The following is a 273076-nucleotide window of genomic DNA, read 5'->3' as shown; positions in this document are numbered from 1 at the left end:
AATTTAGAAGTAGGAAATTACTTATTACTTATATCTAATTTTTTATATCAGCTATGCATTCTGTTAATTTAGTGAATTGGTAAGTTTCGTTAGGTTTCGAAGAAATATAGAGCTGAGTATCGTCGGCATAACAGTGAAAGCTAATTCCATGTTTCCTAATGATATCTCCTAATGGTAGCATGTACAGAGTGAACAGCAGCGGTCCTAGTACTGAGCCTTGTGGTACGCCATACTGAACTTGTGATCGATAAGACATCTCTTCATTTACTGCTACAAACTGATAACGGTCAGATAAGTATGATTTAAACCATGCTAGTGCAATTCCACTAATGCCAACATAGTTTTCTAGTCTATTTAAAAGAATGTTGTGGTCAATGGTGTCAAATGCAGCACTAAGATCGAGTAACACTAATAGAGAGATACAACCACGATCGGATAAGAGCAAATCATTTGTGACTCTAACGAGAGCAGTCTCAGTACTATGGTATGGTCTAAATCTGGACTGGAAATCCTCGCAGATATCATTTCTTTCAAGAAAGGAACACAGTTGTGAAGATACTGCCTTTTCTAGTATCTTTGACAGAAAAGGTAGATTCGAGATCGGCCTATAATTGACTAATTCTGTAGGATCAAGTTGCGTTTTTTTAATAACAAGCAGTTTAATCATAGCCAGCTTAAAGGTTTTTGGTACGTATCCTAGAGACAAAGACGAATTAATGATATTAAGAAGAGGATCTATGACCTCTGGAAGCATCTCTTTCAGTAGCTTAGTCGGTATAGGGTCTAACATACATGTTGTAGATTTAGATGATTTAACGAGTGTAATGAATTCTTCCTCTCCTATAGCAACGAATGAATCTAATTTTTCCTCAGGGAGACTACAATGCACTGCCTGATGCGATACTGTAGTAGACGGTTGCATAGTTATAATTTTGTCCCTGATATTATCAATCTTATTAGTGAAGAAGTTCATAAAGTCATTACTGCTGTGCTGCTTGGAAACTTCTGGGCTTGAAGCTTTATTTTTCGTTAGTTTAGCCACTGTTTCAAATAAATACCTAGGGTTATTATGTTTATTTTCTTCTAATAGGGTTGAAAAATAAGCAGATCTAGCAGCTTTTAAAGCCTCTCTGTACAAAATCGAGCTCTCCTTCCATGAAATGCGAAATACCTCTGGTTTTGTTTTCTTCCAGTTGCGCTCCATTTTTCTGGTTGCTCTCTTAAGTGCATGAGTGTGCTCGTTGTACCACGGCGTTGGATTATTTTCTTTAATCTTCTTTAAGCGCAAAGGAGCAACTGTGTCTAAAGTGCTGGAAAAGAAAGAGTTAAAAGTTTCTGTTGCGATATCAAGTTCCTCTACGCTATCCGGGATGCTGAGATGATGAAACTGATCAGGAAGTAGGCCTAATAGGCCTAACAAAAAACAAACAGAAAAAAAAAAACAACATGGGATTTCTGCCTCTAATGTTTTTTGATCCAATGGAAATGAGGATTCAGTCTGTTTGTGATGATGAACATGTTCCTGACTGTTTTTCTCTCCTTTAACAGGAAGTCTCATCTCTGAAGAACTGCATTGAAAATGAAATGAAAATTCTTATATCAATAAAAAAAAAAAAAAATATATATATATATAGGTATTACAGTTTTTCTGAATTGCTAAAACACTAAACCCCATTCTCTGAACCATATTCTCAATAGTTTAAACCAATTTGTCGAATAAATCACTTTCTCTAAAACATTAAACAAGTTCAGGTAGTTAAAACAGTTTGCAAATCTCATGCACTCTTTTTCAAAACTCTAAACACATTCTCACTCACTAAAACACATTTTGCACTGTGATGCACTTACGATTCAAAATGCTAAACACAGGTAGGCGAAAGTTAAACACAAATGCAACACAGTTGTCATCATTTACACACAACGACTCAAAATTGTTCACACTTATTTCTAATGATGTGACCAAACCAACTGTACATAATACAAGTCAGTTCAGAGTCCCAAAATTTACTCAAAATGTTGCACTGAATGTTGATACCAACAATGGATGGAAACAATATAAGAGGGAGAGAAGGATGAGGACGAGGAGGTGAACAAGCAGGATGAGGATGAGGAAGAGCAAGGTGTGGAGAATGTTGTCAAGGCTGGATCTGCTTTAGGGTTTTTCCCTTTTCCTGCAGAGATGACATTGTCTGAGATGTGGAGAAACTCCTCCGGCCGGACCAACATGAAGACATGATGCTGAAGCAGAATAAAATCTCTCTCACTGACCTTGATTCTGCAGTTGCACAACTCTTCTGAGTGCACTTTACTGTAACATGCTTTTCATTTAGAGTTTCTTACTGTAACCTTTTTGGCTTTTGCAGTTGGGTCACTGTATTTTCACAGTATGCAAGTGGTGAATATACAGTCATTCGATAGGCCTACAGTAAGGCATCCAAGTTGTTATTACTATACTTTTTTTAGATAATTGCAAAATGTATTTACTTTGTTACAATATACTTTTTTTCTGTAACTGCATGCTTTGGATTCTGTGTTCTTCATTTTTTTATGTAGTGTCTAATGAATGAACTGTAGTGTTTATAATTTTGACTCGCTGTGTGTGTGATCTGAGAGCATTGTTTGATTTTGAGAACAGATAAAATGGTTTTGAGGCAAGTGTTTGATTTTGCCAGAATAGTCAGAGGTTCTGTGAATGTGGTTTGAAAATTTGGTTTTGTGTTTAAGGTTTTGAGAAAGTGAGTGATGGTTTCAAGAAATGTGTTTTAGCAATTCTGAAAAACTGTAAAAAATAAATAAATAAAAATGCTTATTACTGCCATCATGTGGATGAATTATGCAATACAGCAACTTAATGGTTCTGTCAAAATCTAAATAAACAATTTATCTAAATAAAGTATTTAAGTTTTCATTGTTTATTTTAAATCCATTGGAGTTTAAAGTTTCAAGCATCATTACATTTATCCTGACCACTCCTATAGGGATCTCCCAGTCACGTGATCCCTAGCCGCGTGTCAGCCATTTTGACGGAAAACTATTGCACAAGCTATTCGTAATTCTATAGACCTTATGCACCAGAGAAACAAGGGCGCCGCCATCTTTGGAAAATTGTCTTTTAACTTCCGTTTTGCGGTCGCTCTGTATATTTATATGGCATTTCTGTCCAGGAGTAATTAGCTTTTTAAGTGGATTTACTTAATGTAAAGTTAACGAAAGTTATCATGAGGACTGTAATGTTTAAAGCAGATGACTTAACAAATGTAAATCGACCGGGAAGATTTTAAAACGAGCCGTTCATTAATAAACACGCAAAACGCTGTGAAAATACAGACCGGAAGTCAAAAGACAATGAGCGCAGCGCTGAAAAGGGGCGGAGCTACATAAGGTCTATAAAATCACATTTCGGTTTGAGCGTTCAGCGCACCTACATAGCCTACATGAGAATGCGGACTATCACATGTTTTATGGCTGCGAATTGATTAAAATAATGAATAATGGTCACTGTATTAATTATCTTGAGCCTGCTGAATGTTCCTATAAATATATTTTCTTTCTAACTGTGCAATCTGAATAATAAGGCTAAATATATTTACTTTAATACTGTTTCTAGCTAATGTTGGTAGTTTTTTTTCTTCACTTTATGCTTACGTTAGGTTGAATGCTTGGTAGTGCACACAAACATTTGCGGATTTCTATGGCAACAGTGAATTTATAACATTGGATCCCGAACTCAGAGAAATCATTTATTAGCCTTCGAGGGGACAACTTGATCCAAAATGAAGACTGCAAGCCGCGTGTGTCGAGTTGAAAGCCAATCGGCGTTTTGCTGATACCTTGCGTGGTTATTGGAAGATGAACAATACAGTACTCTGTTAAAAGATGAAATATTTAATGATCAGATCAAGGGATTAGTTAAACAAATATTCTCAAAAAATTAGCTTGAGTCATATATGCTAATTGGGATTTTTTTTTTAATTTAAAGCTCGATCAGCTATTAATAGAGCTAAGGCCCTTAAAGTGGTTAATGCTGATAGAGAAGCTAACTTGTTAAGCAACATTAATAACTTAATCAAAAAAGAGAATCTCTCTGTTACAGAAATTAGTCAGTTAAAAACCTTGCAATTAGAGTTAGACCAGCTATATTAAAATAGTTAAAGGTGCCTTCATTAGGTCCAGGGTGAGATGGATTGAGGAGGGAGAGAAAAATACTAGTTTTTTTTTTCACTTGAGAAAAGGAATTTTAAAAGGAAAATCATTTCTGCTTTGCAAATTAACAATTCTGTTTCAAAACACCCTGAAGAAATAGAAAATTTTGTCACAAATTTTTATAGAAAATTATATTCTGATTTTCAGGCAAACCAAAGTGATTCATACCTACATCAAATTAAGAACTATATACCGCAAATTAGTGATGAATTTAAGTTATTATGTGAGGCTCCTGTTTCATTAATTGAAATTAGGGATGCAATAAAATCGATGAAAAAAGGGAAGTCGCCTGGATGCGATGGCCTCACTTTAGAATTCTTTATACACTTCTGGGAAATTTTAGAGCAACCCTTTCTATTAATGCTTCAAGAGTGTGAAACTGGAATGATGATTCCCACTATGAAACAAGTGATATCTCTTATTCCCAAACCAGACAATGTAACTTTAATTGATAATTGGCACCCTATCACACTTTTTCACACAATTTTGATTATAAATTATTTGCTTCTATATTTGCCAAGAGATTAAAACAACATTTACATCATATCATTAATGAAACACAGACATAGCTGTCATATTAGTAATACTCGTCTTGTTCTGGATGTTTTTGATTATAAAGAAGAAATTGAGTCTGATGCTATCATCTTATTCCTTGATTTTTACAAGGCCTTCGACACTGTAGAGCATCAGTTCCTTATAAACTCTTTAAGGGCTTTTGGATTCCCATCCAGTTTCATTAATGTTGTACAAAGATATTGATAGCTGTATAATTTTAAATTCACTAACATCACCAAGGTTTCCTATTCTTCGAGGAATAAGACAGGGTTGCCCTTTAAGCCCATTGTTATTTTTAGAGGTTGTAGAAATATTATCCATTGATATATTGCGTAATGATAACTTTGTTGGTCTTAGTGTCTTTAACAGAGAGATTCGTATCTCACAATTAGCAGATGATACCACTTTATTCTTAAAAGATAAAGAGCAGGTTTCTCCAGTCTTAACTACAATTAATGCCTTCTCTAATGATTTTAGATCTATCTATCTCTGATGAATCTCTAATGCTCTGGCTTTCCTGTAGCTGAAACAGTAGAGTGTTGGCACTAGCAATGCCAAGGTCATGGGTTTGATTCCCAGGGTAAGCAAGTACTGACAATTGACAAAATGTAAAAAAATTTAAATGTGTTCCTTGAATGCAATGTAAGTTGCTTTGGATAAAAGCGTCTGCCAAATGCATAAATGTAAATGTGAAACTCAATTTATCCAAGTGTGAAATGATTTGCTTATTTGACAATGTAGAATCTGAAATTGAAAATATACCAGTTAAAAATGAAGTGAAATATTTGGGGATTCATATAACGACAAATTTAATTAGTAGACAGTTTCTGAATTTTTCTTCACGTCTATCCAAAACTAAATTTATTTTTAATAATTGGCTGCAAAGAGATCTGTCAATTTTAGTCTTCTTATCCAAAGCAGAGGGATTATCCAGATTTGTGTACCCTTCCCTGTCTTTAGCTGTAGAAAATCACACCTCCAAAAATATTGATAAGATTTTTCTTATAAAAATTTATAAAATCTCATAAATTGAAGAAATATATTTTAGCAAACAAAAGAAGTGTTGATGATACCAACAACACATTCAAAATTAATTGGTTGAAGAGATGCTTGCTTGGATCAGACACTATGTAGTATTTTATCCCAAATAACATATTTAAAAGGGTAGGTGGCCTTTCTTTTTTGATGAAATGTAATTACTCCTCTGGTAAATTATCCATTAAATTGGCTAGTTTTCATCAACAAGCTCTGTTAGTCTGGAAATTGGTTATTTCTCCAGCCCCCCCCCCCCCTCCCTCATAAAACCATCTTATGGAATAACTTGGATATTAAAATTAGAAACAAATCATTCTTTCTTGAGAAATGGTTTAATAAAAACATAATTTTTATTGCAGATCTATTCAACTCTAATGGTGATTTGTTGTCCTATGAGAGTTTTATGAATATATACACTGTAAAAAATTATCGTAATTTTAACGGTAAAAGACTGTAAAAATGCTACAGTGAAAAACTGTTAATTGGTTAACAGAAAGTTTCCGTACTATATACGGTAAATAACTGTGATAGATCTAACGGTATACAGTTTTTGAAAGTGAAAAAACAACTCATTGTATAATTTACAGTGAAGTAAATTGACATTCCCACAATTCCCTGTGACACTTCCCATTTGATGTATTTTTGTTGAAATAACTACTTCTTCATAGTTTTCTTCGTTTTTTCTAATCAGTTATGTATAGGGGTTTATGTTACATTTAATGTTGTTAAATAAATGTTTATTGCATTTTTAAAATTTCATGTGTTACCATGATGGTGTTTAATGTTTGTGTGAATGACACTGTGCAGCTTATATATTAGTATTAACTTTCTTGTGGAAGAACTGCTTGTGTTGAGCTTTGATTGATCATGTGACTCTCATCACTGCTGTGATTGGTGGTTATCAGTGTACAAAACAGATATTAATACTTCAATAGAACGGTAAATTAACATTTTATCATATTACTGAAATCCAATCTTAAATATACAGTTTTTTTCCGTTTTTTTTTTAGTGTACCAATATCCTGTTCCGTTTAAAGAATTTAACTCTGTTATAAAGGCTATTCCAAGTGGTTTAAAATGTCTGATGAAAGCTTCCCTTACCCATGAGGTATGTTCTAAACAATTATCTTTGTTATGTTTGGATGGTGTTTCGCTTTTAAGTAAAGATTGTAATAATAAATTTATTCGTCAACTCTCTCAATCTAGAAATCTATGTACTCCAAAAGGAAAATTCTTTTGGAATTCTATAATAGATCAAATTCAGTGGAAGAAAACATGGTTACTACCATTTAAATATTGTATACCCAATAAAATGAGAGAAGTGCATTTTAAAATTGTGCATAATATATACCCTTGTAAAGCATTTTTGTCCAAATACTGTGATTTAGATGAGGTATGCACCTTAATGAAGTTGAAGACATCTGCATTTGTAATGTTTCTTCAATTTTCTGGAATGATTTAATCTCTTATTGTTTTTCTAAAGTTAATATGATCAGTAATTTATGCATAAAGGATGTAATTTGTCTTTTCGAAAACCCAAACAAATCTTTAGAATCTATACTGTTAACTTCCTTATCCTTGTGGCAAAATTTTACTTTCACAAGCAAAGGTTTCTTAAGAAAATTCCTACTTTTAATGATTTCCTTTGTGAAGTAAAATATTTAATCAAATCACTAAGAACAATTGATAATAGAAAATGTACGTCTTTTCTGAAAAAATATGATGCGATCTTTCATAGGCCTACCATGATTTATGTCTCTGCGGTTTTGTTATATTATTTTTTTTATGTCCTATGATTGTACAAAATTGACTTCATTTGTTTAACCCTCTGGGGACTAAGCCCTTTTTGGTACGTTTTCTCTATTTTTACATTTGGGCTTATAATATACCATATGTAATGGAGATGGAACACCATGTGTTTGGTATCTATAGATTCAGAAGACCCTAAGCTAACATAAGAATGCATGTAATGTGTTTGTAAAGGAAGTATGAGTAAAAAAATGTACAGTAAACTAGAGAATTTCAAAAACGAAAATTTTATTTTAGTCATTTATTACTGAAAATCACACCTCACACAACAATAGTGAACAGTTCTCTTACGAGAGTCCTCTCGTACTGCGTTTTATCAAAACGCTACGGGAAAAGTCTCTTTTCACGAAACACTGAAGCAAAAAATTATCCTTTAATTTTCATATATGTAAAACGCGTTGCGGCAGCAGCAGACAGCTATGGCGAGACGGCTTGCTCGCTCATTGGCTGCTCTGCGGCAACTGCTTAAGCCTATCGAGCGAGGCCTGAGATGACATCAGGCCAATGAGGGCGCTTCGCGCCCTCCTCGCCACTTCCCGCCGAAACGGGCGTGGCTTACCTCTATAAAAGGAGCTCGAGAAGGCTGACTCACTTGATAGTTTTCAATAGGATTTAATTGATAATTAAAGTTTTATATATTTTTTTTTTTTTTTTTTTTTGTGTTTATATGAGGGGAATGAGTGGTATGTAAGTGTAGGAAAGAGATTGGGCAAAGCTGTATTAAAAATCTATTATCTGATCCATATTCCGGAGCAGAGGGGGGCGGTAATGCACCATAAAGCTGGATGCCAACCGCCGTAAAACTGGAAAGAAGAAGAAGAAGAAGACTCACTTGATTTTAATCTCTTCAGCGAAGCGCACGCATCGCTGGATCACGGAAGCAAGCGTCGTTCGAAGCAAGCACTTCAGCGGGACGAGCCCTCGAAGCCGCTGGCCAACGCCGCCTTCTACAGCCGTACCTGCTGCGCTTTCCGACGCCTATATCCTTTATTGCTATATTGCTCTGTTTTCTGTGTGTGTGTGTGTGTGTGTGTGTGTGTGTTCGCTGCAACACTCACCCCTAAAAGAGCTGCGTCTTTTTCAAGATGCCTTCTCATGCAGCGCTCGCGCTCGCTGACGGCGAAATGCCCTTACTCCGAGCCAATTGCCTACGGTGACTCTGAGGACTCGCCAGGCATCCTTCCGAGGCTGCCCTTCCTGGAAGCGGACGGCGGGATTAGTTTTTCTTTACGTTACAAGAAAAGCTACCCTGCCTCCGCGCGCGTCATTCACCGGCGAAGGAGAAAAGAGTGTTCTCAGTCCCACCATTGGTCGGTCTCACCTCTTTTCTCTCATATTTCTCAGTTCCCTGTTCGGCGACTGGAAATATTATTGCAGCAAGTGAGTCTGTTATAGCACGCTTGCCTGCCAGCAAACGCCGAAGAATACATGTTGACGCCGCCTTTGCCGCCAATGCTTCACTCTGTCAGTCCCCTGAAGGCGACTGCAGAGATGCATTTTGCAGCCAGCGAGCGCGTAGTACCTGCTTGCCTGCAACCGAACACCGTTTCTACGGTTCCCGTGCGTCACTGGCGAAAGGAGAATGGAGTGTTTTCAGCCCCGCTGAAACTGGGCGATATCCACTCTTCTCACATTCAAAGCCTACATCCCCCTGTGGCTCAGTGGCGGAGTTATAGGTTTTCCGCATGGGAGACCGGAGTTCTAATCCCGGTCTAGCGGCATATATTTTTATGCCGCCAATGCTTCGCTCTGTCAGTCCCCTGAAGGCGACTTCGGAGATGCATTTTGCAGCCAGCGAGCGCGTAGTACCCGCTTGCCTGCAACCGAACGCCGTTTCTACGGTTCCCGTGCGTCACTGGCGAGAGGGGAATGGAGTGTTTTCAGCCCCGCTGAAACCGGGCGATATCCACTCTTCTCACATTCTGGCATATTTCAGGCGTCTGAAAATGTTAGTATTGCATGTCGTGCTTACTCGCATGCCTGCAAGCAAACGCCAGTGTGGATAATACTCGCGCTGACTTTGTCTATGTATCTTCACTGTGGTCCAGTGGTAGATTATTAGACTCTCGCGCGGGGGATCCGAGTTCGAATCCCGGGTCTGCCGGCAGAAAATATTTTGCCGCCGAATGCAAATCACTCTGTTTGTTCCCCGAGAGGCAACTGCAGAAGTGTTTGTTTTGCAGCCCACGAGCGAAGTCCCGGCCACGGCCGATGATGCTATATGTGTACAGAAGATGCCCACTGCTTGTGCCCATCCCTACACATTAGCACAGCCCTTCACACAGGGCCCGCGCTCATATATTCGACTCGGGTCGATCACGCACACAACATAGTGAACGTGCCCACTGCCTAGTGCCCACAAATACTATGTTCTGCATGCCTTGTGGTTTCTGTAAAGATTCATTATATGTTATATATGTCCTACGGGACTCGCCCAGCCCTCCCTTGCTCGGTTAAACACCGCAGCGGGGTCGAGCGCAGGCATTCTGCCCGGCCACGGCCGATGGTGCTATAAATGTAGTCTCGATGCCCACTCCTCAGTGCCCATCACTACACATAAGCACAGCCCTACACTTAGGGCTCGCGCACATAAAATCGACTCAGGTCGATTGTGCTTCCAACATAGTGAGAGTGCCCGCTTCCCAGTGCCCACGAACACTATGTCTAACAGATCACAGGCTCTCTGTAAAAACGAGACCTGTGAGCGCGCGCTCTGCTCAGGCAGACACCGCGCCCAAAGCAGTAAATGTGCCCGCTCCCAGCCCACATCTACTCGCTCACATGAGTCCTATGAGACTTTCTCAGTCCTCCCTCACTCAGCTAAGCACTGTAGTAAGGTCGAGGACGAGCGTTCCGCCCGCTGTATTAAGCGCGCGCCCCGCCTCAAATGCCACAGGCATAACGCCTATGTTTTTATCCCCCGAAGCGCCTCTGTCGCACGGCGAACAGAGCGCGCTCCGTATCCAGCCCCTAGCCAGCCATGCAGAAGCATGGGCAGCGCTTCCAGGGGTTTCGGACTGGGTGCTAGGCATTATAAAGAGAGGCTTCTCGCTACAGTTTTGTCGACGCCCTCCCCGCTTCACAGCGCGCGTCGGAACTACGGTTTTGTTGGAAGTAGCTCACCTACTTCGAGCCGAAATATCAAAACTGATAAGCAAAGGGGCGATAGAGCGCGTTCCCCCAGCTCTAAGCGAAGGGGGACTATACAGCAGATACTTTCTAGTCCCCAAAAAGGACGGCGGTATCAGACCCATACTGGATCTAAGAGTATTATTGAAACGCAGTTTTCAAAATGCTCACAACCAGCAAAATTCTCGCGCATGTTCGCCGGGAAGACTGGTTCATGTCGATAGATCTGAAGGACGCGTATTTTCAAATACAGATAGCGTCACACCACAGGCGATACTTGAGATTCGCCTTCGGGGGTCAGACATACCAGTATACAGTCCTGCCATTCGGCTTGTCCCTAGCACCTCGTACATTTACGAAATGCAGGGACGCAGCGCTCGCTCCTCTCAGACTCAGAGGCATGCGAGTGCTGAACTATTTGGACGACTGGTTGATCCTAGCTCAATCACGATCACAGCTCGTGGAGCACAGAACCATTTTACTCGATCACCTCGAGAATCTTGGTATCACAGTCAACTGGACAAAGAGTTCATTGAACCCCAGTCAAACGATTTTGTTTCTGGGCGTCGTTCTGGACTCACAGTCTATGACAGCGCGGCTGTCACCACAGCGCGTGTTGATCATTCAGCGCGCGGCGAGGTCTTTCCGCCGCGGCGCTGTCACCCCGCTCAGGAAGTTTCAAAAGATGCTGGGTCTCATGGCTTCAGCATCGTCAGTTCTCCGGCTGGGCCTGCTCCGCATGCGCCCGCTGCAGTTCTGGTTGAAAACGCGGGTACCGCGCAGAGCGTGGGCGACCGGTCGATTACGCCTCAAGGTCGATCAGAGCTGTGTTTCAGCCCTGGCGCCTTGGACGGCGGACGACTGGTACCAATCAGGTGTAAGCCTGGGGACTTCCTCGAGAGTGAGGATGGTGTCGACAGACGCATCCACCTCGGGATGGGGAGCTCTGCTCGAGGGCAGACCGTTCTTCGGCCTGTGGTCGGAACGAGAAAAGCTCCAACACATAAACTGCCTAGAAATGCTGGCAGTGCACAACGCGATGACGCGTTTTTGTCCCCACATCAAGGACGAACACGTCATAGTCCGTTCGGACAACATGGCTGTGGTGTCCTACATAAATCGCCAGGGCGGTCTGAAGTCCATATCCCTGTACAGGCTGGCGAAACGCCTCCTATTATGGGCTCAGCACAACTTACGCTCGCTGAGAGCAGTGCATGTACCTGGGCTTCAGAATGTGGGCCCAGACAGACTGTCCAGGAACAATGTTCCCCCGGGCGAATGGTCTCTACACCCACAAACAGTCCGGCTGTTGTGGGAGAGACTAGGCAGAGCGGAGGTGGACCTTTTCGCGTCCCGCGAAAACGCGCACTGCCCCGCGTTCTTTTCAAAGACCGACAGCGCGCTGTCCCGAAGGTGGCCGCGCTGCCCGTTATATGTTTTTCCCCCCGTCTCCCTCCTGCCACAGGTGCTGGAACGGGTCAGGGAAACGAAATGCCCAGTCCTGCTTGTAGCTCCGTTCTGGGAGAACCAGATATGGTTCCCAGTTCTGATGCAGTTGACAGATATCGATCCATGGCCACTGCCGTTGAGGAGAGATCTCCTCTCGCAGGCCGGGGGCTCGATTTGGCACCCACACCCGGAACTGTGGTCCCTTCATGTGTGGGTGCTCAACGGATACCCGTTGGTCTCACAGAGGGAGTCGTGAATACCATCACTCAGGCTAGAGCGCCGTCGACACGGCGGCTTTATGCTTCGAAGTGGTCGGTTTTCTCCGGCTGGTGTACAGCTCGGAGCATTTCACCCCTCGAATGTGAGGTAACGGAGGTTTTCTCCTTCCTACAAGAGCTGTTGGATAAGGGCAGATCCCCTTCCACGCTCAAAGTGTATGTGGCGGCTATTTCAGCGTTCTTTGGTTCAACGCTGGGTCAGTCGCTGGGAAGGAATGATTTAGTCATCCGCTTCCTCAGGGGAGCTAGGAGACTGAATCCGCCCAGACCTCCTTCAGTTCCTTTGTGGGACCTTTCTACGGTCCTGGCGGCCATGAAAGGTGCCCCTTTCGAGCCTATCCAGTCTATTAGCCTCAAACACTTGTCTTTCAAAACAGTGTTTTTGATGGCTCTCGCTTCAGTGAAGCGCATAGGCGACCTGCACGCACTCTCTGTGAGCCCGGCGTGCTTGGAGTTTGGTCCTAATGACTCTAAAGTCATACTCAAACCTAAGCACGGCTATGTGCCGAAATCCCTCAACACGCCTTTTCGGGCTCAGGTCATTTCCCTGGCTGCCCTGCCGGCATCGAGTGAGGAAGGGGACTCGAGTTTTCTTTGCCCTGTTAGGGCTTTAAGAGCTTATATGTCCCGCTCTGCTGTCTTCAGACAGACAGAGCAGCTCTTTGTCTCGTTCAGTGGACGTTCCAAAGGAATGGCTGTTTCGAAACAAAGTCTATCCAGATGGATAGTTGACGCCATAGCGCTGGCGTATACTGCCAAGGGCATTCCATGCCCGTTGGGAGTCAGAGCGCACTCTACGAGAAGCGTTGCTTCTTCGTGGGCTTGGTCCAGCGGGATTTCCCTACAGGATATATGTACGGCGGCAGGCTGGGCCTCGCCGTCTACATTTATCAGGTTTTATAACCTAGAGGTTCCCGCCTTGCAGGCTAAGCTTTTGTCAGTGTAATCCGTTCAGCCGTCTAGTCAGACCGCTGAAACTCATGCGCTATGCGCTACCGACTATCTTGGGCAGAACTGTGTAAGACCCACATTTTCCGCATTAGTTCAGGTTCCCTACCCTGTCTATGTGATGTTATACTTGCGTCTGTGGACATGTCTATTCTACGACGCTACAGTTTAGGGAATTAAGGCTCCCACCCTTATTCCCTGACTCTGTGTGAGTCAATCTGGTGATTATGCACTGTATGCCTGAAATAGCTTCCGGTGATCAGTGTTTTTTATCCCAGCACGCACGGCGTTTTGCAAGGGGTTCCCGTAGCGTTTTGATAAAACGCAGTACGAGAGGACTCTCGTAAGAGAACGTACTCGGTTACTAACGTAACCTCGGTTCTCTCTAGAAGAGGGAACGAGTACTGCGTTCTCTGCCGTGCGTACGGTTCACTCTGGTTCGCTTCGGCGATCAAAATCAAGTGAGTCAGCCCTCTCGAGCTCCTTTTATAGAGGTAAGCCACGCCCGTTTCGGCGGGAAGTGGCGAGGAGGGCGCGAAGCGCCCTCATTGGCCTGATGTCATCTCAGGCCTCGCTCGATAGGCTTAAGCAGTTGCCGCAGAGCAGCCAATGAGCGAGCAAGCCGTCTCGCCATAGCTGTCTGCTGCTGCCGCAACGCGTTTTACATATATGAAAATTAAAGGATCATTTTTTGCTTCAGTGTTTCGTGACTTTTCCCGTAGCGTTTTGATAAAACGCAGTACTCGTTCCCTCTTCTAGAGAGAACCGAGGTTACGTTAGTAACCGAGTCTGTCAAGCAAAGGGTATTTTTCAAACCCTTTGCTTGACAGACATTTGTAATTGTTCAATCAAAAGTGTAAAGAACAATGAAATAATGAACTTTATATACAAACAGTCCCAGGCGTTTTAAAATATTTCGTCATCTGTCAAAAAGCTGTCAGCTTCCGATTTCACCTCATCACTTTCCAGTAAGTTAATTGTTCCAGAGCTTGTTCTGAGGTAAATCTTTTACTGCTTGCCATCATAAAAGTGCTAAAACAATAATGCTATAATTGCTAATATGCTATATATAAATATTATAATCGTTCTGTCTCTCTCACATATAAATCTCTATGGGTGCTTTCACACCTGCCTCATTTAGTTCGGTTGAATCGCACTAGAGTTCATTTTCCCCATTGGTGCGGTTCGTTTGGGCAGGTGTGAATGCGGCAATCGCACTCGGGTGCGCACCAAAAGCGGACCAAACAAGCGTACCGAGACCTGCTCGAAAAGAGGTGGTCTCGGTACGCTTTGAAATGAACTCTGGAGCGGTTCGTTTGTGGTGAGAATGCGATCCGACCTCGAACAGAACCAACTGCCAAAGAAATGCGCATTTTTGGACTAAACCAGTTGCCGTAGTCAACTGCGCTGTATGAGGAGAATTGTTGACAGTTTGCACTCGCGGACAAACTTGGAGTTGTGAGGAGGTGCGGAGCCTGATAGAAATTATTAACAGCCGCATCCTCACTTCATTCTCAAATATTATTGTTTGTCTAAAGTGGTGTAGACTATAATAACATATGACCAAGGATACAATCAGCCCACGCAGTCGTCTCTCCATAGTAAACAGTGGCGTGTTATGCACGCGTCGCCTCCTCCTGAAGTGACTCGCCGCGTGCATTGAATAAAACATATTTTTAAGCTGCATCCTCGCTTTGGACAAACTATATAATAAACTATGACTAGGGATACAATCAGCCCACGCAGTCGTCTCTCCATAGTAAAAAGTGGCGTGTTGTCATTTTAGTGGCGATAGCCTACTAAAAGAAGCCCGACTGGTGAAACCAATCATGTAACTTATGCGGGAAAAGAGCTGCGGTTTTTTGTGGATTATAGCAAACATACGGTAGGAGGAAGGCTTTCGGCGACACACGCAACAGGTTGACAAAAGAGGGAATCGATAACTTTCTACTTCATTTAGCAACTCTCAAGGTAACCATTCGAAAAGAAGTCATGCTGTTCAGATATTTAGATCATGAGGCAGAAACATATGCGAACAGCCTCAATCTGGACCGCTTATTGGACTCGGATGATGGGGCAGTTGGGTTAGAGACGATCAGTTCCCTGCCTCAGGACAGCAGTGAATCTGCCAAGTAGGCCAATCCCTTTTCCTTTTTCTCCTTTGTTTTATTAATATTATTTTGGACTAGATAATAAATGATGTTCCAAATGAAGTAATCCGTAGGTTAGGCTACAAACAGAGATGGGAAATATAGGAACTATTGTTTTGAAAGTTAGCAAAGTTAAGTGGGTTAATTACTATTTTTAGATTGATGTGGACATGTATGATCTTAATGTATGAACAGCCTAATTTCTTTCATTAATTTAACATAATTGTTGATGTTATTCCTTTTTATTTTATATATATATATATATATATATATATATATATATATATATATATATATATATATATATATATATATATATATATATATATATATAGAAGTCTCTTATGCTCATCAAGCCTTCAGTAAAAAAACAACAACAACAAAAAAAAACAGTAATATTATGAAATATTATTACAATTTAAAATAATGGTTCTCTTTTTTAATATACTTTAAAATGTAATTTATTTTTGTGATGCAAAGCTGAATTTTCATCAGCAAGTACTCCAGTCTTTGGTGTCTTATGATCCTTCAGAAATCATTCTAATATGCTGATTTATGATCAATGTTGGAAACAGTTGTGCTGCTTAATATTTTTTTTATAACCTGAGATACTTTTTTCAGGATTATTTGATGAATAAAAAGTTAAAAAGAACTATATTTATTTAGAATAGAAATCAACAATAACAGTAACAATATACACTACCATTCAAAAGTTTGGGAACAATAACTATTTTTTTTTAAAGAAATTAGTACTTTAATTCAACAAGGATGCGTTAAATTGATAAAAGGTTATGGTAACGATTTATATTGTTAGAAATGTTTTTATTTTGAATAAATGCTGTTTTTATGAATAAATGCTGTTAATGTTTTACTCATCAATGAATCCTGAAAACAGTATTCCAAAAAAATATATTAAACAGCACAACTGTTTCCATCATTGATAATAACTGAGTATCAAATCATCATATTAGAATGATTTCTGAAGGATCATAAGACACCAAAGACTGGAGTACTTGCTGATGAAAATTCAGCTTTGCATCACAAAAATAAATTACATTTTAAAATATATTAAAAAAGAGAACCATTATTTTAAAATTGTAATAATATTTCATATTACTGTTTTTTTTTTTTTTTAACTGCTTGATGAGCATAAGAGACTTCTTTCAAAAACATTTAAAATAGTAGTGTTTCCAAACTTTTGACTGGTACTGTAGGCTATATATATATGTGTGTGTGAAATAGGAAATAGGTGCTCACAGGAGCACAGCTCTGCATCCACTAATCATGTAAGATAATAGAGGGATTGGGAGGGGATTGAGTGATCCACTGGGAAGTTGGCCTGGCAAGTACGTAGTACATATGAAAGCGCTATATAAATGCCTCATTCATTCATTCATTCAAGTATATTGATATTTTACACAGCATTTGCGCACAAATAAAGCGGTGGTCTTTGATTACAGTCAAATGTTTTACATTTCCTTTTGACACTAATGACTAATCTTTCTGTAATATCATGGAATGGGTTTGAATAGGATGACTAAGAGAACTGCCTGTCTGGAGTAGCAAACATATTGATATAGCACTGATTCAGGAATCACATCTTACAAAGTTGATCAATCTTCAGCAGATGATAAAACAAAAGGTGTGCTAGTTGTAATCAGACACTCATTAAATATTGATATGGGCAATGATATGGAACTGAAGTAGGATTGCTTATATTAAAGCAGATATTTCTAATTTGAAAGTTGTTTTTGTCAGTGCCTATGCTCCAGCTAATTATGATAAAACATTCTTCTCAATATTAACAAATATTATGATGAATTTGTTATGATGATCAAATCCCTCAGCAAGCAGTTACCAGTTATCCTGTTCCAAGGCTTTGCAACAGTGCATGTTGGATCTTAATTTGTCAGATTTATGGAGATTCCATAATCCAGTGGCCAAAGAGTATAGGCCTATACTTTTTTACTTTAAAAATTGTTGAGTTGGAGAAACAGTTGGCATCCATGGAAAGAGCACAACAGAACTCCTTTGCTTCTTTACGAACAGGTCAGCTTATCTGGTGAAAAGTGAGCTTAATTCATTATTTAGAGCAAAAGCAGAGTTTCTAATTCAAAAATCCAGAGAACATCATTACTTTAATGGTAGCAGGCCCTCACATCAGCTAGCCCTTCGGCTTCGCTCTAACGAACGGCAGGCTTGCATTTCACTTAAGATTTGTATATAGAACTTATTTAACGCCCAGAATTAGACATTTGATTAAGTTAGAGTCATCTCCGCTCTGTCAACTGTGTTCACAGGGCAGTATAGGTACTTTTCTTCACATGGGGAATGCTCTGAAGTACAGTCCTTTTGGTTGCAAGTTACTAAATCTTTATATGAAATTCTCAGTAAAGAGATTTTGTTGTCCCGTATTACTCTCAGATTCCGATGTCTGTGCATGAAAAAAGAATTTGGCTTTCTGGCCTAACTGCTGCAAAGAAAATCCTGGTTATACGGTGGAAACCACCACATACTCTGTCACTACATCATTGGTGGAATTTGCTGTTAGATATTCTTACTTTGAAGCTCTCTGTGGCACGGTCTCATGGTGCTAAGGAAAAGACCATGAGATCTTGGTCAGAAGCTCTTCAAGTTACTAAATCTCTTGCCGGGAGGGGGAGGGAAACATGGTAGATCACTCAGGGAGGGTAGGGGGGGATTTGATAAATGTAGAATTGTGTTAGTTCTGTTTGTATTGTTTGTTTGTTTGTTTATGTACAGTATGTGTGTGGGCGGGTGTGTGTGTGTAGTTTTTTGGGCTGAGCGAGTGAGGGAATGAGGGGGTGTATAATGTATTTTTTGTACATGTGTATGCCCTGCTTATTCTATTTTTTGTTTGTTAGTATCAAATACAAAAAATAAAAAATTGTTCACAAAAAAAAAAAAAAAATCTAAAATTCTGGTTGATATGATCTCCTCTTTGGGAATATATAAATGTCCTCCCTCAACATGCATATCAGACCGCTTTTAATCTCTGCTAATTTCCTTTGATTTCCTATTTAAAGGATGCTCTAAATTAATGACATTGTTTATCTGTGGATGTTGTTGTTTTATTATTATTATTTTTTAGGTTTTGTACACCCTGTAACATGAAGAGAACTTTGTTATTTACTGGTAATATTAGTTTTCAACTGTGGGCAAACAATAAAAATATCAGAGTCAAAATTATTTATGAGATCAATGAATAATTCTAGACACTTTATTATCAGAGTTGTTTAGATTTTGAGAATGCACATTAGCTTTTTTCAATGAATGATTAAATTTACAACTGCGAAATAAAAATGTGATCTGAGTTTCACAAACAAAAAACGCAGACAGACCAGGCACGTGCAGAGGGGGGGGGGCGTTGGGTGCTTGAGCACCTGCCCCTTTGCCCCTTGGTGCCCAAAGTGCCCTTTTGTCAAGGCAAAATTTCCTCTACTTTTTTGTAATTAAAGGCCCTTTTGTGGATGCCTGCCCAATCTAACTATTAGTAAAATTAATTAATAATAATTTAGCCGTAAATAAAATGACCCACATGATGATCTTTCACCTGACTAACTCATTCCTCACGCTGCACGCACATTTTTTTTTTTTTTCGCGTGGCTATGCGCACTACCAGAGGATATCATCAAATCTGCGGCTGCTGGTAAGTGGCGTTTCATTCTCAGCGAAGTGATTTTGATGTTACTTATTATAATTATTTTACTAGGACGACGTGAAGAGAGCATGCAGAGATGTTGTTTAAATTGCTGTGTGGAACGTTAGGCTATAGAAGTAGCCTAACTGTTTTCCTGAATGTCATCAAGATTGAAACCGAGACTGATTTCATAGCAGGTCAATAAACAAATAGTTAAAATTAAGTCACTTACATTTTAGACGCAATGACTATTTTTGTTCTGTTTCAGCAACGAAAATAGTTCCAAACAAAGATCACAGCAACACTTGTTGCATTACTGTATGATTCAGCATTTTGAACGAATCGGTTGAGTCAAAGATTCAATTACCCATTCATAAACTGCCTCATTCTGAATAAATCAGCCGTTTGAATGGCGGTTTAGTTTCATAAAGTATCATTATTTTCAACATTCCTTATTTGTATATTCAAAAATATTTAAAATAATCTAATTTAATACAGTTATACTTTTTCAATGTTAATTATTTAATTTGATTGGTAACAGCCTAGTGTCTTATTATTTTAATACAATATATTGATCAAATTTGAGAATTTGAAATGAAAGATGGAGCATACATTTAATAAAATTAGGGAAAAATGCCCTTTATAAAAGGTACAAAAAATTAGTGTTAATTCAAACAGTGATGTAATGAAACATTGACAATTTAAGCTTGAAGGGAGTAAAGCCTCTGTTTAGGCTATTAAGGAAATGTAATTTTACCAAAAGAAGAACTTTTATTTTAAATAAATGTTCATTTTAAATCAGCCTACTTCAGTGTGATGTTACCATATTATCATGCTTAACACTAAGAATTTGAATAATTGTAATGTGCTGATCAGATGCAGATATTTAAATCAAAGAATATGGGTGGTTTTGTGGATGGATTTTTTTTTTTTTAACAGTGGATTCGGGTGACTCAAAGTGCACCAGATTAATGAATTTATCTTTAAAATGTACAAAATTTTCTTACGGGGGGGCATGCCCCCGGACCCCCCTAGAGATACCAAACTCCACCCACATAAATAATGTGGGAAACACATTAGGCTATATGATGATCTACAAAAAAAATACTAATTTAATTATCTTATTATTAAAATACATCCGCCTCATTTTGAGGCTGGAAAAACCCTGTTACTGTATTTTGATCACAGCCCTATTTAAAGCCTTGTTCCATGTGCCCCCTTTTATACTTTGAGCACCTGCCCCTCCAGAGGTCTCTGCACGGCCCTGAGACAGACTGAATGAAAATGTAAATCCACTCTCTGTCAGAAGGTGCTGCTTATGGAACAGAAATGTAATATTGGTTTTCCCGGTATAAGCAGAGCTGAGCTTATCAACAATACGCGTAACATGGAGGGAAAATGGCCTTTTCTCGAGGCAGTCAGTTTCCTTCAGAGATACATTCATAGAATTCATTCATAGAATTTCCCTCAGCACTCGGTTGTAAATTGTAAAATTTCTCACTTCATTCTGCAATTTTTTTTTTTTAAACAAAACGAAACCTATACGCTACTGTGTCTGTGAGACTGTTGCTTAATACTGGACAGTATTTAATGTGAGTTTTTCAAATCCTGGCAATAAAACACAGTTTTAATGATGATTACAATATTAAAATGTAATTAACAATTACCATGAAAAAACACATCTTGTCGACCCCTTGTAAACCTTTAAACCTGTATGTGTGTCGATCATTGTTTAGATAAAAATGAAAGGCTAAATTAAATCTGTTCATCATATAAAGCAATCCTATATCTCTTTAAAAGACTTTCTCAAATCATATGGATTAATTTTATGATTCCTTCTTAACCTTTTTGGATCTTTTAAAATTTTGCTGACTTGGACTTTCAATAGAGGGACAAAAACATTGCAAAGATAATTTCACTAAAAATATCTTAATTTGTGTTTCAAAGATGAAATGTCTATAGAACGACAACGACCTGAGGGTTAGTTATGATGACAGAATTTTCTGTGAAATTCTTTAGGTCTTTTGTTGTGAATGTTGTCCTGAAGCTGGTCAGTGATGTTGCTGTGTGTGATTATGATCATGTTCCTCTCAGACTTGATACATTTTGTCTGTTTTGTGAACATGTTTCTGGTTCTGCCGTCCCTCCACAACAGGAAATGTCCTTTCTGAAGGACTGCATTCTGGGTATGAAGATGCTGATACGTTTGTCAGGTTAGAGGACTGAAATATAATGTATGTATCTGCATTTAATTTTTGGATACATGATGTTGCATATATTATTTATTAATTTACTTATCAGAATCTGCGGTAGGAATCACGCCTGATTATTATAATGGCGCAAAGCCCAACACATCGTGCTATAGTTTTATTTCTATAATTATTAATATTAATTGAAAATGCATGTGTATTTTTATGTGATTTCATTAAATATGTTTAATTTTCAAAATCCAACATTTACATACATGGATGCATTTTATTTCGTAATATTTTGTTGCAGATGACATATCAGAAACCTATGATGATGCCGTCATCATACACTGTAAAAAAAAACTGTAAATTTACAGGAAACGGTCTGTATTTTTTAACAGAATTTTGTCGTTTTGTCATTATACAGTGAATACCTGTTATTTTACAGATATTTGTTGTAATTTAAAGGTCCACTATTAAATTTACAGGTAATTGCTTTTATTTTGGTTTTACATTAATTTTACGTTTTTAAAAGGAAATTCTCTGTAATTTTATAGGGTTATGTGTAATTTTACATAAAAAATTAAGTAATATTTTACAGATTATTTCTGTGGAATTAGAAAACAAAGAAAATAAGGTATAACTGCAGAAATCAGCAGTCACTAAACATGTTTTCCTTAAAGATTATTAAGCATGTGGGGGTTAAAGTGAGTTTTAAGATTTGTACACACATTAGGCAAGCCTATTTAATTATTTATAGTCTTTTAATTTTGTCTTGCAAATAGATGTTCATTTTGATCATCATTTGTAGGCTATTTGCCCGAAAATTTCATTTAGGCCTATATTTTATGTCTTTTATGAATCGTTTTTCCAAATCTGCGTGGCTTTGTGTGCGTTTGTATGTATGTGTGTGTGTGTGTGTGTGTGTGCCCGCGCGCGCGCGCAGATTCAAATTATCCGCCATTACGTTTCGTTGCTGCTAGTCCCGCCCACAACAGTTAGCTACAGATCTGTCTCTGTCGTCGATCTGTGTCAAGGGCAAGCGGGAGATTTGAAGTTTCAGTCTACGCTCGTGAAGTAGTCGTGGATTGTGATCACAGTGGTTCAAAGCTATAATCGTATTCGACAGAAGCAGCCAGCCGTGAGCAGGAGCGCTGAACACATATTAGTTGTTTGTAGTCTGTCAGTCAGTCCAGAAATAACGCGCCCTTTTTCAGTGAGCCTGGTTCGTCGTCACAGCGGACCTCATCCCGACCGATCAACGGCTGAGGTAAGAGTCTCATACTACATGTGTGTACGATATTTTATATTACATTTGTGTTAAGTGGTTAGACAGTTTCCATGCTAACGTTAGCATTCTTAAATGATGTTCAGTTATAACTGGGTCAGGGCAAAACACTGAAAATGCAGCATGCGTTTTTAATTATCGATCTGTGTTAAGAAAGATTAGTTGAACCCAACCCACATCTCTACTTATTAACTTAAAGACCTAAAACAATCTTTAGTAGACTTGTTATTCATATTAAAGTCCATAATTGTGTATAAAATCTTCGTTATGATAGTCAGTAACATTAAATCAATAAATGGCGGGATATTTTGAAACACTGTCTGGAAGCTGAAAACTTTTCTCTTAAAAAAATACTTTATTTTATTATAATAAAATTGTAGTAAACACGTTTTTAGCTGATTTTTTACCATTGTAATAGCCACAGTTTTACTAAAAATAGGCCTACCGTGTTTCTTTTGTTTATTTCGTAATAGTTAACATGACTAACTTTATTAAGACCGTTAAGAAATCAAAATACTGTAACTTAAGGTACTTGTTGATGATACAGGAAAGCCTAGAACAGGAATACTAGAATATGAATACAACATGATGAACCCCTAGGACCTAGGTGTGCAGCTAGGTCACAGTAAATCATATTCATTTAACTTTACTTTCTATAAATGTAACTTAGCTAAAATCACATGGCAGCTCAAAATATTACTGTTAGCCTTTCCAGCTCAGCTTCAAGATCATAGTCATTTGAGTTTTTGCATTGTCCCAATGGAACATATTCTGACATGTGTAAATCTAATACTGAGTTTTAAAATAACTTGTGTGTGTGTGTGTGTGTGTGTGTGTGTGTGTGATTTCAGGTCACGCGGAAAGCAGATGATCATGGCAAACAAGGTATGGGAAGAATTCATTAAAACATAAAAATCATAACGGTTCTGATTCCATATGTTCATAACAGTCTTCTGATTCCATATGATTGCACTAAAAGTATGCACAAGGTTTGGATTTGCTACAGCAAGATTACGATTGTGTTAGATTCCACCCATCTTTCTTTATTTTTTTATTTTTTTTTTAACTACCCACTAAGCAAAATTATGTCCGAAAGACTTCTTTTCAATGTCTTTGTTACAAAAATCAGACGTTGAAATGCCGTCCACTGAGGAGCCAGAATGAAAGTTATGACGTCTTTTTTTGACGTGTTCTGCACGTCCGATATAGACGTTCATCGAACCTTCGTACAAGGTTAAAACTAGTTCAGATGTGGCCATTGTGGACATATTTCAACATCATTTATGGTCTCATTTAGACATAATTACTTTGACTATTGCTGTCAGATGATCTTAGTGAGAATTAACAGAGGTTTAGATGTTGATATTAGTTTAATTTGAAGTGTCACCATTGTGGCGATCCGTGTTTGCTTTAGTTGGGCTCTTGGTCCCCGTTCCTTTTATTTGAGCTTTTCTTTGGCTGCTGTAACAGTGTGTTTGTGTAACACAATTGTTGTGGCAGGGAAAGCCTAGAAAAAGTATGAGGTGTTATCAGTTCAATGTTGATGATGACATAATTATCACAAAATGGGCCTTTAATATTGTGTTTAAAGTTTTGTGTTTATATTTGCCGTTAATAACCACCAACCTTTTGGAACTGCATTATTGGTGAAGGTGTATTTATTTGAAGGTGTGTAAAAAGCATGTGCACATTATGTTTTGAGCAAGAGTATCATACAGTCACACACAGACATCAAGATTTTGGATATGAATCACAACAACGGTGACAACCAAAAAAAGCTTGGGAATTAAGGATGAGTTTTGTACTATGAAAGCTACCCATCATGCATTGCAGCATGAAGCTTTTTTTTTAATTGTCACCATTGTTGGAAATCATATGCACAATCTTGATGTCTGTGTGTGACTGTATGATACTCTTGCTCAAAACATCATGTGCACATGCTTTTTACACACCTTCAAATAAATACACCTTCACCAATAATGCAGTTCCACAAGGTTGTTGGTTATTAATGGCAAATATAAACACAAAACTTTAAACACAATATTAAAGGCCCATTTTTGTGATAATTATGTCATCATCAACATTGAACTGATAACACCTCAAACTTTTTCTAGGCTTTCTCTGCCACAACAATTGTGTTACACAAACACACTGTTACAGCAGCCAAAGAAAAGTTAAAGTAAAAGGAACGGGGACCAAGAGCCCAACTAAAGCAAACACGGATCGCCACAATGGTGACACTTCAAATTAAACGAATATCAACATCTAAACCTCTGTTAATTCTCACTAAGATCATCTGACAGCAATAGTCAAAGTAATTATGTCTAAATGAGACCATAAATGATGTTGAAATATGTCCACAATGGCCACATTTTAACTAGTTTTAACCTTGTACGAAGGTTCGATGAACGTCTATATCGGACGTGCAGAACACGTCAAAAAAAGACTTCATAACTTTCATTCTGGCTCCTCAGTGGACGGCATTTCAACCTTTGATTTTTGTAACAAAGACATTGAAAAGACGTCTTTCGGACATCATTTTGCTTAGTGGGGCTCTGTCATTTAGAAACATGACTTTTCCTATCACTACTATCTTAATGACACATATCTTTTAATCCAGCTAGATGATCTGACGGTTGCTGCTCGCATCTCAGCCTACCTGATGGAAAATTCTTGCTGGATGAATGACCTTCACCTTTAAATCAGCCTTGCCAAGACAGAACTGCTTATGGTTCAGCTTTCAGCCAAAACATACTTGCTGTGATCCTGCTGATTTGCCTTATCATTAGGAGGATCAGGCCCTTCCTATCGGAGCTACACAACTCTCTTGTTCTATCCAGACTGGGCTATTGTAATGCCCTCCTGGCAGCTCTTCCAGTGTCAGTCAAACCTCTGCAACTGATCCAGATGCTGCAGCAAGAGTTGTCTTTAAAGGTAGCCCTATGCCTAAACTCACTACTTCAGATCTGTGTGTCTCCAGAAGCATGTGCTCTGCAAGTGAACGGCGCCTTGTGGTGCCATCATCCCAAAGAGACACAAAACCACTTTCACTGACATTTACCTGGACTGTTTCCTGGTGGTGGAATGACCGGCGCAACGCAACACATTTTCAAGAAACTGCTAAAGATCCATCTTTTTCATAAACACTTCACCCAATAATACTTAATCTTTGTTACAAAAAAAAAAAAAAAAACACCTTTCTATGTGTACTGTACTAGACTAACTGGGACTTGTCACTGCACTTGTTGCTTTTTATTATCTTTAATTATTATCTTAATTGGTTAGTCACTTTGGATAAAATGTAATTGTAAATGTTAAAATAAGTTATACTGTAAAGGTATACGGTAATTGCTTTTTATTGTGGATATTTTTACATGTTCTAAATTATATACTAAGCTTCTATTTCCTATCAATCACTTATCTTGATGTTTAGTGTTTGTTCAATTACTAATACTTTAAATATGCAGGTAATTTGTACTCATACATTTAGTTAATTTAAAAGAAATTGACTGTACATTTGCTATTATTAAGAACGTAATTAGAGATGTTGTGAAATTGGATCTGTACAAATAAAAAATAAAACTGTAAATTTACAAACATTTGTATTTGAATTTATGTACTTGTGTGCATTTTTTATACATAATTTCATTGTTATTTTACACATAAAAACTATATTAAAAGAAAATTACTGTAGATAGACAGCATTATTATATAAAATAATTTTATAAAACCTTAAATTTACAGTATTTAATTGTTTTAAAGGTGTATATGACTTTTTAAAACATTAAAAATCCCAGTAATTACATAAGATTTAATGTAATATTAAAGATATAATCTGTTATTTAATTATGGAAAATTACTGTATTTTAACGTGATTGTTTTTTGCCGTTATTTTACGGTAATTTTCTGGCGCCCCAGCTGCCGGAATAATACCGTTTTTTTACAGGTTTTTTTTTTACAGTGTACGACAGTTCTCCAATAATAAAGCAGGTGAGCGTTTAAAATAAAAATGTTTTGAATGTAGCCTGATAAAGTATTTTTCTTTTCAAATTAGTGTTATATAAAATAACTTTAGCAATTAATCATTATTACATTATAATTTATATATATAATAGTGTACTTTGCAGTGTGAGTTTTGTTTATGAAAATAATGATTGACACATTTGTATCAGAGGGAGTAATAATGTGAGGAATGTGAGTGAAGATGTGACAGACCTGTTTGGTAAGTTATTGTGTCTTATCTCTCACTGAATAGGTCCTGTTTAATCTTCATAACTAAATATTCTAATGTATTTAAAACATTAAAGAGCTCAATGTGTTACTTAATAAACATAAATTGATTAATACATTAATATTTATTGTTTTTAACAGCGGACTGTGATTATTTGGGGAGTTTAACTGCTGCATAGTTATTATTAAGTTTTAGTTGCAATCCATCAATATTTTATGTTACACTTAGTTTTGAAATGTACCAGATCAATTACATTTAGCTGATTTTCTACATTTAAACTGAAAGAGAATATGCTTTGCTTTCATGTTGTTGCTTATTAACTTCATCTGTGTGCTTTTTCTCTACATTTGCTAAATTCTTTGTAATTCATTTAGCTATATTATTTGTAATTCAAAGTGATATTATTGGACAATGTTTCAGAGGCTTGTGAGAAATGATGTACTTTGCTCATTTACAAAAAAATAATGATGCAACAGGACTGTGACTGAACCTCTTACCAGTTCAGAACATCACTATTAAACAGAACAACCCAGTATTTAACAGTTCACTGCAGCTTCAACTTATTAAGATCATGTATAGATGAACATGTGGAAAATGGATTATAATGCAGGCATGTGATCAGCTCCCATTTTCTCACTCATTCAATATAACTGCAATAACAACTACAATAATGATTATTTTTCATAATTTATTTTATTATTGTTTGAACTATAAATTCAACAAATAAATATATTACTATTGCAATAATACTTCTCTAAAGTAACATAAAAACAAGCATTTAATAATAATAATAATTCATTTTAATAATATCAATATAAACTAAATTTTAATTAATAATAAAATGTTAATTATGTTTTAAGTCATCCTGCAGACCCCTATGGAAGTTTGCTGAGGACCCCTATAGTGGGCCCTGACCCCCTGGTGAAGAACCACTGATCTGTGGGAAGGTAAAACACTTCAAAACAAAGTCAATAAGGTTATATATATATAAAAACCTTTGTTTTTAAGTGTTATAAATAAACATGCACGCACACACACACACACACACACACATATATGTGTGTGTTTATTTGATAAGAAAATACAAATACTACTAAAATGAATGTGCAGTAAGATATGCTTTACGTAAAAAAAAAAAAAAAAATTAAAAAAGATTTGTACAGTAGCTGTAAAAAAGAAAAAGAGAAATGGTCAATTTCTGTCCAAATGTCTGTCGATTTGTCCACAAGGTCAAGACTCCTGTCTGCTCCTCTTCACAATAACAAGTTCTGTGTCTCCATCTGGAGGATGAATCAAGCATTACAGTATTAACCATACATTACAGCTACAAATGCTTGATATGATGCCAAATTAATAACTTTGGAGCAGAAACTAGTGTTTATTTACAAATATTATCTGAATATATCTTGGTTGTTGTACACAACCCAGTCCAGTTAATTTTATATATTATTAATTTACTGTTTATTGTTCTCTGGTTAGTACATGATACCAGTGTAGTAAATTCCCCTAAATATTATGCACATTTCCCCCAAAACAATTATAACTTCTATATTTATAGCAAAACTATTTTTGTGTGTGAAAAAAAAGTAAGTAAGCGATCAGTCAGTCATCAGTCAGTCTTGTATGTTGTGTGTGCAGATACAGGCTTTGATGCTGAATATAACCTGCAGTGTTTCTCTATCAATCTCCTGTAAGTTTAGTGTGACTTTCTCTCCACGCTGACATATGACTGACACGAGTCTGTCCTCAGTGAAGTGTCTCTTCACACTGGAGGAGGAGTCCCGCTCATCAGCGCTCACACTTTATTGATATATATGGAGAAAATAAAAATGCTGCTGTGTGATTTGTCAGTGATTGTGTTTGATGATTTCCTCTGTTGTGTCTAATAAGGGAACAGTGAGTGTCATTGGCAGCTGTGAGAGTCTCTCTCTCTTTAGGGGACTGACAGGAGCCAGTTTCTTCAGTGTGTGTGAGGGAGCAGAGGAGAAACAGAGTCAAACAAACAGTGTGACGAGCAGAAGAAGATGGAGGGATTTCTGACACTCGTTTTAGTCTCCTCTATAGTCACTATAACCGCATCTGGTAAGTGCAAAATACACTGTTTTTTAGGCAACCAATTTGTTATACACTCATGCCCAGCTTTAGTTGTCCAGTTAAAAATATTTATATATATATTTATATTTGTCAACTTGTTACATCTTATGTTTCTTGACTTTGCATTATTCGATCCCTTTCTCTCTTTCATGTACAGATTTTGAGACTGTGAGGATAGTTGGTAGTAACAGTCCCTGTGCTGGTAGAGTGGAGGTTCATCATGGAGGTCAGTGGGGAACAGTGTGTGAATACAGATGGGATTTGGCTGATGCTGCAGTGGTTTGTAGAGAGATGGGATGTGGAGAGGCTCTAGAGGCTGTGCGTGATACTCGCTTTGGACAAGGATCAGGACCAATCTGGATGTATGCTGTGGCCTGTAGTGGATCAGAGTCAACACTGAAGAACTGTACATCAGAAGGATGGGGTGTTCATAACTGCCGTCATCAACATGATGCTGGAGTCAGATGCTCAGGTGAGCGGCTCCATACATCACTCTGTTAATGCATATTCACTATTCAGACTTCAATATACTGTACATCATACATGCAATTTAAATAATTTAGTGTAAGTTATTTTCAGAGCACTTCATAAACAATTCATTGATGATTAGCAAATTTTATGGTCTAAACTACTTAATTTTATCCATTAAAAATCCGTTATTAATTAAAGAACTTACTGTTGTTTTATGTCCATATCATAATCATAGTAAGATGATCTTCTCTGTTGTGTAAATATATTCAGAAACCATAAACTACGGAAGGTCAAGACTTGTGGACGGGTCTCACCTGTGTTCTGGGAGAGTGGAGATGCTTCTTGTAGGCGGCTGGGGTTCAGTGTGTGACGCTGCCTTTGACCAGCAGGATGCAGAGGTTGTGTGTAGAGAGCTGGACTGTGGGGCTCCTGTACAGGTGCTGGGAGAAGATGCTTTTGGAAAAGGAAAGGGTCAGATTGGATCAAAAGAGATTCAGTGCAGAGGAAATGAAACACACATTCGACACTGTCCATCATCAACCTCACAGAATATAAACTGCACCCATCACAACGACGTAGGACTGATATGTTCTGGTAAAATGTCAATGTTCAGCCTTTCAATAGAGAAATCAAATTGTTAACTAAAATGTAATTATTTGATTGGTTTCTTCTTTGTTTGATCAATTTCAGTAAACTCTGTGTTCTTTGTCCAGGTTACACTGATCTCAGACTGGTCAACGGTTCTGACGTCTGTTCTGGTCGAGTTGAGCGTCAGTACTTCAGTAAATGGGGCACAGTGTGTGATGCATCCTGGGATATGAGAGCTGCCAGTGTCCTCTGTAGACAGCTGAATTGTGGGATTGCTGTGTCTGTTGTGGGATCAGACTGGTTTGGAGAGGGAAGTGGTGAAATCTGGGCTGATGTGTTTGATTGTGACGGGAATGAAACAAAACTCTCAGAATGTTCCGTCTCTTCATGGAGTCGAGCTGAATGTTCTCATAGACGAGATGTTGGAGTCGTCTGCTCTAGTGAGTCCAAATTACTGGAGGATTCACTGATATTGCTGCTGAAAGATTAAAAAAAGAATAAATATAGTTTTTCATATTTCATATTACCATACATGTGTAATTTCAATAAAAATTTTAATACTTGTTTTTTATTTTTTATTTTTTTTATATATATGTATTATTGATGTAAAGTATATTCACAAACTTGCAATATTTTAGTAAAACATAAGACCTTCTTTCCAGATTCCTCTCTGGCTGTTCATGACGGTCTGGTGCGGTTGTCTGGAGAGAGACAGTGTGAGGGAGAGCTGGAAGTTTCCATCCATCAGGTCTGGAGGAGAGTTCTGCTGGACTCCTGGAGTCTCACTGAATCCTCTGTGGTCTGCAGACAGCTGGGCTGTGGCTCTGTGCTGAACTTCTCCGGCTCCTCTTCATCCAGTCCTGAACACAGTCATGAGTGTGTGACGGGCTTCCAGTGCTCTGGGAGTGAAGCTCATCTGGGGAACTGCAGCTCTCCACAAACTCTCAACTGCAGCTCCACACAACAGCTGTCAATCACCTGCCTTGGTGAGAACAACAACATCTGGGCAGATTCTTCAGTTGTTAGTGATCAATAATGTGTTTTTCTCTCTCTGAATATCAGGTCGCGGGTCCATCAGGCTGGTGGGTTCTGGGGGAGACTGTGCAGGGAGGCTGGAGGTTTTTCACAGCGGCTCATGGGGGACAGTGTGTGATGACTCCTGGGATATTAAAGATGCCCATGTGGTGTGCAGACAGCTGCAGTGTGGAGTGGCCCTCAGTAACCAGCAGGTACCAGCCTGGTTTGGTCCTGGTTCTGGACCCATATGGCTGGATGAGGTGGAGTGTGAGGGGAATGAGACGTCCCTGTGGAACTGCTCTTCTCCAGGCTGGGGGAAACATGACTGTCAACACAATGAGGATGTAGGAGTCGTGTGCTCAGGTAATCAGTAAAGAATAAGTTAAATAATAACATTTCAATAACCTATCAATGTGACCGATAATATCCAGTATACTTGCATAATGCACATCAACAACAGTGTTGGGAACTGAGAATATGTTCTTATTCTGAAAATATATATAAAATATTAGAACCAATAACTGTTCTTTCACATGCACTTTTCTATGTGCTCTGACAGAGTTTTCTGAAGTACTATAGTTATCGTTACCACAACACAACATTACTTCATGAAATGCATAGCGCAACTAATGTAGTCCGAATGAATGACTTTAATGAGTCGGTTCTCAGCACACAGCATAACTAGTGTAGTGATTCCTGAACAAATGGGTTAATTTTGTTCAGTGAATCAAAAACATACAGTTTAGAGCAAACTGGGACTGAAATACAGTTACTGACTGGATGCTTATACAACAAAATGCAGCTAAATATACATAGTGTGCATTTGGTCAGTAGCATTTTTTCACATTTTTGTTTATTTAAAATGGTTGAGTATTACATTATATCAGCCCCCCCCCACCCCCACCCCCCAAAAAGACTGAAAAGTTACTAAAAAGTCTGTGTTTGGATTAATTGTTTTAAATGTTTGAAATATTTATTATTTAAATTATCGCAAACGGGGCTAGCGGAGGAGGCAGAGAAGACCGGCCTGAAAATCAACACCAAGAAAACAGTGGTGATGCGGATGAACAACCGACTACATCAGCCACTGCAGCTACAAGGAGAAAACCTGGTGGAGACCGACCGCTTTGTGTACCTAGGAAGCGTGGTCAACATTGATGGCGGCGTAGACGATGACGTTAAGAGCCGGATCAGCAAAGCAAGGGTAGCGTTCAACACTCTGCGTCCCATCTGGAACTCCAAGGCTTTATCCCAGCACAGCAAAGTCTGCATCTTTAACACCAACGTGAAAGCAGTCCTCCTCTATGGGTCTGAAACATGGCGGGTTACCAACACCATTACCAACAAGATACAGACATTTGTCAATAAGTGCTTACGCCACATCCTCAACATCAGGTGGCCTGAGAAGATTTCCAACACAGACCTATGGAGCAGAACCAACCAGAACCCAGTCGGAAAGGACATCAAGAAAAGAAAATGGGGGTGGATAGGTCACACACTTCGCAAACCAGTCGACAACATCACAAGGCAAGCACTAGACTGGAACCCACAAGGAAAAAGGAAAGTGACGGCCCAAACAGTTGTGGAGAAGGTCAGTCGAGAGCGAAGTGAAGGACGCCGGAGTGACATGGACTCAGCTGAAGAGAACAGCCCGGAACAGAGTGCATTGGCGTGGTGTTGTTGCAGCCCTTATGCTCCAACAGGAGTCTACAGGATTAAAGAAAAGAAAAGAAATTATCGCATCCTTTGGAAATAGATTTGCATTTTGTTTTTCCAAATATTTATACCTTAAAAGCACTAAAAGAACCGTCAATTGATTTATTCGTCAAATTCTTTTATGGTTTCCATCCCAAATAAATAGACTCACATGAAAGTTGACATTGATTCTCTTCCTTGTCTTTCTAGAGTTTAAAGAGATCAGGTTAACTGAGGGCTGTGAAGGGAATGTGGAGGTTTTCTACAATGGATCCTGGGGTAATATGTGCTGGAACCAGATAAACACAGACACAGTGAGTCTGATCTGTCAAGAGCTGAACTGTGGAAGATCTGGCAGTGAACCCGATTATTCAGAGGGACTGAAGTCTCACAATTGGCTTGATTATTTTAAATGTCGACGTCATGATTCCACTCTATGGCAGTGTCCATCTTCACCCTGGGGACAGAATGACTGTGATAATGAAGTGGCCAAGATCACCTGCTCTGGTAAGATGATATTTAACACAATTAAATCAAGATTTAATATAGTTTGACATCATCATGTTTGGTTAAATATTATTTATAATGTCTAATATTCTGTTCAGTGATGTTTTGAAACTTTAATATTTTAGAGAAGGAAAATCCTGAGTCTCCTCAGAGTCGTCTGACATGTTCAAACTCTCCTTCTCCTCACCAGAGACAGTGTTCATGCAAGTTTATCATAACCTTATATTTCCTTTTTTTTCTGATACTAATTCTTATTTGTGCACTGAATTATTTTTTATTCTACATTCATAATTAATGAAGCTTCACTTCAGTTTCAGTGTGTTTTGTTGTGAATGGTGTCCTGAAGCTGGTCAGTGATGGTTTCTGCGTGTGATTTAGATCATGTTCCTCTCAGACTGAGGGGAGGTTTGGGCCGGTGCTCTGGGAGGCTGGAGGTGTATCATAACGCTGTGTGGGGTTCAGTCTGTGCTGATCTGTGGGACATCAGCGATGCTCAGGTGGTCTGCAGGCAGCTGGGTTGTGGAGCAGCACTGAGGGCTGATGGGAATTCAGTCTTTGGTGCTGGTGAAGGTGTTGTGTGGCTGAACAGAGTCGAGTGCAGAGGGAATGAGATTCACCTGTGGGACTGTCCTCTCTCCCTGAAGAACCACACTGACTGCTCCCACATAGAGCACGCTCGACTCACCTGTGCAGGTCACAGCAAAACACTGAGCAATATTAATCATTTTCACATCTATTTAGTGCTAATAATCTTTGTGTATTTGCATGATTTTTAGTCTGTCTGTTTTGATAGATTTGCCAGATTTGTCAGTGTCCACTACTCCTGCCACAACAACATCAGCTTCTCCTCCAGTTTCTCAGACAGTGCGCTCAACATCAGTCACTCAGACAGTGCGCTCAACATCAGTCACTCCTCCACAAACTCCTCCAGTGTCTCTCTCTGTGCTTGTGGTTGTACTGGGAGTTTTGCTCTTACTGCTCTTAGTGCCACTGCTTATACTGATTCAGCAGAACAGAGTGATGAGGAGAGGTAGGAGAGATCCAGAGACTGTCATATTGTGTGTTATTCAGTGTGTGATCAGTCATGTGTTGTGAACTGACAGCAGGTTTGTCTGTCTACACTCACAGCTCTCTCTAAGAGGAGACACAGGACGACGACTGAGGCTGTTTATGAGGAGTTTCATCAAAGACACAATCACTTCACTCAGAGAGGTGAGACATGAGCCGTGAATCTTATTTAATATGATTAATAAGAGAGTCTGTCAGACACTTGATGTTCATCTATTATTAGTCCTGTTAAACCTCCGGCTTTAAAACAGAGAATTCCTCACAGAAAACCACAGAGCTGCAGGTGCATGTTTAAGTGTGTATGTCAGTTAGCGTCTCTTCCTGTGTGTATTTTGAGGGTAATAAGGAGGGGTTCATATGTTTGTAAGTCAAGGTGCAGGTGTGTGTGTGAGTGTATATTTGTGTGTGTTTGTCTCTTCCTGTGTGTATTTCTGGAAGGCAGTGAGGAATGGGTCCATGCCTCTATTGCTTTTAAAATGTATGTTATTAATATTTGTGTTGTAAGTAACACAATGCTTCATGATCCAGAGGAGTCAATCTGTTTGTAATTATGAACATGTTTCTGACTGTTCTGCTGTCCTTTAACAGGAAGTCTCATCTCTGAAGAACTGCATTCTGGGTATGAAGATGCTGATGAGTTTCTCTCAGGTTAGTATGGAAGCTTTTTTCTATGGAAGCTTGTTTCCGCCACAGAAAAAAAAAAATAATAATAATAATTGCAACTTTTTATCTCACAATTCTGACTTTTTTCTCACAATTGCGAGATATGAAGTCCGAATTGTGAGAAAAAAAAGTCAGAATTGCAAGATATAAAGTCAGAACTCTGAGGAAAAAAGTCACATTTGCGTGTTATAAAGTAAGAATTGCGAGATATAAAGTCAGAATTGCGTGAAATAAAGTCGTAATTGCGTCTTATAAAGTTAGAATTCTGACTTTTTTTCTCGCAATTGTGACTTCATATCACACAATTCTGACTTTATAATACGCAATTGGGAGATATAAAGTCAGAATTGCATGATATAAAGTCAGAATTGCGAGATACAAAATCGCAATTGTGAGAAAAAAGTCAGAATTCTGACTTTATAAGACGCAATTGCGACTTTATTTCACGCAATTGCGACTTTATTTCACGCAATTCTGACTTTATATCTCGCAATTCTGAGATAAAAACTCGCAATTATATTTTAAAATGACCCTGCTGTGTCCCAATTCAGAGGCTGTGTCCTCCGGAGGTCGCATCTGAAGACTGCATACGTCATTGAGGCGGTCTCATTTAAGAAAAATACCTGTTAGATTGCAAAGTTAGAGAGAAATTTCTGTATTTTACACCTCATGAGGAATAACAGTCAATTTTATTACGGTTACTTCTCTTAAAGCTGCCGTCGGCAACATTTTTTTGATCAAATTCAGTTAAATTGACACTATAATCCGACAGAACAACATAAATAAGGTGGTTTTAGAAAAAAACCCGAGCTTCTAACTCCACCTGGAGCGTGTTATTTGTTTTGCAAAAATCCACCGCTCCCGTCTCATCGGGTCCAATCAGCGCAGGGGGGTGTGAGATCTGACTGTCAATCACAGTTCGTGCACACGCCACAGATCCCCCCTCCCTCGCGCAGACGCGCACATTACAATATCACATGCACACGACATGCCTGAAGTTCGCCTGAAGATTGTACGAAGCGTGATGGCGGAGAGAAAATCTACTAACAAGCTTCCAATTCCTCGGTTATTGCTATCTATGGATAGATTAGCCAGGCCAGCCTACCTCCGAGTCCATTGATTGATGCTGAAGAGACGGACGCGTTCACAGAAAATCAGGTACACACGCACTGACGATGGGCGGGTGCTCGCTAGTGGGGGAGGGGCATGAGAGTTGTAAACATTCAAAATTTTGGCTAAGTCCACTCAATCTGCCTGACTTGCCGACTGCAGCTTTAAATAAGACATCCTTGATGAGGTATACAGCCTTCAAATGCGACGACCGGAGGACACAGCCTCTGAATTGGGACACAGCTAACATTCATTACCCAAAACCTGCAACAGTATATTTTACATTTATTTTGTTTCCCAAAATATAAAAAAATGCCCAAATTATACATGTTTTGATGCAGAAGAGATGATGAAGGAAATCACACCGGGATATTATGATGATGCCATCACTGACGGACTGAAAACAGATCGTGAGACAGGTGTCGTTCGGTTATTCTATAATAAAGAGAGAAATATTTAAAATATATTCAAATCTGTATATATAGAAATATATATACATAATATATTGTCTCATGTTAAATTTACAGAATACACTCCTGAGAGCTATGATGATGTAATGACAAGTGGACAGAACTCTATCAAAAATGGTGTTTACTTTTTATTGTTATTGGTGTATTTTCCATAATCCTTTTATAGTGATTTATGATATTATGGTTAATCCCATTACATTGTAAGATATAATGCAATGTTTGTTCTGTCTATATGTTCATGTGTAGTGGACACACCAGAGCATTATGAAGTCCTCATCATTAATGAACAGATCTTTCGAGAAGTAAGGGGTGAGTCACACAGAACTGCATTTCATGATCACCTTCACCCACTAATATTGAACATTTCTACCATTAATGAATTATCACGACTTTATCAGGAGTAAATCTAATAATCTCAGACAGTCATGAGGTGAAAGAGATCAATGACATCATTAATGACACAAGCTGATTTACAAACTACAATGTGAGGTTTTTATTTCACATGTGAATCAGAGGGAGATCAGGAGGAGTATGATGATGTGAAGAACAGCAGTGAAGATGAGAGGAACCTGTTGGGTAGGTCATTGTAACATTTCTATAGCATATTTAATTTATATTTATGTTTTTTTATTTAATCTACATCTTGATGTAAAAATTACAATGAAAATGATCAGTTTGCTTTTGTTTTTAAAAACAGACTATGATGATGTGGAAGAGGAGTCAAATAAAGGAGGAGGAGCCATATGACTCACTGACCACACCCACTGCCTCTTCATCCAATCATATTACAGTTCCTGGAGATATGGGGGTTTCTTAAACTACTGTTAAAGATTCATGTTTTTGTTATCTGAAATATTTTTGTATAACAGGTTACTACATGCATTGCAACAAATTTTGTAGTATTTGTATTTTAATGTTTGGCCTATTATTTTTCTTTTATATCAATATTTTTCACCTAATAAACAAAAGATACCATTTATTCATTACATTTGTCACAATATATTTTAAAAAGCAGTTAGAGGAAATGAGAAAATTATGCAAAACACTATAAACATTTAAAGTTGTTGAAAAAACGGTTAAGCAGTTCAGCGGCTGACAGCATTATCTACCTAAATATAATGAGAAAATGGATTTACCACTCAATAAATTATTATTAGGAATCACATTTTTCCATACATTTATTGCCATAGTATTTATCAATAGTTTTTATTGTGTGCTGTCAGCTTGAATTAACTTGTAACCTTTTATTTAAAAAAAAAGGAGATAAACTGTAAAGACAGTTATACACATTATGTAAAAAAAAAAAACAAGACCATTAGCATCCCTCAAAAAAAAAATTACCAAAGAGTTTCGATATTTTTCATATTTTAAACTTGACTCTTCTGTAGTTACATCGTGTACTAAGACCAACAGAAAATGTAAAGTTGCGATTTTTTTTTTTTGAGAGAGATGCTAATGGTCTTGTCCAATTCAATGATTTATGCTAAGCGATCAGCTGAATGGATTCGAAAACGGTAAAACTCAACTGTTTAACTCTGGGGGAGTTGTAAAATGAGCCTATTTCCAAAAAAAAGTGGAGTATCCCTATAAAGGCTTATTAGTTGTTAAAAAGTCAAAAATGTCATCAATTACTCACCCTCATGTCGTTCCAAACCTGTAAGACTTTCGTTTATCTTCAAAATACAAATGAAGATATTTTAAAATAAATCTGTGAAATTCTTGTCCTTCCATTGACAGTCCACGCAACTACCAAGAGACACGGTCATTTTATATGATGAACACGTTGAATTTAGGCTTTTATTCACATGTGACTCTGGATCACAAAACCAGTCACAAGTAGCACAGGTATATTTGTGGCAAAAGCCAACAATACATTGTCGGTCAAAATTATTAAGTTAGTTAAATAATGAGTGATAATAATAATGAGTTAAATTACAGAATTTTCATTATTGGGTGAACTATCCCTTTAATGACATCACATAGGAGATCCATTAGGAAATGGAAAACTGTAAAACAATTCCATCATCCTGATTAAAAGGACTGCATTTGTAGACTCTAGCACTGAGTATACGTTTGTTAGATATAATCATTTTATACTGGCCAGTTTCTATTGCCTCACCTCTCTTTTTCGTGCACGTTCCTCCTTCACACCAGACTGTGCTGGTTTATTAGATGAATCAGGATCAGGGACGGTAGTTTGGTCAGTCGTTGTGTTTAAGACGTGTTTCTCAGGAGAATCTAAAGAATCCTTTTTTTATAGATATCTATCTAACTGTAACATTCTTTTTTTCGTTGTTTCAAGTTTCAGTTTGTTTTAAATAACAAACCTGTTCACCGAAGAAAAACTTGAAGTGCTATTATAAGACATCCTGTCATAGCTTTTTGGTACATAACGGCTACCGTATGCAACGCGCATTTGAAAAAGTGAGGCGCTGGAGAGCATTATTCGTTTGAATCAGGTTTGAATGCAAAATACAATTTCACCACTAGATGGGAGAAATTCCTACACAGTCCCTTTAAGTATTTACGTTACGTCGATGGATTTAAAGTCTACTCACCCTCTTTTAAACATTTTCCTCCCATAGAAAACCATTATAAGAACGCTTAATGTGGCTTAATGGATTAGAATGTCCCCTTATGTCGAAATAACGAGATATTATGTTGAAATAACGATTTAATATCTCGAAATAAAAAAGATAAAATTCTTCACCATGCGGTTCAGGGCTTCCATAGCACAGCCTGAATATAATTGCTTCCAGAAATTATTTTTGGGGGTGCTATCGGGCTGCTTTGGTCTTTACTGCGGGTGCTGATTGCTGAAGCACCTCTTAGCCCCTCCCTAGCGCTGCATGTTCCTAACTAAATATATAAATAGGCTAATTAAATGTGCGATGAGTTAAATAATTAAATAAAATGAATAAAACGAATTTTTGGGGAAACAAAATATGTTAAAGTAAATGCTATACTGAAAGTTGACCTCATAATGTAATTATGCAAAGGAGTTCTGGAAAGAAGTAGCTTCTTTGTAGCTTGGCTTTTTTTTTTCTCTGCTTACAACAAACTTTTTATTTTTGAAATAAAGAATGTACTGTTTTTGATTTGGGTCAAAAGAGAAGGACGACAGATTAAAACTTCTAATATGTGGCCAGTTTCATCTCCATAAATGTAAAGTCACTGATTCTAAGCCCAATTTTAGGCTTTTCTGTGTTGATTTAAAGTTATTCTAAGACTCTCTTTGTTAATCAGCTAACAAGAGAGCCACTAAAACTGCTGTTGTTAAAAAAGATTATAGTTTCATTATAAGTTAGTTTACCTCCTGATTTCCTGAAAATGACAAAAAAATTTTTTCGTTGTTTCATGTTATTTATTTCTATTTATTTTTAAACATGTATTGTATGTTGAATTTCTATTGCTTTAAATGTTTTAAGAACTACTTTATTGCCTTGCTCTACCTCGAGTTCCTTATCCTACTTTTTATTTTATTTTTTTATTTTATTGTGATACATGTATGTTAACCCCTGTGATCTTTTTTCAATTTAATAATAATAATAATAATAAATTAATTGGCAGACGCAGACGTCACGTTTTGCAGACGCAGACGTCACGTTCATTGAGACGAGTGCATGTTGCAAAGCCATATTAAAGAACCGATCGGCACGCCATAATTAAAGAACCAATCAGAACGCCATATTCTGTCACGTAAAAGTACACGACTGTCGACTTCGGTAAGTTATCCGTGGCACTATCCACTCGTCATAGTTTGGTGGGTGTGTCAGAACTGCAGTCCAATCAGCAGCAACATGTATATAAAGCATGCGGTATTAAAGTGAACTCGCACAATGGGTTCAAGGAAAGTAATTTACAAATCATGCAGCTCGGTATACGCAACAACTAAGGATATTAAGACATGTTTGTCATAAGTTTTATTGTAAAAATATAGGATATCAACATAATGATGTAGTTGTTTATATTTTTAGCTTCATTGCAAGTGTATGACATTTGGTACAGAAATAAACAATGGTAATTAAGTGCTTTTCCTAAAAATGAGAAAGAAAATACAGGGTATTAAAACAGTATGAACTACAAATAAAGTCAGTATGTGAGGCTAAATAGATGTGGTTTAGTCTGAATTAGGTAAGATGTGTGCTTCCATTTCAGTTTCAGCAATCCCTTCACTCGATTGGGATGTTCTCTTTTGTTCTGGGCGGCAAGTGCAGTAACTGTAACATCGGGCATATTTTGTAGTATTAAACACATATTTATACCGACTTCATCAGGCTCCGAAAATTCTTCACAAAGAACACAAAGAATGGCCTTCTCAGCTGCATAGTTGCAACTCTTGTGTCATCAGAACAGTGTGTTCAACGCATCACCGTTTCTGTTTAAAAAACGTTGTGCAACGTTTTGTCGAGCTGAACCAGAGTAGACGGGCTCTGGCTGAACTATATTGCCTGGACCATAAAATGTTTAATATTTTTATATTATATTTAAAATGAAGAGAGGCAGGTTTGTGTTTTATATTTTGTTTTTTCATAAATAGGCAAACGTTATGTGCAGTTGAATTTAATCAATATGCGCTGCCTGAACCACATTTGTGTGGCTATAATGTTTAAGATTTCTTTAAATGAAAACGAAAAGAGTTAGTATGGTGTTTTATAACATATTTCGTTGCCTAAAATATACACAGAGATAACCGGAGTAGCAGAGCGAGCTGAATGACGCGCACTGCGTCAGAAGGTGGGCGGGGTTAGGATTTCCCAAGAATTTCCAAGATGGCGCCGCCCATACCCCCCATAAACGCCTTCAAAACCGTTCTTCAGAAAGTCTATGTGTGAGGGCAATATGTTCTATTCGCTAATAGAACAAAATGCTGACTAGTACACCCAACATGGCCGCACATTTGGTCGGTCAGGAATCATGTCTTAATAATGTCTTAAATACAGAAAATGCGTCAACAGCTGCAGCTTTCATGAAATTCTCACTGTTCTTGGTCCGTGAATAATGGCATTTAATGACCTGGGCTGCGTTCTCCGAAACTACCTTAACGCTACGTCGTTCAAGTTCAAGTTGTACCTGAAGAAGTACCTTATCGTTAATACGTGGTTTCCGAAACCTTCTTAGTTAAGTATACCTTCTGTAAGTCATACGTTCGTAAGGTTGGTCTGGAGCGCTCTTAGCTATACCTTATCGCTGCTGACGGTTCATACCGCTAGTGGCCACCACTACGCAAACAGCTTTTTTACATCGCAGTTTAATTACACATAGAAAATTTTATATGAACATTTAATATTATAAAATCTGATTTAGTATTAAAATTACATTTTTACTTTACTTTAAAATTTTACACATATAAATACTTAAAGGGGGGGTGAAATGCTATTTCATGCATACTGAGTTTTTTACACTGTTAAAGAGTTGGATTCCCATGCTAAACATGGACAAAGTTTCAAAAATGAAATTGTACGTTTGAAGGAGTATTTCTGTGCCAAAAATTGTCCTTCCGGTTTGTCACAAGTTTCGGAAAGTTTTTTTCGAGTATGGGCATGTGTGACGTCAGATGGGGCGGAATTTCCTTATACGGGTCCTACGGGCACTTCTCCGGTAAGATCGCGGGCGCGCGCGCACTCGTAGACCAGAGCAAGAGAGCGAAAGCAGTACTGCCGTGCAAAGGCAAAAGACCGTAACTTCGTTTTTGGTCGAAAATGAGTTATTTATATTTTGGCACATTCAAGACCTTCTTTATCATGTGGATAAGTATCTTGAATCAATTCCGTTTATTTTTCGAGAAAATAATGATTTGTCTTAACAGTAACTTCCAAAAGCCCATGAGAAACCAAGGCAGAACACCGTAACATCAGTTACCGCTCTTTGGCTTTGTTTTGGAACGCTCAAATTACGAGTTACGGTGCTCTGCCTTTGTTTAGCCGCGCGTCAATATGAAGTTACGGTGCCGGTTTTCAATCAAATAATGCTACCTACCAGATTGTAAGGTTATCTGCCTTTGTTTTAATGTCCATTAAAATTACGGTGTATCCTGTCACTGTGTACTTTGTACAGCTGCCATCAGTCGCTCTAACTTCTGATGTCCTCAGAGCGGTCAGAACATTTAGTATGGTCTGCTCCATCGACAAACGTGCGATTACGATCGCGAAGGATTATGCAGAGTTGACAGAAAAACGTTACACATTGCCGTATCAGATGAATACATCCATGAATTAAAGCTCGCAAACTAGCTGGCAGAGTGCCAAAACTTCGCCTTCAGCCCCGCCCTAAACGCGGTCGAGTCAACGCTGGACTAATAGGAGGTATTTTGTCATGTCAAATGTATTAATAATGCCATCAGAATGCAACCAAAGCACAGGATAGCAATAAGTAGATGGCTATAAATAATTGTAAATCATACAAAATAAATGCCATGATCACTAGATTTTATACAGGTGTGTACTATAATGATTTTGTTAATGGTGATCAGCAACTAAATATTGATAATGTGGAAGTTACTGCCTTTTGCCTTGGTATGACCTCTCACTTTTTGCTGACAATACAAAGGCAGAGTACAGTAACTTTAAAATAGTGGTCAAAAGTCAAGTTTGAGCTCAAGATTTTTTTATGTATATAATTTCCATTACTAAAACATCTATTTGCCAAATTTCCAGTGTCCTACCCAGTGCTCGAATTGAGGGGGGGCTGGGGGGATCCGGGACCCCCCATAAGGTATTAGGGACCCCCCATAAGAAGTAGAAAATAGAATTAGGGGGGTCCCTCGGAAATTTTTATTTTAGTAAAAATAATAATGACAAATCAAAATAAATGCATGCAAAGGATACGGTAAATATCGTGATTCGTGAACTGATTATTTACAATAATTTATTTTAAGTGAGTTTATAGCATAGACTGTAAAAAAATATTTATAGGCTAGTTGTAGTGTCTCTTTAAAATGTAAACGCCCCGCCTAAAGAGCGCTGTGCGCGCGCATGACATCGTCGACTGACAGGACTGTTTGTTTGGCGCCGCTCCGGTGAAGGAAGCTAATTTTAGATTTTATAATATGGAGAAAAATAAACCTCCACTCGCAGTCGGGAAGAGAAAGCTTCTTACTGACTTTTTTGAGGGGTAATTGTCTCTCGCTATATATCTTTCTACTTTATATCTATCCACTCCATGTCGGGGCTTTTATATAGCATAAATTGGAAACATTTAGGCTCAAGTTACTATTTTTTTCATAATTAATAGTTCTGGTTCTATAGGAGTGCTAGAGATCTCGATGAAGATAACAGCTTTTTAGTAATTATAAAGGGAGCGCTCGTTGTGCGCTTTTTATGCTTTCTAATATCCATTCTTTGTATTTATTTGTAACTGTTAGCGCTATATGACTTGTTTTTCATGCTGCTAGGACCAAAGGCTGTATAAACACGGCAAAATTTTGGGAATTACATACGCATTTATGCGGGATTCACTCTTGAAATAGCAATGATTTATTTTGATTGCAATAGTATTGTTTGTTTATGAATAAAGCAGCCTTTTTCACTGAAATGGTTGAATAGTCTGCTGACTCACTCACTCATGACAGTGCTTTGCCGCCACCCCAACTAGCCTAGCTGCTAACGTTACTGGACGTAACTATTTAAAAATCATATGTGCTGAAATAGTTGAAAAATCCCAACCAACACACAGGCTGACAGCCTGTTTTGTCACAATTTATAATAAACAAGTTTCATGCATTTAATCAAGTCTTTTGGAACAAACATTATCACAGTGTCACATCAATCATCCAGTTGTTTTTAGGGTAAATACTACATTGGTAAATAAAGCTAGAATCATTCTGTTGGATGTACAAAATTCAAAAGTCTCTTCTGTTCACCAAGCCTGCATTGATTTGATCCAAAATACAGTAAAAACTAATATATTGAAATATTATTACAATGTAAAATTATAATACAATAAAATATAATTTATTTCTGTGATCAAAGCTGAATTTTCACCATCGTTACTCCAGTGTTCATCACATGATCCTTCAGAAATCCTTCTAATATGATGACTTGATGCTCAACAAACATTTATGATTAATATCAATGTTGAAAACAGTTATTTACAGTATTTTTTTTATTTATTTATTAGTTTGATGAATAGAAAGTTTATCTGAAATATAAACTTTTGTAACATTTTACACACTACCATTCAAAAGCTTGCGGTTATAATTTATAAAAAAATGTTGGGAAAGAAATTAATACTTTTATTCAGTACGGTTGCATTAAATTGATCAAAAGTGACAGTAAAGACTGAAGATTATGTTTCAAATAAATGCTGTTCTTTTGAACTTTCTATTCATCAAAAAATCCTGAAAAATAAAATGTATGATGGTTTCCACACAAATATGAACTGTTTTCAACATTAATAATCATAACTGTTCATCAAACTATCATATTAGAGTGATTTCTGAAGGATCATGTGACACTGAAGACTGGAGTAATGATGCTGAAAATTCAGCTTTGATCACAAGATATAAATTACACTTTTCTATATAAGTAATTTAAAAGAATATATATATATATATACAGTATATATATGAATTCAAGCGTTTTTAATACATAGTATATATTTATGCATATTAAAATATATTGTATATTTTGTATAAAGTGTATATTGCGAGACTAACCAACCCCCCGCCCAAAAAAACTTGGGGACCCCCCATAAGACTTGACTCAATTCGAGCACTGGTCCTACCTATAATTAATTAAGCGGGACAACTAAAAATATTTAAAGTCATTTTTTTCAGTTCCACACTCTAGCGACTTAAGGTCTTTTGCCTTTGTAGGGCAGAGTACCTCATCTAAGCGCACTGCTCGGCTTTAGGGAAGTCAGTGTCAAGTGGGTTTTTGGTTGCCAGGGCAAGACAAACCTGCACAGATTCCCAAAGAACCCAGTGTTAAGGGAAGTGGATGCAGTTTGTTTTTCCGGGGCAAAAACGAGTTGAGCAAGACTGTTTCCCTGCATTTCAAGATGATTGTTTTATAAACAAAGCCCAGATCGACGGATCGTCTAATGCTTAAGGATCGAGCAGTCACAATGATAAAAGTCCGCAGTCGTGCGTTGGAACCGCAGGCGGTGAGTAAAACTGTTGAACAAATGTCTCTGTGTTGTTAACGTTACTAGCTTGGCGTAGCACAGCTTTAGCACATCGCCCACACCGCCGCCTTCAGCCGCTCGTTTTTTTCCTGAAAGACTCGGTACAGCCTATCTTTCTTTTATAAATATAATAAAACGAAAGGCTTTTTGGAGATATGAAGGATGCAATACTACTCTATAGGTACTCAAGATTAACAGGAGATTGAGTGAAAATGAGCATTTCACCCCCCCCTTTAAGTTGTTCACCCAGTGTATGGAAGTGTTTTCATTAATAAAGTTTCCATACACTAATGGTTGTTAGCTTTTTTAATTACTATCCTAAGGCACATCAGCTGGCGAACCATATTTGACAGAAAAGGCTTAGGAGTCTATATAAAGAAAGATGAGTTTACACAAACTTTATAGCTATGGCAGCGAGACAGCGAGTACTTGTTTTAAATCAAAGACGGCGCCGTCCGCGGAGCCAGTTAGTGTATGTCAACTACATGGCTGGTGGATAATCAGCATACGTTGTGGAGAACATTAACACACTTATGGCCGTGAGGGTTTGGGATTGCACACTTGCTAAATTATAAACACATACTCATATTTATTTCTGCGTACATATTTCAATGAGCCCCGATAAATGCAGTTTGTACTATTTCTAAAACGCTTCTTTATAAAGAACATTGTTTTCTCAATACTTTACCGCTGTGAAGGAAAGAGCGCACAATCGATCATCGAGGCATCGATATCAACCTATTCAGCGCCTCCACCATGGACAGCACCTGCTCAATTTAAGGTCGAACTTAAGAAGGTTTACCTTAAGCAACATCCTAAGGTATAGTTGGGAGAACACACGTAGGAAAGGTATACCTGTAGTTAAGGTGTATCCTTTTGAGTCTTCGTATAGCGCGCTAAGAGACAACGTTATCGTAGAACTTTAAAAAGGAAAATAGATGAAGTAAAGTTCCACTGATGACCGCACGGGGGCGGTAGAAGGTAAAATGGACTCAATCTGGAAAAAGGAAAATCGTTTTATTGTTATGCAAAACATATATATATATATATATATATATATATATATATATATATATATATATATATATATATATATATATATATATATATATATTTATAATGCAATCATTTTTCAAAGTAAAAAGAAGTGTGGTTTAATTATGACACTACGCAACATAATAAACTGCTCAGAATTATAATGACTAATATGAGTTTTAATATAATTTTCTTTAACATTTAATCAGAACATATACATTATTTTGTGGAGTAAAATGACAAAATGGTCTGCGGCAGCATCATTAATTTTTTATCAATATTTAAAATTATTAATTTGATATAGCCTACCAATAGTATTTGTATGATACAATATATATTTTATATGTATTGAACTAAAGTGCATTGGACTCTACTCTATTTAATCAGCTGTATTTCATAGTAATAGTGTTTTTGCTTTTAGAAAAGGAAAACACCACCTTTGGTTTCTGTAATGCCTCAAAGAAGCTGGTGGACATATCAGCCCTGCTGAGGGCAGCGAAAGCCCACAGTTTCCCGGGTCTGGGGCTCTGTATGCAGCTGGAAGAGCTGATGGAGAATCTGACACTGATATATGGAGACACTATAGCGGGTAACTGCAGTCAGACCAGAAGCTCTGAAAAGCACATTTAAATTCCACTCTGGATCTTTATTGTGATTATTATGCACGTCACATTCAGGTTATTACAAGGTTATATCTCATGCATTGTCTGTAATTTCCATAGGAGAGTCATCAGGCAAAGTTCCTGTTCCAGATGAGTTTATGAACTGTAAGAAAGCCCATGAGGTGCAGGCAATGTCTGAGGTTGTGGCTAGTTTGGCTGAATGCTGCCGGGTCAAACAGGTAAGAACATTTCAAATGTAGTTTAGTTAAATTTGTTGTTCTGAATTGCATCTTTTTCATCATCAGTTTCTTCATCTCAGGTGATAGACGTGGGTTCTGGGAAAGGCTACCTGTGCTCCTATCTATCCATGCGGTTTAATCTACAAGTTTTCGGTATCGACTCTTCCAGCACCAACACACATGGAGCTCAGGAGAGGAACAGGAAACTGAAGAAGTTCTCCAAAGCCTATCAGAAACAGAACAGAGCCACTGGGAATCAAGCTTTGGAGAGTGAGGATAGGAGTAAACAACACAGCAGAAACTGTGAGAACAGTGATGGCAACACAAACTTTATTACAGAGGAAAAAGGAAGGTTTGTGGCTCAAGAGGAAACCAGTGATTTATCAAAACAAGTCTCCAGTGATTTATCCGCTTCAGATAATGCCACATTAGAGCCCAGTGACTGGGATGCAGGAAGCAGCTTCCTCAGCACGCTGTCTCTAGACGTCATAGAGGACGCTTCTCCTCGTGTCCACCCCAGCCAGCTGAGCCTGGAGGAACGAGAGAGGAGGAAGAGGGACAATCTGGAGAGGAAAGCTCGAGAAGGGAGGAGGAACGACAGCGACAGCAGCCTGTTTTCCCCTCTGACCTCATACGTCACTGCAGAAACTGAACTCAAGACGCTGATCACAGAGCTGGAGGTGAGTGGATGTCAGAACACACACGGTTTCAATGAACCAGGGGAGAAAACTAGTGTAATAATCATTTATAATTCACTGTAAAACAATTAATTATACATTTTAGAATTATTAAGGGTTATTAGGTTAATTATTAGGTTTCCACCAAGGGAGAAAAATACTGTACTAATAATAATTAATAATTCACTATACTATAATACTACTAATAATAATAATAATAATAGATTTTAGAATTAATTAAGGGGTTTCAACCAAGGGAGAATTAAAAAAAATATATATAATAAAATAACAACATCAACAACAATAATAATGATAATAATGTATTATTCATTTAAAAATAAAACAAAATGTATAATAATAATAATAATAATAATAAAATTAAACCATTATTACATTTATTAAGTCTATTGGCTTTTTACATTTATTAAATCTATAGTTTTACCAATTTTTTTATTCAATCAATTGTTTATTTAATTCATTATTTAATAATAATAGTTATTATTATTATTATATATGAATTGTATTATTTTATAATAAATTATAAATTATTGTTCATTTATTAAATTAATTATTTCCTTCATTATTTAATACATTTTGTTATTATTATTAATGATAATAATAAATAATGAGTTAAGTAAATGTATTATTTTATAATAAATGATAAATTATTTTTGTTCATTTGTTAAATGAATTATTTATTTAATTGAATTATATGAATTATTTTTTGTTATTATTATTAATAATAAATAATGAGTAAATAATGAGTAAATACTTGTAAAAGTAAATAATTGATTTAGTAGATTTGTCAATTTAAATAAAATGTAACTATATTATCATTGTAATTATTACTACTGCAACTACAACTACTTATGAACAAATAAACTTAATAACCTTTTAATAACCTAAAAAACTAGCTGAAACTTTTTTTCATACTTTTTGAAGCATTTGGATCATGATAAAACTTTTTTTTTTTCATTGCAAATGTGTTGTGAATTCATTTCATATGATATTCTCTAAGGATCAAATAATGTATGTGTACTAAACTCATATAATAGCACAAGAGACACGCTATGCTGCAATAGTTGTCCAGCTGTGGGCTTTGATTATAGAGCAGAAGTTGTATCATTGCTATTACAGCTCAGCGAGACGCCTGCGATTATCCTAATCATGTTAATTAGGTGAAATTGAGCTCAAGAATGGAGAGGGACTTGGATGTGTCCATAGCAAATTATTTATGATCAATGAGAGATGGCAAACGGTCTGTGTTGATTTCACCAAATTACCCTTCTCTCTCTCTCTTTTTCTCTCTCTCTCTCCCTCTTTCTCTGGCCGGTACCCAGGATGCAGTTCTGGTTGGCCTGCATACGTGTGGAGATTTGGCTCCCAGCACTCTGCGGATGTTCGGGGCCAAACAGGAGCTGCGGGCCGTTTGCAGTGTGGGCTGCTGCTACCACCTGCTTTCTGAAGAGTTTGATGAGGACAGACAGGGTAAGAACACTTCCTGTCCCACACACACGTGAACAGATCAATCTCTGTCAAACTGGGTGCCCAAAATCTTCAAACAAGATGAGATGTGTGTAATTTTAGTTCTTTGCATAATGTTCTTTCCAGCAATGGGCAGCCCTGTGCCAATCCTGGGTCAAAAAATGTAAAACAATAATAATACAAATAATAAATGCTACTAATAATTTGTTATTATTGTTATTATTATAACATGTATAAATTTACTTGTACTTGTAACATTCTAATAATTATATATATACAATAATAATATATACAATAATAAAATAATGCTCTGCAATTATATACCATCCTTATAATAATAATTAATAATAATTAATTAAATAAAGAATTTGACATTCTTTTGCAGCCCTGGGCCATTCCTGAGCTAAATAATAAATTGTTGTTTTTGTTTATTTATTAAGTAAATTCAATATGTAATGAATAAGTTAATTAATTTCATTGTTTATTTGATTAATTATGTAATAATAATATTTGTTAGTATTATTAATATATATTTTTCTTTTTAATTATAAATATACTTATGATGTAATTTAAAAATATGAATACTTAATAATAATAATAATAATAATAATTATTATTATTATTATTTGACATTCTTTTGCAGCCCTAGGTTAATTCTGGGTCAAATAATGTAAAACAACAACAATGTATTATTAACATTTATAACAAAATAATAATAATAATAATAATAATAATAATAATTATTATTTTCATTATTATTCATAAAATGTTTTATTTTTCATTGTTGTATACAATTCATTGTTGTTGTTTATTTATTAAATAAATGCAATTTTTCATTAATAATTTTATTATTTAATAATAATGCTTGTTATTATTATTGATATAATGGTGACTTTTGTTGTATGGACAAAAAACACTGATTTCAAAATATCTTCTTTTGTGTTCTGCAAATGAAATTAAGAATTGCCATTTTTAGGTGAACTATCCCTTTAAGAAATGGTGCTAGTCCCAAGAGACCATGTGGTTTCTGTCAGTTGCTCTCTGTCTTTCCCCTTCTTCTTCTTAGTCAATAATGATTGAGTGCCTGCAAAATATGATATTTTGATCACATAATTACTGTCGATTGAGTCCGTGTCCAATGCTATGAAGCACAGCAGGACTACAATAATGTCTCATTGTCTTTTAAAGCCTGGTGATCACATCACAGACTCTCGATTGCTACAGGGACAGAGCTAAAACACATGAAGTGTGTTCAGATGTTGGACTGACATCACAAACACTCTCCCTCTCCACACACAATCTGTTTGATCTCACTAAATCAAGAAGAGTCCGTACAACATGTGGCGTTTTCAGCATGATGATGTCAGAGTTTTCAGGGCTTCAGCGGCTCGCTTTACAAGCGCGTTTGTTCTGAAGAAGAAACAGTACGGAGTGAAACAAATGCAGTTCCAATGGAAATACACAATGTGCCTTTCAGTCTAAAGTACCTGGCATGATTACAGCATCATGCTGTGCGTTTAAAGGCGAAGTGTGTAATTGTTGTGCCACTAGCGGCACCCCACAGAGTTACAAACATTTTGCACTGAGTTTTGCTTGCCTGATCACAATTAACAGCCTAATACTTTTTCTATGGCATCTCTGCAAAGGCCCTGCATTTGCTTACTCAATTCAAAAGAGCCCATGCAATGTCTCCTACCGAAACAGGAAACAGGAAGTCCCGTCCACAAACGTCATTAGTTAAGCAGTCAACCTGTGAATGGCTTACTTACAGTTGTATCTGCGCCTAAAATTGGTATTTTCATCCAAAAAAATCAGCTTTAAACCCTGTTTTATTGGGGAACCCACAAACTCAAACTGAAGATCCTTAAGTTTAAAGCCTCACAGTGATTGGTCGAATTAAGACTTTAAGTGTAGTGAAGTAAAGTTATGAAATCACTAATGTCAGTGTTGCACATGGTCCTTCTCTCTGTCCATTTTTTTTATACACAGCTCATTCTGTTTCACTCACACACACGTTTGTTTCACTATATTAGTGAGGACATTGCATAGACTTCCATTGATTTTATTTCCGGTTAATGGTATTTATATGTTTTGGCTGATTTGTATGCCTAGTAACTAGTAACTTTAACTAGTAAGGACCAGTAAAATATCCTCACTAGTCTGTTGTCTTAATATTTCAGGACATTTGGCCCTCAAGTATAGCCAAACCTGTACACACACACAGACACACACACACACACACATATTTCAGGCCTGTGCTGGACTCTGGATCCTGTTCAGTTTGGCATGGTTTAGATTAGCATGATATCTGGAATAAACAGTGTTTATCTGCACCACGAATAGGCCTCGTACCACAGTATGGGTCTCGTTTGAATGGCATGTGCTCAACAGGTTCTTATCCACAAAATGTTCAGTCAGTGTTTAGAAATCTGCTTTAGTTTTGACATAAAAACCCTAAAAAGTTTGGGGTTGGTACGATTTTTTTATGTTTTTAAAAGAAGTCTCTTATAAATTGTTTATATTTGATTATAAAATACCGTAAAATCAGCAATATTTTTAAAATATTATTACAATTTAAAATATATTTTCAAAGGTAATTTATTCCTATGATCAAAGCTGAATTTTCAGCATCATTACTCCTGTCTTCAGTGTCACATGATCCTTCAGAAATCATTCTAATGCTGTGTATTAGTGGGAAAAAATGTTTTCCAGGATTCTTTGATAAAAAAGAAAGTTCAATAGAACAGCATTTATTTGAAATGCACATCTTTTTTTGATCAATTTTAATGTATCCTTGTTGAATAAAAGGCTAATTAAAATCTTACAGACCCCAAACTTTTGAACAGTAGTTAATGTAAAAAAGATGTTTGATTCTTCATCTCTGTTTTTTTTTTTTTTTTGGTGTGGGTGGTTTGTCAGTGGTGTGTGTGGTTTCCCCATGAGTCAGTATCTGAAGGATCAGGCCTGTTTCTGTGGTCGAAATGCCAGGATGTCAGCATGTCTCGTAAGTCTGCCTCACACGTCACGAAAACATCTCACGTTGCCCACGCATCATAAACCACATCCTTTGCTTATTAGATAAACGTTATACAAATGCTATTTATGATAATCAGGTGATTTTTCTTGTAAGATGAACACATGCTATTAAAACTAAAAGCGACTATCAAATCATGTCACAATGTGTTTAGTTATCACATCCAAGCTTGTTTCCAGCAGGCTTGACTAATATTGAGCTCTTCACAAACTAATTTTTCCCCTCTCAGGCTCTGGAGAGGGTGTCTGACTGCCGGAGGAGGGGTGAGTACTTGATTGTGTCATATCATATTAATATTAATATTTCAATTAAAATCCCAATTCCCCTGTAAGATTTGCATATTAGGAGGACAGTCTCTTGCAAACAGAGCTGTTTGCACAGCTGATCATAATGTGTTGGTCAGGGTTGAATGCCAGAACGTACAGCATATGCGGCTTTGCATATTTATGTGATTTAATTAGACGCACTGTGTATTTTAATTAGATTTTTTTCTCGATTAAAAATGAATGAAAGTTCAGAGGTGAAGCGGCCAGAACGTACGATCTCTTTGTGCTGTCTTCCGCACGGCTGATTGTTTGTATGACATAATTGTAATGGAAAATATGACACAATCTGTTTTTAAAGTTGCCAAAAATGGGACAAACATTTCAAGTGATGTGATTAAAAACACAAATAAGTAAGCAAACATAAGTATGCATTGCATAAATAAGTAAAAACAGGCTAAATCAGTTTTGTTTGGACTGATGTTAACAGGGTTTCTTGACTGTTACAGCTGCCTATGGAGTCGCTTTTTTATCGGGCGGTTCTCCATGTTATTTTACAGGATCACTACGATTGCTTTAAAAGGTATCCATCATATGTACCACCACTGATTTTATGTCATATTTATAGCATACTTGATTTGTTTTGTTACTGTGGTATGCATGATATTAATAATAATAGCTCTGTTTGTTTGAAGGCTTTTAGATGCATGTAAACATCTGGAAAAACCAACTGTTAACTTGCCACAGTAAATTTTCATGATTTAAAGTGCCCCTCTTATGCTTTTTCAGATAGTATCGTTCATGTAGTGTTATATACAGTAGCTGTTTGTGAATGTAAAAAGTCTGCATATTTTTTTAAAAATGAAAGTGCAGGCCTGAAATGAGTCTACAAAGGTTTGTAACACATTTGCACAATGCCAGCCTATGATCTTCATTGGCTGCCGGCGAACAACGTCTACTTCGACCCGCCCTCAAACACTGTAGTTGAAGATGATGACTGGAAGAGTTGAGTGCACTTCCAATTTCGGTTTCCAATAGACCAATCACAACAGACTAGGCCGTCTGACCAATCAGAGCAGAGTAGGTTCTCGAAAAAGGAGGGTTGAGAGAGACTGAATCTTTTATCAAACGTTTCAGACACAGTGAGAAAAGAGGTGATGCTTCAATGTATATTATGAGAAAGTTAAAGTGTTTTTTTGCCCTTGGATGCATGTAAACGCACTGTAGGACACCTCCAAAACTGAAATAGCATAACAGGGGCACTTCAACCAAATATTAGAGGTTTGGCGGTTAATTATAGTACGATGCCGAACCCTAAAAATTAGTTTGCTGTCCTAGATTTGAAAACACTCCATAAAAACAAAACACACCCCCCGGACCCCCTGATGAGCCACTCTCAGTGTGAAACGCACACGATGACAAATATTAAGCTCCCTCACTGACGCTGTTCCCCTCACAAACACCAGGATCAGATATCTCATCGACAGCACTCTCACCACATCATCTGCTCATTAGACAGAAAACAACCGCCTGTCTTTGTTTAAGTCGCCGGAGAGCTTTAGTAAACTGGAGGAGAGAATAAAGAGGCTCCAGATTCCCTCCGGTCCTTCCTTCCTTTTGCGGAGGCTGATATATGTTTATCGAGATATTTGATCATGACTGTACTGAGCAGATCTGATTCAGTGGTGAATGATGCTCATGAGTCAAACCCTAAAGCCCTGTTTTCAATTTTTTATTAAACTCCTGTGAGTCAAAGCCAAACCATCAGGTTACGGTAATGTGCAAGTCAACAAGGAGTGCAAAGTTCACCCTCTGCATGTGACTTACTGTATGTACGTTAATATCAGTCTCTAAACTACTTTAGAAATCAATTCAACTTTATGTTAGTTTATTTTTGATATGATGCAGTGTTTTATTTCCTATTGGCAGTGAGAAACGTGTTGGGAACGTGTACTCCAAAGCCTCTTCGTTTGTGGACTATGTCAGGCGGGCACTTAGGAAGCTGGATCTGGATGAGACTAAAGTAATAACCGATTGTTCTCATATTACGTTTAATGTTTTGTCAGTCTTCCCACATGCATCTGAATTACACCACAATGAAACTAATGAGATAAACAGACTAAAGTATGTTTGACAAGTAGGGAAATATGGGTACAGAGACCAAGACACTATTAAAAAGGCATTAGCAGGCCCAGACGATATCAGTTTAACCTGATTTTGGGGAGATATATATATATATATATATTTAAAGTTATGTGTATATGTATGTAGAATTTATTTAAATACATTAAATATAATATATTTATGTATGTTTTTATATAAATGAAATATTACATATGTTTTTAAATTTGTTAAAAAAAATATTTTATTTAAATTATTAAATTTTTGCTTATTGTAATATTTTAATTATATATATATATATATATATATATATATATATATATATATATATATATATATATATATATACATATATATATACATACATACATACATACATATATATATATATATATATATATATATATATATATATACACATACATACATACATATATATATATATATATAAACTTTTATTAGTCTATAGTTTATATGAATACATTAAATATAATATATTGGATATTTGTATATAAATTAAATATAACATGTATTTAAAATAGAAAATTGTTTATATTTTATTTGACAAAACTATGTCTATATTTGAACTATATTTGTAATATTTAAAATTGTATTTTTATAATTTTATATTTATAAATTAATCTTTTCAAATTTTAATTCATGTATATTTTATTTTATATTAACAAAATAGTACATATATATTTAAAATAGAAAATTGTTTTAATTACATTTAATTTGACAAAATTGTGTGTATATATAGTTAAAAAAACTTTTATTGTGTGTATATATGTGCTTACTACAGCAAAGATTATATAAATATTTTTATATAAATATTATACTGTACATGTATTTATATATTTATATATTTTTTTTATTTAAATTAAAAATATACATTTAATGTTTATTTCATATTATTTAATTATTGTTTATTTTGTAATATTTTCAACATTTTTAGGTCCTGGTTGGTGAGTAGGACATGATCTCGTTCCTTTATTGATATAAAACCATTAAATCCATATCTCTTGTTCTCTTCAGTTATCTGATGGCGATATTCAGAGCTATCATGATCGCTACACACCCAGGATGAATGAGATGATTGCTTTTAACATGGTGAGCATCATAGAAAGTAGTATGTCTATTATTTTTTCATTGCTAACCCTATATCAGTGTGTCTCATGCTGTTTTCATCTTCCTCAGTTGAAAGTAACCTTGGCTCCATGTATAGAGGGTCTCATCCTCCTGGATCGACTTTGCTACTTGAAAGAGCAGGTAAAAAAGGGCAGATAACATAGTAGTTGTCCAGTTTACCCACAGTTGTATATTTACCCCCTATTTGTCCATGTTAAGATGGTAATCCTCATATAATTGGAGAACTGTGTGGGGCTTTTGTTTCAGGCTTTACTTCAGAGCCACAGCACACATTTCCCTAATCAAAAACTTACAAACAGACATTAGCCACACATAGCAGCTCCAAAACAGACAAAAAATGGTTTTAAAGGATTTTAGAATACAGGAGTTCAGAGGTTTTAAGTTACACCTCCATTTCCCTCTTGCCCACCAGGCTTTGAACATAAAACCTCAAACATCCTCGCGACGACAGTCAGGAGTATCAGACTCAGCCGTCTGTGAAGATTGTTAGACTGAAAATTCAGAGCATGACAAAATCATTTTGTTTATCGTCACAAAACAGTGACAGCAAGTTTCTGTGGGAGTAATTTCCACATAATCTTACAGGGTTCACTTATCAGTCATGTAATGTAAAGCAAGTAAAACCTCTCCTGTGTTAGATCTGTGCGTTCTTCTACAGAGGTCTATGATTTGTGTATGTCAGACATTAAAGGGCTTGGTAACATGATAAGGATTCACATCGACGACATTGAAATCAGGGTACGCTTTAGAATTTGGGCTATGGATGGTTTTATCTTGTATAAACCATTTCATAACATCGTACTCGGGGTGTTCTGCCAAGAATATTAATGTGCTTTGGTCAATGATTATAGAAATCTGTAATATGGATTCATTTGGATTAAAACAATCTTCAGTTAAGATGATTATTGGAACTGAAAAAAATACTCTTTTTACTTACGAATATAGAACTCAACATAAATGACGGTTCATCTAAAATAATATACTCTGACTGGATATATACAAGCACAGACAGGGTTGAAAACCAGTATAATTTGATTCATGAACGATCTGATCTTATGATCCGATTGTTTTTAGTGAATCAAAAACACGCAACATGACCAGCTATTAGTCCGATTCCCAAATGAATGAGTCTTATGAGTCTGTTTTTTTTAGGGAATCAGATATATATAGCATGACCAGTGTATTCTGATTCCTGAACAAATGATTCTTTTGAACTGATTCTTGTTGGTAAATCAAAAATATACAGCACAACCAGGGTATTCTCACTGCCGAACAATTAATACGTACAAGTCTGTTATTTTTAGTGAATCAAAACCATACAGAGAGACCAGTATAGCCTGATTGATTGTAAGGCATGATCCCTGATTTTTATATTGAGAAAAACCTCATGCATGCAGATTTATACCTTAAGTATTGAATAAATAAATATTGAAATCTACGAATGGATTTCTACGGAGCCCCTAAAGGGACATGGTTTCCTCCCATCTAAAATTATTTCCATCACCATGTCCCTTTAGGGGCTCCGTAGATTTTTAGAGTGTCATAATTCATTCTTAACTGTCTCTTTCCTTACAGGAGAATGTTTCTCATTCTGCGCTGGTTCAGCTCTTTGACCCCCTCCAGTCCCCGAGATGTTATGCAGTTATTGGGATAAAGGAATCTACAGTTTGAACACCAAAGCTGGTAGTCCTGCTGTTTAGTGTAATATATTGATGTAATTTTAATGTATTATTTTGATACAACTTTATAGATTTTAATTTCCATTATTAAACATTTTGTTTTTAAAGTCCAGATTCTAAATTAATTGTTGTCGATTTTTCAAGCCAACAATAAAAATGCTCTTTTACATTTTTTTCTCGATCGCTAACACAATTCATGAAACAATTCACCATTTTCTCACAACTATAAACATAATCTCAAAACTACACACTAACATGTACAAATACACAGCCACTCCTCCACTGCCTATTGAACACTAATAAGATCAATTCAAAACACTATTACAAAAACATCATTTTGCAAGTCAGTGTCAAGGAATTACAGGAAGGAATTGCAGTGTACAACATAAATAGAGGGGTGCAGATACAGTGAAATTCAAAGAACAAGCTTTAAGGAAAGTTTATGTTCATTACAGTCAGGAGTTCTTACAGTAGATGGAAATACAAATACAAAATAATTGAATATGAACTCAGTATGCAACACAAAACCGTATACTGATGACCCTGTAGGCCGATGGACTTTCTTTGTATTTCATCAGGAACATTTTTTTCTCTTTCTCTTCCTTTGTGTCCCACCGCTAGGATTAATTTTCCAAAGCACATAATCACCCGTGGCCCTGTTTATATTATCCTGAGATTCTGATTGGTGTGTATTCAGTTTTGCTACTTAATGTTTACACATAGATAAATGCATGCTATTTTAGTTCGCATTGTGTTAACTTGAGTTAATTATGTTGTGTACTTGTGTTTTCTGAACGAGAGCATGGTTAAATCTGTGTAAAATGAAGGTGTTTTTTGTAGTTTTGCAGAAATTGGAACATAACAGATAGTTTTGAGAAATGTGTCTTAGTTTCGAGAACTGATTTGTACGAATAGTGAATAGTTTGGGAAAGTGGGCCAACTGAATCAGTTATAGTGATTTAGCAATCGAGAAAAACTGTAATAATATTTTACAAAAATGATCTAAAATATAAATGATGTTAAAATAGGGTTGGTTCACAGTAAATTAAAAGCAGTATTGAATTCATTCCAGCTGCTCCAAAAACCTGGCTGTATAAGTCTCCGGATCGGTTCAGTTATGATGCATAACGGATCGGTCTGCAGCTTAAAGCAGAAAGATATAGTGATCAATGGGATGCAGAACGTTGCTTTTAGTGTTCATTAGTCTGACTGGTTTATAAATCAGCCTTTAGCTAGCCATACGAGGACATCAGTCACACTTGGGACGTCTTGTGCTTCCACTTATTTAACACACCATTAATATTAATCAGACATAGAGCTCTTCATTATTTTTAGCCGTTTCTCCTGTCTTCCATGTTTTAGTTAATATTCATAAATGAAACACCTCGAGGTTGCAGTTGTCTTAACTTGATTGATTAACTTGATAAGACCATTTAAGAACTAGCAGCACTTAAGGCGCAAAGTGCATTTGTTTTACTTGCTCAAACTACTATATTTTGTGTTACTATTTATGTGTTTGCTCCTATCTTAAGAGAATAGAGAATTCAAAACCTGCAAGGAGACCTCTTGGGTTTGTTGATAATTATGGTCTTTCTTTTTGAGCATTATGGTTTCATACTGTATGTGATAACTATGCACTTCCAAGTGGCAAAAGTGGTTACTGAAAACCTGTTGAACTCCTTCTGAAACATTAACAAATCAATGTGACTTACTTAATGTGTAAATGAGCTTTTACAGACTCCGTTGAAACAATATTTTTTTTAATTATAAGTCATTGTTTATTGAATTCAAACAGTAGGGTAAATATTTGAGGAAAGTTTCTGTCAGAGAAAGTAGGCCACGTTGCTAAGCCTTGCATGCTTCTAATGACTTTTCCTTCTCTAACAGATCCACATCCATTCATCATGGTACCACTTGACCAGAACAATGCAACTTCTCTGCCATTATTTCTGGAAAAATAGACGCCATTAGTGTGTCTGTGTGGAGATAAGCATGGCTACACACTGACACTGCAGCACTTGAGCCTGAACTTCATGGAGTGTGTTGGGGCCAGTCTAACACTTTGCCAAAATGAGTCTGTTGACCACTCGCATATGTTTCCATCATGAATTCATCTTTTTAGCGGATGCATTGTGCCATTTCCTGTCCTGCGTCTAAATTAGAGAAAGGAAAAGCTTCAGGATAATGACATGATGCACTCCAAAACATCTCTTTGAGACAGAAATAGCAAAGCGATGGGAAACCAGCTTACTCACTCCCTTATTTCCTGAAATTTTGCTTCTTTTTTTTTTCTTTGCATGCAAGGGAGGTTGAGGAAATGCTTCTCTATCGTCACCAGGAATGTCCAGCTCCACTCTGAACAAAACAAGTTTCCTTTTTAGTAGATCATCAAAAACACAATTTGTTTTCCTTCACTTAAAGCAGAAACAATCAACTGATTTGTTTGCTTATGTGGCGAATCATTTTTCACTTCACAAAACAGCTGCTGTCCCCCGAAGTCTTGTGGTCAACAACCATGGTGTGTTTCACTGACTTTGTGACTTCAGGATATAAATAACACATTTACCAAAGCTGGATGGGCTTCAAGAAAAAGCGAACATTTGTTAAGCTTTAGGGCTGGTTCTGAAAGAATGTGTTTTTGTGTTCATCTGTGCTGTGCTGTAAACATGTTAGATGGTGCGGTTTTGGGGGTACAAAACCATATGTGTGAATGCATGGCCAAATGTGAATTGAATTGAATTCTGGTGCGCTGCATCTTGTGTTTTTGAAGTCGGCATGAAACGGATTTTCAAAACATGTCATATGAGAAGAGAAGAGATGTCGCTGCAAGAGGGAGGGGAAGTTATTTTGAATAAAGTTATTAAATTGAAGTAATTTATAATAGATACTGCAACAAGAATTGTCCATTTGCATTTCATGGGGACTTTAAACACAAGAATGTGTGTGAACACCCCTTGAATTCAATTTTAGTGTGAAAGATGATACATTAATGGAATTCTTTACTCCCAGGATGCAACTGTTCTCTGCAACGTTTTAGCTGTGTGGACATCCAAGCCCTGGCAGGTCTGTGTGAGAAGAACGGGATGAGGGGGGGGAATGATGGGAAAAGTCAATGGGGAGCCAGTGAAGCTTCCGGTAAGCGGAGGAAGCAGAGGAACCACACAATACTCCTTATCAGGCATCGGCGCTTTAATATGGGAACTGTATGGGAAAAGAAGGAGAAGAAGGAGTGAGGAGAATTGGAAGGAAAGAGAGGTGCGATTTATCTTTTCATCAGTGATTCGAAGGGACTAAACAGGATGCACAGATGGAAAATATTCTGTTATTATTTCTCTCTTTCAATCGCGTCTCTATTTCTCCCTCACACGCAAACATATGCCAATCTCATCTACAATGACGCATGATGAGCTCCATCTGAAAATAATCAGCTTCTTTTTTTTGCCTCACTGTCTGAAGTGTTAACAGGATATTAAGGAACAAATTCACGTCTGGCCGAAGGTTGTACATGAATAGAAATGTATTCAAGTTCTCTCAGTGTATCCTCTATGCATCATGGGCCTCAGTCCAAAATGATGATTGTAGAAATCAGTGATATACTGTATATTTTTTTTCAGTTGTGGATGAAAATGTAAACAGGTTCTTGTAATGTGTTTCCTATCACAAATTGGACAGCGATGTGAAAGGTTTCAGATTAAAATGTTTTGCCCTGGAAACATGTTCCTTTAATATCCTCACTGCCTTTATAGAGTTGTGCTGAATGGAAACTATAACAAAATCTCTCATTAGGCAAGCTGCCTTTTACAAATAGGCCAACATGACAAATTTTAAATATATAAACATATGCATGGCCAATGTTGGGGAAAGTATAACTTTGAAAAGTAAAGCGTTACTTTTTATGTAACTTTTGAGGATGAAGAACAAAATATAAGGAGTATCATTGCCAAGTCAAGTTTAGTTCTATTTATTATTTTAATGCAGTTGATCTCTGTGTGTTCGTGTGCTGGTCTAAATCAAGCAGGTGCTATTTCAGAGCAGGAGTGGTTCAGACTGTGGCACGGCCCATCATGACTGTTTCCTGTTTGATATTTATCATCTGTGATGGAAAAGTCTAAAATTGAATTTCAAAAACATATCTTATTTCTTGGCCTTTGGCCTTGTTATGAACATCTTCGCATGCAAGCTGTTGCCTGCATTTTAATTTTATGCTTTATTCTTTATTTAATTGTATTATTTGCATTTAATTTGTCTTGTTTATCTTAGAACACACCTGCAACCGAGTTTTGGGTTATAAGATTATTCCACCATTGCTTTTTTAATCGTGCACTTATTCCATCTGACGGTTTGTATCCGCAGCAGAATGCAGAACTGAGAAGGTCAGTTGATCCCTGAAAGGAGCAGTTGTCCTCCCAGTGGGGTTGATGGTCAAGGGTCAACAGCTTGGGGTCAGCGGGGTGGATAAGGAGTGGAGTGACTACACTGGGGTACAAATGCTCTCCTCTCGCTCTTGTTCCTGTGTTTGACTCCTGCAGATTCACACATGCTCTGAGCAGCTTTTGACCCAGCTGCTCCTCAGTGGGGATTTCAGAAAGATTCACACGCTAAAAGCACAACTCAACACAGGGCGCAAACATAGCTCATTCATCTTCTAATGTTATATATTAATATTTTTATGGTTTATTACAGGGGTTTTCAAACTGTTTTCAAAACCAGGGGACAGTAAGAGAGCGACATGGGGATCCGTGTAAAAGTTTAGATAAAAAAAGAAGTAAATAAAAAAATAATATTTTTTTTTTTTAAATTATTAATTGATAAGAAATTAATTAATATTAAAATATATTTAAAATTAAAGTTGTTCATAACAAAAATGTAAATGCTGCAAACCAAAGACAGTTGCAGTTTATTATGTTCAGGGTCTAAATCAGTTTAATAGGACAAGGCTCTCAGTGCACTGATGCTGATGCTTGATTTCTGCGCATGCGCGGCGTTTCCAAATATCATACGCGTGCTGTGTTTGATAGGAGGGTGTAACTGCAACGGGATGTTTCACTACGGCTTGGATGAAGAGCAACCGATTCCTCTCCGTTTATTAGCGAAATCACACAGCACGAGCAAAATTTGAGGGCTGAATCCAAAGCCTTGATCTGAAAATGGGTTAGACGAGCGATGGTTGTTTTTGAAACTCTTCCCATCTCGCAGCAGGAGCAAAACAATGAGGACAACAGCAAACAGAGACAGGGACTGATCAGTGTCATTCATTCCTGGACTTTCTTTTCTCCTGTGTGTCGTTGAGATGATAGTGGAGCTGGTGTGCAGTGCTGTGGCTCTGCTCCTTTATATGAACACACTGAGCGCTGATTTCTGCTATGATGACAGGTACAGTCCTTCTCCATCACTTCATCCTAACAGTTAGTCACAATAATGACAACAATGAGACATGTGTGGTTAGTTAAACGTGCGTTTACTCATACGTTTGACCGCACAGATAAAGTCACCTAACTGTATGTTTGCGCTGTTTGTATTGTGTAACTTAGCTTGTCAAAACAGCACATTTAACTTCTATTAAATGCTTACTAAATTTATTTACAAGTTCCACTCAAACTAGATGTACTTCACATATATTTAGGAAATATTTAAAATTGTGAAATATCAGCTATTATTGTTTGTCGTGTGAAATTTGCTTATTGTTTATCGTTAGAAGTACGTTAGGCTACTTGTCGCGCGCCTCTGGAAACCGGGGCTAGTTGTCACTTTTTTACGCCAATAAATAATATTTTTCAGGTTTGGGTTTGTTTATTCATTTTAATTAACATGAAACAAAAATGTTAAAGACAGCCTGCTGTACAAACATGTAGGTACAGTTAAAATGTGACAACTTGCCCCAGAGTGTGCTGCAAACACTGCAGATTTTGTGTCTTAATCAAACAGACCTATCAGTTCGTTTAGTAGAAGACCTGAAATAGATGTGGAGACATCCCAAATGTGTACTGTTAGGACTGTGTAGTGATCTAAAACCTTGAGATATAGCTCTTTCGACAACTAGTCAGTCTCTTCTATATTTGACTGTGTGGGCTTGCTGACATTGTCTTTTTTCACCAATACATTTATGCTTATTTTTGGGAAATTATTTGCCAATATGTTTTGCCAGAATATGCTTTGCCAGACAAAACCCTGGGCGTCTTTCTGTGGGTTTACTGTAGTGAAATGACCCATTTAGTACACTAGCCAAAGCAGGGATACTATCACAGGGAAGTGATAATTTGTGTAAACATGTCCAGCTGTTTCTGATTCCGTTAAGATTAATTGATAAACTCCCTGGTGGAACTTAATTTGACTTTACAGATCATTTCAAGAACCTACATAGGGACTACATCAATGTTCATGCTATACATTCTTTTGTTTGTTTCAATATCTCATTAGCTGTTTCCATCCACCTATTTTTATGTGAATCTTGAGATATAGCCTTGCACAGAAAAAAGCTGGATGAAAACGCATAAATTCTAAAAATGTGCACAAAAATGTATGCGCTCATTTGAGGCCATACTGTTTTTATCTGATAAGAAGACATGTGCGTGCACTACAATGGAAAGACATTTAAGTAAATAGTGAATAAATCCCTCAATACGCAAGAAAAAACTCTTTGACTTTGCCTCATCAGAGGATGTGATTGGATAACTGGACTAATCAGCAGACCAATTTCATTTCACAGCATCTCAAATGTTCATCTGGTCATTCTGAAATGCCTGAGCCTCATCAAAATGAAAGATAACAAGATAACATGACGGCTTTTATTGCGTTTCATCTGCACACTCTGGGGCGCAAGTGATTTATGCTTCCCCAATTGCAGCAACTTACATCTTTATTACGGATAATTTTGCACCAGTTTCCCAGGAAGTGACGATTTTGTTCTCTTGACCACACGGGATGGGAATGATGCTGTGTTCGCAAATGTTTTATGCGACATTTCAATTTTTTGCATAAATAAATTCCCAAATATGGCTATTGTCAACATATTGACCTCCAAATCCCAAAACCCCAAACTGACCTCCAAAATGCCAATCACATGCGATGCATTGATTCTCAACTGGGCAGATATTCATCTACATATTCACCACGTGCTGATCTGCTCAGTGACTTAAGCTCGAATTTTAGGTCAAACCAGTAGTTTGCAGGGGCGATGCAAGTAGTGTGTTTGTAAATGTTAAATCCTGGCCTGTGACCTTTAATTTCCAGATGAGACCCAGTGTTAATTTAAACCCAAGAGAGGCACACATGCCTGCATCCTTCTCTGTCCCTCTTGAGAGACCACAGATACCCAATCAGTACTCTGACCCTGCGGAGTCATTCATCAAATCGACCTTCTCGCATAAAGGTCAACAGTCCTGCGTCCTTCACCCGGTCCCCGGGGTTTAAGTTGCTGTGATTTATGTGTTTGTGTGCTCAAGGCATAATCAAAGAATCTGGTGATTGGTTTTCTGTGATTCCAGACTCGACTCCTGGGACTGTTTTCTGTCTCTGACTGTGGTCATACACCAGCTGTTGAAGTGCGGTTGAAGTCTTGGGCTTCCAGAGCTCTTGGGTACTGCGCTCCGTCTCTGTTTTCTTAATCACGTCAAGTGTTTTTCCTTGGAATGGTACGGAGGCTTGTCCGCACTCCATGCGCCAACGGTAATAGCAATAAAAAAAAACGAGTCAAGCATTCTTGGTATGAAATGTGCAACTTGACTGAAGGCAGAGGACGTCAGCCAGTGTTATCCTACTGGGGGAAATTTATTTTTACATGTCTTGAGAGTGATGTTTGAGAGTCGCTATGTGATCTTGTGCCAGTTGTTCTTTTCTAAAGCATTTTCCATGACTCTGACTGTGAGTAATAAGACCTCGCTTACATGGTTTTCGCCCTCTGGATGAGTTTCACGTGGCTTGCCTTGCAGAGATAACATCTTGCTGTTTGTTTTGAATGCTAGTTATATCAGTGAAGAGATTTCCAGAGGATGTCGTTCACTGATTAGCTCAGGTTCAGCCGTGTCCATATCCATGGCTGACGACATGTTTCCCTCAATATTGAAGTTAGTTTTTGATCAGTATGGGATTTTAGAGGCACTTGTAGGGCAGCTGCTGCTTTGATTAATACAGTAACCGTGGTTGTAATTGACTATTTGTAGTGTATGACACCAGCAGTATAGCACTGTAAAAATTTAAACTGACATTTAGTCAAGCAACAGACTTGCATAAGAAATAAGGTTTTTAATTCAACCCAGTCACATAGTGCTGGCCACTTCATTCTTCATTGTTTGGGCATCTGTAACAGTCCTTAAATATGTGACCCTAGAAATGCATAATAGGCCTCAAGGGGAATTTAAAAAGAAAACATCCCTCTCTCTTCCAGCTGTGTGACGAACGCATGCTTAACCAGTTCAATGTTGTGTATTTCTGAGAAGCTGAGAAGGAGATCAGTGTGCAAGTACTGTGATTGATAGATAGTGTCAAGAGAGCTCACACTCTGTCTGAGTTTTGACACATGGCCGTCTGTGTGGTCTTGACAGATGTACAGATTATTAATTATTAAATAACCATTAATTTATGGCTGCATTTTGATCGCGTGAATGAGGTTTTTGTGCACGTTCGCATGTCTCGCAATGATTGATAGCTGTTTTGTTACCCGTATAGATTTGACATAAATCATGAAGTAAAAATCACACAATTGCCATCCACAAAAATAGAACAAAATATGTAAGTGATCTAGCTAGTCTTTATTTAAGATGTCAATCCTTGCTATTACAGGCCTTGATATTAGTTGGCAACAGACCATTTATTTTATCAAACCATCTGTTCTAGACATGCTCTCATGCCTTTTGAAATGTCAGACTGTTATTTTTATTAAAGCTCTTGGGGTTTCAGGACAAAGTGTTTCCTGAAATTGTCATTTTTTATCGTTTTAAAAGTAGGTATGTGCCCATTGGTGGCATGGGAAAGAATTCAAGACAAAATAATGAATTTACAGTATGTATTTCTCCAATCCATGTCTCAGGCATCAAAAGACATGCTCATGGAATTATTATAATCTTGCGCTATGCACTTTATAATTTTACTAATTAGAACATTGTAGAAATTATAGTTTTTATATTTATTTATATATTTTAGACTGCTTCTGTACTTGATAACAAATCAATGCTTTAAAATTGCTTTGTGACTTTTGTCACAGACTGTTAGTGTCTTCATTCTTTTTTTCGGTTCAAGGTGTATTAAACCCATTACAATCCTAAATACCCACATTGCCACCTGAACAATTAGCACTTCTTTGACTCTTTTTAACCGAACTGCTGTCATTCAGCTCTGTCTGCAGTGGGACACAACATAAGAGAGGAAGTGAAGAGTGGCTGATTTAAAGAGGGTAATTTGAGATGTTTGGAGGCTGAAGAGAGCGGTTTAACCGCACAACCCAGACAAGTACATCACAGAGATGATATATTTTATGAAGGAGAGGCAGATGCATGGGCTTCATCAAAAGTACCAAAATCAATTTTAAAATCATTTTGAGTGGTTATAGTGTGCCAGAGGCAGAGTGAATGAGATTCAGAACGAGTGACTGAAAGATTTGATTTGTTGCCAGTGGAAATGGTTGCATTGTAAAGCACTCCGCATTCTCCCCTCAAGCCCTAATATGCCACATTATTCCACCAGTGTTGAACACATGTAAGTTTTATGTTCAAATCCACTATATTGATTTATGCAAACTCTAAGGGAGTTTGTGTAATGTTATGCTGTGTGTTGGGGGTTGGTGCTTTGATTACTTGCAGATTTGCACTGGTTATCCTTCTGTGGCCAACTCTGAGGAGCTGTCAGCAAACTCGGCTCATTTGAACACTGTCTGAATCGACAATCAGGGTGAAACTCCTCATGTACCGGCCATGACACCGGCCTCCCTGAGGGGAATCATACAGGCAGAGTTAAGTGTCGAGTTTCTTGAAAGAAGGTAGCCAGTGTTGTAACGAAGAGGATGTCGCCTTTATTGAGCTTGACTAGCGTTGGTGTCGATATACTGCCATGGGATGTGGCCTTTTGTACCCAGAAACATCAAAGAAATGAGTCTCTTAGCAGAAAAGGACATTTGTTTTGGTTAGACATGAGTGGATGGAGTACAAATTTCGCTTCTTTAGATTCTCTTAGTTTGCTACTGTGAGTCATTTAGCAGAATGGACTCCAGACTCTGACAGCTCCCATCACTGCCACTATGAGGTAACTTTTGGAAACGAGAAACCCCTTACGTTCCCTCATAGAAGTCGTACCAGCACAAGTGTGGATCAAAGGATTCTGCAGAGCGGTTGTTGAGTTATGGAGTGTTCACACATGATGAAAACCTCAATCCTGAGGTCTTCTAGAGTTGAGGCTTAACTTCCCACCCAGGTTAATGTTCAACAGACATCAGAATATGGTTGCTGATGGTTAAAATCCAGAAAATATTTTGAATGTGTAATCAGTCTTCCTATAAGTTCCCACAGTTCACAGCCTTTATGTGTGGGTCTTAGAAAGTCTATAGGCTCTGGTCCCCAAATCAGACTGATACTCACTCACTCACTCACTCATTTTTTTATTTAGTTCACTTTCAGGCTATTGGTTTTATTCTTCATCCCTTACATTACTAATATAGCATAATTCATTTACTTGATTTATTTACTTTAGTTATTTATTTCTTTACATACTTTTTTACCAATATATTGACTAATTTATTCATTCATTTATGTATATGAAAATTACTTACATTTCAGTAGGCTATTGGTCTTAGTTTTCATTCATTTTTCAATATAATATAGCATCATCCAGCACTGATTAAAAAGTTGTATTCTGTTCAATTTATTTATATTGTAGTGCATATTTATAGTTTTTTTTTTTTTTTGTTGCAAACTCCCATTTCTGCATGTTTTTGTCTTCATAATAGTTTTTAATAAACCTCGGACTGAGCGACCACACACATTTTAGCCCAGTGATTATGAGCTGTCTGTACTGGTGTCACATTGCACTGGCATCTGCCTTCTCCCACAAACACATAGATGGGCATAAAACTCACCACAGTAGGGAGAAATTCAAACCCTCTCAGTTCCCCACAGATTACACACATTCGTAGCTGTTTGCTGTCTGTGTGATCGATGACGATTGTGTATCATCTTTCGTCAGCTCCCGCTCTCAGCACTCTCTGTCTCCTGTCTTTGTCTTCCTCTTTCTTTTGTTCTCTCTTTCGAACACTTCCTCACCAGCCTTGTGCCAATTTGGAATCAGGGGAGCACACAAAAATAAATCCTCCGTTCTCAATGTCAGTGCATCTGACTGACAAATCCTCTAATAAATTGATGCCTTCTGCTCAAGGCAGAGATTAATGACAGTCATAATCAGTTAAGGTCTCTTTTTCTCTCTTTCTCTGTGTGTGTGTGTGTGTGTGTGTGTGTGTGTGTGTGTGTGTGTGTGGATATAAAGGGGATCCATCAACACAGTGTCCTGCAGTGATAATTGGGCAGCCTGGTTGACAGGTTAATCATGGGGTTATCATGGTTCCTGTGGATTGTGTGGATCTACCTGTCATCTGTTGGGAGGGAGAAAGCCGACTGAATCAAATCCCAAGCCCTGTTAAACAGTGCTGATTGTTTCTCGTATTGATCCTCCTTAATCTTTGTGTTGTTTTACTGGCAGGACCAAAGATAAACAGTCCAAGACCACCAAGGAAAATGCTTCTGTTTTGCTTTTGTTTAGTACATTTTATTCATTATGAATTAGGGTCAGTGGTCCATGTCACAAATGTGATTAGTTACCTACAAATAATGCAGAATCTTATGTATTTCTCATTAAATTTACGCCACAATGTTTGACATTCATCAAAATCCTAAAATTGTATTTGCCTGGTTTGAATTCAATTATGAATCCCAGATTTTCAAAGAGGTCCCAGACTTTTGGATCCCGCTGTAAATAATGGCTTGCATATTTTAAAGATGTAAATAGTAAACAATGTTTTTTAATGGTTATTTTTAATAGTTTGAAATTGTTTATAATTTGCTCAGTAAAGTACTTCTAATTATCATGTGCTGTATGCTATTCAAAAATAGTTCTTGTCAATATTCCAGCAACATATGATTTTTCATAAAGAGGTCTGTGCAAGAGTTTTTGTCAGCTTCTATAATATATAGTAATAAAAATGGTTCAGATTGTTCTTAATTTCTTCAGTAAAGTAGTTTTGTTTTTTATGTGCAAGAAAATCATGCACAATCTGCATGTATTACCATTTATTCATATTTTAGAGATTTCTTTGTTTTTCATGAAGTCTGTGCTAGAGTTTCTCTTTTTTATGTCAGCTTTACGTGTGCTAATACTTCACTGTGCTTGTTATCATTCATGCATATAATGTCAGTGCTACCTGCATCGTATTGAAAGCCCCTAATTTTGCCTTCCTGGATGGATTTTTTTTTAAATTATTTAAAATGTCACATCTACAGGCTCAGCTGCTTTATGAGTGCAATAGAGATTCATTAGGACGTGTCACAGAGCGTGGCGGCTAAGTCCTCCATCGCCTTTGGTCTATTGAGCCAAATATTCCACGCTCTTAAGCTCAATTGTATTTCTTGGTAATTACCGCTGCTTCAAAAGTCACGTCATTTTTAAGTCCATAATTCGAGGAGATGTTTTTATATCCTCTCACGTCGTGAAAAGAAAAGCAAATGAGTCGGGACGGAAATGTTATGGTTTTAAAGGGGCCTCTGCTGTATTTCTCACACCTGCACCCCTCCAGCGCTGAGCCAGGCGGTCTACATTAATGCGTTTCCCATTAGAGACCCTCAGTATTTTCTTTAGGACGTAACTGTGGAGAGAATGTTGCATACATTCAGAGAGATATTGATTTTGTTGCTGATATGGATGTCTTTGTTGTGTAAAAAGACACTGAGTGTTTGATTCAAAATTCAAAAGAACAAAGAAAGCATTAATTCTCATACACAAGTAACGTCCTGAGGGAGAACGGACACTTTATCATTTTATACATATCACTTGTAGTACATCACTCAACCTACATTATCTTAATGATATGCTGCGTATTTAGGGAGGGGGTGATGTCGTTTGCTTTGATTCAGTTTTTTTCTGCTCAGAGCAATTGGGCAACATTAGTAACCACATTCGGGTCATATTTCATTCCTATTCAAATCTTTTTGGGGGTCTGTAATTCATCACCAGTCCGGAAGCAATCTGTTTGCTTTTCCTGTGTTTCCCCTAGATAAGAGGCGCATAGAGCGTTTCGCCTGCCGTGTAAAGAAAGATCGCAGTGATATGAGGACTTGTTTAGGTTCACTGTCTGCAGCGCTCTCATTGCTATGCAATGCCATTACCGGTCAGATGATACAGTTAATTTATTGTGCAGGGATGGAGGGTTTGCATGCATAATTTTGAGAAGGAGAAATGTCAGATCGTGAGGAGCTTTTCCGCATATAACTGTTTTGGTGTTTTTTACCTTCTCATATAATGTTTTTTAGTATTAAGACCATTTTCTACCTTCCCCTCCCTATTGCAGCGACATCTCTTCTCTAAAGACTTTTTTTGCCATGAGGACAACCTGTCACTCACATGAGATCACAGCAATTGCAAACCACAATGATATAACGATTTAATCAATTCCTGATGGACAAAATCAAATCTCGCCCCACATTTTTTCTTGTTTAAGAAGCCGTTTCCTTTGGATATATACAGTGCATGACAATAGGGAAGAAAACACAACTTCCTTAAGACTTACGACCACCCAGTCGATCAAAAAAAGAGGTCATTTGCATATGTTAATGTGCTCAGGGTTGTGATGTCATAATCAGAGATTCGTTTTGATTGACCTAGTTTGAAATGTAGTTTTTATAAATAATGAGGCAAGGGAAAAGGTTTCTATGATCTGTCCCTTGAATGTTTACATTCCATCCGATTTTAATAGGATTTGAGACATATTTTTCAAATCATAGGCTGAAAAAGGAGCCCCTGCTCATTTCTCAATGCTGTTTTCCTCTTATCTGGCTCACAGATAGTATTATTACTCATGTGGTGTCTGGCTCTAGTAACATCACACCATCAGGTTCTGGAGTTTGTGTTTTATCTGGCCTCGCTTGATTTCAATAAACGGAAAGAAACCATATTTCAGAGTGGGATTTAGATAAACTGCTGCCTGCTGTGTTTATCTGTTTTGAAGTGTGTGAATTTCTCTCCGGTATGACTTTCGTGGAAGTTCTTTATCCGTCAGTATTTGATGAAATGGACATTTCTGCCACTCAATATGTAGCAAAGATTCCCCATGCACGAGTTAATAGATTACTGTGATCCAGCAGTACGTCTCGCCAGCGGGTAATATCTCTCTTTCTCCATCTTTCTCTGCTCTGTCTGTCTCGTTTCCTCCCCATTTTAGTCATTATCTTCAATCACTCTCTTGTCAACTCTAAGTGAATGTAGTTTGCAGTTTTCAACCCATTTTACATCCATAATGTCACATTTCCAAGTAAAACCAGGTGTTTAATGTGATGATAAATGTAGAGCAGGTTTTATCCATCAGGCGTTGATTGGATCATGAAAAGTGGGGATCTCTGAAGCTGAAAAGTATAAATAATATTTATTAATTCTAAAATGATAATTTAAAATGATTTTAAGAACTTGAAGTTTCAATCTATTGGTTAAATGCAAGGAATTATGGGAAGTCAACAATGACACATACTGTACACATACAATGGTTGCCTTTCATTCTCCTCACATAATACAGTCCAATTAAGTCCAAGTGTTTATCTGTTCTTAAAGGGATATTTTGAAGAATCTTGGTATTCAAAGAGTGGCTGGTCCCCATTGTAAAAAAATACTATGGAAGTCAATGGAGACCAGAAACTATTTGGTTATCGACATTATTCAAAATACCTTATTTTGTGTTCAGTAGAAGAAAGAAATTCAGAAAAGTAAATGATGACAGAATTTTCATTTTTGGGTGAACTATCCCTTTAATACTCAGAACTTAAACATATTGTTGGCTGATAAACTGCTTTAAATGCTCTGAATTAACACAATTAACACATAATGACAACGGGCATAATGTTTGTACTGGATTTTTTTTTTTTTTTTTGAAAGTTATATTCACCTGTCTGAAAACAAGACTTGTCTAAGTATGTTCACCTTGGTCCATCAATGTACATAATCAAGAGTATAAAGTATATAAAATTGCATTTAGTGAGATGTAAACATTTGAACCTTTTAATTTAAAGCTTTAAAGGTTTTTTTTATTTTATTTTAAATTTGTAGCGTTAGATATTTGAGTAAGTTGAATCCCAACACTTGCATCTAAAAGTGGAATTCGGTATTTTCTCTTTAAAAAAATCCTGTCTTCATCAACATGTAATGAATTTTTTGGATAGCCTATAGGCTGCGAAGCATCCACTCGTTCTATCCTTTCGTAGACTGGGAAAATTGCCGTTCAAATGCAGCCTCTGAATTGGGAGTTTGGGACGCAGCTAATGTCCATTCTTTCTTGCCTAGCTCACTGAATATTTTATAGTGGAACAAATGTCAGATTACATTCAAACCATAGCAGATTTGGAATATGTACATGCCTTGTTAGCTTTCACTGCTCAGTTAGCTTATGTGGCATTGTATAGGAAGAGGTATAGTTGCGGGACACAGCTGGTCGATTTGCCAATTAGTGAACATCCTGAAAACTGTTACAAAGAGAGGCCAGGGAGGAATGGATGAAGAGCACAGATGAAGAATAGAATGTGATCAATTAGGTCTAGGCTTTTCTCTTTTTGCCTTTATTGTCTGTTTTGTTCTGTTTCTTCTGAGTTGTGTGTCTTTTAATGACTAGTCTGGGCCAGTCAAACAGTGAAAGAGCACCAAAAGATCCTGCTGTTCTTAATTTGTGGAATTGCACATTTCACTTTCACTCTTGTCCCCCACTGTAGTCTGAATACATTCAACTGTCTTCTCCTCTAGCAGATGGGAGCTTTTTAGGTCACTATGACATCCAGCTTACCAGCTTACCTTACTCGTGCTGATAACACAAGACATGTATCATACAGATGCAAAACCAGAGCAAGATTGGGAAAGACAGAGTGAGAATTTGTTTACTAGAGTAAAAATGACTATAGCATGGATACTTTTTGTATGAATGGCATTGCATTAGATTTAAACATAAAATCAAATGACATTTATTTTAAGGTACTTTTTAAAATGTGTGTTAGGTTAGGCCTACATCTGTATTTAATCTTGATGGAACTGAAAACTTGGGACAAGTCAGTTAAAGTAATGGTAAAAAAAGAAGAAAAAAAGCTAGTTTATATACCTACAGAATGCATTAAATGTTTAATTCCTCAATCTTATATAATATAATATAATATAATATAATATAATATAATATAATATAATATAATATAATATAATATAATATAATATAATATAATATAATATAATATAATATAATATAATATAATATAATATAATATAATATAATAATATAATATAATATATGGGGAATGGAGTCGTATCATCTATGATCATTAGAGGCACCAGACCGCAAAAGTACCATCAAATTAGCATCAGTCCCTGGGGTGGTTCTTCTGCCTACATTTTGATTTGTGCGATAAGGCAATGAGTAGACAGACATGGTTTGTTGCTGGGAGAAACGGGCACTGTCAGAATTTAATCAAGGCCAACATTTATCACCGCTGAGCAGACACTGTAGACATTAGCTTTTAATTAACTCCTCATACTCAATTATCGTCTATTCAGACAACAGAAGATGTGGATCAGGATATGCAGCTGATAATATTTCACTGCCTAGTTATGTTTCTGTAATGTAGGTTTTGAACATGTATTTGTGTTGAAATGCAATGCAGTTCGGATCAAGGCACTGGTGCCCTGTTGGGTGGCCCTATAAATCTAGTTTTAACTGTATTTTATGGCAGCCATTTATGTTATGAAAACTATCACTGTTAAAGGCTCCAGTCATTGCCTGGTAAGAGCATTTGCGCTCCATTCACATTTTATATGTAGAGAAGGCTTTCATATATATTTTCATTAAAAGGATCTCAATAGAGGGCCAAGAAACACTTCAACCTCACACTTTTCCAGATGTGAACTCCACATCCATCACAGCATTCAGACGGTGAGACTCTACAGGTTCTGGACTATGAGAAGTGATTAAATCAGGGCTTTCTCAGGCTTTTACAGTAGCAGGTTTGCAGACGCTGGAAAGTATTTTTGTTGTCCTTCAATTTATTAAAATTCAAATATAAAAAAGATAATATAATATACAATAAAATAACATGTGTTTATGGAAGTAGTTTCTAGAAGTTTTAAGAGCATTAAATACCTGCTCACAGCTACTTTAATTACTTGATTAGGCTTGATTATTTAAAACTGTCAGAGCTTTAAAGTTGTGGAGTACTCCAGTCTGAAATACTGCCTGATTGACTGGACTGCAGTGTTTTTATAAGACATTGATTTCCTTTAACTGTAGTTTTCTCTGTGGCTTCCTCTACCACTGGAGCTCTTATGGTCTTCATCCATCATGTAGCTAACAAGGCTTCTTTGTGCTGAGTGAAATGACTATTCCATTAGCATGACATCGCTCTGGGATTAGCCCAGATGGCTCCTACTGGAGATCGATGTCAGTTCTGGTGTAGTGAGGAAGCTCTCAGATCAATTGTCAAAGTGAGAAGTATCACAGATACTCATTGGGTCTGCTCAGATCATTAAAATGATTTAAAATCAGTGCTGTTTGTGTGAGGGCCGTCAGTGCATGACAGGTTTTTGTGTTGGGGTCTGTTTGAGTTTGAATGTTAGCATTCTGAGTCAAAAGCAGAATGCAGTATATCTGTATTTATTTTTTTATTTTTTAATCATATGTCTGATCAGTTTTTTTTTTTTTTTTTTTTTTTTACTTTTGTGTGTATGTGTGTGTTCTGCAATGTGTTGTGTAGAACTTCTCTTTTTGTTGTAGCTGTTGTTGAGCTAATCAGAAGTATTCTCTGAGCAGATGAATGTGTCTAGCACTGAAGGACACTGCTGTTTCCCTGCTCCACCCCACTTGGCCAGCGTCTTTGATGGGTGGAAAAAAAGTATGTGTTCTCTGATTGGCTGTTATACGTTTTTGCGCTCATGAATGGGTTCCAGTAGACAAGAGGGAAAAATCTTAATCAAGATCTTGTTAAAAGCTCATGCCAGAGTTGGCTTTAACATCTGGCCGGCTGTGAGTGCCTGGTGGCTTTGATCACTGCCTCTTTACTTCAGTTTGGCATTTGTTAACTGCTTGACCCTATAGTAGATGCCTTTAACATGAATGTATATTGATGGTGGTATTGAATTTATTATTGCTGGATAAAAGATTCCCTTTAACTGTGTAGTGCTGCACTGTCTGTCAAAACAATGCAATTATTAATTCTGAAATAATTCACATACTTCAATTTGATACATCAGTCAGAGGTTTTATTCTTCTTGTAATTAAATTCTTACAAAGACATATTGCTTGCAAATCTAATTTCAAGCATTTAAGCATAAGCTTTCAGATCACAAGAAACATAAATTTGGTCATTTTTTTTCCTAAACATTTTACTAGTAATGTATATGTTGCGTTTCAGATGCATGACAGGTGATATTGAGGCTGATTAAAAGTGGAGCGCACAGTGATTTGTTGTGGGGTGATGTTATAGCTAGAAGCCATATGGGAGAAAGGATCAGTTGGATCAGGCATTTCTGCTATAATGAGTTTATGATTTATATCATATGTTGTGTACCATAACACAACACTGATGCCTTTTCTCCTCACTGAAATATGGGTTGGATGTGTGGATGCAAGTTCAAACCCTTATAAAAATCTGAAATATCAAGAACACCTTAAGAAATCATAGTTTTTAGTGAAAGCAACAAATGAAAATTTTATGTTGTGGAGATGTTTATCGCATATTAAAACCATCTTATGCTTTGCTTTATGGGCTAATGGGTGTTATACACTTGGTCTCTGCTAAAACAAATTGGGAACTCTTGCCAGTATGAATTAAATGAAACAAATCCACCATTTGTGAATGCAGTGACATTTTATGAGTGTGTTGTTTAAAGCTGATGCCAATTTCCCCCAAAAAATGTTTTCTATAGAAAGTTTATGATTACTTGCCAACATGTGATTCTTTTGGGAAAACATCAGTATTTAATGCTTTGTTTAGGTCAATAGCAGTTGTTTTAGTTCATTTATTTTCTAAGACAAGTCAACCACCTAATTGCTTTTCATTAGTGAGTTTGTTAAAACCACAAACACAAGGATTGCACACATCTCTGTTGGGACAGGTTTAAAGTGATTAAGACCTTGTCCCACAGCTGTGCCCCTAAAATACTCTGGCTCTATGATTTGCCTGTAATCTTGTTAGCGTCAGATTAACACCACAGCCGTGTTTCCCTGTGCAGGGATTGAAAGCCACTCCATCCCTCTTCAGTACTTTGTGCTAATCTGTAGCTGTTGGTATACCCTCTCTGATTTAATTATATAAATATTAACTTTTGCTGTTGTTGTTGTTGTTATTATACAGTATATATTTTTTATTTACTTTTATTATTATTATTATTATTATTTTTAGCATTCCACCATGAATGGTGCATTTTAAAGCAGTGTCAAGTTTGACTGGAATTGGTCTAATTACATAGACTGATTAGTTGTTTTTGCGACCCACCGACTAGTTGATATAGAAAATAGGTACAATATGTTGTGCATCTTTAATAGGCAGTCAGTATATAACTTCACCTTATACCCTAAACTGCACGCTTAATCCGTTTACTTTCATAGCACCGGCTGCGTTGGAAATGAAAAATGACTGCACATCCAGCCGCCCTCACATTTAACTGCATTAACCTTCTGAACTCCCAGTGACTGAGTGGCTTTGTAGGGCGGCTCACCAGTGATTTATAGAGATTATAAACACTGGAAGCTGAAAACATTACATGTATGAGATGTAAAGTGTATTGCCACTGAGCAAGGCTAGATACTCCAAGATACAACTGCATTTTTCCAGTCCCTCGAGGTGACAAATGACACATTTCGGATTTTAGGAAAACATAAATTTACAGGCCGTCATCCTTCTCAAGGTCCACAGATAAACCTCATACAAAACAACCAGTTTTCTCAGGCGCTGCTTATATTTGGACTAAATAAGGGATGGCAAGTGGAGGAGTAGACCTTGCTTTAAAACTTAAATATTTTGGAGACGCTCAAGTGGTCTGTGTCACAGCCGTCTACCCATGAGCATCTTCGGTTATATAAATTTGATTGGACCACACAAAATCTAAACACACAGGGTACGTTTGTTTGTCTCTCTGTCAATTGCATCTTTGCTTTTGAGTGTGTTTGTAATAGTTTTAATACAGCAGTGCATAGTATTTGCTAATACCTTCAGTCATGACCTCAGAGTAAAGCTGCTCTTAATGGACCACACTATATTCACAGTAATCTGATTTGCTGTGGCCCAGTTAGAACAAGATTACCTTATAAACAGATGTATACAACATAAGCAACTACATAAATCCAGATAAGTGTTAATAAGTGTACAATTGTTTGCAAACACTGTGGTCCATTTACAAAAATTGCAGGATCTACACTGTGGAAATGCACAAAGGGCAAAGCAGATGCTTGTAATGTGTGGCGAATAATGACCCATTGGCACTCATTTAAAATGGGTAAGGAAGAGTGATGGTTATTTTATGTTAGGTGTTATTTGTAGTAACAGTGACGTTTGTGGTATGCATCATCTGATATGTGATGATCGAGGTACTAAGCTGAGACCTCACTGCAGGGGTCATAGCGTGATGACGGCCGCCGATCTCTTCACTTTCCCAGCATTGTGTTTCCTGAGTCGAAAACAAGTGCAGGCTTTCTCATGGAGTCACAGAGAGCTCTATAGACAGAGATTTGGGTCACAGGAAACTGCTCCACTTGTACTGAGGGCCTGATGTATTAACTGCCACTACAACACCGACTGAAAATGTATTAATCTTAGTTTTTTGGGAGGGGTATTTGTTCATTTTTTATGTATTTTTGTTAGATGTTTATTGCACTCCACATTACTTCCTTCTAGCTATTGTAATATTTCCCCTCTGAATTTCTTTTGTTTTATTTAATTTTTTTATTAGATTTTTCTAAGGATAAAACTATTTTCGCCTCACTTTTCATTCTTTTGTACTCTGAGTGATAAAGCAAAACTGCATGTGTTCAATTCCCTGTGGCCTTGCATCTCGATCTTGCCCTTTGGAAATCATTGTAATTTAAATATTTAAATCAGCTGCCCTCCCACATCATTGCCAATCATAAATGAAAAGAATACATTAAACTGGCAAACACATTAAGAAAGCGCATATATATTGTGCTACTGTCACTGTCTGGATAGCAGGATGGCTTTATTTAATGCATGGTGAAACAGGCACTGTTACTAATTTCTGTTCTTATAACAGGGAAAGAAAGCATTAGAATTGCATTGTATTGGAATCAATGGCATGTATGTATGTATGTATGTATTATAAATAAATACAAAAATTATACCTGCATAAATTGATTATTGTTAATATATTATTTTATTATGACTGATCGTTTTGTAACAAAACAAACAATGGTAATAGTATTGGGATCCAAGTGATGACTGAAATATTTCATGTTACTGTTTGTGAAGTATATGTGTTAAATAGACAGATTAATGGAGTCAGATAACATCTTTAAACTGTAAAGATGTTTGATGCTGGGTCTGGTCTGGTGGCATCCTCCATTAATTGTTATAAATAAACATTAAAAATGTGCATGAAGCAGAGAAGTTTCATGCCACTTTTATTGTTAATGCTATTCTAAATGTCTTTTTCATGCAATATGGCTCCTATTTTTCATGTTACCTCTTTCTCCATCTTTAGCCGAGCAATCAAAACCAACCAAGACCTCCTGCCGGACACTCCATGGACGAACATCCTGTACGATGACTTCTGGGGCACTCTGCTCACCCACAGCGGCAGCCACAAGTCCTTCCGCCCCCTCTGCACCCTCTCCTTCCGCCTCAACTACGTCCTGGGTGGTCTGGACCCCCGGGGCTACCACCTGTTCAACGTGGGCCTGCACTGCTGTGTCACTGCACTCTTCACTGCATTCTGTGGCCTTCTACTGGGTGGAGGACCGTGGAGCCTGCTGGCGGGACTGCTCTTCGCCTCTCATCCCATACACACCGAAGCGGTAGCTGGGGTGGTGGGGCGAGCAGATGTGGGAGCAGCGTTTTGTTTCTTATTGTCCCTGCTCTGTTACACCCAATACTGCCGTCTAAGGCCCAACGCAACACACTCAAGCGGGGGTGTGTGGCAGGCAACGCTGTGGCTGGCCGGGAGTCTGGGTGCTGCTGCGGCGGCCTTGCTGTGGAAGGAGCAGGGAGTGACTGTTCTGGCCGTGTCAGCCGTTTATGACCTCTGTGTTGTGCATCGTCTACGACTCCGGCAAGCAGTGACGATGGTGCTGAAGGTGAGATCTGATTCTCATTGTGTAGATCTGCTCCAAATCCAAATGAAAATGCAATAGCGGCACCAATGTGATAGAAACAAGGTCCTGAATCTTAACGGGCTGAATTTTTTATACTAACATAAAGTCTCCATCTTGGAAAACCTGTAGTTTTGTAATGCTAGAAAATCCCTTTCACACCAAGGACGATAACTATAATGAAAGATATTGCTGATAAAGGATAAAAACAATGACAGCCAATCAGAATTCATACTGCTTTAAAAAGCTCAAAGATTTAAAGTGACAGACGACAAAACTGTAGCGTGCTAATATTTCTGTGGACACTAATATAGCTACCGTTATAGTTATCATTCTTGGTGTGAACAGGCCTTTACCCTAGAAAATGTGAATGTTTTAGTGTAACGTTATAATACAACTTAAGTAAAGTAAGTAAAACCTGTAGACCAGTCAGGTAATTTTCTATGGCAAAAAACAGTCAAAAAAGGCTGCGGGGCAATTATTATTAGTTTCATCTGAGGTGCAGTACATTTCTAAAACTGATTTTTCATGAATGTGTGGCCACTTAAAATATTTATTGCATCATCACTGTTTTAATAATTTTTGCAAAAAATAAATAGTGACTAATGTCTATGCAAACCTTGAAACTAGACAAAGGTTTTCATATAAAAGGGATATTTTACTGTGTCCTAACCTGTTAAGATGAATTACCCTATTAAACCAACAAATGGCAAGTATTACATGATGGAAAATTCCATTTACTGTAGTAATACTACACATTTAATTCCATTTAGCTGTACAATGATTTTGTGGGAATTATCACACTTACACTCATGATCTGTTCAGTATAATATGCAGAACTAATCTTTAAATGTCACTTTTTATCAATATGATGATAAATGAGAATTTTTGCAGCTCTCCTCCACCCTATTTCAGACAATAATGTAAGAGTAATCTTACCAGTCCAGACTGTACACCAATGCCAACCCCGCAGCACATCTGGGCTCTTTATCATGGCCTCTCTGCCCGTGTCTCCGGCTTTTCTTGCTGGTAATCATGAGGTGCGCGAGAGGGGCGACAGCGAGAGATTACAAACTCTCCAGACGGCCACGAGCGCATGGGAACGCAAACAGAGGGAGAAAAAGAGGATGAGGAGGAAGAGAGGAAACCATGCCCTCACTTCCTCTCTTTCTCTTTATCAAAGCACTTTCTCGTTCACTCTTATTCCCGTGGTGGAAAACCGGCTCATTGGCTTTCAGTGTTTCACAGGGGCCTCATTAAATGCAGAAGGAATGGTCAACAATAAAAGATCCCAAAGGATCTTCCGAAATGGTTTTTGAACAACGAGGAGGCACTGACTTTGCATATTTAATGCCACGGGTCTCAGACTTTACATTCATGCGGTAATGAATGCGTATCAGGGTAATGAAAAGAGATAGGGTGCCCTCATTGATATTCTAGAGGCTACAAACACCCATGATATATGATATTGCTTTGATTTGAGCTGAATGCAGTGTGAGTCTAAAACAATACGCTGTAGATTAGTTTTGAGGTTGGGCATACGAGCGCACAATGCAGATAGAGGGCAATTTTTCATCTCATTTGCTCTCTAATCAGGCTGAGATGAGATAAAGCTCGTGTGATTGTCTGGAATGCGTTCTGCCCTTTTTCTGCATAGCAATGGTGCACGTGGCTGCTGGTTTAGCGCAGGATCTCCACACCCTCAGTCAACCTGTCTTAAGGCCAATTCACACTGCACTGACAGATGGCAACAAACACTCTGTCGGGTTCTGGTTGGCGCTTATTTTTGCTGATTGAACATATTTGCTGTTTGCTTGGTTGAATGTCTGAGAAGTGACGTTCTGTAATCTGGTTATTGTCCGCATCGGTCAGCGTCTGTCGGTGCAGTGTGAATTGGTCTTTATTCAGAAAAAAGAGAGAGTTTGATTGGAGGGAATAGTTCACTTAAAAAATTAAAATTCTTTCATCATTTACTCACCATCAAGTTGTTTCAAACCTGTATGAATTTCTATCTTTTGGTGAACACTAAGGAAGATATTTACATACATTGGCTTCCATTGTAGGAAAAAAATACTATGGAAGTCAATGGGGTCCATCAACTGTTTGGTTACCGACATTCTTCAAAATATCTTCCTTTTTGTTCTGTAGAAGAAAGAAATTCATACAGGTTTGAAACAACTTGAGGGTGAGTAAATGATGACAGAATTTTTAAGTGAACTATTCCTTTAAGGGGGAAAATACAAAAAGATGGATGACTGATTAGAGTTAAATGAATCTTTCCAGCTTCACAAGAAATGTTTCATAGTCTATTTAAGGTAATTCAATGATGACACACACAATATTTTGGCTCATTTGTCTTAATGCTGTGCGGGGAGATTTTCTCATAAACAGTCAACAAATTGATTAATGTGGCGGCAATGGCATTTATGCTGTGACAGGAAATTCAGCTGTGAAATGATGCTGTGGATCTCACATTTCCTAAACACCGATCATGCATCTTAAAAGTATTTATGTTTAGACTACAGTAGGTTTACTGGTTGAGATATTATATGATGCTCCTACATTTTCCTTGATATTAAAAACTGAAAGATTCTGATTAGATTTGGATGGTTTCCCAATAGTAAACCTACAGTCTTCCTAATTGTGAGTGCAGTGATGAGCAGCAGCTAAAACAAGCTCCTCCTCTGTCCTCTTAAAGAACTGCAGCGTAATGAGTTCACTTCATCAACATCCTCCAACGCCCTGACTATTTCTATCTGGATTTTGCATGAAATGCTGAGGTCATTTGTTGTGTTTTATGCATGAGTTTTATTTGTTTAGTTACTAAATTGAAACATGACCTTATGCACAAACTTTATAAGCAGAGAAGAAAACTGCCATGACATTGAGGATAACTGCGTTTTGTCTGATGATTGTTCTTTACATCTTCGCTGTAAGGTCTTTATGGTATCTCCAATCTAAGATTGATTTTACAGTTTGGTACAAAAGAGCATGAACACAAACAGGTGATGAAATAGAGCTCATTCAGTTCAACCATATCTGAACTGTAGATTAAAGTGTCACACTCAGTGGAAGCAGAGGATCTATCGTGGCTTTAGCCCATAAGTTTCTGACCCATTGTGTGTGAAATAAAGAATCGATATTCGTGGCATCTAATTTCCCCAGTCTTTGAGCTTGACTTCCCCAGAATGCACTCTGTCAATAGTCATGCTGTGCCCAAGAGGCAATTATACAAGAAAAGATTTTTCTTTTCGCTCAAAAGACTGTTATATGCTGTATAAATCCAAAGGGGTGTTTTTTTCTTCTGGTACTTTTATGCACCAGGGGATGTCTATTTATATATTTTATTATATTTCATTTTTAAAATGTTACATGGTCTCATTAAGCAGGTTTGGGAATATTTTTTCTACTTTTCAGACTTTTTATGTATACATTTGTCCCAGACTTTCAATCGTACATATGTAAAACTATGGTAAACAAACAGTGACATATACGTAAAACATTTCAATATTTATAAAGAGACAACAGTGTCAGTGAAGAGCATGCTTGAAAAAAATCATTATTTTTATTTTGTCACTTCCAATCAAGTTGTAATTTTGTCATTATCAAAAATCTGTGATCATGTTATTGTGGTCTTTTTATGGTACATAAAATGCTAGCTATGAGCTTAGCCATAACTCCTTAGAATAGACTTAGAAAGACAAATTTTTTCTTGAAATGTTAATGTAATTTCCATCATAATCATTTCAAAATGTGATTAAACACAATACATAACTGTAGATGTGGTGGACATTTTCATTTGTAAAAACAACAACAAAGGAATAGAAACAAAGTCAAAATGTAAAATGATCCATTTTGTTCTCTTCATTTTCTAGAGGAGGAACATGACCTTGTTGGTCAGTTTAGCCTGGCTGGTTGGTTGGGGAATGATTCTGCTCACAGCTCGATTTTACTGGATGGGCAACAAGCCGCCAAACTTCTCCAACTCAGACAACCCAGCAGCCGACTCGCCTCACTCCCTGACCAGAGCGCTTACGTTCCTGTACCTGCCAGCTGTCAATGCCTGGCTCCTCCTCTGTCCTGACAAGCTCAGCTTTGATTGGTCAATGGATGCCGTTCCTCTGCTCAGATCCATCGCTGATTGGAGGAACCTTCAGTCGGTTATGTTTTACTCAGGATTTTCTCTCCTGGCATGGTTTGGCCTGAGAAGCTCATTGCTGCAGTCCACAAAAATCAGTGAAACCAATGGAAAATCCTATGTGAGCAATGGAAAGTCTGCAACTAACGGATATAGTCATAATCACAATGACAACCACTACAGGGACTCGAATTCTCCTAAAAGAAATGGTTATCACACACCTCTCAAAACCTCTCAAAAATCCCTCGCAGGCACAGAGAACGTGGTGGTCTTTTCCCTCGGGCTGCTGGTTTTGCCCTTCGTCCCAGCCACTAACATATTCTTCTATGTGGGCTTTGTAGTGGCCGAGCGAGTGCTGTACATCCCCAGTATGGGCTTCTGTCTGCTCGTGACCGTGGGGTTTAGGAGCATGTTCATGCGCTGTAGGTTGAGATGCTCCAGAGCGCTCCTGCTGACCTGTGCTGCAGGCCTGGTGCTTCTCTACAGCCTGAAGACTGTGAGGAGGAACCAGGACTGGCAGAGTGAAGAAATGCTGTACAGGTCTGGCATTGCTGTCAACCCTGCAAAAGGTGGGTTTAAAGAGCTTGTATTCTGCAATATCAGATATATTACCTACAAAATAAATATTCTAGTGAGATTTCATGTTTCCCTTAGCTTGGGGCAACCTGGGTAATGTCCTGAAGAACCAGGGAAAGATGGCTGAGGCAGAGAGGGCGTATAGAAATGCTCTTTATTACCGGGGCAATATGGCTGATATGCTCTACAACCTGTGAGTACAATATCTTGGTAACACTTTACAATAAGGTTCATTAGTTAACATTAGTTAACTACCTTAGGTAACATTAACTAAGAATTAACAATACTTCTAGAGCATTTATTTATCTTAGTTAATATTAATTTCAACATTTACTAATACATTCAAATCAAAAGTTCTATTTATTAACATTAGTTAATGCACTGTGAATTAACATGAACAATGAACAGCTCTATTTTTATTAACTAACATTAACAAAAAAAATCATAAATACTGTAACAAATGTATTGCTCATTGTTAGTTCATGTTAGTTAATACATTAACTAATGTTAACTAATGAACCTTATTGTAAAGTGTTACCAATAACTGTCTTTGACCTGGTTTTTTATATCTACACCACACTGTCTGAATGTTGTGGCATCAAAAAAAAAAAAAAATCTAACCAAGTTGTTCAGAAAACAAATGATGCTAGATGTTTCTGATGTGTTCAGGGTTCTAACTTCACCTTTCTGAGTCTTTTTTTATTATTATTATTTTTTAACAATGACATAACCATACTTTACATCTCAATGTGATTCCCCCCCATTTAATTAAATTTAATTTAATTTCTGTTCATTTCTGTCTCTGTCTATGACCAGAAATAAGCAAACAAAGGGATGACTTAACAGCTCTCACACTCTCTCTCTCTCTTTGAGTGTTTTCAAAATTTGGGGAGTTGGTTTTGTCAAGGTCATATAGCACTTTATCTGAGCCAGTTTTCCATGGAAACTGACATAATCCACTGAAACATGACTTTTGCAGGGCAGCAGACATGAACAGATGTACAAAAAAGGAATATGTGCCATTATATTATATTCATTGATTTTTAACTATTTTATAGTACATTTAATTCTTATAAAGGTGGCCCCAAAATAAAAAAGTTAAAACATACTTTGTGAGGGGAAAGTCATAATTAGCATTCAGAAAACTAGAGTGGGAGGTTGAGGAGCAGTGCAAGTATTTGCCGTATCTCTCTCTCAGGGCTTGTGTGTGTGACGGGGATTTCATTAGTCATTAGTCCTGATTTGCAGGCATGAAAGGAAGTGTGAAACACCTCTAACACTCATTAACCCTGGAGAGGAGAAGAAAACCCTCCATGTTTCATTGTCACGTTTTGGTCCTTGCACAAACTTATATGTTCATATTGCTTCACACATCATTTCTCAAGCTTAAAACCTGTGTGATTTTATTTCATCCAGTGGTTTGCTGCTACAGGAGAGGGAGCGATTCTCTGAGGCTCTGCATTACTATAAACTGGCCATCGGGAGCAGACCGACTCTGGCCTGTGAGTTCAACTCTTCAGTTTCACTTAGTTCACCATTTTGACCATCAGAGTCAGTCTCTTACTTGTGTCCTGATTTTCACAGCTGCATACTTGAACGTGGGCATCATCCTGGTCTCCCAGGGGAATATCGAAGAGGCCAAGCGCACATTCCACACTTGCGCGGACATCCCTGATGAGAATCTGAAGGACCCTCATGCCCACAAGAGCTCCGTCACCAGCTGCTTGTACAACCTGGGCAAGATGCTTCATGAGCTGGGCCAGCATGAGGTACAGCTCAGCTCATTCACTGAGTATTGATCGAAATCTACATGCATAACTCAGTTTAGATGGATCCAATAATGTTCTTGTATGAATTGTTGGTTGTTCATTTTACAGTTCTTTTTGTCACATTATTACAGACTGTTTTTGTTTGTCGTATAGGAGGCACTTTCAATTTATAAAGAGGCTGTGCAAAAGATGCCACGACAGTTCGCACCGCAGAGTTTGTACAACATGATGGGTCAGTGTTTATTTCTCAGTTGAACTACATTCAGATGTATTTTATGTATGTACCTTTACATATCTATAGACCAATGTAAAATTGAGGTTGTGTTTTTTTTTCCAGTGGAATCACAATATATTAAATGTAAATTTATAAATTCTCATTCTATCTATCCCAATTCATCCCGTCCCATCCATCCAATCTATCCATAAAAATATTATACCTAAAGACCAGCCCTATGACTTATTATACTGTTTTGATATTTTCCCCCTGCAATTTTAGATTTTCCCCTCTTATAGACAACCTCATAAACATGCTCCGTTTAAGATTTCAAATATGACCTATAATATATTTTTAATGTTCTACAACCCGTTCAGTTTAATCACACCACTATCTTGCTACAGCTGCTTTACAACAGAATTTGAATTTGTCTCATATTTCATATTTGATGACGTCTGCATCATTAATTATGTTACCCGTTTATTACTGTGAAGCTGAATTGAAATAATTTCTATTGTATAAAACGCTAGATATTTGTAAAACCATCCCAAATAATGTTTTGTCACGCCTGGAGATGTGACTGGAATCTGATACATAGATAATGTGTCCTTGCATTACTGAATCAGTATCCGGAGATGTGATGAGTTTACATTTATGCCCTTGTCAGACGCTTCCAAAGACTCTTTGGAATCCATTCAAGGTGTACTTTTTTCTTTTCTTTTTTTTTTTTGTATATGCATTTCCTTGGAATCTAACCCATGACCTTAATATAGCAAGTTTAACTTGTAGTCTTTTGAAAGCTCAGTTGCTTACAGTTACAATTATGCTTATGGTTTCTGTCCCTTGTATGATACTGTCATTATCAGTCTCATACCATGATGGACTGTTGTTTTTGGGGCATCAGGCAGTTTAGAACATTTTTCTCTATACATTTCAAACATAGTGCTCCAGAGGTTTAATGTCAACTCTAAGCATAATAACTAATCCAACGACATATGCTTTTCTTTGCATTTGATTTGTCGGCATGAAGTCCAGGGAATTCTAGGTAATTTTGGATGTCCTTCTGACTTTGGTCCACAGGTGAGGCGTATATGAGGCTGAATAATCTAGAGGAAGCGGGACATTGGTACAGAGAGTCACTGAAGGCCAAACCAGACCATGTTCCTGCCCACCTGACCTATGGAAAACTGCTGTCTATCATGGTGAGTCAACTTGACAAGTTACCCTTTTTGTGTTTGTGAGCTTTTCTTCTGTTACAAACACAAAAGTGAGACCTGAAAGTCTGAGCCCACATTGAAAACAAATAAAAAGATTTTGAAAATCAATTGACATGGTGTTTATTTATTTCTTTTTTATCCATGAATCCACTATTCCATCCATCCCATCCCTTCCGTCCACTTCATTCTATCCATGATCCATCCCATTCTAGTGCTTCCATCCATTCCATCCATCCATGTTGTTGTTATGATTATTATCATATTGCTACTACTACTACTACTACTACTACTACTACTACTACTAATAATAATAATAATACATTTTACCTAAATAATAATAATAATTTATTAAATAGAATAGGTTAAATATAAGCTTTTTCACCAGTGGTCTCAAACTTTTACTGCTATATATTTTACAGACTGTGGTTGCTATTAAATTTTCATTATGAATGTAAAAACCTGAAGCTAAATGGATTTGTGAAAGCGTAATTAAATATTAAATCCATTTAGTTTGATTTCAATCTACAAATGGGGAGATGAAGTGGAAAGAAGTATCCAAAGATGGATCTGGTTATCAAAATCATTTGCCACAGATGACCCTTCATGAGACTCTTAGTGCTGAGGAAAGAAATAATTGCTTCGTCCTTGAGAGGAACATTGACACAAAAACATCTCTCAGACATCAACGGCAACATCATTTTGTTAATAATGAAGCCTGTCTTTTCAGATTTTCACATTTTTATTCCACCCCTTTCACTATCCCATCTCTCCCTGCATATGAAATAACCCTCTCTGATGATGTAAATGGAGAAGGGGTGATGAAGAAAGGTCGAGCAGCTGCATCCCCCCCAGGACGTGATATCTCATATCCTCCTCCTAATCTGATTTGGGTTTGTGTCTCGGCACGGCTGGTCAAGAGTGCAGACTTTTGCCTCAAACCTGTTTGCTCACTTTAACCCCCCCCTCCCCACACACCACCAGCCCCTACTTGGCCTGTCCACTTAATACACACAGATTAAAACCGGTTATTACCCCTCAAGCACCGTGCTTAATTTAATTACTCTTTTCTTCTTGAAAACAGGTTATTGGTGAACTTGTGACCACCTGTTGAAGAACCGCGGCGTATTAGCTGGCTTTCTCTGTCAGGCGGTCAGAACAGCATCAGACAAAATGACTGAAGTTATGTCATGATGTTCCTCACAAGACCATTTTTGTCAGATGGCCAAAACGTGAAAGATTCAGGACATTTACTTCTGTTTCCTTTTCCGTTTAGCCTTGTATAGAGTTTAGCAGTCTGTTTTTGAACTTGAAGGTTCTAAGGTTTGTTTTACATTGAAAATATGTCCTCGAAAAGCTAATTTAACGCTTTAGTCAACAGATTAAATCGAGGTCTGGGGCTAAAACAATAGCTTTTTTTGTATTTACACTTTTTGGATTCAAATCTGCAGGTATTTAGTGGTTTTTGAAACCTTCAAGTATTATAGGCCTATACATTTGCTAAACGCTCTTGGACATAGTTGAATGCTTTTCAGGAACCGCGGCCAATGAGAGCATGAAATGCTACGGCTTTCCAAGCTATTTCTTTATCCTCTTATCTGAAGTGTTTGCCACAAAACTGTTCAGTGAAGCAAGCCTAATATAACCTCGCTGCTTATGACAAGAACGTTTGCAAAGGTAACACTAACATGGAAGCAATCAGCACTGAACTGTAAAGAAAGAGACAATTGAACATCAAACATGGAGAAACAGTCACACAAGTGTACTTTCCCACACTTTGATAATGTAACGACACTGACAGTCTATCCGGCCAGATGCTCTGAATTAGCGAATCCTGATTGTTTCTCTCATGCTAAAACACCTATGAGCATATACCCAGAAAGGCCTAGTTGACTAGCTTTCTGACACAAGTGTCTACAAGCAGGCCCTGGTTAATGTTTTACACGACTTAATGAAATAAACGAACAGGCCCCTGTTTGTTTCTCATACTATCACGTGCTGCGACCACAATTCCCTTACTGTGTCTAACGTTTGTCCTTTGTGTACTGAAGGCAAAATTACAAGACTTACCCCATTCAGTTGTTTTGGACAACTAGGACTATCTTGCTTCTCTCAGCAAAATTATATGACGCCTCAGGCTGTCAAGTTAGTCTGCCCACAGAACTACCTTTGTTTTTGCCGAGTAACACATTTTCAAATAGCCCCCAACCCCTCACGTGGTATGCACCACGAGATGCAACCGATGCTGACCTCACAGATACACGCAGACACGCACACTACCATATATGGACTTCCACTAGTAAAATCTCATTTTACCAACTATTACAACTGTGTAAAGAGTGTTCTGGGTGATTTGCATGTTCCCCAGAATGATATTAGAGTAGTTGTGTTTTTGAATTACAGTAATGTAATCTTAAACTGCCTTTGTGTCCACAAATAATGTATCTCTATGTTGCTATCCTTGTCAATAGTCGTTCTTAGTGTTATTTTGATCCCCTGGGCATGAAGAAGAAGATTTTTGATAAGAGACTGTGATAAACGTTATGGTTCCATGCGTTTTAATTCCCCGAGCATAATATCACATTTTGCCCCTCGTGATTCCACACGAGGGTCGGGCGGCATTAACACACCAGGACAATCTTCCTGCTCTAAACTGATTCGTCATCCAGAGAAAGGGGACGGTACACGGGACACTGATAAAAGCCAAAACCTTCAGTTTCTTTTCTCTCTTCTCCCTCCTCCAAAACTCTGGAAACCCAAGTCCGGACCGGCTTCGGCCTGCTTCTCTTTTCTTTTCTTTTGTTTCTTTTATGTTTTTCTATAGTCTAGTTTCGTTTTCCTATTCGCCTCGGTTCATTCACGAGCTGAATGAATTTAGCCTGAATCATTCCCGGCAACTGCACCTTAAAGAAAGAGACTATTTGAACCTCCCGCGCTCGCGCTCGCATGGAAGACACAGCACGCGCACGCCTCCCCTCACACGACTCACGCTGCTCTTAAAGACACGCAGGACCCTGCCTTCCTTCCTCATACAAACAGAACCATATGCAAGTATCGATTATTGAATTGAACTTTTAATGTGATTTCTTTGTTGTGTCTTAAGGGTTACTGTCTGTGTTTTTGCCATAGCCAACTGCGATCTCTGATCGCAGAGATTTTTGCTTTCACTTCCGATCTCATCTCCCATCCTTCTCTCTCTCTCATCCACTCTCTCTTAATCCTTGTCTGGCATTCTATCTTTTTCTAACTCTGATCATTTTATTCTCTCTCACTGTTATTCGTTATCTTGTATTGTTTAACTGTATTTTATGTATATAATAATCGTGTGTATTGTGTAGTTTGATATATTCCTTAGTTCGATGTATTATTAAATTCCATATGCCCTTGACTGACTCTGATTTAAATGCCCATATTACTTAGTCCCTGAAATGTTCGATCTTAGCTATATGCTTTCTCTTGGTACGATTTAAGTAACCTAATTTTACAAACACAGAAAGGTGTCTTTTCAAGGCCTGGAAAAGATACTCTTTCTCGTGGTTGTAAGGATAATTTTCCTTGAGAGTTAAGTTAATCTTACGTTCAATGTTTGCTGGACAAACAGATTGTTTGATAACTAAATTAATTCCATTAAAGTTATCCCATAACTTCGAGCTGAAATAAGAACAATTGATGTATTAATGCCGAACTATAACCCATTATGGTAATCGTTCATATATCAATCTAGTTCAGCTGCGATAAATTAATGTAACTGTATATGCAAAATATTAATCATATTTATGATTAATTATTAAAATTCCCTATAGATCATTTGAGCTAATATTAATGTACAACCCATTGTTCTTACAGTTATGGTGGAACGAATGCGGGGCATTTCAAACTTTGTTTATGGGCAAATTCAGTTTCAGTTAAATGTGTATTATGGCTATTGATAATTGTAACATTACACGCGCGTTTTTGTGAATTGTGAGAATGAGTCGTGCTCAAACTCACCAGCTGACTACAAAGTCAGTAGGCCTAACGTTACATTGCTAAAATATGCCTAAACAATTTTAGCACTGTTAAATGCTACGTACACTGCAGTAGCCTATTTAATATTACAAATGTCAGTAAGAGATGAAGAAATATCTCTGCAGTTGATACATTTCTAATATTTGTTTTAAATCGCTGTGAACGAATAATTCTCACGTGCGTATTACCGGTATTAATAAATATGTTTTGAAGCGAGCTTCCTTCTAAACATACCTTGCATGCAAATGTCGTTATTGAATTTGTGGTGAACCACAGTGATATTCAAAAATTAACGATAAAACTCCTGGTCGAAAAAATGGATTAGCTACCCAATTTTTAAACCAACACACTTAAATCATAAAGTGCTATTTTGATAAAGTGCGTATGGGAGTGCAACAGACGTACAATTCCTGTTGTCCACATTTGAGTATTTGCGGCGAAGAAACCCCGCCATACTCTCTTGTGCAGTATTAATAGCACCAAAAGGTCCGCCGAGACCTCTGTCTAATTTGTGATTGTTGCAGAAAATCAGCGCGTTACGCGATCTGAAAGCTCTTAGCTTTGAATCACATGGAAATTGGGTGTAATTCCATTAACTAAACGCCAGAGGGCGTTCGTTAAGTGTTTAGAAGTTTCAAATTACCCCCGCCTTCTGATTTCCGCCTGCATGAGCGCAACAACGCCATCTCGTGGCCAGTTATCAGATAACGCTCTCTTCACGGCTGAACTCATTTCCCTGTGAATTAATGTTTAAACTCTAAATAACTATTCGCATTTACAGCTTTGCTCGTGCGAATATTATTTTGTGTTAGACAATTTTCCTGCTGTTAACTGATACATTTACTCTGAGTTTGGTTCAAACAAGATTTGAATTAAAACCTAGATTAAATCTCAGCCATTCCCTTAGAGGAAACAACGGCACCTAGTGGCCGTCACCCGCGAGGTCGGTTCACTCAGCTCTCTTTTCGAATTGTTTACTTCCACTTTTCTCTTTTGATTATCTTAATAATTATTGATGAAACTTCACTGTTACCATTAATTATTATGGGATATTATTCTGAGTTTTCCTTTTACATGCTCTTTACATGCTCATTAAAATTTGATTTAAACTAGTTTGAACTTTAAATTTAAATTGAGTTGTGTATTCAGCCACTGACATCCACTTGAAGGAAACAGCACCATCGTGTGGCCTTGTGGATACTAAGTCGGCATCACTATTTTCCTCCTTTCACTCTTTTATATTGTCTTTCTCTCCTGATTATTTTTATAAGTAGGACTGATACTTTAGGGTATCTGGATTAGTATAAGATATCATTCTGATCTTTACATTTCCTTACATGCTTATTTTAAATTTTAATTTAAACAAGTTTTGAATTTTTAATTTGAATTAAGTTTTCGGTTTGCCAGGTTGAGCACAGAGAGGGAGCACGCCCCCTTGTGGTGAAAACCCACTACTGCGGCCTGCTTCTTCTCCTGGGTTCATCCTGTCATTTCATTTTGATTTTGATTTTCAAATTTTATTTTTATTCTATTATTTTATTCTACTTTTTCCTATCTCTCTTTTGGGTTAGGTTATTTTGATAATTACCATCATTATCATAATTTCCTTTTCATTTTATTATTATTTAGTAAAACCTTTGACTCCTATTGCCACATAAACAATCCATTTGGTTTAAACAAACTAGCCTTAATTCACTTTAAGTTTCACTTGTTTATCCTCTGTGTATTTATAGGTGGCATTCACTTGAGCACTGTGGGGAGTTGCAGTCATCTCGGGTTGGTTTCCGCGAGCGAGGTTGCCCAACTGGCGTTACTGACACTTGCCGTTACGTGAATTTCAGACACTTCCAAATCCCGTACCATCGTTGCGGCACGCAACTGCGACATTAGCAATTTGCCACTCCAAAGGTCAACCGCGCCAGCCGACACACACAAAGCAATTTTGGGACAATAAACCCGAACTGGGGCCTAAAAGTGGGCCACTCTTCAGGAGAGTTCCGGGCTAAAACCCAATTTTGCCGTGTTGTCTGGCCGGGGAAACCTTGGTGTTGCCAGGTTGTGCTGTAAAGTCGCAAGTTGTCTGAGAGGGCGCAGCGAGGTACAGGGAGATAACGAAGCTGCCTGAGGACACTGCGGTCAGGTGTTGGGAACCGTCGGAGGGGTTGACTGAGCCACGGGTCCCACCAGAGCGGCTTCAATTCACCACAGGTAAACTAAATTTAGTAAAACCCCTTTCCTGTCTAAGCCACAAAAGATTAGATATTCCCTTGGGTACATTCTAGATGTTTGGCCCATCTCTTCTCTAAGCCATACCATCTTCCTAGGTTTCCTACCCCGATAGCCCCACTCACCTGTTGGCCTATCTCAAACCCTAGCAGTGGTAATAGCTTAGGTCTCTTTATCCTCTTGAACACGTACTGTGTTACTATTCTGTTTATTTAATTTCAGACCTAGTCATCACTAGTGTTTTGTTTTACCTCAGTCTTTTCTATCCTTTGTTCTGTTGTGATTTGGTTCTTTCATTTCACCTAGAGACAGTAACCTGTGAGAGCCACCAAGGAAGCTAAATAGTAGAGTGATAACCAGCAGCCAGTGTCACCACGTGACCCGCTAGGCTACTGCCTGTCAAATTTCCATTGCAGGTCCTTTGTCGACCCAAGTTAATTGGAACTGTCTAACTGTGCATCAGTTAGCCCCAAAATTCTCATAAACGGCATAGCCCGTATGAGTATAGCTCGTTAACCTTAGAACGAACTTGCATTGGTCTCTTTTTGTGTGTGCTGTGCTTCTCTCACCCACAGTGAGCCAGGATGTCCCGTTCATCCAGTCCAGCAGTCCACGGGGGCAGCCTCTCGACATGGTTGAAAGCAATGACTACCCCCTTCCTGCCCAAGGACGCCAGTGACCTGCAGCATCTGAGCCAAACGCAACTGGACACCGAGCTAGACGAGCTGATAACACACGATCCTACCCAAAGCTACAACTACAAAGACTGGGCCAGGATCGTCAGCAGCGTCACCCACAACGTCGTCGCCCAGGCGAGGCTCAGCGAACGGCGCAACATCGACCTGGAGCAGCAAGCAGCAGCGCTACAGCTTCAAGTGGAGGAGGCCTGGAAAGACCAGGCCCGAACCCAGAGTCGTCTAGATCAGCTCCTCCTCGAGACCCAGAACCAGCGCGAGAAAGAGGACGCCACAGATCCAGCGCTACAGAAAGAAGTAGAAAGACTTCGAAATGCCCTGCAAGATCTGCGCCTTGACACAGACCAAAGAGAACAGTTGGAGAGAGAATCCAGAAAAGAACTCGACGAAAAACTCCAACAAAGTGACGCTCTCCTAGAGAGAGCCGAGACTGAACTAAAGGAAACAAACGCTAAAGCCAGGGCCTGCGAAAAACACTTGCAAGCGGCCCGAGCGAAAATCAGCGAGCTTACTCTGCAGAGAGACGAGCTCCAAGATGAACTTGACACTGTTCATGCAGAACTGAGACATTCTTACAGACTACAGAGTGGCTGGAACAGAGAAACACACATCACAGAGTTTCTCCCGGCCAGCCACCCCAACCCTTTCAGCCAAGAACCCAGAGCTGAAAAGGGAGATGTAAGCCCACGGCTCAAGACATCACCAGCCAGCTTTCAAGAACACCTGTCAGCAGCAAAAGGGGGAGGACCCTTTCAGACAACCCATGCCACTAACCACGGCACGACCCCCCGAGAACTTGACAAGCTAGCCCGAAACATTCCTATGTTCGATCCAGATTCTGCAGAAGGTTGTGACATTCATGCTTATTTAAAAGATATTGACTTTCACTTGCAAACTGTCGCCAATTTGACAGCTTGGGACAATTTGTATCTGTTAAGAATAACGGCTAGCAGTGATGTTCGTAGCTTCCTAGACCGTCAAACTGAGGCTGTCAAAACGGACATCCAACAATTACGGCAAGCTTTGATCCGCGAATTCTCTGATCCAGACTCCGATCAAGGTTTCATCGTTGCTGTAGACCTCAAGCAAGGTCGGCGTGAACACCCCCAGATCTACTACAACCGACTCCGACAAGCCTTCTTTGGAGCACGGAATGAGCCCGGGATGGAACAGGATGTTACCTTTAAAACTCTTTTCCTGCGGAATCTCCATCCAACCTTATCCCATCATATTGGGGTTCTGGCCGATGCACGGACCATGTCTACCCAACAGCTGCGTGACTTAGCCCATAAAGCTTACACCAAGCAAAAGACTATTTCTGAAAAGACTGTGAAAAACCCCACAATCTATTCTGTTTCTGAGCACTGTTCAGAACTGACTTTAGAGGGTGCCCCACAACACCACAGTCACAGACATTTTTACAGAGAGTCACGACCGTTCCAAACCAGCAGAGGGCAACACAATCGCGGTGGTGCTCGTCCAAAGCACCAGAGCGAGCGCTCTGAAAGATTCCGGGAAGCCGGCCGGCAACCCAAGAAGAGCCGACCTCCACCGTCCAGGACAACAAGCCCAGACAGAGAGTGGAACCACTCTCGACACGACACTGGTAAGCTCAAGCCTGAGCTCACATCACATAACCACAGTGCAGCCACGTCTGAAACAGCAGAGATCCTAAGGGTGCTGAAAGAGCTTCTTCACCAGAAACGCTGCAAGAAAGACAAGAAGGACGAGCCAGACATCTTATGCCTAAGCATAAGAACTGAAACCAAACCGTCTGACCGCCATCTGACTGAGCCAAGCACCCCGAACACTGCTCGTCATCCACAGACCACAGAGCTAACTGTCACATCACAAAGTGACAGCATCACCAAAGCTCCACAGCTGACAGCTGCACACCCTGAACGAGACGGCACACTTCCTCACACCAGGTACCAAAATACCAAGGTACCAGGAAACGCTGTTCTGTCTAACTGCCTCCACAGCAAGCTACAAGAGACCAGTCCTAACCACCCAACGACCGTTACACCTGTCCCGATGCCAATGTTTTTGGGCAACCTGATCAAAAAGGGGGTGGCCCAAAAACTCTACCTGAACGTCACGTTGGAAAAGGAAGTGAGCATGGAAGCCTTGATCGACACAGGATCAGACATTACGATAATTTCAGTCCAACTGTTCCAAAGACTCCAATTTGAAGCTAAGAGACAAGACCGAACTCTTACACCTCAAACTTGTGAACTGAACGTACAGTCATACAGTCAACATGACATCCGGCTCGAACAGGTAGCTCACATTCACCTGACAATTGGTCCTTTGAGTCTACTCAGTCCAGTGTTCATCTCAAAAATGGACACTTTTCCATTCCTCATCGGCAGAGACCTTCTAGATCATTTTGAACCGTTACTGGACTTGAAACAGCTCAAGATCTGGGCTCAAGTACGAGAACTTTGCCCCCTCCAGTCACAGCCAGACGGTCAGGTCACAAAGGTCACAGAGTTCATGGGAACTCCCACAGCCAGCCAGGAAGACACAGACTCAGCACCAACTGAAGGTTTGAATCCGCTACCCTGCACCTTACAGCCCACCAAAGACTTTGACACTTGCTGCCTCAATGTCATGACTGACCTGCAGCGACATGACCTCATTCAAGCCATTGCCAAGCCTGGTGCATTAAACAACAAGCTGTGGTCACTTTCAACCCACCCACCCACCCTAGAGGTTGAAGAGCTTACACACAGCATAAAAACTTTACAAGCTCAACTGCCTACCTCAGAGCCGCTTACGCTGGCTCCGCTAGTTGAAAAGACAACCATAATGGACATGCGGACTTCTGTCACCTACATACAGACTCTCCTTATCCACCCTCACACGCCGTCTGACCCCACTGACAACCAGTGCCTCAGACCTGTGCATGACTCAACGCACATGCTGCGCGTACAGAACAACATTATGAGTTGTGCACCGATTGACATCACTATGCCAAGGCATGTAATGCCACGGCGCACAAAGGGGGATAAACTGCTAATGTTCGTCTATAACGCATCATGTGCTGCACACCGCGACACCAGAGACACTGACGAGACACTGAAGCAAGCGACAAGCCGACAGCAAGATGTGGCAAAACATGGGCCAAGGCGAACTAAACCCAGTCGCCGCCCACGAAGTAAAAAGACTGCCCTGTCCAATCAAAGACAACCCTTGCTGGCTTCTTCCTCCCCTTTCTCTCTCTCTCTCCCTGTTGTCTGTACCAGGTTGCTGCCGTGGTTCGCCATGCTGTACTGACAGCCAACCAGAGGACAGCTGCCACTGAGAGAACAACTGAGACTCCAGATCACCGACGACAGGACCTACCCCCAGCAAGTGCATGTTCGACTCATCCAGCCCCGCCCGGTCTACAGAGCACACTACCCCAGCTCCGTAGCCCAATACATCTGGACAAGTGTCCGACGGACACAGGACTCCCTCTCTCACGCCGAGGCCAAGGTCGAACACATGTTCAACCAACTTGAGAAAGTGACTGTTGCACAATCGGGACTCCTAAGCACCAACCACCACTCCAGCCGGTTTCTGGGAGCGTTGCTCGAAGCCGTAGCTGCCGCCAGAACTCTGTTTAACATTGGTATGTCCAGTGTAAATGCAGCGAACCAGACCGCAAACTCCATGAAGCCGCGGTTTAGTGTCTTACAGAGTGACTTTGTCCAGACTCAGCTGGTTACAGCGCCAACGACAGACATGCTGTGGGAGGTTAGCTCCTCCAATGACAGCATAGCCACAGGTGTAATCCCACCGTACCTGATACTAAGCCTGATGCTAACTGTGCTGGCTTCCGCCATCAACACGCCAGCTGACCTTCTACAAAAACACCTGGCCTACTCTCTGGGTAGTGCCATCTCACTCTGCGTCGATCCTGAGCAGAGAGAAGTGTGCTTTCTCCTACATCTGCCCATCATCGAGTCAAGCCAAGTCTACAGACTTACAGACATTTGCAAGGTCAGGGTTTGGAAACGCAACACACACATCAAGATACGCACTCCAGACGTGGTGGCCTACCACGACAGCGACACACAACCGTACTCAGCCCCAAACCTGCACCTGTGCACTATGACCAAAGACATTTATTATCTCTGCCCTGCCGAAGCTAAGCCTCACACACAAGTGACAGAGACGCAAGCAGAGATTGTAGGTGAAAGTTGGCTTGCTAACACACCTGTGCACACCGCCACTGTCACTCACGACCAGCATGACACAAACAGCCGTGTCAACATGCTCAACCAGAATACGGGACTTCAAGTATCGAAAGGTGTCACCCTACACCTTGATGGCTTGGCATGGTACCATCTTCCGAGCAAAGAGTACCAGACAGCACTGAAACTCCCATCCTCCAAGAACTTCAACTTCACCTTGAATCCAGGACTGGAACTCTGGATTGAGAAAAGGGGGTCCCAACTCACCGACCCTGCACTGTCTCGACGACCTGTTCTGAACACTTCATCTGCGGTCCAAGCCGGGACCGCCGCCGACATTGTGCAGTGCACCTCTGCAGGTAATCAGCCACACCCTAACACTAGGTTGGCCTCTATCCTGTACAGAAGACTCAACGAGATGCGATACTGCCAAGCTCATGAAAGCTGTGCACCTCTGCAGGTCTCAGATGGAATCCCCGGAAAGGGGGTGTCAAGTCAGAGACCACGCCAAACCTCATCGAGATGAAGCCTCAGCTCCAAGAACCACCTGCCTTCCCCCATCATGATCCACCTGCTACACAACCATCATGATCCACCTGCTAAACAACCATCAGGATTCACCTGTCATCAGCCCATCGTGATGATTATCGTCCGATGATGTCCACACAGGGACTTCATCCGACGAAAAGGGGGAGATGTAACGACACTGACAGTCTATCCGGCCAGATGCTCTGAATTAGCGAATCCTGATTGTTTCTCTCATGCTAAAACACCTATGAGCATATACCCAGAAAGGCCTAGTTGACTAGCTTTCTGACACAAGTGTCTACAAGCAGGCCCTGGTTAATGTTTTACACGACTTAATGAAATAAACGAACAGGCCCCTGTTTGTTTCTCATACTATCACGTGCTGCGACCACAATTCCCTTACTGTGTCTAACGTTTGTCCTTTGTGTACTGAAGGCAAAATTACAAGACTTACCCCATTCAGTTGTTTTGGACAACTAGGACTATCTTGCTTCTCTCAGCAAAATTATATGACGCCTCAGGCTGTCAAGTTAGTCTGCCCACAGAACTACCTTTGTTTTTGCCGAGTAACACATTTTCAAATAGCCCCCAACCCCTCACGTGGTATGCACCACGAGATGCAACCGATGCTGACCTCACAGATACACGCAGACACGCACACTACCATATATGGACTTCCACTAGTAAAATCTCATTTTACCAACTATTACAACTGTGTAAAGAGTGTTCTGGGTGATTTGCATGTTCCCCAGAATGATATTAGAGTAGTTGTGTTTTTGAATTACAGTAATGTAATCTTAAACTGCCTTTGTGTCCACAAATAATGTATCTCTATGTTGCTATCCTTGTCAATAGTCGTTCTTAGTGTTATTTTGATCCCCTGGGCATGAAGAAGAAGATTTTTGATAAGAGACTGTGATAAACGTTATGGTTCCATGCGTTTTAATTCCCCGAGCATAATATCACATTTTGCCCCTCGTGATTCCACACGAGGGTCGGGCGGCATTAACACACCAGGACAATCTTCCTGCTCTAAACTGATTCGTCATCCAGAGAAAGGGGACGGTACACGGGACACTGATAAAAGCCAAAACCTTCAGTTTCTTTTCTCTCTTCTCCCTCCTCCAAAACTCTGGAAACCCAAGTCCGGACCGGCTTCGGCCTGCTTCTCTTTTCTTTTCTTTTGTTTCTTTTATGTTTTTCTATAGTCTAGTTTCGTTTTCCTATTCGCCTCGGTTCATTCACGAGCTGAATGAATTTAGCCTGAATCATTCCCGGCAACTGCACCTTAAAGAAAGAGACTATTTGAACCTCCCGCGCTCGCGCTCGCATGGAAGACACAGCACGCGCACGCCTCCCCTCACACGACTCACGCTGCTCTTAAAGACACGCAGGACCCTGCCTTCCTTCCTCATACAAACAGAACCATATGCAAGTATCGATTATTGAATTGAACTTTTAATGTGATTTCTTTGTTGTGTCTTAAGGGTTACTGTCTGTGTTTTTGCCATAGCCAACTGCGATCTCTGATCGCAGAGATTTTTGCTTTCACTTCCGATCTCATCTCCCATCCTTCTCTCTCTCTCATCCACTCTCTCTTAATCCTTGTCTGGCATTCTATCTTTTTCTAACTCTGATCATTTTATTCTCTCTCACTGTTATTCGTTATCTTGTATTGTTTAACTGTATTTTATGTATATAATAATCGTGTGTATTGTGTAGTTTGATATATTCCTTAGTTCGATGTATTATTAAATTCCATATGCCCTTGACTGACTCTGATTTAAATGCCCATATTACTTAGTCCCTGAAATGTTCGATCTTAGCTATATGCTTTCTCTTGGTACGATTTAAGTAACCTAATTTTACAAACACAGAAAGGTGTCTTTTCAAGGCCTGGAAAAGATACTCTTTCTCGTGGTTGTAAGGATAATTTTCCTTGAGAGTTAAGTTAATCTTACGTTCAATGTTTGCTGGACAAACAGATTGTTTGATAACTAAATTAATTCCATTAAAGTTATCCCATAACTTCGAGCTGAAATAAGAACAATTGATGTATTAATGCCGAACTATAACCCATTATGGTAATCGTTCATATATCAATCTAGTTCAGCTGCGATAAATTAATGTAACTGTATATGCAAAATATTAATCATATTTATGATTAATTATTAAAATTCCCTATAGATCATTTGAGCTAATATTAATGTACAACCCATTGTTCTTACAATAACATCTAACATCATGTACAGTATAGCGTAAATTTAAAGGATCAGGTTACGACTATGTCCCTTTAATAGTAACGGTGGGTGTAGTTGTAATTATTTCTTAATTTCTCCACAGGGACAAAAGTCTGAAGCAGAGCGTTACTTCCTGAAGGCAATCGAGCTGGATCCTACTAGAGGAAACTGCTATATGCATTACGGTAGGATCTGATTCGATTCCATTCTTCTTTTATTATTATTATTATTATTATTATTATTAATAAATATATGTATAATATATAATTTGATACATTTCTTTCTTTCTTATCACTTAAATTAATCCGTAAAGTAGGAGAGGTTCATTGTGCTTCATGTCCTGCCTCCTGCATATCTGATCTTCGACTGCTGTGTTTGAGTTGATTTACATCCTGTGATCTCAATCTCTTTCTCTCTCTATCTCTTTCTCTCTCTATCTCTTTCTCTCTCTCTCTCTCTCTCTCTCTCTCTCTCTCTCTCTCTCTCTCTCTCTCTCTCTCTCTCTCTCTCTCTCTCTCTCTCTCTCTCTCAGGTCAGTTTCTGTGTGAAGAGTCTCGTCTGGGAGAGGCAGCAGTAATGGCTCAGAAAGCTGCAGAGCTGGACAGTTCTGAGTTTGACGTGGTGTTCAGCGCTGCTCATATGCTCAGGTGTGTGTGTCTGTCAAACATTCATATGGCTTTATCTGCACACTTGTTTCAGATGGATTGCAGGTGGACTCCACGTGTTTCATCATCTACAATGAAACAAGGGACAAGGGAATATTTTGCGATAATGACTAGCTGACTTTACATTATTCTGCTTATTCCAAAGCTGCTTTCCAAATAAAAACATGGACATATTGTTTTTACTTACAGCTTAGCTAATTAATTATTCTAACTTGTGTTGATGTGAGAAGAGGCAGCAGAGTATTATTAGAGAAATTAAAGTCACACTATGTACAGTAGAGGGCTAGTTGCCTGGGCCAACACTCATTATGCAGCAATATTAATCATTTATTATGTATGCAAAATAATTTTCATAATAACTTACAGGTTCTAGTAATGTGTGTGTTTGTCCACAGACAGGCCAGTCTGAATGAGGCAGCTGAAAGGTATTATGGGAAGGCAGCTGATTTAAGACCTGATGTAAGAACCTTCTTCAGCCAGATGTTAAATATATTTTTGTTTGTAGTAACCTTGCACAATTATTGAATCTTCAATATGCATTAATTACAAACAACTATACAAATTTTCTGAAGTTTCTGAATTTTCTGAAGTGAATATTTGTTGCATTTGCTCTTTTAGAATGTTCAGTTTTTTTTCTTACACAATTCTAGAACCACATTCTATAATCCATCCATGATTCTCTCTTTTTGTGCCGGCTTTTCTCGTTCTCCCAGCATCCAGCAGCTCTGATGAATCTCGGGGCCATCCTCCATCTTAATGGGAAGCTGAAGGAAGCTGAGAGCAACTACCTCCGTGCGCTGCAGCTCAAACCAGACGACCTTATCACTCAGTCCAACCTCCACAAACTCTGGAATGTCATGCAGAAACAGGGTCTAAGATCCTCTGGAACTTGATCTGCTGATGTAACCTCTGCAGAGATTGCATCTGTGGACGTCTGATCTTATTTGAGATGGATTTCTCTGAATATTGAGCCCTTACTGTGGACAGATGTTGGTTAAAACTTGAACTGGTCTAGAGGTTAGGAATGAAGATGGAGCCTCTGTGAAGTTCTGTATTGAACCGTAAATAGTGTAAGAGAACAGTAAAGTGAACTTGAAAGAGTGTAATAGCCTCTGAATTCTTCTTCTCACACACGCAGGAGAGGTGGTGTTTGCAACAACCTGGATTGTATTCTTCTGAGAGCAGTGACCCGGATGAACTGTCTTGCGTATACAGTTCTAAACATGTCAGCGGTAACTCATACCAACTGAAGTGTCATATATTGTCATTACGCAGATATTTAAAATGTCTCTTGTTAATTTATTGTTGATAAATCAGCGATTTTGTCACTTGAAATAGTTGTTAATAGAACTTACAATCTCTCATCACCCAGTGCTGAATCTATTATGAAGCACTATGTTGTTGCTGACTTCCATAGAGCTTAATTTGTTTAATCAGACTTTTTACCAAAACATTTTACCACAATAAAATGTCAGTTTGCCCAAATAATCATTCAGAATTTTTATTATAAGAAAGAACGGAACATTTTCTGTCCCAGTAAGCGTTCAACATTGAGACCCTCTCCTGACAAGACGTTTATCAGCTCATTTCATGAATGTTTTGCTGCACTCTATCTGAAGAGTAACACATTACAGCAAGGATGCCAAATCTGTTCCTGGAGAACACAACTGTACCAGCTAATTAGGATCTTCAGGAACACGTGATAATTACAGACAGGTGTGTTGAATCAGGGTTGGATAGGTAGGTTGATCTTCAGGAACAGGATTGGACTCCCCTGAATTACGTCTGCCTGTATTTTATGGAAGTAAAATAATGTCAAATGTTTTTGAAACAAAAAGCCTGTTGAATTGCACTACTTGAAAAAAAATAGGCATTGCATTAACCATGCTTGCATTTTAATGCATTGTATTTTTAGGGCTTGCATTTTTATGGGCTGAAATTCAACATGGTTGAATATTTAAGCTGTGAATATTTCAATTAAAAACATTTCAAACACATTTTCATTATTAAAAATTCAATAATTCATATTCACCTTTCATATTTCACTTCCAAAATATTCAAACTGTTTAAAAATACAACCTATAATATTCAACAGGCAATTTTCGGTCCATTTTATTTCGCTTTGCAAAATTCGCTTCCACAAATTCAGTGGTTCAAATTCGACAGTAAATTCAACGGAACTGCAGGAAAAGTAATAGATTACCGAGATACTCTCCATCTGCTGTTAGTCGACCTCACCAGCAGGTGGTGCAAAAGCGCTTGTTGTTGACGAAGACCAGCAACAGTTAGAGCAAGCCATTCATTCATAAAACTCATTTAACAGCAATGCAAGTGTATTTGTGATTATTATGACGGCGGTTTTATGTTAAATTCAGTGTCTTCACGGTTACTCTCCCTGTGTAGCCTACAAGCATCTTTCTCTACCGTGAACAAGATTATAATGTTATTCCCCGATGCGGATATACAGATCCAATATTACATTTTTGAGGTTGACATATATTTCTCTTGGTTGTTTAGTTGCCTTAACTTTATATTGTGGCGATGTGCTGCATGCAAGCTATTAGGGTTTCCCTTAATACTTAAGGATTCCCCAGCTGGACATATAAAACGCTTAATACGTATAGCTTAATGGACAAATTACAGTGATATAAAAGACCAAACTCGCAGGCAAGCAGATTGACTCAGAATAACGCGCAAAGTTTAATGCTGAGCGTTTCCCAGTGATAGACTGGCATTGACGTTGGACATTCGCACATTTAGGGACCGTCTCTAAAGTGTATACTACTTTGGTATACACGTTTCTAACTTCAATAGCATTTGAATAGAACGATTTACAGTCATAAAACCAACTGTAAAGTGTTCATGTAGTGTCAGGCATAATGCGCACCCTTTGGATTTTTGATATTTATTCAAATAAATTAAAGTTTGCTATCGAAGTTAGAAACGTGTATGCCAATGTTTTATGCAACTTTTGAGACGGTCCCTAAATGTGCGAATGTCCAATGTCAAGCCAATTTTACATTTATTAGGCTACATTTAGTCATTTATTTAGCAGACGCTTTTATCCAAAGCGATTTACAGTTAAACTAACAATAGGAGGACAACAATATGCAAGTGCTATGACTCTTCCCAGTTTAAGCTAGCCTAATGCAATACACGTAGGCATAGCCTATACTATATATATATATATATATATATATATATATATATATATATATATATATATATATATATATATATATATATATATATATACTGTAGAGAGAGAGAGAGAGAGAGAGAGAGAGAAAAGAGAAGAGAAAGTGTTGGTATTGATCAAGTGTTGATTTTATGCCAGTATCACAAAACGCTCAGCATGAAACTTTGCGGGTTACGTTCATATTCTTAGTCCATCTGCTTGCCTGTAGCCTACAGCCTACATCCCCAATAAGGTGTGAGTTTGGTCTTTTATATCACTGTATTAGTCCATAAACTACGTTAAGCGTTTTGTCCCGACAGAAGGGGAATCCTCGAGTGTGAGGTATTGAGGGAAACCGATTATAATCCTGTTCATGTAGAGAAAGCTGATGACATGCTACACAGGGAAAGTAACAATGAAGTTATTGAATGAAACATAAACACAGCTTTTGTGTCTTTATCATCTTTTCCGCATATATACTGACACAGCTCATTTTCATTTTATGAATGAATGTCTTGCTCTTACTGTTGCTCTGTCTTCGTCAACAACACGAGCTTTTGCACCTCCTGCTGGTGAGTTTGACTAACAGCAGATGGAGAGTATCTCGGTAATCTATTGCTTTTCCTGCAGTTCCGTTGAATTTACTGTCGAATTTGAACCACTGAATTTATGGAAGCGAATTTTGCAAAGCGAAATAAAATGGACCGAAAATTGCCTGTTGAATATTATAAGTTGTATTTTTAAACAGTTTGAATATTTTGGAGGTGAAATATGAAAGGTGAATATGGATTATTGAATTTTTAATAATGAAAATGTGTTTGAAATGTTTTTAATTGAAATATTCACAGCTTAAATATTCAACCATGTTGAATTTCAGCCCATAAAAATGCAAGCCCTAAAAATACAATGCATTAAAATGCAAGCATGGTTAATGCAATGCCTATTTTTTTTTTTTCAAGTAGTGCAATTCAACAGGCTTTTTGTTTCAAAAACATTTGACATTATTTTACTTCCATAGTATTTAGAATAGCAAGTGTTTTTCTGCCATCTTGTGGTTGAGTAACGCTTTGCCACAATCAATGCACATGCCTGTTGCCCAAAGGCTGCTAAATTCTCTGTAGTTTTTTAAAGTCAATGAAACCTTTTTATTTACAACTGATTTCTGGGTTTTTGAACATTAATGAACAATGAACATTAAAATTGATAAAACTAAATAATAATATGTACTTAAAATGGGTACAGGGATGCAAATTTAGCTTTAATTTATGACAAATATGTTGTTTTGTTGTTATTAATATATAATTTATATGCTGTCAATTTAAAATTTGTAAACAAAATGATTTACGCACTAAATCCAGCATAAACGCCAGCACAATTTGCATATTTTTAAACTCTCAAAACAGACGTCACATCACGAACCTCACAGCAATTGGCTGCCGACCGCGTTTTTCGCTTGATATTTGAATAAAGTCAAAAACTGCCCAACCTTTTTGACGCTCTCGGTCGCTCGGTGCGTTTCCACTGGCGCGGAGCGAGCGGAGCGGAGCGAGCGGAGCGGAGCGAGCGTTTTCAATTCATTCCTATGGAAGTTGAGCTTCACGCTCGCGCAGTGCATTTTGGGATTGCCAGCGGACCGGAGAAAGCGTTGAGAGCGACCGAGTGCGTCAAAAAGGTTGGGCAGTTTTTGACTTTATGCAAATATCAAGCGAAAAACGCGGTCGGCAGCCAATTGCTGTGAGGTTCGGGATGTGACGTCTGTTTTGAGAGTCAACTTTTCAGCTAAACTGAAAAGTTGGCAACCCTGTGATGTTTGAATTGAGCAGTTATCAGTGTCTGAATCAGCAGGTGTTCTGATGCTGTATATAACATAGGGTGCTTCCTCTCTCTGAAAGCTTCAAAGTCTCCCAAATGATGTGTTACTATTTTTTTACTCTGGCAGGTGTGTGTGTGTGTGTGTGTGTGTGTGTGTGTGTGTGTGTGTGTGTGTGCATCCTCACTGAAGTGTCTCGATATGGAGGAGGAGTTCTTTTCAGCGCTGACGAGCTTTTGATAAATAATATATGGTGTAAATCAGAAATGCCTCCTCTGATTTGTCACTGAAGTTGTTTGATGATTTCCTATGTTCTGTCTAATAAGGTAATGATGAACCTGATTGGAAAGTTTTAGGGCTCTCCTCTTTAGGGGGCTGACAGTACCCAGTTTCTTCAGTGTGTTTGAGGAACAGAAAAGAAACTTGTGCTGCGTTCTCTGAGCTGATGAAATGGTGTGCGTCCAGCAGAAGATGATGATAAGGAGTCTGATGTTTCTAATCAAACTCATCACCGCTCGTAGGTTTATACTTTCATTTGAGGATGAAATTATCTTAATACAAACATTTAAATGCAATACGATACTGCATCTGACTTGCTGTCTAACTGGCACATATGTTGTATATTTTGTGCTAAGTAGTTGTTAATTTAATTCCTTCTTTCTCTCTCCCAGTCTGTCATTTTTCTGTTGAACAAAAGAAAAGTGTGAATGTGCGGTTGGTTGGTGGTCACAGTCGCTGCGCTGGTAGAGTGGAGGTTCTTCATAGAGGTCAGTGGGGAACAGTGTGTCATGTTAGCTGGGATTTGGCTGATGCTGCAGTGGTGTGTAGAGAGCTGGACTGTGGAGAACCTGTAGATGCTCTGGGTGATGCTCATTTTGGACCAGGATCAGGACCAATCTGGATGAGTTATGTCTCGTGTACTGGATCAGAGTCAACACTGAAGAACTGTGGGTCATCAGGATGGGGTAAAAGCAACTGTGATCACACTAATGATGCTGGAGTCATCTGTTCAGGTAAACTGCTACATTCTGCACCATAATATTACATCACTAAAAATAGTCCTGTTTTTTTATACACCGCATTCAAAAGTTTGGGGTCAGTAAGCCACTGCTTATGCCCAGCAAAAACTACTATTTTTTTTTTTTTTTTTTTTTTTTTTACAGTTTTCTATTTTAACATATGTGATCCTGGATCACAAAACCAGTTAACAAGTAGCACGAGTATATTTGTGGCAATAGCCAACAATACATCGTATGGGTCAAAATTATCGATTTTTCTTTTATGAAAAAAATCACGAGGATATTAAGTAAAGATAATGTTCTATGAAGATATTTTGTAAATTTCCTACTGTAAATGTATAAAACATTTATTTTTGGGAGTGAATGCAGCAAAATCGCGGACATAAATGTAGAACTTTAAAGACGATTTTCTCAATGTTTAGATTTTTTTGCATCCTCAGATTCCAGATTTTCAAATAGTTGTATCTCAGCCAAATATTGTCATATTCTAACAAACCATACATTGTCATATTCTAACAAACCATACATCAATGGAAAGCTTATTTATCTATCTCAAGTTTCAAAAATTGACCCATGTGACTGGTTTTGTGGTCCAGGGTCACATATTTTAAAATGTAGTTTTTAGCAGACATTACCTCTGTCTTCAGTGTCATATGATCCTCTTGAAATCTTAGATTTGGTGCGCACAGTTGAAAATGGTTGTGCTGCCTAATGAATTGTGGATGTGTTTTTTGAAGGAGTTTAAAGCATTTTATTTGTAACAGAAATATTTTGTAGCATTCTAAATGAATGCATCTTGCTCAATAAAATTTGTTTCAAACTAAATCTTACTGACCTCAAATCACAACCGTTTAAACACTCATTCTGTTGTTTCACTGTATCTTACTTATGTATGCTAATAAATAAATGAGAATAAACCTATGTATGACATGTTTCTTTAACATTTCTTTTTCTCAATCTTTTTCACTTTTTAAAATGTTAGATTTTAGTTTTTTTTTTTTTTTTTTTTCATATACAACATGTGGTGTTTCTCTTACATGTAAAATATGATATAGAATCTATACAATATTTTTATGCAAGTGTACTGCAATGCCCCCCCCCCCCCCCCCCCCAAAAAAATCATTTAAATTATCTGGATTCCTTCAGGAGTCCGGCTGGTTGGAGGTTCTCGCTGCTCTGGGAGGTTAGAGATACTTGATGATCAGTCGTGGGGTTCAGTGTGTGACGCTGCCTTTGACCAGCAGGATGCAGAGGTTGTGTGTAGAGAGCTGGACTGTGGGGCTCCTGTACAGGTGCTGGGAGAAGATGCTTTTGGCAAAGGAGACGCTCAGATGTGGACACAAGAGATTCAGTGCAGAGGAGATGAGTCTCAGATTCACCTCTGTCCAACATCACAATCACACCAACACAACTGTTCTCATGACAGTGATGTTGGACTGGTGTGTGCAGGTTTGAACAAATTTCCTTTAGTAAAAATAGTAATAATATCAATAATATTGTAATGGTTTTCTCTCATTTTTTTGTGTCTGCCCCCCATTTCAATCCTTCTTTTTTCTGTCCTTTACTTGTGTTTATCTCTCATTTTCTCTATTCAATATCTAGATGGTGTGAATGTGAGGCTGGTTAGTGGTCACAGTCGCTGTGCTGGTAGAGTGGAGGTTCTTCATAGAGGTCAGTGGGGAACAGTGTGTGGAGATGACTGGGATATGGCTGATGCTGCAGTGGTGTGTAGAGAGCTGGACTGTGGAGAACCTGTAGATGCTCTGGGTGATGCTCATTTTGGACCAGGATCAGGACAAATCTGGATGGGTTATGTCTCGTGTACTGGATCAGAGTCTACACTGAAGAACTGTGGGTCATCAGGATGGGGTAATAACAACTGTGATCATACTGAAGATGCTGGAGTCATCTGTTCAGGTAAACTGCTTTGTACAGTACCTCACCTTAATATAACATTACTAAAAGTGTCCTCATTTCACCAAAATGTAGAGTATTTTCTATTCTATTGTTAAAGAAACTATTTTTTTTTCTTTCTTGAGGCCACGAGTTTAATGTGTAAAACAACCCTGAGTGATCATGGTAACTATCAGCTCTGCAGCGGATATTAATATCCAAACTATAGTGAAAACACTATTTATTACCAATGTCACTATCAGCAGTTTAAGACATTAAATTTGTAAGCACATAACACAAGAACACTTCTCTTTAAATGCAAATGAGAATTTATTGATATTTCCAACACATAAAACTAACATTTAACACAAACACATGCGCAAACACACATTCACACGAGTTGCAGAAAGAAAGAAAGTGAGGAAAGAATGAGTTTTAGGAGTGAAATGATGAAATCCTAAGTTTCTATGAGCACTTGACCTGACCTGAACGAACCATCAATCATTCATTTTACCCCTTCTATCGTTTCTTATGCAGGGTTATTAAATTTTATATAAACGGAAAGAAAAGGAAACTAAGTAAGGAAGAAAAGTGAGACGAGAGTAGTTAGATGGCTTGAATGAAACTGTTAACCCATGTTCTTCTGATCTTGATCTGACTCTGTCGTCTGATCCTTTGTTCGTGTCCTGAGATTTTACCCTGAGGAGTCTGTCCAGCCTCTCAGAGGAGTTCTGACCAATTAGACACTCTTTAGTTCAGAGGTGGCTGTTTCTTCTCCTCTCACCATAAATTACACGTTATGATACCTATCATAATTATGTATATTATATAATGTTTTAATAAATCAAGCACATCGAATGCAACTAATCAAGGGCTTCATTAGTTGCACTAGGTTTGCTTGAGCTAGAACACATGAAATATCTGAACTGGCTAGATTTGTTGAGCATGTTAGAAATATGGCTAAGTTGCAATGATTCGCAATAGGGTTGAATAATTTGATATATACATACACACCTTTGGTTATATATATTATATATATATATATATTTTTTTTTGTCCAATGAACTATTTAAATTAACTGTATTGTTGTTACAGGAGTCCGGCTGGTTGGAGGTTCTCGCTGCGCTGGGAGGTTAGAGATACTTGATGATCAGTCGTGGGTTTCAGTGTGTGACGCTGCCTTTGACCAGCAGGATGCAGAGGTTGTGTGTAGAGAGCTGGACTGTGGGGCTCCTGTACAGGTGCTGGGAGAAGATGCTTTTGGCAAAGGAGACGCTCAGATGTGGACACAAGAGATTCAGTGCAGAGGAGATGAGTCTCAGATTCACCTCTGTTCATTATCACCATTAGATGAAAACAACTGTTCTCATGGCAACGACGTTGAATTTGTGTGTGCAGGTTGAAATCAAATTTTCACTTCTGATTCAAATCCCCAGATTAAAACTTGATGTTATATCTATGTGCATTCCCTCCTCATTGTGTGATTTCTTTTATCTCACTCTTTATTTCTTTCTGTTTCTCATTGTCTCTTCATCTCTCATGCTCTCTGTTCAATATATAGAAGGTTTGAATGTGAGGTTGGTTGGTGGTCACAGTCGCTGTGCTGGTAGAGTGGAGGTTCTTCATAGAGGTCAGTGGGGAACAGTGTGTGGTGTTGGCTGGGATATGGCTGATGCTGCAGTGGTGTGTAGAGAGCTGGACTGTGGAGAACCTGTAGATGCTCTGGGTGATGCTCATTTTGGACCAGGATCAGGACCAATCTGGACGGGTTATGTCTCGTGTACTGGATCAGAGTCTACACTGAAGAACTGTGGGTCAGCAGGATGGGGTAAAAGCAACTGTGATCATACTGAAGATGCTGGAGTCATCTGTTCAGGTACTGTAAACTCTATAACATACTGTATATATTTAAATTATATACGTACACACCAGTATTCTTTTTAAATAAATAATTTGTCATTGATTATTTTTTTCTGAAAATGTTTCTGTTCTATTGCTTTTTTAGAAGTCCGGCTGGTTGGAGGTTCTCGCTGCTCTGGGAGGTTAGAGATACTTGATGATCAGTCGTGGGTTTCAGTGTGTGACGCTGCCTTTGACCAGCAGGATGCAGAGGTTGTGTGTAGAGAGCTGGACTGTGGGGCTCCTGTACAGGTGCTGGGAGAAGATGCTTTTGGCAAAGGAGACGCTCAGATGTGGACACAAGAGATTCAGTGCAGAGGAAATGAGTCTCAGATTTACCTCTGTTCAAAATCACTATCATATGAAAACAACTGTTCACATGACAACAATGTTGAACTGGTGTGTGCTGGTAAGAGCTGAATTAAAAGACTGAAATGATACACATATACTGTATATGAACCCATCACAAAGCAACACGCTGGTCTAGTATATTGTTTTAAGTTTGATAAATGCTTTTCTCTCTCCATTTCTATTACCCTCTCATAGATGTAATGAATGTGAGGTTGGTTGGTGGAAATAGTCGCTGTGCTGGTAGAGTGGAGGTTCTTCATAGAGGTCAGTGGGGAACAGTGTGTGATGTTGACTGGGATATGTCTGAAGCTGCAGTGGTGTGTAGAGAGCTGGACTGTGGAGAACCTGTAGATGCTCTGGGTGATGCTCATTTTGGACCAGGACCAGGACCAATCTGGATGAGTGTTTTATTTTGTTTTGGAATTGAGTCATCTCTGAAAAACTGTGAATCAGCAGGATGGGGTAAACATACCTGTGGTCATAATGGTGATGCTGGAGTCATCTGTTCAGGTGAATGACATAGTGTACTTTTACATTGTGATAAACATCATAGATTACACACAACTCTCTTGAGAGAACAACTAATCTGATGTGAAGTAATTTTCATATGATTATTGTTATTTAGGGACTGCAACTGCTAAATACAATATACTCTCTTAAGACTGTTTTCCATTAAAATGTGCATTTAAACAAGAATTTATTTACATTTAAAAATCATAATCAAGTTTATACGCTTAAAACTTGTTTATAACTGACTGCTCCCTCAAAGAGCACGCTGAACTCACCTGTGCAGGTCACTGCAAAACACTGAGTTTTTTTTTTTTTTTTTTTTTTTTTTACATTTAGAGCTAATACTATTTTTATTTAAAAGATAATTTGCATTATTTTTAATGTTTGTGTCTGTCTGTTTTTACAAGGACAGATTTATCTTTCTCCACTCCTCCACAAACTCCTTCAGTGTCTCTCTCTGTGCTTGTGGTTGTACTGGGAGTTTTGCTCTTACTGCTCTTAGTGCCACTGCTTATACTGATTCAACGGAAAAGAGTGATGAGGAGAGGTAGGAGAGATCCAGAGACTGTCATATTGTGTGTTATTCAGTGTGTGATCAGTCATGTGTTGTGAACTGACAGCAGGTTTGTCTGTCTACACTCACAGCTCTCTCTGACTGGTACACAGGACTTAACAGGACTCTGACTGAGGCCGTTTATCAAGAGATTCATCACAGACAGTATCACTTCACTCAGAGGGGTGAGTCATCATGGGAACATGTTAAAAGCTTTAATTATGTTACTATTTATGTTTAGAGATCCCCTGTAGCATCTCCTCGGACAGAATGACAAATACACATACTCTTTACTCTATTTGATTATATGTAAGTGTGAACTGGTGAATATCCTGAAATAAGGGGAGACATCAGTGATCCAGATCTGATCCACTCTAGAACTAAAGCTTTTTCTTTCATTCACATTTGCCTTATCAATTTTAATCATATGAAAAAATTATTATATTCATGAAAGTCTCTCCACTGAGAATGTCAGATCAGTGTGACTATTTTTGTTTCTGGGTTGTTGATGTGTAATCAGATGAATCTGTAGATAAGACTTTACCAGCCACCAAACCACAAAGCTGCATGTTTATGTCATGTCAGTGAAGATCTTGTGTGAATTTTTAGAGAGTGTTAAGCACTAAGCAGGGGTTTATATTTGCTGCATTTGTAGAGTTGGAAGAGATAAAGAGCTTACTTAGCTTCCCAAACCCAATTAATTTTCAAATAAGTAAAAATATGATATGATTGATCACATCAGTTCTTTGAATAAATGATAGTTTATTGAAACAGAAATAGTTTAGTTCAAACATTTGGCTACTGACAGATGCTGAGCAACAGACATACTTCAGTGTACATACTGGATCAGTGTGTTATTGTCACTGTCTGATGCCGCTAGTCACTGTTTTTTTCTACGGACTGAACATCTTCCGTCTGCATTTGTCGGGTCGTGGAATGTCTGAGCATTATGGTATGATTTCTCAAAATACTGTGATCTGATGATTGTCTCATGCATCTGTTACTGCGGTGTGAATTACCCTGAAAATGCTGTGAGCAACAGTGCCGTTCACACAGAACTCAGTTGTGCTTTAAAAACAAAACAAGTTGCAGAGCAGTAAAAAAAAAAAAAAAAACATGGCCTTGAGATGCGTTTTCACAGTGTTGGAAAAAAAAGCCCATGCACGAGATCAAAGATTTTTACTGATGTCTTTTATTCATTTTTTTTTAAATGAATGTTTCCTTTCTATGCATCTTATTAATCTTTTCTTTATGAATTCTAGTCATTGATTGCTATATTCATTTAACCATTATTAGCCTAATCGTTATATTCCTTGTGTTGCATGATTATGTAAAATAATAATCATGCAACACAAGGAATATAACGATTAGGCTAATTGATTTCATTTTCGTCAATTGATTGGTTCATCCTGTTGACCGTCTGTATTTTCCATCAGGATTGATTACGTGATGTAACATGGTATCAAAATAAGTCTCTTTCCATCTCTGCAGACATGAGATAATGCAAAATCTGCAATATTCTCTTAAAGGTCTTAAAGGTGCAAAACCACAATTGCTTATTAAATTATTCCGTGTCCCTTAGACCATGACCTAATCAGACCTGCTAGGGTACATTTTGTCTTGAGTCCATCATTAAATGGTTTGAAGAGAAGAACTTCAATAGGTACTTTCCCTAGTCCTTTCCTGTTACGTAGGCACTGCAAATAAAATGTTTCGTTTCAGAAGACTCTGGGCTTCTTCTTCTGCCTCTTCTTTCTTTTCTCTCATGAGCTTTCTTTTTTCTCCTTTCATTCTGCAAATATTATACTTCTTTTGGGTCCTTCTTTCTCTATACTCTGATCTTGCCTTTTAGATACATTTCTTTTGGATATTAATACTTATATTTACTTTTCTATCTTATATTGAAACTTGTTTGCTAAATTTTAATAAAATGTGTTATTCCTTAAAGGGCACCTATTACGCCCCTTTTCACAAGATGTAAAATAAGTCTCTGATGGCCCCAGAGTGTGTATGTTAAGTTTTAGCTCAAAATACCCAACAGATAATTTTTTACAGCATGTTTCAATTGTCATTTTTTTGGGGCTCAGAAAAATGCACCGGAGGAGCCTCACGAGCTTGCGCTCAGAACCAGGACAATCTCATATGATAATATCAAAACAGAAACTCTCTCCGTAGTGGTGTTCATTTCGACTCGGAGACTCGGCTCGGACAATAATGCCTACAGAGCCAGAGAATATATGCTGTATGCAGATAGAACAGTTATAGTTTAGTTTAATTACGGTTATTTGTCATCTGCTTTTATCCACTATTAATACAAGCCTGCTGTAACGTTAGCAGACACCGTCCGAGTGATGACCAATATATACTGAGTTCAGTGAAGTTTATTGTACCTCACACAAAAGATGAAGCGTTAGTTTTACTCCAGAAAATCACTGTAAGAGCCGAATAAACACAGTATAAGTGCGCATTATCCTTACATTATACTTATCCATAAACTCTTTCTCTCTCTCCCTTTCATTATCATGCAATATAGGCTACACAGCGAAGTACACAAAACACTCGTTAGAACTAACAGTAAACAAATATATACGCACCTTTTCAGTGCGTGCTTAATCAACTGGTAAACTGTAGGCTATATCCACGACTGGATGAGCTGTCAGAAAGTTAGGCCTGTCCCTGACTGTAAGCTGGATCACGAACAGTTGTACAGATCCATCCTCGAGTAACAACGGGAGTAAATGAAGACTGCTAAGTTCATTCTTACATCCAACAACAAAACACCTCAATCGCTTAGGAGACATTCTTGCCTACAGTTGCTCCAGCATGCAGCGGACTGTGTCCAGCTCACTCAGGGCGGGTCTATGCTCAAACTGCAGTGTCACTCAACAGTCGTGGGTGGGGCCTATGCAAAGTGACGTCACATTGCACGAATCTGAGAACAGCTTGTTCTGAGACAGTGCTTATGATTTATGGGGATTTTAAAAAAAGCACTTGGTGGATTTTTATCATTATAGGGTGGTTGTGTACACACACTGCCAACACACATTTATGTTCAAAACCATGTAAAAGTGAATTTTGCATAATAGGTTCCCCTTTAATAATTCAAGACATAATCTCGTCTGCCTGGATCTCACTGCATCATAATCTAATAGACCCAGACTGTCATGAGGAGAATCTGAAGGATCTATGGTATTAAAAGTGTATTACAAGTTATAATGTGGTTTTATTTTACATGTGTATCAGAGGGCGATCAGGAGGAGTATGATGATGTGAAGAACAGCAATGAAGATGGGAAAAACGGTTAGGTAAGATACTATCATCTGTTTACATAACCAGATACATTTAATTTTTATGTTGCTCAACTAAACTAAGCCTAAATGCAATTAAAACATCAGAGAATGTGAATTTGCTTTTGTTTTTAATAACAGGCTATGATGATGATGTGGGGGAGGAGTCATATAAAGAGGGTGGGGCCATATGACTCACTGACCACACCCACTTCATCTTTTCATGAAATCATGGGAGCTACTGGGAGTTTCTTATATTGCTATTAAAGATCCAGTGCCTTATGATTTTGGATGAATCTTTCCTATTCTTTCTATATTTACCACATTTAAAAAAAAAAAAGCTAAAATCATTTTAGACAGCATTTTAACAGCATTATCTAACATATAATTAAAATAACATGGGTATAGAACATGGAATGTTAAGGAATGTTTCTCACTCTTAGATCTTTGAGCAAGTGATGTTGTGTATTTATCATTTCTGAATTGGCTTCTAAGTGTTTAATTGTGTCGTAGTATGACGGCAAATCAATGCCAATAATAAACGAGTGCACAACTGATGCGGGCGCGCGCGGTAAATGACTTCCGCGAGAGGATAACAGATCTACACGCGAAGAAACGAGTAGGGTCTGCCTGCAGAGCCGGAGGCTGCATTTTCAGGACCCCACTTTTAGGACCGCATTTCTAGGACCCTAGGTTTTTAGTGACAGCGCCACCTACCGAATTAGAGGACCAGCGAAGATGGATGACAATCAGAGTGTGAGTATCAAATGCGAATAATTTTTTACAATTGCGATGCATTTAATTGGAAAGTTAACGTAGCAAACGTGATGGTGATTTGCTAAATAAATAGTCTTGAATGCATAGCCATAGTATTTAGCCTCTAATGCTTGAAAATGAATTGTTAGCACGTTCATTTAACGGAACTGTTGCTTGAAAATGAATTGTTAGCACGTTCATTTAACGGAACTGTTGCGTGATAAGCCTGTGTTGACTTATTGACAGCACAATAAAACTGTAGCATGTTCGTTCTGAAAGCTTGTTAATTACTCATTGTTCTTCCATTTTAATTCAGTTAAAATAATCTTAATGTTTTCACTGTCACGTGCTCACAGTCAGCCTGTTTAACGTTACCCACAAAGCATGTTATGTGTAATATGCGTCTACATGCGTCTCTTCATTTTGACATGGTTTTATAATGTGTGCTTTAAATATTATATACATATGTAAATGTGTGTGTGTGTGTGTATATATATATATATATATATATATATATATATATATATAGCCTATATATATATGGTCAGAAAAAAAGTCGTGTCAATGTTATTTCTATTCAGATGTTTCTAGAACCTTTGTTCCCACAACATCAAAACCTTTTTTTTTTTTCAAATCTTTGAACAGTATGCAATAATAGTATTATGAACATTAATTGATATGTGTGCACTGTTTGGTAACTAAGAAAAAAAAATTAAAGAGTAGAACATGTTCAACTAAATGTTCCTTATTTAATTCACTTCTCTTTCTCTCTCTCTCTCTCTTAGGAGTCAGTGATGATGTTGTCCATGAAGTTCTGTTTGTGGTCCACATCATGAACAAATTTGTTTTTGTGTGTGTTCAAGTTCAGTTATTATATATTATTTTGTAAAATATTTTGTGTGTGCAAGTTCAGTTATTATATATTATTTTGTAAAATATTTTGTGTGCAAGTTCAGTTGTTATATATTATTTTGTACAATATTTTGTGTGCAAGTTCAGTTGTTATATATTATTTTGTACAATATTTAGTGTGTTCAAGTTGAGGTGTGATATATTATTTTGTAAAATATACACAATCTACCCCCAGAGTCATCCTTGTCTTCCCTCTATACTTGAAAATGTGGTCGATCTAGTGACTGAAAAGACTATAACATGATTCCTTGTTTATTTTACTTGAGTTATTATATTATGCTAGACCCAATAATTTCTCAACATTCCTAGGAACCAGGTTTAATTGCAATAAATAAAGTAGTATTTGGGTGTAATAAAACTGTAAAACTCTAATGTAGTTAAAACTGGGTGGGTGGAAATACTGCCTGGCACAACTAGGGTCCTGGAAATGCGTTCCTGAGACTGCGGTTCTCCGAGTCGGTAGGTGGCGCTGTCACAAAAAACTAGGGTCCTAGAAATGCGGTCCTAGAAGTGGGGTCCTGAAAATGCAGCCTCCGGCTCTGCAGGCAGATAATATTGGAAGAAACGGGAACTCGCGAGCTCATTCAAACCCTGCGCGCGCGCATAACATCATCTCTGCACGCAATACAAGCCCTCGCGCGCGCGCATGATCATTCCCCACGCGCTCGCGCTTGATCTGCTCTCGCCTGCTGCTTTTGTTCGCTCGAACAATTTTATTTTTGGCAGTCGAGGGGCGGGACTTACTGTTTTAATAACCTCAAATGTCATTGGTTACTTTTCCCCTTTTCGAGAAGTCAGTTGCGATTGGACGCCTGTCCAATGACTCGTAATTCACTTGACTTGAGACATGAGACATCACATTGTTAATAGAGAATAGATTCTTACCAGATAACTTTATTAACAGAAAGTCTTGTTGCATTGTATTGTTAAGAGATATTTAGGCTACAGACTATGACATATTTCCATGGTTATTAGCATTGCAAATTGACCCAAATTTGTATACATTTTTACATTTTATATTTATAACACTGTGATTTGTGATATTGGCATTAAAATATCTTAAAGAAATTGGAGAAAAACGGGAATGTAAAGTCATACAAGTGAAACTCGAAAAATTAGAATAAGTTAATGTGCAAAAGTTTATTTATTTCAGCTTACAAGGTGAAACTAATTCAACCTACAAGGTGAAACTAATATATTATAGACTCATTACATGCAAAGTGAGATATTTCAAGCCTTTATTTGTTATAATTTTGATGATTATGGCTTACAGTTTATGAAAACCTTTTCACAATATTCTAATTTTGAATTTGTTTCTAATTTTAACTTTTGCATGATGTTCTAACTTTTCGAGTTTCACCTGTATTTGCTGTATATCACCACTACATTACCACTATACTCCCATTCATCACTATTTACGTTTACCCAACCAAAATTATATTGGTTCTGTGAACCTCAGAAATGTAAAACGTGACCATTAAATAGTTGCAAATATAACAAGGGCTTTGGATGAAAGATACATTACTTGTTTATATCAATATTCAAGAGTTGTTGTGTAAGCTTTTTGTTATCATCCTGTGTTACTATTATGTCAATTTTGAGTGGTTTATTATATTTTCTATTAAATGTAAAAGGGATTCTGGCTTCTCAAGATACAGTACAAGGCATAAATAATTACACCCTTCTGAAACCCATGAAATTCAGAATTTTTTTCTTTATCTAGGACATTTTTTTTAAAAGATATGTTATGTTCAGATGGGGTGTAATCATTTATATGGTGTACTGTACTTGCCTCATACTTTCTCTTATTAGGTTATTAGTTAGATGGTTAAGATCAATATATAATATTTTAATATCTAATTTGCTGGGTTTAATTTTGTTCCTCTATATTTTGTAGCAAATTCTGAAAAGGCATATGTAAGCTAATTCATGCTGTGTAGGCTACTGTATCTTAACTTGAGAAGCCAGAACCCCTTTTGCATTCAATAGAAAACATAATTAACCACTTATATTACCTAAAAATGTATGTCATTAGTCTAGCCTAAATATCTCTTAACGACACAATGCAATAAGACTTTCTGTTAATAACGTATCTGGTAAGAATCTATTCTGTATTAACAATGCATTAAATCACATCACACATCAATAAACCACAATAAATAAAACAAATGAAGTGATGTCTCATGTCTCAAGTCAAGTGAATTACGAGTCATTGGACAGGCGTCCAATCGCAACTGACTTCTGGAAAAGGGGAAAAGTAACCAATGACATTTGAGGTTATTAAAACAGTAAGTCCCGCCCCTCGACTGCCAAAAATAAAATTGTTCGAGCGAGCAAAAGCAGCAGGCGAGAGCAGATCAAGCGCGAGCGCGTGGGGAATGATCATGCGCGCGCGCGAGGGCTTGTATTGCGTGCAGAGATGATGTTATGCGCGCGCGAGTTCCCGTTTCTTCGCGTGTAGATCTGTTATCCTCTCGCGGAAGTCATTTACCGCGCGCGCCCGCATCAGTTGTGCGCTCGTTTATTATTGGCATTGATTTGCCGTCATATTGTAGGCATGATGCATTTTTACCTGACAAATAAATTGTTGTTATATTTGATTGATTCTGTATTCTTCTGAAATCAGTATGGGTGGAGTCTGGTGTTTTCTCAAACACGTGTCCAGGATAGGTCAAACTAAAGGCTTATGAATGAATGGAGTAGTAGGCTGTAGGCACATCATCTGAAGACCTTTTAATTTCTGTCTATCAACGACTTAGCAAGTTAATAATAACTACATAAATAAACTACACTTTTTTTTTTTTTGTACGAGCGAGAAGTAGGCAACCGACTAAAAAGGTAGGCCTAATAGTTAACCCTAACTAAGACTAATGACTAAGGTCAGATGGTGTGTTTGTGTCCGTTAAGATCCACGTAACCCGGCCGGCGTTCGGGTCCCTAATAAATGAATAACTGAAGAGTAAGGGGATTCTAGAATAATCAAATATCTAAATTAACAACAAAACTAAAATTAGTAATAATCTCATTCTAAATTGTATAGTGATATGGAACTGGAGTTAGATTAAGTATGGAGCTGAAGTAAAATTGAAACTAAATACTAATACATTGAAACATTACAGAAGCGCATGTAAAAGACCTAAATGCATTATACCTTCGCCCACCCTGTTGGATTCCGTCGTTGGGCCAATGGGTGGTCCTAACACAGCAAAAACTATTTGGGACAAAGCAGTCATCAGGAGGACTGACAGGATGGACTGGCTGAAACACCTGATCCTAATCCCATTGCACTTTTGTGGGATCAGCTAGACTGTAAGGTGAGTGAGAAGTGCCCGACAAGCCAGTCACATCAGTAACAAGTGCTGGTGAACCTGATTTCAAGTATACATTCTCGGATCAACACCTTTGATGATCCTTGAGAAACCAATCAGATGGCTAGGATACAAAAGCTGCTGGGGTTGTGTGTAGAGAGCAGGACTGTGGTAAAGCATTATGTGCAGTTGGTTTTGCTCACTTTGGACAATGATCGGGACTTGTATAGGGATGAAGCATACCAGAGTCATGTACATTAAAGGTTGTAAGCGATTTCTGAGAAACACTGTTGAAAGTGCATCGGAGTCCAAGTGCCAAAATACACTTGTGGCCAATCAGCAGTAAGGGGCGTATGCACTCATTAGGGGGAGGTGCCTGTGTTGCATAAGTGTGTTTGTGAATTTTGGGCCAGAGCTATTAAGATAGGGGCGTGATCCTTTGGGGTAGGGGCATGTTTGTATTGGGGGTTTCAAACATCAACAACATTTAAAAAAAAATATTTTTTACTGCACCTTTAAATTAAATTGAATAAAAACATAAATTTAAAATATTACTGTGTAAACAGCCAGTTCTCATCTCTCACCAAACCACATCCTTTATCACTGAAATGAATCAGTAATCTTACTAAATCCTGAAGCAGCAAAGGTTTATTTTGCCTCATATCCTCCATCCTCCACTCTCTAGTGGGTCGCACACCGGACGCGCAGCTCAGCGCCGCGCCGCGCCGCGCCACGTCTAGGACAACAATTTTCTGATTTCTGTAAATAAATATAAAACTAAATAGTCTAGATGGAAATAGGGGTCCACGCGCACCCCCCGGCTTTTTTTATGCCACCTGATTTTTTCAAATCCCTGACAACCTCTGTAGTCCCATTTAGCCACCTTTGTTGCTCTTTCTTTAATGCAGACTATGATGATGTGGGAGAGGAGTCAAACGATGACAGAGAAGCTGTTTGACTCGATGGCCACACCCACTGTCACTGTTCATTACAGCTTCTGGAATTTAATTATATTTTTTTAATTTAACAAAATACCTGAAATATTTGGCAACATTTTGAAATGATACTTTTAGAGTTCCCTTTGATAATGTCTAGTAAGCATTGTTTATTGCCATGATTGCCACAGTTCAGGGTTATGAATCAGGGTCAGGGTTAAATCTTTTGACAATTAAACATGTATTTCCTCTTCCAGTGAAAAAACATGATAGTTACAATACAAAAAAAAAAAATTCTGAACATTTTTGAATATACAGAACTGTGCAGGCATGTTATGTATGAAATATCAGTTAACATTTCCAAACATTCTTTTTGCCATTAATTGTAATAATCCAGTGAGATTTCTGTATGCACAAGGAATCTGACAACAGCCAGGATGATCTGATCTCACCATCATCGAATCCGTCTGTGATTACATGAAGAAACAGAAAAAAACTGAGACAGACTAAATCCAGAAGAACTGCGGGAACATCTCCAAGATGCTTGAAGAAACATACTCGGTTACTAACGTAACCTCGGTTTATGTTATTACGTTAAGTCTTATGCTAGCGGCTAGGGGAAAATCTCTTTTCTGCGAGATACTGAAGCCAAAAAATTATCCTTAATTTTGAAATAATGTAAAACGCGTTGTGGCAGCATGCAGACACAGGCGAGACGGCTCGCGTGCCTATTGGCTGCCCTGCGGCAACTGCAGCAGCCTATCGATAAGGCCCTATCGTGACGTCAGCTCCAATGGGGGCAGTTCGCGCCCAATACGTCACGTCCCGCCGAGACGGGCGTGGCCTAGGGCTATAAATATAGCTTCGAGAGGCTAGCTCACTGTTTTTTTCAGAACCAGAGCGTGTGCAGGCACGGCAAGATACGCAGTACTCGTTCCCTCTCTAGAGAGAACCGAGGTTACGTTAGTAACCGAGTACGTTCTCTTACGAGAGGTTCTCTTGTACTGCGTAAGTCTTACGCTAGGGGAACACAGTGTAAAACGGCGTGCATGCTAAGATCCAGCACCAAAGACCCAAGGGCAAGTGCCCGGGCTCATATAGTACATGATCATAAGGGACTCACAGAGAGTCCAGGAAAGAGTGGCTAGAATAGCATCATTCCTGTAATAATATAACATCCTATAAGGGCACATCGGGGCAGACAGTACCGATTTTTAGACCGAAAGCAGCTTAGCCTGCAAAGCGGGAACCTCTAGGTTATAAAACCTTATAAATGTAGACGGGGAGGCCTAGCCTGCCGCCATACAGATATCTTGCAAGGCAATCCCACTAGACCAAGCCCACGACGAGGCCACACCTCTCGTGGAGTGCGCTCTGACACCTAATGGGCACTGCAAGCCCTTAGAGGTATAAGCCAGCGCTATAGCATCGACTATCCATCTGGATAGGCTCTGTTTCGAAACGGCAAGTCCCTTAGAACGTCCGTAGAGTGAAACAAAGAGCTGCTCTGTCTGTCTGAAAACAGACGTGTGAGACACATAAGCCCTTAATGCCCTGACCGGGCAAAAGAAGCTGGCGTCCTTTACCTCGTTAGAGACCGGCAGGGCAGACAGGGAAATCACCTGAGCCCTGAACGGTGTGTTGAGGGATTTAGGAACGTACCCGTGCCTCGGTTTGAGTATGACTTTCGAGTCATTTGGCGAGTCAACTCCATACATGTCGCGCTCACTGAGAGTGCTTGTAAGTCCCCTATGCGCTTTACTGAAGCGAGAGCCAGAAGAAACACTGTTTTGAAAGACAAGTGTTTGATATCTATTGATTGGATTGGCTCAAATGGGGCACCTTTCATGGCCTCCAAAACCGTAGAAAGGTCCCATATGGGAACTGAGGGAAGTCTGGGAGGACCTCTTAGCTCCTCTAAGGAAGCGAATGACCAGATCGTTCCTTCCCAGTGACTGGCCAAGCGTTGGTTTAGAAAACGCTGCTATAGCCGCCACATAAACTTTGAGCATGGATGGGGCTCTGCCCTCGTCCAGTAGCTCTTGTAGGAAGGAGAGAACCTCCGTCACTCCACAGTCTTGGGATGAAAAGCTGCGTGCTGTGCACCAGCTAGAGAACACAGACCATTTTGAGGAATAGAGCCGTCTCGTAGATGGAGCTCTAGCCTGCATGGTCGTGTTTAACACTCCCTCTGGGAGATCAGTGGGTACCCGTTGATGGCCCACGCATGTAGGGACCAAAGCTTCGGTCGAGGATGCCAGATCGAGCCCCTGGCTTGAGAGAGGAGGTCCCTCCTCACTGGTATTGGCCATGGGGCAGCGCTCGTCAGCTGCATCAGAACTGGGAACCAAGCCTGGTTCTTCCAGAACGGAGCCACTAGTAGCACTGAGCATCCATTTTCCCTGATCCGCTCTAACACCTGAGGTAGGAGCGCAACGGGGGGAAAAGCATAGAGCGGGCAGCGGGGCCAGACGTGGGCCAGTGCATCCCTGCTCTTGGAGAAAAACTCCGGGCAGTGAGCGTTTTCCTGAGACGCAAACAGGTCTATTTTCGCTCTGCCGAATGTCTCCCACAGCAGTTGAACTGTCTGCGGATGTAGAGACCATTCCCCTGCCAGAACATTGTTCCTGGATAGTCTGTCTGGTCCCACATTCAGGTGGCCAGGCACATGCGCTGCTCTGAGCGAGCACAGATTGTGCTGAGCCCATACCAGGAGGTGTTCCGTCAACCTGTAAAGGTTTCGGGATGTGATGCCTCCCTGGCGATTTATGTAGGCTACCACTGACATGTTGTCCGAGCGGACCAAGACGTGGTGTCCTGCTATTTGGGGACGAAAAACGCCTCAGCGCGTTGTCGACTGCCATCATTTCCAGGCAGTTTATGTGCAGAAGCTTTTCCCGTTCTGACCACTGGCCGAAGAACGGTCTGCCCTCGAGCAGCGCTCCCCATCCCGAGGTGGAGGGGTCCGTAGACACCACCTTCACACTCGAGGAAGTCCCCAGGCTTACACCTGACTGGTACCAGTAGGTCGCTCTCCAAGGTATCAGTGCTGAGATGCATTTCAGATCGACCTTGAGGCGAAAAAGACCAGAAGTCCACGCTCTGCGCGGTACTCGCGCTTGTAGCCAGAGCTCAGTGGCGCAAAAAGTGGTATATGCAGCGCATAGGGGCGCGCAGCACCAGGGGGGCGCCAAAGCGATGTTTTTTATTTATTTATTTATTTTAATCTATACGTAGCTGCTGTTGTGCGTTTCTAAATAATTTCTGCATTTCCTCAATGTTATATAACTTTTTAGAGGACTAACAGGCTAGAGTAGGATATTCATAAGATTCCATCATATAATTTTGACAGAGGGGGGGATAATATCGCGAGCAGGTGGGGGCGCTGTGAGCGCTGAGCGAGCAGGTACGAGTCGAAAAAGATGGATAAAGCAAGCAAAAAAGCTGTCGGGACTAAAAATAGAAAAAGAAAGAGGGAAAAGGAGATGGCATGTCAATTGATGCGCCAGCAGCTAAATAAGTGGATGGTCAAAGGCAACAGGTAGGATTTAAAGTGTGACGTCCACGCATGTAGACTAGGAGATTCCCAGTGGGCCGACGTGCTTTTTGGGGCGATACATCTAATAGGCTATTTTTTTTGTCTTTGTCTTAGCGGCCCATTAAACTCGTACATCGGCAGCCCATTCGTTTTTGTTTTGTTTTGCTTAATTGGCGGCTCTGGGTTAGTGCCGTTGTAATGCATTGGTCAAAAAGAAAAAGAAAAAAAGTCAGCGTTGTTTTTTTATTTTATTTATTTTTTGACATTTTTCATTAAACACGTAGATCAAAACTGTTGCTGCATACACTTCTGACACTGAGTAGTTGCGCCCCTGCCAGAGCTGCAGCGGGCGCATGTGAAGCAGACCCAGCTGAAGAACTGCTGATGCTGCGGCCATGAGACCCAGCATCCTTTGAAACTTTTTGAGCGGGACTATAGCGCCGCGGCGGAAGGATTCCGTCATGCGCTGAATAACCAGTCTGCGCTGCGGCGATAGTTGAGCTGTCATAGACAGTGAGTCCAGTTCTGTGCCCAGAAAAGATATTCTCTGACTGGGAGACAGTGAACTTTTCGCCCAATTGACTTCGGGACTCAGATTCTCGAGATGCTCGAGTAAAATGGTTCTGTGTTCTATGAACAAAGATTGTTAAACATCCAAATTATTTATACTGTATTTGGATTGCTCACGCTCTCTCTCTCACGCTCTCTCTCTCTCTCTCTCTCTCTCTCTCTCACTCACACACACACACACACACACACTCACTCTCGCGCACACACACGCTCGCGAACACACACTCTCGCTCACTCTCCCTCACTCACTCACTGACTCGCGCCGTCGTCGTTGTGACCGTTTCGCGTGATGTCGTGAAGTGAGCGTGCTATGGAAACCCTGAAGGAAGATTTGGCGAATGCAAAATGTATGTATTGTATGCTATACTGAAGAGGGGGAGGGAAAAAAATCTAAAAAATCAATTTTTTGAAAATATGAATCGATTCGACGTACCAACTCGATTTTTAAATCAAATCGATTTTTTCCCCTGCCCTAGACGTGACGCTATTTGTATTTGGAAATACGCGTCCTTCAGATCTATTGACACAAACCAGTCCCCCTGGCGAATTTGCGAGAGGATTTTCTTGGTCGTGAGCATTCTGAACCGGCGTTTTGAAAGCGCTTTGTTCAGCTGTCTAAGATCTAGAATGGGTCTGAGACCCCTGTCTTTTTTCGGTACCAGAAAATATCTGCTGTATAGCCCCCCTTCGCTCTGAGCTTGAGATAAAGGCTCTATGGCCCCTTTGCTCAACAGTTTTGCAATTTCGGCACAAAGTAGATATGTGCTACTTCCTTTTCTACCGTGGTTTCGATTCGCGCCATGCAACGGCGGGGACGTCGAGCGAACTGTAGCGAATAGCCTCTTTCTATAATGTTCAGCACCCATTCTGATACCCCGGGAAGCTTTGGCCACGCATTTGCATGGATAGCTAGGGGTTGAATGAGATCTGGGCTCTGGCCGCAACATGGGGGCGGCCGGAGCACTCCAGTGTGCTGAAACACAAACATCGTGCTTGTAGTGTTCGAGGCGGGGGGCGCGCTGATCACAGCGGGCAGCCTGCCCGCGCTCGACTCTCTTACGGCGGGTTGCCGAGGGAGAGCGAGCGGGGGGAACCCCGTGGGGCTTGTCATGTCCGTGAGTGAATGTGGGCGCGGGACAGCGGGCACATTTACTGCACTGAAAACACCGTCGGCGTGAGCTTGACTGTATGTGTGTTGGTTTCATTTTTACAGAAGCCGTGGGACATGCAGTGTGTAGTGTTTGTGGGCACTGGGTCGTGGGCACATTCACTACATCTAATGCACAATTGACATGTCGATTTTATGTGAGCGAGCCCTGTATTTTGGCGGGCTGTGCTTGTGTGTAGGAATGAACACTGGGTTGTGGGCATTTTTACTACACTCATAACACCATCGGCCGTGGCCGGATCTTGAGTGAATGTGGGTGCGGGACAGCGGGCACACTCATAACACTGAAAACTCTGTCTGCTTGAGCAGACTGTATGTGCGTTGGTTTCGTTTTTACAGAAACCGTGAGACATGCAATGTGTAGTGTTTGTGGGCACTGGGTCGTGGGCACATTCACTACATCTAATGCACAATCGACATGAGTCGATTTTATTTGTGCGAGCCGCGTGTGGCGGGCTGTGCTTGTGTGTAAGAATGAGCACTGGGCTGTGGGCATTTTACTACACTCATAACACCATCGGCCGTGGCCGGAATACCAGAAAATACACTCTTTATGGGATTTATCTGGGTTTGTGTGGACTTGAACACCGTCGTTTCCCTAGACTGGCTAGGAGGACTGCCATAGAAACAGTGTTTGGGTGCAGGCGAGCGGGTTGTACAACGCGCTTGTTGGCTGCAAAATACATCTGCAGTCACCTTTTTAAAGGGAACTGACAGAACGAAAGCATTGACGCCATAATTTTATCTGCCGGCAGACACGGGATTCGAACACAGGTCTCTGGCGCGATAACCTAAGATTCTGCCACTGAGCCACAGGGGAGAATACATAAGCTTTCAGTTAGCACGAGCATATAAGAGAGCGTCAACGTGTCTTGTGACGGCGTTTGTTTGCAGGCGTGCATGTATTACAACAGGCTCGTTTACTGCAATATTGACATTTCTAGTCACCTGAACTTCAGAGGGGAATGAGAAATGTGTGAGAAATGGAGGTTGGTCTGGCCTCAGCGGGACTAAAAACACTATTTTCTCCTTTCGCCAGCGACGCACGCGATGAGAGAGGGCGTCATCTTGTTTTGCTTCGGCGTTTGTTTGCAGGCGTGTGTGTATTATAGTCTCGTTTGCTGCAATATTGATATTTCCAGTCGCCTGAACTTAAGAGGGAACTGAGAAATGGGTGAGAAATGGAGGTTAGTCCGGCCTCGACGGGACTAAAACACTCTCTTTTCTCCTTTCGCCGGTGAGTGACGCGTGAATGGGCGGGGGTAGCTTTCTTGTAACGTAAAGAAAAAACTAACCCCGTGACCTTCCACTCCTGACATCCCCTGTGAACGCCGCAGTTTGCGCGGCTCGAACAGAGGGAGAGCAGGTATCATCCCCCACTCTTGGTCGATATCCACGACGGAAGCGGCGGCAGACGGCGGCCACTGTCCATCAGGAAGAGACTCTAGCGAAGCAGGTGAAGCAGGCGGGCGAACCGGCGAGCTTTGCGGGTTGGGGGAGGTTCCAGGACCCGTTGAGCACGGCGCTTTTTACGGCGCGGTACCGCGGCGGGCGGAGGTGCAGTCTCGGAGAAGGATGCCAGGCGAGTCCTCAGAGTCACCATAGGCATTAGCTCGCTGAGGGCAGCCGCCGTCAGCGAGCGCGAGAGCTGCGCGATCCTCACCAGGAAAAGGGCGTCTTGAAAAAGACACCCGGCTCTTTTAGAGCAATGAGAGTGTGTGTTGCGGCGGCGAACACACACACACACACACACACACACACACACACACACACAAAACACAGTAGCAGAGAAAAGGATATAACGCCGGATAGCGTAGCAGGAACGGTGACTGAAGGCGGCGCGGCCAGTGGCTTCAGATGCAGTGGCTCGTCCCGCTGAAAAGCTTTCTCAAACGGCGTGGCTTCTTCTCTCAGGATCCAACGATGCGTGAGCTCCGCTGAAGAGATGAAAAATCAGTGAGCTAGCCTCTCGAAGGTATATTTATAGCCCTAGGCCACGCCCATCTCGGCGGGACGTGACGTATTGGGCGCGAAGCGCCCCCATTGGAGCTGACGTCACGATAGGGCCTTATCGATAGGCTGCTGCAGTTGCCGCAGGGCAGCCAATAGGCACGCGAGCCGTCTCGCCTGTGTCTGCATGCTGCCGCAACGCGTTTTACATTATTTCAAAACTAAGGATCATTTTTTGGATTCAGTATCTCGCGGAAAAGAGATTTTCCCCTAGAGTAAGACTTACGCAGTACGAGAGACCCTCTCGTAAGAGAACCTTCCTGCAAAGCTACAGTACTGTGAAAAGTACTGGCACTTGTGTTAAAATGCTGTAAAGTGAGAATGCTTTCAAAAATAAAATCACAAATTGAATTTATTTATGAGTTAACTTCTATTAACTAATTCAAATCAATATATGGAGTAACGACCCTTTGCGTTTAAAACGGCTTTTGTCCAGGTACACTTGCGCATAGTTTTTCAGGTAGCTTTGCAGGAGGTTTCTTCAAGCATCTTGGAGACGTTCCTGCAGTTCTTCTGGATTTAGTCTGTCTCAGTTTTTTCTGTTTCTTCATGTAATCACAGACGGACTCTGTGACAGTACTTTTGCACAGTACTGTATGTTAGAAAACATTCATAAATAACCTGAAATATGGTGTTTGCATAAATTATATTCAGTATCTGTGTTGTTGTTGTGAAATTGTAAATTTACTCCAATAGAAAACAACTGTCCTAATAAGAATGCAATAAGTACATATATCTCACCCAAAAAAGATGACTAAATATTACAAATTGTGTGTATTGAATATTTAACCCTCTGATGGTCTTTTTTTATGTCTACACTCGAGTCCTTTGGGGTCTCTAGAGACCCCAGACAATAACATTTAATTTTGTAACAAGATAGTAGGTTTATTTTTTACAAATGGAATTTTGTTCTGTTTGTTAATGTTTTTACTCAACATTTGTGCAGTTTTTGGAGAATTTATGATATTTTTTAAATTTCTATAAATAAATAAATAAATAAATAAATATTTAAATAGCCTTTTTACAAAAAAACAGCATTTGATGTAAAATTCACTTTATAAAAGACCCAGATTTCTAACTTTCATTCATGGGGATAACATGGATGATTTTAAATGGTTTAATGTAACATTTATGCCCATTTTTTGGAAAATGCAGTTTTAAAATAAAAAATAATAATTTTAACCACTAGATGGCTATAGAGCTCCAGTATATGCTATTTGCTATTAGACTACCTGAAAGATATCTTTTCACAAGTTGGATTCAGTTGGATTCATATCTAAATATTATAAAATCACAATTATAACAAAAATAAAATATTTTTGTCAAAGTTTAGCATTTTTTGTACCCAAAAACCCCCCAGTTTTTCAATAATGTTACATTATGATTAGAATCAAACCTGAACAAAATGTTATAAAGAGAAATGTTGGAGTCTTAAGATTTTATCATTTATTTCAATCATTTATTTTTAATCTAATTCTAGATTCTAGACACACTCAATTGTGTGTGTGTGTGTGTGTGTGTGTGTATGTCTGAGAGATAAAGAGAGAGAGAGTGTGTGAGTACACATTGTCGATGAGCCAGTGTCACCACACCACTTTATATTTGTAGTGGGTCCGCATTTTGGATGATTTTATTTGACACATTATAGCCTTACAAATGTTCCTGTGTGTGTATGCGTGTGTGTGTGTGTGTGTGTGTGTGTGTGTGTGTGTGTGTGTGTGTGTGTGTGTGTGTGTGTGTGTGTGTGTGTGTGTGTGTTTTCAATGTGTCAGTATCACCAATTTATTTTTGTGGTGGTACTGCATTTTGGATGATTTTATTTGACAAATTATAGCCTTACAAATGTTCCTGTGTGTGTGTGTGTGTGTGTGTGTGTGTGTGTGTGTGTGTGTGTGTGTGTGTGTGTGTGTGTGTGTGTGTGTGTGTGTGTGTGTGTGTGTGTGTGTGTTTGTGCACATTTTTCAATGTGTCAGTGTCACCAATTTAGTTTTGTGGTGGTACTGCATTTTGGATGATTTTTTATTTGACACATTATAGCCTTACAAATGTTCCTGTGTGTGTGTGTGTGTGTGTGTGTGCGCGCATTTTTCAATGTGTCAGTGTCACCAATTTATTTTTGTGGTGGTACTGCATTTTGGATGATTTTATTTGACACACTATAGCCTTACAAATGTTCCTGTGTGTGTATGCGTGTGTGTGTGTGTGTGTGTGTGTGTGTGTGTGTGTGTATGCGTGTGTGTATGCGTGTGTGTGTGCGTGTGTGTGTGCGTGTGTGTGTGCGTGTGTGTGTGTGTGTGTGTGTGTGTGTGTGTGTGTGTGTGTGTGTGTGTGTGTGTGTGTGTGTGTGTGTGTGTGTGTGTGTGTGTGTGCACATTTTTCAATGTGTCAGTGTCACCAATTTATTTTTGTGGTGGTACTGCATTTTGGATGATTTTACACACACATTATAGCCTTACAAATGTTCCTGTGTGTGTATGCGTGTGCGTGTGTGCGTGTGTGCGTGTGTGTGTGTGTGTGTGTGTGTGTGTGTGTGTGTGTGTGTTTACATTTTCAATGTGTCAGTATCACCAATTTATTTTTGTGGTGGTACTGCATTTTGGATGATTTTATTTGACAAATTATAGCCTTACAAATGTTCCTGTGTGTGTGTGTGTGTGTGTGTGTGTGTGTGTGTGTGTGTGTGTGTACATTTTTCAATGTGTCAGTGTCACCAATTTATTTTTGTGGTGGTACTGCATTTTGGATGATTTTATTTTACAAATGATAAGAGAACAGTTTTTATAGTCTCAAAAATGTATTCCTCTATAGGCCTATATGTGTGTGTGTGTGTGTGTGTGCGCTTGTGAGCAAAATAATTCAGCATTGTGGATGCTTTTTGAATTGGTGGAAGTGTGCCACTTTATTTCTGTCATTTCTGTCGATGTGTTCTGTGTTGTTTCTGATTTTGATGATGAATTTTGTCTATTTTGATTGCGGGGTCTCCAGAGACCCCAAAGACCACGAGTGTCACAAATTTTGTCACGCTAACATAAAAACAGATATCATTCCACTTTATTATTTTTTTTGTAGATCTAGAAAGTGTTAAGAGCCGTAGAAGGTTTCATACCATTTGGACAAAGGGAACATTTTTTTTAATTTGAGCAAAAGTCATTTGCGGGTCAAAAAGACCCCGCGGACCATCAGAGGGTTAAGCTAACAGCATTTTTGAAGAGAAAAAAATCTTTCTCATTATTTGAGAGATCATATGCTCTTCTACTCCCGATTCCTGAGTTGTTCTGAATATATAAAGAATGTTAATTAAAGCCAAGAATAAACAGACTCTTTTAAGAATATCTGATTCATTATCTTGATTATTCTGTTGTTTGTCTTTGTTGTGATTTTTTTTTTTAATATGGTTGACTTAATTTCATCTCTATTGTGATTTTCTTGCAAGTTTTTTTGTGAAAATAGAAATTGCTGAATGTTTTTTGTAAAGGTTAGGGGATAGAATGTAAAGTTTGTACAATATAAAAATCATTGTCCATGGAGAGTCCTCAAACTCAAAGTGTGTGTGAGTGTGTGTGTGTAAGTGAGATGTACTCGACTTCAAGCAGAAGGAACTGTATAAAATATCCTGAATGATCAATCCACAGGTTGATTTGTGGTGCAGTCTGGAATCATAACTACACCATGTTCGTTCTTCCCCCGACTGAGCCTGGTTTCTCCCAATACTTTTTTTTTCTCCATTTCTGTCATCAGTGTAGTTTGGGTTCCTTGACAGTGTCACCTTTTGGCTTGCTTAGGACACTTAATATTCAACAATATTATTGATCTGACTGCACTGACAATATCGGTCTGAACTGAGCTGGATGATGACATCAGAACTGAACTCCATAATTGATGAACTTTACACAATTATTGAACCGAACTAAATCAACATTGAACTGTTGTCTTTTTAGAGCTGCTTTACTGCATTATTGAATCATCATTTCCTGTTTATGGTAATTCTGTGAAACAACCTGTTTAAACCGCTAATACAGATGATTTGACTTGACTTTACCTGTGGTTAATCTTAAATGTCCTGGCTCGCATGTTACTTTCAAAACTTTTTATGGGTTATTGATATAATTTATTGTGAGCTAAAAGTGTATTCTTCAGAAATCCTGTCAAGAGTCTTTCTGAGCTCAAACTGCTCCAGTCTGTTTGCTGCTGCTGTAGGTCTCTTTCACAGCTGCAATACTAATGGTCAATTCACAAAAAAAAAAAAAAAAAAAACCCTCATAGGTTTCACTTAAATTGTGGTTGATAGTATTGCAAATGTGAAAGACACCTATTATTAATTTTTGCCTCATGTCCTCCAACTCCTCCCCCATCATCCACTCTCACTCTTTGCTCTAGCGTCTCTGTGTTTTTGGCTGCTTGTTCTGCATATCTGATCTTCGACTGTTGAACCTGTGGTCTTCTGGCTTGCTGTGTTTGAGTTGATTTCCATCCTGCTCTCTCTCTCTCTCTCTCTCTCTCTCTCGTCTGGGAGAGGCAGCAGTAATGGCTCAGAAAGCTGCAGAGCTGGACAGTTCTGAGTTTGACTTGGTGTTCAGCGCTGTTCATATGGTGTGTGTGTGTGTGTGTGTGTGTGTGTGTGTGTTTATTGCTTGCGGACACCACGTGTTTCATCATCTAAGATGAAACATGGGAATATTTTGCGATAATGACTAGCTGCTCCTACTTCTTTGTGCCCAAGAAAACCGGTAAATTACGACCAATCCTGGACCTTCACAGGCTCCTGTTCAAGATGCTCACGGCCAAATGCATTTTTGACCTGAAGGACGTCTACTTTCATGTCTCCATTCTTCCTCGACACAGACTGTTCCTACGGTTTGCTTTCAATAGGCGGGTATACCAGTACGCGGTCTTCCCATTCGGGCTAGCCCTGTCTCCTCGCATCTTCACAAAAGTCGTCGAGGCAGCCCTTGTTCCCCTATGGCAACACAGGGTTTGCATCCTGAACTATCTCGACGACTGGCTGATCCTAGCTCACACTCGAGATCAGGTTTGCGAACACAGGGACAAAGTGCTCCAGCACCTAGCTCGTTTGGGCCTTCGGGTCAACTGGGAGAAGAGCAAACTTTGCCCCGTGCAGAGGATCTCATTTCTTGGTATGGATATCGACTCGGTCGCCATGTGTGCCCTGATCTTACACAGACCCTGTGCAAGATCAGGGAGGATGAGGAGCAGGTCATTTTGGTTGCGCCTCATTCGCCCTGATCTTACACAGACCCTGTGCAAGATCAGGGAGGACGAGGAGCAGGTCATTTAGGTTGCGCCTCATTGGCCCAGATGGACCTGGTTCTCCGAACTTGTACTCCTCGCGACAGCACCTCCCTGGCCAATTCCTCTGAGGATGGACCTCCTTTCTCAGAGACGGGGCACCCTATGGCACCCTCGTCCCGATATTTGGAACCTCCATGTGTGGCTCCTGGACGGGACGAGGCAGGTTTAACAGGTGGCTACCATCACTTCTCCTAGAGCATCATCCACGAGACATGCCTACGCGTTGAGGTGGAACCTCTTCGTCACCTGGTACTCTTCTCGCCGAGAAGACCCCAGAAAATGCCCGATCAGTGTCGTGCTTTCGTTCCCGCAAGAAGGGTGGGAGCGAAGGCTGTCTCCCTCCACCCTGAAAGTGTATGTTGCCGCTATTGCCGCACATCAGTGCTCCCTTCAAGCCTCTGCAATCAGTGGAGCTTAAGTTCCTGTCAATGAAGACAGCGCTCCTGGTTGCATTGGCCTCCATCAAGAGGGTAGGGGACCTGCAGGCATTTTCGGTTGACGAAACGTGCCTGGGATTCGGGCCGGCCTACTCTCATGTGATCCTGAGACACCGGCCTGGATACGTGTCCAAGGTTCCCTTGGCACTGCTCTGTCCAGTACGCGCCCTCCGTGCTTGCGTAGACAGAACGCAGTGTTTCAGGACCTCAGACCAGCTCTTTGTCTGTTATGGTGGGAAGCTGAAGGGAAAGGCTCTCTCCAAGCAAAGCTTCTCTCACTGGATAGTGGACGCCATTGCTTTGGCTTACCAGCAGCAAGGTCGACCGTGCCCCCTTGGTGTGAAGGCTCACTCCACCCGGAGTGTTGCTTCCTCTTGGGCTCTAGCGCATGGCGCCTCACTAACAGACATCTGCAGAGCTGCAGGCTGGGCGACACTCAACACGTTTGCGAGATTTTACAATCTCTGAGTGGAGCCAGTGTCCGCACTAATTGCATATTTCCACTGAGATATGCTTCCCAGTTTACCTTGCTATTCCTGTGTTAAGTAGGAGTCCTTCATCCGTGCTAGTCTCACAACAGGGATCTCAGACTTACGCAGGGCACTGGAAGACAGCCAAGGTGGCGTGATTAGACTGGGAACCCCATTCGTCGTCACAACGTAACTCGTAGTGACCATGAAAGGGAACACCTCGGTTATATGTAACCCTCGTTCCCTGGAACGGAGACGTTACGTCTCCCTGCCACTTCCGCTGTATCGCTGGAACGCCTGAGTTCAGTCTCGGCTCCTCAGCAAAGAAACATATCTGCATGTTGCCAGCGTACTTCCTTATATACCCACGAGGTGGGGCAGAGTTGCGCTATGCAAATTCCGCAGACCCATGGCATTTGCTTCCCATTGGCTCGTTTTATTTCTCGAAGATGAGAGGCTTTCTAAGCGAAACCCCATTCATCGTCACGACGTAACATCTCCGTTCCCTACTCAGGGAATGAGGGTTACATACGTAACCGAGACGTTTGTCAGATGTTAAAGATATTTTTGTTCGTAGTAACCTTGCACAATTATTGAATCTTCAACAGGGTTTTTCCTGCATAGAGAATTATGAGGCGGCCGCCTCCGTCAAATTTCGTGCCGCCTCCTGCTCTCGACAAAACTCGGACAGACAGTCATGGTCAGATACACTTTTTCCACCGTGACGGTTCTTTTGCGGTTACCGCATGTGTCCATTCTCAGTCAAACCGTATAGTGCTGCTGCTGCGCGCGGATAAGTAATAAAAACATTCCATTCCAATTAATCGAGGGTGGATGACAGATAAATAATTTTGTGTTGAGTTTGTTGAAAGACACGGAACTCTCATCACGGTAAAACGCAATGAACGTGCATCACTCTACTTTCGTTTTCCTGAATGCCATCAAGATTGAAACCGAGACTGATTTCATAACAGTTCAATAAACAAATAGTTAAAATTAAGTCACTTACATTTTAGACGCAATGACTGTTTTTGTTCTGTTTCAGCAGCGAAAATAATTCCAAACAAAGATCACAGCAGAACAACCGCAACACTCACAGCAACACTTCAGCCATGTTTCATCACTGAATGATTCAGCGTTTTGAACGAATCGGTTGAGTCAAAGATTCAATTACCTATTCATAAACTGCCTCATTCGTAATGAATCAGCCTTTTGAACGAATCGTTTGAATGAATGACTCAATGACTCGCTCATTAAGACGGTCGCCTGCCGCCTCCTACTGGTGTTTTAGTTTCATAAAGTATCATTCTTTTCAACATTCCTTATTTGTATATTCAAAAATATTTAAAATAATCTAATTTAATAAAGTTATACTTTTTCCAATGTAAATTATTTAATTTGATTGGAAACAGCCTAATGCCTTATTTTAATTGAATGTATTGATTAAATTTAAGAATTTGAAATGAAAGATGGAGCAAACATTTAATAAAATAAAACCTTATAAAGGTACAAAAAATTATTCTGTTTTCAAACAGTGATGTAATGAAACACTGACAATTTAAGTTTGAATGGAGTAAAGCCTCTGTTAAGGATATTAAGGAAATGTAATTTTGCCAAAAGAAGAACTTTTATTTTAAATAAATGTTCATTTATAATTAGCCAACTTCAGTGTGATATGTAGCCATATTATCATGCTTAACACTGAAAATTTGAATAATTATAATGTGGTGATCAGATGCAGATATCTAAATCAAAGAATATGGGCGGTTTGCGGGTGGATTTTTTTATTTTTAACAGTGGATTTGGGTGACTCAAAGTGCACCAGATTAATGAATTTATCTTTAAAATATACAAAAATTTCTTCCGGGGGGGCATGCCCCCGGACCCCCCTAGGGGTACAGGCCCCACCCACAAAAATAATGCCGAAAAACACATTAGGCTATATGATGATCTATGAAAAATAACATTTAATTATTTAACATTTCACATTAACATTATTAACATTTGTTATTATTAAAATACATTATTAGGATTTTACCACCTCCGCCTCATTTTGCGCCAGGAAAAACCCTGTTCAATATGCATTAATTACAAACTACACATTTTCTGAAATCTTCCTTTATATTTGTTGCATTTGCTCTTTTAGAATTTTAAGTTTTTTTTCTTACCTAATTCTAGAACCACATTCTATAATCCATCCATGATTCTCTCTTTTTGTGCCGGCTTTTCTCGTTCTCCCAGCATCCAGCAGCTCTGATGAATCTCGGGGCCATCCTCCATCTTAATGGGAAGCTGAAGGAAGCTGAGAGCAACTACCTCCGTGCGCTGCAGCTCAAACCAGACGACCTTATCACTCAGTCCAACCTCCACAAACTCTGGAATGTCATGGAGAAACAGGGTCTAAGATCCTCTGGAACTTGATCTGCTGATGTAACCTCTGCAGAGATTGCATCTGTGGACGTCTGATCTTATTTGAGATGGATTTCTCTGAATATTGAGCCCTTACTGTGGACAGATGTTGGTTAAAACTTGAACTGGTCTAGAGGTTAGGAATGAAGATGGAGCCTCTGTTGAAGTTCTGTATTGAACCGTAAATAGTGTAAGAGAACAGTAAAGTGAACTTGAAAGAGTGTAATAGCCTCTGAATTCTTCTTCTCACACACGCAGGAGAGGTGGTGTTTGCAACAACCTGGATTGTATTCTTCTGAGAGCAGTGACCAGGATGAACTGTCTTGCGTATACAGTTCTAAACATGTCAGCGGTAACTCATACCAACTGAAGTGTCATATATTGTCATTACGAAGGTATTTAAAATGTCTCTTGTTAATTTATTGTTGATAAATCAGCGATTTGTCACTTTAATGGTTGTTAATAGAACTTACAATCTCTCAACACCCAGCGCTGAATCTATTATGAAGCACTATGTTGTTGCTGACTTCCATAGAGCTTAATTTGTTTAATCAGACTTTTTACCAAAACATTTTACCACAATAAAATGTCAGTTTGCCCAAATAATCATTCAGAATTTTTATTATAAGAAAGAACGGAACATTTTCTGTCCCAGTGAGCGTTCAACATTGAGACCCTCTCCTGACAAGACGTTTATCAGCTCATTTCATGAATGTTTTGCTGCACTCTATCTGAAGAGTAACACATTACAGCAAGGATGCCAAATCTGTTCCTGGAGAACACAACTGTACCAGCTAATTAGGATCTTCAGGAACACGTGATAATTACAGACAGGTGTGTTGAATCAGGATTGGATGGGAACAGTACAGGTCAAAAGTTTGGAAACATTACGATTTTTTTATATTTTTGAAATGCTTATCAAGGCTGCGTTTATTTGATCAAAAATACAGAGAAAAAAAAACAGTAATATTGTGAAATATTATTACAACTTAAAATAATAGTTTTCTATTTGAATATACTTTAAAAAATGATTTATTCCTGTGATGCAAAGCTGAATTTTCAGCATCATTACTCCAGTCTTCAGAGTCACATGTGACATCCAGTCTATCACATGATCCTTTAGAAATCATTCTAATATTCTGATTTATTATGAGTGTTGGAAACAGTTCTGCAGCCTAATATATTTGATGAATAAAAGGTTAAAAAGTTGCATTTATTCAAAATAAAAAAATATTTTCTAATAATATAAATCTTACTTCTTATAAATCACTTTTTATCAATTTAACACATCCTTGCTGAATAAAAGTATTGATTAATTTCAAAAAAAGAAAGAAAAAAATTACTGACCCCAAATTACTGAGCAGTAGTGTATATTGTTACAAAAGATTTCTATTTTTAAAAAATGTGCTTTTTTTATTTTATTTTTTTATTAATCAAAGTATCCTAAAAGTATCACAGGTTATGAAAAATTATTAAGCAGCAGAACTGTTTCCAACTTTGATGATGAATCATCATATTAGAATGATTTCTAAAGGATCATGTGATAGACTGGAGTAATGATCCTGAAAATTCAGCTTTGCATCACAGAAATAAATGATAATTTAAAGTATAATAAATTGAAAACCAATTATTTTAAATTGTAATAATATATCACAATATTACATTTTTTTCTGTATTTTTGATCAAATAAATGCAGGCTTGATAAGCAGAAGAAACTTCTTTCAAAAACATTAAATATAGTAATGTTTCCAAACTTTTGACCTGTACTGTAGGTTGATCATCAGGAACAGGATTGGACTCCCCTGGATTACTTCTGCCTGTGTTTAGAATAGCAAGTGTTTTTCTGCCATCTTGTGGTTGAGTAACGCTTTGCCACAATCAATGCACATGCCTGTTGCCCAAAGGCTGCTAAATTCTCTGTAGTTTATAAAGTCAATGAAACCTTTTTATTTACAACCGATTTCTGGGTTTTTGAACATTAAATTAACATTAATGAACAATGAACATTAAATTTGATAAAACTAAATAATAATATGTTAGAATGGGTACAGGGTTGCAAATTTAGCTTTAATTTATGACAAATATGTTGTTTTGTTGTTATTAATATATAATTTATATCCTGTCAATTTAAAATATACATTTATAAAATATGTTCAATATAAATATATTTCTGTGCATATTATGATGTTTGAATTGAGCAGTTATCAGTGTCTGAATCAGCAGGTGTTTGGTTCTGATGCTGTATATAACATGGGCTGCTTCCTCTCTCTGAAATCTTCAAAGTCTCCCAAATGATGTGTTACTATTTTTTGCCTCTGGCAGGTGTGTGTGTGTGTGTGTGTGTGTGTGTGTGTGTGTGTGTGTGTGTGTGCATCCTCACTGAAGTGTCTCGATATGGAGGAGGAGTTCTGTTCAGCGCTGACGAGCTTTTGATGTATATGGTGTAAATCAGAAATGCCTCCTCTGATTTGTCACTGAAGTTGTTTGATGATTTCCTATGTTCTGTCTAATAAGGTAATGATGAACCTGATTGGAAAGTTTTAGGGCTCTCCTCTTTAGGGGGCTGATAGTACCCAGTTTCTTCAGTGTGTTTGAGGAACAGAAAAGAAACTTGTGCTGCGTTCTCTGAGCTGATGAAATGGTGTGCGTCCAGCAGAAGATGATGATAAGGACTCTGATGTTTCTAATCAAACTCATCACCGCTCGTAGGTTTATACTTTCAGTTGAGGATGAAATGATCTCAATTCAAACATTTATATGCAATACGATACTGCATCTGACTTGCTGTCTAACTGGCACATATTATGTATATTTTGTGCTAAGTAGTTGTTCATTTAATTCATTCTTTCTCTCTCCCAGTCTGTCATTTTTCTGTTGCACAAAAGAAAAGTGTGAATGTGAGGCTGGTTGACGGTCATAGTCGCTGTGCTGGTAGAGTGGAGGTTCTTCATAGAGGTCAGTGGGGAACAGTGTGTGATATTTTCTGGGATATGCCTGATGCTGCAGTGGTGTGTAGAGAGCTGGACTGTGGAGAACCTGTAGATGCTCTGGGTGATGCTCATTTTGGACCAGGATCAGGACCAATCTGGATGAATCTTGTCATGTGTACTGGATCAGAGTCTACACTGAAGAACTGTGGGTCATCAGGATGGGGTAAAAGCAACTGTGATCACACTAATGATGCTGGAGTCATTTGTTCAGGTAAACTGCTCCATTCTGCACCATAATGTTACATCACTAAAAAAGCTAGACCTGCTTTTTTTTACACCACATTCAAAAGTTTGGGGTTAGTAAGATTTTTTTTTTTAAGAAGCTTCTTATGCCCAGCAAAAACTACTATTTTTTTTTTTTTTTTTTTTTTTACAGTTTAAAATAACGTTTCTATTTTAACATATTTTAAAATGTAATTTTTAGCAGACATTACCTGTCTTCAGCCTGGGTTCTCCCAAGGTTTTTTTTTTCTTCATTAGGTCACCTAATGGAGTTTTTCGGTTCCTTGCCACTGTTGCCTTTGGCTTTCTCAGTTGGGGATGCTTAAATTGATTAATCGATTCACCAGTGCTATTGATCTGCATTACCAAACGTGGATGTTTTACACCAGAAACAAACACTGATGTACTATTTTATTTAATACTGTGAAGCTGCTTTGATACAATCTGTATTGTGAAAAGCGCTATATAAATAAAGTTGACCTGACTTGACTTGACTTCAGTTTCACATAGATTTGGTGCGCACAGTTGAAAATGGTTGTGCTGCTTAATGAATTGTGGGTTTTTTAAAGGAGTTTAAAGCATTTTATTTGTAACAGAAATATTTTGTAACATTCTAAATTAATGCATCTTGCTCAATTTTTTTTTTTCAAACTAAATCTTACTGACCTCAAATCACAACTGTTTAAACACATTCTGTTGTTTCTCTGTATCTTACTTATGTATGCTAATAAATAAATATAAATCACTTTTTAAAATTTTAGATTTTAGTTTTTTTTTGGTGTGGTGTTTCTCTTATATATAAAATATGATATAGGAATCTATAAGAGATTTTTATGCAAGTGTACAACAAGGTTTTTTTTTTTTTCTTCCCAAAAAATAATTAAAATGATCTGGATTCCTTCAGGAGTCCGTCTGGTTGGAGGTTCTCGCTGCTCTGGGAGGTTAGAGATACTTGATGATCAGTCGTGGGTTTCAGTGTGTGACGCTGCCTTTGACCAGCAGGATGCAGAGGTTGTGTGTAGAGAGCTGGACTGTGGGGCTCCTGTACAGGTGCTGGGAGAAGACGCTTTTGGAAAAGGAGACGCTCAGATGTGGACACAAGAGATTCAGTGCAGAGGAAATGAGTCTCAGATTCACCTCTGTCCAACATCACAATCACACCAACACAACTGTTCACATGACCGTGATGTTGGACTGGTTTGTGCAGGTCAGAGTGGATTTCTTTTACTTTTATAAAATCTATGTCAAATCTTTTGACACTCTGTATGAAACATTTTTTTCTCTCTCTCTTTGTGTGATTCTTTTAACTCTTTTTCTGATTGTTTATTATTATTATCTCTCCATCTGTTCACTTCTTTATTTAATATACAGTCAGTGTGAATGTGCGGTTGGTTGGTGGTCACAGTCGCTGTGCTGGTAGAGTGGAGGTTCTTCATAGAGGTCAGTGGGGAACAGTGTGTGGAGATGACTGGGATTTGGCTGATGCTGCAGTGGTGTGTAGAGAGCTGGACTGTGGAGAACCTGTAGATGCTCTGGGTGATGCTCATTTTGGACCAGGATCAGAACCAATCTGGATGAGTTATGTCTCGTGTGCTGAATCAGAGTCTACACTGAAGAACTGTGGGTCATCAGGATGGGGTAAAAGCAACTGTGATCATACTGAAGATGCTGGAGTCATCTGTTCAGGTAAACTGCATTGTAAAGTACCTCACCTTAATATAACATTTCTAAAAGTGTCCTCATTTCACCAAAATTTTGAGTATTTTCTATTCTACTGTTGAGGAAACTACTTTTTTTTTTCTTGTGGCCACGATTTTAATGTGTAAAACAACCCTGTTTGATAACACATAAAACGAACTAATATCTAACATATGAACACATGCACACACATTCAGAAAGAAAGAAAGTGAGGAAAAGAATGAGTTTTAGGAGTGAAATGATGAAATTCTAAGTTTCTATGTGCACTTGACCTGACCTGAACGAACCATCAATCATCAATTTTAACCCTTCTATCGTTTCTTATGCAGGGTTATTAAATATTAAACTCTCCATAAATCACACGTTATCTGTGGTCTCTTAAATACCCACTCTAAAAGAAGAGTGAAGTTTAGACATGATTCCTATTATAATAGCCTAATACAATACATTTTACACAGATTTCATTTAAGTCATCTTCTGAATTAGGAATTGATGATCATACTAGTTGAAAACAATAAACACTTTGTCAACCATTCAATAGTTATAACAATTGCATGAATTATGTGTGATCTAGGCATAATAGTCACATATAGGTTGTAGACATGAGGTTGTAGGATCATGCAGTTGAACGTACTTGGTTACTTACGTAACCTCGGTTCCCTTAGAGATAAGGGAACGAGTACTGCGTTGAAAACGCTGTGGGAAAAGTCCTTTTCTCGAGAATATTGAAGCCTTTATTTTAAAACGCATTGCTGCAGCACATGCGAGAGCTAGAAGCTCGCGTGAGCGTGCTGATTGGCTTGTGCAAAGCAACTGCACGAACCAATGGCGGAACAGCAGAGGAGCGCGAGCCAATCGGGGCGCTTGGCACTCTGCCAGAGTCAAGCGCGCGAAACTGCACGTGACAGAAGAGTATAAATACACAGAGAATCCGCCATTTGACAGGTTTAAATCGACTGAAGCGAAAAGACACCTGCCATAAGAGACAATAGCACGGCAAGGCAACGCAGTACTCGTTCCCTTATCTCTAAGGGAACCGAGGTTACGTAAGTAACCAAGTACGTTCCCTTACGAGAACGTTCTCTCGTACTGCGTTGAAAACGCTGTGGGAACACTATTTAAAACGCCGTGCTTGTCGTCTTTGGCCAATCTGACTCACCGAGAGCTCCAGGAAGTACAGAATAGCCTAGGATAAAGAGACCGAATCTTCGGGCCCTTAGATATCCAAACAGATAAAGCTGGGCCAAGGGCCAGTCTTAAGAATCCCACAACTCGAGATGACAACCAGTGTCTGAGTCAAAAACTAGTCTGGGTCCACAGAGCCAGCGTTAGATAGAGACTACTCATGCCTATAAGGCAGGTACCATAGAGGTTTAAGATGCGGACGGAACGGACCAGCCGGCCGCCGCATACGTTAGATAGAGACTTACTCATGCCTATAAGGCAGGTACCATAGAGGTTTAAGGTGCGGACGGAACGGACCAGCCGGCCGCCGCATAAGGTCCTACATAGGCATTTTCGTAACTAGTGTCGATCCATAGAGCCAGGGCCTAGCTAGAGAGAATTTGTACCTGCGGAGCAGGGACTTTTGGGTTGTAACGTTTCACAAATGTGGACGAAACAGACTAGCCGGTCATCGCACAAATTTGACAGAAGGAAATGTCAAAACTAGCCTGGGTCCGCAGAGCCAGAGCTTAGATAGAGAGAACTCGTGCCTGCAGAGCAGGAACTTCCAGGTTGTAAAATCTCACAAATGTGGACGGGACGGACCATCCGGCCGCCGCACAAATGTCTTCGATAGGAACACCACTTGACCAGGCCCACGAGGAGGCAACGCCTCTCGTGGAGTGAGCTCTAACACCTATGGGACATGTAAGGCCCAGTGAGGTGTAGGCCAGAGCAATGGCATCCACTATCCACCTGGACAGCGTGAGCTTCGTGACAGGAAGACCTTTGGTTCGGCCCCCGAAGCAAACAAAAAGCTGTTCAGACTGTCTGAAAGAGGCTGAACGCTCTAAATAAATCCTCAAAGCCCTGACAGGGCAGAGTGTGAGAACATCACTGAACTCTTCTGCGATGGGAAGAGCTGACAGAGAAATAACCTGGGCTCTGAACGGAGTTGAGAGCACCTTAGGAATATATCCATGTCTTGGCCTAAGGATGACCTTAGAGTCATTGGGGCCGAATTCCAGACAGGAAGCGCTAGTAGAGAGCGCCTGTAAGTCACTTACTCTCTTGACTGACGCCAGTGCCAACAGCAGGGCGGTTTTCAGGGAGAGAGGTTTCAGGTCGGCTGACCGAAGTGGTTCAAAGGGAGGTCCCTTAAGAGCCCGCAGAACCAAAGAAAGGTCCCATGCTGGGACAGATGGCGGCCGAGGCGGGTTAAGCCTTCTAGCGCCCTTAAGGAAGCGAACTATAAGGTCGCATTTTCCTAAGGAGGCTCCGGCTTCCAATACATGCTGTGCAGCAATGGCTGCTACGTATACCTTGAGAGTGGAGGGGGAGCGACCCGCATCCAGCATCTCCTGGAGAAAGGATAGCACTCTTGGAATTTCACAAGTGTGTGGGTCGAGGTTTCGAGCTAAACACCAGCTGGAAAACACTGACCATTTATGGTGGTAGAGGCGTCTGGTAGACGGAGCTCTAGCTTCCCTGATCGTGTTCAGGACGCCCTCTGGGAGGTCCTGGGGTACCCGTTGAGTGGCCGAGCGTGTAGGGCCCACAAATCGGGACGGGGATGCCATATAGTCCTGCTGGCCTGAGCCAGGAGGTCGCGCCTCACTGGGATTGGCCAAGGGTCTGTCACAGACAGCCGTATCAGCTCCGGGAACCAAGACTGGGTTCGCCATAGAGGAGCTATCAGGAGCACTGCGCATTTCGTGTCTCTGATCCGTTCGATGACCTGAGGGAGCATCGAGACCGGAGGAAAAGCATAGAGGGGAAGGCTGGGCCAGTCGTGGGATCCCTGCTCTTTGAAAAGAAGATTGGGCAGTGACGATTGTCTTCTGAGGCGAAGAGATCTACTTCCGCCTTCCCGAAGACCTCCCAAAGTAGGAGAATCGTCTGAGGGTGGAGAGACCATTCCTCTGGGGGAACCCTGCCCCGAGAGAGCATGTCTGCTCCTGTGTTCAACGTGCCCGGCACGTGAGCTGCCCTGAGCGAGCGCAGATTGGTGTGAGCCCATAACAGTAGCTGTGTGGCTATGGCAAGCAGGTTGCGGGACCTGAGGCCGCCCTGGCGATTTATGTAAGATACCACTGACATGTTGTCCGTCCGGACCAATACGTGGTGTCCAGCCAGGTATGGGAGGAAGGTTTTCAGGGCCAGAAAAACTGCCCTCATTTCGAGGCAGTTGATGTGTAGGCGTTTCTCCGAGCTCAACCAGAGGCCGGAGGCAGGCCTGCCCTCGTACAGGGCTCCCCAACCTAAGTTGGAAGCGTCTGTTGAAATCACCCTCCTCTTGGAGACCACCCCCATACTCACGCCCTGCTGAAACCAGCTGGCGTTCGTCCAAGGGGCCAGGGCTTGAACACAGCGCTGATCCACCTTGATAATCAATCGGCCTGAGTGCCAGGCGTGGGGTGGCACCCGAGGTGCTAGCCATAGCTGAAGAGGACGCATGCGCAGTAGGCCTAGTTGGAGTACTGATGATGCTGAGGCCATAAGGCCAAGGATCCTCTGAAACGTTCTGAGGGGTGCATGAGAGCCCTCCGTGAACGATGCGGCGAGCCGCTGAATCGATAGAGCACGGGTATGGAGCGAAATATGTGCCATAATTTAACAAACAAATCCAGCATTTTGCAAACAAACTCAATCTACTTCGCAAAGGAAAACTCGACTCGCAAACAAACTCGATCCGCTTTGCAAAGGAAATCTCGACTCGCAAACAAAAAGAAACCAATGTGCAAGCACAAAGGTCACAAATGCGTGCAGGCAGATTTTCTCACAAATGCGTGCAGGCAGATTTTCTCACAAATGCGTGCAGGCAGATTTTCTCACAAATGCGTGCAGGCAGATTTTCTCACAAATGTGTCCAGGCAGATTTTCTCACAAATGCGTGCAGGCAGATTTTCTCACAAATGTGTCCAGGCAGATTTTCTCACAAATGCGTCCAGGCAGATTTTCTCACAAATGCGTCCAGGCAGATTTTCTCACAAATGTGTCCAGGCAGATTTTCTCACAAATGCGTGCAGGCAGATTTTCTCACAAATGCGTGCAGGCAGATTTTCTCACAAATGCGTGCAGGCAGATTTTCTCACAAATGCGTGCAGGCAGATTTTCTCACAAATGTGTCCAGGCAGATTTTCTCACAAATGCGTCCAGGCAGATTTTCTCACAAATGTGTGCAGGCAGATTTTCTCACAAATGCAGTTGAGCAACTTCCTCTTCTAAAACAGTAGATGGCGCTAAACTATAGGCTAATTTAGCGCTAGTCTCCCAGGAGAAGCTCTGATTTGAAACTTGCCTTTGCCTACAGCTGAGGAAAATGACCGGTGAACGGGTGTGTTTCTGTCTTATTTGATCTATAATTAACCTTTTTGAGGTTTTCTCTTGCCAAACGTTTATTGCATATCTAGACAGAAATCCACATTAGCACTTAGTAGCACTTCACTCTCTAGGATCGGGGAATCTATAAGCTGAAAGCTCTGCCATCTTGTTGCTTTTTGTCATTTTTTTCTGCATCGGACTAAATTAGTTATTATGTCTACACTTGAATGAATCTATTTCTTTCGTTCTCCATAAATTAATGAGAACATTTAATTTAATTGAAAGGAGGCTCCCACTTATTTATTTATTTAGCCTTGTTGGAATTCAGTCAGCTTAACAATTAATGTAATAAAATAATTAATGCAAAAAAAAAAAAAAAAAAAAAAAACAATATACAATTGTTTCTTATCTTGCCTGTGACGTAGCCTATGCAGTGCCCAAATTATTATTTTGGACACACAAATGAAACCCGCCGCTCAATTAAATGAAATGTTCTCATTCATTTATGGAGAACGAAAGAAATAGATTCGTTCAAGTGTAGACATAATCACTAATTTATGGTGCTAATGTGGATTTCTGTCTAGATATGCAATAAACGTTTGGCAAGAGAAAACCTCAAAAAGGTTAATTATAGATCAAATAAGACAGAAACACACCCGTTCACCGGTCATTTTCCTCAGCTGTAGGCAAAGGCAAGTTTCAAATCAGAGCTTCTCCTGGGAGACTAGCACTAAATTAGCCTATAGTTTAGCGCCATCTACTGTTTTAGAGGAGGAAGTTGCTCAACTGCATTTGTGAGAAAATCTGCCTGGACGCATTTGTGAGAAAATCTGCCAGGACGCATTTGTGAGAAAATCTGCCTGGACGCATTTGTGAGAAAATCTGCCTGGACACATTTGTGAGAAAATCTGCCTGGACGCATTTGTGAGAAAATCTGCCTGCACGCATTTGTGACCTTTGTGCTTGCACATTGCTTTCTGTTTGTTTGCGAGTCGAGATTTCCTTTGCAAAGCGGATCGAGTTTGTTTGCGAGTCGAGTTTTCCTTTGCGACGTGGATTGAGTTTGTTTGCAAAATGCTGGATTTGTTTGTTAAATTATGGCACATATTTCGCTCCATACACGGGCCGGGGAGGGCCATGCTCTCATAAGAACGGAGTCGAATACTGTCCCCAGGAACATGATACGTTGGCTGGGTGACAGAATACTCTTTGAAAAGTTCACCCTGAGCCCTAGACATTCTAGATGGCTGAGGAGCCAGGCTTTGTGAGTATGTGACTCCGCCTCTGACTGAGTCAGAATGAGCCAGTCGTCGAGGTAGTTTAGAATGCGCATTCCCCGCTGTCAGGGGGGAGAGAGCTGCATCCATGCACTTCGTGAATGTACGAGGTGCCAGAGCCAGTCCAAACGGTAGAACCGTGTACTGGTATGTCTGCCCCTCGAAGGCGAATCTCAAGAATGGCCTGTGGTGGGGATTCACTTGAATGTGAAAGTAAGCGTCTTTCAGATCTACTGAGAAAAACCAGTCGCCTGGGCGAATTTGCGCCAGTATATGTCTGGTCGTGAGCATCCTCTGGTGGCCGTTCAGGAGGCCTCTGGTCGCGCCGCTTCTTCCTACGGGGCTCACGGGGCGCCGGAGATGGAAGGTGGGCGGGAACACTCAGCGAGGCGGCGGAAGATCTGGCACGGAGCGTGGCAACAGGCATTCCGTCACAGTGGAGGCAGCCGCCTTTAGTGAGCGCTGCCTCGGCGTGCTCAGGGCCGAGGCAGGCAACACACCGAGAGTGTGTGTCAGAGGCGTGCAGGGAGACCCCGCATGAGTCACACACGGTGAGCGGCATTTGAAACAACGCCGCGCGCTGTGAAAACAGCGATTTGCTCTCTTAGAATGCTCTTTTGAGTTAGAAAAAAGGATACTCGCCGGATGCCACAGGGAAACGCTCAGCTTGGCAGACGCCGAGATGCGAAGCAGTTCCGCTGGAAGGCTGTTCGACGACGAGCGGCTTCACTCTGGAGAGAATCAGCGACAAGGTGAGTCGAAAGCTGAAGGAGATAAAATCTGTCAAATGGCGGATTCTCTGTGTATTTATACTCTTCTGTCACGTGCAGTTTCGCGCGCTTGACTCTGGCAGAGTGCCAAGCGCCCCGATTGGCTCGCGCTCCTCTGCTGTTCCGCCATTGGTTCGTGCAGTTGCTTTGCACAAGCCAATCAGCACGCTCACGCGAGCTTCTAGCTCTCGCATGTGCTGCAGCAATGCGTTTTAAAATAAAGGCTTCAATATTCTCGAGAAAAGGACTTTTCCCACAGCGTTTTCAACGCAGTACGAGAGAACGTTCTCGTAAGGGAACTATGTTTGAATGATTATAAGTCAGGGAAGAACAGACTGTCACATTTTCAATTTCTTTCTGACTTTAATAAAAATATCACTCACTAGTTGCTATATGCTAAGTTGTTCGAATTAAAACAACTACCACTGCATTCATGCTGTACGATTTCTCAAAAATACCAGACTTTCTTCTTGTTTACATATGTGACATACATAACCACGCAATGACTAAAACATTATGGTTCTTATTATTTCCCAATCTGTTTTCACATTCTTACAAGGTTTTAATATTCTAGTTGGTTTATATTAAAAATAAAATACAAGTATAAAACTTGGCACATTTTTCTTCCATACAAATATGATCTTAATAATTTATCAAATATTATTTTTTATATATCAAGTGTACAGTTTTATAGATGTAATAAAAATTATTCAACTCCCATTGCAAATCAGGTTTATTGACAAAATTTACTGACTTTCAGCTGTTTGCAATGAACAAATCAAATAAAAATAGTTGAAATAGCTCAGCACAAATGTTTCAAATGGTTTCCCCAAATTCAACTGAAAATACAACTTTTAATGACTTCTGCAGTCTCAAAATTATTCAGCCCCATCATGGCAAGCATCTTTAGTACTTAGTAAAACACCCTTTTGCTGTGTAAACAAGATGTATGACCAGACACCAGCTTCTGGGAGCATTTCTGAGAAATCTGACCCTGTTCCTCATGAGCAATGGACTCCAATTCAGTAATATTATTGGGTTTGCATGGTGCAATCACCTTCTTTAAATCCCACCAGAGATTTTCGACGGGGTTCAAGTCGGGTGACTGTGATGGCCACTGTAAAATCTTCCAGGACTTCTTTTGCAACCAAGCCTTGGTGGAATTTGAGGTATACTTGGGATCATTGTCCTGTTGGAAGGGCCAATGACGTCTAAGCTTCAGCTTCCTAAATCATGGCATGACATTTTCTCCTAATATATAGTACAAAAACGAATCCATCTTGCCTTCCCCACACTGCAGGTTTCCAGTGCCAGAGGATGTAAATCAGCCGCAGAGCATCACCAAACCTCCACCATGCTTAACTGTAGACAGAGTGTTCTTTTCAGCATATGCTTCATTCTTCTTCCTCCAGACATCCCACTGATCCATAGTGCTGAAAAAGTTCCAGTTTTGTTTCATCGCTTCACAGAACAGAATCCCAAAACTTCTGTGGCTTGTTTATATGGTTTTGAGCAAATTGGAGCCGACTTTTCTTGTGCTTTTGGGGAGTCTTGGAGTTCTGGTATGGAAACCATCTGCGTTTAGTACGCGCCTTACTGTGCAAGCTGAAACCTCAGTGCCTGTTGCCACCAAGTCTTGCTGCAGGTCTTTTGCAGATCCTCGAGGGTTTTCCTGAACCTGCCTTCTCAGAAATCTGGATGCAGCTGTTGATAGCTTCCTTTTTCTGCCCCATCCAGGTAGTGTAACCACTGTTCCTTTAACTTTGAACTTGTAAACTATGCTTCCAGCGGTCTCTCTAGGAACTAGGGTTGCCAACTGTCCCGAATCAGCCGGGACGTCCCGTATTTTGGGTCTAATTTATATGTCCCGTACGGGACCTCCCTTGTCCCGATTAAATAGACTGCTACGCTGATCTAACCACTAACTGGTACAACAGCAACACGACACTTGAGAATGATCACGAGACCGCATCATCCAATCACAGCCCACACTCACTCGCATCAGACCATACGAATAACAAACTCTAAATTGACAATTTATTATTCTTTTGGGACAAATTATTGTTTGATTTGCGAACAGAATCCTCTGCTGTCTGGTCGCTGCCAGTTCGATCTGGAGATTCCGGACTCGCGCTAACGGCAAATCCCTTTCACTGTCCGGCAAATCAGCAAATTGATTTCGGCAAATCAGTTTTGGTGAATTCAAACGTGATTATTGTTCATGAGTCCAACATCCAGCCACGCAAGAAAGCATGAAATCTTCCTGAGGGAAAAGTATGCTATTACTTTCTTTAATTTCTTTAAAATGTAACGTTAGTGTATAATGTTACAAAAGCTTTCTATTTCAGATAAATGCTATTATTTTGAACTATGGTTTGTGTGTAATGTGACTTTTTTGTGTGACCTTAAAAATCGTTTTAGAATTAAATTGTACATTAAATAGGTTTTAAACGCATACGAACCTGAAATGACATATACTGTGTGATACAGTACAAAAATTTTGAGTGTCCCTTATTTTCCTGTAAAGAACCACGATTGTCCTGCATTTTTCTTTTCTGAAGTTGTCAACCCTACTAGGAACACTTAATGCCTTTGCTATCTTTTTGTATCCTTGTTTGTTTGTGTAAAGGGCGATGAAATCTTCTCTTAACTTTTTGGACCATTCTTTTGACTTAGCCATATGTCTAACATGCTCAAGAAACCTAGCCAGTTCAGAAATATCATGTGTTCTAGCTCAAGCAAACCTGGTGCAACTAATGAAGCCCTTGCAGATTTGTGCTGTTGTGAGGGATTCTCTTCAGGGGGGTTGAATAATTTTGAGACTGCAGAGGTCATTAAAAGTTGTATTTTCATTTGAATTTGTGGAAACCAATTGAAACATTGGTTTTGTTGAGCTATTTCAATTACTTTTGTTTGATTTGCTTATTTCAAACAGCTGAAAGTCTGTAAATTTTGCCAGTTAATCTGATTTGCAATGGGGTTGAATAATTGTATATATACATACACACCTTTGGTAGGTGGTCAGAGTCACTGCGCTGGTGTGTATATATATGTATATATATAATGTATATATAATCTAGATTAATCTAGATTAAAATGGCTCATTTGAATTCTGCTGAAGGCATTCAGAATATGTGTGCTACCCAAATAATGACTATAAAAGTAGCCTAACCGAGGGGGAGGGGTAAGGGTAAGGGCTAAAGGCCCGTTCACACCAAGCACGATAACTATAAAGATAACGATAAAGATAAATATATATGCATCCACACCAACGACAGATAACGGTCTTTTTATTCTAAGCACGCGCGCGCCCGCGCTGTGGTTTCAAAGTAGCGAAAATGGATGACCTGCTAGAATGGATTCTGATTGGCTGTCAGTGTTTTATCGTTTGACAGCTGGAAAAAAATCGTTCTGAAAGTGATCCCAACGATATCGTTAATCATATCTTTATCGTTATAGTTGTGGTGTGAACTCTGTTATTCTTTAATATGGAGAACGATTTTTAGAATTATATCTTTATCGTTATCTTTATAGTTATCGTGCTTGGTGTGAGCGGGCCTTTAGACAGAGAAATGAGACGCAAGTCTTTGAGAACGGGTTTCTCAAGCCAGGTGGCGCATTAGACCAGGGGCTCATCTCCTGTTTCCAAAATGCATCACAAACTGCTTGAGAAAGCTGTTCTACTCATAGACAGTAAAAGGTTACTTCTGTACTGTTACCGTCCGTAGGCAACATAGGCCTATGTTATTATCAACTACTATAGGCTATCAATTAGGGATGGGCGATATGGCCTAAAATCTATATTGTGATATACATTGCAGCCTCTTGCGATAACGATATACAGTATATTATAATTAGTATATTATTATATTATATTATATATATTATATATAAAAACCATTTCAGAACAGGTTACACAGACCCTGCTAAACAACTGCTAAATTTTTTTTTTTAAAGGGTATATGTAGTTTTGATAACATATATTGTGCAAAACTGTAAGTATACAACATAATTTTGCAGATAAATAAAATTTAAGTACACTAGCTGCAGAGATCTTAAGTAGGTCTAATGTTTATTATAGCTTTGAGCTTATGAAACCCCAAATTTAAAGTTATAATATTGTCTAACTGATGTCTTTTCAGTTAAAAAAGAAACACAACAACGATTCTTAAAATCGGGCGTAGACAGAGATTATGTGAGTGTTAACGTTACACCACTAAGATATATTGGAATGAGAATAATACGCGCGCGCTGGTAGGCTATTCAGTGATATCATGTTTCGTTTTGAATTTGAGGTGGTAGAACGGATTAGTCTTGTGTTAATTTACCGAACCGTTACCCCACACACTCGGATAGTTTGCTGCTGTTTGTCTGACGGCTTAAATCCGAACCAAGTCCAAATAATGGATGTCGCAGCTTTCACTTTCAGCCGTGTTTACTTAAGATGACGACGAATATGCGTTGCAGCCGGGTTTACCTCGCCGCGGGTAGATTGCGTCATCATAGCTTGTGTAGTAGAGCCATCTCCCAACCCAACTTGGGGAATAGATTAACGGCGATATTTTTTTTATCGCGCGATAGCTGCGTTAACGCCGATAACGGCCCACCACTAATATATATATATATATATATATATATATATATATATATATATATATATATATATATATATATATATATATATATATATATATATAATATATATATATATATAAAATATAATATAATTATATATATATATATATATGGGCAATTCTTAGACTACGGGCACTTCCATGTCCTTTGATCATATTTTATAAAAAACATTTAATTTTGAAAAATTAACACTTTCATAGTTAAATTTACAATGAAAGTACTTTAGGAACTTTTTACCGGTAGTCTACGATGATTTTTTCACCTTTTTAAACATCATTATACATGCAAATATTGCTGTTTTGTGCTTGTCCCACACCCAGACTTTTGATCTTCAATAATGAGAAAGAAGTGTAAAAAAATTATTTATCTTTTTTTTTTAATTATGACTGAATAAAGTTTCAGTAAAAGAATCAAAACATAATTGAGGTATTTAAGGTCAGACAACTATTAATGTGATTTTATATACAAAATGTAGTTGTCCCACAGTATTGCCGTCATTTCCACCACAACGCTGTAATGTCCCTTTAAAAAGTTTTTTTGAAAGATTGTTTGGGTAGTTTCTATGGAGATGAACAATGACATCACAGCACATGTCTGACATGGAGGAGATTTTAAATTTCTTCAGCAACTTGGATAAGAAAACTCAAGGTAAATGTTGCTTAAAATGAAAATATTTTTATTGTATGTCATTTCCAAACATGGCGTAACAATAAATGAGTTTGTAAATAAATAGATTTTTTAACACAAATAGATGTATTTTGCATGCATGCAATGCTAACTACCAATTCATAGCTAATATGTAATACTAGCTTGGATTTTTTTACAAAATACTGTAGGATTATCATTTCCACCACAGTCATTTCCACCACATTTCCACCACATTACCTTCTTGGGTGGAAATGACAGGTGTGGTGGAAATGACATTTATGCTTACAAGGTGGAATTCTTAGATTGAGTGGCTACATATGAATATTTTATTTATTGAAATGTACAACACTAATGTATTTATTCAAATATATATTTGTTTAAATGCCTTTTCATCTATTTTTAAGATGCTGCGGAGGTCAACTGGATAAAGGTCTCACTATTTGTGCTTAAAGTTGTTTACAGTAAGACTGTAACTGTTCATCTGGTTATGGAACCAAACAGACTAATGACTAATGATTTGTTAAATGGGTTTCAACTAAATGTTTTCTGTTTTTCTACATGGACGTCCATTCATTGTCATTTCCACAACACCCAGTCATTTCCACCACCTCATAACTTTTTTAAAAAATATGTACAAAATTCTAATCACTCATTAAAAAATTCTGCATATTTTATGGGATAATGTTCCACTTAATGTAATAACACAAGTAGTTATTTTTCTGAAATGTATCTAACCAATGCAATATTATATTTCAGGTGTGGTGGATGTAAGCTTTGTGTTTGGGCCTCATGACAATTAATTTACTTAATCCACAAATCTATGGTAATTGCAATATAGGTATAAATTGGTAAAACTATGTGTGGAAGTGGTTTTACACTGTTAAGAAATTATGGATATCATAAGAATTTTAAATAATAATCAAATATTTGCATGTGATGGAAATGACATTTGATCAGTGCGGATCGGAAAATATGTCAAAAAACACCAATTTGTCTTATAATGTAAGTGCGTTCTCTTATGGATCATTAAACTAGACTAGTTATATTTAACTGTTAGACTGTGACCATTTTGATTTGAACAAATTTTTTTACATCAAGTTCACAAGGCCAAAAGTGCCCGTAGTTGAAGAACCACCCATATATATATATAATTATATTATATTATATTTTATATATATATATATATATATATATATATATATATATATATATATATATATATATATATATATATATATATACACAGTGCTATGCATAAGTTTAGACACCCATACTAAAGTTGACTAAAAAGAGGAATAAAAAATCATCTTTTGGAAACTGAACTTAATGCCTTAATTTAAAAAAATTTGGAAAAATCCAACCTTTAAGGACACCAATTTTCTTTGTGAATGAATAATGTATCGTAAATAAATAAATGTTCTTCCTTAAAATACAGGATGCATAAGTTTGGACACCCCTATGTTAAATTCCCATAGAGGCAGGCAGATTTTTATTTTTAAGTATTTTTTAAAAAAAAAATTTTTTAGGATACTATGCATCCTGATAAAGTTCCCTTGGCCTTTGGAATTAAAATAGCCCCACATCATCACATAGCCTTCACCATACCTAGAGATTGGCATGGTTTTATTTCAGTTAGCCTAATAGCTAGTTGGATTTGCATTGAGATATGATCTTATGGAAAGTACCCCATGCCAATCTCTAGGTATGGTGAAGGCTATGTGATGATGTGGGTCTATTTTAATTCCAAAGGCCAAGGGAACTTTATCAGGATGCATAGTATCCTAAAAATAAAAAAATAAAAAATACTTAAAAATAAAAATATGCCTGCCTCTATGGGAATTTAACATAGGGGTGTCCAAACTTATGCAGCCTGTATTTTAAGGAAGAACATTTATTTATTTATGATAAATTATTCATTCACAAAGAAAATTGGTGTCCTTAAAGGTTGGATTTTTCCTAATTTTTTAAATTAAGGCATTAAGTTCAGTTTCCAAAAGGTGATTTTTTTATTCCTCTTTTTAGTCAACTTTAGCATGGGTGTCTAAACTTATGCATAGCACTTTTTTTTGTTTTATATATATATATTTTTTTTTTTTTTTTTTTGCCCAATGAACTATTTAAATGAACTTTGTTGTTGTTACAGGAGTCCGGCTGGTTGGAGGTTCTCGCTGCTCTGGGAGGTTAGAGATACTTGATGATCAGTCGTGGGTTTCAGTGTGTGACGCTGCCTTTGACCAGAAGGATGCAGAGGTTGTGTGTAGAGAGCTGGACTGTGGGGCTCCTGTACAGGTGCTGGGAGAAGATGCTTTTGGAAAAGGAGACGCTCAGATGTGGACACAAGAGATTCAGTGCAGAGGAAATGAGTCTCAGATTCACCTCTGTCCAACATCACAGTTAAATGAAAACAACTGTTCTCATGGCAACAACGTTGAATTTGTGTGTGCAGGTTGAAACAAATTTTCACTTCAGATTCAAATCCCCAGATTAAAACTTAATGTTATATCAATGTGCATTCCCTCCTCATTGTGTGATTTATTTTATCTAATTCTTTATTTCTCTTTGTTTCTCATTGTCTCTTCATCTCTCATGCTCTCTGTTCAATATATAGACGGTTTGAATGTGAGGTTGGTTGATGGTCACAGCCGCTGTGCTGGTAGAGTGGAGGTTCTTCATAGAGGTCAGTGGGGAACAGTGTGTGGAGATGACTGGGATTTGGCTGATGCTTTAGTGGTGTGTAGAGAGCTGGACTGTGGAGAACCTGTAGATGCTCTGAGTGATGCTCATTTTGGACCAGGATCAGGACCAATCTGGATGGATGTTGTATTATGCACTGGATCAGAGTCTACACTGAAGAACTGTGGGTCATCAGGATGGGGTAAAAGCAACTGTGATCATACTGAAGATGCTGGAGTCATCTGTTCAGGTACTGTAAACTTCTCCAAACCTCATTTTATTCTATAACATACTGTATATATTTTAATTACATACATACACACCTGTATTCTTTTGAAATAAATAATTTGTCATTGATTTTATTTTTTTTCTGAAAATGTTTCTATTCTATTGCTTTTTTAGAAGTCCGGCTGGTTGGAGGTTCTCGCTGCTCTGGGAGGTTAGAGATACTTGATGATCAGTCGTGGGTTTCAGTGTGTGACGCTGCCTTTGACCAGCAGGATGCAGAGGTTGTGTGTAGAGAGCTGGACTGTGGGGCTCCTGTACAGGTGCTGGGAGAAGATGCTTTTGGAAAAGGAGACGCTCAGATGTGGACACAAGAGATTCAGTGCAGAGGAAATGAGTCTCAGATACACCTCTGTTCAAAATCACTATCATTTGAAAACAACTGTTCACATTACAACAATGTTGAACTGGTGTGTGCTGGTAAGAGCTGAATTAAAAGACTGAAATGATACACATACTGTATCTGAACCCATCACAAAGCAACACGCTGGTCTATTATATTATTTTAAGTTTGATAAATGCTTTTGTTTCTCCATTTTTATTACCCTCTCATAGATGTAATAAATGTGAGGCTGGTTGGTGGCCACAGTCCCTGTGCTGGTAGAGTGGAGGTTCTTCATAGAGGTCAGTGGGGAACAGTGTGTGATGATGGTTGGGATTTGGCTGATGCTGCAGTGGTGTGTAGAGAGCTGGACTGTGGAGAACCTGTAGATGCTCTGGGTGATGCTCGTTTTGGACCAGGATCCGGACCAATCTGGATGAGTGTTTTATTTTGTTTTGGAATTGAGTCATCACTGAAAAACTGTGAATCAGCAGGATGGAGTAAACATACCTGTGGTCATAATGGTGATGCTGGAGTAATCTGTTCAGGTGAATGACATAGTGTACTTTTACATTGTGATAAACATCATAAATTACACAAAACTCTCTTGACAGAACAACTAATCTGATGTGATGTAATTTTCATATGATTATTGTTATTTAGGGACTGCAACTGCTAAATACAATACTCTCTTAAGCTTGCCACTCTGAGTAACTGTGTTTTCTCTGTTTTGTACCATTTTGAATGTAATAAAAACAGATCATAAACATTCCAGACTTACCAATGGACCACATTTGTGCTCTGGGAGATTAGAGATGATTCATGGAAACACCTGGAATTCAGTGTGTGCTGCTGTCTTTGACCAGCAGGATGCAGAGGTTGTGTGTAGAGAGCTGGACTGTGGGGCTCCTGTACAGGTGCTGGGAGAAGATGCTTTTGGCAAAGGAGACGCTCAGATGTGGACACAAGAGATTCAGTGCAAAGGAAATGAGTCTTATATATCTTTCTGTCCAACATCATTTTCTCTCAAACACAACTGTACTCATGAGAATGATATTGGACTGTTATGTTCTGGTAATGGAACTGTGGTTTTCAACTAATTGAGATAATCATAAACAATTTTTAAAAACATTTCTATTTCATGTCTCATACTGTTTAAGTAAACTCTGTACTTTAAACAGGTTACACTGACCTCAGCCTGGTCAATGGTCCTGACGTCTGTTCTGGTCGAGTTGAGCGTCAGTACTTCAGTCAATGGGGCACAGTGTGTGATGCATGCTGGGATATGAGAGCTGCCAGTGTCCTCTGTAGACAGCTGAATTGTGGGATTGCTGTGTCTGTTGTGGGATCAGACTGGTTTGGAGAGGGAAGTGGTGAAATCTGGGCTGATGTGTTTGATTGTGTCGGGAATGAAACAAAACTCTCAGAATGTTCCGTCTCTTCATGGAGTCGAGCTGAATGTTCTCATGGACGAGATGTTGGAGTCGTCTGCTCTGGTGAGGGGGTTTTATTAAAGAAGAAAAAAAAGAAAGAAAAAAATAAGTTTTAAATTACCTACAGTTGCAATCGAAATTATTGCAAATCAGATTTATTGGCAAAATTTACCGACTTTCAGCTGCTTGCAATGAACAAAAGTAATTGAAATAGCTCAATACAACAAATGTTTCAAGTAGCTTCCCAAATTTAACTGAAAATGCAACTTTTAATGACTTCTGCAGTTTCAAAATTATTCAACCCCTTTTCTATGGAACCTTATGCTGTTCTGACCTGCTGCAAACTAGATGTAGAACCAGACACCAGCTTCTGGCAGCGGTTCTGAGGAATCTGAGCCCGTTCCTCATGAGCAATGGACTCCAGTTCAGCAATATTCTTGGATTTGTGTGCTGCTACTGTCTTCTTCAAATCCCACCAGAGTTTTTATATGGGTCAGGTGTCAGGTGACTTTGCCCTGTAGAATCTTCCAGGACTTTTTCTGCAGCCAAGCCGTGGTGGAATTTGAGGTATACTTGTGATCATTGTCCTGTTGGTTGTTGGTTGTCATTGTCAAGGTACAGTGGCTCCCAAGCTTCAGCTTCCTTAATTGACGGCATGATGTTTTCTCCTAGGATTTCCTGGTACCTAAATGATTCCATCTTGTCTTCCTCACACTGCAGGTTTCCAGTGCTAGAGGATGTAAATCAGCTGCAGAGCATCACTGAACCTCCACCATGCTTAACTGTAGACAGAGTGTTCTTTTCAGCATATGCTTCATTCCAGACATCCCGCTGATCCATAGGGCCGAAAAGTTCCAGTTTTGTTTCATCGCTCCACAGAACAGAATCCCCAAACTTTCTGTGCCTTATTTATATGATTTTGAGCAAAGTGAAGCCTACTTTTCTTGTGCTTTTGGGTCAGTAATGGTGTACGTTTTGAAGTTCTGGGATGCGTTTAGCACACGCCTACTGTGCAAGCTGAAACCTCAGTGCCTTCTGCCACTAAGTCTTGCTGCAGGTCTTTCTGTTCCTTGTTTGTGAAGGGAGATTATACCTTCTCTTAACTTTTTGGATCATTCTTTTGACTTAGCCATATTTCTAACTTGGGAGTCAAACGTGAAACTCAACAACCTTAGCCAGTTCGGATATTTTGTGTGTTCTAGCTCAAACAAACCTGGTGCAACTAATGAAGCCCTTGATTAGTTGTATCAGGTATGCTTGAGACAACACCTTTTTTGCAGATTTGTGCTGTTGTGAGAGATTCTCTTCAGGGGGGTTGAATCATTTTGAAACTGCCGAAGTCATTAAAAGTTGAACTTTCAGTTAAATTTGGGAAACCACTTGGAAAATGTGTTGTGTTGAGCTATTTCAATTACTTTTGTTGTATTTGTTCATTGCAAACAGCTGAATATAATAGCTGTATATAAATCTTGCAATATCTTGATAAAATGCCACATCTTTCACTCAGATTCTTCTCTGGCTGTTCATGACGGTCTGGTGCGGTTGTCTGGAGAGAGACAGTGTGAGGGGGAGCTGGAAGTTTCCATCCATCAGGTCTGGAGGAGAGTTCTGCTGGACTCCTGGAGTCTCACTGAATCCTCTGTGGTCTGCAGACAGCTGGGCTGTGGCTCTGTGCTGAACTTCTCCGGCTCCTCTTCATCCAGTCCTGAACACAGTCATGAGTGTGTGACGGGCTTCCAGTGCTCTGGGAGTGAAGCTCATCTGGGGAACTGCAGCTCTCCACAAACTCTCAACTGCAGCTCCACACAACAGCTGTCAATCACCTGCCTTGGTGAGAACAACAACATCTGGGCAGATTCTTCAGTTGTTAGTGATCAATAATGTGTTTTTCTGTCTCTGAATATCAGGTCGCGGGTCCATCAGGCTGGTGGGTTCTGGGGGAGACTGTGCAGGGAGGCTGGAGGTTTTTCACAGCGGCTCATGGGGGACAGTGTGTGATGACTCCTGGGATATTAAAGATGCCCATGTGGTGTGCAGACAGCTGCAGTGTGGAGTGGCCCTCAGTAACCAGCAGGTACCAGCCTGGTTTGGTCCTGGTTCTGGACCCATATGGCTGGATGAGGTGGAGTGTGAGGGGAATGAGACGTCCCTGTGGAACTGCTTTTCTCCAGGCTGGGGGAAACATGACTGTCAACACAAGGAGGATGTAGGAGTCGTGTGCTCAGGTAAACGGTACACTAGTGTGAAAATGTGTCATAACATTTAAAATCAAAAATGTTTTTTACAGATATTTTAGTCAGTCATTCAGTGATAGAAATGTATTTGGTTAAGTTAAAGTTGATTCTCATCCTTTTGCGTTTATAGAGTTTAAAGAGATCAGGTTAACTGAGGGCTGTGAAGGCAATGTGGAGGTTTTCTACAATGGATCCTGGGGTAATGTGTGCTGGAACCAGATGGACAGAGACACAGCGAGTCTGATCTGTCAAGAGCTGAACTGTGGAAGATCTGGTGTTTTTTTCAATTCTATCCCAAGACTGGAATCAGCTCGTAACTGGCTGGATAAAGTGAAATGTCGACCACATGATTCAAATCTGTGGCAGTGTCCATCTTCACCCTGGGGACAGAACTACTGTAATAATGATGAAGTGGCCAAAGTCACCTGCTCAGGTGAGACTGTTGCAAGCATCTTTAAAAATACAAGGCACAATTGAGTGTATGAACAAAATGTATTTATTAACTTGTGAATTAACTTGTGAATACAGAAAAGGAGAGTCATGAGTCCCCTAGAAGCTATTTGTCATGCTCCACATCTCCACATCAGAGACAGTGTTCAGGTAAGTTAATTTGATGTAGAAGAACATAAAAATCAGCCATATGTTATGCATGTATGCTATTTTGTGCTTGGGACACCAATTTGATTTAATCTCACACCAAAGACATGCCTTGCTGTAGATGTTGCTGTTCTGACAGTACTGTACTTAGTTGGTATACAATAATGTGTCTATGTCTTTGCTGTGTGTGATTTTAGATCATGTTCCTCTCAGACTGAGGGGAGGTTTGGGCCGGTGCTCTGGGAGGCTGGAGGTGTATCATAACGCTGTGTGGGGTTCAGTCTGTGCTGATCTGTGGGACATCAGCGATGCTCAGGTGGTCTGCAGGCAGCTGGGTTGTGGAGCAGCACTGAGGGCTGATGGGAATTCAGTCTTTGGTGCTGGTGAAGGTGTTGTGTGGCTGAACAGAGTCGAGTGCAGAGGGAATGAGATTCACCTGTGGGACTGTCCTCTCTCCCTGAAGAACCACACTGACTGCTCCCACAAAGAGCACACTGGACTCACCTGTGCAAGTCAGAGCAAAACACTGAGCAATATTAGTCATTTTCACATCATTGTAATGCTACTAACTGTGTATTTTTAATCTGTCTGTGTCTGTTTTGTCAGATTTGTCAGTGTCCACTACTCCTGCCACAACAACAACAGCTTCTCCTCCAGTTTCTCAGACAGTGCGCTCAACATCAGTCACTCCTCCACAAACTCCTCCAGTGTCTCTCTCTGTGCTTGTGGTTGTACTGGGAGTTTTGCTCTTACTGCTCTTAGTGCCACTGCTTATACTGATTCAGCAGAACAGAGTGATGAGGAGAGGTAGGAGAGATCCAGAGACTGTCATACTGTATTGTGTCTTATTCGGTGTGTGATCAGTCATGTGTTGTGAACTGATAGCAGGTTTGTCTGTCTACACTCTCAGCTCTCTCTGACTGGTACACAGGACTACACAGGGCTCCAAGTGAGGTAGTTTATGAGGAAATTTATCACAGACACAATCAATTCACTCATACAGGTGAGGCATCATCAGAGATTGTTAAAAACTTTAACTGCTGCATTCAGATCAAAGGGTACCAAAGTGTTCACTTCTCCTCTGGCATTGTAACTGTTGCCTCTTGTGCACTTTGCATCCATGAACAGTCATGTACAAACCACACCTGGGACTAATTAAATGTATTAATTACCTGGTGTTTATTTCAATCAAACTTCAAGTACTGTGGTGATGCACAATGACTGGTGGGTAAATTTCCCTCTCCACTTCCTGTGAAGTGAAGTTGATGAACCCTTATTCCCTATAGTATTTGCAGCGCCGTTCAAACTGAACATATATCTCACTTCAGATAGAGTAATACCCCATGAAGTCCACTTCGCACTTCTGTTTCTGTTCTGTTCTGCTCTCCTTTAACAGGAGGGAGTCTCATCTCTGAAGAACTGAATTCTGGGTATGAAGATGTTGATTCGCTTCTCTCAGGTTAGAGGTGATTTACAAACTGAAAAAAAAGTTTCTCAAAAAAAAAAAAAAAATATATATATATATATATATATATATTGAAATTCACTAATTCTAGGAAATGTATGACCTGTAAATGTGCACCCCAATATACAATGCTTAGCCCTACTGTATATAATTGAGTCTGATATTTTGAATAGCAATGGCATAATATGACATTGACTTTGTAAACTGGTAATTTCATTACCAGATGATTCAAATCATAGAGACCTCTCTACCTGCATTTTATTTCTGCAAATATCTTTATTTTTCTATATTCATATTTTGTTCTGATGTTGAAGAGAGGGGGAATGCAAACACATCCGGATACTATGAGGAAATCATCATTCATGTACCAAAACCAGATCGTGAGACAGGTGCTGGTTCACTTCTGTACTGTAGTTGTAGTTTTCTGTTATTCTACAGTCTACATATTAATATATACATTTAAGTTTGTTTTGAGCTTGATGACATTGATTTCATGTTAAATTTGTAGATGACACACCAGAGGGCTATGATGATGTCATTACCAGTGGACAGACCTATGGTCCTGGAAAAGGTGTTTTTTCCCTAATACCTAAACTTAAAGGGATAGTTCACTTTGAAATTAAATGTTGGTATGTTTTAGCTTACCTCAAGGGCATCCAAGATGTAGGTGTCTTTGTTTCCGCAGTAGTTTCAATTTTTATATTTTTAGGTCAAACTGTTCTTGTCTGTCAGTCGTATAATGCAGGTCTGTGGTCACCACCTCAAAGAGCATGCACAGAGAAGTTCAAATTAAACAATTCCCCATCGTAAGTACACACTGATGGCCTAAGACATGAAACGAGCGGTTTGTGTGAGAAAACGAACAGTATTTATATTGTTTTTACCTCTTGTACACAACCACGTCCAAGTGATCTGAGGGCGTGCGCACTTCCTGGTGTATGACATGCACAGAGAAGTGAGGTGTGTGACGTGTGCGCGCGTTCTGGCTTAGTCTGCGCAAGCCCCGGTGTCGTGCCGAAAAGTAATGGTTCACCGAAAATTGTTTGCCATCCGTGGGAGCGCGCGCAGCGTGTTAAAGCTGTATCGCCTAGTCTTTTTACGACTACAGCAGGAAAGCGTGGTTGTGTAAAAGAGGTAAAAACTATATAAATACTGTTCGTTTTTTCACTCAAACCGCTTGTTTCGTGTCTTAGGCCATCAATGTGTCCTTAGAATGGGGAATTGTTTAATTTGGACTTCTCTGTGCATGCTCTTTCAGATAGTGACCATAGACATGCATTATACGACAGACAAGAACGGTTTGACCTAAAAATATCAAAATTGAAACTACTGCAGAAACAAAGACAACTACATCTTGGATGCCCTTGAGGTTAGCTAAAACATACCAAAATTTTATTTCAAAGTGAAAAATCCCTTTAACAACTACCTTACTAACTATTAATAAGCAGTATATATATATATATATATATATATATATATATATATATATATATATATATATACATACATATGAGAGAGAAAGAGAGATCATTGTACACATTTTTTCCACCCATATTATGTTATATTTAAGAGCGTGTGTGTGTGTGTGTGTGTGTGTGTGTGTGTGTGTGTGTGTGTGTGTGTGTGTGTGTGTGTGTGTAGTGGACACACCAATGGATTATGATGATGTCATCATTAATGGACAGTGCTCTCAGTGTGTAATGGGTGAGTCACACAACTTAATTTTTGATCTACATTAATCTACAAGATATAGTTAACATGCGTTTTTTTTGTTGTTGTTGTTGTTGTTGTTGTTGTTGTTGTTGTTGTTGTTTTTTGTAAAGAGGGAGATCAGGATGAGTATGATGATGTGTGGAGTATCACTGAAGATTTGAGAAACTTGTTAGGTAAGCTTTATGTCTTATGATTCCTACACTATATATATAGGAAAATACAGTGAGGAAAATAAGTATTTGAACACCTTGCTATTTTGCAAGTTCTCCCACTTAGAAATCATGGAGGAGTCTGAAATTGTCATTGTAGGTGCATGTCCACTGTGAGAGACATAATCTAAAAAAAAAAAAAAAATCCAGAAATCACATTGTATGATTTTTTAACTATTTATTTGTATGATACAGTTGCAAATAAGTATTTGAACACCTGAGAAAATCAATGTTAATATTTGGTACAGTAGCCTTTGTTTGCAATTACAGAGGTCAAACGTTTCCTGTAGATTTTCACCAGGTTTGCACACACTGCAGGAGGGATTTTGGCCCACTCCTCCACACAGATCTTCTCTAGATCAGTCAGGTTTCTGGGCTGTCGCTGAGAAACACGGAGTTTGAGCTCCCTCCAAAGATTCTCTATTGGGTTTAGGTCTGGAGACTGGCTAGGCCACGCCAGAACCTTGATATGCTTCTTACAGAGCCACTCCTTGGTTATCCTGGCTGTGTGCTTCGGGTCATTAAGACCCAGCCTCGACCCATCTTCAATGCTCTAACTGAGGGAAGGAGGTTGTTCCCCAAAATCTCGCAATACATGGCCCCGGTCATCCTCTCCTTAATACAGTGCAGTTGCCCTGTCCCATGTGCAGAAAAACACCCCCAAAGCATGATGCTACAACCCCCATGCTTCACAGTAGGGATGGTGTTCTTGGGATGGTACTCATCATTCTTCTTCCTCCAAACACGTTTAGTGGAATTATGACCAAAAAGTTCTATTTTGGTCTCATCTGACCACATGACTTTCTCCCATGACTCCTCTGGATCATCCAAATGGTCATTGGCAAACTTAAGACGGGCCTTGACATGTGCTGGTTTAAGCAGGGGAACCTTCCGTGCCATGCATGATTTCAAACCATGACGTCTTAGTGTATTACCAACAGTAACCTTGTAAACGGTGGTCCCAGCTCTTTTCAGGTCATTGACCAGCTCCTCCCGTGTAGTTCTGGGCTGATTTCTCACCTTTCTTAGGATCATTGAGACCCCACGAGGTGAGATCTTGCATGGAGCCCCAGTCCGAGGGAGATTGACAGTCATGTTTAGCTTCTTCCATTTTCTAATGATTGCTCCAACAGTGGACCTTTTTTCACCAAGCTGCTTGGCAATTTCCCCGTAGCCCTTTCCAGCCTTGTGGAGGTGTACAATTTTGTCTCTAGTGTCTTTGGACAGCTCTTTGGTCTTGGCCATGTTAGTAGTTGGATTCTTACTGATTGTATGGGGTGGACAGATGTCTTTATGCAGCTAACGACCTCAAACAGGTGCATCTAATTTAGGATAATAAATGGAGTGGAGGTGGACATTTTAAAGGCAGACTAACAGGTCTTTGAGGGTCAGAATTCTAGCTGATAGACAGGTGTTCAAATACTTATTTGCAGCTGTATCATACAAATAAATAGTTAAAAAATCATATATTGTGATTTCTGGATTTTTTTTTTTTAGATTATGTCTCTCACAGTGGACATGCACCTACGATGACAATTTCAGACCCCTCCATGATTTCCAAGTGGGAAAACTTGCAAAATAGCAGGGTGTTCAAATACTTATTTTCCTCACTGTATTGGATATACTGGAATATCTTTCATGTTAATGATTCACAATTTATGAATTGACCACTTCATCAGTTTAAAACTGAATTGAAACTGAATTTTACATCTTATCACACACACACACACACACACACACACACACACACACACACACACACACACACACACACACACACACACACACACACACACACACACACACACACACACACTGTATATGCTGTATATATATAAATATATACTGTATATATACTGTCAAAAGTTTGAACACACCTCATTAATACATATTTTTGAATAAATTAAAGACACAATTATAAAATAATTTGAATAGTAATTTGCTGATTTTAAAAATGAACCTCAGTTTGAAAAACTGATGCAATCACAAAATTGAACTGTTGCTCTTTCTTTAATGCAGACTATGATGATGTGGGGGAGGAGTCAAACGACGACAGAGAAGCTGTTTGACTCGATGGCCACACCCACTGTCACTGTTCATAACAGCTTCTGGAATTTTTCTATTTTGATTTTTTTTTTATAAAATACCTAAATATTTGGCAACATTTTGAAATGAAACTTTTAGAGTTCCCTTTGATAATTTCTAGTAAGCATTGTTTATTGCCATGATTGCCACAGTTCAGGGTTATGAATCGGGGTCAGGGTTAAATCTTTTTTTGACATTTAAACATTTATTTCCTCTTCCAGTGAAAAAACATGATAGTTACAATACAAAAATAGGTTTTCTGAACATTTCTGAATATATGTAAAAAAAAATCATAAATAACCTGAAATATGATGTTTGCATAAATTATATTTAGCGTCTGTGTTGTTGTTGTGAAGTTGTAAATTTACTCCAATACAAAACAACTGTCCTAATAAGAACTCAATTGCATTGCATTGTAGGATGTAATAAGTACATATCTCACCCAGAAAAGATGACTAAATATTACAAATTGTGTGTATTGAATATTTAAGCTAACAGCATTTTTGAAGAGAAAAAAAATCTTTCTCATTATTTGAGAGATCATATGCTCTTCTACTCCCGATTCCTGAATTGTTCTGAATATATAAAGAATGTTAATTAAAGCCAAGAATAAACAGACTCTTTTAAGAATATCTGATTCATTATCTTCATTATTCTGTTGTTTGTCTTTGTTGTGATTTTTTTTTTATATATATATATATATATATATATATATATATATATATATATATATATATATATGGTTGACTTAATTTCATCTCTATTGTGATTTTCTTGTTATCAAAACTGTTTTCTGTTAACTCAAAAAAAAAAAAAAAAAAAAAACGGACAAAATATAACTTGAAACAAATCATGCTGGTTTGTATTTAAACAAGTCGGAGACTTTGAGATTATGCTATGATTATATAGACAAACATAAAATGACCTTGGTGTCCTAATGACAGTTCAAACAGATCCAGCACATTTCATTTGAATTTTACAGTATTTTACTGCCATTTTGTGGAGATGAGTTACAGTAATATATTTCAGTCATTGAAGTTTCAGTATAAATCATAATAGCAATTTATTTTTATTTTTTTGTGAAAATATAAAATGCTGAATGTTTTTTGTAAGGGTTAGGGGATAGAATGTAAAGTTTGTACAATATAAACATTGTTGTCCATGGAGAGTCCTCAAACTCAAAGTGTGTGTGAGTGTGTGTGTAAGTGAGATGTACTCGACTTCAAGCAGAAGGAACTGTATGAAATATCCTGAATGATCAATCCACAGGTTGATTTGTGGTGCAGTCTGGAATCATAACTACGCCATGTTTGTTCTTTCCCCGACTGAGAAAGACTTTTTTTCTCCATTTCTGTTACCCTGTAGTTTGGGTTCCTTAACTGTCACCTTTTGGTTTGCTTAGTTGGAGACACTTAATATTCAACAATATTATTGATCTGACTGCACTGACAATATCAGTCTGAACTGAGCTGGATGATGACATCAGAACTGAACTCCATAATTGATGAACTTGTTGTTGAACACAATTATTGAACCGAACTAAATCAAGATTGAACTGTTGTCTTTTTAGAGCTGCTTTATTGAATCATAATTTCCTGTTTATGGTAATTCTGTGAAACAACCTGTATACAGCGCTAATACAGATGATTTGACTTGACTTTACCTGTAGTTAATCTTAAATGTCATAGCCCGCATGTTACTTTTAAAACTTTTTATGGGAATTCATATAATTTGTTGTGAGCTAAAAGTGTATTCTTCAGAAATCTGTCAAGAGTCTTTCTGAGCTCAAACTGCTCCAGTCTGTTTGCTGCTGCTGCAGGTCTCTTTCACAGCTGAAATACTAATGGTCAATTCACAACAAAAAAACATCATAGGTTTCACTTAAATTGTGGTTGATAGAATTGCAAATGTGAAAGACACCTATTATTAATTTTTGCCTCATGTCCTCCGACTGCTCCCCCATCGTCCACTCTCACTCTCTTTGGGCCAACACTCATTACGCAGCAATATTAGAACATAATTAATGTCATGATTAACCAATCTTAAGGCTAAAAGTAATCTATATTTAAAACTGTCAAATTAATGTTTTTATTTATTTAAATCATGGGCCAGTTATCACACACTTGTTGTTAATAATGTATTTATGTATGTATAATATGTATATTTAATTATAGGAGTCAAATTAATGTTTTAATCATGAACATCAAATATTTGATAATGTTGCGTTGCTGTTGTTATTGTCAAATATTTATTTTGAGTATTGTATGCTTATTTTTAAGTATTTCAAATACTTATAGTTGCATTGTTATTTTAATGATAATTATTATTATTGTTATCATGTATTTATGCATAATCATTTTCATAACAACTTAGGCCTACTAGTAATGTGTGTGTTTGTCCACAGACACAAGCTGAAGATTTTATTTTTCTTTAATTAAAATCTATTGTCATCATGCAGATATTTAAAAATGCCTTCTCTTGATTTATTATTAATAAATCAGTGGTTTGTCACTTTCTGTATTATATGGCAGTTAACAGAACTTAAATTCTCAATCTCTCCATCACTAAGCCCTGAATCTGTAAAGCACTAGTATATTGATGACTGTCATATGATTTAAATTATTTAAATATGGCTTTTTACTCAAACATTTCTACCAGAAAAAAAGTCTCTTCGGCCAGAATGTTATGAAATGTTATTATGAGAAAGAGCCAAACAATTCCTGTTCCATCAAGCGTTCAACATGATCTCGACTGTCGTAAAACATCAAGACTGTATCTCTCGTTTTTGGAATAAGTGGTACTGCCATCTATTGGAAGACTAACGCATTGCAGTGAAACGTGGGCCTTGTCCGTCCGTCTTTAGAATAAGAAGTATTTTGCTGCCATCTTGTGGTGTGAGTAACGCATTGCCCCCTTTAACTCAGATAGGCCTACTTGCTAGTGATTATGTATATCATGCGATAGTAAATATTTTTTAAACATATAAACTTGTGATTTTGATTTTTTTTTCTAACAATAAACATTATTATTGAATGCAGAATTTATAAACTTTATATATATACTTTTAAGCAGTTATCAGTATCTGTATCAGCAGGTGTTTGGATCTGATGCTGTACATATCCTGGGCTGCTTCCTCTCTGAACTCTTTAATGCCTCCTGTATGATGTGGCTATTTTTTGCCTCTTGCAGGTGTGTGTGTGTGTGTGTGTGTGTGTGTGTGTGTGTGTGTGTGTGTGTGTGTGTGTGTGTGTGTGTGTGTGTGTGTGTGTGTGTGTGTGTGTGTGTCTGTGCATCCTCACTTAAGTGTTTCGATATGGAGGAGGAGTTCTTTTCTCTGCTGACACGCTTTAGATAAATATGGTGTAAATCAGAAAAGCCTCCTCTGATTTGTCACTGAAGTTGTTTGATGATTTCCTCTGTTGTGTCTAATAAGGTAATGATGAACCTGATTGGAAAGTTTTGCAGCTTGCTCTCTCTCTTCAGGGGACTGACAGTTCCCAGTTTCTTCAGTGTGTTTGAGGAGCAGAGGAGAAACTTGTGCTGCGTTCTCTGAGCTGATGAAATATAGCTGAAGGAGATGATGGGGGGATATTTGATGCTGATATTTCTGCTAAAACTCATCACTGCTGGTAGGCTTATATAGATGTTTTTTTTATTATTTTTTTGGCTTACTGCCACATTATTACCTATATTTTGTGCATTTATTAAAATGTTTATTTAAGTTTTGTGTTGTGGTTTTCTCACTTTTTTTCTTCTGTCTTACTGTTCTTTTTCTAATAGCTCTTTCCCTTTTGGGTCATTCTGTGCCAAATCAAACTAATTTCAGTAACATCCTTGATTAAATGTTTGATCTTGTTCATATATATATTTTTTTCTGAATGAAGACATACATAAATGGTGAAGAAAGTCAAAATATCAAATTCCATGGATGAATATTTACATATTCATATTCGTTAGTAATACACTTTTTTTTCCCTACCAATATCTGTGTAAATAAAAATCTTAATGGTGCCATCTTTCTAATGTCATCCCTTCATCCCTCTTATTTTGACGTGCCTGTACAAAATAGTGGATTACTCAATAAATATATCAGTATCAAGATCATATTTTTTAGCTGTGGACCTCTGGTTGAGTCAGAGCCAGCGGCAGGACCGTTGAGTTGACAGAATATCCACATTTCTCTTGTCAATTCGCCTGTTGCACAAAGTGTGAATTATTTTATCACTCTCTTTCTTTCTCTGTTTTCCCCTGTTTCTTCATGTCTTGTTTCTCTCTGTTCTATGTACTGTACAGACAGTGCAAATGTGAGACTGGTAAATGGCAGCAGTCGCTGTGCTGGTAGAGTGGAGGTTCTTCATAGAGGTCAGTGGGGAACAGTGTGTGATGATTTCTGGGATTTGGCTGATGCTGCAGTGGTGTGTAGAGAGCTGGACTGTGGAGAACCTGTAGATGCTCTGGGTGATGCTCATTTTGGACCAGGATCAGGACCAATCTGGATGAGTTTTGTCATGTGTACTGGATCAGAGTCTACACTGAAGAACTGTGGGTCAACAGGATGGGGTAAACATAGATGTGACCATAGTAATGATGATGGAGTCATTTGCTCAGGTAAGCTGCTCCAAATCAGACTTCATTATTACATCACAGAACTGAACGTTGTTCACTTTTAACTAAATTTGAATTCAGTCACTCTTCGAACGTTCACTGTTTCACAATGATGGAATAATTCTATCAACTCTGAACTCTTCGCTACTCATAACACTAACACTTTTTATTTAACAGTGAAACAAAAACACACAAAGTTCTAAGAATTAATGTGGGTGTGTGCCAAACTTAATTTTCAATTATATTTATGAACGTATTACGGAGCCCGGGAAGTCACCTGTGGGAGAAAAAAAAAAAACAATCCGTGGCGACGGTTTTGCAATCCGTCCGCTCAGTTTATAAACCGTACTGACGAATTCTCAAACTGTTCCCTCGGTTTAACAAATCGTGCTCACGGATAAATAAACCGTAGCCACGAGTTTCTAATCCGTGCTCTCAGATTTGTAAACCGTGCCTTCAGTTTTTGCAATCTGTACCCACAAATTAATAAACCCTGCAGACGCTTTCACAATCCGTTCCCACGAGTTTGTAAACTGTATAGGCTACTCAAGGATTTGTGGCTCACTCTCATTTTAGAAGGAATCTTATTATATATTGTTTTATTGTGTAATATGGAATACATCAAATTGTCTTAACTGCGTATGCATGTTTCAAGTGATTCTCATGGGTGGGATATACGATTTAATATGAATGACGTGCATCAAAATCTTTTGTTTATTTGTGATAATCTTAGCAATTTATTATTATTTGCTAACCTGTATTATGACAGAATATATTATGATATTTGACGAATTGCTTTGTTCCTTTTTTGTAAGTTTTGGACAATAGCGTCTTCTAAATATGTAGCCTAAAATGTAATATTATGTATTATTTGAGTTATAAATGTACTATAAACGAGTTCACTTAGTAATATAGTAATAAGTTTGTCATCAAATAATTTATCAATGCTTTTTTATTATAGGCTATAAACTAACCTTTTACAGTTTTGGATAAAATATACTTTTTTTGCATAATTTTTGCTTAAAAATAAAGCATTCATAAATTAATTTATGATAAACATATTGCTGTCTTAAGTGAACTCATTTATAGTTATAAACTCTAATAATAATAATAATAATTATTATTATTATTACATTTTAGGCTACATATTTAGAAGACGCTTTTGTCCAAAACTTACAAAAAAGGAACAAAGAAATTCGTCAAATATCAGTCATAATACAGCTGGTTAGACAATAATAATAAAGTGCTAAGATTATCACAAATAAACAAAAGATTTTGATGCACGTCATTCATCGTATATTCCACCCCATAGCCTATACCCTCTACAATTGAGAATCACTTTAAGCATGCAGACGCAGATAGACAATTTGATGTATTACACTTATACACAATAAAACAATATACAATAAGATTCGTTAACAACGTACCTCCTGGTGTTCTTTTAAAATGAGGGCGAGCCACAAATCCGTGAGTAGCCTACGGTTTACAAACCCGTGGGAACGGATTGCGAAAGCGTGGGCACGGTTTATGAATTTGTGGGTACAGATTGCAAAAACTGAAGGCACGAATAGAAACTCGTGGGTACGGTTTATTAATCCGTGGGCACAATTTGTTAAACCGAGGGAACAGTTTGAGAATTCGTGAGTACGGTTTATAAACTGAGCGGACGGATTTCAAAACCGTCGCCATGGATTGTTTTTTTTTTTTTTTTTTTCACTAGGTGACTTCCCGGGCTCCGTAGTACGCCTACGACGCTATCAAGACAAGTTTAATTATCATCTTATCATTTAAATTGTCTGTGCTATTTCAGAAGTCCGGCTGGTTGGAGGTTCTCGTTGCTCTGGGAGGTTAGAGATACTTGATGATCAGTCGTGGGTTTCAGTGTGTGACGCTGCCTTTGACCAGCAGGATGCAGAGGTTGTGTGTAGAGAGCTGGACTGTGGGGCTCCTGTACAGGTGCTGGGAGAAGATGCTTTTGGCAAAGGAGACGCTCAGATGTGGACACAAGAGATTCAGTGCAGAGGAAATGAGTCTCAGATTCACCTCTGTCCAACATCACCATCACACCAACACAACTGTTCACATGACAGTGATGTTGGACTGGTGTGTGCACTGCAGGTTTGAACAAATTTCCTTTGAGTAAAAATAATAATTATATCAATAATATTGTAAGTTGTTTTTCTCTCATTTTTTTCTGTCTTTTACTTGTGTTTGTCTCTCATTTTCTCTATTCAATATCTAGATGGTGTGAATGTGAGACTGGTAAACGGTACCAGTCGCTGTGCTGGTAGAGTGGAGGTTCTTCATAGAGGTCAGTGGGGAACAGTGTGTGGTGATGACTGGGATATGCCTGATGCTGCAGTGGTGTGTAGAGAGCTGGACTGTGGAGAACCTGTAGATGCTTTGGATGATGCTCATTTTGGACCAGGATCAGGACCAATCTGGATGAATCTTGTCATGTGTACTGGATCAGAGTCAACACTGAAGAACTGTGGATCATCAGGATGGGGTCAAAGAGACTGTGACCATAGTAATGATGCTGGAGTCATTTGCTTAGGTAAACTACTTCAAACCTAACCTCACTAATGAGTCACCTGCCTTAAATTAACCTCTTATTCATAATTAGATTTTTTTTATGGTTGACTAACAAAAAGATTTATGTTGTCAGATAGTGTACCAGTTTTCTTTTCATGAGAGAAATAATCTCCTGGTCTAAAACAAACCAAATGTACATAACATAGCCTCTATATTTAATGTTTTGTAACACATAACAATGAGGTTCAAGTTGCTAACATTAGTTAATGCATCAGGTTTCATGAACTGATAAAGAACCATACTACATTAATAGTTTTATGTTACTTTCTATGTGAAGACCACATATTGGCCCAGAGATGGATTTGAATAGATTAGCTGGTCACAGATCATGTGCCTACTGCTATAGACAATAGTTGTGTAACAATCAGACTTAACAATTTAATGGAAATAAGGATTTAGTGGAGATCCAAGAAGAAATCCAAGAATAAATCAATCATTATTTCTAGTAAATTGTTACTGCAAGTCTCTGAGCAGGATAAGAACATTACTGTATGAAAGTTGTTGAGGTCCGGATCTTAGTGACAACCGCTACAGATTGTTCAGGCAGAACAATAAATCACTTGGTCCATGTCCGCAATAAAGTTCTTTACTGTTGTCTTTTGATTCATACATCAGTATGAGTGTGGTTCTATAAATGAACAACAATAACAATAATGAATATACAGTAGATACAATGAGGCAGAAACAGTAATAACTGAACAAAATAAAAGTAATGCAATAGCATAAAGATAAGGACATATTTATACAAGTCCAGCAGCTGTACATTTCCTCAGGTTTATACACATATTAAATAAACTATCAGATTAAATATAATTAAATATACATAATATTACATGACATAATATTCAAAAAGTAACATTCAAAGTCTAATTCAGCGTGTTTTATGCTGAAATGAATGTGCGATCGAGCTTGTGTGCATTGACTACCTCAAAGGAATAAACAAACTTTTAGAATTACAATATAACATAGCAGCAACTAAATCCACCAATATATACATGAAAGAGTATTTAACTACTTACTTTTAAGATGTGCGCACACAGTAGGAACAAAAATCCACTAGAAATCAGACCAGATCAGCACGGAGATCACTACAAAACTGCCGAGGGATTTAGCAACATAGTTACATGTCTGGGCATGAACACATTTTGATTGACATTCAGTTCTCCCGATCTAAACCAATGAAATTACAGGAATGATAGTGAGGTGATTCAGAAATAATATGTATATCCCAAAGTGCAACAAATTAAATGTCCAGCAGAGGGCACCAGCGTCATTAAAGCTTAGCCTCTTGTACAGCAGCCCCCAAATTTGTTTAAAGCTACACTGTGTAGGATTTTCTCCCATCTAGCGGTGAAATTGTTTATGACTACCAACTGAATATTACTTTCTAGCCCCTCCAATTCCGAGAGCGTTTTAACTCCTACGGTGGCCGTATTATTTCAAATCTGCCGGCAGTCGCGAGTAATCTCCCCCTCGCATTCGTCACAGTGCCACTGAGTGTAAAAACGTGAAAGGCGAAGCTTGAATTTCCAGGTATGTCCCTCTTTGGCTATGTATTTTCAAGATGGAAGCGCAACATGGCTGCCGCCATTCGAGCGACTCGCTCGTATGTATTCTAAATGGCAGATTCTACGCTTACAAGAATACTTGATTAGTTGGTAGAAGTAATTACACATTAAAGGTGCTATAAGCGATCTCTGTTGGCGTAACCTCTTGTTGATGTTTGAATTATTATCAAACAAAACGGAGGCTAGCTAGACCCTCCCTTCTCCTCAACCGAGCACTAACCCCTCAAACCCCACCCCAAATCATTCTTGTCTGTGATTGGCTGGAACAGTTTGTTATATTTCGTGCTGCGGGTTGCTCTGTTAGTTGCTCAATTTGTTTTTGCTGTAGTTTGGGCTGTCTACAGAGACCGCATTTTTTTTTTACAGTGTGTTCAGGGGACAGGCAGCTAGCAAATAGTGAGGAGATGTTTGCGGTACATGAAAAAAAAATGTTTTGGCCTAAAAAACGCGTGAGATCGCTTATAGCACCTTTAATGAGCACATATCATTTTGAAAGAACAAAGTGTTTTTTGCTAAGAATCAACTTAAAAAATTACACAGTGTAGCTTTAACAAATTTGTAAATAAAGAAAAGGCTCATTAATCTTTGTTAGTGTCATCAGGTAGGGCAGGCAGTTTAATCAGAAGAGCCACAGGTCTTGTGTAACTTTTGTCATTGACATTCACTACAGCTGTGTGGACTCGTCCATCTTGTCCAGGAATTACTTTGGATACAGTACCTATTTGCCATAGGGCTCTAGGTGCTTGCTGGTCCACAATCATCACAACTTCACCAGTTTGAAGGTTTTCTGATTCTCTTTGCCATTTTTGTCGTCGTTGCAAGTCTGGGAGGTAATGCCGTATGAAACATTTCCAGAAGTTTTCAATTAGAATCTGTCTGTGACGCCATCTCCTACGACTGAGCATTTCTGATTACGGATAGAAATTAGGTGTCACTGGGTCTATATCTGCTATGTCTGAGGAAACATCAAGCGTAGCGTTAGTTCTGGCAGGTCACGTTAGTCAAGCTCGCATCAGCTGATCCACATCTACCTATAGGAATACGACACCTATCACCGTATACATATATAAGCTCCTTCAGTATTATCAGCAGCTATCGCGTTCTCAGGAGCTAATTACCCTCCTCCATCCCCAGCTCCTCCTCTCGCCCAGTCAGGATTTGACATTCTGATTCCTCTTGAATCAGAACAATTATCAAATATGTTGTACTTTTAAAATCTTGAACTAAATATATTTGCATGTTGGTTCTGTTCTGTTTACCCCAAGGGGGTTATTTATGGAAGTAAAATAATGTCAAATGTTTTTGAAATAAAAAGCCTGTTGAATTGCACTACTTGAAAAAAAAATAGGCATTGCATTAACCATGCTTGCATTTTAATGCATTGTATTTTTAGGGCTTGCATTTTTATGGGCTGAAATTCAACATAGTTGAATATTTAAGCTGTGAATATTTTAATTAAAAACATTTCAAACACATTTTCATTATTAAAAATGCAATAACCCATATTCACCTTTCATATTTCACTTCAAAATATTCAAACTGTTTAAAAATACAACCTATAATATTCAACAGGCAATTTTCGGTCCATTTTATTTCGCTTTGCAAAATTCGCTTCCACAAATTCAGTGGTTCAAATTCGACAGTAAATTCAACAGAACTGCAGGAAAAGCAATAGACTACCGACATACTCTCCATCTGCTGTTAGTCAACCTCACCAGCAGGTAGTGCAAAAGCTCGTGTTGTTGACGAAGACAGCAACAGAACAGTTAGAACAAGACATTCATAAAATGAAAATGAGCTGTGTCAGTGTCATATGCGGAAAAGATGATAAAGACACAAAAGCTGTGTTTATGTTTCATTCAATAACTTGTTACTTTCCCTGTGTAGCATGTCATCAGCTTTCTCTACATGAACAGGATTATAATCGGTTTCCCTCAATATACCTCACACTCGAGGATTCCCCTTCTGTCGGGACAAAACGCTTAACGTAGTTTATGGACTAATACAGAGATATAAAAGACCAAACTTGCACCTTATTGGGGATGTAGGCTGTAGGCTATAGGCTAGATGGACTAAGAATATAACGTGCAAAGTTTCATGCTGAGCGTTTCGTGATATACTGGCATAAAATCAACACTTGATCAATACTAACACTTTCTCTTCTCTTTTCTCTCTCTCTCTCTCTCTACAGTAGGCTATATATATATATATATATATATATATATATATATATATATATATGACGCACATAGGACGGCTTACGATACTCCTTCCAGGGTTCATACAAGGTGCTTAAAGTACTTTAAATACTTGAATTTGACTTTTTGGAGTCCTGGAAAACCTACTTGAAAAGTGGTTGACTTAAATAGGCTACATACAATATGAAATTAAAATTTTCAGAAAAAACACAAATGCAATCGCACGCAAAATGAACACTGCAGCCCATCTGATAAACCTCCATCAGACCTTTTCTCTCTCTTTTTACAGTATCTGTACGAACCCTGTCCTTCATCCTACGTCATATATCACGTCAGAGGTAACTCTCATGGCGCAAGTCGACTTCATAGATGGTAAAAGAAAGGTCGACTTGCGCAGTATGCATACGGTCATTTGTCGGCTATTTATTATAGCTAATAAAGTTTAAAATATGGAGTTTTTTTTCTTACACAAACCTTTATTAAACCCCTGGAGACGTATGGATTAATTTTATGATGGATAGATGGATGCATTTTTTTAGGCTTCAAAATCTCACCCCCAGCCCCACAATCACCAGCCATGTGCCCAAACAAAACAAGACATGAACACGCAGATAACACTCATAAGCCACGTGTTCACACAAAACATGACAACATGAACACACACAGCTATTGTAAAACACTAGCTGCTTGCACAGCATGCAGAGATGGACACAAATACAACAAAAAGTATTTAATTACAAATTAGAAATACTTACTTATCAAATGTATTTAAATAAAATACAAAATACTGCTGTGAAAAAAGTATTTAATTAAAATACAAGTAATTTGTAATTGTGAAGATACAAAAAAAATGCACAATCATTTGAAGTGCAAGAGTAACTGTGGAGTTAGATACACGTAAGAGTATAGAATATCAGAATATCATCGTTTAGTGCAGAAGATGCGCTTTTAACATACAAGTTGTCATAATAAAAGATCGTACTTGGTTACTTACGTAACCTCGGTTCCCTTAGAGATAAGGGAACGAGTACTGCGTTGAAAACGCTGTGGGAAAACTCCTTTTCTCGAGAATATTGAAGCCTTTATTTTAAAACGCATTGCTGCAGCACATGCGAGAGCTAGAAGCTCGCGTGAGCGTGCTGATTGGCTTGTGCAAAGCAACTGCACGAACCAATGGCGGAACAGCAGAGGAGCGCGAGCCAATCGGGGCGCTTGGCACTCTGCCAGAGTCAAGCGCGCGAAACTGCACGTGACAGAAGAGTATAAATACACAGAGAATCCGCCATTTGACAGGTTTAAATCGACTGAAGCGAAAAGACACCTGCCATAAGAGACAATAGCACGGCAAGGCAACGCAGTACTCGTTCCCTTATCTCTAAGGGAACCGAGGTTACGTAAGTAACCAAGTACGTTCCCTTACGAGAACGTTCTCTCGTACTGCGTTGAAAACGCTGTGGGAACACTATTTAAAACGCTGTGCTTGTCGTCTTTGGCCAATCTGACTCACCGAGTTCCAGGAAGTACAGAATAGCCTAGGATAAAGAGACCGAATCTTCGGGCCCTTAGATATCCAAACAGATAAAGCTGGGCCAAGGGCCAGTCTTAAGAATCCCACAACACGAGATGACAACCAGTGTCTGAGTCAAAAACTAGTCTGGGTCCACAGAGCCAGCGTTAGATAGAGACTACTCATGCCTATAAGGCAGGTACCATAGAGGTCTAAGATGTGGACGGAACGGACCAGCCGGCCGCCGCATAACGTCCTGCATAGACATTTTCATAACTAGTCTGGATCCATAGAGCCAGGGCCTAGCTAGAGAGAATTCGTACCTGCGGAGCAGGGACTTTTGGGTTGTAATGTTTCACAAATGTGGACGAAACAGACTAGCCGGTCTTCGCACAAGTGTGACAGAAAGAATGTCAAAACCAGCCTGGATCCGCAGAGCCAGAGCTTAGATAGAGAGAACTCGTGCCTGCAGAGCAGGAACTTCCAGGTTGTAAAATCTCACAAATGTGGACGGGACGGACCATCCGGCCGCCGCACAGATGTCTTCGATAGGAACACCACTTGACCAGGCCCACGACAAGGCGACGCCTCTCGTGGAGTGAGCTCTAACACCTATGGGACATGTAAGGCCCAGTGAGGTGTAGGCCAGAGCGATGGCATCCACTATCCACCTGGACAGCGTGAGCTTCGTGACAGGAAGACCTTTGGTTCGGCCCCCGAAGCAAACAAAAAGCTGTTCAGACTGTCTGAAAGAGGCTGAACGCTCTAAATAAATTCTCAAAGCTCTGACAGGGCAGAGTGTGAGAACATCACTGAACTCTTCTGAGGTGGGAAGAGCTGACAGAGAAATAACCTGGGCTCTGAACGGAGTTGAGAGCACCTTAGGAATATATCCATGTCTTGGCCTAAGGATGACCTTAGAGTCATTGGGGCCAAATTCCAGACAGGACGCGCTAGTAGAGAGCGCCTGTAAGTCACTTACTCTCTTGACTGACGCCAGTGCCAACAGCAGGGCGGTTTTCAGGGAGAGAGGTTTTAGGTCGGCTGACCGAAGTGGTTCAAAGGGAGGTCCCTTAAGAGCCCGCAGAACCAAAGAAAGGTCCCATGCTGGGACAGATGGCGGCCGAGGCGGTTTAAGCCTTCTGGCGCCCTTAAGGAAGCGAACTATAAGGTCGCATTTTCCTAAGGAGGCTCCTGCTTCCAAAACATGCTGTGTAGCAATGGCTGCTACGTATACCTTGAGAGTGGAGGGGGATCGACCCGCATCCAGCATCTCTTGGAGAAAAGATAGCACTCTTGGAATTTCACAAGTGTGTGGGTCGAGGTTTCGAGCTAAACACCAGCTGGAAAACACTGACCATTTATGGTGGTAGAGGCGTCTGGTAGACGGAGCTCTAGCTTCCCTGATCGTGTTCAGGACGCCCTCTGGGAGGTCCTGGGGTACCCGTTGAGTGGCCAAGCGTGTAGGGCCCACAAATCGAGACGGGGATGCCATATAGTCCTGCTGGCCTGAGCCAGAAGGTCGCGCCTCACTGGGATTGGCCAAGGGTCTGTCACAGACAGCCGTATTAGCTCCGGAAACCAAGACTGGGTTCGCCATAGAGGAGCTATCAGGAGCACTGCGCATTTCGTGTCTCCGATCCGTTCGATGACCTGAGGGAGCATCGAGACCGGAGGAAAAGCATAGAGGGGAAGGCTGGGCCAGTCGTGGGCCAACGCATCCCTGCTCTTTGAAAAGAAGATTGGGCAGTGACGATTGTCTTCTGAGGCGAAGAGATCTACTTCTGCCTTCCCGAAGACCTCCCAAAGCAGGAGAATCGTCTGAGGGTGGAGAGACCATTCCTCTGGGGGAACCCTGCCCCGAGAGAGCATGTCTGCTCCTGTGTTCAACGTGCCCGGCACGTGAGCTGCCCTGAGCGAGCGCAGATTGGTGTGAGCCCATAACAGTAGCTGGGTGGCTATGGCAAGCAGGTTGCGGGACCTGAGGCCGCCCTGGCGATTTATGTAAGATACCACTGACATGTTGTCCGTCCGGACCAATACGTGGTGTCCAGCCAGGTATGGGAGGAAAGTTTTCAGGGCCAGAAAAACTGCCCTCATTTCGAGGCAGTTGATGTGTAGGCGTTTCTCCGAGCTCGACCAGAGGCCGGAGGCAGGCCTGCCCTCGTACAGGGCTCCCCAACCTAAGTTGGAAGCGTCTGTTGAAATCATCCTCCTCTTGGAGACCACCCCCATACTCACGCCCTGCTGAAACCAGCTGGCGTTCGTCCAAGGGGCCAGGGCTTGAACACAGCGCTGATCCACCTTGATAGTCAATCGGCCTGAGTGCCAGGCGCGGGGTGGCACCCGAGGTGCTAGCCACAGCTGAAGAGGACGCATGCGCAGTAGGCCTAGTTGGAGTACTGATGATGCTGAGGCCATAAGGCCAAGGATCCTCTGAAACGTTCTGAGGGGTGCATGAGAGCCCTTCGTGAACGATGCGGCGAGCCGCTGAATCGATAGAGCACGGGCCGGGGAGGGCCATGCTCTCATAAGAACGGAGTCGAATACTGTCCCCAGGAACATGATACGTTGGCTGGGTGACAGAATACTCTTTGAAAAATTCACCCTGAGCCCTAGACCTTCTAGATGGCTGAGGAGCCAGGCTTTGTGAGTATGTGACTCCGCCTCTGACTGAGTCAGAATGAGCCAGTCGTCGAGGTAGTTTAGAATGCACATTCCCCGCTGTCTCAGGGGGGAGAGAGCTGCATCCATGCACTTCGTGAATGTACGAGGTGCCAGAGCCAGTCCAAACGGTAGAACCGTGTACTGGTATGTCTGCCCCTCGAAGGCGAATCTCAAGAATGGCCTGTGGTGGGGATTCACTTGAATGTGAAAGTAAGCGTCTTTCAGATCTACTGAGAAAAACCAGTCGCCTGGGCGAATTTGCGCCAGTATATGTCTGGTCGTGAGCATCCTGAACGGCCGTGACATGAGAGCCTTGTTCAGACGCCTGAGATCTAAAATGGGCCTCAGGCCGCCGTCTTTCTTTGGAACGAGAAAGTAACGGCTGTAAAAGCCTGACTCGCTTAGAGAGGGGGGAACCCTCTCGATAGCCCCTTTTGCTAGCAGACTTAATACTTCGGTGCGGAGGACATGACGTAATGTGCTGCTGACCGAGGTTTGAACCACAGCGCAAAAGCGCGGGGGTCTGCGTGCAAACTGAAGCGAGTTGCCGCGCTTTATGATGTTTATCACCCATTCTGAAACTCCTGGGATAGCCTGCCAGGCTAGAGCCCGAAGAGCCAGAGGCATCATTATATCTGGAACGCCCGGAGACGGGGGCTCGAACTGATATGAAGTCAGGGGAGAAATTTTGCTCGTTTTGTGCTCTGTGTGGGTCGCTGTTAAAACAGCGTTTGGGTGCAGGGGTGCGTAACACGTGACGGGCCCATTGTCTGCATACACAACTGCTCCAGCCGCCTGAACTGAAGAGGGAGCTGTGAGAAGCACTCGAGCGATCTTCGGGGCTGGTCCGGCCGCGGCGGGACATAGACCCCTTTTTCTGCCGGTTAGGACGGCTTCTTGGGCTCGAGGTCGAGCGTCAGCTTCGGTCGAGGGCCCTGGCGCCTGGGAAACGGGAATCGTTTTGCAGGCTTCAGGCGTCGAGTGGTGTCAGCCGCGGGGAGGGGCTGGGGAACCTGAGACGCGGGCTTTTCTGGTCGCGGCGTGCTCTTGGGGCGCCGTTGGACCGAGCTAGAGCGTTTGGGCAGGAAGTGCTTCATAGCACTTGAAGCTTTCTGAGCCTCCGTGAAGCGATCAGCGAAGCCATTAACAGAAGGGCCGAAGAGACCGGATGGAGAGACTGGAGAGTCGAGGAAGGCGGTTTTGTCAGCGTCCCTGATCTCCGTTAACGTGAGCCACAAGTGGCGCTCTAAGACAACCAGGCTAGACATGTTGCGGCCCAGTGCTTGCGCGGTGGTCTTTGTGGCCCTCAGCGCCAAATCTGTAGCACTCCTGAGGTCTTTGAAGGTGTCTGGGTCCGGGCCAGACTCGTCCATAGTGCGGAGGAGCTTAGCTTGAAACACCTGCAGGGTCGCCATAGCGTGGAGTGCAGAGGCGGCTTGGCCGGCGGCAGCATAAGCGCGGCTGGCGAGAGCCGAAGTGGTCCTGCACGGCTTAGAGGGGTGCACTGTTTTAGCCCTCCAACTCCCAGCAGTGGGAGGGCATAAGTGTGCAGCGACCGCTTCCTCTAAAGGAGGTAGAGAAACATACCCTTTCTCTTCAGCGCCGTCGACAGAGGAGAGCGTTGAAGAAGCTGAAGAGCGCGTTCGCGCTGAAAAGGGCGCGGGCCAGCTTTTAGTGAGCTCATCATGAACTTCGGGCATGAAGGGGGCGGCACGTTGACGAGGGGCCAGTTGGCGCCCCGGCAGGTACCATTCGTCGAGGCGGCTTTTGGTAGGCTCAGCTGGGGAAAGCCAGTCTAGTCCCAGTTCTTCGACAGCGCGAGACATGACACGGAAGAGTTCGGCGTCGATGCTCGCTCGAGTGTCAACAGGATCCAGCTGAGAGAGGGGGGCGGGGTCCGCGGAGCCCGACAATTCCTCACTTTCAGATGCCGCCATAGAAACAGCGTCGTCCAGTTCTTCGGACAAACCGAAAGAGACGAGACCTGCCGCTTCAGAAGAGGGGCGTTGGTCGCTCTGTGAGAACAGGACTGGAGATGAAGGCGCGGGCAAAGCGTGCGGGGAGAGACCCGGCGTGCATTCATCCAGATGAGCGCGTTCAGGAGGCCTCTGGTCGTGCCGCTTCTTCCTACGGGGCTCACGGGGCGCCGAAGATGGAAGGTGGGCGGGAACACTCAGCGAGGCGGCGGAAGATCTGGCACGGAGCGTGGCAACAGGCATTCCGTCACAGTGAAGGAAGCCGCCTTTAGTGAGCGCTGCCTCGGCGTGCTCAGGGCCGAGGCAGGCAACACACAGAGAGTGTGTGTCAGAGGCGTGCAGGGAGACCCCGCATGAGTCACACACGGTGAGCGGCATTTGCAACAACGCCGCGCGCTGTGAAAACAGCGATTTGCTCTCTTAGAATGCTCTTTTTGAGTTAGAAAAAGGATACTCGTCGGATGCCACAGGGAAACGCTCAGCTTGGCAGACGCCGGGATGCGAAGCAGTTCCGCTGGAAGGCTGTTCGACGACGAGCGGCTTCACTCGGAGAGAATCAGCGACGAGGTGAGTCGAAAGCTGAAGGAGATAAAATCTGTCAAATGGCGGATTCTCTGTGTATTTTTACTCTTCTGTCACGTGCAGTTTCGCGCGCTTGACTCTGGCAGAGTGCCAAGCGCCCCGATTGGCTCGCGCTCCTCTGCTGTTCCGCCATTGGTTTGTGCAGTTGCTTTGCACAAGCCAATCAGCACGCTCACGCGAGCTTCTAGCTCTCGCATGTGCTGCAGCAATGCGTTTTAAAATAAAGGCTTCAATATTCTCGAGAAAAGGAGTTTTCCCACAGCGTTTTCAACGCAGTACGAGAGAACGTTCTCGTAAGGGAACATTAGCCTACACCTGGCACTAGGTGGTGAATTCCAACAATCCAAATGTTGTGTGCAGTGGAAAGGCGGCTTTACATTAATTTAAGACACGGCCGACTGTGTTTATGTGAATATTCTCCAAGGCGGGCATTTTGACATAATATTTGTGTATATCTGGCAGTTTCCCTGGCAAACAGCAGTTCATCAACCACTCAGATTCCAGCAGCACACTCACATACAAGTTTTTCTAATATTACTATCATTAATGATTTATATCATCCACCTGCAATTAATCTGAATGTTGTTGTTTTTTACTTCACCCACCTGCCCGCCCGCAGATATACTGTAATGTGATCTGCATTTCACTAGACAGCGCATGTCACTCTTTTAGCTAGCAAGTCAATTCACAAGTTCTAGCTATTTGTGCTATCTTCTGTCCTATAATGACATTCAGTGAACAATATCTGTATTTTACTAGATACTTTAAAGCAGTTTGACTTAACACAAAAGCAGCTTCTTTACCTATGCGTCTGACCTTGTTCACAATGAGCGACCTGGTCCTTTTTCACAGACTGTAGCCTAATGATGCGTTCGTAAATCAGCATCGTAAATCCTGTAACGTTTATATATATATATATATATATATATATATATTTTTTTTTTTTTTTTTTATGTATGTACATATAACACTATGGGCCCTATCATACACCTGGCGCAATGCGGCGTCAAGCGTAAAACATTACTCATTAAGAGAATAGGGACGACCCTTTTACACCATGCACCGGTTGCGCCGACCATTTTTCCCGTCATTAAACTAGCAAAAGTGGATTCGGACACACACTAAGTGCACTTGCGCTATGCGCTTTAGACCATACGCTTAGATCCTTAACCCTCAAAGGGCCCTATATTTGTATTATATTTTAAAAAAACTTGTTAATACTGCTGTGAGGGTGTTTCTAATACAGCAACTATGACAGTAAAGTTGACATATTTCTCTCTTCTGACCGCCATTATCAATCTCTCTCTAATTTTTTACTCTTTTTGAAAGTTGTGAAAAAACTGTAGTGCCGTTTTTCTTTTGCCGTTTGTTTGAGCAAATGGGAACACAGAAAATATATTTAATGTGGTCTCTCATTCACTGCTGAGTTTACCCAACTATGACAACTTCCACTTCTGAGAAACCAGGAAATGTGAACAGGGTCAATAGGATGTGTCACGTCACGTGATTTTCTTGCATCTAGCCAAAAACTGTGATATATTACATACGTATAGGTATAGGAATAGGTAGTCCTATTCGTATGGTCCTATTAAGCCTGGTGATGAAAGTTAACATAAGCTAAATAAAATTATACATTTAAATATTAAGTATTTTAAATACAAATTACAGTCTCTGAAAGTGTTTAATTACAAATTACATTTCATTTATTTTTGTAAAGGAAAATACAAATGACAAAATGCTCAAAAGTAATTAAATACGTAGGCTATTTCAAATACATGTAAAATACTGCCCATCTCTGACAGCACAAGACAAAACATGACATGAAAGCACAAAACACACGGACAGCAGAGCACACGAGGATGAGTGAATGCTCATTCCATGCACTCACGACAGAAGTCAAACACTCGGAGCATGAATGTCCGAATCCCGACACAGAAGCGATACCAAACATGACATGAGTGCCGGATTCCGAACACCACGCGCCGAACATGAAACCAGGCACACAGGCAAAGACAAGAAAATACAGGAGTGTCAGGGCTCTGTCACAAAACCAAGAACAAACTAGACCAAAGTGACAGAACCCTGACATGTAGTCCCATTTAGCCACTTGTTAGCAACAGCATTTTAAAAGAAAAAGTAAAAGCTTATAAAAAAAAAATCACAAGAGCATATTATTGTATTATTAAATACTGATGTATTTTATATTGTTAAATAAAACGTGAAAATATCTTGAGCTTGTTTTAACCACAGGCCTTATTTCAAGCATTTAACCAAAAACATATTTAAAAAAAAACATTGACTTGATATGTTTCTGGGGTTTGGCCTAAAAAAATACATCTTCCCTTCACCACTCTATACAAGGGTGCTTTAGAGCACACAGGCTCACTCTGCTGGACACAAGATGAAGAGGGGTTTTGTGGGCCATTTGAAACAAACCACTTTGGTGCAATATGATAATTATCTTGAGAAAGTGATGAGATGTTTCACAAAAATACATTTTAAGGAGAATGTCTTTTCTGCCTCTTTTTAACTTAAAAAAAATGCTATTTGGCAATGGTATTTAATTTAAATAGTTGAGTTTATTACGGGTTAATATCATGCTAACATACAGTATGTATACACTAATATCACAGTTATCAGTGCTTTTATCTCTTCTCTGCAGGTGTTGGGCTTTGATGCTGTAAATAACTGGAGAATTTCCTGTATCCTGTCAGTGAAATACGTGTGTGTGTGTGTGTGTGTGTGTGTGTCTGTTTCTGCATCCCCTCAGTCTTGATGGGTGTGGAGGAGGAGTTCATTCACAGTTATATATATATATATGGAGAAAGTCATAAAAGCCTGGTCTGATTTGTCACTGAAGTTGTTTGATGATTTCCTCTGTTCTGTCTAATAAGGTAACAGCGAGTGTGATTGGAGGGTTTTGAACCTCTTTCTCTCTCATTAAGGGGGCTGAGAGAGGACGCCTGTACTTCTGTATCATCAGTGCGGAGAAGCTTGTACTGGATGTTGAATTAATCAAGCAGAGAGAGATGGAGAGATGCCTGACACTCATTTTACTGTCTTCAGTTATAATACTCATCACAGCTGGTAAGCAGATATGAAATTAAAGAGATTGTTTTTTGTTGTTGTTGTTTTTGTTGTTGTTTTTTTAATGAAAGGCTATGTTATTTAAGAATTTAAAATTAAACTACACTGTAATGTGTTTTTTTTTTAGATGTGTTATCGCATTGTCACAGTATTTTGAAAAACAAATACATTGTCTCTCCAATTTATAAAGAGCTACAAATACGTTTTACATCAGTGTCTTCTTTTTATTCATTATACTATATTGTTATCAAAATAATATTAATATTTATTTATTGAAACCCTAAGAGGCCATTATTGTACTTTTTTTGTCTTGTTGTCTTGTGATCGCAATTCAATTTTTCATGTGATATCAACATTGTAAATGTTGTCTCAATCTTCTGTTATAAAAAAAAAAAAAAAAAAAAAAAAAAATCATACATTGATCACATTTTCTCTGGATGAAAACTATTTAATCGCCATGTGTCAAACATTATTCTATAACCATGCAGGCATCTCTGTCCCTCGAGTTGGGTGGCCGTAAAATTGATCACACATTTGGAGTTCTGATTTGATAAACATTGATCTGGAAATATTAGTGACAGACATGTTAGCTTGAGCAAGTCCCATGAACATTTTTATAATAAAAAAAAAAGAAAGAAAAAGAATCACTCATTCATAATCCAGCAGGATAAATGCTGTATAATGTTATGTCAAGAAGTTGTGATCATGACAAACAAAAACAAAACCTAAAGGCCTTTTATAGGGTTACAATGTTAGTGTCTTAAACAATGCCAAGACCTCAGCTACAGAAGAACTATATAGAGGGAAACATATATATTAAAAGAATACACCAGGTTTAATATAGTTTAAGCTCAATCAACATCATTTGTGGCATAATTTTTTACCTAAATAATACATTTCTACTTGTCCCCCCTTTAAAAAAATAGGTTTTTTGTAAACTTTAAAATACTCACTCTCAATAATATAGAAACAAGACTTGAACAAACATGTGTTAACATGATTATAGTGTGGAAAAAAAAAAATTACTAACCTTTTCTGTGCAAAGTTATTTCCAGTTTTAAACTTGTTTCCATGACAACATAAAAATATAAACCCAGAAAATGTTTTTAACTATTTACAGTTGAAACAATAATGTATTTTAGGATAATTGATTTAAGTGCTTTTATAAAATTATGAGCTTCTCACGTCTTTAAACCCTATTTTTATCCTATTTAGGGAGTCAGCATAAAATATGTTTTTGTTAATCAACATATCTATGATGTTGATTGAGCTAAACTTGTATTGACTAAACCAATATTCATTTTAAATACTCAGACGTATGTGTCCCATTTTCCCAGTTGTCCCACTTTGTAATGCTGTAAATTAAACTCTCATCCCTTCATCTTTCATCTCTCATTGTTACTGCTTAATATTTAGACCGTATGGATGTGAGGCTGGTTGGTGGTCACAGTCGCTGTGCTGGTAGAGTGGAGGTTCATCATAGAGGTCAGTGGGGAACAGTGTGTGATGATCTTTGGGATTTGGCTGATGCTGCAGTGGTGTGTAGAGAGCTGGAATGTGGAGAACCTGTAGATGCTCTGGGTGATGCTCATTTTGGACCAGGATCAGGACCAATCTGGTTGAGTTTAGTCATGTGTACTGGATCAGAGACAACACTGAAGAACTGTGGGTCATTCGGATGGGGTAAACATAGATGTGACCATAGCAGAGATGCTGGAGTCATTTGCTCAGGTAAAGTATTTTACATATTGAAATTCATATGCGCTTCCAGATTGGCTTGTAATTTTTAAAGAAGTTTTAAAATGTTGACTTCAATAATAAATAAATTTTATATTTATATTTGTTGTGGTTTTCTTTTGTGTTTTTACTTTATTCATTATAAGAATAAAAATAAAATGGCTTTGATGTTCAAATCATTATCTTGAAGCCCCATAAATAAGCCATGCTTTTGTTGATCTGTGTTGTCTTATTCAGAAGTCCGGCTGGTTGGAGGTTCTCGATGCTCTGGGAGGTTAGAGATACTTGATGATCAGTCGTGGGTTTCAGTGTGTGACGCTGCCTTTGACCAGCAGGATGCAGAGGTTGTGTGTAGAGAGCTGGACTGTGGGGCTCCTGTACAGGTGCTGGGAGAAGATGCTTTTGGCAAAGGAGACGCTCAGATGTGGACACAAGAGATTCAGTGCAGAGGAAATGAGTCTCAGATTCACCTCTGTTCAACATCACCGTTAGATGACAACAACTGTTCACATAAGCACAACATTGGTTTGCTGTGTACTGGTAACAGTTCAAATTAAAACAAAGCACATTTCATTTCATTTTATTATAACAATTTAAATTGACAATAGCCTTTTCTCTTACATTCATAGACATACAAAATGTGAGACTGGTAAATGGTAGCAGTCGCTGTGCTGGTAGAGTGGAGGTTCTTCATAGAGGTCAGTGGGGAACAGTGTGTGGTGCTGGTTGGGATTTGGCTGATGCTGCAGTGGTGTGTAGAGAGCTGGACTGTGGAGAACCTGTAGATGCTCTGTATGATGTTCATTTTGGACTGGGATCAGAACCGTTTCGGATGAAAAATGCAATGTGTACTGGATCAGAGTCTACACTTAAGAAATGTGGATTCATACAACCAACTAATCTTGATGTGTGTCTTGATAAGAGCGCTCAAGTCATTTGTTCAGGTAAGCTAAAGCTAAAAATCCTGTCTTAATGCACAAAACAATTGCACCAAAAGCAGTCATAATTTCATTTTTTTGTGACCATATTCCAGCTTCTTTTTGACAGCACAAACTGTTAAGGTCAGACTGTAATAATCAGACACCTTGTTAAAAATAAAATTTAGAAGCTTGTTTCTAACTCTACATTCTAATGTAATTCCCTGATAGAATTCATTCATAGACATTGTTGACATGAAACTGTTGAAATGTGGGCGGTCATGTAATGCATTTAGATTTTTACAGTAACAATAACTATACACTGTTTTGTATATGAGCTGTTTTTGAAGGTTACTTTCAAGTCCTTTTGGACTGGGAAAAAGTTTTCCTGACATGTATAATATGTTTTCATAATAAATATATTTTATTTCAGAAGATAAAGGAAAATATGATTTCTCGTTGATTGATATATTAATTATATGACTGACTCATTATTGAAGTTCTTTAACTTTAATTTTTTTTTCCTGTGTTGTTCTTTCAGGAGTCCGGCTGGTTGGAGGTTCTCGCTGCTCTGGGAGGTTAGAGATACTTGATGATCAGTCGTGGGTTTCAGTGTGTTACGCTGCCTTTGACCAGCAGGATGCAGAGGTTGTGTGTAGAGAGCTGGACTGTGGGGCTCCTGTACAGGTGCTGGGAGAAGATGCTTTTGGCAAAGGAGACGCTCAGATGTGGACACGAGAGATTCAGTGCAGAGGAAATGAGTCTCAGATTCACCTCTGTCCAACATCACCATCACATGAAAACAAATGTTCTCATGAAAATGATGTTGGACTGGAGTGTGCAGGTTTGAGCCTTTTTTAAATAAACTGAAATCAAATTTAAAGTTCCCAAAATCTACACTTAATATTAGTAAATTTTATCATAGTTTTTTCTCTTATTGTGATACTTTTTTCCTCATTCTTTCCTTTTGTCCATATGTCTTTACTCCCTCTTTATTTATTTTACAGACAATTTGAGAGTAAGGCTGGTTGGTGGCAACAGTCGCTGTGCTGGTAGAGTGGAGGTTCTTCATAGAGGTCAGTGGGGAACAGTGTGTGGTGCTGGTTGGGATATGGCTGATGCTGCAGTGGTGTGTAGAGAGCTGGACTGTGGAGAACCTGTAGATGCTCTTAGTGATGCTCATTTTGGACCAGGATCAGGACCAATCTGGACAGATCGCATGTTATGTTCGGGATCAGAATCTACACTGAAGAACTGTGGAACAGTAAATTGGGGTTTTTATGACTGTGATCATACTAAAGATGCAGGAGTAATCTGCTCAGGTAAAATGCTCCAAACCCTGCACTGTTTTACATCACTGATAATTCAACTGTCTTAAAGGGAAAGTTCAACCAAAAATGAAAAATCAGTCATCATTTACTTTGTGTCTTTTCAAACCTCTATGACTTTGTTCTGTAGAGCATACAGTACATATTCTGTAAAATTCCCCTTTTATGTTCCATAAAAATGAAAGTCAGATGATATGGATTGACATGAGAGACTGAGTAATTTGACTATTTTACTCCTTTCACATTAATAAGTGGTGCTTTATGGTAGAACAATAATGACAAGAATTACACACCTTTAGATAAACAAAATTGAAACGTTTCTTATCTCTTGCTACTTTAGGTGTCAGGCTTATTGGAAACTCCAGTTGCTCTGGGAGGTTGGAGATGCTTGATGATCAGTCGTGGGTTTCAGTGTGTGACGCTGCCTTTGACCAGCAGGATGCAGAGGTTGTGTGTAGAGAGCTGGACTGTGGGGCTCCTGTACAGGTGCTGGGAGAAGATGCTTTTGGCAAAGGAGACGCTCAGATGTGGACACAAGAGATTCAGTGCAGAGGAAATGAGTCTCAGATTCACCTCTGTCCAACATCCTTACACAAAAACAGTTGTTCACATTATAATTACCAGGGGCTGATCTGTGCTGGTGAGTTAAAAGAATATAGTAATATCATACCTTTTACTAATAGGGTGCATCTCAGTCAGCTTCATATTTCCAGTCAGAACTCTGATCAAGGAGCCAGCCATTTTAAGGTCTGTCTTAATCACAAAATCCTTCAAGTTCACTGGAATGTTCGCTCCCTAAAAATCCTACAATGCACTCTAAAAACTAGATGCTTACTACGTTCCCCTTAATGGAAATTCTGTGCAAAACAAATCACACAAACCAACACAATATCAACACAATATCATCATGACATGGGATGGAATATTTAAAAAGACAAATCGTTATTTAATTATATGTCAGTATAAACATCAGTAGATAGGTAGTGAACAGTGTAGTACATATTTATAATTAAAATTTGGCTAAAATGTTTCATATATATATAACAACAATCAAAGTATATTTCATTACATACTTTAAACAGCATAAAAAATGTCAGAAAGATGTTATGTGTGTTATTAATAAATACCAGTGTTGATGTTTTATGACACAAGCGCCTAGTCATATCACCGGGAATTGAAAAATCAGTGTCCAAATGTGTAGTGAGCCAGTGTGCTTTACCAGTGCTGAATTTGTGTACACAATATACTGATACGCGAACTAGTGTGCTTACGGAGATGCAATCACAGTCTCTATCTGTATTTTTCTGTCACTTAGACAAAAAGAATGTGAGGCTGGTTGGTGCCAACAGTCGCTGTGCTGGTAGAGTGGAGGTTCTTCATAGACGTCAGTGGGGAACAGTGTGTGGTTTTTTCTGGGATATGGCTGATGCTGCAGTGGTGTGTAGAGAGCTGGACTGTGGAGAACCTGTAGATGCTCTGGGTGATGCTCATTTTGGACCAGGATCAGGACCAATCTGGATGGATGTTGTATTATGCACTGGATCAGAGTCAACACTGAAGAACTGTGGGTCATCAGGATGGAGCATTCATTCCTGTACTCATAGTTATGATGCTGGTGTTATCTGTTCGGGTGAATAATTTAACTGATTGCCCATTAATTTGTTGTGACAAAGAATATTTTGTTTGGAAAACTGTTTGTATGTTTATTGTATTTAACTATCAAGCATTTGTTTTTGTCTACTGTGCACTGTCATTCCTGTAATATTAACAGGTCATCAAGCTTCCAGACTCGTTAATGGATCTCACCTGTGCTCTGGGAGGTTAGAGATACTCGATGATCAGTCGTGGGTTTCAGTGTGTGACGCTGCCTTTGACCAGCAGGATGCAGAGGTTGTGTGTAGAGAGCTGGACTGTGGGGCTCCTGTACAGGTGCTGGGAGAAGATGCTTTTGGCAAAGGAGATGCTCAGATGTGGACACAAGAGATTCAGTGCAGAGGAAATGAGTCTCAGATTTCATTTTGCTCAATTTCATTATCACACAAACAAAGCTGTACCAGTGACTATAATGTGGGACTGATCTGTTCTGGTAAATTATAAATATTCAGTGTCTCTTTGTTTGTATTTAAAACAGTATATGTTCTCTGTCAGCTGCATTATTTTTTATTTTAACCTCTATGTTCTTTATTCAGGTTACACAGAGGCCAAACTGATGAACGGTTCAGACTCTTGTTCTGGAAGAGTGGAGCTTCGGTTCCTCAATGAATGGGGCACAGTGTGTGATGCATGCTGGGATATGAGAGCTGCCAGTGTCCTTTGTAGACAGCTGAATTGTGGGATTGCTGTGTCTGTTGTGGGATCAGACTGGTTTGGAGAGGGAAGTGGTGAAATCTGGGCTGATGTGTTTGATTGTGACGGGAATGAAACAAAACTCTCAGAATGTTCCGTCTCTTCATGGAGTCGAGCTGAATGTTCTCATAGACGAGATGTTGGAGTTGTCTGCTCTGGTAAACTTATTTGAGAGCATTATGCTCTTTTTCACCATGTTATAACACAATTCTTATTTTAGTATAACATCAGATCTTCTCCTCAGGTTCCTCTCTGGCTGTTCATGATGGTCTGGTGCGGTTGTCTGGAGAGAGACAGTGTGAGGGGGAGCTGGAAGTTTCCATCCATCAGGTCTGGAGGAGAGTTCTGCTGGACTCCTGGAGTCTCACTGAATCCTCTGTGGTCTGCAGACAGCTGGGCTGTGGCTCTGTGCTGAACTTCTCTGGCTCCTCTTTATCCAGTCCTGAACACAGTCATGAGTGTGTGACGGGCTTCCAGTGCTCTGGGAGTGAAGCTCATCTGGGGAACTGCAGCTCTCCACAAACTCTCAACTGTAGCTCCACACAACAGCTGTCAATCACCTGCCTTGGTGAGAACAACAACATCTGGGCAGATTCTTCAGTTGTTAGTGATCAATAATGTGTTTTTCTCTCTCTGAATATCAGGTCGCGGGTCCATCAGGCTGGTGGGTTCTGGGGGAGACTGTGCAGGGAGGCTGGAGGTTTTTCACAGCGGCTCATGGGGGACAGTGTGTGATGACTCCTGGGATATTAAAGATGCCCATGTGGTGTGCAGACAGCTGCAGTGTGGAGTGGCCCTCAGTAACCAGCAGGTACCAGCCTGGTTTGGTCCTGGTTCTGGACCCATATGGCTGGATGAGGTGGAGTGCGAGGGGAATGAGACGTCCCTGTGGAACTGCTCTTCTCCAGGCTGGGAGAAACATGACTGTCAACACAAGGAGGATGTCGGAGTCGTGTGCTCAGGTAAACATTTCAGTGTTGTGAAAAATTGTTATTCAGTAACATTTAAAATCTAAAATATCTTCTGGGAATATCTAACATTTTTCAGTTACACATACAGGGGTTGTATAGTGAAACTGAAACTGTGGTTTGAGACCATAATAATTTATTAGTATGGTGTAGTTTATTAGTAGACTCCTTTTGCAGCATCAATTAGTCTTGGGAATGACAGATATAAGTCCTTTATAGTGGCCAGAGGGATTTTGAGCCATTCCTCTTCCAGAACAGTGGCGAGTTCACTATGTGATGCTGGTGGATGAAAACATTTTTTGACTTGCTCCTCCAAAATGTTGCTCAAAAATATTTAGATCTGGTGACTGTTCAGGCCATGCTCAACTTCACTTTCATGTTCATCATTTCATTATGTCACAAGTCTTGCTGTATGTAGCATTATTATTCTGATACACGGCACAATGTGCTTCAGGGTACAATGCTTGAACCATTATGTGCACATGGTCCTCCAGAATGGTTCGGTAGTCTTTGGCAGTGACATGCCCATCAAGCACAGTAGGGAATGCCATGATATTGCAGCCCAAGCCATCACTGATCCACCCCTGTGCTTTACTCTGGGCACGCAACAGTCCGGGTGTTAAGCCTCTTTAGGGCTTCTCCACACTGTAACTCCCATGGATGTGAGAAAGAAAGCGAAAGTGGACAGTGAACTCACAATACATGTTTCACATTGTCCACAGTCCAATAAAACCGACATCTGGCATTGTCACGAGTGACCAACGGTTTGGCTATAGCAGCCTGACCATGTGTTCCATGTGGAGCTCCCGATGAACAGTTTTGGTGGAAACAGGAGAGTTGAGGTGAAGATTTAATTCTGCAGTGAGTTGGGCAGCTGTGGTTTTATGTTTTTTGGATACAATCCGGGATGTCCTCATCCTAGTAGCTTCCTCAACTGTGTCGACAGTTACTCCTGTTGGATATGGTTCGTCCTACATGGTGGTATGCCGACATTACCCTGGATACCATAGCTCTCGATACATCACAAAGACTTGTTGTTCTAATCACAGATGAGCCAGCGAGATGCGCACCAACAATTTGTCCTCTTTTGAATTCTGATATGTCTCCCATTATGTTTTGTGGATTGCAATATTCTATGTACAGCTGTGCTGTTGCTCTGCTAATTCAACCTTCTCATATTCTGCTCTTGCTGATGGAATTTAAAATCAGTGAAGATTGGCCACCAGATATATAAACATATAGGCATTAAACCTCCAACACTTTATTGGCCAGTGTTTCAGTATCAATGTCCAACCCCTGTATATGCAACGTGATCTCATGAGAAGAATACATGTGTATTTTTACGTAAAGTGTAATTCTACCATACGTACATTTACTTACGTTTTATACACACAGAAACGTATAATACTGACGTATTTACAGCACTAAAACGTAAAATATTTATGTATTAACAGCACAAAAACGTAAATTATTTACGTATGAACAACTCTATCGACGTACATATTTGTACGTATTCTTATTTATGCATATTAAAATCGTGGCATTAATGTTTTGACTCTATTGCATTCAAATGTCTTATCAATTACGTTTTCAGTCGCATTTATTATTATTAAATGCAGTTTACTCAAGAAATAGGCTAATAATCATTCGCTCTGTTCGTGCCTTCTGCTGCAAACTCGTTTCGGAGGATTAGCCTACATGCAGTTACACAAGAATACACTTTAAAACCTTAAAAATACCTTATTTAATCGTTTAACCATTTTGTAATATTTAGTTTATTTACAGTGAGACACAAAATGCGTTTTCTCCAATAGAACAATAATACACCAAAACCCAACATAAATTCACAAAAGACATCAATTTTATTAGCTTGATATTATAATCCAAATCTTTAGAATCCATACGTTTGCAAGAAAGAGATCCAAATTCAGCCCTTTATCCAGTGAGTGATCTTCATCTCCATTTCACAGGCTATCACAGCAGCGCAGCAAAGTCCTTTTAGGCAAGTCGTGCCACTCGGCCGCCATCTTGGCAACGCCTCCGGAGCTATTTCGGACTAACAAGACCAGGCTCCTATCTAAATGAATGGGCAGAGAGTCAGAACTGCACTTTCACTGGTCACAGGGACATAAAAACTGCATGTATAGAAACAGCAGTAAAATATGATAAAAATCGCTGAAAAAGTTTGATGACTTTGCCCCAAAATAAGGTTTAAAATGCCTTTTTCCCCACAGGTTATACCTTTACTACGCATGCGCAAGGGTTCACGTTCACGACACCAAACTTCATTTACGTCTCTATCCAGAATGCCGGTGTTGTGCCAAGCACTTAAACAATTATACGTATTTAAATGTCTGAAACCTAAAATAAACATTATGTGGTTAAAACACCGAACAGTTGTGATATATCCTATGACAAGCGCTGAGCGCGTCCGTCTTTGGCTCAGCGCGAAGGCACAGGTTGAATATGGCAGTTATGTCACGTCACTGTAAATTCGCTCCTTAGTGGTCAGCTGCTGACTGTTAAAAGCAGATGATTGGCTCTCCAGCGGGAGGGGCGGGACATGTGCATACAACCGCCATCTTTGCCGTTACGGGTTTTCCTTATATAGTTGTATTGAGGATTGAGGAAGTGGCATGTCTCTTATATAAATTGTCTCTGAGCGCAGTCAGTCCGTAACTGACTGTCAAATTCCGCGCTCTTGATGAATTCAAATTCAAAAATTACGCCCTCAAGAAGCGTTACGACATGTTTTACGGCAGTGATATCAAACGCTCATTGGCTCTCGCCCCAGATTGCGACATGCCGTATTTCAGTCGGTAAACTACATTTGAAATGGAGAAGCACGCGTGCCTTCACACAGAGCGAAGCCGGATTAACATTTTCATGGATTAATAATTTAAATTCTGCTCTGTACCTCATTCAAAACTATTATACTGAAAGAGAGGACTGTGACTGCAACACATCGTCATGTGAACGACTTTTGGTACCGGTTTTGACATTTTCGCAATAAATAAATAAATTATTGTGATTACACGTATGTTGTATTTTTTCTTCATAATTGTAGCCTATGTAGTTTTAAGAAATTGTTATGGGTAGGTTTAGGGGTAGGAGTAGGATTAGCTGCTAAAAAAATCTTTTAATGCTAGATTGTTAATAAAATTGCCATTTCCCTACACATCTCTGTACGTTTTGTCCTTTTTATATTCTGTATAAAATGGGTAACGTTATGTTTAGGTTTGGGAGTGGGGTTAAGGGATCTTCCATTTATCTATAAAACGGTAAAAGGTAAATTATACAGATATCTTAATGATATGAAAGATTCGTAAATAGTTTACGTTTTGTAGCTGTTAAAAACGTAATAATGTTACGTTTAATTGTTGCAGATACGTCCATATCATACGTTTCAGCATCTATCCAAACGTACAAAACGTACGTTTTCTATCTTTGAAAATTACGTATTAATACTACGTATTAACAATGAGACCAGGCTGGTATATGTAATGTTACCTGTATGTGTTTGTGGTTGAAATGAATTGGGTTGGATGAAATCAGAGGTTGTGTTCATGTTTCCATCTAGATTTTAAAGAGATCAGGTTAACTGAGGGCTGTGAAGGGAATGTGGAGGTTTTCTACAATGGATCCTGGGGTAATGTGTGCTGGAACCAGATGGACAGAGACACAGCGAGTCTGATCTGTCAAGAGCTGAACTGTGGAAGATCTGGTGCTTTTTCCGATTCTATCCCAAGAGTAGAATCAGCTCGTGACTGGCTGGATGAAGTGAAATGTCGACCACATGATTCAAATTTGTGGCAGTGTCCATCTTCACCCTGGGGACAGAATGACTGTGGTGAAGATGAAGTGGCCCAAATCACCTGCTCAGGTAAGACTGATTTCCATTGCAATTTCCATCTCTAAAAATACAACAATAATGAGTTAACATTATTGAGTATATAAACAAAATGTGTATAGATAATATTGAATTTACTTGTGATTACAGAACAGGAGAGCCATGAGTCCCCTAGAAGCTATTTGTCATGCTCCACATCTCCACATCAGAGACAGTGTTCGGGTAAGTTAATTTAGAAGAACATAAAAATCATAACAGCCATATGTGTTTTATGTATGTGATTTAGTTCTGGGGAACCAAGAGAATTTAACCCTTTCACACATAGTGGTCACTACAGTGGACAGCTATTAAAAAAGCATTTTCTTGAATTTGCACGGGTTTTTATGGCAAAGTTGCACATCAATCTCTTCATTGGACCCTTGTGCATCATCCTATAAATTGCAACCAAGTGGCAAGCCTTTGTGTTTCGATTTTTTCCCCCTCCAAACCAAGATGGCCAAGGGTCAGTCAGACAAGTTGCTCCGGAATATCCACCCATTCCTTCTATCCTAGGAGACTCTTGTAGGTAAAAAAAAATATTGCAGCATCAAGCAATATCTAATGAGTCATATCACAGTAAAATTTTCCGAGTTTTGATTTTAGATTGAGAGAAAACTCTGATTAATCACATGTCCACTGTAGTGGACGTCATGCATCAACTGCTATATTTCAGCTACAATTCATAATTATAATGTGAATATTGTTTTTGAAACTTAAAACTTAAAAACTTAATCTGCAGTGACTTTTTTTACTGTAAATAAATGTATTTGTATTATTAGAATGTAATTTTCATTGACATGTCATGAAAAAAGTCATGTGATTACATAATGTATGACACTTGTAATGCATTACTTTACTTGTTAGATCAAAAAGTAATTTGATTACGTAATGCATGTTATTGTAATGCATTTTTTTACTCATAACATCAAAAAGTAATCTGATTACGTAATGCATGTTACTTGTAATGCGTTTCTTTACTCGTTACATCAAAAAGTAATCTGATTAGGTAATGCACATTACTTGTATTTAATTACTTGTTAGATCAAAAAGTAATCTGATTAGGTAATGCATGTTACTTGTAACACATTACTTTACTTGTAACATCAAAAAAGTAATCTGAATGTGTTATGCATGTTACTTGTAATGCGTTACCCCCAACACTGCTCATTTCAGATGAGATTGAAAAAACGTATCGCTAGGTTTTCTCAGAGGAGGGCTATGATAGAAATGTGCATGTCCATCTTGAACATAATCAGAATTATCAGCTAATAAGGGTAAATCTCCATACTCTGGTGCACTGGAGGGAGCATCTGAGTGGTTTCCACAGTTGTACCTTGACAGACTGTAGAAAATTCTGATGGAATTACGTCCTCATGTTCTGATATCAAAGATACGCGAAGTGCAACTTGTATGAAGTTGTATGAAGCCTTTGCAATATTTTGCATTTATATTTGTTGTGTATATTTTATAGTTTCCACATGATTGTGATATAATTGTATTGATTAGTTTGTTAAATTCACATACTTTATCTGTTTGATTATTGTCTTATATTTAATATAGTATATCTTAAGTTTAAACCATAACCGCATGCTGTCCACTCAAGTGGACATCTGAAGATCTCTTTGAAAAATTTGTAAAAAAATTAAATAAAAATCAATTCTTGTTTTTTATGGCCTTAGATGCAATAAAAACACATAGGAAAAAAATCCTGACTGAGGTTATCATAATTCATGCATGAAAGGGTTAATATCACTCCACAGACATACCTGTAGGTGTTTCTGTCTTGACAGAACTCTGTTGGCCAATAATGTATCCACTTGACTGTGATTTTAGATCATGTTCCTCTCAGACTGAGTGGAGGTTTGGGCCGGTGCTCTGGGAGGCTGGAGGTGTATCATAACGCTGTGTGGGGTTCAGTCTGTGCTGATCTGTGGGACATCAGCGATGCTCAGGTGGTCTGCAGGCAGCTGGGTTGTGGAGCAGCACTGAGGGCTGATGGGAATTCAGTCTTTGGTGCTGGTGAAGGTGTTGTGTGGCTGAACAGAGTCGAGTGCAGAGGGAATGAGATTCACCTGTGGGACTGTCCTCTCTCCCTGAAGAACCACACTGACTGCTCCCACAAAGAGCACGCTGGACTCACCTGTGCAGGTCACAGCAAAACACTGAACAATATTAGTCATTTTCACATCATTTTAGAGTGAATAATATCTGTGTATTTGCATGATATCGAATGTGTTTGTGTCTGTTTTGCCAGATTTGTCAGTGTCCACTACTCCTGCCACAACAACATCAGCTTCTCCTCCAGTTTCTCAGACAGTGCGCTCAACATCAGTCACGCCTCCACAAACTCCTCCAGTGTCTCTCTCTGTGCTTGTGGTTGTACTGGGAGTTTTGCTCTTACTGCTCTTAGTGCCACTGCTTATACTGATTCAGCAGAACAGAGTGATGAGGAGAGGTAGGAGAGATCCAGAGACTGTCATATTGTGTGTTATTCAGTGTGTGATCAGTCATGTGTTGTGAACTGACAGCAGGTCTGTCTACACTCACAGCTCTCTCTAAGAGGAGACACAAGACGACAACTGAGGCCGTTTATGAGGAGATTCAACACAGACCCAGTAAAAGACACAGTGTTCTCACTCAGAGGGGTGAGTAAATGTCATAGTGCTTGATTTGTCGTGATTAACAGACTCCACTGAATTCAGTGGGGTAAGAGGAGTAAATCACAGATTCATCTCTGTGACCTTGTTTGTGTGATGATTAATTATATTAAGGTGTGAGTCAATGTTAGAGTCAAGAAGGAATGGATTTCCTTAGATTAGTATGAGCTGAACTTGAAGATGGTGCCACAGATGGCTGCTTTGTTTTGGAGCTCCTCTGTGTTTGTTTTTATTGATTGTTTGTCTCTTATTGATTGATTGTCCTGTCTTCAGTCAACTTTTACCTATAACTTTTATGAGAGACAAACTGCTGGACATTAGACAATGCACACCCCCCAATCTTTTTGGACATTTTAGTCAGAGGAATTCTATTCAGATCCAAATGAACTCTATTAACTCTATTAACTTTATTCAGTCGTCTGTTCTATGCACTTCAGTAGTTGTCTGGTTTAGTTCAGCTACCAAATCAGAAGCCACCAGAAGACTACAATGGACAGTCCGGACTGCTGAAATTACTATTTCCCACCCTCCAGGACCTGTACTCTTCCAGAGTGAGGAAGAGGGCAGATAAAATCATCACAGACTCCACTCACGCTGGCCATAACCTCTTTGCACTGTTGCCGTCCGGCTGGCGATTCAGAACGATCTAGGCATTAGAAAATCTAGGCTTAGGAACAGCTTCTTCCCACAGGCCATCTCCCTCCTGAACAGTTAAATGCCCCATAAGGCCTCTCTTAGTGCAAAACTCCCACTGTTTAGTGAAATATTTATTTATTAACATAATACTGTCAACTGTAAATATGTTAATATCTGTAAATATGCCTAATCTGTGTCTTATACCTTTCATATTTTTATTCTTATTTTTATATGTGTCTTATTGTTGTATTTATATGTGTGCACTGGAAGCTTCATTTACAAGAAAAATTCAAGCACACTTGGCAATTAAGCTCTTTCTGATTTCTGATTCTGAAATGATCCAAAGCATATAGCGTTTTGGCTGATTTGTGATTGTGAACATGTATCTGATAGTTCTGCTTCTTCCTAACAGGAAGTGTCCGTTCTACCGAACAGCATTCTGGGTATGAAGATGCTGATGAGCTTCTTTCAGGTTAGAGGACTGAAAAATAATAATGTTACCCGCTACATACAGAAAAGTATGTATGTTTGTTAAATTAAAAACATTAAGATAAAAAAAAGTTATCTTAGCAGTGTTTAATAATAATATGCAATAATATGTATGTACTGTATAGTAATACTAGTATGTACTGTATGTATGTTGGTATTTATGAATGTGTGTAATGTGTATTTTCTTTTTCACATCAAAATCTGCAGTAGGAGTCACAGCTGACTACTATACTGACGTCAGCACCACTGAAGGCCCAACAGGTCAGTGACTTTAACTGATCACAGAAATTCACTTCATTTAATTACCTATTTGGCCTGTGAATTAGTTTCTGTTTATTCTCTCTTTTCTATTAAATTATTTAGAAAAGCAACAAATCACATCAGAGAATTATGATGATGTAATCAATGCTGAATGGAGACATCATGATACAGGTTTATTTCTTTTAATTATTTTGTTAGGTCTTAACACAGTACATATATATATTTTTTTAATTATTTTGTTTAGCAGAAAACTATGATGATGTCGTCATCGTACGTCAGTTCTCCAATGATAAAGCAGGTGTGGGTTTCAAATTATACACTTATTAGAACAGGGTTTATTTTCTTATTTATTTTTTGGTCAAATTATAGTAGCATGTAAAGTATGAAGACTTTTTGCATGTAATTAATAATAGACACATTTTAATCAGGGGGTGTTCAGGAGGAGTATGATGATGTGAAGAATGTCGGGGAATATATGAGTGACATATCTGGTACGTTATTGACACTTTTTTTTACTGAATAATTTTGGTCCTTATAATAGCTTCATATTATGAATTTATCTTGTTCTGTTGTCTCAATAGCTAATTTAAATGGACTGAAAACATTGTGTTCATTATAATACTTTTTAAATCATGTTGATACATGAATTTGCTCTTGTTTTTTTAATAACAGACTATGATGATGTGGGGGAGGAGCCAGGAAAACAGGGAGGGACTTAATAACTGAAACCACACCCACTGCAGCAAATCAATTTTCAGTTTTTAAGTGGTCTGCAGAGTTTAGGTGTTTAAAGGAGAACTCCGGTCAATTTTAACATTGAGCTCATTTTTTTGTAAATTTGGAGTGCTGTCAGTACAGAGAACAACGACAAAAATCGGTGTTGCCTACACCGAGTTATTCTATTTTTAAAATTTGCACCCTGTTGACTTCAATGGGGCAAGTTTTAAACCTGCTTTTAGCCTCTTAACATCCTTGATGTGTCATATACTGTATGTTTTAGCTGCAGTCCAGCAATGTTTTATGTTGCATTTTGTATTTAAATCTTCTAATTCAATAATTTCTGAGAAAAAAAATGCATTGCTTTCAAAATATTAGATTGTTTTAGTTTTTGCAGACCATGCTTTTTTCTTTTTCTTTTCTGCTATTTCTCTGAATTGATACATTTCTATCATGTAGCCTTAGAAATTTGAGGAAATTTCTGTTTCTGTTTGTTTCATGTATTTGTTTTAGATTTGCTTGTTGTTTTGAATTGATGTCTATATTTTCTATTAAATGATTAAATCAGACTGACTATGTGCATGGAAATTTTATTTTATGGGGGGGGGGGGATTGGGAAGGCTGAAAATATTTATTTCAACACAGTGTTTTTTGTACAGAAAAAGAAAAAAATCAATACATTTCTGTGATATATTTCTGTTTTTTTATTCACAAATTGTCGTTTGCTGTGTAAATGCTTTCCTAGCATATTATTAACACCCAGTGCTCCTCGAGCCAGGGTAGTTGTCAGTGTTTGTCATCTCTTCTCTGCGGTGTCAGACTTTGTGTTTCCCACATTGGCTCTCATGACAGCTGGACTTTGTCAGCACTTTATCGTGTGTGTCTCCTCAGTAAAGTGTCTCTGTAAGGTAGAGGAGGATTCCCGTTCAGTTAAAGGGCCAAACAGTTTCTGTCAAAATAATTAATGTAAGTAGAGTTCAGTGTTTAACTTGATTCTTTCCTCCTTTCAGATTTCTTACTGGTTTTATTTATTTATTTACTTGCTTATTTGCTGGGTCTAAAAGCTTTACTATGTTTAGTTTGTTTTTGTTCACTGTATCCTATCATATTTCCTCTGTACTTATATCTTTGTTTTAAGTTAATTATTCAATAGTAAAGTTGTTCACATAAAAATTATATTCAAGATGTTGCTGGCACCATTTTATTTTATACTTTAATCCTGTGCTTTCATATTATCTTTTTTTTTTTGCATAATTATTATACAGTATTTTTAATTACCTCATATCAATTGATGAAAAATTGAAAAATTAATTTCATATTGCAGAACCAGTGAACTGCAAATATTTATTTTAAAGTTTGGAAATCAATTTTAAGTTGAGAGCATAAAATACCTAATGTGTAAGCTATGGAAAAGACTCGCTCCTTGTGTACAGGCTGTGCTGGTAGAGTGGATGTTCTTAATGATGGTCAGTGGGGAACAGTGTGTGATGATTTCTGGGATTTGTCTGATGCTAGAGTGGTGTGTAGAGAGCTGGACTGTGAGCATTACGTGCAGTTGGTGATGCTCACTTTCGACAATGATCATGACCAATATGGAGGGATTGTACTAGATCCGAGTACATGTTGAAAATGAATAAAAACATAAATTAAAAATATAAATATGATTGTGCCATTCTCATCTCTTACAAACCACATCCTTTATCACTGAAATGAATCAGTAATCGTTACTATATCCTAAAGCAGCAGAGGTTCATTGAGCCTCATAACCTCCATCCTCCAGTCTCTCAAGTGTCTTTTTGGTATCAGCGTATCTGATCTTCGCCTGCTGTGTTTGAGTTGTTTTCCATCTTGTGATCTCTCTCTCTCTCTCTCTCTCTCTCTCTCTCTCTCTCTCTCTCTCTCTCTCTCTCTCTCTCTCTCTCTCTCTCTCTCTCTCTCTCTCTCTCTCTCTCTCTCTCTCTCTCTCTCTCTCTCTCTCTCTCTCTCTCTCTCTCTCTCTCTCTCTCTCTCTCTCTCTCTCTCTCAGGTCAGTTTCTGTGTGAAGAGTCTCGTCTGGGAGAGGCAGCAGTAATTGCTCAGAAAGCTGCAGAGCTGGACAGTTCTGAGTTTGGTGTGGTGTTCAGCGCTGCTTATATGCTCAGGTGTGTGTGTCAAACATTCACATGCTACATCTGCACGGTTTTGCTTCTGGTGGATTGCATATTATGGAGTGAATTATGTGCTATAATTAAACAAACAAATCCAGCATTTTGCAAGCAAACTCGATCTGCTTTGCAAAGGAAAACTCAACTCACAAACAAACAGAAAGCAATGTTTAAATACAAAGGTCAATTTGAGCAAAAACGCAGTGGAGTAACAAATATTGTGTTTTACAAATTGCCTATAAATAAATGAGCCTTGATATTTCACAAATAAATACAAACCATCCTTTGAACAAATACCAAATCTAGTGCACACAAATGCATATCTGTCTATTACGATTGTGAGACCCTTGGCTTTTTATAAGATCTCTTGGCTTGATTTTCTCATAAATGTGTCCAGACAGATTTTCTCAGAAATGCAGTTGAGCAACTTCCTCTTCTAAAACAGTAGGGGAGACTGGGAAAGTTACAACAGGGGATGGTTGCAACATGTCATTTTTCTCCAATTAGAAACAAGCTAGAGTGATGACACTCATATGTACAGTTAGACCCTCCCCCCACCAAGAAGACAGAAGACATATTCAACATCTGCTGCTGCATTTATTGAACAAAACTTGTTTTGGAGGTATGAAAGTAATTTTTTTCATGAGATGTATTTTTGTCATCTGTCCTGACATTTTGTATGAATTAATCAAAACTTACTTAGTTTGAATTATTGTTTTGTTGGCTTCAAAGTGACATAGTTAGCATGTGTCAAAGTCAGTGTGTCTAGCAGGCATATGATGTTCTGTCATGGCTGATAGGTTTGGGGACGGTTGAAACAAGTTATACATTGCACGTTTAATACAAGTTTGTTGCATTGCAAATTGTTCAATTCTTCCTGTGTGACACTGAAATATGGAGAGATTGAATAGCATCGGTAACATCTGCACACTGAATCTATGTAGGACTATGTTCTACACATGAACAAACAAAACTCAATAACTGTTATTTGATAAATATGACTAAATAAATAATAGTCTACAATAATATTATTGTATAAATAAATAATACTATAATATTATAGTAGGCCTAAAACAGTTAATATTTTCAGAATTCTATGCTCATTGAGACAAAAACCTAAAGTTAATAAGTGAAATTTAAGGTATTTTTAACATGTTGCAACTGTAACTGGTTGTGTTGCAACTGTCCCCTGGGTCTGGGTCAGTTGCAACATCTGGCTTCTTCCATTCAAATAAATAGGCTACCGTGAACGATATGTCATATGTAGCCTAATCAGAGCCGGATTAACGCAAAGGCAAACTAGGCACGTGCCTAGGGCCCGATTGGTTGGATGGGGCCCAGACAGAGGGACAAAAAAAAAAAAAAAAAAAATGTACAAATGTCCTATCTACAATTTATTTCAATATTTATTTATTAACTAAAAATAGTGACGATGTTTATCTTAACCATAGACTGTTACATTACTACAGTTAAACCAATTAATGTGTCCGTTACAAAGCGGGTGCCGGCTTCTGAAAGTATGTGTAAAGAACGCATCCATCAGGTGCTGCGAGGCAAAAGCCTAATAAGCACACAAAGAAGCACATCTCATAATGCAGGTGTGTGAGTTGTCGTCATCTATTTTGGAGTGATTGCAATGTATTCTAAATATAAACTTGTACTGTAGATCAGCGTCATTTCTGGAAAAATCATTCACCGCTTTATTACGAGTTTAAAAGAGCGCGAGCGTAACGTGCCCAAGACGCGACGCTTTGAATTTGCGCGTACAATGAATAACATCGCGTCGGGAGCTGACTAGTAAAAAAGCTACACAATTAAAAGACAAGACGTCTGTATTCTAAGTTAAAAAGCCAACACACTACAACATTTTTAAATGTTTCAAATAAAGGATCTCATATCTATGGGTCTATCTTCTAAATTCTGCTGATGATTAGATTCCTGACATTACGCCAATAATATCACTTTATATATTTTTTTCTGCTCAGTAGCGATCGTGTCTTTCTCTTCCACTTGATTTGTGTATAGCATATTTAAGGTAGCAATGCAATATAAAATCACTTATGCTCATCTACTGAAGTGGGATTCTGGAACTGTGAATAAATTGAATAAAACAGCAAAATAACAACAACAATAACATCTTCATTAAACAAAAAAGAGATTACCTTAGATAAAGTTTGATTAATATGTACATACAGTACCGGTAAAAGTCTGGACCCATTACTATTTTTAATGTTTTTGAAAGAAGTTTATTATTATGCTCTACAAGCCTGCATTTATTTGATCAAAAATACAGAGAAAAAAAAACAGGAATATTCAGCAAGGATGTGTTAAATATATAAAAAGTGACAGTGAAGACTTTTTTAAAACAACTTTTTAATAATCAAAGATCCTGAAAAAAAGTATCACAGGTTATAAAATAAATATTAAGCACCATTTCTAACATAATAAATCAGAATGATCACGTGGCACTAAATTCAGCTTTGCATCACAGAAATATAAAGTATAGTAAAATAGAAAACCATTATTTTAAATTTTAACTATTTTCACTATATTATTTTTCTGTATTTTTGATCAAATAAATCCAGGCTTGATGAGCATAAGAGACTTCTTTCAAAAACATTAAAAATAGTAATGTGTCCAAACTTATGTACTGTGTAAGTAAAAATATACTGCTTTTAAAATTAAATGTTGTATAAATAAAAAGGTTAGGAATCATATTTGTTTCAAGTGTTTTTTTATTGGGGGTGGGGGGCCTCCAACATGAATTTTGCCTAGGGCCTCCTAATGTCTAGAACCGGCCCTGAGCCTAATCATCTTTAATTGGTATGGGTAATTAGCAGACAGATGCAAGTTTAATATACAAATTTGGCTGGTCTAGTCCAAATAGTCTCTGAGTAACTGAGAGAAATGCAAAAAGTGTTGCAACTGTCCCCGGTCTCCCCTAGATGACGTTAAGATATAGGGATTAATTTAGCGCTAGTTCTCCCGGGAGAGGCAATGATTTGAAACGCGCTTGCATTTGCCTACAGCTGAGGAAAATGAGCGGTGAACAGGTGAGTTTCTGTCTTACTGTATCTATAATAAACATTTTGAGGTTTTCTCTTTTTTTTCTGTGGAGCTTCTGGCCTGACAGTGGAAACACAGCAGATTTTGGGCTATTAGCTATAGGCTATTAGCCCGGCACGGCCTATTTAAAGCCCTGGCTCGCACTGGCCTGACAGTGGAAATGCGGCTATGAGAACTAGGGATGGGCAAATGAAGCCACATGAAATACTGAGGCTTTCCCCCGATTGTTTCGGGTAAAGATTTGAAGCATCAAGAGTGTCGAAAACAGCGCCATCTTGTGGCAGGTCAATGTTAAATCAGCCATAAACCCGAATGCGCAGCGCCGTTGTTTTATCAATTAATCACAAATAAAAGCCTGGCACTAACATTTAAACGCTAAATGTTCAGTTTTCTAAAAATATAATTCACATATTAAAGTGTGGCAATACATTTTATGTAACAATTATATTAATACTAATTATAAAAATACCAAGAGAGTTGCTTTATGCAAGTAAATGGTGGTATAATTATTTTATGGTTTCTATGCTGTTTATTTGGCAGAATATATGATCATGTAACATAGGCTATAGGTTTATTTATTTTAAAAAAAACTTAGGTTTTTACTTAAACTTCCAAAAACCTGTAGAGTAGTGGTCTGGGTTCAAACATTCCGACACACAAAGCAAAGCATTCAAACGTGACTGGAAAGAAAGTGAGGCTTCATCTTTCGTTGATCACGTGTTTCTCTGAAAACAATACACGCTCCGGCACGGATATTCATGAGAAATTGCGCTGCGTACTCGATACGCGCTTTGAAGCTTCAGTGTCATATGTAACATCACTACTGAGAACATCAAGGCAGGTCAGATGCAGTTGATGCAGGCAGGTCAGTCCACCTCAGAGCCAGGAGCGGACCTGGACCTGATAGACCTGTAATAGCAATTTTTATCTCACTTGGAAAAACAGCATCACAGGTGTAAGACAACACTCAAAAGGCAAAATTGTAATAAAGAAGAAAAGGCTTTATTCTTTGAGGAATCTTTTCGCAACCGCAGCCACCCAGATGTGAAACAGAAAGCCTACTGACATAACAAAACTGAGACATTTTATACAGGTTTCTGACATTCTTGACTCCTCCTTTCCCAGTCTCTGTAAATTTCCTTAAAGACATCTAGTATGGACTGGTTCTACCCCCCCCCCCCCCCCCCCCCCCCCTGGGCAGGTCATGCTGTTCTTTGTCCCTGAGAAGCCAAAAGGCCTTCATTTACAATCTAAATGACCTCCTGCTTTCCTCAGGAGGGGGCCTGGGACCCTACTATATGACATCCTGTATTCTTCGACTAAGATTCTTTCTCGTGCCTAGGTGTTTGTTATCTCCCCGGGCTATCTGGTTTATTACATCTGCTCTTTCCTACCCCCAATTCAGCTGTTAGAAATGCTTTTACACACACTCAAATGAAATCAACAAGTTTTAAATGAATGGACACAAGAACAATGAATTTTTCATTAACATCTCCCCCCTGTTTATCATTCTCTGATAACCAATAAAATAATAAAAATTCATTTCTGTTTTCTAATCAAACCCATTATACTATTAAATCTTTAAGAATAGAATTAATTCAAGTCTTAATTCAAGAACAGTTATACCCTTCATGTATATCAATACTAAGCCCTAATTTGATTCAATCAAATAAAATCGCAAAACTTTTCTTCAACCATTAATTGGTCAACATTTTCTCCAGATATGTTGATCATCTCGTTGCCTCATGGACGTTCCATCTTCACCAATATGACACTTTGTGTGCTGTTGAAATGGTCTTTTTTCCAACGTTGGCAGGAGAGGTATGTTCTAGCGCATATCCTTGATCTTCCACTTTATTCTTCGCTGTGGCGTATGGGGTTGCTGATGTTGGTTGGTATAGTTTAGGGTGAGATGCTTGGACCCAGATCCTTCCAAGATTTTCCCTTAGATCACGATTGCACCCCCACTGGAATGAGTCGTTTACTGTCTGCTGTCACCTGTGAAGGCAGACCTTAAGTGATTTTGTTAGTGACCGCTTGTCTTGTCGTCCCTTTGGTGTGACCTGTGGATTCAACAGCCTGAAACATTATTGTCACCAGATAATTTTTGCTCATTGAATAGCACTCAGGGTCCTTGTTCCCCTGAAAAAAAAAAAAAAACATTCAACCCATGTTGTTCATGTTAACAAAACAATACAGAATCAGTTCTGTTTGGTTCAATCCATCCTGACATCCTGCAAAATGAAAATTTTAAGTTAGGCATTACACAGGGTTAGGCACTGTTTCTTCACTTTGCTCATGCCATGCGCAAAAGTCTGCATCTTCTGTAAAGAAAAACAAATGTTGAGGTTATTGTCACATAGTTTTCTTTTGTCTGCTGTGCTGCCACATCTGCTCCGGCGTTTCCTGTCAAAACAATTCTTGTTATTAGCACACTTAAAATACAAACAATGCACACAATTAAACCCAATGTCCTCCCAAAATGTATCTTCCCACCTGTGCGATGGCTTTCAGCAAATGTGAACCCCTTAGTAAACCAGATCTAGCTGGTTAATACAAATAAAATTCTTCAAATAAACCCCTCCTGGACTTTTACTGTCCTCATATACCGATGAGGTCAAAGCTAGATAACCTCTCAGCCTGCTGTGAAGACAATGGGTTTAGCCCTCCCCCCCTGGATTTACTGTTTTCCCACCTGTGAGGCCGAAATGTCTTTGTTTGTGGCCTGAATACAAATTATTCATACTAAAAAATTCAAAGACTCATCTGACCACTTGTTTTACTGTGCGTTCTCTTGTTCCCGCCATGAGCATATTCATCCTCCTCTTGATGCACAACACCCATCTCGTGCATAAATTTAACATAAAATTCTCTTACTTTTATCAGACGCTTTTATCCAAAGCGACTTACATTTCAAGGTACACATTTACATTCTTATCAATTCTTGCTTTCCCTCGGAAATTGAACCCATGACTTTGGCGTTACAAGCGCTAACGCTCTACTGTTTGAGCTATAGAAAACTGCAATATTTGTTCATATTTATTTGGTAACATTTGTTTGGATAAAGTTTGCTAACCCAAACGTTGTCCTTCAGCCAAATTTCCCATCTTTCTCTGCCTCTGAAATAAAAATATTACTTAAAGCCACAATTTCATCTTCTTATCAAATTGTTTTTTATGGCAACGGCCCCTAGTTTCACAGCGTTTCTTGCTTTTCAGGCCTATTGTTTGGTCTCTTAAGCAACTGTCATCTGCGTACATTCTCCAGGTCATCAATTGGTCAGGTTAGGTCGTGGTGTGCACACTTCGTCAATGTCAGTCAAATAACAATCTCCCCTTTTTTTACAATTCATAACTGTTAAGGGCTCTCTGGATAATCTGATATTTATTTAGCCTACGTGTTTGTTGCTGTCAAATTTATAACTTTTTCTCAACACATGACTGACGGCTATCTACGACTTCACAATTCTAATTTACACATCAATACTTAAACCTGTTCAGAAAGTAATTCAAATCTACTGAACATCATAAATGACCAAAATAATAATTAACAGATAGAGCTCGATGATCAATCAACTTAAAGCTCGTCCTATGTTCTGCGTTGCTTTCTCATCAGATTGACTCACAATCCTCAGCTTACTTTCAAATTTGTCATTTGCCTTAACCCATCTATAATGCTAAAACACTCTTTCCAGAGGTTAATGACAAATTTATACACACTATTCAGACATAATAGTTGTCCTAAACTAACACATACTGTACAAAACATGAATTAACACTCACACTCATCCCTGACTATGAACTGCTCATATTTCTTATTCATATCTTTTCTCTAAAAAGATTTAAATTTGAAATGACATTTTAACCTTACATTTTCCTGTATCTTTTATCTAATGTTTTTATGGCCTCTTAACCAGTTTCAAAGCATGTCTGTTCATTATCCATCTGATTTTAGAAAAGTCAGCTGGATTGGTTTGGTGCATTATCATTATTTTGCTTCAGCTTTTCTTTGGCTGACCGATAACAGAAGAACAGACAGAGTACCATCCCTTCCTCCACTCAAACAGTCTCTCTCACTATACACAAATAATCTTTTCAACAGCCTCCTAAGACTGTAATCTAGACAAAATCTAATAATAAATTCATTTCAATAACCTTTGACCATTAATCTTTATCCAGACTTTTCTTGAATCTACAAAAGCTGTCTTCACCTTTAGCCACCACCACGTCTAATGACCTTCAGGATTTAAAACTTACAAAACATATCTTACATATCTTAAAGACATATTATTTCAATATCAACTTCTATAATATTTTCCCTTGCCCATAAGGCAACCAGCATCATGTTCCTGATAAAAATTAAGTATACTGTCTCCACAACAAATAATGACAATCACCTCACGGTCTCAGCTGGCTCTTGAAAGCCCATTCCCATCAGCTCTTTATCTTTAATCTTCATCAGGGTGTTGTCCCCTGGCATGGTTGCAAACACTTGTCATAATGAAAAACAAGCCATACAATGAATGCGGTTTCTTGCAAGTGGTATATAGAGGAACTCACATTTTCTGGGGCAGACTGCCATAACTCCTTACAGCTCCATCTCCCCTCTCAATGTTCTGCTGATGCTGCTGGCCTCACAGTCATCGCTCAACTCTAATACCTTTCTCACATAAACACACCTCCCTTCAGGAGATGCCCAATGTCGGCGTGACCCCCTGCCTTAGGTTGACCTCTGGCCAAAGGTTCTTACCCGTCCTTGAGTAGCCACTTCGTGCACACTGGTAGCCGCTCTTTCCCACCGCAAAATCAGTTTTCCCCAACAGACTAAGTTGTTTTCTGAAGCTTTAGGGAAGGCACATTCAAGAGTCACCAGAGCACTCTGGACTGCCTAATAGTGTTAACACAGGGAGACAAGTTAATAACAACAGTATTTAATCACCTAAATCTTTTAAACATCTTCAAATCAGCAAAATCGCAATTGAAGCAACCGTCCATTCAGTGTACTGTTACATCTGTAGCCGGAGCCATCAGCCCTGTTCCATGGTGGAGGCTAAAATCAGACAAAGAAGTTACTGGTTCTAAACTAGTTAAAAATGTCACTTCTATCGTTTTAAGACTTCTTTAAAGTCATTCAGTTTTACTTTTAAAACATTTACAAATTTCTCTTGAAATGTATGGAATCTGAACTGCCTTGTAGCATGATTTCTTTTAACATCCATGTCTATGGTTTTCAACTAAAACAATGTGCTTTACACAGGCTCAGACAACAGCTTTCAGCTGGCATTGAATGAGAGAGAGACTCTTGAGGCATTCAGGACTGATACACTGCATTCTCATAAACCTTTAACTTCAGACTTTGTCTACCATCTTTTATATACTCTAGCCCATCTTAAGGCATCTTTTCCATAAATTACATGTATTGTAATTTAGACCCAGAATGAGTCTATGTTGCACTGAAACTGTGGCAGTTTCAGTTACAGCACATACCAGATTCAGATAAGCAAACCTGTTTTGGCCAAATCACATTCTTATCTTTTAAAATCAACATTAACAAGCCTTTATTTAATCAAATGCCTTTTACACATTTTACATTTAGCAACTGTTAATCCTGTAACACTGCTTCTGTTTATTTTATCTTAAAGGAATAATAATTATTCTAGTTCTTAATAACGTTTCAAATTTCATTTCAATTTTATTTTCAATTACCATAATTTAATACCCGACTTCAATGTTTTCTCTAGGAGTTTATCAATCTGCTTCTATGGTTCATACTAACTTTTGAGGCTGCGCTCTCTGCTTGTCATACATTTTATGATTATCACTATAAATCATTCGTTAGATTTGTCTCTCTATATCATCTAAAACCTTATCAAAGCGTTTCATTCAAAACACAATCATCCTTTTAGTGATCGGTACTTTTAAAATATTTTGCAACTCATTTAGCTCATCTGTAATTTTACGTCCACCGGTACTTTTTATAGTTCTTTTCCTTTCAAAAGGAATTCCTTACACTTAAATCTTTCAATCTTCTTACAACTTTCAAAAGTTCCAACTATCAACTTTATTTCTCCTTCATTTACTTTTACAGTCATACAGTGCGCATACAGTCACTGAATGACCCAGCTGACTGCAATAAAACACTCTCTGTTATTCTGCCTTTTATCTTTCTAACAGCTTCACCCTATTTTGCACTTCTGAAACATTGTGTTGTATTCAGGAAATGCAACAGAGCCATTGATAAGCAGTTCTCTGTCTTTTCTTTTACAGTTGCAAATTCAATTTCAATAGCTGAAACAATCTTCATCATATTAACATTGATCTACTTTCTAACCCATATTAACAAAGACTTTTCTTTAAATTTGTGTAATTTTGGCACTTTCTTTGTTTGGGGCCAGTTAAGTTATTGTTTATCTTTCCAATCACAATTAAACTTTTACTAAACATCATCTGCAAATCTCTTCAGAGCATGAGCAGAACTGCTTACAGCATTTGCTCTCTTTTATCTCACTATTTATCAGGACTGTTCAGTTACTCAGGACTGTTCAGTTACTCTTCATACAGTATTAAAACATTAACGTGTAATTAATTTCATCAACACTGGTTTTAAAAGCTTATTCTTCTATCAAATAGTTAGTTTGCAGATTCAACATAAATCACAAGATTGTATTATAATTATTCAGTCCTACTTATCTCTACTGTTTCACAGAGACCACAAGATTCCCTAATTCTTCTCAGTCTCTAAATTACACAGACAGCTATCCTCAACTCAAAAATATGGCAATCTATTCTTCAATACTCTTGTTTTCATATCATTAATACAATAAAGCATTCACATCGTAATTTCAATCATTATTTTATCTCCAAAATATAGAATTTTTCCCGTTTTGCTTACATTTGCGTACATGATTCCTAATCTTTATATCATGTTAATCCCTGTTAATCATACTCAATGCCTTATTTTATCTAACACTCTTTCCCTACATGCCACTTCCTTCTGTATCTGTTCAATCCAACAATTCACTGTTTCCATCAAGAAAAACATCCTATCTTCCCCAACATGCCAGTTCCTTCTGCATCTGTTCTCTTTTATCTGCAATCCAACAATTCTCTGTTTATAATTTCCATCAGGAAAAACATTCTATCTTTCCCTATCTTCTTTAGTTCAACAAACTACTGTCTGTTCACAGTTTTACAACCATGCTGAACACGACTACAACAACCTTTTTGTTAAACAATTATCCGTTTCCACAATTTCTTGCATGCATTTCTTGCCGTAATTTTTCATTCGACACAAAATAGGTGTGTAAAAAATATCTAATTTACTGTTAGATGATCCCATTTTGGCTGAGTTTCCCTTTTGGATTTCACAGTTCGACACGTGCCTTACAGTATCTGTCAAACGTCTTCGACAGACCCGATCTTTTCGTCACCCCAAGATCGGTCGGGTTTCAATTGGTAATTACGTTCTACTCAAAGTTTTATAAATTTTGAGCAGAACACAATCACTCAGCAATTTGTGATTATCTGAATCACGGTGGATCCCCGTCCACTAACGAGCCAAGCGTGGCAGAAACCGGTCTGAATCTGTCAGATCGATTTCTCCCTCAAAATCAATTTGTGATTAACTGAATCACCAATCACCTCGCTCGTACCAAAAGCAGAACTCAGCCAACATGGTTCATGTTCACCCACAATTATCAAATTACACTTAACTTCAATAAAACAATTTGCCGTGTCTTACCCAGAGATGCTTTTTCTGTTTCTCTCGCAATCGTCGCGGATTTTTTAATCCTGGTGGGAGTTTTCTTTCACTGGCCCTGAGTGCGGGGTTTTGCCTCTCTCTCTCGTAATCTGTTGAGTTTCTATCTCAAACCGTCGAGGTATGAGACGGCCGCCTGTTGCTGCCGAGGTCGTGCACTTTCCCGTCAAATCCGTTCTCAGGACCAGGAGAAGAAGCGTCCGCACAGGATCCTAACTTCTGACACCAGCTGTAATAGCAATTTTTATCTCACTTGGAAAAACAGCATCACAGGTGTAAGACAACACTCAAAAGGCAAAATTGTAATAAAGAAGAAAAGGCTTTATTCTTTGAGGAATCTTTTCGCAACCGCAGCCACCCAGATGTGAAACAGAAAGCCTACTGACATAACAAAACTGAGACATTTTATACAGGTTTCTGACATTCTTGACTCCTCCTTTCCCAGTCTCTGTAAATTTCCTTAAAGACATCTAGTATGGACTGGTTCTACCCCCCCCCCCCCCCCTGGGCAGGTCATGCTGTTCTTTGTCCCTGAGAAGCCAAAAGGCCTTCATTTACAATCTAAATGACCTCCTGCTTTCCTCAGGAGGGGGCCTGGGACCCTACTATATGACATCCTGTATTCTTCGACTAAGATTCTTTCTCGTGCCTAGGTGTTTGTTATCTCCCCGGGCTATCTGGTTTATTACATCTGCTCTTTCCTACCCCCAATTCAGCTGTTAGAAATGCTTTTACACACACTCAAATGAAATCAACAAGTTTTAAATGAATGGACACAAGAACAATGAATTTTTCATTAACATCTGTGGTCCGCGGATCCTAATTCCTCGTTAGTCCCCACCCTTGAGTCTTCATCCTCCTTGCCGGTCCCATCTGGAAACCTGCAGGCTGTATCCCTACCTGACATACTCCCGTCTCCATCGCTGGTCACGACCAGTCCCCTGGATCCGTCAGCACCACTGGTGTGGTCCAGCTCCTCGGCTCTGCCTCCACCGCTCACTCCGTACAGCTCATCCTCTGCGCCTCGGGCTTCCCCTCCACCTGCTTGGGGTGAGGCCGAGCCCCCAGCTGCACCTCGGGCCTCCAGGCACATATCTCCACCTCGGCCTGTCAGCCCTACACCATCAACTCGGCTCCCGGCTCCCTCATCGCCTCCGCGGCTAGTCTGCCCGGAAGCTCCGCTGGGTTCCCTCGTTTCTCCAGGTCAGCCTCCAGTGGTCGACGCCCAGCTTTTGCATTGGACTTCCTGCACCCCTATGGCTTCATCGGGCTCCTCCCTTCCTCCGACCTCCCCTGTCATCTTCGCTTGCCACATCGTCGCTCCGGTCATCCGAGTCCCCGTCTCCCCCTCAGTCCCGCAAACCAGCGGCTCGGCACCAGCCTTCCAAGCGATGTCGCCCTGGTCTGTCAGCCTCTCTGCTCCACCGGTTCCTCCACCACTAACTATGGTTCCGCCTCTGCCAATCAGTCCCAGGGTTCCGTCCGTTCCCTCTGTCTGGACTCCGCCCTGGGTCTTCCCACCTTCAGCTTCACCATGGTCGGCAACTCCAGACACCTCCTCATCACCATCCGTGACCAGCTCCATGCCCTCCACCAAAGCCTCCGCCTCATCACTACATCCTGAACTTTGTCATCACGGCACGAGGACGCGCCTTTCCAAGGGGGGCATAATGTCACAATTATGTTCTGTCTTGTCTGCACCTGTGTTTGTTAGTCCCTGATTAGTTAATCTTCCTCCACCTGGGTCTAGATAGTTTCCTCATTTCATCCTGTGTATTTATACTCCGTTTTGTTCAGTCCCTTGTCGGTTCTCATTAATGTTAGTTGTGGTTGTGTCTGTCCTGCCTGAGCTTGATCACTAAACATTGTGTTATACCCTCATCTTCATCTTGTGCCTTCAACTACCACCACACCGTTACAATATCAGTAACCTATGATGATTTTATCGTCATACAACAGTTCTCCAATAATAAAGAGAACTGGATTTTTTTTTTTACATTTTTACATTTTTGGATATACCCTGGTAAAATATTTTTCTTTTCTTTTCAAGTTAGTGTTATAAAATAACTCAATCATTACATTATAATTTATATATTATATATTATATATAATAGTGTACTTTAAATCACAGTGTGAGTTTTATTTATGAAAATAATGATTGACACATTTGTATCAGAGGGAGTATAATAATGTGAGTGAAGATGTGACAGACCTGTTTGGTAAGTTATTGTGTCCTGCTTTATCTCTCACTGAATAGGTCCCGTTTAATCTTCATAACATTGAACGTATTTCAAACATTGATGAGTTCAATGTGTTACTTTCTAAACATAAATTAATACATTCATTTTTTATTTTTTAGGAGCAAGGGAGGGGCTGTTTAAGTCAGTGACCACACCCACCACTTCATATTGTTTTATATGCAGCTTTTATAAGCAGAGTTTAATTGCTGCATATTATTTTTAGTTTTAGTTTTAGTTACAATTCATCAATATTTTATGTAACTCTTTGAAATATGCCAGATCAATTACATTTAGCAAATTTTCTACATTTAAACTGAAAGAGAATATGCTTTCCTTTCATGTTGTTGCTTATTAACTTCATCTGTGTGCTTTTTCTTTCAATTTGCCATATTCGTTGTAATTCATTTGATATATTATTTGTAATTCAAAGTGACATTATTGGACTGTTTCTCAGAGGCTTGTGAGAAATTATGTACTTTGCTCATTGGCAAAAAATGATGATGCAACAGGACTGTGACTGAACCTCTTACCAGTTCAGAACATCACTATTAAACAGAACAACCCAGTATTTAACAATTCACTGCACCTTCATCTTAAATTAAACTAATATGTAGATGAATATGTGGAAAATGGATAAAAATGTTGAAGGCCAGGGAGTGTTGTAACACATATTTGTTTTATCTTCTATTTTTGTTTGGTGCTGTTTTAAATGTTGATATGCTGTAGCATTCCAATTTGTATCTGTTACAAACAGACATGTGATCAGCTAAGGACAAAAAAAAAAAAAAAAAAAGGAAACACCCATTTTTTCTCATTCAATATGACTATGCAATAGTAATAATAATTAATTATAATTATTATTATTATTAATAATATTAATTTAATAAACACTTAATTTAGAATTGATAATTATAATTACCAAATAAAAAAAATTACAAGAAATATCACTCACTGCAGAGTACAGACAAGGAGTAAAATAAATCTTCAGTGAAATTAGCGCTATAAAAAAAAATTAAATTTGATTTAAAAAAAAAGATTTGTAGCTGTAAAAAGAGAAATTATCAATTTCTGAACAAATTATTTCCACAAGGTCAAGACTCTTGTCGGCTTCTCTTTACAATAAGTGTGTTGCTGCCATCTGGTGGATGTATTACTCATTGCAGTATTAAACACATCTACATCCTCAAATGCTTGATATGAAGCCATTGAACCTTTGGATTAGAAACCAATGTTTATTTACAAATATTGTCTGAATAAGCCTGTGTTCGTTGTACACAGAACAGCCCAATTCATTTTATATATTTTTTAACTTGCTGTTTATTGTGCTCTTTGTTAGAACATGATACCAGTGTATTAAACTTAATAGTATGCACTTTTGTCACACCCAAAAAAGAACTTCTTATAATTTTTTATATTTAAACAAAGATCAAGTATTTTTGTGTGTGAAATAAAGTGTCAGTAAGTGAGCAGTCAGTCATCAGTCTTGTATGTTGTGTGTGCGGATACAGGCTTTGATGCTGAATATAACCTGCAGTGTTTCTCTATCATTCTCTAGTGAGACTTTATCACTATCCTGACTTATGAAAGATATGATTCTATCTTCAGTGAAGTGTGTTTTTTATGGTGGAGGTGGAGTCCCGTTCATCAGTGCAGATGTTCTCTTGATATATGGTGTAATTCAGAAAAGCCTCCTCTGATTTGTCAGTGATTGTGTTTGATGATTTCCTCTGTTGTGTCTAATAAGGGAACAGTGAGTGTCATTGGCAGCTGTGAGAGTCTCTCTCTCTTTAGGGGACTGACAGGAGCCAGTTTCTTCAGTGTGTTTGAGGGAGCAGAGGAGAAACAGAGTCAAACAAACAGTGTGACGAGCAGAAGAAGATGGAGGGATTTCTGACACTCGGTTTACTCTCCTCTATTGTCACTATAACCACATCTGGTAAGTGCAAAATAGATTGTAAAGATGTAAAATTGAACATTTTTAAATAAGCGTTTTGTTTATGATGGCATTAGACCTCTACAAACTGAATAGAAGACTTTGTAATATCCAGAAACTAAGATCTTGACACTAGATCATTAATTATCAATTACATTTTATAAATTATTTGAGCTTTTATGAATCCAATTTGTTATACACTCATGCCCAGCTTTAGTTGTCCAGTTCAAAATATTTATATATATTTCTATTTTATATATATATATATATATATATATATATATATATATATATATATATATATATATATATATATATATATATATATATTACTTTTTACATCTTATGTTTCTTGACTTTGCATGATTCGATCCCTTTCTCTCTTTCATGTACAGATTTTGAGACTGTGAGGTTAGTTGGTGGTAACAGTCGCTGTGCTGGTAGAGTGGAGGTTCTTCATGGAGGTCAGTGGGGAACAGTGTGTGGAGATGACTGGGATATGACTGATGCTGCAGTGGTTTGTAGAGAGCTGGGATGTGGAGAGGCTCTAGAGGCTGTGCGTTATGCTCACTTTGGAAAAGGATCAGGACCAATCTGGATGGATGATGTGGCCTGTAGAGGATCAGAGTCAACACTGAAGAACTGTAGATCAAGAGGATGGGGTGTTCATTACTGTAGTCATCATCAAGATGCTGGAGTCAGATGCTCAGGTGAGCGGCTCCATACATCACACTGTTAATACATCACTGATCAGACTTTCATTGATAAACATCTTATAAGCAATTTCAAATAATTTAATGTAATTTGTTGGCAGAGCAAATCACATGCAACTAATTGACAAATAGTATATTTTATTGTCTTAACTTAATTTGATCTATTTATAAAATCTATTATTAATGAAAGGACTATTGTTTTATGTCCATATCATAATCAATGTGAAAGATGATCTTCCCTGTTGTGTAAATATATTCAGAAACAATAAACTACGGAAGGTCAAGACTTGTGGACGGGTCTCACCTGTGTTCTGGGAGAGTGGAGATGCTTCTTGTAGGTGGCTGGGGTTCAGTGTGTGACGCTGCCTTTGACCAGCAGGATGCAGAGGTTGTGTGTAGAGAGCTGGACTGTGGGGCTCCTGTACAGGTGCTGGGAGAAGATGTTTTTGGCAAAGGAGACGCTCAGATGTGGACACAAGAGATTCAGTGCAGAGGAAATGAAACACACATTCAACACTGTCCATCATCAACCTCACATAATATAAACTGCACCCATGACAATGATGTGGGACTGATATGTTCTGGTAAAATGCCAATGTTCAGCCTTTCTATAGAGAAATCAAATTGTTAACTAAAATGTAATTATTTGATTGGTTTGATCAATTTCAGTAAACTCTTTGTTCTTTGTCCAGGTTACACTGACCTCAGACTGGTCAACGGTCCTGACGTCTGTTCTGGTCGAGTGGAGCGTCAGTACTTCAGTAAATGGGGCACAGTGTGTGATGCATGCTGGGATATGAGAGCTGCCAGTGTCCTCTGTAGACAGCTGAATTGTGGGATTGCTGTGTCTGTTGTGGGATCAGACTGGTTTGGAGAGGGAAGTGGTGAAATCTGGGCTGATGTGTTTGATTGTGACGGGAATGAAACAAAACTCTCAGAATGTTCCGTCTCTTCATGGAGTCGAGCTGAATGTTCTCATGGACGAGATGTTGGAGTCGTCTGCTCTAGTGAGTCCAAATTACTGGAAGAATGATTGATTTCATGCTGTTGAAAGACTTTATAGTATAAAATATTTCATTTCCTTGTATTTCACATGTTCATTCCAGACTGAATGATTAATGCACTTTCTGAATTTATTATTGTGTGTGTAAAATGTATTATTATTGGTTAATCGTCTTGTATTATCAAACTTGCAATATGTTAATAAAATGCCACATATTTCAGGTTCCTCTCTGGCTGTTCATGACGGTCTGGTGCGGTTGTCTGGAGAGAGACAGTGTGAGGGGGAGCTGGAAGTTTCCATCCATCAGGTCTGGAGGAGAGTTCTGCTGGACTCCTGGAGTCTCACTGAATCCTCTGTGGTCTGCAGACAGCTGGGCTGTGGCTCTGTGCTGAACTTCTCTGGCTCCTCTTCATCCAGTCCTGAACACAGTCAAGAGTGTACGACGGGCTTCCAGTGCTCTGGGAGTGAAGCTCATCTGGGGAACTGCAGCTCTCCACAAACTCTCAACTGCAGCTCCACACAACAGCTGTCAATCACCTGCCTTGGTGAGAACAACAACATCTGGGCAGATTCTTCAGTTGTTAGTGATCAATAATGTGTTTTTCTCTCTCTGAATATCAGGTCGCGGGTCCATCAGGCTGGTGGGTTCTGGGGGAGACTGTGCAGGGAGGCTGGAGGTTTTTCACAGCGGCTCATGGGGGACAGTGTGTGATGACTCCTGGGATATTAAAGATGCCCATGTGGTGTGCAGACAGCTGCAGTGTGGAGTGGCCCTCAGTAACCAGCAGGTACCAGCCTGGTTTGGTCCTGGTTCTGGACCCATATGGCTGGATGAGGTGGAGTGTGAGGGGAATGAGACGTCCCTGTGGAACTGCTCTTCTCCAGGCTGGGGGAAACATGACTGTCAACACAAGCAGGATGTAGGAGTCGTGTGCTCAGGTGAACAGTAAAGTAATGTGATTGATTTAATTTCAAATATTTAAAGGAATAATGTGCAGCTGGTATTTTTTGCAAAATAAACACCAGAATAATCAGGAGTCGATGGCTCATATTTTACAACAAAGACCATCTTACTGTATCGATGGTCTGATAGACAGCGCTGCCATGTATGCCGCTACTTTTTAAATATTTTTTTATTGACCAAGCAGAATCAAGTAGTACATAAGATCCATAATATATTATTCAAATATAATTAAGTATATTTTTCAAATGCTACCAGTGCTAGCAGCATGCATTAGCCTTGTATTAACCAGTTATTTTGGTGATATCCAATATTTTTAATGCACATCCTTTTCCATCTAGAGTTTAAAGAGATCAGGTTAACTGAGGGCTGTGAAGGGAATGTGGAGGTTTTCTACAATGGATCCTGGGGTAATGTGTGCTGGAACCAGATGGACACAGACACAGTGAGTCTGATCTGTCAAGAGCTGAACTGTGGAAGATCTGGTGTTTTGTCTGATTCTACACCAAGATTGGAATCAGCTCGTAACTGGCTGGATGAAGTGAAATGTCGACCACATGATTCAAATCTGTGGCAGTGTCCATCTTCACCCTGGGGACAGAATGACTGTAATAATGATGAAGTGGCCAAAATCACCTGCTCAAGTGAGATTATGTTTAAATAATGTAAGATGGTCTCAGTAGTTATGTTTCTTTAAACTCAATGTTTGTATATAATGTAGTGAAAAAATTGTTTCTGAAACACTAAACTGAGCTGATGGACAGAGCCTAATATTTTTTATGATTTATGAGGCTTAAATTATATGTTTTCACATTGATATGTTTCACTGTGAGAAATTATGATTTTTGTGTCCTAATGTTCAGTTCTTTTTATATCTAATCTCAGAGGAGGAGAATCATGAATCTCCTCGGAGTCGTCTGACATGTTCTACCTCACCATCTCCTTACCAGAGACAGTGTTCAAGTAAGATTTTTAATTTAAGACTGGATTCCATTAAAATGTGCATTTAAATTAAAATTTAAAAATAAATTTAGAATTTATTTGCATTTAAAAATCATAATCAGATTCATAAATGTAATCAACTAATCATACATTTAAAGCCGTCTTAGTTAAGTTTCTGTGTTTTGTTGTATATGGTGTCCTGAAGCTGATCAGTGATGTTGCTGTGTGTGATTTAGATCATGTTCCTCTCAGACTGATTGGAGGTTTGGGCCGGTGCTCTGGGAAGCTGGAGGTGTATCATAACGCTGTGTGGGGTTCAGTCTGTGCTGATCTGTGGGACATCAGCGATGCTCAGGTGGTCTGCAGGCAGCTGGGTTGTGGAGCAGCACTGAGGGCTGATGGGAATTCAGTCTTTGGTGCTGGTGAAGGTGTTGTGTGGCTGAACAGAGTCGAGTGCAGAGGGAATGAGATTCACCTGTGGGACTGTCCTCTCTCCCTGAAGAACCACACTGACTGCTCCCACAAACAGCACGCTGGACTCACCTGTGCAGGTCACAGCAAAACACTGAGAATTATTTTTATTTTTTTTACATTTAGAGCTAATAATATTTTTATTTAAAAGATAATTTCACACATCGACATTAGTCACTCCTCCAGTGTCTCTCTCTGTGCTTGTGGTTGTACTGGGAGTTTTGCTCTTACTGCTCTTAGTGCCACTGCTTATACTGATTCAGCAGAACAGAGTGATGAGGAGAGGTAGGAGAGATCCAGAGACTGTCATATTGTGTGTTATTCAGTGTGTGATCAGTCATGTGTTGTGAACTGACAGCAGGTTTGTCTGTCTACACTCACAGCTCTCTCTGACTGGTACACAGGACTTAACAGGACTTCGACTGCGGCCGTTTATCAAGAGATTCATCACAGACAGTATCACTTCACTCAGAGGGGTGAGTCATCATGGGAACATGTTAAAAGCTTTAATTATGTTACTATTTATGTTTAGAGATCCCCTGTAGCCACACATACACATACTCTTTACTCTATTTGATTATATGTAAGTGTGAACTGATTAATATCACTTTATCCTGAAATAAGGGGAGACATCAGTGATCCAGATCTGATCCACTCTAGAACTAAAGCTTTTTCTTTCATTCACATTTGCCTTATCAATTTTAATCATATGAAAAGTTTTCTATATTCATGAAAGTCTCTCCACTGAGAATGTCAGATCGGTGTGAATATTTTTGTTTCTGGGTTGTTGATGTGTAATCAGATGAATCTGTAGATAAGACTTTACCAGCCACCAAACCACAAAGCTGCATGTTTATGTCATGTGTCAGTGAAGATCTTGTGTGAATTTTTAGAGAGTGTTAAACACTAAGCAGGGGTTTATATTTGGAGCATTTGTAGAGTTGGAAAAGATAAAAAGCTTACTTAGCTTCCCAAACCCAACTAATTTTCAAATAAGTAAAAATATGATATGAATGATCATATCAGCTCTTTGAATAAATGATAGTTTATTGAAACAGAAATGGTTCAAACATTTGGCTACTGACAGATGCTGAGCAACAGACATACTTTTTTCCACGGACTGAACATCTTCCATCTGCATTTGTCGGGTCGTGGAATGTCTGAGAAGTATGGTATGATTTCTCATAAAACTGTGATCTGATGATTGTCTCATGCATCTGTTACTGCGTTGTGAATTAGCCCTGAAAATGCTGTGAGCAACAGTGCCGTTCACACAGAACTCAGTTGTGCTTTAAAAACAAAACAAGGTGCAGAGCAGTAAAATGAGGTGGGAAAAAAAGAAAAGAAAAAAACATGGTCTCGAGATGTTTTCACAGTGTTGTAAAAAAAAAAAGAAAAAAAAAAAAGCCCATGCACCGAGATCAAAGATTTTTAATGATTTTTAATGACGTCTTTTATTCATTTTTTAAAAAAATAAATGTTTCCTTTCTATGCATCTTATTAATCTTTTCTTTATGAATTCTAGTCATTGATTGCTATATTCATTTAACCATTATTAGTCTAATCGTTATATTCCTTGTGTTGCATTATTATTATTTTACATGTTCATTGATTTTCATTTTCGTCAATTGATTGGTTCATCCTGTTTACCGTCTGTATTTTCCATCAGGATTGATTATGTGATGTAACATGGTGTCAAAATAAGTCTCTTTCCATCTCTGCAGACATGAGATAATGCAAAATCTGCAATATTCTCTTAAAGGTCTTAAAGGTGCAAAACCACAATTGCTTATTAAATTATTCCGTGTCCCTTAGACCATGACCTAATCAGGCCTGCTAGGGTACATTTTGTCTTGAGTCCATCATTAAATGGTTTGAAGAGAAGAACTTCAATAGGTACTTTCCCTAGTCCTGCAAATAAAATGTTTCGTTTCAGAAGACTCTGGGCTTCTTCTTCTGCCTCTTCTTTCTTTTTTCTCCTTTCATTCGGCAAATATTATACTTCTTTTGGGTTCTTCTTTCTCTATACTCTGATCTTATCTTTTAGATACAATTCTTTTGGATATTAATACTTGTATTTACTTTTCTATCTTATATTGAAACTTATTTGCTCCATTTTAATAAAATGTGTTATTCCTTAATAATTCAAGACATAATCTTGTCTGCCTGGATCTCACTGCATCATAATCTAATAGACCCAGACTGTCATAAATCTGAGGGATCTATGGTATTAAAAGTGTATTACAAGTTATAATGTGGTTTTATTTTACATGTGTATCAGAGGGAGATCAGGAGGAGTATGATGATGTGAAGAACAGCAATGAAGATGGGAAAAAACGGTTAGGTAAGATACTATCATCTGTTTACATAACCAGATACATTTAATTTTTATGTTGGTCAACTAAACTAAGCCTAAATGCAATTAAAACAACAGAGAATGTGAATTTGCTTTTGTTTTTAATAACAGGCTATGATGGCGATGTGGGGGAGGACTCAAATAAAGAGGGTGGGGCCATATGACTCACTGACCACACCCACTTCATCTTTTCATGAAATCATGGGAGCTGCTGGGAGTTTCTTGCTATTAAAGATCCAGTGCCTTATGGTTTTGGATTTTGGATGAATCTATCCTATTCATCCTATATTTACCACATTTAAAAAAAAAGTCAGAGAAAGCGAAAATCATTTTAGACAGCATTATCTACCAACATATAATTAAAATAACATGGGTATAGAGCATAACATGGAATGTTAAGGAATGTTTCTCACTCTTAGATATATCTTTGAGCAAGTTATGTTGTGTATTTATCATTTCTGAATTGGCTTATAATTGTTTAATTGTGTTGTAGGCATGATACATTTTTACCTGACAAATAAATTGTTGTTATATTTGATTGATTCTGTATTCTTCTGAAATCAGTATAGGTGGAGTCTGGTGTTTTCTCAAATACATGTCCAGGATAGATCAAACTAAAGGCTCATGAATGAATGGAGTAATAGGCAGAAGACCTTTTAATTTCTGTCTCAACGGCTTAGCAAGTTAATAATAACTACATAAACTACACTTTTTTTTTGTACGAGCGAGAAGTAGGCAACCGACTAAAAAGGTAATAGTTAACCCTAACTAAGACTAATGACTAAGGTCAGACTGGTGTGTTTGTGTCCGTGAAGATCCACGTAACCCGGCCGGCGTTCGGGTCCCTAATAAATTAAGAAATGAAGCCTAGCGCAAGTTCTGACTCAATCGTTTACGTCATGTATTACCTTCTCATCTATCCAATTGTAGAAAAGGAACCGTATTGCACTAATTACTAATACGATGCCAACCATTTCAGAGGGTCGATTACCACATCTTGATGTCCAATGACCACGAGAGTAATGAAGAGCAGGTAGACTTACTATGTTGTACTATTTTACTTTAAGAATGTTGAATAACAAATCAAATACAATGTGTATGCACAGTCAAAGGATCACATAAATGTAAATAAAATGTACATATGAAGAGCGTAGGCCTACGCAAAATAATAAACAAATAAACAATGAATAATTTCAACAGAGTTGAATTTCAAGGATACAGATGGTCTGTGATTCGGCAGTGAAAACAATGATTACAAGAGTCCATGTTAGTCTCTTCGAAATGCAACCAATCAGTGATGTGAAGCTGTCGTCTCAGACCCTCCGATGAATGATGAATCCTCTGCGACAATAAATGCAAGTAGACCTAGGATGTATATCACTCGATGTATGACTCTCAAATGTGGTTCTACAATAAACAAATATGTAATCAGTATCAGAAAACTGTATAGATATGCAATTAACACAGCAGAACTGCTGAGACGTTACAACTCTATAATGGTTGATCACGTATGCCACTATTAACATAATATCTCACACGATCAGGTAACCACACTCTCATATAACATAAAATATAATGTAGCAGCCGTACATCAAGCTAAACAGTGAATAAGTGACACAATAATAATATAATGAATACTCAAAATGTAACTCACAATCTTCAATGACGCACATTCAAGAATCGTCACCATGGAAACTTCAGCACGAAGTTTAATACCATCCGCTGCCAATGAAGACCACAAATATTCTTTCCTGCAGTTCACAAAGTGAAGGCGCTGCAGAAAGAGATTTTTATCGATCTTATTTACTGCTGTAGCGACAATGGCATCTGCTTTTCAAATTAAGGAATCATGTGATGTCAAAACACATCGTCTGGTTAATAATTTCCCCAGAGGGACATTTGAGCCATAAAGAGGACCCTGTTTTAAGAATCCCTTGTAAAACCCCCCTAGTTCAGCAGGGACTTCCTGTGACTTTACAGCCTCATGACATTCCAGAAGACACACACGCACACACACACACACACACACACACACACACGCACTCTGGACTTTGAAACAGATATTCCCCCACTCAACAAGCCACTAAATAGATATGTATTCCTATGTTTCTCAAAGTGTCATCACTTGCCATAACGGAAACACTGACAACTTTATTGTGGGTTTAATCAAACTTTATTTGTGTGTAATTATGCATATAAATGTAACGTTATGTTTCCCCAATCTTTACCTGTCATAATTGAGATCTCTGTAATCCTCTCAATCTCACGGAGACGAATCTTGACTGCAAAGTACAATAATATGCATTTGTTCCAGGAAACATCATATTTAAGGGGGTGTGTTGTTCTTCACACAAAGAAGACATCTTCCCGCTACAGATCAGAAGTTTTGATTCGCTCTGTCACAAAACAAGGCGTAAACAGATTGTCTGTTAAAAGGAAGAGACCCCCACTCTTCTCTCTCTTCCTTCCCGGATCTCTTCTCTCATCGATCCTGCTGACCTCCTCCTCCTTCTCCACGTGCAGCGCTGCTCCAGATGAACGGGCCTTGCCTTGGCCTCTGGGACACATGGCCCGCGCCATGTAAAAGCCTGCCGTCCCTTGCAACAAAGACTTTAAACCTCTCCCATCCAGGGAGATGAATTTGATTTTCCGGTAACACTACATTAAGTGAGCCTTTTCGAACTTCGCGGCACTGGAAGACCCAGCAGAAACAGGACACGTCCGCGCTGTCCGCTTCCCGCTTCCTGCTTCAGCCTGACCAGAAAGAGCACAGAATTCTGCAAGTAACTTAATGTTATATTGAGCTGATAAAAGTCGTTTTCCAGGGGTCTCGTGAACCAAGGTTTCTGTATGTAATAATTACTAGCTTTTCCCTCCTCTCTATTTCTTTCTTTCTTTCAGTTCATTCTGATCATGCTATGTTTTATGTTTTGTTTCGGTTAAGTGTTTGTTTGTTTATTGTTTGCATTTTTACGTACGTTTATATTCGTAGCTCATATAATCTCTAGTTTTGCATTTATTAAAATTCCTAAATACTTTTCACTGTCTCTGTGTTTGAAAAATCCACCTTATAAGTCAATGAATCTAAAAGATCTAAGCTACAAGCTCGATATTAGACTACATTCAGTAGTTTTAATTAATAAACTCAGAGAGTTATGTCCGTGGCCAGAACATAAACTCTCTCGAAGTTTGTGAATACCTCTTCTTAATTGTAATGATTTTACATTTGTTTCGCTGGACGAATTAAATGTTGGTCAGACAGTTACAGAACAAGGTAATCTCGATAATTGATAAAATAAATGTATATGCGACTTATGAATTATGACCATGAGTCATAAATATTAATATTACCAGAATTCCCCATATTCTTGAGCTAATTCAAATTTACCCAGAGTTGTATTCGTTACACTGCCTTTCAGGTAAGATTGCAGGACTTCAACTTTCCCTCAGGATCCAAACCGAAACAATGATCCGCTCTCGCGCGCGCGCGCTCAGCTTAAGCCACGCCTCCTCACATTCAAATCAATGACCAACATAATAGCTTCACAGCCCTTATAATAAATGAACACAAACTGAACATGGGCTTTTTTACAGCCGCCCCCAAATTTGGTAGACAAATTTGCCTGTAGTAAAATCTACTACTGTGTATAATCTGAGCCCTGCGGCAAACCGGGTAATCTAATCAATCGGGCAACTGGTCGAGTGCAAGTATGATCTTTCACTTTAACAACAGCAGTTCTAACTCTACCATCAGAGCTAGGAATGATGGATGAAACAGTACCCACTCGCCAGAGCGCTCTCGGTAACTGATCGTCAGCTATAAGGACTACAGTTCCAACTGTAATGTTCTCTCTCTCTCGATTCCATTTCTGACGTGACTGTAAAGTAGGCAGAAAGTCATGCACGAAATGCTTCCAGAAGTGATCACTGAGAGTCAGACTCAGGATAGACCACCTGAGGTAATGAGGAGTCAGGCCGCCCCATCAGCAATGAATTCGGAGTCACAGGATCTGGATCGGCCACATCACTAGAGACATACCCCAAAGGTCTTGAATTTAAGATGCCTTCAACCTCTACTAATATTGTCCTCAAAACCTCTTCAGTGACAATCTGAGCACCCAGTGTGGTCCGTAGGGCTGTTTTCACAGACCTCACTTCTCTTTCCCAGGAGCCCCCAAAGTGAGGAGCACTGGGAGGATTAAAGCGAAACCTGATCTGTTCTTTGGCTAGTTGTTCTCTGAGAGTGGGTTGTATCTGACTGAAAACTTCTTCCAATTCACGACTTCCACCTTTGAAATTGGTTCCCTGGTCAGATAAAAGTTCGTAGGGCTTCCCCCTACGTGAAATAAAGCGTCTGAGGGACAACAAGAATGAATCAGTGTCCATATGATCAAGTAGATCAAGGTGAACCACTCGAGTGGTGAGACATTTATAGAGAATACCCCACCTTTTCTCTGTACGACGACCCACCTTTATTGTAAAGGGACCAAAACATTCAACCCCAGTGGAATAAAAAGGGGGTTTGAATAACCTAAGGCTGGAAGGTGGAATGTCTGCCATCCTTGGAATTTCTGGTTGAGCCCTCCACTTTTGGCACTCAGGGCAGTAACGCTGATGTTTCTTAACTGCCTCTCTCCCTCGTAAAATCCTGAACTTCCGTCGTAGTTCGCCGAACACCCGTCCAGGACCAGGGTGAAGTAGTTGAGTGTCATAGTGCTTAATGAGGAGTTTCACCACTGGATGAGTCGGAGATAAAACCACAGGATGCAGAACATCTTTGGCCAAGCTGTCACATCTTCTAAGTGTGCCACCCACTCTGATCAGGTTGGAATCTTTGTCATGCTCAGGTGCAAGTCCTATCAGCCGACTGCTGGTTGAGAGTGTCTTTCCTTCCTTGAGCAAGGCAAAATCTTCAGGGAAGTCTTGCATTTGACAATGCCTCAGAAGAGTCAATTCTGCATCATGGAATTCATCTGCATCTGGTGGTTCTCTACTGCCAGCCGCCCCATGCAGGGACTGCACTGTGGCTTCTAATAGCTCTTGTTAGCTATTGAATTGATGGTAGTCTGGAAGGTCAGGTGTTGCAGTCTCGTTAAGCAATCCACTGAATACAGGTCTCTTAAGCTCCTGACTATCATGAAGGGTTTGACCTTCAGGTGCCTTTGGCCAATTGCAGCTGGATTGCATCAAGAAGGCTGGACCTTTCCTCCAGCGAGTGTCTTGAGCCAGTTGAGTCAATGCCAAACCTCGTGTGATGTCATCAGCAGGATTAGTTGATGAATCAACGTAGCGCCAGGATTTTGGATCAGACAACTCTTGTATTTCACAGACTCTGACTCCAACAAATACTTTGTACCTGCAAGAATCAGATTGCAGCCACGTGAGGACTGTGGTAGAATCGGACCAATACACAACGTTGTGGATGTCTAAAGTCAGCTCTTTCTTCAATACAGCACCCAGCTGTGCTCCTGTAATTGCAGCACAAAGTTCTAAGCGTGCGATGGAGAGCTGCTTCTTTGGAGCGACTCTGGATCTTGCGGCCAAAAAGGCTACCTCAATATTGTTCTGATCGTCCTCTGTACTTAAGTACGCAACAGAGCCATAAGCTCTCTCAGAAGCATCGCAGAATACATGAATACTGCGGCTCTTGACTGCATTCTGTATGCTGGAGCTGTAGCATCTGGGCTGAGAGATCTCTGATAGCTGAGGGAGCTCATTCTCCCATTGTTGCCAAGCAGTCAGTAATTCAGCAGGGAGGCAAGGGTCATCCCAGCCTCGTTTCTTGCCCCAGAGCAATTGCACAATGATCTTAGCCCTTGTAGTGAAAGGAATCAGATACCCAAGGGGATCGTATTGCTTTGCGAGTGTGCGGTAAATCTTGCGCATGGTGGTTTCACCTTCCTCTTTCTGGTATGGTTTGTAGCCAAAAGTATCAGATTTGCAGTGCCATATCAGTCCGAGGGTACGCTCTTGAGGATTGGCTGTTTCTTGGTTAATCCAGATCTCACTGCTCATTGATCTTAGCTCAGACGGGAAGTGGTTAATGACCGTAGGAACATTACTGGCCCATTGTCGCAACTCAAATCCACCCTCCATTAGTTGGTGCTGTAATCTGTGTACTAGTTTCTCGGCCTGTTCTTCGTTTGGTACACTTTTTAGACAGATGTCTACATAAAAACTGTGTTCAACAGTTTGACGCACCTCATCTGTTGGTTCAAGGTAGTTCCCTACTTGCGATTGAAGGGCAAATGTAGCACAACAGGGGCTACAGGTGGTTCCAAAGGGCAAAATTTCCCACTGATAGATTGTTGGAGGCTCAGCAGTATTGCCATTACGCCAAAGAAATCGGAGGAAAGGCTTGTCTTTATCAAGGAGACGGACTTGATGAAACATGCCTCGCACATCGCTACAAACAGCTACAGGGTGCTCCCTGAAGCGGAGGAGAACTCCCAACAAGCTTGCCCCGAGAGTAGGCCCAGGTAAGAGATACTCATTCAGAGACTGGCCTTGGAACTCAAAGGAGCAATTGAATACAATACGGTCCTTACCATTATGATGGACCATATGGTGTGGTATGTACCACGAATGAGGACTCAATTCACACTCCTTGGATGATAGTGGGGAGACGTAGCCTGCCTGCAGCAACTTCTGGATTTCAGCATTATAAGTGGCGGCCCTTTGTGGCTCTCTGGATAACCGTCTCTCTGTGCTACATAGGAGAGCCAGGACAACTTCCTTTGGTGCATTCAACGGGGGAAGTGACTCTTTCCAGAGTAATGGTGTAGCGTATCGATTGACTCCATCCACACTAACTCTAATGGTCTTTTCTTCCAGAATACGGATGGCTTCTGAATCTTGACGCGAGCGTGTGACCACCTTATCGGATCGATAAGGCAAAACGTCCAGTTTCCACAGCTTTTCAACCTGGTTAAAGAGGTCAGAATCTGGTGTCACACAAGAAACAAAGAGACATTCCTGTGGCTGAAGACGAGGGCGAAGAAACCTTGATGGACCTTGCAATGTCCACCCAAGTCTTCTATGCACAGCTGCTGGTCCACCTTTGGGCCCCAATATCACTGGCTCCACCGGCGTGATCAAATGTGGATAGTCTGAACCGATAAGCACTAATGGTTGTGCTTGATTGATATCGTCCAAGGGCAGGTCTCTAAGATAGTGATACTTTTGCTGCAGGTCAGTGATGGGATAAGAATGCTGGACAAGACCTAGGTCCTTGGCTGTAAAGGCTCCATGAATTTGGAATGATCTGTCAGGTTGCGAAGCTGGAGCTACAGAGAAGGACACCGAACTTCCCCGTATGGTGTGAACCTCATGCCTCACAGTACGAAGAGCTAGATCTTCAACTGTACCTTGAAGGCCTAAACGTTGAGCGGCCTCATGCAGCAGAATCGTTCGCTCTGAACCGTTGTCCAGTACAGCGTAGGTCTCTAGCGACTTGTCTCCATTCTGAATCACAACTCGACTCAATTTAAGTAACACCTGCTTTCCGCTTGTAGAACGGTCAAGATACAAGGTCTGAGAAGTGGAACTCACGGGACCTGTGCCCTCTGACTCTCTGATGTTGCCTTTCCCACTTGAATCTGAGCTGGCATTAACATCATGAAGAACCTCAAGATGTTTTCTATCGCATTTCTTGCACATTGCTTTCAATGTACACTTTGAGGTCTGATGACTTCGGCCGCATCTCCAGCATCTACGGCCCATTTTGATCCAATTCTCAACCTGCTCCTTGTTCAAAAGCTTAAAGTTTGAACACTGATTCATGTAATGCTGGATGGTATCGCAGAACGGACAATATCTTTTGGGTTTCTCCTGCATCCTATCTGAGGACACTGACCCTGTCTTTGAGTTCTCTACTGACTCTCCCTTATGCTCACCTCCATGCAAAACGGTAGTCAGCTTTCGAGGTGGGAAACCATACTTCTTGTCTTTGCGGGGGGCATGTTTCTCATAATCAGGGTATGAGCTGTACTGGGTTCCCTCCACCTGCACGCGAACCTCATATTCAAGCCAATCTGCCAAGTCAAGCAAAGTAGGAATCGGAGTCTGAAGAGGGTTAACAAATCTCTTAAAGTTGGCTCTTAGGTCATAAGGTAACTTAGCTAAGAGGCGAGATACATGAGAACCGCACTTCAACTTAGTCCAACCTGGGCTACCCAACTTATTCAATATTCCAACTAATGCCCGCACACGAAGAGCGAATCCCTTGAATGCCTTTACATCACCACTCTTAATTGTGGGTCCATCCATTAAACTATTGATCCGCTGCAATGCCAGCTGATGTGGTTGCCCATACATGTCGGTAAGAGCTCGCATAGTGTCACTAAAGGGAAAACGACTGTGACTGTAAGAATCTGCAACAAGTAAAGCATCTTCCAATTTCAAATGATCCATTAATATTTGAAACTTAAAAGATTCAGAAGCGTCGTCAGGCAGTACGTTGCCTAAAGCGAGCTTAAGTCTGGCGAACTCTCGTGGGTCATCATGAATGAAATTTGGGATTGTTGGTGTAGGCCCACGATATTGCACTGGCAGCGTGTGCAAAGAACGGTTAAGATCTTGACCCAAAATTGGATATGAACGATCAGACGGATATAGCCGTCCGTTGCCAGGATAGTTCTCAGTTTTAAGATCACGTTGAAATGGAGGACTAGAACGGTCAGCTAAGGCAGTTCCTTGCAAAGTGTGCACTTGGTCCCCATAGTATGTATCATGAAGATTTCTAATGGGCCGATACTCTGAATGCGAATGACAAGTATGTGCATCTGCAGGAGCACGACCGGAAATGCGAGGGGGGTAAGATGACGGATGGGGCTGCAACAACATGTCATCATCATACTGACAATAAGGAGGATTCGACTGACTCTGCTGCGAACCACGGACTTTAGCAGCTCGGCCAGGAACGTGTTGCGGTGAGTCATTCACCCGTTGAGGAGGTTCAGTATACTGAGGTGTTGACTGACCTGAATGTAATTGGCTACCACTCAGTCCACCTACTCTATTTAGACGATTAGTAAGATCTTCAATAAGATCTTGATAACCATCACGACGTGTGTGCAGAGAATCATCCCTAGGAGGCACCAATGGCACATACTCAGATTGACCTGGATTTCGATCATCCTGATGTGAGGCCAACATACTTGTAGCCATCGGTGTAGAAGATACCTCATTTCCCACACTAGGTGATTGCCGTGAGGGTGATGAAACCTGTAGTGGAGCTGACACAGGAGAACTAGCGATTATGTCTGAAATACGTTTCACATCTTGCCGCAGCTGCTTACTCTCCTCTCTCATTTCACGAATACATGACAGAATATCAGCATTCATTACCGTATTGACCTGCTCATCTGCAAATGTGAGTTGCCTCTGAGGATGACTAACCTCATAGTCCTGAAGATACAACGGCTGTCGAGTAATTCTGCGTGGCCTTACCACCTCATCCTCTATCATTCCCTCTCTAAGTCTGGACATCATCACTGAAACGGTTAAAGCATCCGGCTCGAAGGACCATTAAATGTAGAAAAGGAACCGTATTGCACTAATTACTAATACGATGCCAACCGTTTCAGAGGGTCGATTACCACATCTTGATGTCCAATGACCACGAGAGTAATGAAGAGCAGGTAGACTTACTATGTTGTACTATTTTACTTTAAGAATGTTGAATAACAAATCAAATACAATGTGTATGCACAGTCAAAGGATCACATAAATGTAAATAAAATGTACATATGAAGAGCGTAGGCCTACGCAAAATAATAAACAAATAAACAATGAATTATTTCAACAGAGTTGAATTTCAAGGATACAGATGGTCTGTGATTCGGCAGTGAAAACAATGATTACAAGAGTCCGTGTTAGTCTCTTCGAAATGCAACCTATCAGTGATGTGAAGCTGTCGTCTCAGACCCTCCGATGAATGATGAATCCTCTGCGACAATAAATGCAAGTAGACCTAGGATGTATATCACTCGATGTATGACTCTCAAATGTGGTTCTACAATAAACAAATATGTAATCAGTATCAGAAAACTGTATAGATATGCAATTAACACGGCAGAACTGCTGAGACGTTACAACTCTATAATGGTTGATCACGTATGCCACTATTAACATAATATCTCACACGATCAGGTAACCACACTCTCATATAACATAAAATATAATGTAGCAGCCGTACATCAAGCTAAACAGTGAATAAGTGACACAATAATAATATAATGAATACTCAAAATGTAACTCACAATCTTCAATGACGCACATTCAAGAATCATCACCATGGAAACTTCAGCACGAAGTTTAATACCATCCGCTGCCGCTGACAAAGTGAAGGCGCTGCAGAAAGAGATTTTTATCGATCTTATTTACTGCCTTTCGGGTAAGATTGCAGGACTTCAACTTTCCCTCAGGATCCAAACCGAAACAATGATCCGCTCCCGCTCTCGCGCGCGCGCGCTCTCAGCTTAAGCCACGCCTCCTCACATTCAAATCAATGACCAACATAATAGCTGCACAGCCCTTATAATAAATGAACACAAACTGAACATGGGCTTTTTTACACCAATCATATCCTAATAGCCAGTATAAAAGGGTGTTACTTACACATGTCTGAGTTCGCAGATGCTGTCACTTCAACCACCTCCATCCTCCCCATCCACCACCAAGACAGGACTTTTCCTTCATCTCCCTAACATTTCCCTCCATCCTCCCCATCACCTCCAGACAGGCTCTCCCAGGACGCCAGGATGTCCTCTCCTCCTTCCACCCCACCACCACCAGATGGCCCCCTTCCTTCCTTCGCAGGGGGTGGGCTGCCCCCCAGCCTTCGTCTTCAGGCAGGATATGCAGATTCCGTACCCTCGGAATGCGAGTTACGGACGGGGCCTACGCCAAAGAATTTGATTGTTTGCTGAGCTCTTAAATAAATGTTCATTGTCACATTATTAATTCTCCCGAGTCTTTCTGGTAGAACTGAAGAGTAAGGGGATACTAGAATAATCAAATATCTAAATTAACAACAAAACTAAAATTAGTAATAATCTCAGTTTAAACTTTATAGTGATATGGAACTGGAGTTAGTTAAAATTGAAACTAAATTCTAATACATTAAGTAAACTTTACAGAAGCGCATGTAAAAGACCTAAATGCATTATACCTTCACCCACCTTGTTGGATTCCGTCGTTGGGCCAATGGGTGGTCCTAACACAGCAAAAACTATTTGGGACAAAGCAGTCATCAGGAGGACTGACAGGATGGACTGGCCGATACACCTGATCCTAACCCCATTGCACTTTTGGGATCAGCTTGACTGTAAGGTGAGTGAGAAGTGCCCAACAAGCCAGTCACATCAGTAACAAGTGCTGGTGAACCTGATTTCAAGTATACATTCTCGGATCAACACCTTTGATGATCCTTGAGAAACCAATCAGATGGCTAGGATACAGAAGCTGCTGGGGTGGTGTGTAGAGAGCAGGACTGTGGTAAAGCATTATGTGCAGTTGGTTTTGCTCACTTTGGACAATGATCAGGACTTATATAGAGGAATGAAGTGTACCAGAGTCATGTAAAAGGTGCTGTAAGTGATTTCTGAGAAACACTGTTGAAAGTGCATCGGAGTCCAAGTGCCAAAATGCTCTTGTGGCCAATCAGCAGTAAGGGGCATATGCACTCATTAGGGGGGAGGTGCCTGTGTTGCATATAGCGTGTTCGTGAATTTTGGGCCAGAGCTATTAAGATAGGGGCGTGATCCTTTGGGGTAGGGGCATGTTTGTTTTGGGGGTTTCAAACATCAACAACATTTTTTTTTTTAATCGTTTACTGCACCTTTAAATTAAATTGAATAAAAACATAAATTAAAAATATGACTAAACAGCCAATTCTCATCTCTCACCAAACCACATCCTTTATCACTGAAATTAATCAGTAATCCATATGCTGAAGCAGCAAAGGATTATTTTGCCTCATATCCTCCATCCTCCACTCTCACTCTCTTTGCTCTAGCGTCTCTGTGTTTTTGGCTGCTTGTTCTGCATATCTGATCTTAAACTGTTAAACCTGTGGTCTTCTGGCTTGGTGTGTTTGAGTTGTTTTCCATCCTGTGATGATCTCTCTCTCTCTCTCTCTCTCTCTCTCTCTCTCTCTCTCTCTCTCTCTCTCTCTCTCTCTCTCTCTCTCTCTCTCTCAGGTCAGTTTCTGTGTGAAGAGTCTCGTCTGGGAGAGGCAGCAGTAATGGCTCAGAAAGCTGCAGAGCTGGACAGTTCTGAGTTTGACATGGTGTTCAGCACTGCTTATATGCTCAGGTGTGTGTGTGTGTGTGTGTGTGTGTGTGTGTGTGTGTGTGTGTGTGTGTGTGTGTGTGTGTGTGTGTGTGTGTTCGTCCTTACTAAAGTGTCTCAATATAGATCCATACCCAGCCACTATCAAATATACAACGCCTGTCACTTCTGTGGAAGTATGATTTTGCAAAACAAGGTGCTTCAGCAGAAATGTAGTTCACTGGCTCTCTCTGCTGGTCACAAGGTGAACAACATGCTTATCTTCACTGATAATTATGGTTTTTGTGGGCCACCTGAAAGAAACCACTTTTGGTTAAATTTATAGGTACATTTTACAATAGTTACAAGAATGTTTTTGATACATATATATGAAAGCTTTGACAAAATTAGCTTTAAGGAGAAGTAGTTTAAGGGTCTTTTCTGCCTTTCATTAGTTTAATAAAGGCTTACTTGTGCACTGTGCTCTTGGTAAACTTTTACATTTTTAATGGCTTTTTTGTTACTTGTTAATGTCATACTAACATTTCTAATAGACAGTGTTCAGAGTTAGTTATCAGTGTTTTTATCTCTTCTCTGCAGGTGTTGGGCTTTGATGCTGTAAATAAACTGGAGAGTTTCCTGTCTCCTGTAAGCCGTGTGTGTGTGTGTGTGTGTGTGTGTGTGTGTGTGTTTCTGCATCCCCTCTTGATGGGTGGTGAGGAGGAGTTCATCAGCACTGACTGTTAGATATATATGGAGAAGATCATTAAAGCCTCATCTGATTTGTCACTGAAGTTGTTTGATGATTTCCTCTGTTCTGTCTAATAAGGTAACAGCGAGTGTGATTGGAGGGTTTTGAACCTCTTTCTCTCTCATTAAGGGGGCTGAGAGAGGACGCCTGTACTTCTGTATCATCAGTGCGGAGAAGCTTGTACTGGATGTTGAATTAATCAAGCAGAGAGAGATGGAGAGATGCCTGACACTCATTTTACTGTCTTCAGTTATAATACTCATCACAGCTGGTAAGTAGATGTGAAATGAAACAGATTAACTTATTTAAAGATTATTTTGTATTTTAATTACTTAAAATTAAGCTTGACTGTCATGTGGTGTCTCAAATGACAAATGGATAATAAGGATTTTTTCTACAGAAACCCTAAGAGGCAAGCATTATTATTTTTTCCTGTCTTGTTTTTATTAGATCTCTGCTCAATTTTACATGGCAAAAAAAGTATGTCATTTTGTACACATTTTCTCTGGTAAAAAAAAATGTAACTGCATGTTAACTGCATCATCGCAATACACAGATGAGCCAAAACATTACATGACCACCTGCTTAATAGGCTGCAACGATATTTTGGTAGGTAGCATGTATCAAAAATTACGTCCACAATAATGTCCTGAGTCTGACCCAGACTTTCCCAGCAGAACATTGCCCAGAGCATCAAACTTGTCGTTGTCCCAAAGTGCATCCTGGTGTCATCACTTCCCCAGGTAAACGGTGCACACGTACACGGCCGTCCACGTGATTTAAAAGAAAACAGGACTCATCGGACCAGACGACCTTCTTCCACTGCTCCAAGGTCCAATTCCGATGCTCGCATGCCCATTGTAGGCGCTTTTTGGTCTGATGCTACAAAGCAGAGTGTTGTCACATTTCTCCCATAACCTTCATTAACATTTTGTGTGACTTGTGTCACAGTAGACCTTCTGTTGGACCAGACAGAATGGCATTCGTTGCCCTTGTGCATCAGTGAGCCTTGGGTGCCAACACCCTGTCGCCGGTTTTTGGTTTGTCCCTCCTCGGACCGCTGTTGGTAAATTCTCACCCATGCTGACTGGGAGTAACCCATAATATATTCTGACGCAGTCGCTCTTGTCAAATTCGCTTAGATCTTTATTCCTGCCTATTTACATCAAACACATTGATTTCAAGAATGATTATTATATTACCATCTAATTTACCTAGACCTTAATATGTGGCCTTGTTAGGAGATGATCAATGATATTTGCTTCACCTATGAATGGTTATAATGTTTTAGCTCATCAGTGTATAACCATACAGACATCTCAGTCCTTCATGTTGACTGAAAAAATAATAATGCATGGCACCTATTTTGCAATTCCTTTATACAATATCATTTTAATAGCTAAAGATATCCAGCCCTGCACTCTCTTTAGTTTCTTCATCTTTCTTTTGCTTCTGCTTAATATTTAGTCCATGTGAATGTGAGGCTGGTTGGTGGTCACAGTCGCTGTGCTGGTAGAGTGGAGGTTCTTCATAGAGGTCAGTGGGGAACAGTGTGTGATGATTTCTGGGACCTTAAAGATGCTGCAGTGGTGTGTAGAGAGCTGGACTGTGGAGAACCTGTAGATGCTCTGGGTGATGCTCATTTTGGACCAGGATCAGGACCAATCTGGATGAGTTATGTCATGTGTACTGGATCAGAGTCTACACTGAAGAACTGTGGGTCATTGGGTTGGGATAAACGCAACTGTAATCATAGTAAAGATGCTGGAGTCATCTGCTCAGGTAAACTATTTTACATATTCTAAGTCATATTTGTGTAAGAGATTTGTGTGTCCATATCAGTTTCTAAAACTTAGGTTAATTAAAAAATTTTGCTTCCACTATTCAGTCATTCAAAGACCAAAATAAAATTGAGTTGACAAATTATGATCTTCATAAATGAATATATAAATATACTGTATATGCCTTGTTTTTTGTTGACTGTGTCTTCTTCAGAAGTCCGGCTGGTTGGAGGTTCTCGCTGCTCTGGGAGGTTAGAGATACTTGATGATCAGTCGTGGGTTTCAGTGTGTGACGCTGCCTTTGACCAGCAGGATGCAGAGGTTGTGTGTAGAGAGCTGGACTGTGGGGCTCCTGTACAGGTGCTGGGAGAAGATGCTTTTGGAAAAGGAGATGTTCAGATGTGGACACAAGAGATTCAGTGCAGAGGAAATGAGTCTCAGATTCAACTCTGTCCAACGTCACAATCACACAAACACAACTGTTCTCGTGAACACAACATTGGCTTGCTCTGTACTGGTAGGAGTTAGTTCGAAATGCATTATTTATTAAAATGCTGTTTTAATTATGTTGCCTCTCTCCAACTCTCTCTTCCTGAGTGCATGCTGGGAGTGATTGGGCAAAGTGTGGTGAGTGTGAGTACATGTGACCACAGCATTTGGCTGGTGTGAGTGCTCTTATCCTATAGTGTATTTTCTAATTTTCCAATGTTTGTTGTTTTTTGTGCATTAAGATAGATAAGATTCATTGTTAAGAGTAGCCTTGTGACCAGAGCTTGTCTGGAAGCTGACAAATCAGCAACTAATCAGCAACAAATGTCTGAATTTCATGTCTGAAAGCATGAACTTTCGATTCTGCACGATCAAAAAGTGGATAAAGTAAACTGATAAATGAATGCAATTCAAAGGTTGGAGTAACACTTTATAATAACAATCAGGTAATAATTTATAACTGACTTATAACTGAACATTAACAAAACATTTATAAAATGTTAGTATATCACTTATTAATAATTTATAAACATATAGTCATGTTTTGTAAATGTTTAGTTCATCATTGACTAATGGTATTTATAAATGAGTTATATAAAGTGTTACCGTGGTTCTTTAAAATCAGTTTTACATTAATAATTTGATTTAAATCTTTAAATTAGGTTTTCTCATTGCATTCATTTATTTTTTGATTTCAGATATACAAAACCATGCATTTCAGATGTTCAATTTCATTTTGGCAAAATCAAAAATGTCTGTTTATGCTACTTGACAAAAACTATGATTCATTTTTATTAATCAATGAGAGAGCTTTTGAAATGGCTTGGTGTTACGGTGGTGCCATATTTTTAGTGTCATAAATTTGTCAAGAGACCAATCTCTCACTCTCTCACTCTCTATCTCTCTCTGTTACAGACCAAAGGAATGTGAGACTGGTAAATGGTAGCAGTCGGTGTGCTGGTAGAGTGGAGGTTCTTCATAGAGGTCAGTGGGGAACAGTGTGTGGAGTTGGCTGGGATTTGGCTGATGCTGCAGTGGTGTGTAGAGAGCTGGACTGTGGAGAACCTGTAGATGCTCTGGGTGATGCTCAGTTTGGACTTGGATCAGGACCAAACTTAATAAAAAATCCAATGTGTAATGGATCAGAGTCTACACTTAAGAAATGTGGATCCATGCAATCGAGTATTCATGACGAGTGTCTTAATAAGAGTGCTCAAGTCATTTGTTCAGGTAAGCTAAATGTTTTGTGTTATTATAGAAAAACAGCCGTCAAAAGCAGTCATAGATATAGAGTGGAGTTTTTTTTTTTTTTGAATTTTTTTTACTTAATGCCTATTTTACCATTTGGACATAAAATAGATGAGAACAAACAGAGAATGCAAATACTGAAGTTTAGGGGTCGGTTCAGGGCTAGTACCTTATTACCATGTTATTTAAATAACTACAGGAAGTATGCACCTGACTTTATTTAAACTAGGTGTCCCCGACAACTCCAATATTATCCTCAGGTGACTGCCACTCTGACTGTGTCGGCGACCCCTGATGCCAATATGTAGCTACTCTAACCACATTGAAAAACCTAGCCTAAGAATTATATTATATAATAATTTAATATTCTAACAGTTTATATAGAATAGGTACAGTACATGGCCAAGGTAACATGACTCATTATATTTTGTTATATTTAGTTAGCCGCTTGCCATGTCCAAATGCTTCCGTAATTTCAACAAGTGTTGGTACATTTTGTTCTCAAAAGCATATAAATGTTAATCCTGCAAGAACATTTTTTTTAGTTATGATTTAAAAAAAATTCACAGTATGTACATGTGAAACAAGACTGTAAAATAAAGTGCTACCCAAATGTTTTTACTGTATTTTTTTTTTTTATCAATTTGGTAAGAGCATAATTTTTCCTTAAAGATATAACTTTTTGAAAGTGATTTCACATTTTTGAACTGTAGTGTATGTATATAATGCATTAATTAACATACAAAAAACATCATTAATAATCTTTTTTTTTTTGGAAAGAGACATTTTTGTAGCTTAGTTTTAATATAGGTTAATTTATTTATTTTTGAAAAAGGCACATTTTACAAAGAATTTCCTTATGTTTTATTTGTATTTTGTTTTAAAAGATTAAGAAAAATAAAATAACTGATGTAAGTTTCATTCACTAATTCAAAGGCTTTTCTTATGTTCATTCAGGAGTCCGGCTGGTTGGAGGTTCTCGCTGCTCTGGGAGGTTGGAGATACTTGATGATCAGTCGTGGGTTTCAGTGTGTGACACTGCCTTTGACCTGCAGGATGCAGAGGTTGTGTGTAGAGAGCTGGACTGTGGAGCTCCTGTACAGGTGCTGGGAGAAGATGCTTTTGGCAAAGGAGACGCTCAGATGTGGACACAAGAGATTCAGTGCAAAGGAAATGAGTCTCAGATTCACCTCTGTCCAACATCACCATCACACCAACACAATTGTTCCGATGACAACGGTGTTGGACTGATGTGTGCAGGTTTGAGCAGTTTTTTCAAATTTAAGCAAGTAAAATCAAATTTAATTCCCGTAAATGTTGAATACATATTAACTTCACAATAGTTTTTTCCTCTCTGTCTGATGCATTCCCTTGTCAATATCTTTTTCTTGGCTCTTGCTATTCACTATATAGATAATTTGAGAGTAAGGCTGGTTGGTGGTCCCAGTCGCTGTGCTGGTAGAGTGGAGGTTCTTCATAGAGGACAGTGGGGAACAGTGTGTCATGAGGACTGGGATATGACTGAAGCTGCAGTGGTGTGTAGAGAGCTGGACTGTGGAGAACCTATAGATGCTCTGGGTGATGCTCATTTTGGTCCAGGATCAGGACCAATTTGGACAAATCTTATGTTATGTACTGGATCGGAATCAACTCTGAAGTACTGTGCATCAATACGGTGGGGTTTTTATGACTGTGATCACTCTAAAGATGCGGGAGTCATTTGCTCAGGTTAGCTGCTCCAAATCCCACCATTTTTTTAAAATATTATTACAGGGGTCATAAACTGCATTTTTTATTATTTTATAATGTTTCCTGAGGTGCACTGATAATGTTATTATGATTTTTACATCAAAAATTGACATCATTTGGAAATCAAAGGCCATTTTCTACCCTGATTTTAACACTCTGATATGAAAGGGGCGTGTTGGAAGGGGCTTGAATGTAAATGGCCACTGCTATGATTGGCTAGCATCTTGCATATAAATTCAACAGAAGTGCACACATCTAACGGGTAAAAAAGCTCAATGAGGGAGCTCAACCACAAAAAAAAATTTGGGGGGAAAAGTTGGCACACTACAGCTCCAAACATAGAAAAATATTTATTTCATGTTCTAACCACTGGTGACGGTTCGAACCAAGTGGCTCTTTATCAGACAACACTGATAAGCACTTATTTACACCAGAACTACAGAACTATCCTACATCAAATGACAAACCATATCTTTCACGTGAAATACATATTACATGTGGAACTTGCTCTATGGAACTACGTTATTACTATTACAGCTATCGATATTAATCCTGTATCTCTCTTCTCATCTCACTAACACACCAATGGGCGGATCCGAAGACCCAGTGATGTAGTAGTAGGCGTTGATTTAATTGTGCAGAGGCAGTCTTTCATCGCACTATTACATAATGGTTATAATGCAACATAATTCCAAATGAGTCATTTTCTGAGCTTGGATTCAATAAAAGCTGTTTTTGGACTAACAAGGAATTTTTGAGTTCAGTTTCTTACACAATACTTCTACAGTACAATGATCTATCAAATGATCAAGGAAATTTGTCATTTCCCAATTCATGACCCCTATGATCTACCAACCATAAAGGGATAGTTCATCCAAAAATGAAAGTTTTTTTATTTTTTTGCTCACCCAGAATTCGGTCCAAGCCAGAAGGACTTTCATTGGTATAACACAAAATTTTGTTTTGTTTTTGTTTTTTTGGTGGTCCATGTGGCATGTGCTTTTTTTTATAAAATGACATGTAGTATCTTTTGTGTGAGTAATGCATGATATTTAATGGTGATTTATTTATTCATTTGTTCGTTCATTCGTCAATTTGGTAGTCGACAAGTACAAGTTTGGTAGTCTTGATTAACTTTCAGTATGTTGAAAAGAGTGGATATAAGAGAGATAAATTTTTAGTTATTTAATTATTATTTTACCTTATTCCTTTTTTTTACACGATTCTCTGTGGTAGAAAATGAATGACAAGAATTACACAAATAGATTAAGTTTATATAAGTAGTTTCTTCTTTTTTTTAAATCTTTTGCTTAAGGTGTCAGGCTTGTTGGAGATTCTTACTGTTCTGGAAGAGTGGAGATTTTTCATGGAAACACCTGGTACACAGTGTGTGACGCTGCCTTTGACCAGCAGGATGCAGAGGTTGTGTGTAGAGAGCTGGACTGTGGGGCTCCTGTACAGGTGCTGGGAGAAGATGCTTTTGGCAAAGGAGACGCTCAGATGTGGACACAAGAGATTCAGTGTAGAGGAAATGAGTCTCAGATTCACAACTGCCCAACATCACAATCAAACAAACACAACTGTTCTCATGATGATGACCAGGGGCTGCTGTGTGCTGGTAAGAGTTAAAATAATATGTGAGTAATATCTATTAAATATCCTACTTTTATTCACAGTCTCCTGCTTTGTCACATATAGGTGAAAAAAATGTGCGGTTGGTTGGTGGTAACAGTCGCTGTGCTGGTACAGTGGAGATTCATCATAGAGGTCAGTGGGGAACAGTGTGTCATGACTTCTGGGATTTGGCTGATGCTGCAGTGGTGTGTAGAGAGCTGGACTGTGGAGAACCTGTAGATGCTCTGAGTGATGCTCATTTTGGACCAGGATCAGGACCGATTTGGGTGAATACTATTTTATGTGCTGGATCAGAGTCAACACTGAAGAACTGTGGATCATCAGGATGGAGTATACATGTCTGTACTCACAGTTTGGATGCCGGGGTCATCTGTTCAGGTAAATGACGCTTTGCATTCCACACTTGTTGTTTCCGCCTGTTGCCCAAGAATTTGTGTTGACAAAATAATTTGTGGTTCATGTAATATAAACAGGTCATAAACCTTCCAGACTCGTTAACGGATCTCACCTGTGCTCTGGGAGGTTAGAGATACTTGATGATCAGTCCTGGGTCTCAGTGTGTGACGCTGCCTTTGACCAGCAGGATGCAGAGGTTGTGTGTAGAGAGCTGGACTGTGGGGCTCCTGTACAGGTGCTGGGAGAAGATGCTTTTGGCAAAGGAGATGCTCAGATGTGGACACAAGAGATTCAGTGCAGAGGAAATGAGTCTCAGATTTCATTCTGTTTAATATCATCACCACACAAACACAACTGCACCAGTGACAATAATGTGGGCCTAATATGCTATGGTAAAGTATTAATATTAAGTGTCTCTTTATTTGTTTTTATTTTTACTGATTATATGACTGTCACAATCCACACACCAAGGAAAGGGAGAGAAACAGGTGGATCCAAATACAACACTTTCTTTATTAGGGCAATCCAATTCGTCGTCATCCATGCAGGGGTCCAAATCCATGTTAGCAGTCCAATATAACCAAATAAACAAGGAACAAAACAAACTCAAACTAGGAGACCGACTTGAAGAAGTGTAAGTGACATACAACAAAGACTTCGTAACACATACTAAACAGACAGGGTATAAATACACAGGTACATGACAATACTAATGGGGAATAGGCTGAGTGTAATAATGAATGACTTGGGACAGCTGAGTGCAATGAAGAGACAAGGATCGTGGGGAATGTAGTTCAAATGTGACAGACACCGTGGGGAAGGAGGACATCTAGTGGAGACCCAGGGAACAAACCCAGACACTGTGACATAACCCCCCCTCTACGGAGCGGCTACCAGACGCTCCAAGACGTGACAGACAAAACAAAAAATCAGGCGGGAGGTTGACTGGTGGAGGATCAGGGGGAGGGATGGGGGGGGCAGGTCCATGGAGGGAAACAGAGACAGGGAGTGACAGTTCATCTGGCAGCCAGGTCGGAGATGACAGTTCATCAGGCGGCCAGGGTGGAGACTCTCCCTTGGGCGACCAGGGCGGAGACAACCCCTCGGGTGGCCAGGGCGGAGACGACCCCTTGGGCGGCCAGGGCGGAGACGACCCCTCGGGCGGCCAGGGCGGAGACGACCCCTCGGGTGGCCAGGGCACAGGAACAGATACCGGCTCAGGAACTGGAACAGACACCTCCGGCTCAGGAACAGATCCCACCGGCTCAGGTTCAGGAACAGACACCACCGGCTCAGGAACTGGAACAGACACCACCGGCTCAGGAACTGGAACAGACATCACCGGCTCAGGAACTGGAACAGACACCACCGGCTCAGGCTCAGGAACAGACACCACCGGCTCAGGAACTGGAACAGACACCACCGGCTCAGGAACTGGAACAGACACCACCGGCTCAGGCTCAGGAACAGACACCACCGGCTCAGGCTCAGTAACAGACACCACCGGCTCAGGCTCAGTAACAGACACCACCGGCTCAGGAACAGACACCACCGGCTCAGGAACAGACACCACCGGCTCAGGCTCTGGAACAGACACCACCGGCTCTGGAACAGACACCACCGGCTCAAGCTCAGGAACAGACACCACCGGCTCAGGCTCAGGAACAGACACCACAGGCTCAGGCTCAGGAACAGACACCACCGGCTCAGGTTCAGGAACAGACACTACCGGCTCTGGAACAGACACCACCGGCTCAGGAACAGACACCACCGGCTCAGGAACAGGAACAAACACCACCGGCTCAGGTTCAGGAACAGACACCACCGGCTCAGGAACTGGAACAGACACCACCGGCTCAGGAACAGACACCACCGGCTCAGGAACTGGAACAGACACCACCGGCTCAGGAACAGACACCGGCTCGGCGGCGGCCATCTTGTCCAAAGACACAGGCTCAGCAGACGCGACGTGAACAGTCTCTGTGGCGGCCATCTTGTCCGAAGACACAGGCTCGGCAGACGTGACATGAACAGGCTCGGCGTCGGCCATCTTGTCTGAAGACACAGGCTCGGCAGACGTGACGTGAACAGTCTCTGTGGCGGCCATCTTGTCCAAAGACACAGGCCCGGCAGACGTGACGTGAACAGCCTCTGTGGCGGCCATCTTGTCCGAAGACACAGGCCCGGTAGACGTGACGTGAACAGTCTCTGTAGCGGCCATCTTGTCCGAAGACACAGGCCTGGCAGACGTGACGTGAACAGTCTCTGGGCAGGGGCAGACGTGACGGATCGCTGGGGTGGTGCAGGCAGTGCGAGCAGCTCGGGCGGGGCCAGTAGAGCATGACGCCTGGGCGGCGCGGGCAGAGCAAGACGCCTGGGCGGTGCATCAGGGGCGGCAGTCACCTCCGGGATGGTCTCCGTGTTAGGGACCACTGGAACAGGGACCACCGGAACAGGGACCACCGGAACAGGGACCACCGGAACTGGGACCACCGGAACAGTTACGGAGGGAGCCTTTCTCCTCCTCCTGTGTCTTTGAGCCACCGGACTCGGGATCACTGGACTTGGGACCACCGGACTCGGGACCACCGGAACTGGGACCACCGGAACTGGGACCACCGGAACTGGGACCACCGGCACTGGGACCACCGGAACTGTGACCACCGGAACTGTGACCACCGGAACTGTGACGGAGGGAGCCTTTCTCCTCCTCTTGTGTCTTGGAGCCACCAGACTCGGGACCACCGGACTCGGGACCACCGAAACAGGAACCACCGGAACTGGGACCACCGGCACTGGGACCACCAGCACTGGGACCACCGAACTCGGGACCACCGGAACTGTGACCACCGGAACTGTGACCACCGGAACTGTGACGGAGGGAGCCTTTCTCCTCCTCTTGTGTCTTGGAGCCACCAGACTCGGGACCACCGGACTCGGGACCACCGAAACAGGAACCACCGGAACTGGGACCACCGGCACTGGGACCACCGGAACTGGGACCACCGGAACAGGGACCACCGGAACAGGGACCACCGGAACTAGGACCACCAGAACAGTCACGGAGGAGGTCTTCCTTCTCCTCCTCTGTTTCCGATGGTAACGTGCAGGTTCTGAGCTGGGCGGAATCAACGGCGAAGGGTGCTTAGGGGAATTCAGCGCCATGGCCTCTTCGGTCTGGCAGGCCCATAAAGCAAGGCCCTGCAAAATGTTCATGCTGCTGGATCCATTGTGTGACGGAGTCTTTCTGTCACGATCCACACACCAAGGAAAGGGAGAGAAACAGGTGGATCCAAATACAACACTTTCTTTATTAGGGCAATCCAATTCGTCGTCATCCATGCAGGGGTCCAAATCCATGTTAGCAATCCAATATAACAAAATAAACAAACAAGGAACAAAACAAACTCAAACTAGGAAACCGACTTGAAGAAGTGTAAGTGACATACAACAAAGACTCCATAACACATACTAAACAGACAGGGTATAAATACACAGGTAAATGACAATACTAATGGGGAATAGGCTGAGTGTGACTAGGGACAGCTGAGTGCAATGAAGAGACAAGGATCATGGGGAATGTAGTTCAAATGTGACAGACACCGTGGGGAAGGAGGACATCTAGTGGAGACCCAGGGAGAAAACCCAGACACTGTGACAATAACTTTCTTTCCCTAAGTGTTTTTTTTTTTCATTGTTACTGAATGGTAAAGTAATATTTGACCCCTCTTTACATTATATTGCGCACACAAAGTAAAGAATTTTCTCAAACAAGATTGGTTTACATGTTATATGTTTTCTTTTAAATAGGCATTGTAATGACAAAAATTCTTTGCACAGGTTACACTGATCTCAGACTGGTAAATGGCTCAGACTCCTGTTCTGGAAGAGTTGAGCTTCGGTTCCTCAATGAATGGGGCACAGTGTGTGATGCATGCTGGGATATAAGAGCTGCCAGTGTCCTCTGTAGACAGCTGAATTGTGGGATTGCTGTGTCTGTTGTGGGATCAGACTGGTTTGGAGAGGGAAGTGGTGAAATCTGGGCTGATGTGTTTGATTGTGACGGGAATGAAACAAAACTGTCAGAATGTTCCATCTCTTCATGGAGTCGAGCTGAATGTTCTCATAGTCGAGATGTTGGAGTCGTCTGCTCTGGTGAGGGGGTTTTATTGAAAAAATAAATTAAATGCATACATTAACTTGCAGTACCTTGATTAAAATCTTTCACTCAGATTCCTCTCTGGCTGTTCATGACGGTCTGGTGCGGTTGTCTGGAGAGAGACAGTGTGAGGGGGAGCTGGAAGTTTCCATCCATCAGGTCTGGAGGAGAGTTCTGCTGGACTCCTGGAGTCTCACTGAATCCTCTGTGGTCTGCAGACAGCTGGGCTGTGGCTCTGTGCTGAACTTCTCCGGCTCCTCTTCATCCAGTCCTGAACACAGTCATGAGTGTGTGACGGGCTTCCAGTGCTCTGGGAGTGAAGCTCATCTCGGGAACTGCAGCTCTCCACAAACTCTCAACTGCAGCTCCACACAACAGCTGTCAATCACCTGCCTTGGTGAGAACAACAACATCTGTGCAGATTCTTCAGTTGTTAGTGATCAATAATGTGTTTTTCTCTCTCTGAATATCAGGTCGCGGGTCCATCAGGCTGGTGGGTTCTGGGGGAGACTGTGCAGGGAGGCTGGAGGTTTTTCACAGCGGCTCATGGGGGACAGTGTGTGATGACTTCTGGGATATTAAAGATGCCCATGTGGTGTGCAGACAGCTGCAGTGTGGAGTGGCCCTCAGTAACCAGCAGGTACCAGCCTGGTTTGGTCCTGGTTCTGGACCCATATGGCTGGATGAGGTGGAGTGTGAGGGGAATGAGACGTCCCTGTGGAACTGCTCTTCTCCAGGCTGGGGGAAACATGACTGTCAACACAAGGAGGATGTAGGAGTCGTGTGCTCAGGTAACACAACTAAAAAACAAACTAAAAAACAAAACTATTTTGTAACATTTTGTAACATTTAAAAAAACAAAACTATTTTGTAACATTTTGTAACATTTAAAATCTAAAATATTATTTGGTATATTTCAGTCATACATATACACTCACCTAAAGGATTATTAGGAACACCTGTTCAATTTCTTATTAATGCAATTATCTAATCAACCAATCACATGGCAGTTGCTTCAATGCATTTAGGGGTGTGGTCCTGGTCAAGACAATCTCCTGAACTCCAAACTGAATGTCAGAATGGGAAAGAAAGGTGATTTAAGCAATTTTGAGCGTGGCATGGTTGTTGGTGCCAGATGGGCCGGTCTGAGTATTTCACAATCTGCTCAGTTACTGGGATTTTCACGCACAACCATTTCTATGGTTTACAAAGAATGGTGTGAAAAGGGAAAAACATCCAGTATGCGGCAGTCCTGTGGGCGAAAATGCCTTGTTGATGCTAGAGGTCAGAGGAGAATGGGCCGACTGATTCAAGCTGATAGAAGAGCAAATTTGACTGAAATAACCACTCATTACAACCGAGGTATGCAGCAAAGCATTTGTGAAGCCACAACACGCACAACCTTGAGGCGGATGGGCTACAACAGCAGAAGACCCCACCGGGTACCACTCATCTCCACTACAAATAGGAAAAAGAGGCTACAATTTGCACAAGCTCACCAAAATTGGACAGTTGAAGACTGGAAAAATGTTGCCTGGTCTGATGAGTCTCGATTTCTGTTGAGACATTCAGATGGTAGAGTCAGAATTTGGCGTAAACAGAATGAGAACATGGATCCATCATGCCTTGTTACCACTGTGCAGGCTGGTGGTGGTGGTGTAATGGTGTGGGGGATGTTTTCTTGGCACACTAAAGGCCCCTTAGTGCCGATTGGGCATCGTTTAAATGCCACGGCCTACCTGAGCATTGTTTCTGACCATGTCCATCCCTTTATGACCACCATGTACCCATCCTCTGATGGCTACTTCCAGCAGGATAATGCACCATGTCACAAAGCTCGAATCATTTCAAATTGGCTCTTGAACATGACAATGAGTTCACTGTAATAAAATGGCCCCCACAGTCACCAGATCTCAACCCAATAGAGCATCTTTGGGATGTGGTGGAACGGGAGCTTCGTGCCCTGAATGTGCATCCCACAAATCTCCATCAACTGCAAGATGCTATCCTATCAATATGGGCCAACATTTCTAAAGAAAGCTTTCAGCACCTTGTTGAATCAATGCCACGTAGAATTAAGGCAGTTCTGAAGGCGAAAGGGGGTCAAACACAGTATTAGTATGGTGTTCCTAATAATCCTTTAGGTGAGTGTATATGTAAAATTCAATAGTTGAAATAAATGGAGTTCGATGAAAGCTATTAGGTTGTGTTTATGTTTCCATCTAGAGTTTAAAGAGATCAGGTTAACTGAGGGCTGTGAAGGGAATGTGGAGGTTTTCTACAATGGATCCTGGGGTAATGTGTGCTGGAACCAGATGGACATAGACACAGTGAGTCTGATCTGTCAAGAACTGAACTGTGGAAGATCTGGTGCTTTTTCCAATTCTATAACAAGGGTGGAATCAGCTCACAACTGGCTGGATAAAGTAAAATGTCGACAACATGATACAAATCTGTGGCAGTGTCCGTCTACACCTTTGGGAAAGAATGACTGTGGTGAAAATGAAGTGGCCAAAATCACCTGCTCAGGTAAGGTACAATATTGTGAAGCAGAGGCTTTCGGATCCATGTGCAGATACTTTATTGGAACACACAAGAAAACAGAGTAGAACAGAAATGGTAATGCAGAAGCACTCAGGGGAAGTCCAGAACTCGGAGTCGATACCAGGCAAGGGTCAGGGCAGGCAGCAAACGTTCATACAAATGTCCTTGGAACCAGACTAGGATCGAGAAACAGGGAATACTAGGATATATCAGGAGATTGCTCAGAGTTGTACGCCGTGGCAGAAACAAGACTTCGCAGGGAACAGAGGGGAGCGAGGTCCAGATAAAGGGAAGTTGAGTGAGAACAGGTGGCAGTGATAATGAGGATAAGACAGGGATGGAAGGTGATGAGTGTGATGAGTCCTAGAACTCAGGGGAGAGTGATCTAGAGAAACCAGGAGGAGGCGTCGTTGAGCGCACCGTGACAAATATAATATATTCTCCACCTTTTTTGAGTGCTGCCATGACAGATTCGAACGTCCATTGTCCTATTTCTGGTCTCCATAGTAACCCATGTTAATACTAGATAAAAACAGCAACTGAATTAATTAAACAGAAACTTTTTAAACACTACTGAGAATACAAATAAGCTCAGGGTCAAGCCAATAAAATTAAGGAATTCTGTTTTGAGCACAACCCCACAAACATGTATGAATTGCATTCTGTGCCAAATACTGATGAGACAAACGGAGCACGGCTTGCAGCACCATTAGTTAAAATACTCCCCAAATAAAGTATATGACTGCTGCTTATCATTTTGGGGATAAAAATCCCACTGAACTTCACTGCGATCTGCAGCTGTATTGGGAAATTAACGCCCACCTGTTATCAGTGTAGTTTAACTCAGGCAGCTTCATGTCATCTACTCACATTGAACTCTTGACATCTGCGGCACTGCCAAAAGACAGTCATTGCAACTCTGTAAATTGTCAGCATTATGGATACATATACTTTTTTTGCTCACACTTTACAAAAACGTTTCATTAGTTCGCATTAGCATGTTTATTAATAAACATTAACAAAAATGAATAATGTTTATAATGCTCTAACTTGTGAATCCAGAACATAAAAGTCTTGAATCCCCTCGAAGCTATTTGACATGGTCTACACTTCCCTACCAGAGACAGTGTTCAGGTAAGTTAATTTGATGGCAAAGAACATCATAACAGTTATGTGACCAGAATAGTACTCTTCAGGATATTAATGTGTTGTCTTCTATGTGCAATTTAGAACGCCCTCCTCTCAGACTGAGTGGAGGTTTGGGCCGGTGCTCTGGGAGGCTGGAGGTGTATCATAACGCTGTGTGGGGTTCAGTCTGTGCTGATCTGTGGGACATCAGCGATGCTCAGGTGGTCTGCAGGCAGCTGGGTTGTGGAGCAGCACTGAGGGCTGATGGGAATTCAGTCTTTGGTGCTGGTGAAGGTGTTGTGTGGCTGAACAGAGTCGAGTGCAGAGGGAATGAGATTCACCTGTGGGACTGTCCTCTCTCCCTGAAGAACCACACTGACTGCTCCCACAAAGAGCACGCTGTACTCACCTGTGCAGGTCAGAGCAAAACACTGACCAATATTAGTCATTTTCACATAATTTTAGTGCTAATAATCTTTGTGTATTTGCATGAATTTGAATGTGTTTGTGTCTGTTTTGCCAGATTTGTCAGTGTCCACTACTCCTGCCACAACATCAGCTTCTCCTCCAGTTTCTCAGACAGTGCGCTCAACATCAGTCACTCCTCCACAAACTCCTCCAGTGTCTCTCTCTGTGCTTGTGGTTGTACTGGGAGTTTTGCTCTTACTGCTCTTAGTGCCACTGCTTATACTGATTCAGCAGAACAGAGTGATGAGGAGAGGTAGGAGAGATCCAGAGACTGTCATATTGTGTGTTATTCAGTGTGTGATCAGTCATGTGTTGTGAACTGACAGCAGGTTTGTCTGTCTACACTCACAGCTCTCTCTAAGAGGAGACACAGGGCGACGACTGAGGCCGTTTATGAGGAGCTTCATCACAGACCCACTAATAGACAGAGTTTCTTCACTCAGAGGGGTGAGTAAATGTCGAGTCTGATTTTAGGAGATGATAATCACTTTATTCATAGCGGAGAGTAGAGTAAATCACATATTCATTTGTGGGACTTTTGTATGTTATCTGAAATTATACAGTGTTAGTGTTTTGATTCAAAGGAAGTGGAGATTTTGGCTGATTTACGATTGTGAATGTGTGTGAATGAATCTACTTCTCCATAATAGGAAGAGTCCTTTCAGAAGAACAGCATTCTGGGTATGAAGATGCTGATGAGCCTCTTTCAGGTTAGAGGACTCAAATATAAATCAATATAACTCAAATCTAATCTTCTACATACAGAAATTAATGAATGTTACAGTAAATTAATTAAAAACATTCACTTAGCAGGTTACTGAGTTTAAATTATATAAACCATTCAGTATCATGTAATAATTCAGATAAGGATTTATTGAATCTTTTGTTTCTTTCATCTACTCTTTTTAAAGCAAATTCTGCAGGAGGAGCCGCACCTGACTACTATAATGACATCACCACCACTGAAGGGCCAAATAAAGGTCAGTGACTTTAACTCATTTCACTAAATTAAATGAACTATTGGACCTCTGAATAGTTAAAGCAGTTTTTGTTTATTTCCTCCTTGCTGTTAACTCATTTAGAAGAGCAGCAAATCACACCTGAGAATTATGATGATATAATCACTGTTGGACTGAGATCTCATGATACAGGTTTATTTCTTATTATCATTTCTACAGGTTTTAACAATATAGATTTATATGCATTTTAATTATACATTTGCACTGTTTCAAAATCCCAAATTGTGCACATTTAATGGATGCATTTAATTTTTCATTATTTTGTCTATTTGTCTCTTTTGATTTGCTAGAAAACTATGATGATGTCATCATTGTACGACAATTCTCCAATGATAAAGCAGGTGTGGGATTCAAATTACAATTTTTTTTCTTTGTTTGTTTATTTGTTTGTCTTATTGTCAAATTATAGTGCCATTTATACTCATGTAATTAATAATAGAAACATTTATATTAGAGGGTGTTCAGGAGGCGTATGACGATGTGAAGAATATCAGGGAATATATGAGTGACATGTTTGGTACGTTACGGACACCTTTTTACCTTACACTGAACGTTTACGTTTAGTTTTTTATAATCACTGTCAAATATAAATTTTTGCGATCATGATAGGTCATTTAACTTGACTGCCAAATTCCCAATTTTGATACTTTTTAAAGCATATATTGATAAATTAATTTGCTCTTGTTTTCTACTAACAGACTATGATGATGTGGGGGAGGAGCCAGGAAAACAGGGAGGGACTTTATAACTGAAACCACACCCACTGCCTCAAATCCTTTCAAAGCTTTTAAGCTTTCTGCAGAGTTTAAGTGTCTTAGATAGAAGTTTCCACTGCTGTCCACCAATCTTTTATGTAACATTTTGGATGCTTTAACTTCCACTGCTCCAGTCTTTAATATTTCACAGCATCTTCAACCTATAAAAAATATCATATTTCTTTTGAATGTAGACCCACTGATGGTGGAAATATATATTTTGCTAAAGAACGTTGGAATGTACTTTGGGAAGTAAGTTTACAAACAGCAGCTGTGATCAAGGATCTTTACATCAAAAGATTGTAATGACTCTTTGAACTGAGCAGAAGAGCATGTTGTTCACTTTATGTCCCGCAGAGGGTTTTTTGACAGTCAGACGTACACAGCATGTACATTTGTACTTGTACATTTGTTTTATGTACTTGTTTTATATTTGAATCCAATTTTAATGTTTGTTTTTTTAATTAATTTTAATGTTTTCTAATTAGCAATTAAAATCAGACTGACTATGTGCATGGATATTATGTCATTATTATTATATTGTGAAATTGGGGAATGTTGCAAACTTTTTTTGTACACAAAATGCAAAATTCAATAAAGTTCTATGAAATATTGTAAACTGTTATTCTGTAGCAGTACTTTGATATGTCTCTCTGTCTCAGTGTTTGTGGTCAGCAGTTAGTTATCAGTGCTTGTATCTCTTCTCTGCAGGTGTCAGACTCTGGCGCTGTATGTACACTGAAGTGTTTCCCACATTCACTCTCATGACGGCTGGGTGAGTTTATCATGTGTGTGTCTCCTCAGTAAAGTGTCTTTTTAAGGTGGAGGAGTCCCGTTCATCAGCAGTGGGGTTACACTAAATTGCCAAAAGTATTGGGGCACCCCTCCAAATCATTGAATTCAGGTGTTCCAATCACTTCCATGGCCACAGTTGTACAAAATCAAGAACCTAGGCATCCAGACTGCTTCTACAAACATTTGTGAAAGAATGGGTCGCTCTCAGGAGCTCAGTGAATTCAAGCATGTTACTGTGGTAGATTTCCATCTGTGCAATAAGTCCATTTGTGAAATTTCATCACTACTAAATATTCCACAGTCAACTGTTAGTGGTATTATAACAAAGTAGAAGCAATTGGGAGCAACAGCAACTCAGCCACGAAGTGGTAGGCCAAGTAAAATCAGAGCGAGGTCAGCGCATGCTGAGATGCAAAGTGTGCAGTAGTCGCTAACTTTCTGCAGAGTCAATAGCTACAGACCTTAAAACAGAGACAGGTGTGCCAACTTCCACAAAGAGGCCCCAAAGATGTTTCAAACAGTAGCAGCACCACTGCTCTGAATGTACCGGCAGATGGAGGCGTAAAAATGAAGTGACAAAAGTTCGGTGTTTATTCCAATAAGTGAAAAAAAAATAAAGGTTTTCCAATAGAGTGCAAGTGGTATTTACAGTGAAAATCCAAAAAGGACCAAACAAAAATAAAATAAACTGTTCAAAGTTATTCGCAAACAAACTTTTGGCTATGCCAATAAATTGACCCAAAACAGAGCAACACCTACAAACCAACTCACACTAACAACACTGAGAGGCCCTCTTAAAAAGGCTAAGCCCCTCCTACTTGGACTAAATCATTTAGTGATTAAAGGTAATAAAGAAATTTAAGAAAGACAAAAAATTGATTTAACAGTAACAAAGAGATAAACTGTTAGAATAATACAAAAATATATAAACATTGGAAACAAAACAAACTCAATTAATTATTAATGTTTAACAATGTTTAACAATATTTAATGAAGAATCAAACAGAACACAAATCTCCCCCACACTGTGCCTTCTATTGGCGGGAAAGAGATCTTCAAAAATGGGGGCAGTTACTGTGACCGGGTTTTTTCTGCTGGTATGGGAAAATGTTCCAGTATATGTAAGTATGACAATTTATATTATGCAAGTGGTTAATTGAAAACAACAAACATTTAACATGGTTACCAGTCTTGTTTGATTTCTTAACACAATACATAAATTAACAGTGAAATGAATGACTCAGTAAATGTTAAACTAAAGAAAAAGGGCATGGTGAGGACAGGAACAACACTAAATACACAATCTGTCACACACACATATCTGTGTTAACTGGTGTTAAAATTTGCGCAAAACAGATAATGTGTTATGTTAGTATGAAAACTGTATGTATGCATGTATCTTCTCAGACCACGGTCAAAATAAGAGTCCTTTTACAAAATAAGAGTAGACTTGTGCAGCACCTCAAAGTCAAACGGTTGCATGGCCAGAAACCACTGCGAGCATTTGTGTCTTTCATGCGGCCTAACCAGGCCAATGCTCAGTAGTCAGTTTCCAACCGGAATTTTCATCCAAGCAAATAATTCCTTAAAGAGTCCAGGGCCCACTTAACAGCAAGGCACTCCTTTTCAACTTTGGAATAGTTTACCTCTCTGGGCAGGAGTTTCCTACTGATGTATACAACTGGCTTGAGTTGACCTTGTTCCTCTTGAAGGAGTAGGCTACAGCACCAATGCCATGTTGTGAGGCATCAGTCTGTACTGTGAACAGTTTCCCAAAATCAGGACTCAGAATCTTGACATAGTGCATCCTTTAATGTCCCTGACAACCTTTGTAGTCCCATTTAGCCACCTTTGTTGCTCTTTCTTTAATGCAGACTATGATGATGTGGGAGAGGAGTCAAACGATGACAGAGAAGCCATTTAAGTTCCTGTCAATGAAGACAGCGCTCCTGGTTGTATTGGCCTCCATCAAGAGGGTAGGGGACCTGCAGGCATTTTCGGTTGACGAAACGTGCCTGGAATTCGGGCCGGCCTACTCTCACGTGATCCTGAGACACCGGCCTGGATACGTGTCCAAGGTTCCCTTGGAGGAGGCAGACCCAGCCTAGGCTGTCCTCTCATGTACTCGCTTCAACCAGCCGGTACTAGGATCTGCTCAGGTGTCTTCACTTGCTTGCCATTCCACTCCACGGATTGGATACGTGCGATATTCTCCTCAGGTGAGCCTCCCCGAGAGGCCCTGAGTTTCTCCTGCACTGTTGACGTCAATGCCAGAGTTACTAGGCACTAATTGCATATTTCCACTGAGATATGCTTCCCAGTGTACATTGGTATTCCTGTGTTAAGTAGGAGTCCTTTGTCCGTGCTAGTCTCACGACAGGGATCTCAGACTTACGCAGGGCACTGGAAGACAGCCGAGGTGGCGTGATTAGACTGGGAACCCCATTCGTCGTCACAACGTAACTCGTAGTGACCATGAAAGGGAACGTCTCGATTACATATGTAACCCTGGTTCCCTGGAACGGAGACGTTACGTCTCCCTGCCATTTCCGCTGTATCGCTGGAACGCCTGAGTTCAGTCTCGGCTCCTCAGCAAAGAAAAAAATATATGCATGTTGCCAGCATACTTCCTTATATACCCACGAGGTGGGGAGGAGTTACACTATGCAAATTCCGCAGACCCATGGCATTTGCTTGCCATTGGCTCGTTTTATTTCTCGAAGATGAGAGGCTTTCTAAGCGGAACCCCATTCGTCGTCACGACGTAACATCTCCGTTCCCTAGTCAGGGAACGAGGGTTACAAACATAACCGAGACGTTTTATCAGATGTTAAAGATATTTTTGTTCGTAGTAACCTTGCACAATTATTGAATCTTCAATATGCACTAATTACAAACTACAAATTTTCTGAAATCTTCCTTTATATTTGTTGCATTTGCTCTTTTACAATGTTCAGTTTTTTTTTCTTACCTAATTTTAGAACCACATTCTATAATCCATCCATGATTCTCTCTTTTTGTGCCTGCTTTTCTCGTTCTCCCAGCATCCAGCAGCTCTGATGAATCTCGGGGCCATCCTCCATCTTAATGGGAAGCTGAAGGAAGCTGAGAGCAACTACCTCCATGCGCTGCAGCTCAAACCAGACGACCTCATCACTCATAGTGAGGGGGCCAATTCTGAAAAGGGCTTCCGTTAAGACTTTTGCGGACATGTTTTGGTACAAGCTGTCACCCTATTTTTTTAGTTAGAAGACACCCATAGGTAAGATATTAGGGTGGTTGTCAAGCTGAATTTTTTTTTGTGTGACTTGTACAAGCAATTTCAGGCCAATTTTTTGGTTTCCTGCTCAACACAACATGCCAACAGTAAATGTTGAATATCTCCACAACCACAAGGACCATATTCATAAAAATGGTATCAAATGAAAGCCAACACTTATGGGATGTCTGCTGAAGTGTCAGAATGAACATTTATTGTACAGTGTAAGAGACAACAGAACTAGAACATGAAAAAAAACTATCTCCGCCTAAAGAGAACCAGTTTTCAAAGTAAATATCAGCTTGGAAACATAACCTAGTATCCCAAAACCTCTATCAATCAGTACCCATATCTATGGGAATGAGTCAAGCCAAGTTTAAAGCTTGTAGGGAGAGACAGTGCAATGCTGCACAAGTTATAATACTTTAATGTCAAGGCGGAAATTTAGAACTGTAGATGATGGTCTGTAGTGCTATTTGACTTAATTAGTGTACCAGGTTGTAACACAAATTATATTACATTCACATATCAATAATTCCATCCTAACAAAACTGCTCTCTCACTTCTTTAGGGTTAGGGGTTAGTAACTAGTTAGTAGTAATAACTATGTAATAGTCGTATGGCAAAGGTATGTTTTTCCCCATCAAAGCAGTGGCTCTCAGGTTGTCAGTCTCATCCCTTTGAGACTGAATGGATTGAATAAGCAAGGTCAAGCTAAGCGCAATGCAAATAATGGTGTGTGTTGATTATATTGCAAAAATATTGCACAATATTATACTACAATAATCTCCAGAAAGAGCACAAAGACACCACTTCCTGAAAAATCACTTCAATCAAAGGGCTTTATCTTGGCTGTATTTTCCATATTTGTCTTGACAAATGAAACATTGTTCCCAATCAATATCTCTTCCTATTTGTTTTTCTTTGGACGCTAGGCTTACAGCTTCCTCTGGATCCATGTTATCTCATCTGAAGGCAAATATATTTTTCACTACACTAGTCTGATTGGTTTCTGAGTGGATCACTACAATGTCCTCTGACATAAGCTGAGGGCTTTGCTATCTAACAAACGTATTAAGGCTTTTAGCTATAGCAGACTGTAAAATAGGCTGCTGTGCAGCAAATAAATTAAAAACAATATTTCCATTACACATCTGCACAAAACTTAATTTACCTATTAGTAAGTAAGCTAGTAATTATGAAAGTAAATTAGCCTAGCTATACACTCACCTAAAGGATTATTAGGAACACCTGTTCAATTTCTTATTAATGCAATTATCTAATCAACCAATCACATGGCAGTTGCTTCAATGCATTTAGGGGTGTGGTCCTGGTCAAGACAATTTCCTGAACTCCAAACTGAATGTCAGAATGGTAAAGAAAGGTGATTTTAGCAATTTTGAGTGTGGCATGGTTGTTGGTGCCAGACGGGCCGGTCTGAGTATTTCACAATCTGCTCAGTTACTTTTCACGCACAACCATTTCTATGGTTTACAAAGAATGGTGTGAAAAGGGAAAAACATCCAGTATGCGGCAGTCCTGTGGGCGAAAATGCCTTGTTGATGCTAGAGGTCAGAGGAGAATGGGCCGACTGATTCAAGCTGATAGAAGAGCAACTTTGACTGAAATAACCACTCGTTACAACCGAGGTATGCAGCAAAGCATTTGTGAAGCCACAACACGCACAACCTTGAGGCGGATGGGCTACAACAGCAGAAGACCCCACCGGGTACCACTCATCTCCACTACAAATAGGAAAAAGAGGCTACAATTTGCACGAGCTCACCAAAATTGGACAGTTGAAGACTGGAAAAATGTTGCCTGGTCTGATGAGTCTCGATTTCTGTTGAGACATTCAGATGGTAGAGTCAGAATTTGGCGTAAACAGAATGAGAACATGGATCCATCATGCCACTGTGCAGGCTGGTGGTGGTGGTGTAATGGTGTGGGGGATGTTTTCTTGGCACACTTTAGGCCCCTTAGTGCCAATTGGGCATCGTTTAAATGCCATGGCCTACCTGAGCATTGTTTCTGACCATGTCCATCCCTTTATGACCACCATGTACCCATCATCTGATGGCTACTTCCAGCAGGATAATGCACCATGTCACAAAGCTTGAATCATTTCAAATTGGTTTCTTGAACAATGAGTTCACTGTACTAAAATGGCCCCCACAGTCACCAGATCTCAACCCAATAGAGCATCTTTGGGATGTGGTGGAACGGGAGCTTCGTGCCCTGGATGTGCATCCCACAAATCTCCATCAACTGCAAGATGCTATCCTATCAATATGGACCAACATTTCTAAAAAATAAGGGTGTCACAATTTCGATTTTAAATCGAAATCGATCGAAATTAATGCTCAATCTCGATTATCGAATCAAAAAATGGAATCGTCGATGCTGCCACGCCCCCATGTCACGGCAGCTCGGCTTGCCTGTAATAGGTAAAACTCCTTTTCTCGAGAATATTGAAGCCTTTATTTTAAAACACATTGCAGCTGCACAGCGAGAGCATCATATCTCGTCTGAGCGAGCTGATTGTCTGCGCTGCGGCAACTGCACGAACCTATGGCGAGTTAGCAGTGGCGTACGGTCCAATGGGAGCGCATGGTGCCCTGGCCCTGCCAACCTCGAGCGCGCCAATTTGGACGTGGCTGGAGAGTACAATTCACAAAAAACTCGCCAAAGGATTTAATTTTTAAATCGACTGAAGCGAAGTACCTGATATGAGCGAAATAGCACGGCAAGACAAAGCAGTACTCGTTCGCTTATCTCTAAGGGAACCGAGGTTACGCAAGTAACCAGGTAGCCTACGTTCCCTTACGAGAACGTTCTCTCGTACTGTGTTGCAAACGCTGTGGGAACCCAATTTAAAACGCCGTGCTATTCGCCTGTGACTGCTCTGAGGAGTCCAGGGAGCCCCGGGACTATAATAGCCAGGTAATAGGTTATATTGTTTAAGTTTCCAATTGACTGAAGATATAAGTTATTGTTACATTATGTTGTTAATAAACGTTTTAAATTTGACAATGTAGTGTGTGGTATTGCGAACAAAGGTCAGATATTATTATATTGCATAAAAGTCTTAAAATGGCATAGCTTGTGCTTTCAATTTATTTTTTTTAAATCAAGAATCGAATCGAACCGTGACTTTAAAATCGAAAATGTAATCGAATCGAGGATTTGGAGAATCGTGACACCCTTACTAAAGAATGCTTTCAGCACCTTGTTGAATCAATGCCACGTAGAATTAAGGCAGTTCTGAAGGCGAAAGGGGGTCAAACACAGTATTAGTATGGTGTTCCTAATAATCCTTTAGGTGAGTGTATGTCTGGTAAGTATATAGCTAGTTGGAAAACAGTTTAGCTTACCTGTTTCTGGCAACATTTGATGGTAGAATGGTAGAAACTTGAGATAAATGTTTGTGTTGACAAATAGATCAAGTTAATCTGTTGTGTGATTGTGTGATTCACTCCTTTATAAAGTTTTGTTCAGACTGTACTGTTGACACCTGCTGTGATCATCTTCTCTGGATCTGCTGCCTCAATCTGCTGCCAAATCACAGCTGCGCTGACACAACAGTGCCCCTTGTGGTGTGATACTCTTGTGGTATTTATTGATTATTATTTTTTAATGATCATGCTTGCACATAAGTTGGATTATATTGCACATTTGCCCAAAATTACAATAGGTAACATGGAAGAAAATGGAAGCACTTTGGGGAAAAAAATCCGCTTTTACCACTTTTAAGAATATAGTGTTAAAATGGACAAAAAAACATTTTCTAAGCTGACAACCTGGCTAGAACACATGTTGAGGGGATAAATATTAATACTGGATAGGTTGTATACTTGTACCAAAAAGTGTCCGACAAAGTTTTAATATCAGTTTTGGCCCCCTGACTATCAATCTGCTGCCAAATCACAGCTGCGCTGACACAACAGTGCCCCTTGTGGTGTGATACTCTTGTGGTATTTATTGATTATTATTTTTTAATGATCATGCTTGCACATAAGTTGGATTATATTGCACATTTGCCCAAAATTACAATAGGTAACATGGAAGAAAATGGAAGCACTTTGGGGAAAAAAAATCCGCTTTTACCACTTTTAAGAATATAGTGTTAAAATGGACAAAAAAACATTTTCTAAGCTGACAACCTGGCTAGAACACATGTTGAGGGGATAAATATTAATACTGGATAGGTTGTATACTTGTACCAAAAAGTGTCCGACAAAGTTTTAATATCAGTTTTGGCCCCCTGACTATCAGTCCAACCTCCACAAACTCTGGAATGTCATGCAGAAACAGGGTCTAAGATCCTCTGGAACTTGATCTGCTGCTGTAACCTCTGCAGAGATTGCATCTGTGGATGTCTGATCTTATTTGAGATGGATTTCTCTGAATATTGAGCCCTTACTGTGGACAGATTTTGGTTAAAACTTGAACTGGTCTAGAGGTTGGGAATGAAGATGGAGCCTCTGTGAAGTTCTGTATTGAACCGTAAATAGTGAGGAGAGGTGGTGTTTGCAACAAACTGGATTGTATTCTTCTGAGAGCAGTGACCAGGATGAACTGTCTTGCGTACACAGAAGGCTAATGTCACCGGTAACTCATACCAACTGAAGTGTCATATATTGTCATTATGCAGATATTTAAAATGTCTCTTGTTAATTTATTGTTGATAAATCAGCGATTTGTCACTTTAATGGTTGTTAATAGAACTTACAATCTCTCAACACCCAGCGCTGAATCTATTATGAAGCACTATGTTGTTGCTGACTGCCATAGAGCTTAATTTGTTTAAAGGAGAACTTGGTAACTTTTTTAACTTAATAAAACTGTCTAGAATTCATTTGGATGGTTAAACAACCGGTTCTGGTGATATTGGTGACTTTCCCCGCTCCCCCCAGCGTTCCCAGGTGGAAAACCAACCTTGCAACTTGGGGACTACCGTCCAGGGGGGCAGCGTTTCATATTATATTGAAGGTTCCCCGGGCGAATAACTTTACATCTGAGGCGTTTAAAGACTCTATTTGTCCATTATTTATTTCTAAAGAAACACGAAAATGTATAAAAGGCTCCATTACCTTGTAGCTTACGTTATGGCCCCATAGAAGCAGTTTTTGTAAAACTAGGCTAACGATTGCGTCATAACACGCGACTCTTTGTCGCACAGTAGAGAGATTACCGTATGGACAGGAGGAGAAGCTCGCGGGCAATCGGGGGGACGTTCAGGCAAAATTACAAAATAATTAATCAGAATACTTAGCAAAAGTTTCTCCAGCTCCAAGCTCATGGACACCTCCTACTCACACTCTCCGTCTCTGTGAGTTTCGGAAGGGAATGATTCAGATTTCTCTCGGCACAGCAACTAGAAGACAGACGGGATGCTCACGTGACATCTACGTTGTCAAGCTCAGTTTGAGTCTGCGCAGTACGCTCGACCATCAGGAAGTGCGTGCTTCTAATTGACTTCACTTGTCTCCGTTGAAACATATGGGGTGGCTGTGTCCAGTTTATATACTGTCTATGCTACCATCCCGGGCAAGACAGAAATTGGAAGTCTCGTGAGAAGCGAGAACGAGAACGAGCGCGAAACACGAATTGCTTTACGGCAATTCGACATAAACACACACGCATGTATGATGTATTACCAGATTACCCACCTCGGTAGACATAGCTCCACACAATACAGTTGGCTTGCTCCGATCAAAACAAACGCACATGAGCAGCGGTAGAGAGGGGGAGGAGGCCGCCACAAGTGAGTTTTTTACGGCCGTGTTGTGACATATACACCCCCCACAGCTGTAGGGGAGCTCGTAGGGAAAACATGCGACAACAAAAGGAAAAATCAGCGAAGAAGTAACTAGAGTTCGCTAGAGTTGCCGAGTTCTCCTTTAATCAGACTTTTAACCAAAACATTTTACCACAATAAAATGTCATTTTGCCCAAATAATCATTCAGAATTTTTATTATAAGAAAGAACGGAACATTTTCTGTCCCAGTAAGCGTTCAACATTGAGACCCTCTCCTGACAAGACGTTTATCAGCTCATTTCATGAATGTTTTGCTGACCTCTAACTATTGGAAGAGTAACACATTACAGCAAGGATGTCCAATCTGTTCCTGGAGACCTAACTTCCTGAAAAGTTCAGCTCCAATCATGAGCAAACACAACTGTACCAGCTAATTAGGATCTTCAGGAACACTTGATAATTACAGACAGGTGTGTTGAATCAGGATTGGATAGGTAGGTTGATCACCAGGAACAGGATTGGACTCCCCTGAATCACATCTGCCTGTGTTTAGAATAACAAGTGTTTTTTCTGCCATCTTGTGGTTGAGTAACGCTTTGCTAAAGGCTGCCAAAGGCTGCTAAATTCTCTGTTGTTTCTATAGTCAATGAAACCTTTTTATTTACATCTCATTTCTGGGGTTTTCTAACAATGAACATTAAATTGATAAATCAATTTTAAATTGATAAAACTAAATAATAATATGTTAGAAATGGGTAACAGGGTTGTAAATTTAGCTTTAATTTGGGAAAAAGATGTTGTTTTGTTGTTATTAAAATAATTATGTCCTGTAAATTTAAAATATACATTTATAAAATATATGATGCAATCACAACATTTAACTTTTTTGCTTTTTTATTTTTAAATGCAGACTATGATGATGTGGGGGAGAAGTCAAACAATAAGAGACCAGCTGTATGAGTCAAACGCCACACCTACAGTCACTGTTCATTACAGCTTCTGGATTTTTTACAAAAAATGTAATTAACAAAATTGAAATACTTGGCCATTGATTCTCTTTTCGACATTCTTTAAAAAACAGACTCTTTTAGTAATATCTGATTCATTATCAGGCACGTGCACAAGAGCACATGGCCTTTTTGCCCTTACACTCAAAAGTGCCCCTTTTTTGGTGGTGGTGTTTTTATTTTTTATTTCTGTTTTACAAATATTTTGCCAATGAAAGTTCTTAAAAAGAGCTTGTGTAAATCTTGTTCGATCCTCAAACTGTCAGTAAACCTGATAACTCCGCCCCGTCTATCTTGACTGAATTGAAGTTCCGCAGCAGCTGCACAGCAGGCAGCAGCTGAACGAAGTTTTGCAAGGGTAAACAAAGATCTTGTTGTTTTAATAAGTACTAAACACTATGTAAGTATATAAAGGCTCATATTTTATTTATTTGATGTCTGACTGAGACGTGTGGGACCTGAGCATGGGCGGCGCTAGGGAGGGGCTAGCAGGTGCTTCAGCACCCCCAAGAAAGACCAAAGCACCCTGATAGCACCCCAAAAACATATTTCTGGAAGCAATTATATTCAGAATTTTTTCTAAGGAAGCCCTGAACCTCATGGTGAAGAAAAAAAAAGAAAACGTACTCGGTTACCTAATGTAACCTCGGTTCTCTCTAGAAGAGGGAATGAGTATTGCGTAAGTTGCTTACGCATCGGGAAAGTCTTCTTTCTTCGAGATCTGAAGCCAAAAATTAGCCTTAATTTTGTATTCATTGTCAACGCAGTGCGGCAGCCGGCAGACCATAGCAGGCTGTATGAGCATGCTCATTGGCTGCTCAGCGGCAACTGCTTAAGCCTATCAGTGACCCCTGAGTGACGTCACATCCAATGAGGGCTTTGCGCCCTCCACATCCCTCTAACCGTCAAGATGGGTGTGGCCAGTGTGCATATAAGCAGGGCTCACAGGCTGAATTCTGGTTTTCGTAGTCTAAAGCGCAAAAGCTCGTGGCGCGTCACGGCAGGTTACACAATACTTGTTCCCTCTTCTAGAGAGAACCGAGGTTACATTAGGTAACCGAGTACGTTCTCTTACGAGAGGTTCTCTCGTATTGCGTAAGTTGCTTACGCATCGGGAACCCCTTGTCAATGCCGTGCACGCCGAGCATCCAGCACATGAATCCCAGGGAGACAGGGGAAAACATAACGCTGAAAACAGGTGGCCGGTCGGAGAAACGGGCCAACACATGTACAAAGCACTTCACTTCGTAGATAGATAGAGCGGCACAGCCGGTTTATACATATCAATGTAAATAGTGCGGCCGGCAGCGCGGGCCCACACAGTACATAAGCACATATTAGGGAAAGAAATAGAGCGGTTTCACAGTCTATTTGTGGGGAGAATAATCCCAGCGCGACAGAGTGTAGGGCGGGCGGCCAGCGGCGCGGGCCAGCACCAGTACACAAGCGTGCAACGGGGAATAAAGGAACAGAGCGGCACAGCCGGTCTGAGCACAAAATACTCCTTCCCTTGGTGCCATACCAGAAATATCACTGTGCAGAGTGATATGACTGGGCAGAGCATACATGCCACTTATACTGATAATAGTTTAGCCTGCAAGGCAGGAACTTCCAGGTTATAAAACCTCACAAATGTCGATGGGGAGGCCCAGCCCGCTGCCATACAAATATCGTGAATAGAAATTCCGCTGGACCAGGCCCACGAAGAGGCCATGCCTCTATTGGATTGGGCTCTGATACCCAAAGGGCACTGCAGGTGTTTGGAGGCGTAAGCTGCTGCAATCGCGTCCACTATCCACCTGGACAGGCTCTGTTTCGAGGCGGCGAGACCCTTGGTGCGTCCGCCAAAAGAAACGAAGAGCTGCTCGGAACGCCTGAAAGCGGCGGAGCGCGTGATGTAAACTCTCAGAGCCCTAACAGGGCATAGGAGGTTATCACTGTCCCTGTTATCGGATGCTGGCAGAGCCGAAAGGGAGATGATTTGTGCCCTAAAGGGGGTTCCAATCGATTTGGGGATGTAACCGTGTCTCGGTCTGAGAATGACTTTTGAGTCATTTGGTCCGAACTCAAGACATGCAGGGCTAACAGATAGCGCGTGCAGATCCCCCACGCGTTTTACTGAAGACAGAGCTATCAGAAAAACGGTTTTGAGCGAAGGTACTTTGGATCCACGGATTCAAGCGGTTCAAAGGGAAAAGCCTCCAGGACCAAGGACAGATCCCAGATAGGAACCGAGGGGGGCCGCGGGGGATTCATCCGTCTGGCTTCTCTGAGGAAACGGATAATAAGCTCGTTCCTTCCTATTGCCCGGCTGCGCGTCGTCTCAGCGAACGCTGCAATAGCCACCACATACACTTTGAGCGTGGAAGGGGACCTGCCCTTATCCAACAGCTCCTGTAGGAAGGAGAGCACTCGCAGGACCCCACATGTACGTGGATCGAAGCTCTTAGTAGCGCACCATTTAGAGAACACAGACC

At 39.7% G+C, this 273076-nt stretch overlaps 8 protein-coding genes across 12 annotated transcripts; all 8 read left to right on the top strand.

Annotated features, from left to right (window-relative positions):
* The first annotated feature begins 28887 nt into the window (after positions 1-28887).
* Positions 28888-37781, top strand: LOC308689064 (scavenger receptor cysteine-rich type 1 protein M130-like). Its single transcript, XM_081362615.1, has 17 exons — positions 28888-29007; positions 29177-29491; positions 29761-30084; positions 30204-30518; positions 30741-31064; positions 31141-31458; positions 33001-33297; positions 33423-33500; positions 33676-33990; positions 34091-34327; positions 34426-34509; positions 34954-35013; positions 36480-36557; positions 36666-36725; positions 36855-36917; positions 37122-37184; positions 37306-37781. Exons 1-17 carry the CDS (start codon positions 28950-28952, stop codon positions 37353-37355), a joined length of 3039 nt encoding a protein of 1012 aa, XP_081218741.1. The 5' UTR covers positions 28888-28949; the 3' UTR covers positions 37356-37781.
* Positions 37782-41323: 3542 nt separating this feature from the next.
* LOC308689063 (putative methyltransferase-like protein 25) lies at positions 41324-58186 on the top strand (the record flags this gene model as incomplete). Its single annotated transcript, XM_081362614.1, is given in 14 exon segments — positions 41324-41345; positions 47191-47358; positions 47492-47610; positions 47691-48290; positions 49628-49775; positions 49899-49935; positions 52692-52776; positions 53036-53056; positions 53058-53069; positions 53579-53652; positions 54999-55092; positions 56226-56300; positions 56388-56459; positions 57915-58186. Coding segments are annotated over 14 exon segments (1623 nt in total). The 3' UTR covers positions 58011-58186.
* Positions 58187-62971: 4785 nt separating this feature from the next.
* tmtc2a (transmembrane O-mannosyltransferase targeting cadherins 2a) lies at positions 62972-104479 on the top strand. Of its 2 annotated transcripts, XR_014030073.1 has the most exons (13): positions 62972-63391; positions 79937-80528; positions 84419-85250; positions 85336-85450; positions 86674-86759; positions 86842-87026; positions 87180-87258; positions 88321-88442; positions 102436-102517; positions 102865-102979; positions 103393-103456; positions 103711-104014; positions 104136-104479. XR_014030073.1 is itself a non-coding variant. In XM_081363965.1 (12 exons), exons 1-12 carry the CDS (start codon positions 63309-63311, stop codon positions 103888-103890), a joined length of 2535 nt encoding a protein of 844 aa, XP_081220091.1. In that variant the 5' UTR covers positions 62995-63308; the 3' UTR covers positions 103891-104479. The 2 variants fall into 2 exon arrangements, 1 of the variants encoding a protein (XP_081220091.1); XM_081363965.1 differs by having other exon boundaries at positions 62995-63391; positions 103711-104479.
* Positions 104480-108435: 3956 nt separating this feature from the next.
* On the top strand, positions 108436-112300 carry LOC308689062 (antigen WC1.1-like; the record flags this gene model as incomplete). Its single annotated transcript, XM_081362613.1, has 5 exons — positions 108436-108502; positions 108657-108998; positions 110151-110447; positions 110607-110921; positions 111993-112300. 5 exons carry the CDS (start codon positions 108436-108438, stop codon positions 112298-112300), a joined length of 1329 nt encoding a protein of 442 aa, XP_081218739.1.
* Positions 112301-112562: 262 nt separating this feature from the next.
* Positions 112563-176246, top strand: LOC308689061 (scavenger receptor cysteine-rich type 1 protein M130-like; the record flags this gene model as incomplete). The annotated part of the gene is made up of 22 exons (XM_081362612.1): positions 112563-112773; positions 112903-113205; positions 143437-143733; positions 143904-144218; positions 150305-150450; positions 150618-150747; positions 158192-158467; positions 158657-158971; positions 160088-160402; positions 160510-160824; positions 162269-162631; positions 162669-162986; positions 163126-163428; positions 163790-164104; positions 164199-164399; positions 164503-164595; positions 164989-165051; positions 165372-165446; positions 165566-165628; positions 173358-173672; positions 175480-175758; positions 175912-176246. 22 exons carry the CDS (start codon positions 112563-112565, stop codon positions 176244-176246), a joined length of 5346 nt encoding a protein of 1781 aa, XP_081218738.1.
* Positions 176247-191270: 15024 nt separating this feature from the next.
* On the top strand, positions 191271-206374 carry LOC308689060 (scavenger receptor cysteine-rich type 1 protein M130-like; the record flags this gene model as incomplete). Its single annotated transcript, XM_081362611.1, has 18 exons — positions 191271-191580; positions 193045-193341; positions 193511-193825; positions 195612-195917; positions 196021-196335; positions 196422-196745; positions 196822-197139; positions 200726-201028; positions 201146-201217; positions 202868-203182; positions 203289-203489; positions 203584-203679; positions 204740-204799; positions 205024-205077; positions 205180-205248; positions 205322-205375; positions 205506-205568; positions 205750-206374. The coding sequence occupies 18 exons, from the start codon at positions 191271-191273 to the stop codon at positions 205794-205796; spliced, it is 3519 nt and encodes a 1172-aa protein (XP_081218737.1). The 3' UTR covers positions 205797-206374.
* Positions 206375-208483: 2109 nt separating this feature from the next.
* On the top strand, positions 208484-229919 carry LOC308689881 (scavenger receptor cysteine-rich type 1 protein M130-like). 4 transcript variants are annotated; one of them, XM_081363961.1, is made up of 13 exons: positions 208484-208560; positions 222794-222938; positions 223331-223645; positions 223909-224232; positions 224341-224655; positions 224873-225196; positions 225273-225590; positions 225954-226256; positions 226498-226575; positions 226791-227105; positions 227409-227501; positions 229307-229369; positions 229493-229919. In XM_081363961.1, exons 2-13 carry the CDS (start codon positions 222881-222883, stop codon positions 229543-229545), a joined length of 2559 nt encoding a protein of 852 aa, XP_081220087.1. In that variant the 5' UTR covers positions 208484-208560; positions 222794-222880; the 3' UTR covers positions 229546-229919. The 4 variants fall into 4 exon arrangements, with proteins under 4 accessions (XP_081220087.1, XP_081220088.1, XP_081220089.1 ...); XM_081363962.1 differs by having other exon boundaries at positions 208492-208560; positions 222747-222938; XM_081363963.1 differs by lacking the exon at positions 208484-208560 and having other exon boundaries at positions 221953-222938.
* Positions 229920-240144: 10225 nt separating this feature from the next.
* Positions 240145-263768, top strand: LOC308689055 (scavenger receptor cysteine-rich type 1 protein M130-like; the record flags this gene model as incomplete). Its single annotated transcript, XM_081362604.1, has 26 exons — positions 240145-240252; positions 242255-242302; positions 242535-242676; positions 243357-243407; positions 243873-244187; positions 244401-244703; positions 245591-245905; positions 246881-247177; positions 247337-247651; positions 248988-249284; positions 249371-249685; positions 249781-250095; positions 253544-253858; positions 253936-254277; positions 254336-254653; positions 256089-256391; positions 257637-257951; positions 258058-258255; positions 258354-258449; positions 258653-258712; positions 258914-258982; positions 259085-259153; positions 259312-259362; positions 260439-260446; positions 260488-260505; positions 263616-263768. The coding sequence occupies 26 exons, from the start codon at positions 240145-240147 to the stop codon at positions 263766-263768; spliced, it is 5136 nt and encodes a 1711-aa protein (XP_081218730.1).
* Positions 263769-273076: the final 9308 nt, after the last annotated feature.

Source organism: Scardinius erythrophthalmus, assembly GCF_964197995.2.
Source record: "Scardinius erythrophthalmus genome assembly, chromosome: 4".
In the NCBI taxonomy this organism is placed as follows: Eukaryota; Metazoa; Chordata; class Actinopteri; order Cypriniformes; family Leuciscidae; genus Scardinius; species Scardinius erythrophthalmus.
The sequence above is the reverse complement of the archived record's forward strand: the minus strand, read 5'-3'. Positions and strand labels throughout refer to the sequence as shown.

Excerpts from the sequence above, each read along its gene's own strand:
- LOC308689881 (XM_081363961.1), top strand. The coding sequence starts at position 222,881 with ATGGAGGGATTTCTGACACTCGGTTTACTCTCCTCTATTGTCACTATA. Across the intron at positions 225,197-225,272 it reads GCTGTCAATCACCTGCCTTG|GTCGCGGGTCCATCAGGCTG; the intron begins GTGAGAACAACA and ends TCTGAATATCAG. Across the intron at positions 226,257-226,497 it reads GGCCAAAATCACCTGCTCAA|AGGAGGAGAATCATGAATCT; the intron begins GTGAGATTATGT and ends ATCTAATCTCAG.
- LOC308689064 (XM_081362615.1), top strand. The coding sequence starts at position 28,950 with ATGGAGGGATTTCTGACACTCGTTTTAGTCTCCTCTATAGTCACTATA. Across the intron at positions 31,459-33,000 it reads TGTAGGAGTCGTGTGCTCAG|AGTTTAAAGAGATCAGGTTA; the intron begins GTAATCAGTAAA and ends TTGTCTTTCTAG. Across the intron at positions 34,510-34,953 it reads CAATCACTTCACTCAGAGAG|GAAGTCTCATCTCTGAAGAA; the intron begins GTGAGACATGAG and ends GTCCTTTAACAG.
- tmtc2a (XM_081363965.1), top strand. The coding sequence starts at position 63,309 with ATGATAGTGGAGCTGGTGTGCAGTGCTGTGGCTCTGCTCCTTTATATG. Across the intron at positions 85,251-85,335 it reads TGCTGTCAACCCTGCAAAAG|CTTGGGGCAACCTGGGTAAT; the intron begins GTGGGTTTAAAG and ends TGTTTCCCTTAG. Across the intron at positions 103,457-103,710 it reads CAGCTGATTTAAGACCTGAT|CATCCAGCAGCTCTGATGAA; the intron begins GTAAGAACCTTC and ends TCGTTCTCCCAG.